This window comes from Molothrus ater, chromosome Z (assembly GCF_012460135.2).
Source record: "Molothrus ater isolate BHLD 08-10-18 breed brown headed cowbird chromosome Z, BPBGC_Mater_1.1, whole genome shotgun sequence".
Lineage (NCBI taxonomy): Eukaryota > Metazoa > Chordata > Aves > Passeriformes > Icteridae > Molothrus > Molothrus ater.
The window spans coordinates 16679412-16947339 of NC_050511.2; the positions used below are offsets into that span (position 1 = coordinate 16679412).

Here is a 267928-nt window from a genome sequence, read left to right on the forward strand (position 1 = left end):
TAATAACGGTAATTGCTTTAATAACATGAAGAAAATGACACCTTTATGGGACCAATAATCAAAGACTGAGACTGTAATACAGCATGACAGGTGTGAAGGCATGCCACCAGCAGTGATTTTCCCATTTCAGTATTTCTTTCGTCACCTTGAAAAGTGCTTGTCTCGGTAAGCCAGGCATGGCTGGTGCCTGGCTGTAAACTCCACACTGCTCCTGACAAGCCAGGCAAGGTCCCCGTGGCAAAGGCACCACTAGCAAGCAGCAGCTCCCCTGGAGCAGTGGCTGCAGGTCATCAGCACCTGGCTCTGGAGGACATGGGTTGGCATTACCTGGTGAGGTAGAGCCGCTACCAAGGCCTCCTCAAACCAGTGCCTCCCGTCAGCTCTGTGGCAAATCCTATGGCTGGCAGGTCACAGGCTCAGGCAGATGGCCATCCCTGAGGAGGCCTCAGTGTCTGAGGCCTCAGTGCCATTCAGAATGGTGGCCCACACCTCACCAGGCTCACTTTCTGCATTCCTATGCTGAACCAGACATTATTTAATTTTAGCAACTTTTTCTGGTTTAATTCTGACATTAGTAAATGAGAATCATCTTTCAGCATAGTTAGCTAGAGCAAGGCACATTTGATCACCATTTTAGTTATAGTCAAAGCCATCTACAACAGTTACATTTACTACAACAGTTACTAAACGTAACTAACAGTTACATTTTCTAGCTATTTGTATTGTAACCTGTAATTTTGATCATAAAAGAGAGTCTCAGAACTATCCTCCTGTAATAGTCCCTGCTTTCATCAAAGGTAAAACCAGCATCAAAGATCAATTATTGCATGAACCAGAATTCCCACCCAAAATAAGCAGATATGGAAACACAAAAGATGATGAGAAAATGAAGTTTCATGCATACTCTGATGAAGAAAGAACAGAATACTGTATCTCATGACAACCATGAATGAACTGGTCCTTGGGTGCCAGGGGAAATCCATATCTGTGTTAACAACCGCTCCAAGGGCACACTTGAGTGACATGGGAGAGAGAAGTGCAAAGAGGTGTGAACATCAAGGGGTTTTAAAATGTTATAGCAGGCAGAAATTAAAAGGATCCAGTCACTAACTGGAAACATTGACTTCTAGTGAACACCTCCTCAGGCCTTAATCAGGCTAGATGCAAAATGGCTCTCACAGACCAAGTGCTTGAGAACATGCTAATCACTGGTATCCACATAGTATAAAGTACCACACTTGAAAGAAAAAACAGTTTCTGTTTAATTTGCTCTGAACCAAAACCTAAAAGCAAAACTGCCTTCTGAATCTCTCATAAGCAGACAGAAAATTTACCATCCCACAGCAGTTTTATGGAAGATTTGTCCTCTTGAGAACCTAGAAAACAAAACATTTCTAATCTACAAACACTGCATACATTTTCTTAAATGTCTATGTCACCAATACATCTACATGTGGAACCACCATATTTGACCTTGATATTAAAATTCTTCAGAGATCAAAAGCAAGTGCTAAAAATAGGCAAGATATTTATATAGCCCATAATAGTAGAATCCTATATTACAAGCACCTCTCAGCAGAGACAGGCCTGAACTGAAATCTCAGGTCTGCACATCATACTAAGAAAAGAAAACAAATAAACAAAGAGCTGATGTTCTGTCTCAGATCTCAGAAGTTTACCAGGAACGTACTCTTTCCTGGTAAGAGGTAAAAGACCTTGGTGCATGGATATTTGATGTTCTTAATGCTCCAGAAATTAAAAAAAGAAAAAAATCAAGAAAAGGAAAAGAAGCTCTCTTTAGACTGAGAGTGAGCCCTGAAGTCAGCATGCCATGTGAATGAAACGAGAGAACCCCAAAGAAAAAAGCTCAGCAACATACCGCTATCTTTGGGTAAACATTTGTTTGCAATATCTTTTAAAAATAATACTGTCAACTTCAGTGATTGACGATTTCGCCCCATTTATCACTGACAACCAGAATTATTTTTTCAGCTGTGGATCATGTTAATTGTGGAAGCTAATAGAAAGGAATGTGAGGTAAATGGTCTCAATACCTTTAGTATATGTGATGACTTTCACAGACTTGCAGTACTGTATTTACTGTAACCAAAAGGTCATGCTCTATATCTTAAAGGCAAAAGTGAACTTTCCTGCATCAATCACACTCCTGCAAACTATGCAAAAAATATTTTACACAAGGCAATTAGCATTTTTAAAAATCAACCTTAGTTTCAAATAATTGAAGGAAATTCAGTTAAATTCTTTCAATTCTGACACACATGTGTAAACCAGAGAGGATTACAACTACTTAGTTGGCAAACAAATTTATTAAAAACGGACTGTTAAATGCTGTTATAACTCATGTTACTGAAAATGAGTGCTAATTTCTTCTCTGCAGCAAGATAAATATTGAGAAAAGGATGATATTGCATTTTTCATTCCACTATTAGGAAAAAAAAAAAGAAAAAAAAGTTTTCCAGATGCTGCAGTTAATCAGTGTTAATTTTAAATGGTGACAATCCCATTCACATCTTGAATCTCCAGGTCCTACAAAAATACCATATGTGGCAATGCTTTAATAAAATAGTTCTGATGTAGTTTTGCAAACAGGTATTTGTTTTCACAAGCAGTAAAATTTGATACTGTCAGAAATGGGGTCTTTGAAAGTCACAATAATACAGCAATTTGGGAATAACTTTCTCTGAGGAAATACTAGGATATGTGCTTTCAAATAAATAAGAAGATGACAAAAGACAGAAAATGCTATTTTAGTGTATGCTAACAGAACACAAAATGGATTAATTTCCATAGATCAGACTTTTAAAGTGCCAAATTTAATGCACAGCAGGAATTATTTCTTTCAAGGGACTATGTCAAAATTAACAAGCCCAAAATGTAATCTACTATAAAATTAGACTCTTTACATTTTTTTCCGGGATGCCTTTGTGATCCTGGAATATCTATCAATCTTTCTAATTCAAGACTGTCGTATTGTGAAAACACCAAATACTTTGCTGTGTGATTGGCCATTAAACTTGTTTTGATTTTCCAATATTCATATGCAAGTCATGATTTCCTCTCTCCTGCTGGCCATCTCTGGGATTATGCATTTGAACAGCACCAGACCTTTTGTTTGGGATTTCCATGATTTAGCATTTCAGCTGGCACTGTTTTAAACAAAGTTACAAAGTTCCCGTCCTTCAATGTTCAATGCTTCCTTAGAAAGATGGCAGCTCTCAATATGTGGAAGTTGCAAAACCACAAAAGGATTTTTTGTCTTTTACTTACTACATACAAATTCTTTCTAGTGCACACTGAAATGCAAGAAATTATAGTTACATTTCATGGTAATAAAATGAACAACAGCATTTCACTTTTGCAAGGTGATAGATGAAAAAGAAGTACTGTGGTGGCTAGTTTTATTTGTTGTCATTTTTTAGGTAAAATTCATGCCTCTTGCAAGAGGGCAGGTTTTCAAATACATCTATATAGTTATATATATAGTTTATTTCATGTGTGAGGATATGTTTCTGTGCTTAGAAATTAATTGCAGCCGTGTTTTATTACAAATAAGGTCTTTACCAAAACCAGCCTGGAGAAGAGGAGATGAGGGGAGATTTCATCACAGTCTACAATGTCCTCATGAGGGGAAGCAGAGGGGCAGGCCCTGATCTCTTCTCTGACCAGTGACCAGTGTCAGGACCTGAGGGAATGGCCTGGAGTTGTGTCAGGGCATGTTTAGGATGGATATCAGGAAAAGGTTCTTCCCCCAGAGGGTGTTTGAGCACTGGAGCAGGCTCCTGGGGGATGTAGTCACAGAAGCAAACGAGACAGAACTCAAGGAGTTTCTGGACAATGCTCTCAGGCACATGGCACCATTCTTGGGGATGGTGCTGTGCAGGACCAGGAGTTGGACTCAATGATTGTTGTGGGTTCCTTCCAACTCAGAATATTATGCAATTCAGGCTATTTTCAGGTGAAGAGTGTCTCTTTTGCTGTAATCATCCCAAACCAGTGCTGGGCCTTTTGCTGATTACTTCAGTTGGATTTTCTGTAAACCTGACAAGATTAGAATACTTCTGTTCTCTTCCAGTTTATTGCTACAGGTAACTGGAGCTCCACAGACTACTGTTAGTACCAATATTGACATTCACATATCTGCCTTTCCTAGAGAGACTTGGTGATTAAAAAATCAAGTTATATTTAAGACATTATAAATGGAAGTGCTGAACATGATATCCCATTAACACCCACCAGAATACCACATATTACATTTTCCTATGAAATTCATATATAATGAACAAGGATTACATACAGCCTATTTTGGTTTCCCTAAACATAGCTGTGATAAAAGCTCAAATACATTATAAACAGCTAGAATTAAGAATAAATGTATCAGAACTATTTAAATTAAAATTCAGTCAAACCCACACAAGGAAATTAGTCAGTTCACTTATGAGGGCAGAGGATTGAAAAGGATAATGATCTTCTTCAGTTTCTTCATCTAACAGAACTCAGTACAGCCTACTTGATTTCAGGTGTCCTTTTCAACTAGAGATGCTGAAAAAGGTTGGTTTTTGTTTTTATATTGGATATGGGACTCCCTCTTATCCTCATGTTAACCTGGGCCCTGGATGACTAACCCTACAGCTGACACAAACAGATGTTTTTATTTGTTTAAACTATTAGGTCAAAGGGCTAATGAGCTAATGAAAAATCTTTTAAGAGCTATCAAATGAGGCATGATTAGCTGGTTTTCAGTTCCTATTTGTATGAAACAAACAATTTAAAAGAATTCTCAGTTTACAAATCTTTCATTTCATTCCTAGGCTTGGTCAAGAGGCAGATTTAAAAAACAGTGACATGAGAAAAGCATACCTCAGTAACTGCACGACCATCTCCAGTCCGATTTAGCAGTGGTGTTCTTCCATCAGCTGTTACAACTTGCATTGTGAGAGCACCTTCTACTCAAACAGTGTTTGACAGGACAACATTGAGCCATTTTGGCAAGCTTCTATTTTTCCCAGAATATATTCCTTTGCTCAGCTTCTGTAACTTGTGTTTTGTATATGTATTTTGCCGTGTCATTTATTGAAAAAGAATTTCTAGTTGCATAAACATGTCCCTCAGTTTAATATTATGGAGCAATTGTGTAGGGATTATTCCAATCCCTGTTTCACCAATAAATCTGCAATATCTTTCAGATATACTTCCAGAGTAAAAACATCTTGCTGTGGAAGAAATCAGCTGATTTTGGAAGTTTCTATTTCATACATATGTATGTGAATTTGCAACTATGTATGATGTACCAGTAATTATACAGTAGTATTTGTTTTCACTTATGAGTAAATAATTTATCTTGAAGAATCCACATCAAGGTAATATGCCATGCTTCCAAACTGGCTACTTACTCAAGAAACAAAATCTTATCAAGTCAGTTCTACACAGTGTTTATTTTATTTTCTTTTTCTTTCTTTTTTTTTTTTTTTTCTGATAGTGGAAATCATGTATAAATCACAAACAGTACAAGTTCCCCATGTCAGCAGTTGACCACTTGATTGGATCAACTTCTGTTGATACTGTATTTTTAGTATAAAGTCAAGATAATATGGCAGTTAACTAATACTTTCGACTACAGTAAAGATACAAACTTTTGTAATATAAATTAATTGCCATTACAAAAAGGCAACTGTATTAAGTAATACGGTACAAAAATCTGCAACTTCTATAAATATAATGAAATGCAAGAAGTTAAATGAAATAATACATCACAGATTTTTGTATAGCGCATTTGAATAGGCAAGCTAAGATACACATGGAGCATTATACAGCAAGAAAGAATATCAAAACCCACTAAGACTTAACTTTTAAGCCGTACAAATGCCAATAGTACAAGTACAGGACACAACATGAAGCAGTTAAAATTACCAGCTCAGAGTGGGCAGACAAAGAAGCCTTACTGATGAGTTGTAAAGCATTAGGCAGCAGACAGAAGGTTGTCAAAACCAGCTGTTGTTGGATACTGATTGATAATGGTTTCATTCTGACGGCTGAGACACCGCAGACAGCCACAGGTCTGAGAAGAAGCCCAGTGTGGGCACACACACACACACACACACACAAAGTAATTTAACAGATGGCTAAAGAACATTAAAGCACAATATCTTTTTTTAAAAAGACAATGTTCACTCCTTAATGAACTTGCATGGAAAGTAGAGCCTAGTGCCCAAGTTTATTCCACCTAAATGACAAACACATGTGGAAAGATTAAAACAAACAAACAAAAAACCAAAGCAGTTAAGATTGGTTATCTGAAAACTGCATGGTGCTTACGTATTCTACCATAGCCAGAGCATTCAACAACACTATAGACAAGGAAGTGTGACATGAGCTGCTATGAACATTGTTATCCCCTCATAAAAAGGTGAAGTTGTTTATAGACATTTAAAAGGTACACATCCATTAAGTCCATCTACAACGCAAAACCACAGAAGTACTACATTCAAAGTAAAGTTAAGTGTTGGTCTTAGCCTTCAGCAGTTATGAGGTATTGTTTCAACCTGTGATGAGGAATGATCACTATATTAGTAAGAAAGAGCATACTCAAAATAATTCTGAAAATTAAAATCATTGCTTCTGTGCAGTTGACATTTGCCTAAAGAAAAAACACTGAAGTATCAAAAGGTTCTAGTCTAAATGGCCACTGGCATTCTCCAAAACCACATTATCAAGGACTTCTTGGGCATTTCCATGTAAGTTATGTAGCACCTTCAAACAGTGCATAGCCGGGAGATCACGATCAAAACTTGGAGCCAGTAAAGTTTTTGGACCAGACAAACTCACTGGTGGTAGAAATAAGTACAGTTTCAAGAATTCAATAGAGTTGGGCTTATTTTCATTTCCTGTACCTTTTGGTCCATAGCTAAACAAAAGCAGGGGAAAATAGTAAAAAAATGTTATTTTACATCTTCTAACTAATGGCCAATGAAAAAGCAGTAAAAGCTTGGAATCCCTCATTTTGCCTTCCCAAACTGCCTGCTTTCTCTGGAAATAATGCTCCTACTTCTCCTCCCTGCTTATTTTTTACTGTGCCTAAATAAAACAGAAATTTAGGGACCTTGTGGAAATCTGGGGACTCTGTAGCCTTTAAGCCCATGTCAGCAATTAGGGAGTTTGGAAATGTAAATTAGATTCAGTTCCCCTTTAAATCCAGGGAAGGGAACCTCCTTAGCCCTCACAAGAGAAACTGATGGGCAGCTGGGTCCTGACTAAAGTGTGCAGAGAGAACTGAATCAAAGCAGGGCTCCTCTGTGCTTTAAAATGAACAATTCCAGTTCTTGGTTGTTTCCAAGATATTAGCAGTGAGACAATTGACCTGACAGGAAAGAGAACACAAAACAAAGCAAGGACATGCCCTTCAGGCTTCCTGCCTATTCCATCTCAAAATTAAACAAGGAGTTTACCAGTTTTCCCAGCTTCTTTTTGATAATAGGAAGCAGTTACAACAGTGGGAGCAATGCAAGAAATTAATGGCAAATGAAAAGTAAACTAAAATACGTATGAGAAACATTTTGTTTAACAAAGAGCAAAATTACAATTAATAGAGAAATGGCTTTTATGAGCCTTCAAAAGCTGATGTTTACTATTTTCTTATCCCCAAATAAACTAGTAAGGAACTACAATAAACTTCAAACAGAAGATAAATGCTCAGAGTGGAAAGAGATGTTGCTTAAAGCCCTGAAAACAAGGCATTGTGTGTTTCAAGACAGAAGCAGAGCTGATGAGGAACTAATGACACCTCATTCGAGTTTGTGTTTGCAGACACTCATGCACAAGGGTAGCTGAATGCACAAGGCACAGCATTCAAGGCATGCACCAGTCCAGTGACTGATCTGCACATACCCTGTTGTCACTGTCAACCAGTGGCCTGGCACATTTCTTCAATGTGACAAAATAAGTTTATGAGTTTTTTAAAAAATCAACAAAAGGTAGCTAAAATACTGCAAATCTACAGTGGGGAAAACAAGGAAAGAGGAAAAGTGGACTGTGTTACGTGACCCAAATCAACTTCTTCTAAATGTATTACAAATGTTGTTTCCAATGACTACTTTTTCGCTTTCTAAGTAACATTTAGCCCAGAGGAAGTTTGAAAGAACAAGATATAATCCCCTTGAAAAGAGAACCTTATAGTACAAACACTGGAAGACCCTTAATTACTGGATAGATGCCTTGGCAATGTTACAATAACAGTAGTAGTCTACGAATGAGTGATAACGGAAGTATTTAAAAATCACTTATACTTTTAACTAGTAATAAAGCCTCCACAGATGAACTAACCGATATTTGCTCCACTTTTCTTACGGAAAACTACTTTCAATGAAAATTATTACTTTATTCAACTTCTGTATATTTGTAAAATCTTTCATATACTTCTAAAAATCTTTTTACTTAGATCACCTGTTTATGTCAGCTGATTTCCCCAAGTACTGTTATCTGTGCACATCTGTTTGTTAATTTTGTTTTTCAGCAAACTTCCAGCAAAATACCATACTGCCTCTGGCAGGGTTTTGCAGTGACTTTAGAAGACAATCAACTACCTTGTGGAGTCCGCTACCTCAACTATGTTTTCACTTAATAAAACCTCAGGAATAACCTTTGCATTAACATGAAACTGCTTGTGTTTTAGGTATCCTATTAACGTTCTCAGTGGCTGTGCTTTTCCATAATGTGAGGTCAACAAACAAGCTAAATTAGACTCATAAATTCTTTAGACATCACTTATTTTTAAAATTCAAGGTAACACGTGGAATTCTTCCTTTATGGACTATGTTATTTTTGTGCATGTAAATTTTTCTACCAAGGATGATCGTGGTGCAAGAAAGCAACATGCAGTGTGCAGAAATAGTGGTAAACAAAGAGGGACTTTCTACTTCAGTAGTGTAGACAACTTTACTGGAAATAGCTGTGTACCTGATTCACAGAACATTTATTTTAACCAAAGGACATTCTGCATTAACTCTGTATGAACAACATATCACAGCTCAGCCTTGATACTACGCTGCAATTAAGCTGTGACAGAGTGAGCAGGTACAGTGATGCGTGGGAACCTCTTCTTTCTCTTGGCTTTCACATTCTTGAAGGTTCGAAGTCACTCTCTTCTAGCAAGTTTATTAGAAGGGAGAAGCTGTCTTTTACTGCCTCCATATCATCCAAGGAGCAGGGTTTAAGAATCCAGCGCTTTCCACGTGCAAGTGGCTCAAGTTCAAAATATTTTTTTATCTATTAAGAAAAAAAGAGAGACCAATGTATTATATTATGACAACTCTCTGTCTCACATCTAAAAAACCAAACCAATAAAAACATGTAAAAAAATCAGGATATTAATTTTTTAGAATCTTACCCAGAGCTGCCCTTATAATACAGGTTATATGACATGACCTGAAAGTGTTTTCTTTAGGGGTGCTTGGAAGCTTGTATGTACCCATACATTTAACAGCATGGGAGGTCTGAGGAAGAATTGTACTGACTTGAGGCAAACAGCAAAGCACATGAAACATGTGCTCAAAAACATATCCAAAACAGTAAAAGTAAATAAGAAACTGTGTTTGTATTTCAATGTTAAAAATGTATGTATCTTATTGGTAACACTTAAGATACATACTACTGTAACTTCACAAATTAAACATAAAAAATTTACAGATCCTAAACATTCCAGTCAAATATGAACTATAGCACAGCATCTGTTTGTGACCAAGAAAATCCTATAAAAATTAAAATTCTTTCAAAATTACCTAGTTTTTTTAAAAAATTAAACATAGAAGACTAACACCCTAATGTTAGTAAGACAGTAGAGTAAGTATTATACATGAAACATGATGCAGTTTCTTAGAAACTCCAATCATTACTGACATTGCAACCACTGTCAAGACACAAATACAGACCCAGAAAGACTGAGAAAGGAAAGATTTTTATTTAGTAGTATATTCCAATCACTTTTCAAAATAGAAAGTACAATATCAAAAAGAAGTTTTTGATGTCTCTTAGAAGAGAACGCAGCCTGCAGGTTATACTGGTCCATAGTTCACTGTTTTCATTAAAATTTTAGTCTTTGAAGGTATGTGACCAACAGTCTGCTCTGCAATTTGACTCGTCCAATAGAATTTTAGTTTTTGCATTCAAAACTACATCCCTCAGTTCCTGCAACTGTCCATATATCAACAGAAATATTTAGTCCTGACTTAGTTTGCCCATTTTTGTTCACTGTAATTATTGCAAAATACTCTTAATTTTAGCAGAGACCGTGCTGTAAATATGCAGCACAATTACAGCAGCAGTTACTCACAACATGGTAGGCAGTAGAGGCCCTAGACAGGCAACTGGAGCCACACTGTGTAAGGCTCCATGTGCAGAAGGAATGAAAAGAGGAAAGAAAAAAAAAAAGGCTTTCAAAGCCCATGCAAACTGCAACATCTCTGTGTAGCTCTTATAGTGTCTACTGATAAACAACAGTTTTGTTTACCTATTAATGAATTCTAACAGAAAAAAACAAGTTGAGTTGTATCAACTCACATAACTCAAAATACAGCCATGATCAGGCAGGTTTTCTTGGTTTTTAGAAAGGAATTTCAACCAGAATGTTAAGTAACAAATATTAGGGGAAAAATGGTGGTTTTGAGATGAGAATTTCTGCTAACCCAGAAACAACAGTGTGAAAAATTTTAAATCTCTTTTCATTGAAGTAGAATTTTATCAATAACATTTGAAAATGAAGTGTGGTACTTGACATTCACTTCCCCTAAAACAAATTTAGAAAACATACAAGTTGAAATAAATGGGGCTCCAACAAACCAGTATTTTAATAGCAACATACCAACTTTTTAGCATTGCTATCTCAGTGCCTCACCAGTATCTGACATGTTAGTACAATTTTATGTCTTTACTACTATCTACAAGGGATGCATTGCAACTTTTTAAGCAGCTTGAATTTACCCCCCATTACTAAACTGAGTTAATGGCACTGATCACAGTACTGGAAAAGCAGGGTAAGGAAGCTCTATTGCCTGTTCCAGCAGCAGCCTCCTTGACTGTCACACGAGGGGAGAAAGTAAAAGCTGCACAGAAGGATAACAAAGCAAGGTGTCAGTGCAGCTAGCGGATAGAGCTGCCCGCTGGTGTTAAGCTGACAAATATGGCTGAGTAATCTAAGATGTTTCAGACCCACAACCCAGAGGATGTCCACCACACCCCCTCTACTGGAAGACTATTGCCATCAGACCCTGGAGCTCACTGAAGTCAGTCTGCAATCTTCCTTACACAGCCTCTTGGACTAGGGCTCTGCCAAATGAAGGGAGGTCATTACATTGTAAGGACAGCGCTTGGGTTTAAAAGTAGAAACATGTGCTCAGGGAAATGATGGCAGTAACTAGCACTGAGTCTTTGTGGGCATATACAACACAAGTTACCAAGGTAGCCTCTAGCCAAGAAAAATACAATGCCTTTAAGCTATATTTCAGTGACTGCAGATGCCAACAGATTTAGTGAAACAAATTTTGCAGATAAATTATTTGGATAACCCAAAGTGGATCAAAATGTATTTTTTTCTGCTTCTATCTGTGTAATCAAAATGTTACTAAATTAGCGATGTGCTGTCTTCATTTTTCCCACTAAGGAACAGTTCAGAGTATCTGCAGTAATAGGTCCTAGATGAATGCTGAAATGAAAGTCTTTGTTAGGCAGTTGTTTTTAAAATGTGAGGGTTTGATACTGGCATGAAAGCACAACTGCTTATATTCACAAGTAAGAGTTATTTCATTCATACCTTCTGCAGAAGAAAAAAAAAAGATCTGCTAAATGACTCATGTCTAATACTAATCTAGAAAAATAACACTAATTGGCTTACAATTAATAACTAACTAAACCAGAAGTAGCACAGAAGTGATTTTTCATAACCCAAGGGACACTTTGTGGTGTGTTACTAAACTTCCTCATTTAAACTTCATACCACAGTGGAGTTTGCTAAACCTCAAAGTTTTGAGAGTGGGCTTTCTGGACTTTGAAACTTCCAGCAAGAAGTTTGCAGACCCAAATATTTTCCAATTTACTGTAACTTTTTCTCCCTTCAACTCAGAAGAAGTCATTCTGTTCTAAAAGCAAGTACTTTTTTTAGACTTGAAAAAGAACCATTTTTTACATGCAACAGATGAAACATGAAAAGATTGACACAATCAGATGCCCAATTCTTTTTATACAGTTGAGTTTTCCACTGGAATGCACTCAGTTCTCCATCCATGCTTGTTTTTGTAGTTCCTTTCTGCCCCACTGATCATCATCCACACTCATTCCCTGCAGATTTCCTAAGAGGATGTACACTGATCACCCAAGTGTCCACAGAAAGCTGAAATTCACAGAATACTCACACACCTAGGTAGTTCTTGCATAATCAGCAGTTACTATTTTACAGCTCCCTTCAATCACACTAGCACAAAGGGGTGAGCTCCAAAGAGAAACTCTTCTGTCTTCCCACAGTGAAAAGCTTTCTGCCTGTTCATGGATGCTGAAGTAAAATATAAAGACTCAAACATGTTTCAGAAGTCTGATGCATCAGATGCACATTTACATACTGGGTTTGCATTTTCAAAACTTTACTTTGAGATTACTAAATTTTTAAAGATATAAATTTAGAAGAAAATACATCCAATTAAATCTAATTTTAAGATTTCTTTACTAATTTTTACAGGATATCACTGTATGTCTTGACTCCACACTCCACATGGCGGCCTTGTTTTATAGAGAACCTGACATTGTATTTATGCCACATTCTGAAGTCAGTAAAATCTAACAATACTTGTTTGCAATTCCCACTCTTCCCACACTCCACCTTCTAAGTCCTATTCTACTGGCACAATACACTAAACATATGGTTATCAAATGTTGCTTAGCCTACGTGCTAGAAAAGTCAAGACACAATAAAAAGGATCAGTGCCCAGAACCTCAGCTGGTGTAAATTATCATAGCAGTGTGGAACTGATGTTACTAAATTGATATACGTAAGCTGAGTAACCAGGCTCTGCTGAAAGCTTTTCTATGTTCTATTAATGAACTTCATCATCTATTCAGTTCACCACCCATGTGAACATAAGATCTATAGGAAAACTTAGATGTTCTAATACATGAGAAGAGTAATCTCTATTATTCAACATGAAAAAAAGCTGATTGAAAGCATTATTTTTCATTCAAATTCAAAATTATACTACCAAATTTCATCAACATAGAAAAGCTTCCAGCCCACTGCGACTAATCTGTTGTAAACAAATACAAAATTCAGATAGTCACTTACATTACCAGGCTGGTAAACAGAGAACTTAATGAATAAAATATTTTTTCATTCATTGCTGTTTTATTGAAAAATTTTACTGGGACAAAAAAATTGTAACAAAACATGTGTATTATATCCAATCAAAGGCTGCCTGGTCTTGTCAACGTCCCCACCAGACAAAATTTTCGAAAGGCTTTCACAGGATTTACCAATTGTTACTGCAAAAGGGTGACTGATGAAGGTATGAATTGAACTAAAATAATCTAATTTGCTGAATCCATGTATTAACCATAAGACATGGTTCATTCGTCCATTCCAAATCTGCATGGAGAAGAAACAAAGTAATAATGGGGAGACCAGAGTAGCCCATATTAACGCTGTGAAAGTTTCACTGAGCTGTGATGCTGATAATATCTTTTCAGACATCATAAAAATCTGCTTTTTGGAACAACCATTTAGAAGATGCAGGAGAGAGAGGGAATTTTGCTTGCTGTCTCAACAAACAACAGACAAGCTGCCTATAACAATTCTTGTGCAAATTCAATATATTTGGAGAAGAGAAAAAGCCAAGAGTACTCTACTTTACATAGCAATAAGTTTTAAAAAGGGAAACTACATAAAATTTGTAACTTAAAGAAAATTAACTATGCAGCTAAAAAAGTAAAATGCTTGCAGGTGGCACAGAAAAAAAATACCATAATTAGAGGCTCAGAGTATATTTATACTGCTTCAGACGACTTTAAAATAAACAAAAAAAGCTTTCACCAATTGCAGTAAGGAAAAGGATGGCATTAGAGGTAAAAGAAGTCATGTCTAAAAAAAGAAAAGAGAAAACAAAAGAAAGGAAATTCTGGCAAATTAAATAGAAACCACAAATGTTGACCTACTAACCATAGAGTAGAACTCATTACTTAAATCACCACTGATGCTAAAAAGTAAATTGAAATCCACTGGAGCTTATGTTGGTGTGCTCTACTACAAACTGAACAGCCTCATGAGCTGCTACATGAACTTTTCTGCTAGTTCTTTTCTGAGTACAGTGATTTATAGGATTGTGTGGAGTGGACTGATAGCCACTTAATCTTAAATCAACTCGTTTAATCTACTGTCATACAGGAGTTTACACGTCCATGCTTTTCCTGAAAAATATGCTAGAAAGCTCCTTATCTGACAGTCCACTTGGCTAAAAAGGACCTCCTGTCTGACCAGAGCAGCTGTAACATGCACAACTCTCAGCCAAAGTTTTGTAATATTTATTCATCCTACAGAGACACTTCACTTCTCCTAAAAAGATACTTCACGTAGGCCTGCTCGTATGCTTCTTCTTAACAGTGATCTCATCCTTGTCTAGAGGGATCCTTGTAATGCACCTATGCATCATAAGCACTCCTCCTAAAGCACCTGTACCACATGTTTATTGATTCCATATGCAATATCTCTTACACAACAGGGAGGGGAATGAAAGTGCCTCAGATGATGAGATGGGATGGTGATGTGCTGTGGTCTGGAGCAACCTATGCACAGGGCTACTCCCAGGAATGCCAGCTGAGGTCCAACAACACTATCAGCAACAGAAATGCTTTTATATTCTAGCTCTCTGAGGATATACATTTCACTGCTCACTGACTTTAATGTGCCAAGGAATCCAAAGTCTGTATGCACAATGTTAAAAATTTGCAATGAGTCCATTAAGTACATATGATAATCAGATTTATGTAATTGAGCTGCCTTTTTTTAACTTTAAACTATAACCTGTTGAAGTAAAATCAAAAGAAAAAATAAGTCTGTCTTCTTCAGCATTTCTGTGTCATAGCAGGGTAAGCAATTTCTCTAGACAAGATTACAAAACCATCAGAGGCTTTTTAGTACATCTCAAAAGTAGTGGTGAATGCTTTACAAATTGGTATTTCTAGTTTGTACAGCTTTCCAATTTTTTTTTTTTTTTTTTTGATTTTGCCTTTTATAAAAGACTACCTGAAACACATCCAACTCAGCTTTGTAAGAGAGCTGGATGATATTTTTGGCTTCTAAGTCTTTACAAAGGGGAATACAGTCACTTAAAGTAATGTACACAGTGCTTTGTGCATGTTTCCATCCTTGTTATCTCCAGTGGCCACAAGTCACAACACTTTTCAGATTACAAGTGATAGTTGAAAGAAATGTATTTTAAAGAAGATAACTAACTATTCAGAATGAAGAAATAGGATGCCTGACAAATCCACAGAGCCACACTATTCCAGAGAGCACAGAGTACTGGCAAATGCAAGCAGGAGACAAGAAAAAGGGGGAGTGAGCTAAAGAGCTGGAAGGTTTTTAAAACAGAGTAGTTGGGGTGTTTTTTTTACAGATAGACAGAGTCATGTTACAATGGGTCTGGAAAAATAAGATGGATGAGAGTGAGGACAGAAAATTGCAGAGGTTGTAGAAGTACCGCTGAGATTTGTATGTGGATGGAAGCAAAGATAGGCTTTGAGAAGCTACTAGGATCCATCAACTCTTTGCACACACTCTTTGTGTTACACAACAGTGCACTACAGCGCATTAGATTTTTTTGGTTAGATTCTATTATTTTGTAAAAAGGAAATAGTAAACCGTGTAGCTGCCAAAAATATAGACCTATACTTTGCCTTCCATGTCTCATTCACCCAGGATATTCCTTTCATATAAGCATGTGCTTTTCTTACAACTGGAAGAAATTGAAATAACATGAGAAGAGCAGCAGCATACCTATACAGGGAAAACCAGACTTCCAGATGAAGATTCATATAACCATATAACCAGAAAAAAAAAAATAAGGGCTCACAATTATCCAACCCTAGAGTGAGTGAAAGAGCATCTCGAGTGATAAGGGAAACAAGAACAGAGAAGAGGATACTGTACAAAAATGCATGCAGCGAAAGCATAGTAAAATATTTTTCTTTAATGCCACTTTAATTCTTTATTTTACTTCAAAGAAATACTCAGAATTGAAAATCAAACATCACTTTAAGTTACTGGTCCTTTTGCTTTCTCTCTTACCACTACATTTTATTATGTACTGTGGGTTGCCACAGATACTGTCTGACAGTTATGTACTTACACATAAAGTGTCAGAATATAAAATCCTAAAGAGTAATGCTGAAAATTAGCCCTGGTTAAAGATAGCTATCTGGAGGACATCTAAAACTCACATATCCTTCTTCCTCCCCATAGAGCACAGACACAAAATTGCCAATTTACTGTATGTAAGGACAATTTTCTATTTTAGTGTATTCTCAGCACATCCTAGTATATTCTTAAGCTGTATTGAAAATGACTGATTGAATATAAGATCAATTTAAACTTAGGATAACTCATTTAAATTACTATTGTTGTTCTAATCTGTTAACAAAAAGTATAGAATGGAACATATCCAAAGATAATTTGACAGGAAATCTACTGAAAGATTTTACTATACCACCAGTCATCTCCTCTCTACGATCTCTGACTCAGGTTTGTTTTTGTTATAACTTCAGTTAAATAGCTTAAGGAATTCAAATAACTAGTAGACACTCAACACTCAAGACCTGTAGGAAACATCTTTCAGAGACTTAGAGTTTTTGTAGCATACTTTTTTCTTAAACAGACTGCAGGTACTCATGGTTTACTTCAGAATATAAAACAACTGACAGAGTATGCTGATTTCAGCAGCAAAATATGCTAGTTTTATCTACAGATTGTGGTTTGAACTAGTAACAACATTGAGACACAAGTACTGAGATTTTTCCCTCCCCGACCCAAAAAAGTTTACCTGTGATGTTGAATATCAAAATAACCTTTAGAGTAATGAGAAGTCCAAAGATCAATCGTTATTATGACATCCTTTCTGCAAATAGCATGTTTTCTGTTCCGATAGCAGATAAGCAGTATTTTCTGGAGAAGTGCACATATAATGATTCATCTGCATTTGCCTGAACATGTACACGAATCTAGCACTTGAATAAAGAACGTCTGTATACTGTGCCCGCGTCTGCAAAGCACCAAAACACTGTATGGACATGTACCCTTGTATCAGCAGCAAAGAGCAGGATTTCTAAGGGCTTTGTGGTTGGCTCCTCAGATTCACACTGCTGACACTGTTCCAAGTTAACAGTCAGATGGAGCACAAAAGAAAAAGTCACTCAGCAGCAGCTGTGGTTCTGTGAGGTGTGTGCTACCACAAGCAGACACAGACAGTAGCTGTGCCTTTTTCGGTTGCTCCTTACCAGTTACAGAGCACAACATATTAGTGTAGGAGGGTTCCAACCTCCCTTCAGGGAGGTTTTTGCCAATGGGAGAACTATTTCTTATACAAAGTCTGCATAGAGGCAATGGAAGCCCTGAACTAACTGCAATTAACCATTTCTTGTTCAAAAGCAAAAACCGTGTAATAAATCCATTTGAAAAAGTTAACCTAAAATACTTGTTAAGTAAAAATTGTTCCCAGAGACCAAGCCACTGCCAGGTTCAGTTCCTGGCTGTCAGAATGTGACAGGCTCTGTGACCCTCCCAGCTGCTCCAGCACCAAGATCTGTGGAACCTCTTTCTGAGGATTTCTTTCTGCCCTGTGGTTAGAGGATGCAATGTACTTTGTGTTTTCTAGATCCATGTCTCTGAGAAGATGAATGCCTCAAAACCCACAGCAAGCCACCACTTAAAACTAGTATTCCAGGCAGCTCCGGACTGATCTATTTCTTGATACTTTTTAACCCTCCACCTAGAATTACAGCAGAACCCCTCCAGGTTTTCTGACCAGGGTTTGCTTGAGTAAGGCCACCTCACTGCTTTCAGATTTCTTCATAACGCACAAGGATACCAAGAGAAAAATTACACAGCTTAATTCAGACACAGTCCTGTACACAGCAGAACATCCATGTGCAAAGCAAATCTGCCACTAACCCTAAAATGATAAGAAATGCATGAGCAATCATAGATATGGAAGAAAAAAGTGAGCACTTTACAGCAAGATAGGATGTTTTAAGTCAAGTAAATGGGAAATAATATTAGCAAACACCTGTGCATAGAGATTTGCAGCAGTGGTGCTGGAAAAGACATGGATGACCAGATGGATTTGTGGAGATGAGTGAATGCAATGAGATGCTGAATAAGATTATTGTTATTTTGACTCTTGAACTTAAAGGTAAAGATTCTCTCTGTTTTTTAAGTGCCAGAGCTATTCCTTCCATTAGCATAGGTTGCAGCAGGGAATTCTACCTTTCTGAAAAGTCTTTTTAGTAAAAATATTCCATGAGAAGGGGTAAGAGAATGAGTGATGAGTGTTTTTCTTTACTGCATCGAGAGATCACTTCCCACATTATATTGATCCAAACTTCAAGGAAAGAGATTAAATGATCAAGAGTTGTGTATACAAGAAAGAAGAGAGAGACATCGATACCTCAGGAAGGATATCAACCTTGACATAAAAAATTCAAAACAGCTCCAAGGTACCATAAAATGGCTTGGGTTGGAAGGAACCTCAAAGATCACCCTATTTCAACCTCACTGCCATAGCTGAGACACCTTCCAATACACCAGGTTGCTCAAAGTCCCATCCCACCCTGAACACTTCTTGGGATGGGGCATCCATGGCTTCTCAGGGCAATCTGTTCAAATGCTTACCTTGCCCACAGTAAAGCATTTCTTCTCCATACCTAATCTAAACCTTCTCTCTTTCACTTGAAAGCCATTCCCTCTTGTCCTATCACCACATGTCCTTATAAAATGTCCCTCTCATCTCTCCAAAGAATGGCCAAACTCTGACTGACAGCATCTGTAAAATTTAAGGTCTTAAAGAATAGCTACTGAAAATAATATTGAAGGAGCATAAAACAGGTTTTGGAATGAAACTGTTGTTATTTTAGGTGAATTAAGGCTTTCTTTTGTATGTGCCAGCTGTGGAAAATCTTTTAAAGTCATTGAGAAGCCAGATTATTTCTGAAGAAAAGCACCTGGAGGCAGGTGCTATGTCCTAGTAACACCCCAAGTATCATGACTGTACCAATGAAAAACAAAACCAGGTGCTTGTCCAGTGATTCTAGCAGAAAGGGAAACCTGGCTTTTGCAAGCCGGCAGCTCCTTTCCTCCACCTTTGGATGTGACTTGCCAATTTACCAACAGGCCCTAGTGTTACACCTGGGGTAAGCACTGCAGTGAAAATGAAATCAAATATATCAAATGTATAGCTGGCACTAAATTTTTATGAGGATGAGAAGATTAATATAATTTGACTAAAATATCTTAATGCAACAGACTTTTCTAAGCATTCTCAACTTACCTTAGAGAGCAACCCATCTATTCAAAATTGAGGTCTAATAGAAGCAAAATCACCTCTTTAAATTCTGAGGTTCTGGCGCTCTACATAAGTCAGAAATCTGCACATTTGCAATTCCTAATTGAGTTTACTTTACATAGGCTAAGTTTGCTGACTACTAGTGACAAAGGAAAAGGTTTTAACCACTAGCTTTTACAGAACATATTCAAAATTGGTACCATTTTACCACTTCTTGATAACGAATTATTACATATGTCTACAGCTAAAAAGACCTTAACTGAATACTCCTAACCAAGCCAGGAAAGGTTCTGTATATTGAAGCTAACAAGTTTAAATTTCAAGCTCACATATGAGAAACAACCAATTATCCTGTCTGAAACACAGGCTTGTAAAACTCTCAGTTACTTGTAAAACGGTCTGCTACACACGAGTAAGATGTTGTTTAAATGAGTTGTTTGACTAGATGCATTCACCATGAAATTGATTCTTTTAAAGCATTATTTTTAAACTTGATACAAGGTAACTGCATAAACTGAAAATGGGAAAAATCTGGCATAATAAAGCATAAGTTGCAGTATGGGTTTAGTATTTTATGAGGTCGAGGGTTATTTGAATGAGAAACCCATCAAAAACAAATAGCCATTTGTGAGGCAGTAATTGAAAGGTTTAATATGATTAAACTATTCTGCTATTTCTATGCCAAGATGTATAGTATATTATCTACTGTTATATCACCACCACCTGTGCAACTCCAAAGTATTACAAAGGCAATAAAACAACAAATAGAACATCTTTCAACCATAAACAACAAAAATAAATCTGAGTTTTGATTTCTCTATAGTCTAAAAATAGCACTATATCATAGCTTTATTCTTGGTACTTTCACTTAGATTTAGTATTACTATCCTGTTATGTCTATTATTCAGTGGGTGGCATAAGGGGATAACTCACAACAGGTTACTGAATATTCCTCAATCTCCAGCTCTGAGACACAGTTTTCAGCTTTACATGGTCCAGATTTCAAAGAAAAGGAAACCATTGCAAGGAGGTAATGAATTTAAGTATATATGTTAAAAAAACACCACTATAAATATGTTCTTCAATAACATTTCAGATCTGAATGTTTAGTATGGTCCTATATAAACAGACAGACAGATCATGCCAGTTTTACTCAAAAGACTAGAAATTGCAAACTCATGTTTTATGTTTGCTTCCATAACTGAAAAATGGTTCAATTGCTTTATAGGGAATCAGTTTACTAATGGTATGCTGCTAATAATTCAGATGCTTTAGTGACTTATAACAAAAAAGGTCTACTTAGTAAAGAGCTAGAATTTGAAATATTAATAATGTAATGTTTCCAACTGTCCTCTCACTAAAGAAATCACCTCCTTACAAGATGAAGCACTAACAACAATTAAAAAAAAAATTAACATTACGAAGTGTTTTATACGTTGCTCCAGAAAAGCAGGGAAAGATGTAATGCTGCCTACTGCAATACTGTTTTGGAGAGGGATCACATTCTTAAGACTTCAAATAAATAAGTAGTTTGCACATTGTTCAGCAATTTACTCAACATGCAGTGAAGAGTGCCACCAGCCACACTGTTTTATAAGACTAGTTGCAGACAGATTAATAGAAAGGACAGTGTCATCATCATGTCAGTCAGACCACAGGCAGTGCAGCAGGAATTGGAGAGGGTAAGTAGAGATCAGCCATATAAAATGGCTTTAGATGATTTACAAGCAATGAAACATCCTGCTTCTAAAGATGTCTAATCCATGATAGCAGAAATTACTTCATATTAAAAAAATTCCAGTCCAGCTGGTAGTGTATCAGCTTGATGTTCACCAGCTAGAAAGCATGAATCTGCAAAATGACTTGACAACATCTGAAGAAGAGTATACTGAAAAGTGGACAATGCTTAGAAAAAAATCAAGATTGAAGAGTGACATCTGACACAGAAAACAAAAAATGTTTCCTTTGTCACTTTCACGAGAGTTTAAATGTTTTAACAGTATTTATCAGTAAAAAGAAGATATAAATTAAATCAGTTGGGTTTAGATTAAAGACAAGCATGGATAAACAAGTACAACTGGATCCTATAAAAAAACCCCACTGTCCAGTGGTCTGATTAGATTTTCAGCTGTTCTTGTTGGAGGGAGGAGAGCAATTCTCCTTGAGAGAGAATTCTCACTGAATTCTCAGTAAGAGAGCTCATTTCATACAAAACACATGCAAGACCATAATGCTTGTAGTAGGATTTGAATACTCCATTTTTAATTAAAAGTTGACACATCTGACTTTTCTGAATTTTACCAGAACTGTTAGACAAAACACAAAGTTCTTTCCCTTTTAGACTTGCCTGTTTTTATGGACACAGTATATGAAGACAAAAAGCCAATGAAACTACATTTGAAGTTATACTGTTCTAGTTACATAGCCCAGACAGTCACAAGGCGCATATATATATATATATATATATATATATATATATATATATATATATATATATATATATATATATATATAAACCAATCCTTATTTCTGTGAACACTCTGTCACTTACTTTGCCCAATGAATTTTCTAATCTAAAGGGCAAACATGAACAGTTCAATTATTTTCTTTTCAGTATCCAGAGTATATGATTGATCAGCTAAGTTGTTTGGTTTGCCTTCTTCACTGGATGACATTTTAAAGTATGTCAGTAACAGACAGATAATCCAATAAACAACACTCATATTTTTGCACAAATACCCTGAATAATGCACAACTTCTCATTCTCTATTTTCTTTTCACTACAAACATTCAGAGATATTAAGTTTATTATGAGTTATACAGTTAATTCATGCTTCATATAGCAGGGTAAGAAAGGTACGGGATTGCACTTCAGATATCAACTACACCTTGTTCTACAAGCAAGAACATCTCAGCTTGTATCACAAAAAAACATGAAGTGACATTATCATTAAAATGGCTGCCCAAAAATGCACAGCTGAAGCAAAAGGAGAAATACAATGTCTTGTTAATGTCTTATCCAATACTGTTATGTCCTGTTATGCTCTTCTAATATCTTGATGGGCTATAAAGAAGTAAAATCACTTGGTAAGAAAATGTTATTAGTAGAGCAGTCCATCTACCTATAACCAGTACCAATATGCAAAACACCCAGCACAACAGAAACATATTTTATGGTCTTACACTTTGATATTAGCACATACTTAGCACTTACACTTTGCAAGACACTGTGACACCACAATGATGTAGACCATGCTCTGTCTAATATAGACAAATCTGGAACATTTTGAACCTAATTTGTGCTTAAAGCTGGTAACATTGAGAAGAAGGAAACAGCAAGGAGAAAAATTAGCAGAGACATCAAAAAGAAAGGCAAAAAAATCCCTTTGCCTACAATTGCTAGCATTGATATATTTTACAGCCATGATCTAGGCCACCTTCCTGCAGAAGGAAGCTAGTGCAAAGAAGTGGGGGTCAAACCTAGAGTGACATGGTTCACTGAATGACCAAACAGAGGTCTACATATTTCCTTTATGGCTGCTGGCACCGGTTTTGGCCTAGAAGCCTCTAATGAACAAAGACAGCTCTGATCCCTTCTGGAGCCATTCATATGTGATTAAGATCCAACAATACAGCACTTTGATCCACTGAGTTACAGAAAGATTGGATGTTTCCTGAAGAAGTCATTTCGGGTGAAAAGGAAAGAGAAGAAAAGAAGAAAATTTTCCTGATCAGGTCAAACTTACTGAGACAGCACTCTTCTCACATTTGACAATCATTGTATTCTCTTGAGATTTTTGAAGCTTTGGAAAGATGACAGATGACTGAGGTACAGAAAAGAGGAGTGAACTGTGGCATCAGTGTCTCAAACTCAAAGAATAAATTTAACTTTTTGAAGATGGAATAAGATTCATTTTCAAGAGACGGAAATTGAGTTAGGTAATGCAAGGCATATTGCAACAAAGGAGGACATACAACCACTACAGCAAACTGGATGGCATCTTTCATAGATATATTTGAAAAGCTTGCAGCACCACAGTCAAAAATACATGCTTCCTTGTAGCTGAAAACAGCAGGAGATATATGGGTAAGTCTATTAAAAAAATCTCAGAGAATGAACACCTGGTTTCTTTAAAGTAATCTTTCTATCTTGACACCAATATACTTCACATAACCCAAGAGAATTAAAGGCCTGTTTGAAGTTAGAAGAGCATGTTCTTGACATACCATTTGGAGGAGTATTTAGTTTTTTTCAACAGACATAAGTATTAAGCACAGGTGATGGATTCAGATCCACAGGAATGAACGGAGGCTGGAATGTCTAGACAACCAGGAAAGCATAACACAGGTGTGACAACTCTGCTTGACTATCACATTCCAACATTTTCAGTATAAACTAAATAACTTCCATCAACTGTTGATATAAAAGCAGAAGAGGAAAAACATATTTGGCTTTGTCTACTACAAATGTCTACTCCTAATAATTTATTTTGGAACCTAACTCTCCTGTTCATATTTGGGTTGGATGCTTCTAAGTCCACCTGGGAATGGCTCAGCTCTCTGGCTATCCAGGACAGCAGTTCTTAGTTCAGAAAACACTTGGAGTTATTTGTCACTGTTATAGTCAGACTGCTCATACGTGAATGCTTTTCATGTGGCTATCCTACTGGACAGCAGGTGATTTTTTGCTCAAAAAGAAAATCTTCATAGTTTAAATTTAAACTCTAACTTCTTGAATCCTTTGCTAATGTATGTGTTCTATGATTCCTCATGTACAAAACAAGCAAAACACACTGTCTTTCCCCAGATGATTTTTAAAAACCAACAATGTACAGCTGCACTGACAGCCAACTACCAAAACCATGGAAGCTGAGGTGAAAGCAAAGGGAATCAACAATGTGGTAATCCTAAAAGTAAAATCTAAAGAAGATTTGCCACCAGTCTTGCACCATGAAAGATAATACCACCCTGTATAAACTATTCCATTTTATAGTGCTATAATGCCAGCTGAATAATAAATAAATCTTGAACTATTATGCCAGTACACATTGAAGGCAATTAAAGGTTAATATGCTCCTCAAAATAGTATGACTAAAAAAACATATGTGAAAAAAGCATTTTCCATCTCTAACAGATTGAGGTACAGTTTACCTATTGGAGTAGAAGCTATGGAAAAGTTTTACTTTTCCTGATGCCTTAGGATTTTAGCTTTTATGTTTTTCATATATTTGTAATCCTGTAATTCTTTAGTGTGTAACTCTAAACTCCATATTCAGTGTTAACTACTGCTTTCCCATTTTGGTCAGACAAAACAATTCCTCTCTAGGCCTGGGAATCAAGGACACCTCACCGTCTCAGGCCCCAAGTAATGTAAACATAAGTAAGCTGTGGGGGGAGCAAACTTGCATTAAATTACTTCATTACCTGAAGCTGTAATTGGAGATTAACCCCCAATATGCAAATGGACCGAACTTACAAAAGTGTGAAAACCTGTGACCCACCATCCATTTTTGGGTGTAGCCCCTGGGTGGGCTCTGTCTGCCCTAAATGCACCTGAAGGCCCTTCAATAAGTATTACTGCTTTTTATGCTCTTAATTTTGTCTTCCCTCTGGTTTTAGGTGAGCCTGAAAAGGCATCATTCTTATCACACACCTGCAGTATAGCATGTTCAGCAGACAGCTGATCAGCAAAATCTTCAGTAATTAATGTTTGATTACTCCTGTCATAATTTCTTCTGCTTCACAGAAGATAGTCTCTAATTAATCATTTAATTTTAATCAACTAATTAAAAATGTATTAGAGGCCATTTGCCTCTAATATCCATGAAAAGGAGACACTTTAACAAATCCATTAGACAATTACAGATACAATTTTTGGAACTATAGAACTGTAGACAAAAAGCCAGTCTCTTTTGAAAAACTGACAGTGGACTGACCTGTGAATTAGCAGAGGGGCAGGAGTCTGGACAACAGCACTCTCCCATGACATTTACAAAGCTGCAGTTCATCAATATCACTGCTAAGAGCAGATCTTATTCTGACAAACCAAAACAACTTATTGACCCTACTTATAATTAACAACAAAGGCATAAATTTTAATGGCAAGTAAGTAGTTAAGCCAGTGGCTAATTACTGCCAACCTGCAACTGGACGCAGCAACACACCTGTGTTTTCATAACTTCCTACAGCCACATACAGCTGAGATGTCTGACAGCCTAAGTGTGACTGTTCTTCTTCACCTTTAGGAGTTTTCCACTTTCCAAAGCTGTCTGTACTGCAAAAGTACCCCACGTATAATTGTGTGACAATTTTCATTATTTTCCATGTATTCTTTGCCTTGGAAAGTCTGTTTTGTTCTTTTCTAGTGACTGAGGAACTGATTTTTTGATATTAGCTTTAAAACAAAGAAAAAAGCACTAAACTAAAGGTTGTTATAACAGATTAAAATTAAATTATAATTAAAAATGGCATACAGAGTACTGCTGTTGTAACCCTTAAAGAAGCTGAGTAATGCCCAACTTCTTGAAGAGCTTTCCCAGAAAGCCCTCTATCTTCCTCCCTCATTTAAGTTCAAAGGAAAAGACATAGCAACCTTTTGACTGAACTTGTCTAAAATACATGTGGCAAAGTATCTCTTTCACTTGGAGAGCTGCCAGCCCACCTTTGGCTCCCAATGACAACCAAATATCCAGCTGCAGCTAGGTTGGAGGATGAGAATTTGGCATATCAACAGCAGTCAAATAAGAAAAATTTTACTCCCAGGCTCCATAGCTGAATGATCACCATTTTGGCTTTGCCTGGCCACCTGGAATAAGGGAGGCAAGTTTTCTCAGCAATCACCAGCTATGAGCAAAGTCTGATTTATTTCCTATTCAGTTTTAACTGTAGCAGTAGAATGGCCCATGTTAGTCAAGGACAAAAGTGAGCGCTGCAGGACTGAAGTTCTATACAAATGATGGAGTCACAAAGGGTGACTAGAGCTCCATTAGTGGGCTTACTTTAAAATCAGGTCAAGTATGCCCAACAGAAAAGAAAGAGAGCTAAGAGGTCTACAGAGTTGTGCAGTTGTGGGACTTTTTTGTTTGTTTGTTTTGTGGTTTTTTTGTTTGTTTGTTTTTGATTTTGTTTTTGTTTGTTTCGTTGGTTGGTTTTTGTTTGTTTGTTTGAAGGTTTTGAAGATTTTTTGTTTGGATTTTTTTTGGGGGGTGTTTCTTTCGGGACTTTTTGTTGGGGATTTTTAAGTGCAGGTGGGTTGTTTATTTGGGGGATTTTTTTCTTTTTATTTGGTTGGGTTTTTGGTTGGTTGGTTGAGGTTTTTTTTCTCATTTTCTTGTTTCCATAATTCAGCTCAAAAGAGAACCCAGGAAGGTAGGAATAGGTAGGAATAGAAGAAGAAATGGTGAACAAGATAGACAGCAAAAGAAAGATATACTTCTTTAGAAACAGAGGAAAAGACACAGAACTCAAATTAGAAAGCCCAGCTCATGATTAGTTTCAGATTAATTTTGTTTACTAGAAATTGCAAGAGGTCAGTATGGGCCATAAAAACTTCATCTTCTTCACAGCTACTCATTTCTCTCCAGCATTTCCCATTCATTTCAGCTAAAGTCCGTAATTTGAGTCATAATCCTGGGTTTAAAAATTTTATTTTTTAAATAGTACTGAGATATTAAAGGAATACCACACTACTCCCTATCTTTCAGACCAACCTGAATCTGGAAAAGCTTCAATGTGAGTGGTGTTTTTATAATTCATGCTTACTCATTAATGCAAGTACCAACTGCAAACCACTTTATCATTCACTCTAGTTCAACAATACCACTGCCAAATTCATATCATCGTCATGATATACTTTGAAAGTATGGCTAATAAAACAATATGGTAATATTTACCATCCTCATACCCTGTTACAATATCTAATATTCAGCTAAAGAACACCTAGATAAATAATTATATATATCATACATAGAGAGAAGGTAAAAAATTTGAACCATGTCTTCAATAAATTAAAATTTAGATCTTGGAATATTTTTTCACATAAACATAACTGTTGAGCACTGTGAGTTAAGCAAATTTGGTTTCTCTACTTCTATATCACTTGGTTTCATTCTAAGGGGGCCCATATCTAAATGACGCCCACTATTTTGGGCATCATTTAAGGAAGCATAAACAAGCTTTAGAATTGACACAAATTACAACAGGGATACCAGCTCTCTTTCTCAAAAATACTATTGAATTCTTGAAGACTTTTGTGCAAGAATAGTATCTCATGCCCAGGATATTAATGAAGGAAATGTCATCTATGCCCATGAGCTAAATAAGTACTGTTTTCCCAGTTTTGCAGATGGAAAGAGGAAAGATTACAATCCTGAAATGGCAAGTTACTTCACCAAGTGTTTGATTACCAGTTTTGAGCAGTCCCACTCAGATGGGTAAATACTTCACTTCTGACTTGCAAGCAATTTTTTCCAATTTTTCCCAGCCACCCCCGTCCCAAGTATGTTGGAATAAGCTCAGCCAGGTAATGGCTAGCCAGAAGAAAAACAACACTTCTTTTTAGGAACTAACACCAGCTCAAACTTGTTCTTTTCTGAGTCTGTGCCTTGGAGAAGCTCAGGAAACTTGTCATTTCTACACAGAAACTGCCTCCTAAAATAGACACACTTACAAACAGGCTCTGTCAGCACCTGGATCTGGCACATCTTATGACCCCAGAAGGGGAATGACACAGGTGAGTTGGTGAGGAGCTACGACATGTTTTTGGGTTTTCCTTAGAACCCCTTGTCTTCTGGGAAAACATGGGGCATTATTAGTGCTTATCACCTAGCTATTGTAAATGCATCCAAATTTGCACTCAATTAGCTAGCCAAAAGTTAGACTGCCAGGGAGGGAACAACAGAAAAAGGTGTAGAGGGTTAGTTTGTTTGGAGGACAAAGGAGGACCTATCTCTATTTAGATAATCTCTTTAGATGCACAGAATGGCCTGGGCTGGAAGGCATCTTAAAGATCATGTACTTACAGCCACCTTGCCATGGAGATGGATGCCATCAACTAGCCCAGGGTGCTCAGAGCCCCATCCAACCTGGCCTTGAACATTTGTGGATCATTCATGACTTGTCTGATCAACCTGTTCCAGTGCTTCACCATCTTCACAGTAAAGATTTTCTTCCTAATACCTATTCTAAACCTACTATTTTCTAAGTTTTAAGTAATTCCCTCTTGTCCTGTCACTATATGACCTTGTAAAAGATCCCTCTCTGTCTTTCCTTAGGCTCCCTTCAGGGACTGAAAGGACACAATTTGATGACTTCAAAGTCTTCTCATTTCCAGACTGAAAAATCCCATTTCTTTTAACTTTCCATGTAATAGACATGTTCCAGCCCTCCAATCACCTTGGTGGCCTCCTCTGTACCTTCTCTAACAAGCTGCTGTCCTTATGTTGAGGATCCCAGAGCCGGATCCATCACTGCAGGTGGGGTCCCAGGAAGGCACAGCAGAGGGGCAGAATCCCCTCCCTGCCCTGCTGCCCACGGGGCTCTGGATGCAGCCCAGGACACGTTTGGCTCTCTGGGCTGTGAGTGCCATGGCTGGGCCATGTGCAGCCTCTCACCCACAGCACCCCCAAGCCCTTCTGGGCAGGGCTGCTCTGGGCTGTTCATGCCCAGCCTGTGCTGATACCTGGGACCATCCCGATCCAGATGCAGCACCAGCACTTGGTCTTGTTAAATCTCATCAGATTCCTATGGGCCAACTTCTTGCTTGTCCAGATCAAATGTTGGGAAGCAGAAAATTACAGTAATTTAGAATTATGAAAAAATCAGGATTTTAAAAAATTATTTCACAGTATTTATTACTTAAATGAATTTTACATTGTAAACACAGTAAGCTTTCTCATCTACATGTCTCAACTTTTTTGAATAATCATGATATGTCCATATTAAGTGTTAATTTTTTTTCCCTTTCAGGTAAGTTTGAATCCACAGATTCAGTGGGTTTAAAATAGAGTAAAACTATGTTTATACAAATCATATTTTGTTAGCAAAACTATCTCTTATTTTTATGGGTAAATTTATGCATAAAGAATTGCAGTACGTTGAACAAATTTTTGCCATTTTCTCACATTAACAGCTTTATTAGGAAATCCAGTGCTACATATATGTCACACGTATAGTTGTTCAAAAGATAGCTGAGACTTCTGCTTGGCATGAAGCCAAGGAGACGAGATTCTAAAGCCCATTAACAGTGCATCATGACTGGGAATTAAAGACTCTTGTGGAACCATAAACTGTCTAGAAAGAAAATGAGAAAAATAATAAAATTTGATCAGAGGGTTTATATATTTTTATTAGTGCCTGGCAGCAGACTAGTAATAGACCATTTAAACGTGTACAGAAGTATAACTATATTGTGTCAGATGCACAGTGCTGAAAAACTCTGCAGACAGTAGAGTATTCATACTCTAGACAGTAGAGTAATAATAATTAAGAAAACCTAATCAACCAACCAACCATCTAAAAAACTACAAAAAAAAACCAAAAAAAAAACCCAAACAAAACCCCAACCCCCCAAAAGTTGATTAGATTTCACACAGCTCTTATCTGTACTTATCAAGGCAATATTCTCTGGAGCATGGAGATTTTCTAAAGGAATCAAAACCAAATGTTTCCAGACTATCAATGTCAATAATTACATAGCAAGCACCACTGGGAAACTAGAATTCCCACATTAAAATCCCAATCTAAAACACTCAAGATACAACTACCCCACCAAACTCTGTTTAAATAAGGTAAAAATAGCTCGATTCACAGCAAAAATAGTTTGATTCACAGCAAATTTGCACAGTCCAGAAGATGAATGCTTCGAGGTAGAACTATCTCTCTGTCAGTGACTGCAAAAAGTCTGAAGTACAGCTGGCCCATTAGTGAAGAATTTCATAGGAAGTCTCAGGAATAAAATACTACTTTCTTCATAACAGAATATAAAATGAATATAGAGTAATATTTAAGTTAGATTTTATGTTTCCTAAAACACTCAAGTCCTGAGAAGGCAGATTTTTTGGTTGCAAAGTCCTGTGTTTAAATACCAAAAGGACTGTATTTAGAAAACCAAGGATGTTTAAGAAGTTCCAGGATCTTTTTTTGGCTTTTCCATTAATGTTTAGTGACACTACAAACCTAATATTAATTCATTTTAGTTACCAACACATTTGAGAAGTTTGTGGATGTAGAGTTAATGAACCCAACTGAAGATTCTCCAAGTAAATACAAACAGAAAGTCAGAACTTCAGCTGATTATGGAAACATTAACGGTAGTTTTTTGTTGTCCTCCTCGCCCACTAAAATGGTCTTACTGTTTACTTGTTAAGATATTTATATATATTTATACAGAATTTAAAGATAGAAAGCAAAAACTTCAAAGAAAAAAAGAGAAAATAAACATGGCTTGTTTATCCCTCTTCATTCTTTCCCCTCTCCCCCCCAGTCAAGTGCCTTTCCTGTGCTTACCTTGTTCTGATCTTTCAAACCCACCCAACTGGACAAGAACCATCTGCTGCAGCACCACAGCCCACAAGGCCAGGAATAGCATGGAGAGCCATAGCATCACTTAGCCCACAGGCTGTTTTCTCACGACTGCTGAAAACATGTCCAACAGCTAGGTCACACTGCCTTCCATCTCCCACAGAACAGATTGCAGTGACTCAGGATCCTTCTGGGTCAGAAGTCCGCTGGGCCAACCTGCTGCTGCCGTACACAGAACTAATTCACCCTCTTACAGCCACTCCACCAAGCCTACTTTCAAATCATTTAAATGTATTCTGGCAGACAGCTATGACAAGTAAATGCCTTTTAGCAGCAGACTGAAATGAAGCTTTAGGACATTCAATGAAAACAGATTTGTAATTCAGTTTAACACTGGACAACTTGTTTTTCTTAACATGCTTTTTTTCTTTATTGATGCTTCACCAAACTACAGCAAGTGTTGTAGTGGTATCACATTTTCTCTGCATTTCTGCAGGACCTCTTAGAACAATACCTGGGGTCCTAATGCCCTGCTGTGCAAAAACAATGTTTATTTCAGTGATTTGATTAACCCATTCTAAGTCAGTAAAGCTTGCACACATTCACGTTAGTTGACTTCACATGTTGACTATAAAAATGATACAGAGAAGGGGAGGGGTTACTGCCAGAGACAAAAGAACTTTAAATAATAAAAATTAATAAACTCCACAGCAGAAGAATTCAGATGGAATTATAATGTATGCTTCTTTTTTGTCTCCTGCTTACTATGTAGTAGAATTTATATTGGCAACTAAATCATAGTAAGATATATGTTTATGTGCTGAGCTTCCCTTACATTCTCCTCATCCTCTCCCTAAACACACAAACCAAGAAGAAATTAACCTAACAGCAAAAAGTCCAAACAACTCCTAAAATAGTCTCAAAACCATTTGCTTGAAAAAGATTCAGGTACCACCTGAAGTCAACAGAGGAACTTTCCTACTGGTACCTTATATGGAAACAACTGAGACATGAAATCTTCATACAGAAAGACAGCTATATTAAGCAAGATAAATAGCATTGTCTTTCCTTGCTGTAATTCTTCATTGCTCACCACAGCCTTATACACTCTGATAATAATCCACTTATAGCAGAATGAAAAATGCATTGAGAGCCTCTGATATAAAGCAACATTGTGACTACCAAATTAGTACCATAAATATTACATATTTTTCCAATTAAAAATATAAACATTAGTTCCATAAAGCTTTTGTATTACATTAAACCAAGTTTGAGATACATGAATTGAAGTACAGGAACAGTGAAATCCCTTTTTTCTCTACTTTGAAAAATATTTTAAAAGTCAATACAAAACTCTGGAACATCACAGCAAGACTGATTTCAATACAGTATAGCAATAATGATAGTATAAGAACCAGTAAAAGGAGGCAAGAAAAAAACCCCCAAGGAAATTATTTCCCCAAGCAATTGTGATGTCTGCCAAAGGACAGAATGAAAGTGATTGGCAGCATCAAGACAAGTAATAAATCTAAACAGTCTGTGAAGGCACCTCCACTGAAAATCGCAAATTACTTTCAGTAGTGCTTTTTTACTCCTGAAAGATATTCATGCAGTTTCAAACACAAAAATACTTTAAAAACCAGTCCCAACTTTGCTGGTTGCTTGTTTGAGCCTTTTGCTGTTGACAGATGTTTCCTTAATAGCTATAGCAAAGATGATTTGTAGGAAAGATGAAGACTTGATGCTTTCCTAGGTGCTCTGTACATAAATTTCAGGAAAGGTGGGAAAAGCTCTTCATCTGGGACAAATCCTCCTTTCTGAGGAGAAAAGCACAGTGGAAGTTGTACCTTCAGACAATGATGCTCTCTTTCCCACCCAGAGATCTGTGGCTCAAACACTACAAGTTACGTGACTCTTTACTGACAGCAGCCTTCTCCTGTCAAAGATAAAAATAATCTGGTGATGATGAAAAAAGCCTAACGTACTTAGAAACCAACTAGATACCACGGGTCACAAAGTAAGAAACTTGTAGGCAATGGGCTGAAAGCCAGAAGGAAGCACTACTAATCTGTTTGCTGCAGCTGGTGCCTCTTTCTGCTTCTCCTACTGGAGAATCAGGATGATACTTTGTCCATGCTGGGACTACTGAGGCATGCAGAAAGGTAAAGCACAACTCAGTCAGAGAGTGAAAACAGACAGCTACTGTGCTACCCAAGCAATTATTTCTGGATACTGGCTTTCTGTATCTCCAGGCAGACATCTCAAGCTCAAAGAAGCTCATTCTCTGTTTTAAAAGCCCTGATACTCCAAAAGAGATATTGTGAAAAAGACTGCTGAGTCTCAGTAACTACCAGCAATGCTGTGATAATGAAGGAAGAACTCTTCATAAACACCGTGTCCTCTCCTGCTCCCTGCGAGGGCAACTTCAAGCTCAACTGCAACCATTTACATGTGAAGCTCTGCCAGGTTATGCTTGCTTACAGACTGCTCAAGCAACAGCCGTATGACTGAGTACAAAATCTCCCAACTGAGAATAAGGAGCTCTTAAGTAAAAAGAGAGAAATGTCAACCTGAAGAGGCTGGGCTTTTTTAGTGGGACTATCCCCATACAAATTCCTCCAAATCTAATATGCAAGACCACACTGTTTTTAACTAAGAGTTTAGAGGCTCATTTAAATTATCTGCACAGAAAAAAAAAAAAAAACCAAACCCAAAACACCCCCCCCAAAAAGAAAAACCAACAAAACACAAATGAACGTATATAGAAAGTTCACTGTAAGAATACCAGCTGTGAATGAACAAACCAACCCTTGCACCAAACTTATCTACAGAAAAAAAACACCAGTGTTTTTATTACTTTTAAGATGTACCCATTCATAGTTTGATTTGTCAAAATTCATAGCATTTTACAGCACTTTCCAGAGTCAAAGTGCATACTAAGTCTTTCATGGTCAATATTTACCACAGAAAAGTTCTCTCAAGCTGGGTATCAAGAGAAGAGAACTGAGAGAAAACACAAAAAGGAACCACTAAAAAACACTAGGTTTCAATGACCTATTTGGCACTAGACAAAAAAAATCTATGATAAAGGCAGTCAGATAGACAAGCCTTCAATTACTTCAACCACGTAGTTCTTTGTGCGTTGCCTTGCACATTCTCCCATTTGGATCCTAGTCTTTTCTTAAAGGATTACCAGCAAATTAAAAAGAACCAGGATTAAATAGAAAGCTAAGTAAAATTTTAAGTGCATGCTGAACTTCAAATATTTAAAATGTAACATTTATACATAAAAAGAATTAAAGACATTAAAGGACCAGAGATAGGACCCTTATCATCTTTAAAAGTAAATCCTTATTTAAGAGCTTTGCAGAATCAAGGCTTAAACACTAATAAATATTCTTAATGGCTGATTGCTAAAAGAACCCTTGCTGAATCTTACTCTTGTGCCTTACCACCAAAGTATCTGCATGTGCTTCAGACTGTCTGACGGCCAAATTTTGGCTCTCCATACTTGGTACTAAGCTCTGTGAAACACATATTTCACAAAGACACTGCAGAAGAATCTGTAGAAGGAAGTTTAACAGCCAACAATGTCAAGAGCACAATATCACATGATTGACATTAACATTTCACCAATACAGAATGCCAAAAATAATCAGGAATTAATTTAGGCTTGATTTGTCAAATGAGATGCTTACAGTTACATTCCTAACCCAGGAATGCTGATTTGAATGCTGACTTTGAATGCTGACTTAGTTTTCAGAGGTGTTGAGAATTTGCAAAGTTCAGGGTTTAGACCTTGAACATCACACCATTTGTTGAAGTACCTAAATATAAATTATGTAACATAACTGGAGGTTAGGCTGAATTGCTTCAAAATTTTGTTGACGAGAAAATTAAAATTAGTCACTACTTTATTCCAATGAAACAACCAACAGAATCACCACTAGTGACTGTGGTTTTATAGCAATTTGCAACCACAGCACTGAAGCTACATGAAACCAAATCACGGTAGCTAGAAAGACACTTTCAAAAGTATTTTCTACAGCTAGTTTTCAACCTGGAAACAGAAAGAAATAGCACTCTGTCAACAGCAAAACACACAAAATGCTCTTTGTTGTACCCAGTTTTGAATCATTTTTTGGGAACATGATTGTAAATCATTTGAGCAGAGAAAACATTTCCATAGATGGCCACAGTTGAAATGCATCCACACAAAAACTAAAAATAAAACAGAATTATGCATCAAACTAACATAAGTGTTATCTATTACAAAGTGCAAAAAGAATGCAGCTCACATGGAACATAAACCATAGCATGCTCAGAAAGAAGACCACACTAACCTACATGCAACCAACTGAAAATGTAAAATCAATTACAATTTAAAAAATTTATTACACAAAAGTCACCTGTGTGCACTGCGTGGCAGGGGTCCACACAGACTTCATTTAATCTGGTCACTGTCCTTCGTTGTTGATGACAAAGATTAGAAGAGAAACAGAAACTTACAGAGGGAAATATGCCTGAGGCATAAGCCCTCTCTCCCACATACCAACAAGATCCTATCTCATGTACTTACTGGAAGCCAAGCACACAGGGCAGAACCTTAGTACAGGTTCCAAAAAAGCAAATTAACTGTTTCTCAAAATAAGTAATTTAAAATAAGAACAACTAGAAGAGAGAGAAATAATTTCTACAAAAGAGAGAAATTCTGTTCAATGTGGCATAACTGGCCACTAAAATCATCCACCAATAATCATCTATGCCTGACAAAGTATGATTCTGTAATCAAATGCAATCACAGCAGGATGGCAGAGGATATAGAGGTGGCAATATTTCCCCCTTAAAAACAACAATAATAATGTAGCTGCAGTAGGCTTGTTCTCTGACATTTTTTCTTTACATTTATTTATGTATTAGAAAGCCCAAACCCTTTTACTTTATTTTAGGAAAAAGAATGTTTTTCTCCTTTATATGCAAATGCTCATCTACATAAAAACAAATTCTCATAGAGCTGAGAGGGAAAATTCTCTCCCTCCTACAATGTCCTTTTTCACCCCCAAATGTCATATTATACATAACAGCAAGTTACACATATGTATAGAGTAATAAATGACTTCATACACTGTTGCATCAGAAGACACATGGAATGTTTGTAGTAGTCCTAATAAAATGCCATTTTTAGGAGAGCCCACATACTTGAGCATTTGCTTCACTTTCATCTGCCAAATATGTAATAGGATGAGTGTTTGGTGCTTAGAACTATTTTTGATTCTTATTGGTATCTGGAATTACAAAACATTTTATTAGGAGAAAATGTACTTCAAAATATAACTTATGGAGAAGCAACTTCAGTGTTTTCACTATATCTGTTTCTTCTTACAAAAGCCATACACAACATGTGACAAATGGATAAAGCTCAATGAAGGAAAATTAGATATCTAAAACCAAATACAACCACATCAGACTGATCTAGGTAAACAAAAATGCATGTTGCAAATTTTGTCTCCCCAGCTAGTATTTTTGGTGTCTAAATTTCCATCAATGCAATGATCTATCTACTCACAAACACGGGTCCTTTAAAAGGATTTCCCACAGACAAAATACAACCAAACTGTGAAACTACCTGCCACAGACTACAATGGATGCCAGAACTGTAAGTGCATTCAACAATTAATTTGAGAAATTCATGGAAGCAACATTCTTTTAGGTGGAAAGGTGCAACACTGCACAATTAGGAAGTACTTAAAGATCACTCAAAACTAGGACAGGATGATGGGTGAAGCATCACTGTGTGCCTACACTGGTATAATGGCACTGCAAGCCAGCCAGGGTCAGAAAGGGGCACTGGGAAAAATGGGAAAAATGATCCTTTGGTGTGACTCAGTGTATTGCAGTTCCACACCAAAGCCTTTATCTGAAACACAATCTACTTCCATTCTGTGTATCATACCTAGATCTTTTATATATAATCTGAAACAAACATCAGAGTGATGAATTGTCTAGTGAAGCCAATGCACAGAGAACTGCATGAACCTGTTATTCATGCAGGCTCTGTATTCATACTTCACTAAGAACAACTCGGTGTGCCTGTCTTTACAGTGTCTTGCCAATCAAAACACCCATATTGAACCTATATAAAGAAAAATGTTATTAATATTTTAAAACAAGAAATTATTTAGAATAATTTAAAAAAATAATTTTGATTATCAGAAGACATCTTTGCCATAATTTAAGTCCAAGATGACACGTTTCTATTAAAAAAAAAAAGAATGTTCCATATTTTCTGAACACACAAAATTATGCTAAAGTATCTAAGACAGTTAAAGAAGTTTTTGGACATGGCAGCACATAAAAACACTCATTCCAGAAGCAAAAGACCCCGGAGTACAGAAAATTTCTCTTACTCAATGGCATCATACATCACTTTCCTTAAGCAAGAAAATACAACAAAATTCCCTAGGTAATATTTGAATGTAAATGAAAAGCTACCCTTATGAAATTAGATTCAAAAACCCAATTATTTTTGAGCAAGAACATTATATTCAGATGGTAGAAGGGGAACACAGTTTTGATTAAAAACAAAATAGAATTCCTTTGAAAGAGAAAAAACTTAGCCAAAGCAATGCCAAAGAAACACCATATAGCAAATGTTCTTGTGGGGCTACACTCCTCTCATGATCCAATGTAAATAAGAAAAAATATCAGTATAAGAAAAGAGCTGGAAATCAGAGTTTGTGACTTTGGTTTTCCAAATTTGATGAGGAGAAATAAAGTAAAATATGAAAGAATGGAATGGTATTAAAGGTCTAGCTTTTTCAAACAAGAGAGCAAACCATCTGAATGTAATGAAATGAAAGTTAAAAAGAGATAGAAAATCATTACTAAGTCTTGGACACCAACTGCAGATTTCTACTAACATAAAATATCCATAAACATTTCAAAAGAAGTGTGAGGCTGAACCATCAAAAGTGTAAAAATCCCTGCACTTCAGGGGAGTGTTGCAAGCTCGAGCAAATAGGGTGCAGCTCAGTACTTTAGCAGAGAAGGAGGGAACATTCCTCAGGTATAAACCACTAGTAATTAGGCTAGTATATGATGCACACAGCAGCTTTTAGGTTTCTATCACATAGCAGTCTAGTTTATATTATTAATATTACTTTAGTAAAAACCAATAGCAATACGTGCTGTAACCTGGTGTTCTGGATAGTTGCCTGTTGGACTTGACTTTCAGAGGCTTTTTGAGTGCAGGATATTTGACATAGTGTGAAAGGCCATAAATAGTTACAACTTCACTCAAAACTACCAAAAGATATCCACAGATGAGCTACAAACTAAAGTGGAGGAACTCATGCAGACAATACAACCTTGGCAGTCAGCAAAGCTTAGACCTCCCAAACTTCCTGGTTGTTTTTCCTCTTGCTTTGGGTATATAAAAAAAGAGGAAAACACAACCTCTTAAAATTTACAGACTGCTATTAGGTTTCTTAGCAGTCAGCCCTAGGTCAGTTATGGGAAGATTCTTTTCACATGATGGATAAAAGAAGTAAACTGAATTTATGAAAAGCATTATGTGAGAATCTAGACTAAATCTTATCTTGTTTTCACCAACAACAAGCTTGGGAATTAAACAGATTATAAATATTAAGTATAAAAAAAAAAGTAAAGCCATGTGATTTTACATAGGATCTCAGTAGGGAGTCAGTGTGGGCCAAGAGGCTCACTTTGCAGGAGGTATCATTGCAAGACCAAAGCACAGGACTGCTCACCACGTTCCTTGACCATGTCCCCTGTCCTAGTTTATTCTAGCTTTGTTTGGTGTATGGGCATAAAATCTTTAGGAGACTGAAAATCTCTGACTGACAGAGATGTCCAGTGGTGTGCGGGCAAGTATTGATGGATTAATGGATCTCTGACATGGGATTTTTTGCACATTAATTTTATGCAGCAATAGAACATAATAAAAAATTCCATTAAAATAAGTGCTGGAGCAAAACTCCTATTATTATACAGTCTTTAAATGATGTTAAGAAGTCATACATTTTCCCTCATATATCTCCATGCCCTCAAAACTGTTCACAGAATTTTCATGTGGATTTTTCAGGACAGCTTCAAATCACAAATTTTGTGATTTACAAGCATTTTTCACTGCAGAAGGACTTTTCCAAATCCCACCGTACAGAGATACCTGCACAAAATAAGATCTCATTATATCAGAATATATACTTCTGAAATAAAAAGTTTAATTACAAACCATTAGAAATCATCACCTGTTTTTCAAGAGCACCTTCAAGGTATGGAATAACTGAGTACTCCGTATTTTAAAGTACTTGCTATTAGTTCTGTAGATCCAACCATTGCTGTATCACTGTCAAATGTATTGAATACGTAAATTTTGTATGGTTATCCTATTTTCAGCAGGGGCAACTAGAAGCTGTATTTCCTTTTCTGTACTACTGTACAGACAAGTCTGTAACACTTTGATGGACCTTTCATAAGGTGAAATTATTTACATTAATTAAATTATTTGAAAACTCGAACTCTTACAAAGAAACTTGCTATTAGAACCTATGAAGAACAGTGGTACGATATAACAAACCCCTAAATGTACAGCCTTCAGCTGACCAGAACAGATTTTCACATACTATAAGCAGATAGTGGCATGTTTCAGCAATTTCCATTCTAAAGGCTTAGTATCACCACAAAGCACATGGCTAAGGATCAACGCAATGAGATCAGACTGTTCACTGGGTTACACAGAGACCTCATTTATCTTTGTTTTTGGAAGGCAGAGTTAGGTAGGCTGTATTTTCACATTAACAACTACAGAGCATTCCAAAGATCCTGGCATGGCAAATGACATGGAAGTTTCAGGTCCTGTGATTTATTCTCCTCCAGCAGACATAAATTAGTGTGTGTAGATGGAATCCTTTCACTTCACATGAAGCAGATAACACAAAATAATTTTTGCTGACAGATTTTTTTTTCACCTGTTTTTTTAAAATTAATTTACATGTCATTATGATTTTGTTCATAGATGTATATCCACAGACATCCTCCATTCATCCATTTGGCAGAAATTAAGACAAGAAACAGCTAAGTAAGTCCTACAGTGAATTTGAGTATTACATCCTTGCATTCAACAGGTAAGCCTACATCTAATAATCTAACTGAATAAGAACAGAAGGAGTGCATGTGTGTAGATGATAAATTTGATCACAAAGCACAAAAGTTTTACTGAAGGTCAAAGTAAGTGCTTTCATTACTCAGTTTCTTTTATACATCATTAGGATCTGACCTTTCCTTCAGCAGTTTTAAGTTTGTCTGGTCAAATAATTTCACTACAGCCTTCATCTGAAGCTACAGAAGAAACTTTCCGTAAGTACACATAACTAGCAATGATTTTTATTCAATTAGATTTTTAATACAATGGGTTTAAAATTCAAATTGGGAAGAATAAAAGTACGAAAAAACCACATTTGTCAAAACAGAAAATCAGCATGGTGTCCCATGCAATACAGGAAACGAGACACAGAATATTACTCCACCATTTTTCCCAGCAGAGTTAAACATCAAAATACCTTCCCTTGCAGTTTATACAAAGGCCAGACACAGAGAAAAATGCACAAAGTATGACATTAGCCAAACTGGAGTTATTAATGGAATAAATGCAGCAGTCAAAGACCCTCTGAAGATAAAAGCATCACTCTCTCCCATCTCTGGAACTCTGCCCAAATCACAGTCATATTTTCATATTTGTCATCCTCTTTTCCCTTGTAATGAAAGAGTTCCTTCATAATAGTAAATAAAAATTAAGTGTTCCTTCTGTACTTCAAAGTAAAATGGCTTCAGTAATGATGCAGACAGTACAGTGTGCATCTTTCTAAGGAAAGATTTACTGCTTCAATTTCAACTTAATTTTGTATTGCTTCAGGGTTAAAAATACTAGGACATGTAATCATGCAGAAATCTATTTCTTACAAGTGAATTGGTTGCTTTTTCTGGTATTCAGCTCTATGTTTGGGAAGGGTCACATTTACTCATTAATACTCTGAGAAAAAGGTTTGATAATCTAAACATATGTGCTGTAAAACTAAGTCTTGCATAGTCAACAGTAAAATAATCTTTAAAATTTCAGTGTAGAATGTTAACTAGACTTGGCCTTAAAATTCTTTCGGCAGGAAAAGTAACTGAGCTAGAAAGAACTGTTATGTCAATCACTGATTTGACAGACTGACAGTTACATCAGTTATGACAATTTCTGGTCTTACAGACAATCCACAGAGTTTCTGTACAAATCACAGCTATTATTGTTTGAACTAGAACCAAACTTTAAAGCAAGATCCCTGGTCTAGTTTTAAAAATTGCAGAAGCTCTGACATAGGAACAAGTCACCGTGGAACAAAGCATTATGTTTCCAGGCACCATGCTGACAGTTTACCTTGGCCCAAGACAAATTCAAGACAGCTTACATCCTCTGAGAACTAACCTCTTTTAGATTATTTCATGCTTGCTGAAGGCTAAGTGGGCATGGACTATAATCATGAATGAGCTGACCTGCAGCAAGTTCATATCCCAGCGCAACTGTCTTTCCTCCCACCCCCACCAAGCACTTCCTGGAGCATGCAAAATTATTTCTGTATTTAACCCCCTCATATTTAAGATACCCTTCTATTCAAAATCCTTCATGTGTTCACTTACAGATGACAGTAATTTCTGGTTTATTTACTTGTTAACATAAGAGACACAGCTTCTTATTTTAATTAATAGTAAGTGATTTTGCTGTATCTGAAATCAGATATTCTAAGCACTTGACTCTGAAAAACAGGCTCCAGACCTGTTGGAAATGGGGGCAAAACCATTAGAAAGTATTTAGACCTATAGAGACAATGCTTTCTTTAGCTGAATGAGGAATGGTAGTTTCAGTCTTTGGTATTAAAAGACAACTTTGCTGTTACTATTGCCCAAGAAAGTTCAGCTGTCTCAAGGCAAAGTTGAAGCATCAAGGAGAACATAGAAATGCCAATGTTGCAAACCACATATCACTTTGTGTAATGTTTCATCTTATCATGTTTCCTCATGAAGTTAAATAATACTCTTAAGTGGTATTGCTCATTTTGTAACTAAACTCTCTGATGAAAAAAAAAAAGAGAGAGAGAAAAAGCTGTGGCTAGCATATAGAAGACCTTTAAATCTCTTTGGGAACCCTTTTCTACATACTGTAACAGTGAGCTATTTTCTGTCCTCCCGCTCTCACCCAGAAGCAATGTCTGCTTGTCACTTAGATAGCTGCTCATGAAAGATATAAGTAGTAACAAGTTGTTGATTTCAATATTTAATTTATTGCCAAGACTAGAAGCAATAAGCAAAAATCTGTTTGACTACAAGCAGTCAGCAAACTAAATACCACCAAAAACAAGCCTGTATCCTTTAAGTGTAACTCAACCACACCTTACAGCTCTTCTCCTTTATGCAGCAAGTCTTTACATAATGAATGTCTAGTGAAGCTGGAGTGTCTCCTGGATATCTAGCCTCTTGACATAATGCAATGGAACTGTTTCTTGCTTGCTTCACCTACAATTCTTTTTATTATTAGCAAGTTTGGTGTCGCCCTGTGACCGAAGCTATGCAAGGCGGCACACATGCACGCTTTTCTCTAGCACATGCTTTTGGGGCCTGCAGTCTGAGTCTCAAATACAAAGGTAAGGAGACCTTCCAGGTCTATAAAGACTTGCAGAACATTACCCAGATGAGTTGTAACAAGACTTGAAGGACACTTATTATGGATTTTGAAGGGACTTACTCACTGTTCTGCATCTCTTTCAGGGTGTGAGGGAAGAGCAGTGTCAACTATCCTCATGAGGATTAACAGTTACAAGTAATTATTGCTTTATATTTTCTTTCAAAGTCATAAGCCAAAGATTACATTTTTAAACTGTTTATTTTCTTAATGTTTTGAAATGGTAATGCACATTATTTTTTGATCTGAACCCAAGTGATATTCATTTGAATGCTCAAACACTTTTTTTAGGTATCTATTTCATACTAGATATTCAATTTGGTAATAAGAATAAATTTCCAGAGCTGAGATTCCATTCAACTACGGTGCATGCTCTACAGATCACAATAACACATTATATAAAAGCTGGGTTTAAACCTTCCTGGACTGAAGACTTTTAATTAAATAAATGGAAAAAAGATGAATATGAGCAAATGTGTTATCAAAAGTTTTCAATCTGTAGAAATTTCCTGCATATCCAGAATGAAGGCAGATTCAGCATTGCTAATGGCATACAAGTCTCAGTGTGGTTGTAGGAAAATAAATCCAAAGTCCACAAAATCTCTACAAGCTCTTCTAATTCCTGCAATAAACTTAGTAAGACAAAAATAAGGGCAATGAGAAAACTGCATTACAATCTTGAGGGAGCATTGCCAGTTGCTGCTCTCATTTAAATGGGGATCTTTTGTTTAAGCTCCCCCATTGCTCACTGCTAGAACAAACTGCCTAGACAAGTTCTAAACCTTCAGGTGTTCCATAGGCCAAAGTCAATATTTTAAATACCACTCCAAGAACACCACCAGCATTATTAACTTACAATTTTATCATGAGTCTAAGGATATTTGTTGATTTTTTTTCTACATCCCAGTTTTCAGAGCCACACAGTGACAAGAAAACCCCACTTGTTGAATTAAATGAAAAGATTTGTTGGAAGTAAATACACTTAAATAAGCAGCCTACCACATTCCCTACCAGCTTTGGGTTAAGAAGGTGGGTTAAAATGCAGTTCAAGAAAATTCATGTTGCAACCATCTAATCACAAGCAGACAGAAGTCTGCACTACAGTGCTCCACGCTCAGTCTTCTATAAAAATACAGATGGAAAAATGTTTTTTTTGGCCATTGGTCTACTTGATCATTGCCAACAGCTAGAAATCTAGCAGGATTTGTAGCTCATGAATACTTCCACCAAATTTTCTGGTAGTTTCCCTTAAACTAGAACCAGTATTTTCTTTCTTTTCTTTTGATTGAGCTTCTGCCAACCAACTTACTTTTGTGCATCAACCAGTCCTCCAAAATACAGTGACAGACTGCTGAGACCATCTTAAAAGAAAAAAAGCTCATGTTGATAGGATTATGACAGCAACAAGCCTGTAGCTCTCTATTCCTGTTGGATTTTGATGCCAGGAGAGTTCCCCTGAGAGAGACTAAGTTCTTCAAACTCCCTGGGGGACCGTTTTGCAGGAAAGGAACACTTGAAATTTGATTTGTCCACTGAATGAACAGCACTAAAAGTCTGTTCAAATGCTAAAACAAACACATGAAGTACAGCACAGCCAAGTAACTTTACTTTATAAATCATATCATTTTCATTTCCTGAATTCATAACCACAGTGATGCAATAATGGAAACTTTTGTATGTTTATAAGTTAGATGACCCACAATCATTCCCTACAGTAAGCACTAGTAATTTCTGACTATTAAAATAATTGTTATATTCTATTGCTATGATTTGCTTAACATTATAAGGTGAGTTTTCTATTTCACAAACCGTATTACATTGGCAACAAGATTTCTGACCTTAGCCAACAGTATTGGATGTGATTAATTTCTAACATTCTTTTTGGAAGTCAAAATAAACATCCACTCAGTTTTCTTTGTTTGCCATCTCAACATCCTAAGCCGGCTGGCCTTCTCACAAATTCATGTTGTCCCTAATTAACTTTTTTTTCCTTTTAAAAATGTTTGAATTACATCCAGATAGATTATTTCCATTTAAACTCCCTTTCATCTAACATTAATCCCCAATTGTTGCGTTTCATTTAAATAACAATCCCACATTTTATTTTAAATTAAACTGTCAATTAAAATAGACTGTTCAGACTTACAACAAAAGTCATTGATGTGGCAAATAATGATGGGAAAATGAAGATACCTTTTACACAAGTCTATATACAAAGTACTGTACTATAGAATGAGATCTTAAAACACCACCACATCTGATCAAGAAAGTTAGTATGTACCATTTTAGAATATGTAGAGGAATTGCTTTAGGATATTATTTTGTAACGCTTCTTTCTCAAATTAGTCTCCATCTCAGTATCTTGTGCTGCTTAGAGGTAGAAATTAATTTGCTCTCTCAGCTTCTGCCATAGATTCATCACCTATGTAATTAACAAAACTGCTGAAAAGATACCTTGCAGATTTTTCCAGAGTTCTTCTGAAGGAGAACAAACCAGTCTTTTTGTAGAATAACACGCAAAGTAGCCATGCAAGGTTGGATTCTACTCTTCACACTTCTAACTAATATTCACGCATTTACTTCACACCTTCAGTGTAGTAGCTGCTTTCCAGACACTTGAGAAGGGCAGCCTGTTATCTTTCAGACAGCAGATCAAACTAGATGTGCCATTTAAGCAAAATAACCAATAGAATAGCTTGCTGAAAGTAACAACCACACTATGAGGCTCAACAGATGAGACGCAATGAAGAAATTCTGTCTATACAATCTGCTTCATCCATTTCTTTTCATAATTGACTTTAATCTTTGCATCCTATGTCTCATTCTTAATTTGTTTAATTGGCTGAAGTCTAGAATGGCCTCCAGCTGTCTAGACCATTGAACTAAGAACACAACCCTGCACTAGCTCAAAGTAGACTGCCTCAAGTTTTGCTCCTGGAAATTTACATGAGCAGTTATTCATACTGCTTTCTAGTTTGTCTTTGCAAGATACTTCCTGTTCTACTTGTTTTAATTGCCTACCTGTCATTCTACCAAAGCATTACCTGACTACCAGTGTATTTACCATACATATACATTTGTTTCGCAAACAATTACAGTTTTTCTTGGTGCGGATCTTCCATCGTTCTGCCCTTTCATTCACTTACAAGGTATATTTAATGTCCTTCCATGATGTTAATTGCATTATTGTGTATATTTGCTTCAGTACAATGAAGTATGTTTCTCTCTCTTTCTCTCCTCCTCTCCCACATCATAATTTTTCTTTATTATGGGTGCATGACCCTGTGGCTTAAGAGTAGAAGTTTTCTGCATATTTAATCTTAACTTTCCCATAAACTAGCTATGCTGGAAATGTTATGTGTTACATTTATTTTTTAGAGTCAGTTCTCTGTAGCACTTCAGTAATTAGTTATTTAAATTTTACATCTAAGAACAAGGTGATTTTAAAATACCCATAGTTATATATTTTGATTTTTTCAACCAAAACACAACTTACTCCTAAAGAGTTTCATTCATTTTTCTACTTTCTGACATAGAAGATACAGTTGGGCTGTGTACCTGTGTCTTGGGATGATACACCAACATTCTCACGGCTTCATTTCACCATTTAAATCAACCAATCGTCCCTTTGAAATGCCAATCCCTGAACACTTTAAAAAGGTTCTTTGATAAGGATCTAAGTCAAATTAGATGTCTCCCTCTCTGTCTTTCCACTAGAAAAGAGACTTGATACACTAAGAGACTTCACTCAACTGACCCTATCCACCCAGTAAGTTGGCAGATGAGGTAGGCCACCAGTCCTTTAAACCTCCAAGTCTCATGAAGATCAACAAGTGCTCAGAGCAGTGTAATCACATTAACTGACCCACTCTCTTAAAGAATGAAACCCAGATACAAACTTCTTCAGAAACTGAAGAAGCCACAGAGAGATGTAATAGCATATGCACTTTAATTACAGAAAAGCCAGAGATAATCCTCAGATCAATTTTAAGACTCAAGTCCATTAGAAGTCTGTACCTTACACTGCTTCCAAGGTTTTCATCATCTTCACATTTTTAATTTAGCATCTGCAGATTGTGCATCTCATTTCTTGTTTCAGACTTTTTTGTCTGCTTATCTAACCTGTTTAATAATTTGAAAGTTTATTTTCTTGGATTTCTATACCCATGAAAAGAGTCACTCCTCTGTATGACTCTCCCTTTATTATTACGCAGTAAAACCTCAATGAAGTTTTCAATAAATTTTCCTTCAGCTTGTTTTTATTCCTTTTGATGATATCTGCCAAATTTCTTTATATTCTCTTTCACCACAATTCCTAGGCTTTCTGTTTTATCCATATTTTAATAATTCTCAATCATTTTTACCAGATTTAAAACCTATCTTTATGTGTCTCAGAAAGTCCATCCTATTTTCTTTCAGATTATTCTTTCTATTTGATCTTTCTTACTCTTCCATTATCTCTGTACATTGTCAACATCTTTTGGACAGCCTGTAAAGGAATCACTCACTTTCATGATATTGTTATTTGTACCTACTTAAAAGTACAAGCTTACCACATATCAGTTGTGCAATCCTCCCTTCCTTCAATTTTATTCACGTCTTTTTTTTTCCTTGGGCCCCTCCATAGAGTTATTTCTTCTTCACAGTTTACATGTTCTCCTGACTAATTTTTTCAGCAACAAAATTAAGACACTTAATAAATAAAACTAACAAGACATATCTCAAGTCTGCTCAGGAAAAAAAGTTCAACCTTAATCCAATATTGTATCTCTGTATAAATTACTGTAGCATGGTGAATGGAGTCTTTAAAAAGAAAGGGACTCCAAATATGGCCCGAATAGTGAAGATAAGGATGCAAATCTAAACACAGTTCTGAACAAGATCAGCTAAACTGCGTAAGAAAACACAAATGATTTATACTTGATCATTAATAACATCTGAGCATCTCTATGAAAATTTCCAGATATTTACCACTTTACTTTTGGTGTGTCATTGTTAAGGTTTAATCAGTTAAAAAAAAGAAGTTGAAAACAGACTGAAAAGCATAAAATACCTCTAGTCAACACAAAGATGGCAGAGGACAAAGTAGCAGCATCCAAAAATATAAGTCTTTACCTTCATATAAAAACACTAGATTTTAGAAAAATGGAAATGTTTTTGAACAGTAAAGAATCCCGTAAGAAATAAAACCAGTAAAAAATTCAAAGTCTAAACATGTTATGGCAAAACAGTCAATAAAATATGGACTATAAAACTCCATGTAAATTTATTTATCTCAGACTATGAATTATCATTTCAATTAAAACGTTATCAGAAAGATATACCACTTTTTCATTAATAAAAATTGCCTGTATTCAACTGTGATTCTATCCACAGTACCAGTGTGCTCATTAAACATAACTCTAACAGCATTATCCTTCCCAAGTATTGTATCTTGCAAAGGAAGGGGCTGAAGTCTTAATTTGAACCTATAATAATGATCCTCATCAACATCTAAACCTTAAGTCATTTAATACATAACAGATTTAAAATTTGTTGCTTGATTCTATGGAATTAAAAATAGTGGTGGAATAGATTTATCTGGAGATTACTTAAGTGGGCAGGAAGTAAGATCAGTAGTCTCCAGACCTCCTGAGGCACTTAAGCAAGAATGGAGAAAGGAGACCTGCATTTAAATAACGCAGCTGGGAATGAGATAGGAACTTCCCAAAGTGTCAAGGGAATCAAGAGAGAACAGAGTGAAAGAAGCTGCAGAAGTTAAAGTTAATATACACGAGAGTATGCACAATCTGAAAGAGCTTGTCTGGCTGTAATATCAAAGCAAAAGCAGTTTCAGGACATAAAACATGGCTGACATGAAAGGACTTATAGCTCTGAATATGACTACCACACTTTGAATTTCCTTCAAATTAGGGGCTGTCTCACAGCAGCTGCTTTATAAGATTCAAAGCTTTATTTAGTTTTGATAATGATAATAAGGCATCCCTCATTCCTGTTGGAAAAATTGCCAAGTTTAGTATTAAGAACATCATGTGGGCTCTCTACCATATGGAAATACAGATCAAATCTAAATAGAGAGCTGACTTCCTTCAGACACTTTTGGAGTCAATCCTGGATGGTAACTAGCTATACTTGATTATGATGCTGAATGGAACAGATAGAATTAAATTAAAAAGAGCTAAAAATTACATCACCAAGTCTAGCACTAATAGAAATCTTAGAATTGTGCATATTCTCAGGAGCTGCAGAGTTCTATTTTTTCTTCTTCTTCTTATTTTTTTTTTTATTTTTACACTTAATGGGTATTTTCCAATTTAAATACCTGGCAATTACTTTAGACCTTTGTAAGCTTTACTTAAGCTGCTACATACTTGGGTCCAACACAGCACCCTTCTCTCTTCCTGCTGAAGTCATTTTCTATTCAAAGCAAAAGTATAAATCAGAAACAAGTTTCAGATTGGAAGAAAAAAATCTGCAGTAATTATTAATAGAACTATTTACTTTAGTGTAGCTCAAAATAATTTACTACTATCAGTTTTGTTATTTTTTTAGGGAAGAGATGGAAGTAGCCAGAAAATCAGTATGATCCATTTATAATGAACAGAAAGAACATAATCATCACCCCTGAATCTTTACAGGGGAATGTTTTGCCAAATCACTTTCTAGGCCTCTAAAATGGACACAAAAATAAAGAATAGACGTTTAGCTACTAATAGGATATCTTGATTGAAAAATACACATGTCACAATAACTCAAGGTAGTGGGTGTAAATTTTTTTTTTACAGACAAATAATGCCTATGGCCAACATGAGAAACTGGCATTTAGATTTAAATCCTAAATTCTATGACATATGTTTTTATTTTGAGTTTTTCCCCCATCCCTGATTCAAAGCACTGGCAAGAGAAATTACATCAACAGATTTTTGGCACAGCCATGACAGATCCTACATTACAATGAAAAAAAATTCCCCAAAAACCGTGTGCGACATTTTCTCTTTGAGACCAATGAAAGTCCAGCACTATCAAAACATGGCATGCCAGACTTTCAATATTACTCAACTGAATACATAAAACTACTAAAATGTTGATGTTCAGAGTAAGAATGCAGTCCATGGATTTAATGTTCAGAGGTACCATCAGATCACTCAATTTTACAATCTGTGTAACACACACATGGCATTTCAGGTGGTATTTCATGTAATCACTACAATGACTTGGATGACTTATAACTCATGGACCCCAGTCCTGACAATTCAAACAATTGGAGATAAAGGCAATTGTGACAGTGTTCACAGGGGTTTTCAGGTGAGGGAAGAGACGAGAATGTTGACTCCATGTTCAGAAGGCTTGAATTATTATTTTATGATACACATTACATTAAAACTATACTAAAAACATAGAAGGAAAAGTTTCACCTCAGAAGGCTAGCTAAGCTAAGAATAGAATGGAATGAAAACAAAGGTCTGTCGCTCGGACAGAGAGAGAGAGCCAGCTCTGCTGTGACTGGTCACTAATTCTAAACATCCACATGAGACCAATCATGGATCCACCTGTTGCATTCCACAGCAGCAGATAACCATTGTTTACATTTTGTTTCTGAGGCCTCTCAGCTTCTCAGAAGGAAAAATCCTAAGAAAGGATTTTTAATCAAAAGATGTCTGCGACAGGCAATGTGCTGCACTCCAGTTTCTCAGAGATACAATGAGATACCATCCAGAAGTGCGAGGCATGGGAATGCTGGAAGATAAACTTTAAAGGAAATGGAATCAAGGTACTTTAGCTAATGTTAGCATCTCAAGACAGCTTATAGTACAACACAGAAAACCATATTTCAGGTTGCCATGGTAACAACAACCAGATTAGAAAATTTTCACCAGATTTACTTTTTTGTTTGAAAGGAGGAGAAAAACCCCTTGACTGTCATGAATCCCCTGTGCTATTCTCTACATAAGTAGAAAGCCAGGTCAGAAAACACATTTAAAGTACATGCTGTGTATATGAATAACCCGTACCTTTATCCCAAAGAACCTAGTACTTATTTTCCCAAAGAAACTGCTATTGTATCACAAGAGCAGGAAAGGGAGAGACGAACATGTGGAGGCCTCTTTCGGCACACACACACGGACTAGAAGAGCTTTGGGCTGCAAAGGAAAGCCGACTAGGATAAAGGCCTATCTGAGAACAGTGTTCTGCATGCAGATGGCTCCTTCCATTGCTGAAATGCAGTCTTGGATCACCAGCAAACTGCTGGCTGTGAGCTCAGCTGATGTCCTCTGCTGAGCACACAATTGCTTCACTGCAGCACATCTCAGGCTTGGTGGAAGTACGTGGCTTTTAATTCATCTGTTCACACAACCACCCCCGGAGCCAAATATGAGGTATGCTTCCAGGCTCCCAACAGTAAAAACCAGAAATATGTGAACAGTGTTTGTCATACCACCACAACATACAGATTTACAACACCAAGAAAAAAACCCCAGCAATCCTGGTTAAGTTTTAGCTTTTTTCAGAGTACCACAATATAAGTTCTTCAGCCTTTCTAACACTCTCCACGCAACTTCGAACACCTTTGTGATCTTATCAGGGGATGTGACATCAGCTAAGTGTATTTGCATTGTGCCAGACAATGTGTCAATGCCCACATACTGTAAGACTTTTCAGAAAAATTTCTTTGTGATAAAATACCCAAACCATTTTTATTCACTTCAAGCAACTCAAAATTCTTGCAACATCCCATTTCCTGATCAGGATTGAAAATAGTGATGTTGATACTCAGGCAGTATTGTACCTTCAAGTTTTAAGCTCTGAGCCTATCAAACTGCTCTAATAACACTTATGTCTGTGTAATAACACTTTTTGTTGTCCAATTTGAAATTCTTCATGTCTGTGTCAGTTCTGGATATGTTTTTATCTTCTTTCATATAGACTGAAAGGAAAGCACTACCATACAAGGGCAGATAAAAGAAATGAAAGTTGCAAAAGAAACTCAGGTTGACTAGAAGACGGGTAATCATATTTACAAATAACACTGACAATCAGATTTTAAGAGTTCTGACTAACACATACTTAGATACCTCTCATTTATTTGCATATTTCAGTGCTACTTTACATCTAGTAAGGGCAAGAAACTTAAGTAAGCACACAGACAAGCAGATACACAAATGAATATCTGCACTTTGTTCAGGGGTTCAAGAAGTACGTGATCAAGCATAATTCTATTTTCAGCATGTCTAATGAAGTGTCTGTCATGATAAAAGGATAGAAAAAAGCCCCTTGCCTTGACAAAATGAATCTTGCAAAACAATAATTAGGAAAAAAAAGATCTTCTAAGCAACTTTACACTTAAGGGAAAAGGATAAGACTAAAAACTGACTTTCAATACTACAAAATTAAACCTTTAAAACAAAAAAAGAACAGCAAGGCTAGAATACAGGCAGTGCTTTTACCAGTTGTACCTGAAAGTATTTTTCTGATATAGAAAGTCATTCCAAAAAGAGTTGAATGCCTCCTTCTTCCTATGCCATTCTCTTCAGAACAGAATGACTCAATTTGCAATCATGAGCCTAAATTTCAAGAATTCATTTTCTATGCTCTTTCATAAAATACTAGCCCATTGAAACTGAAATTTCAATCTGAGCATTTCTATCAAAGGGACTGGGATAATTTAAATTAAAAAACATAAAATGGGATACATGAAGTTTAAGGGACCACTAATTCAAACTCAGCCTGGAATTTGACAACTTAAGTGTGATCTTTTATTGCTGCTCATCCCACAGAGAGCTTGTACTTTGCAGAGTCCTTTGCAAACTATGTCAGGTGACTTACCTTTGGTAGGACAAATGTCAAACTGCAAGCCAGATTTGTACTGATACTAGAGTTAATAAAAAAATAAATTGGAATAAAAATATATATTGTACTATAAGGCAAGAGGATGCAACACTGAGTACATACAAGGAATAGATCTGTTGAGTAAGGTGACATTTTACATAGCCACTTTTCAAAGTAGAACTACATTTTAAGGGCTTTTGCATATGTTTTACCTAGAGACCTCTGTGATGATGTGCCAATATCAACTTCCCTTTCTCTTTAGTTGCCTCTTTTATTTGATTTCTCTCTTCAGATATGTGCCAACCGGTTCAACTTGTTTAACAACATTTTTTTAAAATCAGCTGCCTTGCTGGAATGTTGAACTGATGCATGTGTGGGTGTGCTTATAATGCATGTAAAAATATATTAAAGCAATATAAAGGGTCTGGTTTAAGCCTATAAAAGTAAAAAAAAATTAAGCACAAAGGCCAAATACTGAAGCAGACACCTCTTTATATATCATAATACCTTACAAAAACAACCACCTAACTTGCATAGAAAGTGCTGTGGAAGTGGAAGTGCTATGTTCATTTAATACAGCTGTGGTTTATACGGTTGTATGGAATATGTGATATTCCATTTGGTTTCAAACCTAATGGAATATCACAGGCCACGTTATTATTTAATGGGAGGAGTTAAGATTTGAAAAATGTTTCACTCTCAAATATCATAATATCTAATAAAATTATGCAATGTAATATATTTGATGATTATATATATTGGATTGTGCACTAAAGAGAACTTCTTTCCAGAAAATTATTTTATAAAATGCTGATGACATGAGGGTAATCAAGCAAAACAATTGAACCAGGATGTCAGATGGGGATATACTTTTAATGAAATCAAAGCTGCATCCTGATCTAGAAAAGCATTGAGATTTTCTTATTAAGTCAGCTTGAGGCACAAAAGCTTGCCTGTTTCAGACTCCGATCTCCAAGTCATAAGCAGCAATTAGAAATCCTTTAGGAAATTTCAGTTGCATTGTCTGACCTTTGTGACTGAAAAAAACTATAGGATGAGAATAGACCCATAAACCTAGTCAGAGAGACAAGCTCTCAACAGTCCACACATCCACCTAACTCTGATAAATCACACTAACTATAAGTCTTCATACTTACGATATAAACTATTTTGTACTGTTTTGATAAAACATTAAACAATAAATCACAGAATAGTAGGAAGGCTTGGGTTGGAAGGGACCTTAAAGATAATCTCGCTCCAACCCCCTGCCATAGGCAGGAACATTTTCCACTAGATCAAAAGGTGCTGCTTCTGAAGTCCTTAATACTTAATTAGATTCATTTTTGACAACTGATAAAATGTCAGGTTCTTCTTGTTAATATTGGGAGAGAGAGAGTAGAGTTAACAGGAGGTTTTGGAGAAAACTAGTAAGATTTTACAGCTCTAACAGTCACTTCAAGATACTTGGATGATCAGCATCACTTTGATAAAGAGCAGCTATTTGTGCAAGTCCTGCCTTGTGCTTAGGTATACTTAGGTACTTCTATTCTGCTAGTGAAGAAACAAGTTTGTTTGCTAAAGGAAGCGGAAATAAACCAAGGGTTTTTTTCATCATCATATAAAAAGAACTGTTCAGAAAAAACGTCTCTTCCAGGTCTCTGTCTTGCCATATCTCTGTCATCTGAATATTTTCACTATCTCTGAATCATGGTCATATGCTTTTCATCTTCTCTAATGCCTCTGAATTGTCCATTTTTCTCCGTTTTTCATCTATACCAGCTGCCTCAAAGAATCTTTTTTTTTCCCCCGTTAAGCATACTGCTGTACTTTTCACAAGAAAAGGGAACAAAAAAAGCCACCCACATCACCTGCCTGGTCTTGACTTTTGGATAATCACCACTGACTTCACCTGCTTGAACTGCTTAATGATTTTGTGAAGATAGGAAGAGCAGTAGGGTCCTGCTTTTTTAATCACTGTTAGATTTTTTCCATAATGTGAGGGGAATTAATTTGCTTAAATCAAACCTTCTTGGTAAGTAGAAAGTATCTGGTGTCAAAGACACATTAGGAGTCCTCCCAACTCAGTAATTCTGCTTGCCTCTACCTGCACCACTGCAAGCAAATTTGTGAGGAAAAAATGATGCTTAAGCTTGTCTAAACCTGATTGAAGACACATGGACAAAAAAAAATGGTAGTCAGTGGAATTTTTTTTTTACTTTACTGTTGTTGGCATTGTTTGCCTTTTGCTGTCATTCACCCAACAGTGGATCCAAAAAGTAGTAACTTGAGATTTTACTCATGCACTACTTCAGCAGAAGTTCCTGCCACATGGAGTTCATGGGAAGGTCTCAGGAGTTGTGAACCAACTAGTAGTTGGCCCAGATTGGCCCTTTGTGTTTACATATATTCTTTCTTGTAAAAAATAGAAAGTTCCCTCAAATGGTCCTCAGTGATTGCAGACGCTGACCTAGCAAGTTGGAAAGATAATTTGCTAACAAATGAAGTGTTAGTCATAAAAAGTTGTCTATGCTCATCTGTTAAGAGTTGTAAGGCTCTATGGACTGTTATTTTTAAACACCTGAATACTCAAAAAGTCATAGTATAGCTTAAAAATAAGAGTTATTCCTGCAATATTATATACCTACTCAGATTGCATGAATTTTTGACATTTTGTCTTTATTGATGCAGGGTTGATCTTTTACCAGTTGGTTTATATGCCTTTGGTAAACTTCATCTATATTTGATGACTATGGCTGAACAACTCCCTGCTTTGACATGGCAGATCTTGTAACAACTGGAAGAAGAACCAACTCATCAGGCACCAGCCCACTAGCCCACTCCACTGAGAGCGATTTGCACGTGTCCATTAACCATGGAACAAAAACCAGGCCCACAAGTTCAGCTTTTACTGTGATGGTAGCTAAATCTCACCCTGACTTTTGCTCAATATTCAAAATTTTCATGCCAATTTGACTACTTGAATCTCAATATCTTGAGCAGAATGCTTTCTGTATCATTCCAGAAGGCAAGGGGACATAACCATCTGATGTAAAACCATTCAAACAAAGAACTTTGTCATCACAGTTGTACTTAGATTAAATTTATATTTAAACCACTCTCTTCTAGTAAGTACAGCAGCTTAACACTAAAATGATTTTAGTTGAGCAAGATGTACTGACACGATATTAGAAGATACCACTGTCATTTCACAAAACAATCCTCCTTTATGTGATCTCTTTGCAATTTGATCAAAAATATTTCACCATTCCAATTTAAGACTTATTCCTCTCATAATTATGCTTCTTTGACAAGAACGTAATCGCTCACCTGTGCTAAGAGTAAATGAAGCTATACTCAACCTTCATGCTATTGAAATACAATATCACACGCAGTTTCTAAAGCATTTCTCTCAAAATCTCTATTCATTGTCCAAACCAATGCTTAGACATGCCTATTTTACTAGCATTTCTGTACAGGATAAAGCTATAATGAAAAAAAGTAAAATCCAGATGTTAGAATCAAAAAACACATTTGTTATAATAGGGTGGAAGGTTTAATATATTTTTCACTCTTGTTAATGCCAGAGTTAAATTTATGCCAGAGCTACCAAGCTATCAATATATGAAGATGTCAATCAAAATAAACTTATTTTTTCCTATGGTTTAGTACAATGAACTGGAAAGAATGCAATTACATTGAAATGGTCGGTTTAGGTATTGCAACTACAGATTTCACAAATTTATATATTTTTTCTTTCCAGTAGTGTGAAATACCTGTCAATCTGTGCTTAGCACTATATTACATAAAAATTGACCCTTTTAAATGACAGAATAAAAAAATGAGGGCAATAAAATTCCCAATAAAATTCTCAATGCCATGTACAAGGACTAATTTTTTTAAATTTATGTCTGCCTTCAAAATACATAGCCCATGTTCTAATTTAAATTAGCAAAGCCAGATATATTAAGAACTTACTTTTCCTTTAGTTCTGTCTAACTCAGAAGTTAGTTCAGATATTAGCAACTTTCCTTTTATTAATAAATATACTCTTCTCACTTCCTTCTACAGACATTTTATTTTGATTCTAGAAAAACAAAAATAACTTTCAGTTCCAGGAGAAAATATTAGGCACTCAGAGGGTATTGGTCAGCAATATAATTATTTTTACAAACTCTAATCACTGAATTTCAGGCATTTTTTATCCAAGTGGCAAATACACTGAACAACTGACTGAATTCTTCAGGGTCACACCAAAAAAGAGCTACGTGATGTATTTGCTAAAAAAGGAAATATTTGAGAGAGTTGGGTGGGAAGAACCTACTGAGAAAACAGGAGTCAACAACAGATGGTAGATAAAGGAGGAAATAATCCATAAAACCTATCTGCATAAACAAAACAACACATACTTTTTCCAGCAGAAGCTCATAGCACATTTCTTACTAGACAAAACATTGGTGTTTTAGCTGTGGTGGAAAATTAACAAAACTGAACCAAACAGAACAAGCCTGACATCAAGGTGCTAGGTGCAGCCTGGATTTGGAGTCTGTCCTGAAGCATATATTTAAAAGAAAAAGACTGCTTTATGCTGAACAGTGTCTTGGAAACGCATCCTCAAAGTAAGAGTCAAGCAACAAAATTTTATCAGAAAGCTTTTGCCAACCTCCTTATCATTCATGTCAAGTGGTTACAAATTAAAGGAACAGAAAAAAAGATGGTGTGCCTGGGGACAACAGGACTTGATCAACTCTTTGTTGTACTGCAGATTTGAACAATAAGGAAGAGATTTTCCCTAAAGTCTCATCACAGATACTAATAATAATGACTCTATATTACTTAAATATATAAATAAAAATTAATGACTGAACAAGTATTATTTGGTAATTTTTAGCAAATAGAAGTTTCAGATATTAATGTCAAAAAGTCCTACTCCTATATTTTGCTGACAATTTGGCAAAGCTATATATTTCTGATAAAAGGAATGTACTTTGATTTTCAAAGACAGACAATTTATTTTTGGGAAGGCTAAAAACCTAACTCAGAATGGTCATTCCTTTATGTTTTATGTAGCAGATTACAATAGCATCCACATAACAATATAAGCAGTTCCTTTTTAAGGAAAGTCCCTGCCCTGAGGCAAAGGTGAGTGATAAAATACAGATCAAGAGGAGCACAGGAATGGAAGTGCATTGCAACTGCCTGGCTGCCACTAGAGAGACCCCTGGGAGCTCTGCACTTGCCCCTTGGGAGGGCAGAGGCACATGGGAAATATTACACCTGCCAAGGTGGAAGACCGGGATGTCTGGGATAAAACAAGTCAAAAACTAGCAAGTAACAATTATGTAGGAGCAGAAGAGCTCCCCAGGCTTCTGCAGGACCAGTGCAGGGGATAGACTGAATTGAAAGGAGAAGGTATCCATAGTTCAAATGAGAAAAGCACCTCTCCTCTGTTCAGCTTCTAGTTAAAGCTTGGAGTCAGGTATGGCCTGCTCTGCGCTAAGCTGGTGCAGCCTCACCTCAAGTCCTGTGCACAGTTTGGGCACCACAAAAAAAGACATAAAAAAGACATGAAGCTATAGACAGTGTCAAAAGGAGGGCAACAAAGACGGTGAAGAGCCTTGAGGGGAAGCTGCATGAGAAGTAAATGAGATCACTCGGTCTGTTCAGCCCAGAGAGGAGGAGATAAAGGAGGTGGATAAAGGAGGAAATAGGGGAGGGGAGACTTCATTGCAGTTACAACTTCCTTGGGAGGGGAAAAGGAGGGGCAGGCACGGATCTCTCTGTGACCAGCAATAGGGCTCAAGGGAATGGCCTGGAGTTGTGTCAGGGGAGGTTAAGGCTGGATATTAGGAAAAGATTCTTCACCCAGGGGTTGGTTGGGCACTGGAACAGGCTCCCCAGGGAAGTGGTCACAGCACCAAGCCTGCCAGAGTTCATAAGGCGTTTGGACAATGCTCTCAGGCACATGGCACCATTCTTGGGGATAGTCCTGTGCAGGGCTAGGAGCTGGACTAGATAATCCTGATGGATCCCTTCCAATTCAGCTCATTCTGTAATTCTATGATTCTAGGAATAACTGGACTGTCAAGGATGGAAACATTAATGGTTTGCTAGTCATGCTGGACAGCAGACATTCACGCTCACAATACCATCTAAAACATCCTCAAATAAATTACAGAAAATCTAAAATACCTATTTGAAATAAGAAGACTCAAAGAATAGCTGATATGGTCACTAATATCCGCTTTCAAGCCACATCATACAAAGAAACTGGAAACAGCATCCATACAGTTTATGTCAAACAGGGCCAGATCTCCTGGCTTGCTCACCTGTATGACAACTAAATCTGTAATCTCACAACTCCCCATCAAAACAAACCAGTCTGGACCAAGACGAAGTCATGCAAGCCTGAGTTTAAAAAGAACTTTTCCCGACTTGGAAAAGAAACAAATTAAACCCATATGTTACATATGAATCAAGCATTTCCATAAGCAGCTGAGAGAGTAAAATTTGGTTTTCTGTGTCCTGCACTGATTCTTTGTTATCAAGGTGAACTTGTTTTTCAGAAGACTGCTCTGAGATGTTGAAATTGGACAAGAGTCAAAAGTTATTGCTAGTAGGGCACACAGGCAGGCTCACATGCAGAAAACACCATCACATGAGCTTTGTTTTCTTGGGAAACCAATATTCAAAAACAATTCCTCAAAGGATATTTATTTTAAAGCAAAACCTCACTTGTGACATGACAATAATAAAGAATCACATATTTTTAAAATGAGAGTTCACACCACGTTCCTGGGACAAAAATTTAAAATCCTGTTCCAGGGAATAGAAAATCCAAAGCAAAAAAGCTATCTTGCTGCAATTTTCTAAGGCATTGAAGCATTTCTAAGGCAGAATTAATTTCTAATTCAGAATTAAATACTGGTAATAGAGGGAGCACTGAGATTCATGACTGGTTTGGTACCCCAGAACCCAACTCTCTTAAATTAATTCATCTGAAGCTCATACTCTGCTCCCAGTACTATGTTAAAGAAGATTGTAGAGAAAAAAAAAAAAAAGGTGTTCAAAAAATAAGTGGTTCTTCCAGGACCTCGGCTGTTTAACTGATTGTCATGAGCTCATGTGCAGAACCTGAGAACTTCACTATCATACCTCCTATATTAAATCTTCAGTCACACTTGGGTTGAGAGAAGAAAACAAAATTGTATCTATCACTCTATATATTTTAGGCTATAAAGATCATATCTTATTTAGCATACAAGTGTATGAAAATAAAAAAACTTACAATAGTATTCTCAGAAGCTTTTTGCTTAGTTACAATATTTGGAAATTTTACAGCAATTATTTCAAAAACTGAGATTGTAGGAGTCTTGGCTACAAAAGAAAATCACTCCCTACCAGCTGGAGAAAGTTGCTAGATTTAATTTTTGTTTTGTTTTGAAGTACAACATTTCAACTCTTATTTGAATACCTTTGTTTCGTATTCTGTATTCCTTTACTGCAGAGAACAATCTTTTCAACATAAAGCAAAGTACTGGGCTTTTTTAGAGCTGTGACATTAGACTCATAAGTTCACAAAACATATTTCAGTTTCAACAAAAGATTTCTTCCCACTGTAAACAAGAACTTGTCAACATAATAATTTGGTGGACCTTCTCAAGTTTTTTCAAAGCCACTCAAGTTTTCTGACCACCGTACCTAAATACAGCAGTCAAGCTGGATGAAGAACTAGTATTCAGCAGGTGCAAGGACCCAACCAAAAAGACGTGTGCCACTAGCACATTTACAGTTACTATTAACCCAGAAGCTGCAAACATGCCATTGTACAGCACACACTGGCATGGCTGGAAAAAGTTTTCCAGTTCCCTAATTAATCTATTAAAAAGCCTAATAACAAAATAGTTGACAGTACTGTCTTATAATACTTAAAAAATATGAAGACTGGTAAAATGTAGACTGCTGTTGGTTTTAATATTTAATAATCCAAAATATATTTAATACTGTTTAAGCCCTAATCCATTTCTTTGTAGATCATAGAAACCAAAAGAAGTTTCTGCTACAGACAGAGATTTATATGCCATCCTTAAATCAGTCAGATGCTGTTGTCAAAGATAACAGCCATTAACCAAGAGGACGTGGCTATGTAAACACAGGCAAGCTCAAAATCCTACAGTAAAAATAACAACTCCTCCAAAATACAGAAACAAAGATAAGGAACTATCCAGTAGTTACAATCTGAAGCCCTTCTGGGCGTAGGGGATAACAAGGTCCTGTACTGATCCTTAGACAGCATCATCATTCTTCTAACAGGAGGGGAGGCAATCACTCATTAACAAAAGTAACACTAACAATTTTTACTGATCCTCATGACAAGTGCCACAACTTCTTTAAGAATGTGTTTTGCAGAATTTCTTTAAGAAATTTCCAGCAATTTCTTTAAGAATGTGTTTTGCAGAACAGATCATGGCAAACTGAAAATATAGGAATACAGGTTTCTTTCAAGATGTCATAAGAAACATACCACCTCAAGTGTTCAGTATCTTGCTCACCTAGCATTATTGTTCTTCTGACTGGAAATGAGATCCAATTTTATATTAAGAAAAGCTTATGGGCTGATTTTCTAAAGAAAGCAGCTTGCAACTAGAGACACAGCTCAGAAATGCATACTCAAGACAAAAAGACTTAATAAAGGTCAAAGGTTCAGATAAATTCTGCCTTTTGGCATAAGCATTAGGTGTATTAAAAAGTATTCAAAGGGACTTCAGTCACTTTTATGCTCAAGTAAGATCAATTTATAGTATTAAACACATCTGTTCTGGTATCTTTAGTAACTGTGTTTACATAATAAGCATTCTCTGTCACAGAATATTATAAAACTACTATAACTTATTCAAAGATCTGAATTCCCTAGGAAATTATGTAGGGCCAAACAATATTATACAGTTTTTCATAAGTGTTTATGGCAGAACTTCAACTACTTCCCTGTTAATGAAGTGTCCAGAGCGGTTTTTTTTCCATGTTTATCTTAAAAACATTAATTTTCAGAAATTAGAAACATGTGACAATAATGACTTCTGCCTACTGCCAGAAGCTAAAAGGAGTCCTTATAGTGAAAAGATTAATAATAACTTATGTCCCAGAAAATCAGTTAGATTCACAAAACAATAATGTTTTCACCAGCAGGACTGAAAATGCTGAAGACTCTAGCAAATAGCCTCTCACAGCTCAAAGAGCCAGAGAACACCTATTCTACGAAACAGTCAACACTGTACTTTCTTTGAGTTCAAAGTATTACCAAATAGTAAATGCTCACTTTCTTAAAAGTGGTAAGATGTCCATACTCTGACCTCTTCCTCAGGGATAGCACTAAATAAAATTTTATTAGACATCCTAAATTCACAGAGTAGTCACTAGCATAATTTGGGGGTTAACAAGTAGGTTCAAATTTTCACTGCATGCAAACTCATTCTACATTTCAGTTTAGAAACAGAATATGCATTATATAAGATCTACACATATTTCTATACACATGCAAAGAGTATCATGAGGATATCTGCATGCAACGTTTTTTAGCAGAAGTAGTAATGCTGTGGCCAGGCTTGCTGACCATAGTTATCTCCGGCTCCATAGCAATGCAAAAAAGCTCTGTTCAAAACAGGTTTTCTTTCAAAAAATTACCTTTTTTTTCATGTCTCCAACTCAAACTACACACACACACACACAGAGTTCAATGTACAGCACATTTAAATTATTGTATATAGGGAAGCTCAGAGAACATGGGTACCACAGAGAGTCATCTAGGCAGCTCTTAAACTCACTCCCAGGTTTTGCTGAGTCACCTATAGCGGATGCAAAAGCCAGTGTTTTATGTGTAGATGAGGGAAGCAAGGGAAAGGATTCATTAGTTTGCCAGATCCTTTTCCGCAGAAGTTTGGGGTGTTTGTTTTCTGTAGGTTTGGGTTTTTTGGGAGTTGAGTCCACGGGTGCCAACTCTTTAAACATCTCTAGAAGACAATGGACAAAACCAGAAACTGCTGACCTTCCAAGCATAGCAGACTGTGGTTGAACATAGCAGCACAAAGCTACAGAGCACACTGTGGGGCTGGGGCCTGCAGAAGGCAGCCCAGTGCCATGTGCTGGGCAGTGCCTGTGCTGATGCTGCTGCCTGTGGCTGAGCTCTGTGAGAAGACTGATTCATTAACTTGGCTGTCACTGCCACCTGTCAGCTCCTTCCCTGGCATGTCAGAGTTATTTCCTCCCTACAATATGCTGGCATAACTGCTTGAGCAATTATTTGCTTAAATAGTTGACTTCTAAATCCTTGGACTAGCTTTGACATCAGTAGTATAGTTTTTAAAGTATTTTTTGGCAAATATTTGAGCCTAGAGATGATATGAGAGTAATGAGCAACCACACGGGTTATGTGATGGATGATAACTTACAGCAGGGACAGTGTCAGGGAATCCTGGAGCAGGGAGGCAAACAAGGTGAGCAGAATGAGATGGGGTAACTGGACAAATTCTCTCTGCTCAGCTGTAGAGGAGGATCAACAACCAGAGACAGGGAAGAGGAAGGGGAAGGAGAAGGAAGGCAAAAGCTGAATACCACTGGCATGTACCAGCAACAACCCATCACTGAAAGGACAGCTCAAGGCCTTCAGAGTTGGTCCAGGCATAAAGCTGGAATCCTCAGAAGGGCTGCCAGCAGTGCAGCACCATGTCCTACAACTACAAGCTACTCAGGCTGCTGAACACCAGAGTAGTTTGTGGCTGGTAACATCACAGAGCCTTCTTGTGCTCATGAGAAACCAGCAGCTGATGTCCATCCTGGAGCACAAAAACACACAATTAGTGCCTCCATTGAGAAAGACCTGGGCAACTCAAGTGACAAATGCTTTCCTGCTTGCTGCCTATTGTATTTAACATAGCACTTTACAAGTATGATCTAATATATTGTGAGATTTGGGACATAGTGTTACTATGGTTATAACCTCCTTTGCTTTCTTCCCCTTACAGGGGGAAGGCAACAAATTGCAGGCAACAAATTAAAAGTAGAGCAGGAAATATTATTGTTCACAGATATTAACTGGTACAACTCTGCATTGTCTTAACATAATTCTCTTTTTCCATCATCAATGAAGGTTTATTAAAGGCTAGAAGAAAACAAATGATCACGATTACATAGACTGGGGGATAAGCTTATTTTTCCTAATTGAGATGGAAAACTTCTGAGGCCCAATTCCCACCTTAGGCTGCTTACTATGTAGCTTGCCAATCTTTTAGCACTATTACAGTTAGATTTATACTACCTTGCCAGACAAAATACACAAAGAATTAACTGGAATGATTACAAATGGATACCTTTTTTTTCCTTTTTTGTTTTAAAAAAACCAAGTTAACCCACTGCCAGAATCATATTTAAAATGGAACATCTACCAAGAACTTTATATGGCCCTCATAATTTCTGTTCACCTATCTGAAACCAATCAGAACAAGTAGAAGTCTATCTAGGAATATGGCTGAGATACATTTTAATCCATAAATAATATATGAAACTGCCTAGGGAGGATTTTTAAAAGGAGGTTCATTGACATGGGTAAGAAATTTTGCACTTGTAAATAGAAATAGTTGAAAACAATGCAATTTTCTTTGGATAAAATATCATTCTATTGTCCGGTGCAAATATTTTAAAGAAAACCAAAGAGACTGAAATTATTGGCTCAGTTTAGAAATTATGACATTGAACAAATCAAAGTCAAAAAAATAAAAGCACAAAACAATACTGGGAGATGAGAGGTCTGGTCAGGTTTTAGACTGACTATCCAAACAGCTGGAAAAGATGTAGATTCTCTGAGGGAAATTTGTAATGTATTTGACTCATGTTTTTGTGGAACTGTGGATTATCCTAAGGGGTTTGAAAGAAGGAACACATGCCAAAAAGTTACAAACATTATCTGGAAAATGACAGTATTTTAGTAGTTTTCCAACATAGCCAGCAATAGAAATTAAAGTTTAAAAGTAATGAAAGAAAAAGTAAAACACCAATTGGTGGGGTAGTCGAAATGAGAGATTACCTATTGATGAAGGGGATTCTTCTGCTTTGTTTTCACAAAATAAAATAGGTTCATGTTTCCAAAAGCTAAGCTTTCTTTAAAAAACATGTTCTCAGGATTAAATTTTTAAAAACATTATAAATTCCTTTCTAATTTTTGCAATTTCTTCATCCCTTAAAATGACAGAACAGAAATAAAATTCATCATTAATACAACTCTTACTGGCTTGCTTTTTCAAGACACATATGTACTACACTCTGTAAGTGACAGACTACCCTTAACATGTGTAATACTGTCTCCTCGAGTAAATCTGTTTTATAATGATTATGACTTTACAAACTATTTATTTTTAGAAATTTGCAATATGCTTCCTCTCACCATTTTCAAGTACTTCATAAAACTGGTAATTATGGAGATATTTTGTGTCTTTTCACGATTACATCTTCTCATGTTAGAAGCCAGTTTCATGTAATTAAAGATGGAGCTGGAATGGCTTACAATGTCACTTTTCCAGACAAAGGTTGCTATCTCCCCTGAAATCCATCAAACCCAGATAACTAGGGTGTTTCATCTTACTAATTACTAATAATTTACTAATTACTATATCAGTAATAAAAGTAAATATTCAGAAACTAGTCCAAGTAACTGCTTCTTGTCTCAGTTATAAGGTTTAGGGTTTTTTATTTCTACTTTAGTGACCCACCATTTAACATTTGGGAGGGGTACTAGGTACTTGTGGAAGAATAATGCAGAGTTTGCAAATCTTGCAAAAGAATTCAATTTACAAGGGCCAGTGACAGACAAGTCTCTGTATAAAAGGGTGTGCATAGAGCACCTGATCATTGGCAGGTGTGGAGAGATGTGATGGGCACTCGGAACTTGGCATGGGACACCAGGTCACAGCAGGGTCCCCGAATACAGGGCCCTAGGGGGGTGACACACACCTCCTTGAGTTGCACTGGTATTAAAGCCTTACACATCAAAGGAACTGACAATTAAAATGCACCATTTCCCAAATAACTGTGTCCCAGCTGATGGAAGCTACAGAGAGCAAGTGAGACTGTGACATGGGAATGGAAAGCAGCGCCAAGAATGCATTTGGAGTGATTAATATGCAATTTAATGATTCTCAGCACAAGAAACTTGATTAATCTCAGTATGCCAGAGCAAGATGCAAATTATTTCGGAGTTGATTAAATTACCTATGAAACTGAAGCCAGCTTTGAACACAAGAAATTTTGATCCCCTTCTACTATGGGAGGCCTTCAGCTGCACCTCCTGAGATGGGCTGCTGGGGCTGCTGGAGTCTGTGTTGGTGGTTCTGCACTGGGGGTTCCTGGCACAGGAGGGACTCACATGTGTAGGGGGCTACACCTGCTCCTCATTGGTAGAGTCATACTGGTGGACTAACCAGACAAACAGCCCGAAGACCTAAGCATCACTGCAAATAAATGAGCAATACCTATCCTGAGTAAAATTCAGAAAGTTGAGCACATGGAAGGAGCTTGTAGGAGCCCAATTCTGTTCCCAGAAAAATTCAAAAGTGTTTCATCCAATAATTTTTGTTTGGAAGACACAGCTCTGCAGAAGAATAATCAAGTTCAAATTGTTTGCAAGCTTAACAATTTTAAGGCAGAATGATGAACACATCCAAACCTTCAGGGAAAAATCCTGCTTGCTCTTTTAGTCCAAAAATGACAATTAGATTTTAAGCGGCACAGTTGAGCAGATCCAAACACCAGTTAAAAATTCAATCCAGAATCCAAAACATAGCAGCCAACTGAGAAGCATCAGGGGACATCCTGATCAGACCAAAGAATTTATAACACAAACCCAGTATTTATTTAATAATAATCATAATAAATGTACCAAAACACATTAATATAAAGGCCAAAAAAGTAATTGTGTTTACCCAGATACAAAAAATTCTAACCAAATTCTACTTCAAGCCCATTACATTTGAGAAAGTCTGAAACTGGGTTTTACCTTCACCTTGAAAAATTACCGATCAAACAGCAGAATTTTAATTTTCAGTAGATATCAAGTAAAAAACATGTAATGAGAAGAGTTCTGCTAGAGTGGAAGACCTGTATGTACTTACAAATCACAGTTTGGTGTTTTTTCCCAGCACCCAAATGAAGAAATGCAGATTGACAAATGAAGTTCTTTAAAAAGAAAATGTTTTTCCCGTGTTTTTAATTTAAACTGTATCTCAGTGTTGGATCTGTTACAGAAGCAGATGCAGTCTTTTTAAGATGTGCTTAAACGCTTGTGCACAAATATTTCTCCATTTCAGTAGTCAGACAGGTCTGTTCTAAGACAATAAGACGTGACAGGTAGCACATTTGTGGGAGATCAGTGATTCCCTTGGTTGCTCTGCAAGATGCAGGTCTAAAGGCATAGTGACATCAACCAGCCGAGAAGTGCAGTAATCCCCTGGGACTAGCTGTCATGTCTCATTGTCTTTATGAAAGAAAAATGGTAAACAAGGAAGCCAGTCTGCAATTATGAATTTATGGATGTTTGTTAATGAGTATCTCAGACCTAGTCAGACAGCGTCTTTTGGAGTATTTTTCAAATTTCACAGGCTATTTCAGAATGGTCCTTCAAAACTGATTAAAAATGCCACCATCATTAGATTATGTGACAAAAAAATCCACATTAAAATTTGGATATTGTGATTTAACACAAATACACTTTGAAAGCCTGGGGAAAACAGCCCCCCTCTAAGTTTCAGCCATCAGCTCTTTCCAGTGAACAAATAATCCAGGGATAAAAAAAAGAAGATGGAGAAAGAGAACTTAATTCATAATGATACAAAAAAGAATGACCCTAAGAGGACTTAAAGGGCCAAACTTAATATATTTCTGGTTTAGGACACACAGACAAAAATGAAATATCAGGAATTATATATTATGATTTATGCTAAAGAAATCCTTCAGAAAATTTGTGAGACAATTACACAAAAAGATAATGAGGATAAGATGACACAATTTGAATACAGATCATGCAGACAGACACCCTCTCGGCCATTTAGTAACTCCAGACAGACAGTTTGCAGCAGTTGTCTTATCCTAATCCTAACTATCCTTAAAATCAGGGAAATCACCCAGTTAAAAACAAAAAAAGTCTTCTTAAAAAAAACTTTTTCTTAATATTAAATTAAGTACTATTAAAAATATAGAACATAAATAGAGCAATAAAATATTAAGAGAGAGAAACACTGATGATTTATAATGAGTGCTGGTACCAGACAGGGGAGTAGGGTTGGGATGGCAATGGATAAGCAGTTCATAAAAGTGTCTTGGGCTGCAGGTCATGTACAATCTAACACAATATCTTTTTTATGGGAGAGATTTGCTTGCATGTCTGCTTAATGCTTTGCTGCATGCCTGGGTATACAAATGATCCTTTAGAGAGGTACAGTGCTGTTTCATATAGGGTGTTTAACAATGTCCAGGCACCAGTCTGCAGCTGGAGTTTTATAATTGATCAGAACATATTTTCCCCAAATAAAACTAATTTTTCCACAATTTGTTGAACAACAAAGGCAAACATCCACTGAACTACCTGACAAAGCTTTAAGAACAGTCTGTCCATGGAAAAGAGAAGCAAATAACAGAACAATGCTTACTGCCAACAGCTGAGATCCAACTAAGTTAACAAGTTTTGTCTGAAGTCACGTTTCATTTTACTGCATTGGGGAAACCCATTGCTACTCATCCATTCGACACATTTACCTTCTTGCAGATTAACCCAGGTGCTGCCCATTGCACAGCTCAAACTAATTTCTGAGCAGCATGCCAGTGAGCTCAAAGACATGAAATCATTCTGGTTTAAAGACACAAGAAGCTCAGTTAACTCTTCCATGTTCAGTATACAACTTCAAAACGTGGTAAGAGAGGGAGAGTGTGGCATTGCAGCTGCAATGTATTTCTACTCACCACTGAACCCTCCCTCCCCAAGTGCATCTCTGCAGACTCTCCATCTAACAGACACGTTCACAGTACTCACACCCCCACAGGCTGAGCAGAGCTCAGTTGGAGGGCTGGTGTCCTAGCTCAAGCAATTGAAGTGTGCTTGATAGAGCCACAGAGGCACAAAGTGAAAATGAGAGATCAAGCTTCCTGCCGCAGTCTTGCAAGTCTCTGATGTGCATTATTTCACATGTTCAGGTCACCAAAGTGGCCAGTGCTTCAGCTCAGCATGTCACAAGGTCTTGTCACCAGCTACTCTATGAAGCACTACTGCCCATACAGTCTAAATACACAGGGCACCATGCTGTTCCACTTCTATTTGCATTTAGACATTTTTATGGCAATATAAAAATTATCTGATTCAAATATAAATATTTCTATGCAGCACTAATGTAAGTGACCTGAAGAGGAGACTGATTAATTTTCTAAAATTATCTTAATTATATAATCATGGCAAACCCAAAGAAAAAAGATGCATGTATTTGGAGCATTTCATGTGCAATTACATGGATTATGATTAAAACAAATGAAGGAATTAAAACAGGCTAAAAATACTGATAACATATATTTTTGAATTTAAAAAAGAAAATTATTATGAATGATCCAAAACAGGACCAAGGATCTTACATTTGTGTAAGAGACACTATTTTATCTAGGTCCAAGATATCATAGGAACACTAACAAAGTACTTAAGGATGCTGGATTATAATGCTTGAGCATGACACATCCCAACTCTTGCATAGCGCCTGATTTAGGTACAAAGTGCTTTTCTTTTTCACACCTCAGATATAAATGGAACCAATGAAAATTAGGTACCTTCTTGCTCAACAGTTTTACATGTAGATAGTTACTGTGCTGCAGATGTTTCTACTGTCATTACACACTCTCATTTGAGCAAGATAAAATAGTTAATTACATATGCTTTAGTATATGTTGGCTTAAAGAAAAGGTTAGCTTACACTGTCTTCATCAGTAGATTACACCAGCACATTTTACTTTGCTGCAAAAATAAAGAGAAGCACTTGCAGCGCTGAATATGTCATTGCAGTTCAGGGCCAGTAACGAGTGTTTTGTAGGGTAACTTCTCAAACAGCTTATGGCTTATGGCTTTTGCTCCCCACAAAACCTGGCTTGGCTGCATTTCATTTCGGTTGTTGCAATTATATGTTCAAGTTGAAGACAGTAAGATAGATGGTCTTTTTTTGCCACAACAAATCCACTATCTTCTCTTGGTACCAGGGAACAAACCTATGAAGATATATCTGTTATTGTAAAAAAAAAAAAAAAAAAAAGGATAAATTAGTATCACTCCCAAAAGGAGTTATAATAAGTATCCATACCAGGTGACCTACGAGTCCAGGATTTTAGAAAAATGAAGTTAAGAGTCTGCAGCAGCTAAAGTAAAACATTTTTTTCACAGGGCATCAGTATTTCTCCCTTTTCTCCTATCTCAAATACTGGATTGCATTTTCTTGAATTGTTGATATCTGCTTTATTACCAGCTCCCAGAGATATTGGTCAAGAGTCATCCATAGTCTAAGTGGATTTTTGGAGTGGGAGTGGATGTTTTACTGTGGGGGTTTTTCTGTTTTTTAAAAAATAGTTCACTTATACAGGGATCTACAACAGTAAATGCACAGTGTACGCAACTCAAGTTGTACTGGCTTGAGAAATAATATAGTTAAAGAGTTATCAAGATCCTCACATTTGCATTTTTTCCCCTCAAAACAGGCAAAATTATTGTGAACAGTAGGAGCTGTACAATGTAAAATCTTCCTATTTAAATCGAAACCATTATTCTTAACTTCACAGATGATGAACAACTTCTTGAAGGCATATGGCTACAGACTCGAGACAAACCTTATAGGGAAAACCTGCCTCTACAGTTTTTGATCACTTTGACTTAATCAAGCCACAGAGAATGTTCTTGTCGGTGATCAGCACAGCCTTTGCAGACAGAGTGCATCATAAGAAACAAAAGCAGAGTTACCGAAACTGTCTAGACAGTCAGCAGAAATGTGAGCATTAGCAGGCAGCATCAGCATGTCTCTGAGCTACGAGAAGGGAGGATTTTGCTCTTTCCCTAGAGAGACTTTTCCCTTGAGCACAGTTCCCACCTGTGAACAAAAGGTGTGATCCCTTCATAGGTTTCAAAGTGCTCGGTCAGGTCACTTCTACTGTGTCAGCTCAGGATGCATGAGCAAGAGACCAAATCCTTATTTTGAGGACACAGCTACAGTTTCTAACTACAAACACCATGCAGCTTGGTTCATGCAGCCTGAACGGAGTAAAAGTGAGGGAAGCAAAGGGCTCTCATTTCACATCCCACCTTCACTCTTGTTTGGAAGAAAGGGATGATAGCATAATGATTCCCGAATGTCTTAAAGAAGGAAATGTAACAGTGTCCTAAATTTCCTAATAACTCAAGCATCAGATTACTTCAACTGTAATCACCATTTCTATTTTATAACCAAACCTGTAACTTAATAGCAGTGGAACCACATGGAAAATAAACTGAGAAGAATGTTGATATTTAAAAAACTATAAGCAAATAAGTATAATTTGATTCAGGTTTTATTTTTGTTTCTCTTTTCCTTTGTAATTTTTAAAAAGGCCAGTTTGGTTTCCATGAGTATATTTCTTTTGCAAAAATTGATTCTACAGATGTTTATGAATTTAGAAAAGTAAAGCAAGAGTGTTGCAAATCAGGCTTGGGAAAAATCATCACAGACTGCTTTCATCAACTGCAACACAGAAACACTTTAATACTGACCCTTCACCAACTATAAACTATAGGAAGTATCTAGTGCATTAGCAGTTTCCTGCTGGTACCTAAAGTTTAAACATTTGTGCACAGAATGAGAACTTGACAGTCATCTGACTAAAAAAATTGGTTTAGGGTAGATTGCTTTGGTTGTAGTAAGGCTATTAAAACCTATTAGTTTTTATGAACATTAGCATAATATTTAGTATATTGGAACTACTTTTTTTTTAATTCAAAAAAGTCAGCAGTTTACTGCCACTGTCAGTTAAAATGACGCTAGTCTCAGTGGCAGCATGCCTAACCTCAAAATCACTGAGGTTCATTGCAGCAAGCAAGCCACTAAATCTCTTCAGTGTCCAGTGGGGACAATCAGAATTGTGCTGATTGAGAGGAATCTACAACAAGAATACAAAAGGGTCACCACACCTAAACAAACATTGTGGCTGAAGGCAATTTCAAACTTTATATGTTTTGTAAACTAGAGATACTTTTTTCCCAAGGAAAAGTAAAATGAGATTCAAGTTTTCACATTTATTTTCTCTTAAATCATCTGGTTTACTAGTATTTATTCTTTACACTCTGCCAAGCAATATTATAATTTACAGCAGTTTTTGCTGATAGAAAAAAACCTGGAAGCCCTCTCCAATGCCAAGCGACAGCAGTTTAGAGTGTTTAACTGGTGAGTAATGCACTGATGAAATACCGCAATGCAAAATTTTTTTCAAAATATTTAGGACTTAGAGATTACTTGCGGAAATGGTAATGTTTCCTAACAAATCAAGTGTTTCAAGAACAGACCACCCAAATGTATTATCATAAAAAGAAGTCAGATACTTAATTACATAATAGAATGACACATTTCTACTTTACTTCACTATTTTATATTTTTTAATTCCTTTTTTTAACAAAATGTATCCTCTCTAGAGAGTAAAAGATTTACAACAGGAGGCGGGTTGAATTAATTTGCTAGTAACCAACTTCCTCATGTTCCAATTACTTTGGAAATAGTTTAGCTTGAACCATGATACTGTACATACAGCACAAGGGAATGAAAACACCACCCCTTTTCCGCATCTGAAATGGCTTTCCCTAGACCACCTACACTGACTTAAACCATGCGCACTCCCAAATAAATTTAAAAATCATAGAATCATAGACTTGTTTAGGTTGGAAAAGACCTTTAAGATCATTGAGTCCAACCACTAACCCAGCACTGTCAAGTCCACCACTTATGGACCACTTCTCCAGTGCTTGACAACCACTTAGGTAAAGAAATTTTTCCTAGTATCCAATCTAAATCTCCCCTGGCACAACTTTGAGGGCATTTCCTATCATCCTGTCACTTGTTATCTGGGAGAAGAGGCCAACCCCCACATCACATCAACCTCTTCTCAGGCAGCTGTGGAGAGTGATAAGGTCACTCCTGAGCCTCCTTTTCTCCAGGATAAACACCCCCAGCTCCCTCAGCTGCTCCTCACAGCACTTGTGCCCCAGACCCTGCCCCAGCTCCATTGCCCTTCTCTGCACTCTCTCCAGCCCCTCAGTGCCTTTCCTGCAGTGAGGGCCCAGAGCTGGACCCAGCACTGGAGGTGTGGCCTCAGCAGGGCCCAGCACAGGGGGACAATCCCTGCCCTGGCCCTGCTGGCCACAGCATTGCTGATCCAGGCCAGGATGCCATTGGCCTTCTTGGCCACCTGGGCACAGCCTGGCTCATGTTCAGACACCTCCAGTGTCCTTCCAGACACAATTTCCCAAGATTGTAGTGCTACCTGAGGTGTTGTGACTTGTTGAATCTCTAGCTCACCCATTAGTCCAGCCAGTCAAGATCCTTCTGCAGAGCCTTCCTGCTCTTCACCAGATCAACACTCTCACCCAGCTCAGTGTTTGGTTCAAAGTGACTTAGGATGCACTTCATCTCCTCATCCAGGTCATTGATAAAGAGGTAAACAGGACTGGTCTTGACACTGAGCCCTGGGGAACCCCACTAGTGACCAACTGGATGTAGCTCCATTCATCACCACCCTCTGGGCCTGGCCATCCAGACAGTTTTTCAGCTAGTTGGAGTGCACCAAGCCTTGAGAAGCCAGCTTCTCCGAGACAGTGAAGTGGGAAATGGTGTCAAAGGCTTTACTGAAGCCCAGATAGACAATATTCACAGCCTTTCCCTCATCTACCAGGCAGGCAGTCTGGTAGATGAGGGAAAGGAGATCAGCAAGGATCTCTGGCTAAGCAGAGATCTGCCTTTCTGCCTGGGCCCAATACCTGGCAGACCCTGTACATGCTGTGTGATGGCAGTCAAATGATCTGCTTCGTCACCTTTCCAGCACTGAAATCAGGATGACAGGCCTGTAGTTCCCCAGATCCTCCTTGTACATTGGCATTATACTTCCCAGCCTCTGGGAAGGCTGTTTGGGACCCACCCAGTTTGCCAAAATAGCTTGTAAATAATGCAAAGTGGATTGGTGACCACTTCTGCCAGTTCCTTCAGTATCCTTTGGTGGTTCCCATCTGGCCTCATAGTCTTGAGTGAACAACTGACCTTACTATTAAAGATTATTACTATTAAAGAGGAAGAACAGGCCTTAAATACCACAGCCTCTTCCTCATCTTTTGTTACTATATTTCCCCCTACAGTCAATAAAGAATGGAGATTCTCTTTAGTCCTACTTTTGTTGCTATCAATAAAGAATGGAGATTCTCTTTAGTCCTACTTTTGTTGCTATCAATAAAGAATGGAGATTCTCTTTAGTCCTACTTTTGTTGCTAACATATTTATACAAATATTCTAAGTGTCTTTTATGTCAGTAGCCAGATTAAGTTCTAATTGGGTTTTGGGCCTTCTAATTTTCTCCCTGCATAACCTCACAACATCCTTGTAGGCCCCCTCAGTTGCCTGCCCCTTCTTCCAAAGGTCATAAACTCTGTTTTCCATGAGTTCCAGCCAAAGCCCTCTGTTCAGTTAGTTTTGTCTCCTCCACCTCTGGCTCATGTTTCAGCACATTGGAGGGCCTGCTCCTGCACCTCCAGCATTTCCTCCTTGAAAAGTCATCCTGGACTCCTTTGCCCTCTGCAAGTCCAGGATGGCAGCTCTGCTGAACCCCCTCCTCACATGTTACAGAACTGAAAACTCTAATTTTTATGATAGCTGTGCCTAAGACAGCCTCTGACCACCACTCCTTCTCTACTCACAAACAGCAGGTCCATCTCCCCTCACTGGTCCACACACCAGCTGTGTGAGGAAATTGTCTTCCACACACTCCAGAAATTTACTTGGCTGTTTCCTCTCCCCTGTATTGAATTTCCAGCAGACATGTGCTAAGTTGAAGCCCCCCACAAGAACAAGAGCCAATGATCATGAGACTTCTTCAAGCTGTTTATAGAATATTTCATATGCTGCCCCATCGTGGTTGGGTAGTCTCTAACAGATTCCCAGCAGGATATCTGCTTGTCATCCTTCTCTTGATCCTTATCCATAAACAGCCAATCCTTTTGTAACTATTATTAAGATCTAGACAATCAAAACATACCCTGTAAGTAGAGGGCTACTTCACTGCCTCTCTCTCCTTGCCAATCTGTTCCGAAGAATTTCTAGCCCTCTACTACAGCACTCTAGTTGTGCAAGTCTTCCTACCATGTTTCCATGATGGCAGCTATGACATGATTTTTGTGCTGTGCAAAGGCTTCCAGCTCCTCCTGTTTGTTGCCCACGCTGTGGTCACTGGTGTACATGTATTTAGACTATTGATCCCACTACCTTTTGAGGGAAAGAAGCCCTAAGTCCTCTGTGACCATACCTAAGGTACTTCCATGGTTTCTAAAACATCAATAACTCTTGTGCCTTTGCTGCCACAAAGATCTCCATCCTCTACCTCCACTGAGACAGGAGACCAAAGGACCTTGCTAGCACACTTGAATTCATTCAACATATTTTATATCACTTCAACTTTTGGTCAAGAACTACTGTATTTCTGCTGTCTGTGCAAAAGTGAGATATTTCTTGAGCTACTTCACAGATTTTACAACCAACCACCTAAAAATCATGTTTCTCAGATTCTTAACTAGTCTTCTTTGACAAGACATACAACTAAAGATTGCTTAAGCAATAAAATGTGAACTAGAAAAAATTTATGTAAAAATTAATCTGCATGATAATGTGCCATGCTTTATTTATGCCAGTCTGCTACTTCCAGCAGTCAGCAATTCAGACCAGGTATTCTACTTTTTAACACAAATAAACACACAGTTCATATTAAGACTTCGTAAGGCCTTCTCAAATACTGCCTTAATGCGTACATAAATTACTAAACCTCTCCTTCATATCTTAATTTTCCTCAAAATGAGGAAAAATATGTTTGTAAAATGTATGCAGAAATGATATGTCTGAACGCTCATAGTTACCTACCAGAAACATGCCTTAAACACTGGATAGGTTAAACAATAGTGAATATTAAGCAGACACAAACTGTATTTTTCTATTTGAGAGCAAAGTGCTGAAACAACTACTTTGTACTTCACTACCTATAAGCCATATTGTGTGTTCATCACCATTTTACAGAATAGTAAAGTCTACTAAAGGGACTATCAGTATCTGATGAGAAAGCAATATGTATTGGCAATCCATTAGAAAAGGGTAACAAAAGGACAAAGTATTTAAATAATTGAATTTCACAGCAGATAACTTTAGTGGGTGCCATAAAACGTGCTATATCTGTAAAAACATGAACATACTGAAGGGGAAGATGGAATAAAACTGGATCAGAGGTGCTCTGGCAAAGAAAGCAGGGAAAGAATAGGGATTTTGTAAAAGAATTCAGCACTGGTCCTTCTCCTTTTCTGGGCAATTACCCTACATTTCCTTCTGGGACTGTGACAAGACATTTATTTTTTTCTTTTTTATTTTATTGCTCTGCAGGCCGACCATTTATTTTAACATATTCAATGGGTAACTTTGTGCTTTCCTTGGGTGGCTGTCCCATTGGTGTACTTCTTCTGTGAACCTGAATTTCAGAGGATCCTATACCTCATCTGAAACTAATCTACTGTGTAAAGAAACTTCTACTTATCTCCTCACTGCACTAAAACTGTTTAAACCAGATGTGTCAAAGTTATTCTGCAAGAAGGGGCTGAATTCCACATTTAATTATGCCCCATGGAGCAGGTCATAAACCTCATGCTATCACTGACAAACTGTTTTTGATCCCTCTTGAAGAGAAGCTGCTTTGGCCCAATGACTAAACACAAAAAACAGACCTATACAGAAAATAAAAAAAATGTTTCAGACTTGCTTTGTAAACACAAGGAAAATAATTGGAGAAGAAAATGGTATTAGATGTTAATGTAGCATTGACTGACAAACAGTATAATGGGACAGAAAACCGTGTGGAAGCAGAACTAGTGCAAGTTTTCACTTCTCGGGAAGTATCCCATTTGTCTCATTCTGCAACAGAATGGCTGGAAGAAGTTTACAGCCTTCCCATGTAACAGTGTGGCTGCACTGTAAAATGGACCATGGAGACATCCTAGAACAAACATCTCTCTGAAAAGAAAGGCAAATATATTGAGAGATGCAGAATTTCACTGATTCTGTTTACAGCAAAGACATGTCTATCCTCCAGCTCCAACAGCAGTGTTAGTACCACCACTGGGAACAAAAACTTGCAGCTTGGAAATGAGAGGAAACTGAACAAGGACATAGCTGGCAGAAAAAAATAAGAAAAAAAAATCAAGACGGCTTGTAAATACAGTATCTAACTTAGACTTTCTCCATTTTTTCAACCCATACATTACTGGATCTGTTTGAAAATTTTTCATTCTTCTCTACAGTACATACCTCCCAGCTGATCATCACTTCTTCAAATCTTATTTGTTGTTGACAGACTCCCCTAAAATCTGTTTCTTCTTAAATTATTGGCTGGTTCAAGTTAAAAAAAAGGTCACCATTTTTGCTAATGCTGGTGGACTGCATGATTTGGACTGCTGCTTTTTGAACACTTTCTACAACAAATCATGTGACTTGGACTGGCAAAATTTAAATCGTCCTATGTTTTGAAAACTTACCATAGATCTTTCAGAAGCAACACTAGCTCACTCTTTATTTACATAAATAAAAGACCTTTACTTTTCATGGATGGGGCCAGTCATGCCATCCAGTTTTCTCTCTAGTTTCAGTGTTTTATCCACAAGCTATCACCTGTGACATTCTGCCAACAGCAAAAATATGTACATTACAAGAATGAGAGGGAAAAGACTATGTTAAAATTATCTTAGAAACAGCAGAAAGAACAGAGAAATGCACAATATTGTCAAGAGTTACTTTAGGTCTTCATGCAAGCATTGCTGACTAGTATATATGTGTGTACAGAACATTTCACTCAAGTGCAGGAAAGTCTTCAGCCTCAACTCAACTTAATAGCTTCAGCTAGGCTTCCTTCAAGCAGCACGCCCATTAGCCTGCAATCAATCAGAACTAAACTGTACTGCTCAGGTACTTGCTACAAACTACAGCCAGAAATGAAAAATTCCCAGTTTAAGTGACATGTGGGTTGAAAACCTTGAGGAAGTTTCAGGTACATAATAGCTGCTTACCAAGGCTGAAACCTGTGGCCTGGCAGAGCACTTGCCTTGAGCAGAAAGTTGTGTCGACAATTCACTGGTAGGACTCAAGATCTCACTCCACTCTGTTCATGAGCATCAGGGAACCCCAGGAAAGGGTAATGGGACCTCTGTATCTCTGTGTGACTTCAGGCACAAGCCTGGAATAACACCATCAGGTGTGGGCAGGTTAGTTGTGGCTTTATCTCTGTCAGTCTTGAAAATCCCTGAAGGGAGACTCCATAACTCCTCTGAGTGCAACCATGCTCTCCTGGGGAAGATCCTCTCCCAATGCCCAGATTGAGCCACCCAACACACAGCTTCTGGCTATTATCCCCTATGTCACCTTGCTTTACCAAGAAGAGTTTGATTTCATTATCTTTCTAACTGCTTCTCAAGTATTCTTACTGAATTTCAGCCTTCTCCTTGCCTGACAAGAGAAACACAGCTTCCTTGCAGTCTCTCTTGGTTAGAAGATGGGTCCTGGTTACCTTGGCAATTTGTCACCGGACCATCCTCACTTTCTTCACATCACTGCTGACTTGAGGACTCCCTGACTGAAACACAGTATCCACAGAGGAAGAGAAAGGGCACCATGACTTGTGTGCAGCTCTGCAGAGCTGCTGCTAACACCCAGAACAAAATTTGGACAACTCATTCATGGTACTAATCACTCATGTGCAATCTGTGCAATGAAAATGTAACCAGAAAGAGAGAGATCCAGATGGTAGTGGCTAGATCTGAAATGTAATTAGTTCAGTCAATACAGTAGTGTATTTTTAGATCTTCCACTAGTCAAAACAAGAGATGTTGCTCAAGAAAATTTAACATTGCTTAAAAAAATTTAAAAAAAAGATTGCAAAAACTGTTTGCATGTCAATTCTATAGAGACTTTTCTGACAACTTAGGCAAGGGCTGGAAAGCACATTTTAATTCATACAATGGCTAAAGGTAGGAGCACTGCCAGAAAATATGATTTGGAACAATTCTTGGAATACAGAGGTTCATCTGTTTTGCAAAAGAAAGAATCAGAAGCACATAAGTATAAGCAGTTATTTTAAACTTGCCAATTAAGCAAGGACACCAATAGCTAACAGATGCAGTTATTTGCAAATGGTTTCAGCAAAACATACATACTACACATGACAAATCCTGATTGAAACCTGTGTCCCGGTAGAGACGCAACTATAATACAGACCTGTCTATTAAACTCAGCATTTGTCTGAGGGCTATTACACTAGCTATTTAATTTGTATTTCAGTAACGGTATCTTTCAGATGCAAAGTTGGAATGTAGAAAAATTATTCTAGATTGTCATTTCCCAGAACTATTTAAACCACTCAACAGAAAACTTGCCTTTGGAATTTTTCAGCATAGACTATGAAAAACCGTTCCTACTCTGAAGGATCTCTTTCCAAAAAACAGACCTAATTGTTTCCAAACACACCTCAGAACACTGAGGAAACCCAAACCTTCACAAAGCAGTTTAAACACTGTGGCTTTGATTATCATTGACACATACATCCATTACATTGTTTAGGACTGTTTTGATAAGTGCTACACAAACATACCAAGAGTGAAAACACAAGAGGAACACATATCATCTGGGAGAAAAGAGAAGAAGGAGACACTAGCTAAGTAACAAATGGCTACTTCATGTCTTGAGCTGTGTAATTGGCAAATTTCAAGTAGAAGGAGCCTGGGAGAGCAGGGTATGAACTACCAGAAGGGCAGCTAAATGGAACATCCCCATGAGCAGGAAAAGGTACTGTAAGGAGAGTCAAAAAGGGTCATACTGGAGAGCAAGAAAACCGGTGAAAAGCTAAATGAGTGCATTCTACTTATTAAAACAATACTGTAAAGTTTAAAATAATTTTTTTTCTAATTAAGAAATATGAGTCCCAGGGCTTTTATGGAGGAAGACCAACACCAAGAGGAAAAAAAACCAAAAAAACTACACAAAGTCACCCCATCTCCCTCAAGAAATGAGGCAAGGCAATAAGGAACTGGGTTATCTATTTCAAGAAGTGCACAAGGTAAGCTGTGGTCGTTTATGTTATGTTGCATTTCAGTGGTTAGAAAACTTCATTGGAGTGGTGAAGAGTCCCATTGGCTGAATGCAGAATAGTGGTGGTAGCCAAGATAACAGTGATAAACCACTTTAAAATGTCTGGTGCACCACAAGAGAGCTGTGTTTCAAGGACATCAAAAATACATGGCAAACCAACCATTAAAACCATTCATTCAAAACACAGTTTGACAGTTTTCATGGGGCCAGTTTAAGATTATGGATATTTATTTATATAAGCATTTTTGTGAAGTGACAAGCCCTTTTGTACATAGATTGAGCTATGATCACTTTCTAAATTACTGCAAACCCAGTTCAACTTTTGTTTTGTTCATCTTTTGCTTTCACTTTTTGCCTAAACAATTTTATGAAATATTCTTAGTTCCTGCCACCTTCTACCCATATTGAGCAACCTAGGACTGTAAACGAGGGCAGAGTTTTCAGGCTGAATGCAGCGTATTCTCCACTCCCCTAATTGTGCAGAACCTCCTCCGCCTCACATCTGCAGGGCTGGAGCATTGCCAGTGGCAGGTCTGTTCTTCACGGCATCATTCTTTCAATGCCGCTGGGGATTTTCTGCAGAAGATAATTTTGACCATATCTTACTAAAAGTTGATGCCCTTTGATGGTATCAACTTGATAGTTTGATAGCCTGTGCAATTCAGTCAACTGTCTTGCTTAACTTCTAGAAGTGCTGGCATTCTCAGTAATAAACAAACCCCTTGATTCACACTAACATGATGACTAGCAATTTTGGCAGCTCTGCAGTTCAGACCCAAGGCTGAAATGCCACAGGAGAAAAAACACTGTTTCCTGTTCCTGTGAACTGACTTTTGAAGACATGGCTGTAACACACTGGGCAGGCAGCTTCTGGGCATAAACACAGGACAGTTTTTAGGACTAACCACCATGCTCTCTCCACAGAGCCTAAACCAAGATTAAAATAATATTTGCATAAAGAGAAACTATAGCTGTAAAGAGAGCTAATTTTGTGCTTGTATGGTTGGAATATTATACCTGAACTTGCTCAGAAAGTATGTACTTTCCTCTAACACAAAATTAGCTTTGGGTGTAACTATTATTTGTGTTTTAGCAGAACCTACAAACTACTTCTGTTTGCTTGCACCTAAATGTAACAAAAAGATGTCCTCCACACCCATGAAGTATAATTTTAGGAGCCAGAGGCTTCTGAAAGACCCAGGTGAGCTAAGAGCTGGCTCTCATCTTCCTCTAACCACAAATGGAAAGGTGGAAAGTCCTAAAGAAGGAACAACTCTAATCCTATTACTCTTTTGCTGCTTCCACGCCATGCCAGCCAAGCACCTCAACAGCAGTCACATTCACTGTCTCCCTCTTGCGGGATTAATGGCCCTTTCCTTGCTGCTGTCAGAAGGTAGTACACCCATCAGGAAATTTCCTTTGCTCTAGCTAGTGTCAGATCTATCTGAGGCGACTGATTTTTTCGTCTTTGTTTTTGCTTTCTGGCAGGACTTTACAAGAGTGGTTACATTTTAAAACCTAAAATTCACTTGCTAAATACTGTTCACGATTACTCATTCATTCTGCAAGATTATCATATTTCAAGCACTGCTCCAATTCTACCAGATACTGAAAATCACTAGGGAATGTCTGAATTAATATTTTCCATCATATGAATAAGAGAAACAAATAATTGTAAAAAAAATTGTTTCTATACTTATCTTTACTTTTCATTTTTTGTAAATTAGATTTGGAATATTTTTTTATAAATTTTAACATTCCTATATTTCAAATGAGAAACTAATGGTTTTATAGGTATTAAACCAAAAATTTTGGCTGAACTGCTAATAACTGAATAGCTGAGTTTGTGTGTGTGTGCATATAAATATATATATACATGTGCATGCACAAAAAGGCAACACCCTGAGGTTAAATTATCTTTACAAGAAGATTCTCCTTTATTATTTTTTATCATGGTAGAATCTACAAACCCCACTAGAAACTGGGGCCCCACTGCATGATTTGCTGTACAGACATCTATTAGAACTCAGTTACAGCCCAAGAGAGTTTACAAATGTGTATTTCTCCTATGATGCACATAAATACAGTGTGGCTGTTCAGTTCTTCAAAACTAGCCTGAATAATACCCTCGAGACCACAGACTATCAAGAAAGTACTATGATTTGAGTTTGACTATTCATAGTTTTTTTAAAAGACTAAATAGCTCTTCAGCTTAAAAACATTGTGAGAAGCAGTATATTAAAAGACAAACATGAAATGGACTTATACCACTTTTATAAAAGCAAGCCCAACTAAAAATTAATCAAGTTTTTAACTGCTGAAGCAGTCAAAAAAGGAGTGCTTTTGCAATGGCAAACTTATTTTTTGTATGGGAAAAAGTGGGGTAAATGTTTCAGTTTAGTCTTAAGCCAAGGAAATTAAATCAGCCTCTCACACTATCAAGAATAAAAAATAACTTGGTGGGCCGTCTCTCTTTCACCCATCTCACACTGTTTTTTAGTGTTGCACATTGACAATGACAAAAGCTCGTCTCGCACACACACACACACACACTTGTTAATTACTCAGTTTTACTGCAATGCGTGATGCACAGCTGTTGACTTGCACCCATTGCAATAGATACTGCACATACAGAACAGAGGCTCAGCCTCAGTGCTTAGAATGCATGTGTAACAACAAAAAGAGCAGATGGATGCAGACAAATTCCAAAAACAAGATAAAGCTGGTCAGGATATTCTCAGCACCATGGCAGATAACTGGATCTTATATATCTCTCTATATAAAATATATACAACAAACTTTTTTTGAGGCATACAGAGGATGAAGATGCTTGTTTAAGTGTTAGGTGAGCAATTGAATTTATCATCATAAACAGAGTTAGAACACTTCACACAGGCCTGCAAACACTCCTTAAATTTAAACATTTATTTTCATGAGAACTGAAGTAATGAATAAAGAGCTCTCTCTCTCTTAATATGCAATTGGATTCCATGAAGAAACCCCAATGAATCAGTCCTCTTTTTTTTCCCAACCTCTAAAACAAAACCCAACAAAAACCCCCTGCAACCAAACTAACCAAATGCCCCCCTTCCCCACGCCCCTGCAAAAACCAACAAAACCCAAAACCAGCCACCCACTGAACAAAACCCCACAGTGCATCAACAGCATTTATCAGTCAAATGAGTACCATGTATGAGTCCTATGTATTTCTAAATACATAGAAATACAGTGGCAGTGACAGGAATATAAAAACATAATTATAAGAGCATATGAATAAAAAGATTCACCAGAGTCTTATACTGGTGATTGTTTACTATGATGTTACTGACAGATTCTCTCTGATCTGACACCAGGTTTGTATGAGTAAGCTACTGAGTTGGTAACTCTTTAAGTACAAATCTTTAGGGTAAACTGGGAGCAGTAGTTAATGTAAATACAACACAACTGTTCTCAAAACTATCAGTTGAAAATTATTCACATTTTTGCCATTTCTTGATCAAAAGCAGCACCTCCTGTTAATTTACTAAGTGCTACACTCCAAAATTAAGTTCATGGCATCAAGGATACTAAAACATAAAATGTTTACCATCAAAGAATGTAAATATTAAAATGATTAAATAAATTAGAAGATTAAGGTCCCTAGGATCAGAGAGGAAACATCCTTAACTTTGCTTTTTCATCTGTATATTTCTCCCTCCCTTCTCTTTTTCACTTATCTTGCTCCTTTTCCACCATCTCTCCAGAACTCAACAGGAGATCAAAGGATGTTCCACCCATAGTAAATCAAGCTAGAGGCTGCCAGTCTGGAGAACACAGCCAAGCCACAACTGCAGGGGAAATGAGCACAACTGCACTCACATTAGCAACAGAGGTTAATAATTTTTAAAGGATAGAAGTCCCATATTCACTGGTTCCACAATTACAAAAATGGTGTCTATGCTTTAGACATCCCATAACAAGGTTAAAACATATTATTCCCTTTTAAAAAATAACCCAGAGGCTGTTTTCATCGTTCTAGGAAAATACTATTTTTTGAAACCTGTTCTTTTTAAATGTTTAAGTTAATATTCAGCATGATTCAGCCTAATTTCTATTAAAATGTCTGCAAGTGTAACAATATCCGAATCCTTTTCAAGCTGTTTGAATGTGGGATTTTTCCAGCGTTTTCTTTAAAAGTTTAGCTGGCTGTTTTATAATTTGTCACCTTTTGTCTTCTTTCAGCAGTATGTCATTAAGTCTTTAATTTGGCGTTTCCTGTTGTCTGCAGAGGGATATATGCTGTTTTAAATCCAAAGGACTGCAGACATAGATGGTGGGTAAAATCTGTGAACCATAAGTAAATTCTTATAAGGAACATACAAAAAAGATTGTTCTTCAGTCAGACTTAAGCCATTACTTTCTTCAAAAGAAGAAAAGACGCAAGTTAAGAAAAAGGCACCGCCAAAGACCTTCTGCCCAAATGTGCATCTCCATGAAGTTTCCTGCTGAGTGCATATGAATGCACAGCGATCTGGGAAAAGGATCCAAATAGGATTTCAAACATCCAAAAATTTTAACTCAAACATTTAGGTATTTCACCATGCTGCTATTCATTCATTCACTGATTTTTTTTGTCTTAGTTTAAAGAGATGCTAAACAAAAGGAGAAGAGCTCTACATGTATTTACATTCCAAAACTAAGCTCCCCTTACCACCCCCCTAGTCTGTCATCCCTTCATAGCTAAACAAACCGTAAAGTCTAGCCCTATGTCCTTGAAGCAAAGTCACAAACACAGTAACAGAAAAGTTTGGTCTTTCAAGAAAAAAAAAAGACAAAAAGCGGTTTTAATCTATTATAGCTGCCCATGCTGTTTTGACACCACATTCAGATAATATGTGCACATTGAACTGGTGGAGGAGTCGGATCAATTTCTTTATTATTTTGGCTCTTACTAAGCTTTGTTCTTTGACAATTTCCCAGTCATGAATAGCTATTCCTGTCCTACTGCTAAGACTTGCTCTTAGATACAAGTGATACATTTACCAAAACAATTTCACAAACAAAACCAGAGGATAAATATTTTACCATGTAAAAGGCAGGCAAGACCAATGGTTGGCTCTCTGCAGCTGAGGGGTTTCCACGTAGATGAAGCCTGACAGACCCAGCCGCCTGTGCCACAAACAGCTGCAGGGCCCTCTTAGGAGCCACTGTGTGCTTCAGCCAGGGCAGGTCACACACTGCAAACACCAAAACCTGCCAAGTTTTCCCCATTTCTGACACAACAATACTTTAAACACAGTACACACATACAGGCAAGGGGCTGTATCTTTTCCAAGGAGGTGAGAACCTAAACAACATTAGAAAGGCACATCATTCCATTGAGAAACTCCACAGTACTCTGTGCTGAACTCCTACAGCACATGTGCTGTCTCTGGTGGAAGAGATTGATTCCCATTTGAAGCAGAGCAAAGCATGAGAACAGAGTGTGAATGACTAAGTGGATTGCAAAGAAAGTTCCTTCATACAGAGAATGCATTTAACCCACCTTCTCTAAAAGTATTCATAACAAATTATAATGTCTTCTGTTACTGAATCATATTTTAAACTTCAGTATAGTATGTACAGCTGGAAGATTTAAGCATGGGAATTTTACTATAAAGTTATTTATTCTTATTGTTAAAATGTAAAATTATATATTAGAATAATATATCTTCATAACAAGGCCTCTGATGAGAGTGACAAACATTACTTTGGAAGCACTTATAAAATTACATCTTTTAATATTAGAAGAATCTGTTGAGATCATTGTGACAAAGATGATAACTTGAATTGCATTCTGTTCTGTTTCAGTTCTGGTGAAACATTGCTAAGCACCAACTTTTTGAGCATTAAACATGCAACAAAATTTTTTTCCTAGGCTGCTGCTAAAATATATTAGACTTTCTGACCACATCCATGATATGTGTTTTGCTTTGTTATACACATCCAGCCTTAAAAGCTGAAGGATTCCAGAACCTGACTTTCCATCTGGCTTGTTTGGAAAAGTTCTGGCCTTTTCAGTGCCAAAACTATGGGAGTTTTATGATCTTGAAAGTTGTACAGGTTGAATTGATTTCTGCTATCAAGTATGAGGCAGAAATTTATAATCAATGTTAATATAGCATATTTAACTGCTCATGACCAACATTGTAATACTCATATGAGTTTTTAAGAGCCTTCATTTTTATGCTTATTATTTCATAAATATACTTTAAAGGTTTTCTGAGCCTATATGCTGTCATGAACCCAAAAGGAAAATTCTCCTAGAAATGGTCAAAACTGCTGCAAAGACAAATCTGTGTGGGGAGGGTATTCTGAAAACATAGAAGTACTACACTTATTCTGTTCAACTCCCCCACAGATTACTAAAAGTTTTCCTGTGGTTTAGCTAAATCCACTTTCAAAGTGGAATAAAAAAGAGAGCTACTGCAGAAGACCTATTCCTTGACAGATATTTTGGGCTAGTTCTTCATGTAGACAAGCCTTATGTGATACCTTTCTTGGCACAGTTCCCAATGTTACATCATCCACCACAATGCTTCAGCCTTTTGTAAACAATTTTGTGTGTAAACACAGGTATTCTTTATCCCAAGTCCTCTAAACTCCAATATACTTCTCATCCATAGAAGGCTTTGTGTATATAAACAGTTTTTCATCAAGCATTTGTATAGAAAATGTGAATTCTGAACATTCCTTTATCATACTCTGAAAGTTGTCACTAATATTTTTCCATTGTACAAGGAAATTTTCCATCCAAATTGAAAAGAAAGCTCCCTATTTGTGCTCTTTTTAAACAAACTTTGAAACTTGTTATTTCAATCTAGGAAATTATGCATTTATAATTTCAGAAGTACATAATCTTCAGGACTCAACTTGAAATTGTTCTTTTTCCTCACCTTTATAACAGAAAAGTACCTATTCTGATATAGTAGTTGCACTGCTAATCCAAAACATAACATGGTGCATTAAACCTGTTCTGTGATGACAGAAAACATGTGCAACTGTGCAGATACATCCATCAAGAGAAAGGCTTCCAGTAACTTTAAGACAGAAAACAGCAAACTCTAAGACCCCAAAGGGAAAACAAAGAAATAAAATGTAATTTCACACTTTGTCAAATGAGAAACTACAAAATAGGTAAGTAAGATGTCTCTCTCTTTTCAAAAGCAGCCAACTTTGCCAGCCAGTCCACTCCAGCCAAAGTAATAGAACATATTATTAGGTAGCCTTTATTTCCCATGTAATAACCATGTCCTATCCTTATCTTCCAGCATTATCAACATTGCATTAAAAATTATTTTATTTCACTTGAAAGTTTGAAACATTTAATATAAAATTGCAATAATTAATTGTGTTTCACATATATCATCAAATATATTGCAACATACATTAAAGATGCAACACATTCATTGTTTTCCTATCTCCATAAACAATTTCAAGAGACATTGGCAAATCCCTGTTGTTTTGGGATATGTTAAACTAAGTTTGAGCACACAAAAAGCAGGTCTGCTGGAAATCAATTACTCAGTCTCAGAGGATGGTAAGGCCAAAAAATGTAAAACCATTTATTACAAAAATGTTCCCAACACGACAACAAATGGGGCACTGCAGAAAACAAAACTCTTCTGGACATCATCAAAAAGCTGCTCATGACCTGGTTAGAGAAGATGCTCAAAGGCATGACGTGGGAAGCCTTGAAAAAAGATACATGCAGTCATACACCATGACAAAGTGATTATTTTTTTGGACTCTACAGTCTGCATGATTTCCATCTGCTGTTTATTCGTTCTCTTCACCCTCATCCACTCATTTACATTATGTTAGAAATAGACACATTTTATGTCTAGCTGTTCTACAGTCCAGCTTTGTTCTCTTGCTTCCCTCTTTCCCACCCAAACCCTTAAAGGCTTCTAGATTTTTCTAACAGCTTTTTCTCTACACTATCAACCTGGTTGCTAAAGTGCAGAAGACTACCACAGCAGTTCTAACTCTCAAACCTAATCATTGAAGCTTTCTCTTCTTGCACCCAGCCCTCCAGACACTAAAGCTTTTCATCTGGCCTATAGGATTTTAATGTATTTGTAGGTGAGAGAAACATACACAAGTGCAAGAATGGAAACCCAAACTAGGCAACTAGCATGTCCCCTGTTAAAGAACACACTCATATTAGTCAGCAGTGACACTGCCTGGCTTATTCTTCCTCGAATCCAAAAGAAATTTCTACAAGAGTCCGTTGCTATTTCTGGGTCCAAGCTGGCTTGAACATTACTCCTTTGCAGCCCATATCTACAGATTGTGCATCAAACAAGTTGCCAGAATACTGTCTCTGTCTCACTATTTAAAAAAAGATTAGAGCTCTTCCTCTAAAAGCCAAGTCTTAGAAGTGAAGTCCCTTCACATATTAACAAGGCAACTCCACACCAATTACCATCCTCTGCTCCTGAAATTTCAATGTTATAAAAGCAAGTACTCAGAAGCAAGTAAAAAGTGAGGGGGGGTGGGGGGGGGGGATTGTAGACCTGCTTATGAAGACTGAGTTTTGTCCTCTCAACTGCCATTAAAATACAAAAATAGTTACATTCATCAGTAGACCCCTATTTTCTGTAAAGACATTTCCTTGACTCCAGGCAGACTCTGGAGAATGAGTTCTACATCTCTATGTGCAGGTTAGACCTAATGAAGAAAGTATAACCCATGCAATTTGCATGACACTCTGTGACAAAAGCAGAGATCTGCTTTTTTATCTTCCAATTAGAAAGAAAGAAGTTCTCAGTTTAGTTTAATTTTTTTCACTGGAATTCACCATTACCATAAGGCAGTTAATTACAGTGGGAACAATGCATGGAGCAAAACAGAATGAGAACCCCCTGTTTTGGGGTTTTATTCCTGTTTTAAGGGCCAGTGTGTTTAGGCACCTTCAGAAGAAGGATGCTGTTGAGGATTCACAGCAAGTAGCCCTGGGTAGGTCAGAATTCTTTCCTCGGTAAAGAGTGATTAGGAAAACACAGATTATTAACATCAGTCAGCAGACATGACACCTGATCTCATGCTTTTTTGATTACCTGCCCCAGGACACCTTTGTCTGGGCCAAAGGGTATTTAGAGGGAGGAAAGCAGCTGCAGCCGTAGCCACCACTATTTTATCTGCGTCCTGTCTGGAGTTTAAATTGTGTGTGTCATACTGACGCAAGACACTAAGATGGTTTCAAGTGTTGTGCTAATAATGCTTAGTGATTTTGGCAGGAATCCAGGAACACCCTGTACAAAGGAAAAGCTAGACGGATTATGACAATTTTCAATGTTTTATAACTAGCTCAACTCTCCAAAACTTTTCAAGGAGCTAGCAAAAGACTCCCCTGACTTTCTACCTTTCTTTTTCAGGAAAGGAAGTAGCTGCAAGAAAAAAAAAACAACAAATCTTTCAAACCAGGAAGCATAAATATTGGAAGGAGTACCAATAGCAAAACAAATTTGCACTTCCCCTGAAAAATTCAAACACTGTCTGCATGATAAAACAGGAGCAAAACTCCCTTATAATAGTCAGTTATCAGCCTGTAAAACCCTTATAAGCCCTCATCTTGTAAAATCCCAGTTCTACAGCTCTGATAAGACATTTTAAAAAATGCCAGAAGTTGTTTTAAATGTGAGGACCTCCTAACATGAACTTGTTCTACTGGTAATAAATCTATCTATCAAGATTACTACTTAGAATAACTAATTGTATAGAGATCCTCATAACTCCGAAACTCATGTGCAGTACTAGACATAAACAGGGTTCACCTGAATCTTCAGGCGACTATCACTATCTCACTTTATATACAGAGCCCTTAATCACAAACTTTCACCACATGTCATACTTTTGCAAGGCATTTTAATTCAGAGGGAGAAAAGAAACCCATTTAGTTACAGAAGCAATCAGTTTAATGATAGGAAATACATTACTGCATGAGAGTCTGGAACAGTTAGCCAAGCCATCAGAAAGCTGTGAGTTTTAAGAAATGTTTTCTCTATATAAGCCTTGAACTGACCTAGTCAGAACCTTAAACAGAACTGGAATTATTCTGTAAACTTTTAAAGGTCTTGCCTGCAGGAATACATTTGCACAACTATCATCCTGGAGTTGTGTCTAGTCCAAACTTTAACAAATTGACAAACACCATAAGTGTTCCTAGAAAAGAAATTTGTTTAGAAGTTTCAAATCCAGCTACTTTAATGCCTGGTGAGTGAGCTTGAGCAGTTTCATTACTCAGTTTTCAGGAGGAAACTGACAAAGACAAAAGTTGTTCTTTACTGTGCAGAAATGGATTGTGAGAAAGGAAACATTAAGATAACTCAAGCATTGGACTGATTGCCAACAGACTAATCTATTGGACTTTGACAATTCTCTAAATTCAAAACATAAAATGCCAGGACAGCCATTGTATATTGAACAAAGCAAAAATGGAAGACCTAATATTGATAACAAATACCTCAAAATCTCTGTCAAGCCATTTGTTTCAGATAAGAAAAAAATTTCCTCTTAATGTTCCCAGTTTGCCAGTACATTGTGCAGTACATTTGCACAGTACAAGCACAGGTAACACTCTTACCACCTGTCACACATAACTCAGTTCTTCAAGTGGGCTCTGTTATGCACAGCAGTAGGTTTAGAAGGAAAAGAAAAAACTAAGATGACCATGACTGTCTGCCCCTAAATAAAAAGAAAACAAAAACCAAAACTAGTATGGAATAGAAGACTTGGGCACTTTCAAATCTTTACCCTATTCATTAACAAATAATATGTGTGGATTAATCTACGGTATCAAAGTTCTTCTCCAGGAAAAAAAATGGACTCAGTATGAATAGTGAATAATGTCTATGAATTTTCAGTCACCTAGGCAGACTAGGCTTTAAGTGGTGTTCTTATAATTAATTTCCCAACATCTTGTATTGTACATCAACTCTTTATATTTAGTTAAAATCTGACAATTTTATTTTAAAAAAATGCTTATGAAACATATCGTGCCTTGAAAATGAAACTCCAGCACAATAGATCTGTCTTCACTCTCTGAATTATTCACAGACAATATCCTGTTCATCTCAATACAATTTTATTCTTACAAAAAGCAAACAATACAACTGGTTTCGGGGCTGGGGGGAGAGCTTCATCCCATCTTGTCCTAACCAGTCCAGAGCAATTCTACATGGGGAGATTCCTCTGGATATTATTTAGACTTCCTTAATGAAATTCAGGTGTAATCCCTAAGGCTCTATAGCAAAGAGTATCTTTAACTCAACTACAGAAAACAGTATTTGCCAAAAGGAGATTAATTATGTTTAGATGTGTCTACTATGAATGCCAACAAGTCTAGAGTCTCTTTAAAATACATTTCAAAATTCAATGAACTTAAAATTCAGTAGTGAACAAAATATAAGCAGTTGATAAAATACACTGGGAAATCCAGTCTATAAAGACTTTGTTTTCATTTGTTTTAACTCTAATAAAGTCAGTCATAATATGAACTCCCTCTCTAGTCCATAGAAAATACTTATGGGAAGCAAAATGTTCAATTCTACTCCCAGATTGCCACATTACAGTCTCTGGTGTAATCCACAGAGGTTTTCCACCAGCACACTGTGGGGGCCAAAAAATACGTGCCTTTTAAATTGTTTCCTCAGATGCTTTTCCTAAAGAGAAAGCTTTAACCACCAATACTATTTTGGTAAAGTTTTATGCTTCTTCAATAGTTTTCATGCAGTCTAGATTGGAAGTATAGTAAGAGTCAAGCCCTGCATCCCTTCTGAGCAAACATCTTTTCCAGAAGCTTCAGCTCCAGATTTTTTTTAAAATCATTATTCTATTAATACTTTCAGCTGTCAATCCACCCTCTCTCAACATGGGACCATAATGTACTCAGAGCACTCCAGTAGTCTGCAGAGTGTGAGACTGCTTTTTGTTGCCAGACAGAGCTCATGAATAAGAAAAGTAAAAATATAAACAGATGAATATTTCTAAAGGTAAAACTGTGAATGGACATCATACTAAACCACAGACCTTCCCTTCTTTTGAATCAGGGAGATAAGGGAGATGATGTTTAGCTTGTGCTGTACATTTCAGGCAAATATCCTCAAAACCAGTCAATAGTTCAACTTCAGATTTACAAAATACTGAAAATAGGCAGATACTGAACAAAACAGTAATTCTGCAGAAAGACAGCTATCAACCCACTGATCAAAAGGGCAAATGAGGCATTTACAGAGTCAGTTAATACACATGCTTTTGCATGAAAACTTAGTGCCAAGAAAAAAAAAAGAAAAAAAAAAAAAAAAAGAAATCCAGAAATACCAGGCATTTTGGAGGTTTTCTTTGGTCACTAAATGAACTTTCTGTTTTACTTACACAGGCACGACACAAGCTAATGCAAGTGTCTAAATGCAATAAGCAGTGATACACTAACTGTAGTCCCATGCTGTATCCCTGTGTCCAGATTTTAAACAATTAAAATTATAGGGGAAGAAAAAACCACAGAAGAACCAATGCTGACAGTCCTTGATTATCTTAACATAAACTATTAATTATTAAACCCTTTATTTACTGACAAAATGAAACAATATCTTCACTTCTTTCATCATTGTAGTGTATTTATTTTTCTTCTCTAAACACTTCAGACTCAATCCTCTTACCTGATTGTATTGATGCACACTCATGAATGGTAGTTGTGGAGAGGGCTCTCTTAAATTAATAGAGCAGAAAAATCCTCAGAGGAATAGTGCAGTACAAATACTTGTCTAGACATATGAAAGTTAATTTAACATTGAAATGTAATTTAAACAAGCTTTGGACACAAATCCTTCAAAAAGATAAGCTGCAAGTTTTATGTTGCATCTACATTTATAATTGTATTACAAGTCCACATTTAAACATTTTCTATTACACAGGCTACCAAGGCAGGTAAATCTGACTGAAGAGGTAATTGATGTACTTTAAAATTTTCAGTATTGTTAACCTTGAGAAAAGCCTCTATATTCCTGGCCTGCCTGGTTTTTCAGTTTTAATAGCTGATCTCTCACCATAACACTTTCCTTCCTATAGACCTTTGTGAAAACTCACAGTGATCTGTGCTAATAATGACTTTTGTGTATAATGGAACAGCAGATCATTGAGAATTGAATCTGATTTTTAAAACAAGAATAATAAAGCAATTCAGGTTCTTTCATAGCAGGATAATGTATTCCCACACCTTGTAGTACAAAACCACAGAAAACTAAATAGATAAGAAGTAAGCAGGAAAACAAGAAAAAAGCAGTAATAGCTAATACCTACAGAGTTCTCTTGCCTCTCATTTATGACCAGGCAAACTGTGCTCTCTTAAGAGAAGTATTTTTCCTAGTTCATGTTTTAATGTTATAGCATTATATGTTATAATGTTATAATGTATATATAATGTTATAGTTATGTTTTAATGTTATAGCATTGTTTTAATTTTATAGGAGAAGCTTAAAACAGATCAAAAAGAAAGACCCTGTTCACTAAAAAAGGAGCCATTCCAAACTGGAAAGCAAAATGCAAAGGTGACTAGAAGAGGCAGACTGCTCTGCTTAAGGACAATAACTACAGAGAGATGTACTCCTGATAACCAAGGAAACGACCAGGTGAAGAAAAAGTCCCCATCTCTGTTCTTCTCAAACTTAAGGTCCAGGAATAGCTAACCTAATTTATGTACATGTCTGAATGTCAAATTCTTCAGGCTGACACAACATTCACACATTATTCTAATTGACAAACCCTTTTAGAACTCATAAACCGGTAATTAATCAAATTGTCAAAAGAATATTAGAACATGCCATTTTTGATTTTTATCTACACACAGAGGAAGGTTCTGTCACCCAATTATTTTATCAAATACCCTTTAATTTTGTATTTATTCTTTCTCTGATGGCTACAGTATGTCCCAGTTTGTTGTAAAAAAACCTAAAAAACATCTTGGCAAAAAGAAATGGAAGCAACAGACACCATCTAACTAACCCAGTTCAAGAGCACAGCCAGTAAAAGTTATTACACAATAATGTGTAATTACTAAATCCAAAACCAGCTAGTTTTCACGGGATGGTCTTCAAACTTCTAAAAGTAACATGCAAAAGAAGAAAGATTGTACACACAGTCTTATAAAAAGACTAAAAGAGTAACAATAGTATTCCCTTATTATTACCTCTTATTTATTTAAAAGAATAATGTATTTTATTACTCTTTATACTGAAAGACTAGGAGATTTTTATAGACTGCATCCCTTAACTAGTTAACTTTAACTAAAGTTTTTAGGTTTTCATTTCTTTGGGGTGTTTTGCTGAAGAAATCTACCCACATTTGCCACGAGTAAGCTTGGATTTTCATAAGATGTTTGTGATGCACTCTTTCACAGCAGTAACAAAGAGTATTCAAGATTAATTCCTGAAACATGCCATAGTTTATAAAAACTGTGAAGAAATAAACAAGCAGACTTTTTAAAAATGCAGGCAAGCCCAAAAATGAGAACTAGAAATGAACTATCCTCCCCTTGCCCAAATGGGGCATCTAGGGAATGTGACATCCTCCTCCTGTTAGGGAGATTGTCACCTTGTCTTCTTTCCTACCTCCCTGGGAATTTTCTTCTGGGCAGCTCACATGTAGTGAGCAATAAAAGGCTGATGAAAAACTCATCCTCTTACTGAGTTTCAAAGCAACTTCTTTTTGCCAAGGTCAATAAGAGCAACACTCAAGGTTTTAAAAGAGACTACCCTGGTTTTTATATTTTTAACCAAAAGCCCAGCATGTTTGATATGAAAATAAAGGCAGGAAAACAAACTGGAGCAAGCTACTTTTAAAGGAAAGACTAGGGAGAAAAGAAGTGTTTCTTCCTTGAACAAACATGTTAATAGGATATCTCTGTTAAGTTAATAAAAAAACCAAACAAACAACAGCCAGCCAACCAACCAACCAACCAACCAACCCAATCCAAGCTCCTTTTGTTACATGTGAATTTCCCATATTCACATATCAAGGCTTTAAATACAGCTCTGGCCATCAGCATCTGATGCTGCAGCACACTCACTGTCAAGGACACCAGTGGGACTGGCTCTTATTCACCCAGTTGCCTGCCTCTACATGTGCAGGCCTTAGTTTTCTCTGAGATACTGACATAAGGATCTTTAGTATAAACCAGCCAAATAATTTTAGAAGTCCAGTTTCTAACCACAGGTGAAAGAGATCCACATAAATAAGTGGTCATGCTCCATGCAACAGTAGTCTGGGCACAGACTGCCCAAACATATTGTTCATTCATTTGTTTTACCTGGATAACTACACCGTTGTACTGCCTTTATCTGTATCCTGACTCTACATAGTCTTCTCACACAAACATCCTGCAGACAAAATCCTACTCTCACACCAAAGAAAGGCCAAAAAATCTAAGATCTGGTATCTCTGGTTTTCTACAATTTTTCTCCTTCTTGTCACTTTGACATTATCTTATGAAATACACAACTCTTGGCCATTTAGATGCTAGCTGTCATCTAGTGTACCTTTCACAAAAGAAAATGAAAAAAGGGGTGGCAGGGGGGCTGCATGTTCTTCTAGTACTCTTTTCTGTAAGAATAACTGAAAATTATGGAGAACAGTGGTAGTTCCTTCTAGAAACTGCAGACATGATCCTAGAATACTGCTGCTGGGAATTTCTATGGAAGACTTGAAAACCTAAATGTCATCACATCTATACTTCTTTGAAATTTACTGTTTATCTGCAGGTTCAGAAAGGCCTTTCTCCCAATGTACACATGTGGGGCAGGGCAGAGCTGTAAGTTGTGGTGCTCCAGCCAGACCATCACACATTTGGTTCTGCAATATATAAACCTCACACCACTCCAGTACACAACAGGAAAGATTTGAAATGCTCTAAACTAGTAATGAAAAATAGTGAAATAACAACTGTGATCCTTGAGTACTATTCAGGAACTTGTATTTTAATAACACCTAGAATTCTACCTAAGTGTGACCACTGTAGCACACATATTCTGGATTAAATATATTACCTATCCTAGGACCTTGAAGTCTATGAACTGCAGCATTCTACATAAGAGCTCTCTGGGAGAATACCTGTATGGATTTTTAAACTGTATTGCTCTATTCTCAGAAGGACTGAGTCCTAAACATGAACTATTCTAGTTCAACTTCTAGCTCAACTAGTCCTGGAATTCATTTAAATCAACTTTCTTATGAAAAGAACTTTTGGGGTATTTTTTTCTACAATTTTTCTAAAGCATGTAGAACTTTTCATTTTACATTTAACATTTTTGAATGCACTTCTCAATTTTTGTAATGTATACAAATACATATTAATAATTGAAATTGAGAACTGTGACATTACAGCAATGCCACAGAAGAAATAATTTCAGTCACTATAAAGATGGTTCTGTTTCTGGATGCTAAGGACTGATCAAATTCCCAGATTCCCAGAACAACTGCTGAATGTATTTCATCATTATTTTAAAAGGACACCACTCTCTTAAATAAGCCAAGTGAAAAACACTTTCAAGTTGCCTTCAAAATGAGAAAGGGGGAAGGTGTGAGATTTTTGTAATGGGTTCTGTATAAAGAATTTCCAAAATGTTATTGCATACTATTATATAGCATGAATTAGTATGAAAAGCAGTAGCACTGGAACTGCTTTTACTACTTATATGACAGCCTAAAACACTAGACACATTGGAAGGTCAATAACTAAGACTTTATCTTAGGAACTCTGTTTCTAAGAAGACACCTACTAGAACAAACTTAGGTGCATTTAGAAGAGGGTATCATCATTTGTGAGCACATTAAGGGTATTGAAACAAGTATCCCATAAAATTTTAGATGCATTTTTCTTGTTTTGGAAAGACACTAGACTACCCAATCTACTTCATAGAGCTTGACATAACTTAAATATACTTAATATAAATGATGTGCCTATTTATTTTCCCATTACAAAACCTGTCTGCCATGTTCTCTTTGCTTTTCTTTTTTTAAGCAGAATTGAATGCAGTTTTATGACACTTCTATAATATTTAGTAAGAAACACATAATTTGATACTGAAGTATTTAATTAGTCTTTGCTTCAAGATAAAGCTTGAAGTCTGAATTTCTTAGCACTTAGTTAAATATTGGATAATTATCTCATTTAAATGATGAAGTAATTATGGAAAATATGTAAAAGGAATTAGCTTGGACACATCACCAGCATCTTGAAAATGTGCTAAGTGATTATGACGGACACTGCTTGACAGGGATAATAAGGCAGATGGTCAGAAGTTATTTCATTACATACTAATGCTGATGGCCTTAAAACTATAATTTTAAAAAGTATAAATAATATACATTTTATTTATGTATATATAATATATGCACAAACAGTTTTTCCAGCTGAGTCATGAATATTTAAAACTTAATTTTCTACAACAGAAATCTACAACCTCTTTAGAAAATTGAGCTAAATAGAATGAGTAACTACACAGAAAATAGTAATTTCTAAGTGTATACAAGCAAACTAGTATTCTCAGACACTGGAAAACAAACTGTTATCCAGTGAAGTGTTTACTTCTTTACTAAATTGTGGTCAATCTGTAGATGAAAGCATTTTCACAGTTCATCAGACAGCATGAGATGCAAAAGTGAGGAAAAAAAAGGACAGTCCAAATCTGATAGGGTAAGAAAGTTCTCTTCTTTCCTTCTTCCAGAGACCTGAGGTGTCAAAGAAAACACTAACATGATTGGAAGACAGAACTCTTTTTTTTTATGGCTTAAAAACAATAGTCAGCTAATAGCAGACAGGAGCCATGTGAGTTTGCTGCAAAACATATTCTTATCTGAAGTGAAAGATCTTAACACTTGTAAAGCTATCAGAATTGCAGCATGTATCTGCCATTAACAAAATGGAGAATGGCAGGCAGTGAAATCTTTACTACATGTCAAATTACTATGAGATTTAAAGTAAAAATATGGAACTCTTACGTGGATAAACTGAAGAAGTACAACATCGCGGGTGGGAGGGGGGAGGAGGGCGGGAACAATTTTGGTTTATATGTGTTACCTGGATATTGTACTTAAGAAAGAATTGTGACAAAAAGGTGATGACCAAGTTATATTATAGGAAACTGGGTTTTTGATGCGGTTTATTTTGTTTGGTTGGTTTGGGGTTTGTTTGTTTATTTGTTTGTTTAAAAAGTAATTACTGGCAACAACTGATGAGAGAGAATTGGAGGACAGGGATATCTCTTAATGTTTCCTGCAACTAATTGTTCCCAGCAACAGAGGAAATAATTTAAGCCTCCACACAAAAGATAGCTAAATGCCTTTCTTCCTTGAATATTTTCACTGATGGAAACTTGAGTATACACTAAGACTACCAGCAAATACATTCCAAAACTAAAGTACAGGGAATAAGTACAGGGATTTGTTAATTCACATTAAAAAAAAAAAAAAAATTAGTTGATATTTTATGTACTCAGCACATCCCTTGTGATTAAGTTTTGCTCCCTCTCATAATTTTCAAAGACTTCAAAATGAATACCCTATGATTTCCCTGATTAGAAAATACGTCATTTTATATGATATTACAATTACAACTAAAAAGTGCTTGGCAGAGATATTGGTAGGTTATTTATCTATTTAGCTGTCTTTGTCCAAGGAAGGAATATTTTCTGCAGATTTTCCTTTTGCTCTCGTTCTAGCATCAGTTCCCTAAACAGAATGAATTTGGTCAGTTCCCTTGAATTCAAAAAAACATTGTTTGTTTTTTAAAAAAAAATCTATCTGCCTGAGGAATTCAGAGCCCAAAATCTACTTCTTAAGAAAATATTATTATTGTTGTAAGGTTTTCTGGTAACATAAAAAATAAGGACTTCAGGCTGATGGAATAAACTGGTAATTTAAGTATTTACTTCCCTATATTGCTCTTAATGAAAGCAGCAGAGGTGTTGCTGGTGTGATTATACCCTTGTAATTACAAGGGAACAGGGAGCTTCAGCCAGTGTGGCACTTCAGCCAGCACTTAACAGAGATCCAAAACAACATTTCTTTAGGCAAGTCCACAAGTTTGTCATTACACCTCTTCTCTCCCTTACCCTAGCCTACTACTTGGCTCCTCACTCCAGTTTGAAAGGAAGAATGTTCAGTTCCCTTGCAGAACTACTGGGAGTAATTTTTCATGTATTTTGGAAAATGCAATAAAAGTGTGTCAAAATAGCTAGAGCAAAGTATCTTTAAGGACATGTATTTTGCTTAACATTCACAATACAAGATAACTTCTTACAATAAAATTATTGAATTTGTTCTGCTCTGGTTTTAAAGACTTTAATTCTTGTGCTTTATACCATTTCTCCTCCAAATCCTTCAGTATCATATGAGAAAAGAATCCCACACAATGGGACATCTTTTAATGTCATCAATACTAATTTCAATTACTACACAAATCAGAACAAACCCTCCCTTCCTTATTAGTCTTCAATAACTCATAAACAGTTGTTCCAGTTAACTCAAAAGCAGTAGTTTTCATAGCCTACATGTACCTCACTAGGCTGTACATACTGAGCCTGTTACTAATCCCTCACAAACCAGTCCCAGCACCCTCTTTAACGCAGGGTCAATTTGTATGCAAGAATGCAGGCAGTTATTGCCCTGCTACTGAGATGTTTGAAAGCCTCAAACTGTTGATGTTTGTTTTGATCTGTTAAAGAGATGCAAGGTGATTTTGAATACTGTCACATACTTCAATCTTGGGTAGGTCAGATATGTTTCACTTCCCGAGTGAGATTTATTGGCAGCTGCTACCAGGATTTCTTAATATTTGCTGATGCCTTCAATTACATATGCCTCATGTTTATTCCTACAATTTTTTTAGAAGTTGTTATGGATACATTTCCCTAAGTTCATTAGCCATTTGCTCATTCATTAACAGTAGCATATATATTTAAAGGAACCTGTTAATAAATTGTCTATTTCCAGCTTATAAACTTGGATCTAAAATACCTCGAGTCTTTTGAAGAAACACACAATGCAGGCATGATGACTACATATTTTCACAAGCTGTTACAGACAAGCCTTTTTCCAGCACTGGATACTTCCAGGAATTTTCTTCAAAACTCGACAGCCACTGTTGTGTATTAAAAGCCATGCCTGTTATTAAAATACATCTTTGTATTATGGCAAAGTGCACTACCATCAGTCAGATGATAACCAAGTTCATTAATTATTACTAAAGTATTTAATCAGCATTTAACCCTTTTAAGTCTTCGCTACTTGGCAATTTTTGAAGCATTTTATCCTTGGGAGCCAGTACTTTCTCTGAGAATGAACAGATACATAGAAGAAAAGCTGCAAGTAGTACAAACGACTCTTACATATATACACTACTCCTCACTCCTATATCCTCCATAAGCTGGTCATTTTCTTTCCCTGTCAGCTTACACTTCTTCATCTCCTGGACAGCTTTCAACTATGTGACAATGAAGAAATCAAATACCAAAATAGCAACAGCTACATATCCTCTGTATGACAGTGTAATTTCTTCTGCCTTAAGGCAGTGTCTAGCATTGAAATCAAAGGCTGTTTACTTCTAACTGATGTATATTACACCAAAGACTTAACTCTTGCTTACATAAAACTTCCAGAAAGATCAACTTACTCACAATAGTTCTATTTAGCTTTTAGAGTGCGGCCATAGATTTCATAGCCAAGGCAGTGAGAGTAGTTGGACAGAACCTTGGTAGTCAGGCAAAAGAACAGAAGATCTCAAGCCCTACTGCTACTTGTATTCCCAAACATAAGAAACAACAAAGCAATGTCTACACACATTTACTCTTTTAGGTTTTGAAGCTGTTTAGAATGGTGACAAGTTCAATATTTTAAAATAAATTATCTTCAAGAGTTTTAAAAAGTTTTTATACTTAAAGTCCAATGTATTTGAAACAGATAATTCAGAGTTTAATTAAAATCTAATACTTGTATGACAGGATCTTGGAAATAGGTATGCTCTTCTGAACTGGGATGCATGATTCTGATAATCGCATGAGAATCAAAGGGAGAAAACTTCAACTAAAATGAGCAAATGAAAATGCACCAATAAAAACTGTGACCTCCTAAAGAGGAAAAAATAAAATCATTAACTTCACATATTTTACACACATCTGCAAGATATTAGCAGAGAGTTGAGAGGGCAACAGCATTCACGCAAAAGTCGTGCAGGTTAGAAGCACAGCACTCTCTATGTGCTGCTGGCTACATAATTCAGCACACGTGAGCAGTTCCCCCTGTTGCCCATTGGTGAAGGTGTTTGTTGCATAACCAAATGAAGTCACTACTGACTACCTGTTCAGTGTCACCCAGCATGGAATGGTGCCACACAGTATATATTTAGTCAAAATAGTTCATACACAACAAACCTTTCAGAAACATCTGTAACTGTAAATTAAACACATCCATGAGTAACTTCCAGGGAACTGAGGCCAACTGGTACAAAATGACATGCATCTAGGGTGGTATACTCCCTTAGTCTGCAAAACAGAGTGGCCTCACAGAAATGGTCTTTAGGGAATGAGCCTTGGAACACCGACTACCAAACAGTGTCCAGAAATTAGCTCAGTGGTTTTGGCTTTAAGTTAATCAGGACATTTTTCTGTAAAACTTTTACTATGGACGTAGCCAAAGAAATTCAAAATGTCCCTGGTCCAGTCTGCAGCTACAGAGAAAAACTGCGACCCATCTTCAGCCGGTAAAGGGGAAAAAGTTCAACATAGTTTTAATTAAAAACAGGTAAAATTGGAGCCCAAAGCAGAGGAAACAGATACTACTTTCTTACTGCAGTGAAAAGGAAGCTGTTTTTATCTCTGAAGATGGCATCTGGTTAAAAAGTTCCATAGACACCCTAGACCTGTGTTCATAAACTACACAGCTACCTGACTTACCAGGGTTAGTTTACACTTCCACATCAGATAACATGGTTATGCTACTTTGAGGGACTTTTCCTATCCCACCTTGTTTCCTTAGTCTGGCAATCAGGTCTTAGGAACAAGATGGAGACCAATGATAACTGAATCACCACCCAGGAAGTATTAGGAAATAATCATGACCTTCACCTGCAAGTTCTAAAGATCTGATGAAGCTACAGGCTCAGTGAAGAATGCATCTCACATCATGGTACAAAAGGAAACCCTCCGAGCTGTGGCTGAGTCACATAAAGAATGCATTTCACAAAACTGCATTTTTGTTGGGTATGTTTCTCTGTCCTTCTATAAACAGTTCAGGTATGCAACTTGGGCCATATTCTATGAAATTCCTTAAGGCTATGATATTTATATTAAAACACTTTTTATGACACAGCAGATTAAAGCAGGAATTTCCACGTATCTGCACTGTACAACATTCTCCACTATATTAGGAAACTCCACCACTGTCCCTTGGCAGATCTCTCTTTTGTCATTGGTTATATTCTATTTTACACAAAGTAGCTTAATTAACTTTTTCAGTTTTCTCTAGCAAATTTTGCAGACTTGGAAGATAAAAATCTCTGGCTTTTTTTAACAACTAAAATTCTTTATCTGTAATAACTGACAGAAATTATACATGTAAAAAATTCATTTTAATCAACAACACTTAGCTACAATTATTCCACACAAGTGTGTTTCTAGCTAGCCACCTTAATGAGCGCTGCCTCCTAGTACTAATCAAAATTAAAATATATATACTTTAGCTATTGCTATAAAGACTAATTTTATATTGTTGTGTTGAAAATAAACCCCTCATCTTCTGTGTAAGACAGACAAAACAAGGTCTGTATATACAAGTGTCCTTGAAAAAAGCACTGATTTTATGGCACAATTCCAATGCCCAAACAAACAAGTTGTGCAAACATCTTTTATTATACGTGGAAATTAAGATAATTTCCACAGCTAGCAATTGGTCCTTTAAGCCAGTACCAATACATTGGAAACTTAGGCTGAAAGATATTTTTTATACTCTAAAGCAACTTCATAAATTATATTGTGGAAATTCTCTAAACAGTTTTAAATATAAATGCTGTCTAAAATCAGTCTACTAAAATTGCTCTTAATTCTCTAACTCTTCTGAAATAACTTTTTTATTTCACATCTGCGGAGAACATAAAATCCTGGAAAAAGAATCCTGAAACTACAGGAGTATCTTACATGGCCATCTCTAATTTAACGAAGTCAGCCTATCTGAGGGAAAGAACGTAACAAGCTTGATCAGACAGATGCTATCAAAAACTGTTTAACTCAGAGCTACATGCCTAATCTTTTGCTGTCTAGCATGCACTAGTTAAGTCCGAGTAAAGAAGGCACAACTAGATTCATAACAAATTTCGATTTCAACTTACTAGGTCTCAGAGACCAAACACTATCATCAGGAATTTCCAGAAAGGATGACCTATAATCTTCTGTTCATATAACACTCAGTCTTTATTAGGTTGTACTCTGGGAAATACTTAAATCTTTTAAATATATCAAAGTCTATAAATATCTCTCATCAAAACATCTATTTGAGATTGAGAGTTTCCATTCTCACAGAATGGGTCAGGTTGGACCCACAGTGATCTGGTCCCATCTCCCTGAACCAGCAGGGCCATCCTGGAGCACACAGCACAGGATTGCAACCAGTTGCAACCATTCCCAGAATATCTCCAGGGAGGGAGACTCCACACAACCTCCCTGGAAAATCTGTTCCAGTGCCTGGTCACCCACAAAGTAAAGCATTTCTTCCTCACGTTCAGGTGGAATTTCCCATGCATCAGTTTCTGCCCGTTGTCTCTTGTCCTGTTGCTCAGCACCGAGCAGAGCCCAGTCCTGCTCTGACCCCTGCCTGCAGGCACTGACAGACACTGATGAGGTGCCCTCTCAGTCATCTCCTCTCAAGGCTGAAGAGGCCCAGCTCCAGCCTTTCCCCACAACAGAAACATTCCAGTGCCTTAATTGTCCTGAGCTGGACCCACTCCAGGACCTCTGTGTCTCTCACATCCTGAGGAGTCCAGAACTGGCCACAGCACTCCAGCTGAGGCCCCACCAGGGCTGATCTGGGGTTTGGTTTAGTTTTTTTCTCATTTCAGTCTTTCTAATTATTGAAATCTGACACTTGAACTAGCAATTTTTAAACATTATTTAGCTCATTTATAAAACTAGGTAAGTGCATTTTTTTAGAATGAACAAATCATACAGCATCAAAAATAACAACTATATGACACTGTAGCTTATGAAGTATTACTCCCTACACTGAGAAGGTTAGGTTGATTAAACAGAAATATAAACAGTCTAGTGTGTGACATTTATAGAGATTAATCTCCAATTTCAGGAAGGAAAAAAGAAAGTGAAGGTCTTTTTCAATCACAGAAGATACATTTCTCTGTTCCAAAACTGCTATTTTATTATAAGTACATTATTCTAAGTTTTCATTTTTTCTTTATATTAGAATAGCTAATTTCATAATTTAAACAATGTCTTGAGCATAATACATGTTTTTGGGTGCCATCAGGTCTTGATTTAATTATTTTACATCATGTGCTGAAGTATGGCTATAGTGAAACAGAGGTAGTGACACAATCACACAATTTTTAAAATACTACAACAGAAATTCCTGTATTAAGACCACATTATCAGTAAGTCTTCCTTTTGCTGGGTCACAGGACTCAACAATTAACATCAAGGCTCTGACACTGAGTAAAGCCTCAGCTTTCATCTAATTCAGATGACCTCTTCAAAGCTTCATTATAAGATTTAATTGCACTAATTAACAGAGATCAGAGTCAATTAGCTATTTGCAGTCTGCACATCACATCACAAGGCACCTATGTTTGCAGTGATGCTGCATGACAGAAAACTAGATCAATTAATGTAACACAACACTTGTTTTCTTCCTTAAATGTGCATCTCCAGATTTTGGATGCCTCTGTGCAAATGTTGTCAAGGCTGCTAAACCCAGAAAAAGCTAAGTAACATTAAAGCTCTTTACAAATAGGAATTACTGGGGGTTTTAGCCATGACAATAACTTCCAAAAAAGCACCATGAAAAACAGTGATAAAAAACCCCAACCTATCAGTGTCCTTTTAACATTCCAATATGAAGGATCAAGCTTCCTGTACAGCTGCATTTTTAACTTCAGAAGACTTTTGGAGAAATAAATAATAAAATAATAAATTTTTCACACTGCAGGCACTCTGCAGTCTCTCTGTAAAATGCACCTTTGCCCTGCAGCATGGTGATAGCATGCACAGCACCAAGTCCTGCATTCAGACCATGGAAGTTTCCCCTCACAAGTGACTGCAGTGCTGAGGCAGCACACACACTCTTCTGCCAGTCCTGAGCTTTGCAAGACATTTCTTTGAATGCAGTGTAACCTTCTGTTCCCTATTAATTACAGGCTCAGAGACTAGTAGTAGAAAAGTCTCTTCACAGTATGTATCAAGTAATAACATCAATTAAAACAGTGGCTCCAACTTTCAGCTGAGGCAAGTCTTGCCTAAATAACTCTGATTTTCATTTCACTTCATTAGAATATACACAGAAATATAATCCTAAATTGTTATACATATTTTGTACTGGTACATTGTAATGATCATTATTTAGGTATCCAAAGTGTATCTTGAAGGCTGGCCTGAGCTTCCTTTGTTTGAGCTTTAACCATAGCCAAATCATTATGTGAGACCAAGAAAGGAGTGCTTACAGTGGTGTGCTATGTGCCAGGGCATCCTGAGCCCAGTGCCACAACAACGTGGCTGCATGACACCAGGTCTGCTCATAGTCCTCCTGCAGCTGGAAAACACTGCATAGACATGCTCTTCATCTTTAGATGACTTTACACAGTATTTCTTATTTGATCGTAAAGATTGTAAAATACCTTAATTTTTCTGGTGGAACACTGAAAGCTGGTTGTTGCAGGAAACTTCTGAGCACTTTTTATTTTTTTAGTTTTACATCATTGGCTCATATTCTGCATAACAAATGCCATATCAAGTTCTCTTGTAAGTGGGGCCCAGTGAAATTCTCATACATCAGTAAACCACTGAGACACCACAAAGCCACTGCTTTAAGCAATGAGGCTGAGTTTACCAACTATTATGCAATGTGACATGGGTGCAAAAATCACTTGTGTAAGTTTTTAATGAATAGATAACAATAAACTCAAGAATATTTTTCTGTTGATATTAATGTACATGCCTATTTCAATAACAATGATAAATATTAATATGCTTTTTATATTCTTATATAGCTATGAAATAAAAAATAAACAATATTGATCATGCTTCAGATTGAGAAAAGGATCAAAGAGATCTCAGCAAATGAAGGGCTACATAAGGTGAGATGCCTCCAGTTACAACAAATGCACATCAATGGCTTCTGAAAGGAGTAAGATGAAATACCCATATATTTCACTGAGCTCTAAACTTCCCACCAGCTTCTCAACTAGGTCAGGAATTGAAAACTGTGTGGAGCCAGCCAGGACAAACAAGTGCATTCCTTCTCTCCTGCAGGAAATCACAATCCCTCTTCCCACTTGGAAAACTGAAGAAACTACATCTTTAAAAGTAGTTTGATATGTTGACCTGAGATTATGATTGACCTTGATTATAATTGTAGGTTTATTACTTCAAAACCCTTGGGAAACATTTATATGCAAACATTTCCATATTTGCTTTGCTAACCAAGTCTTGATACACCGCATCTGCACAAAATCCACCAAAGCACTGTAGCAGGTTCTAAAAAAAAGGAGACAACCAGAAAAAAAGAGACTAGAACCTAAGTGGAACTTTTCCTTGGGGAAGTAGTACTACTTTGGTGTTCATATTGACTGCAAAATACTCTTTATGCAAATAAAGAAAATACAGTAAAAATCAATGAGATTAGAGTATGCTAGGAAGGCTTAGGAAGTAAAGAATGGATATAGGAACCCTGGGAAAGAACAACCATGTCAGAAACACTACCATAAATCCTGTGTCCTGTCTATTTACCATCATACATATAAAACCAAATGAAAGCCAGAATCACAGAATCAATTAGGCTGGAAAAGCCCTCTGAGATCATTGAGTCCAACCTAAGAGCAAACACTACCATGTCAACTAGGCCGCAGCATTAAGTGCCATGTCCATTCTTCCCTTAAACACTTCCAGGAACAGTGACTCCACCACCCCCCTAGGCAGCCCATTCCAGCATCTAATCACCCTTTATGTGAATTCTTCCTAGAGCAGAGCCAAGAGCCAAACTATTTTAAAAACATAAAGCTTGCCAGAGTTCAAGTGTTTAGACAATGCTCTCAGGCACATGGAGTGCTTCTTGGGGCTGTCCTGTGCAGGGCCAGGAACTGGACTTCAATGACTATGGTGGGGGTCTTTCCACTCAGGACATTCTGCAATTATATAATGAACAAAAGTTGGGGTTTGGTGATTGTATATTTCTCCAATACCTCCTCTCCCACTCCCCCCACCCCCCTCCTCGTTCAGGTAGCACAGCAATTAAATGAACTATTGTTCCAGTTCCTTGGAGCATTTACTCTGGGCTTTGATCACCGGACCCAAAAATCTCAGTCCATTTCTGTATCCCATCCTTATGGAATGGAAAGGAACCTAAAGGAACCAAAGCAGAGATGCTTTCTCACACCCAGTGAGATGCTGCTTCTCTTCTCTATGTCAGAACTGGGCAGAGACGGGAAGAGCAGCCAAGCAGCTGCACAACTGCAATAAACGCAATTGACTGATCCCTTCAGAAAACTTTTTCCCCTATTATGTTCTAAAACCCGAGCCAAAGTCTTGTGTGTTTTGCTTCATTTTCAGAATACTTAAGTATGCTCATGAAAAACTTTCTTAGAAGAGCAACTTTCCATTACAAGTGATTTTAAGAGAAGCTAATACTATTAAAATTCAAGCAAAATTTATACTAAAAGATATATTTAACTTAATTCTAAAAACTTCTTGAATGAATCAGATTACATTCACAAGTCAAGCTCATAGTTCAACTTCCACTGTTCATGCCTGCCATTTCTGCCTGAGTGCAAAATCTTGCTCAATTTGCCCGAAGTTTACAGTAGTCTACATTCTACTGAGAGAAGGAAGATTCAGGGGGTTTGGGGGATAAAGAGATGGAAGATTAGAGGCCTGTTAACCAGTCTTTATTTTCCTAACTATTTTGGTATTTTTTATATTCCTGAATATTTTTCTAGGTGATCAAAGGAAAATGGGTAATGGAAATTTTTTTTTCCTGTATTAAAAAAAATAATTACTATAGTTCACAAAATCATTAGAAATCTCTGAGAGGAGACACATGAATAGTTTTGCCCTTAATTGCAATCACTATAGATTAGTCTTCCTGCTGGGAGTACTCCGGTTTTTCCTTTCATATTATCTGGGTGGAGCAGATTAGGTGATCAGTTCTCAAGTTTTCTCTTAATCCTCTAAAATCTCCTGTGCTTCTCAAGTTCCTCTCTCCTTTCCTCACTGTCTTGTCCCTCGTTTATAGTAAGCTGGAACATAGCTTTCTTCAGGATGCTATAATGTAAAACATTATATTGTGATTTATTTATATATCACTGATAATGTGATTTTTCCTGTCACTAGTGGAGCTTTGGTGTCTTAAAAGAATTGAAAACAACAATCAACCCAACAATTAACCTCCCAACACCTAAATGCCCCCACAATGCACCAACTTTTTTGGCGCTCTTGAGGAGATACTGCTATGTTGAAAGCAATAGGATTTGAAAATATTGGGAAAATTAAGGATGTTAAATCTACTGTACACAATACATAAATAATTTGCAAATAAAAAAATTAAAATATAATACAATTTTAAAAAGACTGATTCTGAGAGACAAATAAGGTCTGGGATTTCCCTGATTTCTTCTAAGCTATCCCCTCTTTAGGGACCTCTCCATCACAAAGAGAGGAAAGAAGACTAAAACCAAGATGAATGACACAGCTAGATTGAAGTGATTGTGCCTGAAGTTTTTTGCTCAATTACACATTCCTGCACCAAGAATTCAACAACCAGTTAAATGCTTGATCTGTATGAGAAAAGAAGCATGACCATAGGATTTCTTCTCAGAGATAATTTTCATCCAACCACTTAAAGCATCTATGTGTGGCATTCACTTCTTGTTTCATCTTGAATAAGATGAAGATGCTCTCAGAAAAGATTAACCTTTCCCGAGTAGCAGTAGAGGATGTCGAAGAGATTAAGGTTTCCACATACTAAACCACAGATTTTCTTGTGTAAAGTGCAAGTTCTGTAAAACTAGCAAAAAAACCAGAAATGAAGACCAGCACAGACTTGTACATCACAGTAAGACAACTCAGTCTTCATAAAAGCACACATCTTTTCAGCAAAGGAAAATTCATGCTGGATGTTACAGTCTTAGGCCTCTATTATGATCTCAATCTCCTTTACTTCTAGGAAAAAGGGTCAAATTTTTTTGTTAAATTATTCATACATATTTTAGTTCTCCTGCCATTTTCCTACTTCTTTAGAAGAATGTTGTTATCCAAACATCTGGTGTTTTCTCTGTAATATAATGAACAATATTTTATGGTCTGTATATTCCTCTAGAAATATTGTATATGTCTGCAGTTACATATACTTTATTGAAAGCAAGAATGAAAAGTATACTACTTATTTTCCTTACACCTGACTGTGTCTTATATTTCTCATGATGAAGAACAGGACCAGCAAAGTCTACACACACTGTAAACGCCTGTTGAAAAACTACTCACTTCATGATCTAAACTGCTTGCAAGAACAGATTATCTGATTAAAGCACCTCTAACACAAGTAGATAAATTTATCTTGCCTACAGGCGTAAATGAGACTGCATCTGCAAACTTACAATAATGTTTATCTATTGGTCTATTTCACAGCTCAATAACACACTCTAAAGAAGCATTTTAACAAATTCATCTGCCTTTTGTAGTTTGGGGGAAGGGGGGAAAGAAGGAGAAAATGCAGACATCTCTAGTTTTCGTGTAAGCCAACAATTTAAAACGGGTCTATTACAGTACACTTGGCTCCTGACAAACTACTCAAGAACCTGTCATATGGCATGCCAAGTTCTTTTAAACCTCTGAACAGGTTTATTATTACTGCTCTACAAAGTCTGCAACAAGTCTTGGCAGACCTACCACTCAGCAAGAAGAACACTAGACCAGATGTGTTTAGAATTCAAAAGTGCAAAGTTGCCATTTTCCATTTACAAGTCACCTTTAATCTTTTCAACTAACCTTTCCAACTATAGTCAATCCAGAGTCTTGCCTACTTTAGCAAGACAGATAGGTGGAAATGTAATGAGAGAGTTCAGTTGTCAGGCTAGCTCTTCATGGGCCAAAACCACTTTTCTAGAACTTTTAATTAGTCTTTGGGTAAATGAAACTGAAGACAAACTAAACTGACTAAATGCTGCTGGGCAGCAGAACTACAGTCCACAGATATACACTATTTCAGAAAATATTCACTGCTGCACTGTCTGGAAGATGTATGTAAACACACACACACACACATACACACAGATTAATTTTGAATTATCTTTCCTCTCCTCCATATTCCTCCTTTCCACCCTGGACTCCCCCAAAACATCACAACTGACAAAACCATCACATTAAAAGTGGCCAGGATGTCACCAATACTGACCAAATGACCAGTGATAAGCATTTCAAAATGCTGCAAACTATTAATTTTCAGGTGGTCATGTAAAGTAATACTGTAGTAACATTTATTTAATTGCTTTTTTTCAAAAGAGGTTTTGGCTCAGAATTAAGACAGAACAAGCTTAAGAAAGAAAATTAACAATTAAGATACCAGACCATAATTCTTTGGATAACAATGACAGCTCTATCATATTCAGGACATAACTAATCAAAACAGAATAGATTTTTTCATATAAGACATATGTCTGTGGCTTGTGGAGGCTAAAGGGTTCTCAGAGGTTTAGAAAACTAGCTAAGATACAAACAATGAAAAACATCACAGTATTTCATTAAGTGCAAGTATCAATACATATCTGAGAATTCACAATAGCATTTTCTGAATAAAGCCCAAGAATTCTCTCACCTGGAACTCTTTATAAAGAAGAGTTCTCTTCAGTCTGCAGTGATCAAATAACAAAGAGTATATTTTAGAAAATAATTATAAAACTGAGGTAAAGTACTACACTGAATGCGCATTAATAAAGGAGTGAATTAATCCCTGATATATGTTACCTGAAGGAATATCAAAAATTGCAAATTTTTGGTAATGTATGAGGTTTTGGGTATTGTTTTTTGGTTTTTTTTGGTTTTTTTTCAATGGCTGTGTGAACGCATGCATGAATTTCACAGCATTTTGCTAAATATTATAACAAAGGACAAAACACCAAGAATAAATGAGAGAATAAAGCATCAATAGTTTCTCAATCCCAAAGTATATAAAATTAAAAACACATCATTTACATTTTTGAAGAATGCTCACATTGCAAGGAATCACTGTTGAAATAAGTTAGATTTCCTTTCAGGTGCAAACTGCTGGCTTGCTACAGATGATCCATAGATTCCACAGTATTTCTCAAGTGCAAGAAGATGTGCCTTCATAAGAAACAATGATAATATCTTCAGAATATGTGCTTCCCCATATTTTGCAGGCTACTAGTCTTTCATAAGACATTATATTAACTCAAAAAACATTACATAACTTAAAAAATTGGTGACAAATTGCATTCTCTAGAAAACAGCTCAATAGGATGATCAATTCTCAGAAGCACCTAAGAACACCCCATGCAGCTTTGATTTCAGAGTTTGACTTGTTTTTTCTGAAAGGACGATTTCTAACAGAGTAGCTCAAGCACAGGCTTTCAAGCAGCAATGGATTAAGGTTAATCTATGACCAACTTTTGTAAGGCCCTAGCAACTTCAAATTATTTCGAAATATTAAACAACACCCAAACTTGGCTGAAGAAGCTTCCCAACCTTCCTGCTTACTGCTGGCATTTGCACAGCTGTACTCTTCCACAACATATCCACACAGCCTGTATCTTTGAGATGTTCAGCAGTGTAACAGCTCAGAGCAATGAATCAATATTTCAATTTAGACCAAGTGAATTGGTCAGAGTTAAGCTGAAATCTTAAACACCAAAGTTTACAAACAAGAAGCATGCTTCTACAAACTAGGGAGTGTCTTTCAGAGCATTTCAGCAAAGATGCCTTCTAAAAGGATGGTCTTATATAACTGCATTACTAGCTGCCTAGCGTGACAGCCCAATTTCAGGACATTATGTAGGCATTCTGCTTCTTCCTAGTACAAACCAAGATGAGCTGCTCAAATGTGGATGACCTTATGGAAATAAGAATCACACAGTCGGTCCTCTCAACAGCTTATGTACACCTATTCTCATCTTAATGACAGAGATCAGCAGTTGGAAAGGTCATGACTGAGACCTCCCAGGATGATGAAGAGGAGCAGCTAATCATGCCACAAGTTATGCAACTGCTGGGGGGGAGTTCAAAAAACCAAAGCAGATAGCTACAAAGACAGGCCTATGTACAACAGATAGATATCTATATAACTCTAGGGATAAATACTTACCTGTATGCACAGGAACATCAGACAGCGCCAGACACCCTTCTCCTCAGGGAAAACTCAGAACCATGAGACATTGTGAATTTTGCTCTACATGACCACCATATACCTTCCTATATACCTCTGAGGTGAGCACTGGGATCTGACTCAGAGATTGATGAATGTGAGATTATCCATGTCAATATTCTGATAACATTATGTCAATGAGGTGAAAGGACAAGCTTATAGAAAACAAAGGGGGATTATTTCTATGGATCAAACAGAATTCTGTTGGCAAACAGAATTTTGGCGTAGGAAACTCATTGGACAGAAACTCTTTTTACAGATATCTTTCCACTTGGGTCATGCGCCTCTACTAATCAATAAGTAACTTTCTGAAGACAGATGAAGAACAAACACACATTGCAAAACATGCCATAAAATGGGAGCTGCTTCTTCCGACAATATGATGAAATACTCCAAATGACACAAATGTCCTCCTTCAAATCTTTCTGAACTTAATGCCAGGACATGCTTCGTTACTGTTTGTCAAGTTCATTTTCTCCTTTCAACAAGCACCTCATACAAAAAAAATCCTTATTAATTAATGTTGTTATTCCATAGCAACTTCCTTTACACAGTCACAACAAAGATCTGTCCCATCATAATGAGATTACATAAAATATGCATCCACCTTAGTTGTATAACACCACCTAAGATGGGCTTTAAATATGCTTCTTTTACCAACAGTTTTTTCCTTCAACTGCATGCTTTTTTGGACAATCAAAAAACCAAAGTTGCCTTCTTCAGTTTAAAAAAGCTGGTTTTATGGTCTTGCTGCTTCTTATCTCCTTAAAGGAGTTATTAGCATTATTCAAAAAGATAGTTGATAAAGAACATTTAACTGTTTAACAATACTCAACAGACAGTTGATTATAGAAAGACATGTCAGTGCACATATGGCAGGCGGATAAATTATGCACATCTGGATTACTTTTGGCAAGAAACACAACTAAGTGTCTAACGCCAAGTTTAGCAATCTGTCACTATCAATATGTGCATTTATTTAAAGACGTCAAGGATTCAAAGTCATATTTTCTATTTCTTCATAAAAGTTCCAGCTCTTCACGAGACAGCAAAACAGGTGACAAAACACATTGCATAAATTGCCAAAGGCTGTATAAACAGGGGAAATTTTTAACTTACCATGCTTACAGGAGTAGCCAAATTTTCAAATCAACTCTACCCTTCACCAGTTTATATTAGTATTTAATATCTAAAGTGGATATTTAATCAAGTTATGAATATCCAGCCTCAAAACTAGATAAAATTTTGCTAAGTTCAAAGAAAATGAAATAATATGAAGCTATCTGAAAATTTTCAATTATGACCTTGTTTGTACAGTAACTGATTATTTTTGGTGATAGTGTAATGAGAAAATTTACTCATATCTGACTATATTGCCCAAAACAAAGTAACAGATTTAGGAGTAGGGAGAACTTACACCATACTGAAAGGCGAGCATAAAACCAAAGGTTAAGAAGTCATGCTTGCTCTTAATTCAAATCTAAGATAAGTAACCAAAAAAGGAAAGTACAATTGATATGGATTAACATTTGTCACAGAAAGCAATGGTTGCATACAAAAAAATTATCAAAAAGACAGAGCAAGTTTTCCTCAAAAGAACAGAGAGATTGATCAAAAAGGCCTTTTATAAATCCATAAATATCTTAAAAATATGAAAATCAAAATCAAATTTTGTGGCAAAAGCCTAGTTCCTTTCTTATACATTAAAATCATTCAACTCATACTAAACAAAGGGAGAAGGGAAAGAAGTATTACCACTGTCTATCAGTTTTAATGTAAAAAGCTACAAAAACAAGTTGTAAGAATTTCAAGACTACTCATTGCTTCTTTGCTATCAGAAATTCCACTCCGGTTTAGCTCAATGATCATAAAGTGGTCATGATCCATGGTCCTCTTATCATTTTCATCGCTGAAGGGATCAAAACCTCATTCTGTCTCGCTTCCACTGTCTAGATGCATGGAGAGACAAAATTAAACCTGCCTAAATAAATTTAACTTTTATATTCATATTAATATATGAATACATGAAAAATATAAAGGTTTTAATTTACAGTTGTAATACAGCCTTAATTACATTCACAAGAAATTCAAATATCTTGAGATAGGTCATAACATTTATTCCAAATAGCTACTCAAATTGTATTAATATTTGTTATACCAAAAATTTCATTATATATTTCAAAACCTGAAACCTTAGCATATTTTCTGCAGAAGTAGTAACCATTTGCATTTTCTTTCACATAAATACAGAGGTAAACAAGTAGCTACGACATTTTAAATTTTAAAGAATTAACTGATTCTCCGCCTTACTGAACACCATATCTGCAGCTTTGAGTGAGTTTTCACCTAGCCCAATATAAGAAAGAGAAGCTGGAAAAAAACAGTGAAAGACAGTAGAATTATCTGCCTTCCTGATAAGCAACCATGCCTGTGGTAGAGGAAAAGATACTGCGCTGTTCAGGTTACTGAGACAACAGTTTTCATACCAGCCTCGGGACAAACACACTAGGCAGCAAGAATTCACCCAGGTCTTAGAGAGTTTAAATTAGATGGATTTTTGTTTGTCTTTTCACTTGTACTTTGCTGCTAATTCACGTTCTAGTGGACAACAGTACCTGCTTCTCACCATGCATAATCTATTTCTCTTGTCTCCAGTACCTCTAAAATTTTCACTCTTCTTCACAAGTGCTCAAAGAAAATATGCAAAATTTGGCACAGGCACTTCCCACCACAGAAGGAGTTGAGAAATTCTCCTGACAAGTATGCATAGGGTAATATTTTAAGCAGATGATTAATTAAATCAAATTGAAAATCTCTTAAAAAGGATAAGTGAAAAGGGTTTGTTTACTAGGACAAAAATCTTGAACAGCACTGGAATGGGTAAATACCAAGCTGAACAGTCACTGGTTAGGTACTGACAACACAATAGTTTACACTCCCTATTGGGCACTTGACATTAATTACTCACAGGCCAGCTAAAATAAATAGACATGGAACTTGATAACTTTAGTTGTACTGTAGTACTGTATCTCACTTTAAAATTCTTTTAGCAAATTAGCAATAGTTTATATTGTGTAACAGCAGTTCTTTCTTTGCATATATATGTTCACAAACTCAAACTAATTTACCTGTGTCTAGACACACTGCAATGTCTTGAATATTGAACTCTCTACCAGCAGAGGGGGAACCTCTATTGTAATTTCTTTCTTTCAACACAATCTTAAAGGCAGACTTCTAAATCCGCTTTTTAGCTTCTAGTGCGTTCTTTTTACAAACCTCACTTGCAGGACTAAGTTAACATTCCTACTTCCTATGGGCATTCAAGACAGAAGACTCAAATTAGCTGACTGTGCTTGTTGCTTTGATCACATCATGAGACAGCATTTCTAAAGCTACTTCATAATTTTAGCCTATACCAGCGTGACTGTATGTAAAGGGAAATGTATACATTCAGATCTTTCTTGATCCCTGTCCTAAATTACCTCTTATCAATAAGAATAAATCATTTCATTGTCATAATCTTTTAGAGCTTGCTTTTTTTTTTTTTTTTTTTGTGGAGAAGAAACTTCATCTTTCACAGAAATCAATGTTCCTTCTCCTTGTACTTGAATTTCCAAGATATTCAAAACTTTGAATCTTCATTACCATTTAGAGCAGTTACAAGACTCTCCTATATGGACATAAGCAGGAGAACAGAAATAACCTATTCCAACAAAGTCTTACGCAGCAGGTCAACAGTAAATACAAAGAAATGAAGCTATATTTCATACATCTTAGAGATTGAAATGACTTCTACTATGATTAATTCTCACCTTAATTTCCTTCATTCAAAAGACTCTCTCAGATTAAAGCAAACTTTATAAGTTATCCAACAAAACAATGGATCACTAGCTCTTATGCTCAGAAAGCATTATATTATGGTATTCTGTTAAAAATAAAACCTCTTTCTGCCAATAACAACTGAAGAATTGGACAGTGGGCATTTGCTGGAGAATCCTCAAGGTGGAAGCTTTATATAGAGAAGCAACGTAAGAATAAAAATATTTTAAGTATACACAGGTTTTATTTCATTTATGTATTTCCATTTACATCACCCACAAAAGATGCTCTAGATTGGAGTTATCATGTAGTAGGAAATATAAAACAAGAAACAGTAGTAGGAGATATAAAACAAGAAACACAGATCTAATGTAATTCAAGAAAATATTGTAAACAGATACTCTTTCTTTTAAGGGCAAAACATTTTAAGTGCAAAACATTTTTCTCACTAGAAGACAAGTGCCAAAAAAAGGAAAAAAATTAAAATAAAATATCTAAATCCCTGTCTAACTTTGCCAAAATCTAATCTGAGTGCTTACATTGTGCTCAAACAAAACTTTGATCATAAATTTCTTTTCAGAGACCAAAATGAATGACAATAGGAAAGCAGGTTTCTATGGCAGGGCAGCTCTGTTAAAGCTTTCAATAACCATGTCAGCTCCCAGGGGCTTTAATTTGCTTCTGTGGTGGCCTTTGTTTCTATCTTTAAAGAATTCAGAAACTACATGACATACATGTACTTAATTTTTTTTTCAGTATTCTTTGGTAAAATTCTAATTGCTTTCAGACATACATTTCTGAGGGATGATGGTCACCAGAGCCGATTTGCAGAGCACCAGACAGGTGAGGATCTCAGCCTCTGACAAGGAGTCCCAAACGCTGGCAATTTCAATTCTTTTGGGGAGGTAACAGGCAAGCACAGCTCTAATTTTCTGCTTTTTAGTATTCTTCTTTCCACTCAATGCTTGGTGACATTAGCTGGCACACCCTGTCTGTCAATATTTTTTTTTTCTGCAGAAGTAGTTTCATGGGGGAAAAAAAGAAAGAAAAGGAATTTTATAGGCCTATAGTTTGCTTTTCTCCTCTTCATCTCTTCTCCCCTGTTATTTGCCTCTTAAACTTAAGATGAAAACCTCGGGTCTGCAAAGACAAGCAGGAGATTACTACTGCATGACAAAAAAAAACCTCTCTTGTATTTTCTAACAATAGCCTGACAGCCTCAGAAACAGACTACAAGAGACATGTAGATAGGCTCTTCTAAAGCAAAACTTCGGATACTATGTGTAAATAATATTCTCTAGTGTTATGAAATACAAAAAAGCTGATATGGCCCTTAAATATAGTACCATAGTACAGGAAAACCTTGCAAGATGTAGTACCAAGCACACAATTTAAAGAAGTAAAATTGAGTGATTAGAAGGGTTGTATTGATACATGCTTGCCATAGAAAACTGTGATTATAAAGTTTAATTTTGGAAGTTTTCCTCAGTGCCTGAAAGCTCATGAACAGAAAGCTTATGGTAGTAATAGCCATAATCCTTCCTTTGCAGGAACAGCAGTATTCCACTAAATGGGTAGATAAGGCCAGGCTGGATGGTGCCCTGAGCAACCTGGGCTAGTGGCTGGCACTCCTGTCCACATCAGAGGGGTCAGAACCAGGTGATCTTTATGGTCCCTCCAAGCCAGACCATTCTGTGATATCTAGAAACTGAAAGTAAAATCAGAGAGGTTTTAAATAGCAAGGTGACAGAACTAAACTCTTTTTGAAAGTCTTTCAAGAGCCAATAAGTAAACATTTGCTTAACAAGAACAGACTTCAATTTTCCACTTATAAGCAGAAATTTAGATTTTCAGAGTGGTTTTGAGTAAGACAGTTATAAACATCCTGTGAATAATCACATCTGTCCCAGCAAAAGAAGCTGCAGATAAAAAACCATTTCACTATTTCTGAACACTGCACAAAGCATCCATCTAATGAAGTCTGGAGATGCAAGAGAGACAACAGTGATAGATGTTGTTAGACTGATGGTCCTGATCAGTCCTATCACTGTTGTGGAGGGACGGTAGTTGTCCAGAGTGCAGTCAGCTGAAAAATGCTATATTTGTGGAATCCTGTGGTGTTATGCGGGATTTCTGACACATCTTTCCCGTATTTCAATAGAACTTCATCAGTTTCTTGGTGAGTCTTTTGTGGAGCTCAAATAGCAAATTCCTTTAATAGGTACATGGTTGTCACAAATTTCAAGTAGTAATACTTTATAGCAGTCTTTAACAAAACTTGCACTGCCTTCTGAAATGCGTCATTGGTCTAAATTAAGAACTAAGTAACTGATAAAGGAACATTTAAGTTCCATAGAAGAGACCTGGGATTCAGATTTACAGCTTTCTTTTCATGGCTAGAAAAATTCAGAATTTTATCAAAGCTTGCAAACAAATTCACTGAACAAGCTACCTGACACTATTTTTTGCATATTAATCAAAATTAAAGAGTTGTTATCCATTAGCAATTGCATTCTCCATATTCATGCTGATAGTCTGAATAATTGCCCCAAGAGGGGAATTCTGAAATACTACCAAAGAGAAATCATTTCTTTTAGCACACAAGATGAATTAATACTCTATTAAGAACATAAAGTCAAGCAAAATAAATGGAAACAAATTAAATAATCTAAATGGTAACAGGAAATTTTAAATCTCTAAGGTAAGGAGAATTACAACCTTTGACTTATACGTTAGCAAAATGTCCATGGATTATTTCTGCATTCTCTAATACCATAGCTGAATTGACAAGGAGGAGAATGATCACACAAATAGAGAATATTAAATCAATGTAGTTCTCAAAAAGCATTAAACTTAGAGGATGACTCAACTGTTTCTAGGACAGACATCCTTCATAGGAAAATACTAATACTAATACATACTGAAATTAATCAAACATGCAGAGTAATTTCTTTACAACAGATAAACTACTTAGAAGATGCTCTATATTTTCTATGTCTCAGGAAACTCAAGAATGCCATGTCAGAACTTGAAACTTACTGCAATAAAGGAGAATACAAACTGATATCAAAGAAATCAAAATCTTCTCCAAAGTGTCAAGAAAGGTTTTGAATGACAATGTTGAAATGTCAGAGAACATCACTGCCTCTTTCAATTAATTTGCAGCTCTTGCTCTCCAGCAGGTTGTAAAGCAACATATAGCTATATAAGTACACTAAAATTTGTATTTTGAATATAAATTTAAAATTTAAACCCAATTTTAATTCAAAAAAGAAAATCAATTTTCAGATGCAAAAAACAACCTAAGAAAGTTATTAGGTTATTTATTCGGCAGATTTTTCCAACATTTGATATATTTTAGTCAACTAAGTCAGTATTTTAGTCAACACAGTGAGTGTCTGATAGATAATCCTGAACAGGGCAAGTCAACTCTTCTTTCATTGCTTGATCACAATACCCTGGCAATATACACCGTATTCTCAAGCACTCCCAGTTAGCCATTGTAGGTTCTCAGAATACTTGAAATTGTGCTTTTCAGAAAACATAAACTGAAATAATTGCAAAGCCAGGACAAGAAGACCATCATACTGATTTATGGTTTAAATTATTTGCATTACTCCTACAGTGAAAGACAACAATACTGTGACCACAACAGCAACGTATGTGTGGTGTGGGGCTCTCTGTGACCACAGTTCTTATGACTGAGACCACATTTCTTCAATTTGTGTACATGAGGTTCCATGCATATAAAAGCACTGTGAAGCAGCCTGAATAACAGCCATGTCAGAAATGGAGAAAATTAGAAGTATTCAATTATTAGAATGATAGCATCAGTTAGTGCTAGTAGTCTTGTTTTCCTTTGTTTGTCCAAACTTTTGCATTAAGCTCTTAATTCCTGCTTAACATACAAATTCTCATTGGAATCACTAATAATTAAAAGGCCATTAGCTTTGTGGTTGTACCTGATAAGTCTACCAGTGCTTAAATTACTGTAAAATAATGGCAGACTGCTTCAGTACCTCAGAGATGACAAGCAATTACATTTAAAGACTGACATGCTCCAATACTACACTTCTACTTCAGTCAAACATGTAAGTGCAGGGAGCAAGATGCATGAAAAAGACCCAGACATCCTCCCATCTAAAAACCCTGAAGGAAGGTGCAATATAGTGATAGATGTAACTCCAGTCACCTCTGGTATAATGACTTACAACTGAGGCATCTCTTTAACTCAGATTTTGCAACTATAAGAAGAAAATTAAGTAGAAGGAACGGAACCATATTTATGAATCTGACCCCTTCTGAGAAGGACAGTTTTGCAAAATATTTCATATCCAATAAGCTAGATTTCTAGTCTCCCCTCTGGCATGCTTCTACCTAGGACAATAGCCAAGTTTCTCCTCTTTCATTGTATCTGATTCCTCCCTCCAACCCCTCTCTCTCTGAACAGTCTCTTTTTAGGGCTCAGATACAAATGCTACTTGTTTTGTCCCCAGATGCCTTAGGGAGATTCAAACCCATACACATCCTGATCAATATTATACAGAAGCGGATCCAAACACTAGACCACAACTGAACCAAACTAACACAAAGAGGCCCTATATGCCCCACTGCCAGACACAGGAGATTTTTTAATTCTCACTCAGCTACGTTCTACAAAAAGTGGAGAAAGTGCTTTGCCATTGTTTAAATGCAATCCACTTCTACAGCATCCATCCCTCTGCACAGGGGTCAGGGATTGATGATCTGATGCCTTTTACATGCAGAAAAAACATCAGCCAAACCCTGAGCTTACTACCCACAAGAGCAGACCCTCTGAGCTTTGACCCAGTTGGGTTACTAACAGCCTGTAAGTATATTCCTAACTAAACCCTGCTGTCAAGTAAATATCAACAAACCAACATGTAACAAAACAAAAAGCTCAATTCAATGTTCCTGATTTCAAAACAGGCAGTTCTTCAGTCAATAAACATTTCTTCTAATGCTACAAGTAAGTGAAAGGTGACTAACAGGCAAAAGACTTTTTAAATGTCTGGCAAGTTTGGAGAGCATTTGGAAGGAATAAGCTTGCCAGAAACTGCTGGCAAGCACACTCCCTACAACAGCCAGCAATGGATATCCAAGCATGCATTTTTGCTTCCTTTCCCAGACATAGTATTACCACCCCCACCTTCTTATTTATGCAGGGAAAGGGTGGCATTATTGAATTTGTTTTCTTAGTTAAGCAATTTTTTTTCCTATTGCACAGAAGGAATGATTTCCAAAAGGAGAGGTAGCCAAATACATCTGGGGAACATTTTAAACCCATTTTACAGGTACTAAAAACTGAATTGTCAGAGTCCATTGGCAGAACATAACACTTCACCTTTAAACAACATATTAGCCACTGCATTCCCAGTTTAGAACAGTTTGAGAGTTATACTTCACAAATATAGCTCTGAGATGCAAATAATGGCCTCAGAAAAATGTAAGAAGTCACACCTGTTTTCTTTAGAAAAAGAGCACCTGCAACTACTTTTATATTTTGCTTCTTTTGTTTCAATAACTTTGTGTTTGCACCCTATCCATGATATGGATTAAATAATAACTACTTCACACTATTAAGAATTATAGAGTGGATAGACCATGGGAACTGAACCCACAGGAAGGTTTTGCTAGAGGTTTTATATCATGACATCCAGATAAAAAAGAAAAACTTTGCATGTTGCATTCTAATGCCTATAGCAAAAGTTAAAATCTCTGTCTTAAAAGAAATGCTTTCTAAAAATGTAACTATGAACTGGGAAAAAAAAAATTCCAGAAGCCTGCATTTGGCTGTATCCCATCTTCTTTTGTCGGCTGTCTTCCTGAATCAAGCAACAATATTACCATCAAAAAAGAACTTAATCATTTCATATAATACCTGGCAAATTTATATGAAAATAGTTTATGTTGCAGTAGACTTTTTGTGGTTTTTAAAGCACCAACCAGCAAAAGCTATTCACATCTTAAGGAAAGATAATAAGAACATAGGAAAATTTCCCTTTTCTTCACATGAGTAAGTAATATTTACTCTCCCAGAGCCTGTGACTGGCAGTATCTATAATACACTCTTGAAGTGACTATTTTTTATAAATCAATTTTGAAATACTGCTCCAGTGTCTTGATTCCTAAACACAGACCCACAAAAATTAGTCTAGCAAGATGACATTAGTCTCTTCTCACTGACCAAATGCTTTGTAATAAGCAGATTGGCGGAGATGACTTAATTCAGACACACTGAGTAACTGAATAATTAAATCAAATAGAAGAGCTAATAAAGAGTGCATAGAGACTGCACAGACAACATTATTTAGGGAATGGAGAAAGTAAATGGAAAGAGAATACTAGTAAGGCTTAAATGTACCTTGATTCAGTATTCTGATTTGTTAAACATTTCCCCATCATTTTATGCCCTAATAAGTTTCCATTGACTAACATGACCTAAAGCTACAGAGAAAGCTAGCTCAATGCAGAGTTTCCTAGAACGTATGTCCACCAAGCTGCTGCAACTAAATATCAGTTAAAATAATTGAGAAAATGGAAACATACATATCATAGCACATTTTTTTTGAGACTAGTGTTTGGGTATAGTAACAACCAAGCTACTTTGAACACCATGCTGTTTCAAAATACACTAATCCTATTTCAAATTCTAATAAAAAGTGAATTTTACAATGTGTTAAAAACAGGAATGACATACTGTGAAATTAGTTGATAAATGCAGCACTGAATATAAAAAAGTACTTTGTTACCCACATTCAACTGTTAAACCTCAGGTTATCAGGAGGTAAAACTATACCTTATATCTACTGTAAACAAAACATGACCAAGATAAACCAAAAATAATCTGGCACCACATACGAATACATAATCCAATACAAGTTAAAACCAAAAGTTAATGTTCAATGTGAACACTGAAGCCTGACATCCTGTTGTCTTCTCTTCCCTTCAACCAAGAAGAGATACTCCCTTAAATGTCAGTGAAATTATTTGAATGATCAGTGGGAGCACAGCCCCCTGAAGTCAGGTAAGAAATAGAGTCTTAGTTATGGGTCAGCTCTTCTCAGCTGTTTAATTTCATGTATTTCTAATTGCAAAAAGACACAAGGATCAAGACAATCACATCTGTCTACGCAGTACAATCTAAAACTTAACACAGTTGTATGGCAATAGTGAAAACCTGACTTTTGACAGCCAACAGAAGTAAGAATCAATTAGTGAAACTTCTGGTAGCAGACAGAAAAAAAGCACCTTACCCCTAAGACCACCCATTTGTTTTATTACCTACTGCTACAATGCACAATGATAATATAGCTAAAAGGCTGCACTTCGATTTTCACTAAAGCCAGCCAGATCAGAAATAGCAATGACAAGAGTTTGCTATGAGTTAAAGGCTATCAATGCAACTGCTTGTACTCTTCAATTCATGGAGATTCAGGCCACTGCCAAGTAAGTGAATAAAACAGAAAAGTAAATGTAGTTTCAGGAATAGGTAGCTTCAAATTTTCATTTTTGCAATTTCAAAGCAGCAGGCTGTCAAGTCAAATTCAAGTGCTCAGAAGCAAGATTTACTATTAGAAAAATAACTTTTTAGTACATAAAGACAATTTTTGTGTGTGTCTGCATTTGTAAATGTAAATTTAAGATAAATCTATGCCTATTTCAAGATCAAAGGCATGAAGATTAATGTTAGCTCCAAGAGAAACAATCAAGGATATGAGGGCAAAAAAGTATCATAACATGATGCAGAAGATTCAAAATCTACATTCCTGGGCAAGTTGAGCTAAAATCTTATTTTTACATACATATTCATGTGTATATACATATGTGTATAGATTTAATACATACAAATAAAAATTATATATTATACAAACACGTGTACACATACATTCTACAGATCTCAAAATAAGCAGCACGGGCACATAATTAAGGGGTCCCCAGGGCTCATAAAGAAAGTGCAACGACCTTGTTAGTGTTTGGCCTTTCTTTCGCACCCAGTCTCATTGTAAAACAGTCAACCATGAAAGTACTTTAAAAAGCTGGTTTTCTTTTTATTTACAGCATGATTTTATAATGTACCATTCATGTTTTATAGAAGCTGGTACTTCTGTATATCTTTCTGCCAAATTCAACATGAACCACAAACTTTCTAATTTACAACTTTCAGAAATTTGAATGCTTTTGAATACCAGGATTTTCAACTTTGCAATTTAATGACAACCCTGCCTTTGGCCTTTCCTGACCTGTTGTGAAGTAAATCAGGCACACTAATGTGGGCTAACAAGTCTTTTTCACACTGTTCGATCACCCTGCATCTTTTTTCTCAGCAGACACCGCCTCTCTCCCACTCTCTGTCTAGCCATCCTCCCTCAAAGCAAACAAAATGGTCACTGTAACCCTGCATTACTGCTCATTAGATCACAGGTTAGTCAAGTGGAACTGCCCGAGGTTCCCAAAGGAGAGCTATACTTCAAAAATCTGTCCATGTCAAATGAAGAAAAAACCCCTGAGCGTGGGGTCACCCAGATCAATGATCAAAAGAGACTGAGAATAGTGGAGGGAAAAAAAGAAAAAAAAAAAAGAAGAAGAAGAAAAAAACCCCTTTTTTGTAAAAAAACAGCCTTCTGTATAATAAATCAGAATAGAAAAATACTAAGCTTTTTTCCCCCATTTTAACAACAGTCCATTTTGGCTTTAAAATATTTTTTCTTGTTTTTCTGAAGATTTTACAAGAGTAAGAGTATTTTTAAAGTTTTAAGATTGAGGTTTCAATAAAACTCAAACTCACTTTAAGAAAATTAGCAAGATAAATAATAATGAAAGATAATGGAGATTTTCTCTCTATCACATAAATACTTAGCTATTCCAAAATGAGTCAACATCAATTTTCATTCAATTATGACTTTAATTTAAACAGATCATACGTTCTGAACTTCATGAGAAATGACACGAGTAGCATGTCCACAAAAAAATGTAGTCAAGCAAAAACTACATAGTCTAAACTCTTCTGCTACATGACAGATGTGCAGGCACGTGCAATACTTCAAGAATGTACAGTACCATGTCTGTGGCCTCTGTTTGTCCTTTACATACATAGGGCAATTTTTTAGTAAAAACCACAAAAACAATAAAGCCCAAACCAAATTTAAAAAATTTAAAATACTGTAATAATTTTAAGTAATAAATTTTGAATCACAGAACAGATCAAATTACTCAATGAAGAGCACTGACTTGTTTAATAAGGGTCTGTGAAAACACAGGTTACAGATATCACATGCATTAATACTGCTTATTCAAAATGAGTTATGTATTTCTAAAACAACAAATATACACTGTGCCACTAGATGCTGTTGCAGCTAAAGGGATCTGATTGTTTCCTGGAACGTTGGTTGCAGAGCATCTTTTTGTTTACAGCTCTGAAAAGATTTCTTCGCCTGCCCTAGAGAGTGACTCAAATTTCACTCTCTTACTCCCTTTATCCTCAGCCATGAGTAAAGGCATAATTAGCAACAAGGAACAAAGGTAAACAAATTGGAACAGAATATCTGTAATAGATTTGTAGTTAATGTATGGTCTGTTGTAGCAGAATTACTATAACAGAACAAACCTATAGGAAAGCAAAGAAATCCTTAAAGTACTTAAATGTTTCACAAAATGTGGTAAACTATTTCCTAGTATTTATTACCAGAGTAACACAAAAACCAAAATGAGACTATAAATGCTGTAATAATACATTATGAAAAAATATTTTTAAAAAATTTACAGAATAAGCTTGTATTAACAGAGAGACAGATGAAACAACTTATTTTTAAATAAATAATGCAATTGTAACAAATATATAACAGTATATGCAGTAATCCAAATTATCTACCTCTGGAGATATATGTGGATGAAATGAAAAGTCTTTTAAGCAAAGCTCATTCACTAAAGCAGGTTGGGCTTTTTGTTGGTTTTCTTTTTTTTTAATCAGTTTGCTAGATGCCTTACACATCTATTAATAGGAAATAGATGCCTATTAATACTTGAAATGCAACTCCAGCATGCATTAACTTTAAAGATGCCCACACATTAATACTGTCTTTACTTTTAAGACAGTATTAATACAGCACAGGCTTTCTGACCCTTGCAACTTCACATCTAATCAGAATCTGAACAACTAAATATAACAGAAAAGATCAGAAAAAGCAAAGATATTGAGAAATATGTAGTCACAGGAATGGATTATTCAATATACTGTCAAGACTCTGGTTCTTAAAACAGTAGGAAGAAATATCAGGATGATGTGTGTAAATCTGAATAATAAATGAACACATTTTCAAGTGAAAAATTGTCTAACTTTGCCTTTTTTAAAATATGTTACCTAGTTAATTTGTATGATCCTTCAGAAAGTTCTTTCTAGACTAACTCAAAACTTCAGGCTGTTCAGATTCTAACAGAAGTTACTGTTTCATGTCAGACTGCTGTAATAGATTTTCTAAACATTTAAACTATTTTGAGAAAACATTTATGCTTATAAAGATTCCAGCATGACTAATGATATGCTGCAGTATCAACAAATCATCATTAGAATAATGTAGTTATATTCAAAACCCTGCTTCTAGTCTTATGAAGACAATTGTTCCCAGATGCTAGAGTGGATAATTCATGTTTCTTCAGAAGCATGTCTGCATCTGCTGTTGAATCACTGCAAGTGGATGGGAAAATGGTTTCCTCTTTTTGAACCAAAAGTCATTATGCACTGAACAGAAGTGGTTTCTGAGGAAATAATGGACACTGTTGAGCCTATATTGCTATAGAAGAAGGCCTTCAATGGCTCCAATTTTCTTTAAGTAAAAACTCAGTACTGCATCCTCATAGTCTCTGAACTGTGGGGCCCTTCACTACTTTTGAACTTGCAGAACTCCATGTCATTCTTTGTTTTTGTTTGAACCCCCGAATGCTCTCTACTCATCTCTTCTGCTTTACTGCCAGCAAAGTCTTGGGAAGTAACAGGGAAAGAGGTGCATGAGACTTGTCAGCAGTCCCTTTCCCTTTCTCCTGTTACGCCTTCTCTCTAGTTCATTTGCAAAAACAGCAGTGTCCTGTCCAGCAATCAAGCTCACCACAGTCTTTGATTTTTGTCATCCACCACACCCGGAGAGCATCCAAGATTTTTCCAGGAGCATAATGGCTTGAAAGAATGCCAGGTAAAAAAAATGGGCTCAAAACTGAGAATGGATAGGAAGGAATTTAATCTCACCTTCGAGTAGTATGTGTTTCCTTCCTGGCCTTTGACAATTGTAGCATTGTTTCAGTAACATCCAGACCACTGATGCAAAGATGATCATTTCCCCATCCTGTCACTTGGGAAAACATCATTGTTTCATGAATTCTCACATACATGCCAACATCTCCATCTCCAGAGATTTATGGTTTGTTTTCGCTCATAGGAATTTTACGCTCAAAAATCTAAAGAACCAGCCTCTGATAGGCCTATGACACCTCAATTTTCAGCTTTGTTTTTCCTCATGCTGCAGCTCAGTTTCAAGAGAAATTCTCCTCAAGCATCTTCAGAAATTTTGAGTTTCATAGGGAACAGAGAGCCTCCCATGCTCAGGCTGAGCTCTGAGCACCTTCTATTTGATGCAGGTTTTAAGAAATTCTGCATACACATATTTCCAGCAAGGTCTTCAGGGTGTTGGTTATTACCGACAATAATAACCTATGCTGTGTCACAGTGTAGGTACTATTGATGCAGCTGAAAATTTTCTACTTTTGTGGCACATAATTAAAATTCAACTTGAAATACTTACATAGATATAAAATGGATAGATTTTCTCCTGCTATGGTTATTGTTGAACTTCCCTGACATGACCAATTAAGATGCTCAACATGATTTCCCATGTGTGTGAGTGTGTAATTCCTGCAGAATGGACTGTGGCCAGAAATTAATTTCATACTCTGCATACCTACTCTAATGGAATGAAGATTATGTGATCATAATCAACTTGAAAAACATTTCTTTTAAAATTTACTTTGTTATATTGAGTACCAAATATAAATTATGTAGTTCCACTACAAAAAAATATCTTTTCCTAGCTAAATACAAGGTTCACAGTATATTTAACTTGCCTTTAATCAGCAAACTTATTTTAGCACTAAAAAGAAAAATAGAAGAATAAGTCCTCATCTTTTAAAAAGCAGAAGCTTGTATTATTGAACTCAAGATTTCATTCTAGTACATATACATACATATATCTATGTAAGATGGGTGTTTGAAAGAAAAACACATACTAAATCATTTTTACAATAGAAGAGTTTTCACAAACTTGATCCGATGCATTGCTAAATACTTTTCCATTATTTTTCAACTGATCCTGAGACCATTTTTGCTAAAATGGTAGAGTTATATTTGGAAAGTAGTTATATAGCCACTATTTTGTTCCATTTGTAATAGTTATTAATTCTAAAAGAAATACGACTTCTCTTGTTCATGTAAGATGTCACTAACAGTAATTAAATTTTTGAGCATTCAATAATTACCCAGAACAGCAATATCACAGACCTAGAGGCTCAAAAGAGTCATAATGATTGTGTGCTCAGATTTGTATCCAACAGGCCTCAGGATTTAATTTAATTCTCTACTAAAACACACCAAATTTTTACCAAGCAAAAAAGGTTTCAGAAAGAACTGTAAAAAGCTGCACACTTCTATAACAGTCCTTACTGAATACTATATAAGCATTTGTAAGTATACAAATATTTATGAAAAACATTTACTAAACTATGCATATAGGTTTCTATCTGAAAGCATTTTAGAATTTCTCTCATAAATTTACTTTTTATTTTTAGATACTATGCTCTATCTTTACAGTCATTGTGTTTAGTTCTGCAAGTACAGCCAACTCCTCTTTGAACAACATTTTCTGTCTTCCTTCTTTGCTTGGAAGTCAACAAAGACACTAAATTTTCAAAACATAGTGAAAATATGTTTCTTTCCTATCTCTCTCTCAAGTCCAGTAAAAGCAATTGCACACCTACTCTAGAACATCCATTTTTAAGTAAGAGGGAAAGATTATTTTCCAGTATTTCCTGTATAATCTTCCTTTACTATGGTTCACTGTAGAGGGATAAGCCAAAAAAGCATGAGAAGTAATGTGGTAGGTAGATGGGTTCAACTCTCACTGGATTTTTGATGCCCACACCTCCAACTTTCCACACCAGTTCTAGTTTTACACCTTCCTCCCACCTCTTGCCTGTATGCCAATTATCCAATTTTCTTCTCATCTGAATTTATTTAAAAATAAGACCTTGAGGAAGGATAGTAGTTAACTAATTTTTAGGTCCAAACCAGTTAATCACATGGTCGTACAGATAGACCGTCACACCTGAAAGATGGGGGAGGCAAAGAAGCCAGCAAGCAAACTAATACTGCTGATGAAATAAATACTTAAAGTACACAACATCTATATGCATATAAAACAACCTTTTGGAGACCCAAATACTGCTGCAAAAATCCACGTCTGGTGTTCAAAACTATATACAGCAATATTCTTTAACATCTACTCCAAGATATGCAGCTGCTTTTTTTGCGGATGTGTACCTGGCACCATTCTCTACAAAGGGCCAATCAAGAGATTTATTTCTCTGAATACAGTTTCATGTTGTGAAATGGGTGTATGTGGACAGGACTTCTACTCCTGTGTCTTAGCTACTCCTACTCTTTGTGTTCTTGTACATTGTGTAATATGTGCATTTTTGCAGGTGTGCTTGAGCAATTTTTTTGGTATCTTCAGGAACACCATTCTAAATCAGAGTTTCTAGTGGCAGTTTTTGAACTCATTTCCTTGCAGACTCACACATTTGTCAAGAGCACAACTGGAATTTACTATTCAGAGAGATACTTTTCTTTGTTAAGTTTTTGTTTCTTTGTCCCACATACACTGGGACAGCAATATTAAGCTTTACTAAGTGATATTATTCACCAAAACATTATCAACTATACCAATTCATTTTTTTATCTAATGAATATATTGACAATTTTACCTGTTATGGCTTTGTTTCTTTTAAAACATGATTGAAACACAAACTCAGGCAAGGAAAACATGTGGTTACTGTTTGGATTCAGTCTTGCAACTGCATGAAATTGCTTGCTGTTCAAATTTAGCTAGGATGTGGATCTACTCACATGTATTAAAATTGGTTAGCTTTTTAGATTGCATTTTTTATATATATATATTTTTATCATAGGATCCTTTTATATCTAAACCTTTTTCCTAATAGGTATGATGAAATTTTTAATCAGTATGGAAGTTCATATGAGAAACACAAATAGGAGTTACTTCTTCATTGTTCTAAGCAGGGCAAAACTACTATTGTCTAAACACTAGTTCAATAATATTCTCCTCTCCTGCAAATGTGTTCATAACTGAAGTCTGACAAATAACTCTTCTGTTCCCTCAAAGGCCGCAGTTGTGAAGGAAGCAGCCAATACTCAAAATAGCAGAGTCCAGCTCCAAAACAATCTTCAAATATCAGGGGATACACCTTGGACGAAAAGAAGTATTTGCAGTGAGGGGATTGCAAATATTAAGGTCACTAAGGTCACTATGATCTCAAAAACAGGGTAGGAATCTATATTTTGGCTATTTACTGCAGTAATCTGAAGATAAATCATCTCAGAAACAGTTCCTTGAGGAACCAAAAATCTGTCCCCGATTTAACTTTGCTCTGGATGTCCCTGTCACAAAGCATACAGATTTGCAACAGCTGGTCTTTGAAAACTCAGATTTGAGAGGCTTGACCAGGGTGAGGATGGGACAGACTGCAGAGAAAAGTTTCATTTTCACTCTTGGTTGTAGGCTACGTTTTTGCAGTACCTGCTCCTGGGGAAAACATTTGCTCAAATCTGTGAGCTAAGATACTACATAGTCTCTGAAGCTAAACCTCTTTAATAGTCACTGTTCAATGCAGTTTTTCAGATTGCTAGTAATGACATCTATTACTCATACACTGAAAGGGTTTCCAAAGAGGAACCATTTTCCCCTAACTAGCAGAAACCACAAACAGCATGAATTATGGAAAAACAGTACAAAGACATTGGAATATAAAGAAGTGATTACATCCTGGAATTGAGCCTGTCATACTAAGTAGCCAACTCAGACCATTGGCAGGCCTAGCTAGAAAGCCCAATTTGCAGCATGCCCCAGATCCCCACCACCAGTAAGAGCCTCCACAGATGCTGACAAACTTGAGCATTCTCTTGGTTATTTAGTTTTAAGATATTTAAGGCTTCAAGAAGACACTTTATGTACAAAATTATTTCTAGACATAAACAACAGAGAAGAAACTAGAAGAGAAATAGATAGCAGCCCTCACAGCCTTAAGATGGCTCTTTTCATTAGGAGAGTTACCTTCCACTATTCTGCTAATAGAAAACCTAATTAAACGCTGTCAGTGATTCAAAATCCATATAATCTCAAAAAGATAAATGCGTCACAATCTATGTAAATAAGCAACAAATCTTTCACAGTCAATTTTGAAAATATTGTTTGCACTTAAAAGATTTTTTTAGATCTTCGTATATCAAAGAAAAAAAGGACAATCAAAATGACTCTCCAATGGAGTTTCACATCCCCATCAAGTCAAATTTAAAGTAAGGTCTTGTATGCAAGAAAAAAAACTCAGCACTTGTGATCAGCATAAGCTTTCCACACTATTCTTTTCCCGACAACTATATTTAAAACAATGGTATAATCTTAAAATAGGCTGAGAATAGGTTGATTTACTGTTAACTAGTAAGTCTATATTAAAATGTTCTATTTTTTTTTTTTTTTAAAGGGAATTTAGAACAGATCTGCAGTGATTTCTCCTGTTACTAGTGGTGACCAATTTAAATATATGAAAGAAATTTATTATTTGCCTGAATTTTAGGATAACTGAATACAAACCCACCTACAGGTTATAATGTATGAATGTCTGTTGCAGTGTGTCCCATTTCCTCTCACCTATCCCATCTCCCTTAGGTACGCCAACCTTTCCCCCTCCCCCTTTGCCCTCCTGCCTGGCACCTTCCAGCAAGGTGTTGAGTGATTGGCAGATGCCCCCCCCCAGGCCTGGGCTCATTGGTTTCTCCCAATGCATCCATATCCCCTGACCCTTCCCCTGCTCACACCTGGTTGGCCCTTACCTGTCCCTCCCCTCCCCCTGTCCCCGGGGCTTAAAAAGGACACGAGACCATGCGGTCGGGGTCTCTGCCGTGGTTCTGTCTCTGTCTGTCTGTCTGGAGCTGTCTTGCCGCATTCAGAAATCTACCATGCTACAATAAAACTCTGGATCTAAGCTCCTCGGCAGAATCCGTTTCTTTTCTCTTCACCGTCTGAACCTTTTCCACCAAAGGTAAACTGAGTTTCTATTTTGCCTGGACTTGTCCCAAGTGCCCAGCTGCAGCACCCAGCCGGCCAAAGGCATCTCTGGGGTGAAAAACGCCACAGCTGCAGCCTTTGGTCCAGCAGCGAGGCCAGACGAAGCCAGGCAGGACACACGCCGAAACATTTGGGGCTTAATATTTAATAAATGTCGTCACATATATGGTCTTAGAATTGAATAGTTCAAATGGAGTGGATCTGCACTGATCATCTAATGCACCTAGAATCTTAAAAAGAGACTTAAATATAAAAATAGAAACATCCCAAAGTCAACACACTGCCAAACAAGAAGCTGCTTCACCAGTGAACTGGAAAGACTAGATCAGTTTGGTTCCTCCTTTGGCCAGTCCTACATGGCCTCCAGGAGTCCTAAACTGATCCAGACAAGCATCCAGAATAGCCTGCTCCTAAAATATAGTGGCTACAGACAACTTCCAATACATGCAGCTCCTAAATACTGCTCTGACCTGGGAGAAAAGTGCACACAGGTTCAACTCACAAGAATCCACTGCAACATCCAGCTTTGGGTACTAATACACAAAGTAGCACACATTCCAAAATAAAAATTAACAAGTTGATAATCACAGTAATGCCTGTTCCCATTTAAAGCAATTTGAAGCACTTTTATCACCATTACTCTCCTGCAATATGTTAACACTGTAAGAGAAATCTGACTGATCAAAACCAGTTTCAACAATCAAAAGTACTTTTGTGTGGAAAAGTAAAAGCACATTCTGTCAGAAAGATACTTAAAAAACGTATAATTAGATAAATTGTTTTGGAACTGCAGCCTGTATTTTGGAAACCATTGCCAAACTGATATGCCACCACCTTCCCTCATATGCTGAATAACTAAATTTATTTTTCATTTGTAAAAGTTTTTATTTGCTATTTCGTAAGTTTTCCAAAACTACAGTCAGAACTGACTTATATAGGATTAATTCTTCATTACTGTAATTTCAATGTAAAATAAAGTTATTCTGGAGCAAACCCATTGGAACAAAAACAATTGTATCAGTTTTACAGCCTGGTTAATATATGCCGTCTTTATTTCAGCATGGACTTAGCAGATACTCAAATATGTCTAAATACATGCTATTGTCACAGGAAAAAAAAAAAAAAAACTTACAAATATTTTTGACATGGGAAGATAGAATAACCACCAAAGAAGTCTACATAAGAGAAACACCTTTACTTATAGTTTCTGAAATGAAATGCCATGCCAAAGTTACTTTCTTGAGTTCATTTAAAAATCAAAATATAACTAGAAAACAGATAACCAGCAACAGAACTCAGGGAAAAAAAGGATTACATTTACTGATTAGTATTTCAGCTTGGCTTCTCCTGTAATTTTCCCTGGTTACTACAGTAATATGAAGTATATTCTGCAAAATGAATTAGGTTAAATTGCATTTCATAAATTAAGTAAGTTATTTGGATATTTTTGCAAGTACCTATTATAGCTGTGAATTGAACTATTCATGACATTGCTTATTACTTACAGCACGTAGATTCTACAGTATCATTTCTACCTAAGCAATGTATGGAAAAAAACCACATTAAATAAAGTACAGCATTGTGAAAAACTGAAGCAACTGCACTTCCCAACAAAAAATATAACTAACATCTGTTGCAGAAACTGCTTGGCACTTGCACAGTTTTGTGAAGAATTTTTGTTGTAGATAAATATTTTTCTACATTTCCTATTATGCACCACTCAACTCAGACATTTTCCTTAATTATACTCCAAGGAATCCTTTCATATCCATTAAAGAAAGGCAATTTGTTGCCTAAAAAAATGCATACATATTTTTAAATTTCAACTGTGATTCATCTGTCTTCTAACACATGAAAAATATTAAAAAAATACCTATAATTAATGGACTTCGTTCTGCAAAAATTTCTAATAAAAGTCTCAATGCTCAACATGTTACATTTGTTACATACTTTAATATGTTTGTTTTATATAAGCAATGATCTTGCAATTCATCATTTTACTTCTATTCCACATCTCATTAAGGGGGAAAATAGCACAACAAAGCATTAGGAAAGCAAGAAATTACCATTTCAACACTGGTCAAAATGACCAAAGAAGGCTTCTTCTTTGTATACACAGCAAAAACAGATCATAATTTTTTCAGAGACGATGTAACAACTTTGTGACATTTTCTCTCTCTTTTTTTTTTCCTTTTTTTTTATTTTTCTTTTAATTTCTCTTTCCAGTACTCTTAACTAAAGATCTTCAAAATCACTGAGATCTGGATTCAGTGTGAGTTTTTCCCTGAGAATATGTATGTACTGTGCACATTTAACAAAACTGTTGTATTCTGCACACATTCTGTTGTACTCATACATTAGCAATCAAGACTTGTCTGCCACCATAATAAACTGTAAGATTTTTTTTTAAAGCTTGTAGTAGAAACCCATTTAAATGCTATTGTAAGCATATAGAGATCTATTACCCTACTGAGATCTCAAGCAACCGGTAATGAAGAATGAGGTGAAAATGAGGGTACTGCCAATAAAAGAAAAGAAATGTTAAGTCTATATACACAGAAAATTCAGTTCAGGCCCAAAAGTCTATCCATGTGAGTTCAACTGCAAAATGTGAGAGTTACAAGTATAATTTGCTGTTAAGCAAACCAACTGGCATTGCATTCATTATTAATATGAAATTGGAGAAAGAACATTTCTTAAATTTTATTTGCTAGAAAAAACTTCACTTAATATTGAACCAAATTTGGCCACTTTAAAAGTGAAAAATATAGTAAAATAAGAAATACTTCAATCATATAAGAAACAGCCCTACTGATGATGAAAAATGTGATCTGTATTGCTCTATGAAAAAGTTAAAGCCAAGGCATATAGACTATATTTGGATGATAAAATCCAATCAGTTTTGTCTCAGGATATTTTTGTTTGTTAAGTGGGAGGTTTTTGCTTTTATGCTGTACAATAAGCTAGGCCAAATTTGCTTTTATGCTGTATAATAAACCAGGCCAAATTATTAAACTTACATATCAAAATCCATATTACATTTCCTTTAAGTATTAATTACTTTTTTCTAAGTCTGTTATTTACATGAACAAGACCTAGAACTTATAGTTTCTATCCCTGCAAAATTTTGTTTACTTTTTTATGTAACTTGATATTTTCATTCCAAATTCCATTTTTTTCCTTTCTCCTAAGAATGAATTTTCAGAGAAAAGAACCAACAATTTTTAAAAATATTTTACAGTGTAGTTTACAAACCTGTCACAATCTCTTCTTAAAAACACTGCTATACTCCACTTACATTTATGCCATTTCCTAACATATAATAAGCTTAATTTCTTTTGAATCAGAAAGAAGACATAATTAGGAATAAAGAAAAAAAGGCTGTATGTTCAACTATACTGTACTAAGAGCAGCTATGCTACAGATCAATTTGTTCTGAGCTCGAAGTCTGTAACTTCATATTTCAGAAAAAGAAGAATCTAAGAAAGAATCAGTTTAAATACAAAGCAGCAACACGGTAAGGTGCTGAAACAGTTTTCACTCTGCTGCAATCACAGAACAAACAAATTCCTCATATAATCTTTAAGAGGAGGAGTGTTCTAAATGACATTTATGAACAGAATGACACAACCCGATTTTACTTCTTCCTACAATTTCAGAAGTAATTTTCAGCATTTCCTCAAATGTATCTGACATGATAGGAATGTAGACAAGACAAATTTCTCAGAAACTGAAATGCGAAAGGTACACTGAATAGAACAATTACATAATTTACTGTGTGATAGCTAAAAATTAGACAAAAACATTACTCCTTGGAACAGGAAGATGAGAAACAGTTCAGGACTTCAGAACAGGAATTGCAATTCTGACCTCAAATCAGTATACAGCCGTTCAGAAAAAAGCTTTTACATAAAAAAGACAACCTATGGCTGCAACAAATTGCTTTAAGCAGTGGAAAAGAATGGAGTAATGGAACAGTGCAAAATTAAAACTAATAGCAAATAAAAACCCAAGTTAAACAAAAAAATCACTGTCCCAGCAGCTTTTCACAAGAGTAGTTTTAAAACCATCTTTCTTCCCTTAAGCAAAATATGGTGAAAGCAGAAGATCTGCTTGTATCCAAGTATTACTTGTCTGTTTTCCAGAGCAACTAAGTCTGTATAGAGTGCAGTGGACTAAGTTTTTGGGGACTGGGAGTGTTGCTGGTCTGCATACTTACAGTAAAGAAGAAACTGAGGCCAGTCCTTAACCAGGATGTCAGGGTATAAGTGATAAGGGATCAGTGGTGTGCAGAAAGTAAATACAAACAGGCAAGAAGCTGACACATACCTCTTGTACTGAGCGAGCTGCTGGCTTGTCTTGGTGATTGGCCAGTATTAAAAACGGCAAAGTACATAACTGTGGGTGCTGAAGAGCAGAATGCAGCTCATTCCTAGCAGTTTCTAGATCATCTTCCGAGGAGGCGCTGTCTAGTACAAATATTACCCCTTGGGATCCTTGGTAGTAACGACTCCAGTATTTTCTGATATTGTCAGCTCCTTTCAAGAAAATAATGAGAACTAATTAAAACAAGAATAGTTTAACAAATATAACACTTGGAAGTTAAAATAAACCATCTATTTAGAATTATCAAAATAATTAACTAAATTTTCTCTCTTAACCAACATTAAAAGAATAAAAAGAAAAAAAAGTAGTAAAAAAATCCAACACACACACACACACCAATGTCAAATCAACACTGTTTAAAGAAGGAAGGAAGTTGACTCAATGCAGCTTTCTTCAATTAAAGCTTCTGCTCTGTTAATGAGTACTGGCAGAACTACTATGCTGACAGTACCACAGAGCCTAATCCTTTACCTTCTCACTGGAATATCTTGGCACTAATACCTAAACCTTTACCCATTCTTTTTCACTTTGCCCTGCAGCTCCTTGTCATAAACCTGCAGCTTCTGTCATGGCAGTTGTTCATTTCTGATAAGGTCTTCCAGTTCATCTCTAAACCATCAGGCAACCACCTCATAATTGGGGAAAAAAGGTGTCAGGAAAGCCTATTAAAGTAATTAGATACTTAATGAGGAGAATGATGATACAATAGTGAGTTGAACAGTGAATGAGGAGCTAGGGTGACTACATGCAAAGGCATTCAGTTCAACTACTTTTGCTCTGTCAACCACACTAAGGATTCTGGAAGAGCCCAATAGCAGACACATGAGTGACTGTATAGGCTTATATGCCACAGTAATTTTTAGGACACAGTTCAGCAGCACTCAGCCATCTCAACAGAAGCCAAGCACTAAGGTTATCAACAGAAAGCTTTTGTCTCCCCTGGAGAGCAGCATATGTTGTAGCAATGAGGTAGGGAAAAAAAAATTGTATTTGACAGCTGTCAAACTATCTAAACTATGATTTGGATATGGGCTATTCTTTGTATGTCTGGATCTGGCACTACACTCATGGGGACAAACACTAAACAGTGAACAGCGGCAGCTATAGTCTAGTAGAAAACTTGACATGTCTGCCAGACAGTGACTTGCAGAAATGTGCAGAAGGTACCTTTTATAGACACTTTTCTTATTTTGAGACAGAGAGAAGTGGACTTGCATATATACACAAGAACCGAGAGCTTAAAATAATAAAATTCCACTTTTCAGTGAAACAAAATCACATAAAATTTCTGAGAAACATGATGAGATCTTCATGCAACAAAATGACTGCAAGATTAATACAATACTTAAAATATTAACTTAATTTACACATTGTGCAACAAAAAAGACAGCCATTAAATACAAGTGAAGGAAGAAATAAACATTTGCTCCATGAAATTTAGGTATGCAACTCATGAGTATTCAAATCTCACCTAATAGAGTTACTCTTGTCTTTTTACTAGTCACACTGGAACCCTGAACACTTTGTTTCTGTATCTGCACCCAGCACAAGCTGTCAACACACAAGCACAGACACTTTTTCCTACAGAGAATACTGAAGTCATACCTAATAATTTTTTTTCTGCAAAAGACCTACAGAGCTGACTACTTAAATGTGAACAGTCACAGGACTTAGTCAAGACCTTGCTTAATCTCTCTGTTAATTTAACTAGACTCAAAACAAAAATGACAAACAGGACAGATGTTTTATTTATTTTATCATCAGGATCTGAAGATTAATATTATACATTCAGAAGAGGGACTGCATTGAAAGCTAATTCTATGTTTCTGTAGAACACGAATATCTGTCCACTGTTCTTGCAAAGAATTTTATAGCGTCTGTTAGATGCCCCAGTCCTTCCGAACAGCTGCCTACTTCAGAAGCAACCAGAGCAAGCTGCCAGAGGGACACTATTTACATAGCCACACACAGCAGTGTCACAGGCATCTGAAGTATCACATTACTTTAAAAACTAGTAGAGAATCATTTTCTATGAACTTAAAGACCAAGACCATGATCAGTTCTTTGAACATATTTTTTTTTCCTAGCAATATAACATCTGTCTTATTTGCCCTAAGCATCAGTCAGCTACTTTTCAATCACATGTCACTGCTAGAATCTGAGTCTTACCTTGGTAACCATACTCACTCTAAAAAGAAAAATTGTGGTAAACTGCAGAGCATTTGACCTCTTATATCCAGGCACTTGGAAGAAAGCAGCTCATGGATCCCTACATGGGACACTGAAGCCAGAAAAGGAGTATCTGATTTGTTGACTTTACAGTCCTGTCTTTTTGGTTCAGATTCTTTAGCAGCTAAACTTTGTTCCTCCACATCAGTTGTCCCAAAAGAACCACCACCAAAGTATAGCAATCCTTTCCTCTCCAGCCCTGGTCAGTCACCATGTCATAGTCATAAGAACCAACTTCCCACAAGAACAACATCCCATGAAACTTGGTATTTTCTTTGGGATCTTCCATTACTCTAATGACATGCCCTGAAGTTGCTTACACTTCAGTTCTGAGGAAATCACCTGAGGTTTAAGAATAAAAGTTAATTTACACTAAGCAGACAAGGAAAAAACTGATAAAGCATGTACCTTAGGATGCCATTTTAAACCATTTTTTTGGCAAATGCACTAGAAAAATAATTCTTGGCATCAATAAGCTATCAGCAGCTGGAAGTTACAATTTCTACAAGACAAATAACCTGATATTCTTTTGTCTTAACTCTTCATATCCACATAACAGAATCTGCTCTCAGCTTCTTTCCTCAGAACAGTGGAGTGGAGTGATCCTGGAGTTGTCCTGGGAAGGAAATACTTGCCTATGAAGTATTCAGCCATTCACACCCTGTGGCATGACAAATTCAGCCTTAGAAAGCAAGCAGATGTTTTTAGGTGTAGTTCAGCAAAACTATCTTATTATTAATTTTTTCACCCATTCCAGCAGCTTCAAAGACAGGAAGATTCAAAGTCTAAGGTCTTTGGAAATCCAGAATATAATGTGTATCCATTAAACATCCTTAGGCTCTCAGAAGACTGATGTGATAAAAGCAGGAATTTAACTTAACTAGTACCCAAAACATCCCATCAAACAATAGTAACACATAGAATAAGCACTCAGATTTGTCAGCCTGCTATCATGTGTTTCTCTAACAGCTTTGAACCATATGACTGTTTCTCCAATCAATAAACTGCCTTAACTAAGATTAAAAAAAAAATAAATCTCCAAAACATCAGAAAAACATACTTCACGTTAGACCTAAGGAATGTGCTATGTGACAGGTTCACTAAAATGTGACATTCAGGGTAGCAGCTTCCTCAAACACAAGCAAGAGCCACTACTTATGGCTAAGCATATGATTTGTTTCCCTCAACAATGAAGGAACTTACAGGAGTGGGTTGAGTCCTGTGATGTGACTGAAATATGCAATTTACAAATAAACTAGGGGGGGAAACCCACCAAAATCCAAACTACAACACAACCACACCACCTATTCTAAAAGAAAAACTGCTATTCAATCAAACAGGCTTGAATTACATTATAACAGGAAAAAAACCAAACCTCTCCTTACAGAAAAATGAGAGGATGATGTAATAAAACATCCCATTTAGCATTACTATAGGACAGGTTTACTCAACTAACTGTAATTTTAAGGACCTTCAGTTTAATATTTTTAAATATCAAATATTTTTTTCTTTATCATCAAAGGAACAGTGTGCCCATATTAATACTGTTAATTATTTGTATCAGTGTAACAGTACCCCTTAGGAGCTGGGAGGAAGATTTTGAATTATGTGCAGTTTAACGTGCACCTGAACCAGTACACACAAGTACACACTCCAGTAAAAATTATGCAAAACACAGATCTGCAAATCTACCTTTCAGCTATGAATACTTCTATTTACGTCTTCATTCAGAGTGGTGGTTGGAGGCTACATCCAATTCCCTCCTTTTCAGTTCAATTCCCTCCTTTTTCAGGAGAACAGAACATAGCGTTACAGAAAAAACTTCACTGAAAGAAATTTGCATGTATCAAATTTGTTACTTGTCAGACACAGCAACTCTGCATTGAGAGCACAATGTATGTCACAGAGCCCTTGCTTCAACACAGTCTAGTCTGCAAATTAAAGCTCCTGTTAACCTCAAAATACATCACAGGTCTGGAGAAGTTATAGTCTCAAATAGAGGGAAAAACTTTTTTTTCCCTTCCCATCAAAAACAGTTAGCTTGAGCACATGAAAGAACGCAGGCTGCAAACAGTTTTTCTACCACTTCAAATATATCATCCACTCACCTACATACTCTGAAGGTTTTATAGTTAATTAAAATATTATATAGATCATTCCACTACTGATACTAAACAGAACATTTCTAATAAGCATAAAGGTGACTCTGCCAATGACTCTGTCACAAAATCTTTTTGTGTACATCACTGGCCATGGGTAGGGTAGTGAGAAAGAAGGGAAGGGAAAAATAAATCTCTTATCCATTCTTGCAAAATTTGCAAATATACCCTAGTGTCTCACCCCAAGAAAATCTTTGGAAAATACATGTTTCTAAGTCTATGTAGAGTTTATACTGTCACTTCACATCATATCCCCACAAGTAAAACTGGTGTATTTTCCTGAGTAGCCAAGAACATGCCTGAAACCTTAGAAATCCTAACATCTTCAAGAGATGTGGTTGCCCCTTATCTATCTCGAGCATGTTTCCCAGTAGTCCAGCCTTGAATAAATCCTGTATACAATAGGGGTTTTTTTATTGGTTGCTTGTTGTTTGCTTTTATTTTTAATGTGCTGGCTCCTTTTTATGACACATAAATTTATAAATCCTGTTTAAGATACCTGCTACGAATAATCTGCATGGAATTTGTCCCATCTGGCAGAGACATCCACACAGAGACACAAACTTTTTCACTGGTGTAATGTCAGTCATCATTCTATGGCTACTTTGTATGGCTACTGCAACGATGCAGATGCTAAACCAAAACCTTCTCCCATTTGCAAAAGTCCCAGGACTTCTGATTCCTAGGGTCTGTGGCCAAGTGATCACAGCCTACTTTCTCTAGGCTTTCAGGCAGTGTACTCCTGCAATGCACAAAACATGGCAGCAGGAAATTGGCACTTTTTCCCCAGAAGGAGGAATATTCTGAGTGTGCCAAATCAGCTATATTCACTGCAGCAATTCAAATATGGTATGAAAAAAACAGCATAGAAGGAAAAAAAAAAGACAGAAATAGTTGAGGAAAAAATTATCTGCCTTTGTATTCAAAACATACAAAATCAGAAATGCATATAAGTTTATGGTACCTTATTTTATTTTTCTTATCAAACCAAAGTTTATGGAAACCATCTGTGTCATCTTTTCTCTGCCTTCCAGGCTTTCCCAGTGAGATTAATCTGGAAGTCAAGCCTTCAGTATTTTCCTTATTAGCTAACTTATATGCTGTTTCCAAATTTGAATCTCCACCTTACTCGGATATTTAAATCTGTTGGAATAACATTCGTGTTTCAAGCACTTGGAAGTTTTAAAAACATTATACTTATACCTGCCTGCAGAAAGTCAGTTCAATCTACTTGGTTGTGTATATTTTGTACTACCATGTTATAAAACCTTTGCAATTTGAAATAAATATCTCCTGTTCTAGTCAAGAACATAAAACTCATTATAAAGTTAATTTTAAAAATTACAAATTAATTTTTAAAAATGAGAAGGATATGGGTGCCCTGAAATATGCTTTAACATCTATTTAAGCCCAATATCTAAAGATTTAATAGTTTGCAGCAGGTGGCACAGCCAGCCCTTCTTCACCCCTTCTTCTTCTGTTCTTTTATGAGTTTGGTGTTATTTGTTTTTTTAAATTCACAAACACACAGTATCCTCTCTAGGGCTAGCAAAGACTGGCTGGCATCAAGATAACCTGCATCTGTGTCCTTCTCCAACATCTGCTAGAGAACTCCGAGACAGCCAGGGTCTCAGAAGCAGAGGCACAACTCCACAGTAAGACTGCTGCCAGCACCCACCCAGGTTCAAATGTACCCTCCCCTGAGCTGCAGTCACAACTTTGATAACAGCACAGTTAACCTCAAATAAAGTTCAAAATACAACTATCTCTATGGCACTTCAAACTAATAGTCATACAAAAGAAGTGGCAAGTCTACCACAGCTGCGTATTTCTGTTTAGCCTTTTTGTGAATTGGTCCACAGAAGTTCAAAGCTTTATCTGTCTAGAATCACAGATAAAACTTTGGGGGATGTTCTTAAAATATTTGTATAATTTCTGATGCTTAACTAAGCTGCTATACTCTATCCTTTGATTCTGCCTGAAGAAAATGACCTTGCAAGCCCAACATGAGGCAGAGACTTTTAAGCAAACCAAATGTTCTGCTTTTCTCTCCACAAAATATCTCACTAACAAAAACAACCAGTCCACACCCACAAAAAGCTTAACTAGGAAATTCTGTATTTTGCTTAGCCTATTTACACAGCTTTGATAGGCGTTGCTAGCATGGTTCCTACTTGCAGTGAGACGAACTGCAGGTTGTCCTTTCACACTGTAAAAAAAAAACACCAGATTTTTGCAAAAGTACAGTTGTCCTTTCACACTGTAAAAAAACCCCCACTTTTTGCAAAAGTACAGTATTTCCAAAGAACAGTGGTAAGATCACTATGCTGAATAAGAGCTTCCTCAGACTCCCATTAAAGAGGTCCATAAGCAGGTGTAAATGATCTTTCTTATCTATGAAATGAGGAAACTAAGTGACAGAGCCTGGGTTTAGGCACCATTTGAACAGCAGGCTGAGCATGATTGATAGCAAACAGATCTAACTTTAATGCTTTTGGAAACGGAATGTATCTGTGCAACTTACAGCGTGGACAGCTCAACAGGGTCATCTAAAAATTTCATCTGCTAAGACATTCTGTAAACTGTTTGATGCAGCTATGTCACAGATGGCATTGCATGTACTCCACAACCAGATTTTGTAGTGTCAAGTGCCTTTTAGTCAAGTACAGTATGGAGATTTTATTGCTTTGTGTTAGTTCATCCCTCTGTAGATGACTTAGGCTGGCATTTACTTGTGGGATCAGTTTTCTGATGACTAACTTGATGAAATGTTAGCTGCTCGGTGTTGCTAGAAGGGTGTTCTGTACTCTACTTCCATGGAGCAAAGGGAGAGAAATTTCCCAAAATATTTGAATTTTAAACTCTAATTAATAGAGCAACATTACTTTCTCCCACACCCATAACTTTTTCACCAGGCAGATACTACCTGACAACTGTTGCTGTATTGTCCAGAATTTCATATTTTCAATTCAACTTGGACTGCACAACAGTGTGGCTTCTCCTCCTACTCTCTTTTCTGCTGCTCTTTACTTCCAAATTAAGGCAAAAATACACATGCTTTGTTTAACCAAACCTATTTAAAGCTATTTGTTTTCAAGCTGTCACCTAGACAATTAATTTAGCTGGCCTAAGAATGTGAATTTATGACTTTGGTAATCAAGCTTAAGAAGTAACAGGAGTGGGGAGGAAAGTTCTCATCTCTTTTCCTGGGCATGCTCAACCAACTGGAGACAAGAGCATTCCTGATATTAACCATTCCACTCTTGCTAAGCACTTAACAGATTTTTGTCATAAATGAATTTTCCAATATGACTACACAACATGTACTCTCTACTTTTGAGAAAATGGCCTTAGGGTGTATCACAAAACCTAACACATACATAAGACAATATATTTAAATAAATAAAAGAGGGAACATTACTAAATCCTATAGCATGTTGTTAGCATTTTTAAACTTTGTAAGAAGAAGACCTGCTCACAACCAGAATCATTCTTTTAAATTTGACGTGGCTCATTATTTGGCATCTCACTTGCAGTTTCTAAGCCTCTATTTACAAGATACAAACTAAATTATTAAACAACTTATTCTAAAAAGACAACTAAAAATTCTTAGTTGACTACCAGCATGGACCTTAAATCTTAATACAGACCTGAAGAAATATCTAAACCGGAACTTTATATTCAGTTTTGAAAGCATTACAAGTGCAAATGGCTTAAAAAAACAGGGAATAAATGGTGCTTTCAGCCACTGTGTCTTCAGGTTGGAATTTGTTAGAACCAAAGAAAAAGCTTCCTATTGCCTTTACACCTCCATTAATCTATCTTGAGAACCAACCTCAGCATTCAGCATCCCAAACTCTTTTCAGCAAAACACTGTTAGAATCTTCTGAACAACAAACACTATCATCTGCCTTATTTTTAGAGTCTTCTCCCACTCCTCTCTATGTTCATCACACACAGTGTCAGCCATAGTTCCCACAACAAATTACTGCACTGTAAGAGGAAATCATCACAAGCGTAGTTTCTTTCCATATCATTACTCAGCTGAGTCACATAATAAAGACAGACATTTCCAATTGTTCTGGTAAGAGTACATTCTGAAAGAATGTGGACTAGGGCATGGCACATCTCCACAATAATTTAAATTATACTTATTATCTTTTAGACCAAATTTTTTTGGGGAAAAAATGACATTATTTTTTAGCTTCTTGGGGACAAGGAAGGGATTATTGGTACAGCAAAATAGCAACTTAGAGAACAGGCAGTTCAACTCGGTCAGCAAATAAAACAAGACTTTCTTTTCAAGTAATTCAAGAAAGCCTAATGTTAGAATTGAAAGCTCTCTATATATTCTTACTTTTTCAGGATCAAATTCTAGGTTTTAACAAAACATTTACCATTTATCAAATTGGATAAACCCTTTATTTTCTGTTAGGACTGCAAGTTCCTGTCTTAGGAAAAAAAAACAATAAAAAACCAGAAATTGTGTTGAATTTTTAATATTCTATAATCGTGTGCTTCAAAGAAAAACTTCTGCAAAGAGAGCACAACAAAATTTTGTTCCCTGTCCCTAAATCTTAAAGGAGGATGAAGAGATAATCAGTCCTTGAATAGATTAGAGAAGGGAGACTATATTCTCTATATTTTGCCTGAAAATTTACAATCCCTGTAGAAACGAAGAAATAAAACCTGGCTTCATTATCAGCTTTGGAGACAATCAGCACAGTAAAAACTAGCACCATCTTTAACCTCAAGGAAGAATACTGCTTCAATGAAACAGAAAGGATACTACACAGCATCTGTTTCATATAAATGCTTGGGTGATGAAAAGAACCTTAAGCAGTATAACTTCTGCTGTGTTTTAAATATGTTAATATGTTCCTGTATGAAGACATATGAAGATTCCTGTTACCTAAACCTAAAAAGGTTAATATGTTCCTGTATGAAGACATATGAAGATTCCTGTTACCTAAACCTAAAAAGACAAAGCAACAGAACATTAAAACTATATAGAATGTCATGCTGTGAATAACATGTAACAACAGGCAGTGGTCGTTAAAGTAAGATGCCTTCCTTCAAGTTTCCAAGATCAAATGTCTGGACAAGACCTCCACACTACAGTAAAGAGAAATTATATAACAATAGCATCACAACTGAAGGCAAAACAACAGGAATAAGACAAAAAATCCCCAGCAATCAGGCAAAACATAGTTTCTCTTCAACATCAGAAGGAGAAATTCCAGAACAAAATTTAACAGTGATGTCCTAGGGTGACAAATGAAATATGTTTTGGTTTATTTTCATATAGGAGCAAGAGAGAAACCATGCCTACTCCAGAAAGCTCAGGTTTTACCCTCATCAAACAGGAACACATTTCTCAGCTAAAAGGTTAAATGCTGACTAGAGAATCACAGAATGATTTAAGCTGGAAAAGACCTCTAAGATCTTCGAGTACAACCTTTGACCTATCACCACCTTGTAAACTAGATCACGGCACTAAGAGCCACGTCCAGTTGTTTCTTGAACACCTCCCGGGATGGTGATTCCCTCAGCGGTCATTCCAATGTTTAACAACTGTTTTCATTAAGAAATTCTTCCTGATGTCCAGTCTGCACCTCTGCTGGTGCAGCTCGAGGCCATGTCCTCTCATCCTGTCTCTGGTTGACAGGAAGAAGAGAGCGACCCCTACCTGGCCACAATCTCCTTTCAGGCAGTTGGAGAGAGTGACAAAGTCACCTCTGACCTTCCTTTTCTCCAGCCTAAATAATCCCTCAGCTGAGGAGTTTCCTCAGTCACTCCTTACAGGACTTGTGCCCCAGACCCTTCTCTTGCCCCTTCTCTGCACTCTCTCCAGCCCCTCAGTGCCTTTCCTGCAGTGAGGGCCCAGAGCTGGACCCAGCACTGGAGGTGTGGCCTCAGCAGGGCCCAGCACAGGGGGACAATCCCTGCCCTGGCCCTGCTGGCCACAGCATTGCTGATCCAGGCCAGGATGCCATTGGCCTTCTTGGCCACCTGGGCACAGCCTGGCTCATGTTCAGCTGCTGTCACCAGCACCCCCAGGTCCTTTCCAGCCACTCTGGCCCAGCCTGTGGCACTGCCTGGGGCTGTTGTGACCCAAGGGCAGGACCTGGCACTTGGCCTTGTTGAACCTCACACCACTGCCCTCAGCCCATGATCCAGCCTGTCCAGATCCCTCTGCAGAGACTTCCTGCCCTCCAGCAGATCAACACTCCCACCCAACTGGGTGTCATCTGCAAACCAAGAATGCACTTGATCCCCTTTTCCAGACCATCAATAAACAAAACTGGGACCCATAATGAGTCCTGGGGAACGCTACTAGTGACCACCGACTTTTGGAACACAACTTTTGGAAGCTTGCTTTTGCTCTCTTACCAGACAATGAAAAAGTAAGGGAACTAGCATTTTTCTACAATATTTCATATAAGAAATCAAATTAGATAAGTTTTACATACAGACATGCAAACACCTATAGGTCAAAGGAGAAAGGAAGTAAAAAGTGCAGTAAAAAATTCTGAAAATCCCTCTGTCTTTGAGAAGAGATAAATTGATGAAAACGACAAATCAAGTATTCTGGATTACTCTTCATCATGAGCCAAAACTCTCCACTAAGATAAGATTTCTCAAAACACACATACCCATATGATCAGAAAATATTAAGAGACATTAACAAGGATCTGCTATCTGCTATTGAATCACAGATTCAGTTCTTGATTAAAAAATTGTATTTATCTACATGAATTAAATATTTCATATAGGTTAGGTAGCAGAACATATAAACTAGACTGCAAATGATTCATCCTATTTTTTTTAAAAATCCAAGAAGTGACATTATAACTAAGTGCACATAATGCACATAATACACTCAAGCAGTATCTACACTATCCCTGAGTGGTCCCTTTATGAAAGAAAACTTACTGTTTTGGTTTTTTTTTTTTGCAGAATGCATGCTCAAACAGGAACATGTATGTTTAAATCCATGGACTAGTGGCAGTAAAGAGGAAATGCTATGCCTTTCACATGTGCTTATCACAAAGCTTTCTTGGAACAAGTTCAGGTAAGACAACTACTATGCAACTAGATCTCCTGAAACTTTCCTCAAGAACCAAGTCAAGTTCTACCCCAGATAATTTAGGAGAGGTTACAAACTCACTGAAAAATCTAATAAATATACTCAATATTAAGTCTACAATGTTTACATAAATAATAAATAAGATATACAGAAATCTAGAATATGAAGAAGATCTAAGTGGGTTTCAAATTAGAAGAATATTAGACTCCATGAGAACTCTCCACAGGAGACTGTTTTCTTGCTTCTAACAAACAACCTCACTTGAGACTCAGAGTGAGAATTGGGAGCCAAATAGGTTGCCTGTATATAGAAAAGTTAAAAAAAATCCTACAACCATAAAACAACCATTGCTCCAGAATCCAATAAACCCAACAAGAGAACAGCTCTCAAAGAATATAACTCATTATAAGTTGGCTGCCTTTGCAACACTTTCAGTGGTGCAGTAAATATATTGGTTTTGACAAATGTTCACATAGTTACCTGAGCCAGTTCTCATAAGTGAAAGTTTATACATACAATAAACACAAGGAATATACACTTCCTTGAGCTGCCATGTGAGCCATACTAAAATTACAGTCCAGTTTGTATTTCTGTGTAACTCAAACACTGCAATCCAAGAAATTACATTAAGGAGATACACCACACGCCTTCCACTCCTCCTGCTTTTTACCCTTTGTTCTTTGAGGTCAGGATTTGTACAGCTATTCTCTGCTTTATCTGCTTTAAAAATCTGCTGAGATTTTTAACTACAGCTGTACTGATCTATCATTTTAAAATTTAAAATAACTAACAATTTAAAACAACTGATAGTTATGATGAGATTTAGACATGCATGTTTTATAAACAAAGGAATAAATGCCATACCTCCAAGTTCTTTTACGTTCAAAATTGCATTCTGGAATGGCACTGCTTTTATACTAAAACCTAAGGAGAGAAATACAGAACATTAGTAAGCTATTTGTTAAAGGGACCATTTGGAATCAATTGCACATATTCAGAAAAAAACACTTTTTCCATCAAGAACCAGGATTTTGCCTTAGAAATTCCGTTTCAATAGGTTTAAAAAGTAAGTTAAAAGGCAGTGGGAAGGGGGTAAGAGGTGGAGGAGTGCCATAGAGTGGAACAAGAATAAATCAGTATAAGCAATGTAATTTTCAATTACAAGTACCTGGCACACAAAATTTAGCACAAAACTTCCATCCAGACCTTCTACCAGAATATACTTCTATAAAATCATCTTTTACTGCATCTACAGCTAAAGTGGACAATCCAGACTACCACTAATACGAGGTGATCATTCTCGAAATTTTAGGAGACCTTGAAAACAATGTGCAATTCAAATCATTGTATTCTTCCATTTAAACTCCATAGGTTTTGGTTGCAACAGGATTATTAATTCTTTCTATGAATGTTATTAAATGAAAGATCCTTCTACAGACCTTAGTTGGATGTATTACAATGGTCATAAGCATACTGGAAATATCTAAGAGTCCTCTATTAGCCTGATTTTTGCTTAAGACTGAAATAAAAATAAAAAAATCCAACCAAACAAAAAAAAAAAAAAAACATTACCAAAATGTGACCTTTACCCTTAATTGAAAATTCAGACAGACAAAAGAAAGGGAATGTGAAAGGCTCCCAGCCATACCAATGTATTAAAGACTAAATTTTGCATGTTCAGTGCATACATATATATAAGCATACATAATACTTTATAAAGGAAAAATTATGTGTGCTCTTTCAGCAAAAAATATCCAGACAGACATTAAATTTATTTCCATCTAGCACAAGTAGTTTCGACATGATTACATACCTGTGAACTGAGTAAAGAGGTTTTGAGAAAATGTGCTTCACTTCACGTTTATTAGTTATTATTTAAGAGAAACAAGATGTTTTTCCTCCCTGGTAGATGTTACAGTACTCCTACTATGATCAGTGCTAGATACAATAGAGGAAAGTACAAGAAAATCTGAAGGGAATAACTATGAAATATTTTGGGGATTGTTATCTTTAGAGAAATCCTAAATTCGTTCTAAAAAAAGGGAAAAAATGGAATGGACCTGAGTGGCATTGATGAAAAACCAAAAATATACATTATAGCTTGAAACCTGAGTGGAGAAGTGGTCACATTGTATTCTTGGATTCTCCACAATATTGTCTGATATGCCACATTTAAGATTTATTATAAGCTGAGTACCCTAGATGTGCATCACTTTGGTTTGCCTGCCTAGTATTCTCCCGAGCTGGTTTTCATTCCTCAAGTTACCTAATCATATAATGGTATTTTATTGCATCTGTCTAAAAAAACAAAATCAATTTAATTTTTAATTAGCGGTATTTTCATTACTTTCTCTGATTGTTCTATACTTCTATTTGTATTGCTGCTACTATTTATTTCAGTGTCTAAAATATTTAAGTATAATCTGTTTTAATCCCAGAGATAAAGCTCAAGAGAGGGATAAAAAAAAAAAAATTAAAAGGTTCATTACTCTACAGTTTCTTTCTAACCTTTTTGAGTTAGTCACCCTCTCACAGCTAACTGTCAGATCTCTCTAACTATTACAGAGGCCACAGGTTAACTATTCACAGGTTAATAAAAACACGATTTTCTTGTACCTGTTTTACATTTTAATTACATTTCTATAAAATAATCTTATGTTCTTGTAAATTAAGAAAACATACACTGAAAAGCAGTTAGGGTTGCTAAGGCACAATCATGAAATTCAAGCCCATGAACCACAGTTACAGCACAAAGCCATGTTACTGTAAACACAAGGTACTTGCACAACACTTAGTATCAGTTCCATCAGCAAACCAACCTTAATAATTGCTGCAGCCACTGAACCTGATTTCTTCAACCTCCATGACCTAATCTGCCCTCTTTCTGAACTTTCCAGCCAGGTATTCCCTCTTCTTAATTTACGTGTCTTTTTCTGGTTTTTCTGGTGCTGTTTTGTTCTTTGTTTGCTTTTTGTTTGTTGTTTTGGGGTTTTTTCAATCAAAACATATTTTTCAGTATTAGGCATTCTGGTTCACCATTATCAAGATGCCTATTCAAATTTTTTGGACTTCAGATACGTCTTATCTGTGGTTGTACTGTCTGTTTTTATGTATCTCCTCAGTACCACTGAAACTTTCTGTAAATTAATTCTTTGATCACAATCTGCCCTTACTACATAAACAAGCCTGTTGCTCATCTAAAAAGCTGGGATTATCACCAAAAATTCATATTTCCTTTTTTTTTTTTTCGGCTGCTAGCATATACCACAAGGCAGCATGGACCAAGTACGTACAGAAACAAATCCCAATTAAAGTCTCACAGCATCACTGTCCTATTCTATTTTACAGCATATTCTCTTCCTTTTTCTCCAACACATAGTGAGACTTTAAAAATCAAAAGTAAAATGAGAAGAAACAAACATTTTAATGTGTGTCTACAGCTCAGTATAACTGTATGTTACAGTTTTGCCTCATTAGACCACACAGTTTTGACGTTTAACATATTCCAAATTGTATGTACTCATGGATATTCCCCAATATATGAACAAATACTGAAAGAAAGTAGTGGTAGCTGCAAAGTGATCCGTTAGGTACTTTTAACAGCAAGATAAGTAGGCTGAAGGTCTCTACAGCCTTTGCTATGTGTTTCAGCAGTCATCTTTGGGCAATATTCCAGCACACCATGGAACAAAGGGAGCATCCTACCTGTGGTAGACACGATATTCTCTGTGCTTTCACTGCAGAGCTGAGATAGAAGACTTGTCTTGCCAGAACCAGAGAGGCCTATGCAAACCAAGTCATACTCAGGTCGTGGTGGTGGCGGTCCCTTGCAGCAAAGTGCTCTAAAACACTGCCAGGATAGGGCAAAACAAAAACAAAAGGAAGAGGTTAGTTTTCTTTTATGGCAAATTTTTCTTTCTTTAACCTTCTAAGAAGGAAGTTTATAAACTTGAAGGCATTGGAGAGAAGCAAGTATTATTCCAACTTCTTATTTTGACTAAGTCAACAATTAATAGACAAAGATCACCTCAACTAAAATCTAGAAAAACTTTATAACAAAACAAGTATACATGTTAACTTTTCACCTAAACATCAAAAAGCTGTGTGTCCATTCCCCAAGTAGCACAAACTGCTCACACCACGAGACAGGCCCATGCCCTATACAGCTCTGCAGTGATTATGCATGAGTTTCCTTCCTGTGCTAATTTCATGCAATACCTGGTGTGAATATCAGAGCCAGTCCTGAGCAGCTACTGACCAGGCTCTACCTGTTGTCACAGAAAAGAATCAGAGACCTTTGCTCCACTAATATCCTTTCTAAGCTTGCTTTGTCACGCATTTCAGCTCAGAACAACAGCTTGTAAATAAATAAATAAATAAACAAATAAATCTTTCAGACATAGATCTAGTAAAAACCAGACAGATATCTCACTTTCCCTGGAGAAGTACAAATTAATCACAATGTAAACAAACAAAATCTTTCTACACAAAGCCTACTTCAGATTTCTGCTCACTTCTCTTAACTTGGCCAAAGTAGTATAATCAGTTCTTTGATTATATGCAATTTAGAAACTTTTAATGTAAAAATCTAAAAGCATACAATTCCAGGAAAGATAGGAAATTTATATTTTATGTATGGAGCATAATTACCCACTGATTTCCAAGGTAGACTTCCGCCTCTCCAATATACACAGACATAAATAACTTTTTCCCCAGTATCTGCCACCTTTATATCAAAGGAAGACATCTGCTCTAATAGGGAAGGGAAAACACATCTGTGCAATCAGCCCTTTCTCACACATTCTGTTTTTACATAGCCCCAGCTCTTTATTTCTATATTAACCAAAAGTCTGCACTGCACCGATTGCGGGAAAAGAAATCCAGTCTTTACAACCTTAACCTAGTTTGTCTTGACAACTGCCCAGGTTTTCTCACTGAGGGCTACTGGAGGAGCAGAGAAACTGAACTGATGTCAGTAAGGCTCTAATGCAAACAGTGGGGTCTGACCCTGTGAGCAAGTCGTCCAGTGAGAATGTGATTATAAAAGGACGGCTCACTCAACACAGAACTTTAATTGGATTCTTTCAGTATAGATGGTAAGCTATTACACATGCTGCCAAAACAGCTTACATTGCTTTGAAGAAGCAAAAGATAAATTCAGTGAAAGCTACAAAACTACTTCAGCATCTTTTAAAAGAGTGAAAAGCAACACTTTAGAAGAAGTAAGAATATGTACAATAATATTTAAGCTGAATAAAAGCAGCAGATTTTAAAAATAATAGCTTTGCCTCTATGATGATTTGATTCAAAAATTATTTTCTTTAAGGTTTGCCCTTGTATATGTCCATACCTCAAAGGAATAAACTTGTCTACTAGCTTTATTTACTGCTGTTCTATTAATTTACTAGTTTATACTCATCTCATCGGTTCTACAAAGCCACAGCAAACATTCTACAGTGGTACTTAAGTGAGAAAGGCCAACTGAGTTCATTGAAAAAGATAAACTCCTTTAAACAGAGCTTCCACTTAATGGATATCAAGCTGAAGGGCCGCATGAAATCCTTCAGAGCTTGCCAGAGCTCCTGAGGCTGTGTGTCAGACCCTCTATAGCCGGTCTTTAAAAGGATTCCATTTGTCCCTGTCATCATGGCATCTTTGCAACAACCTCTTGATGTGACATTGAAAAACATAAAGGAATAGACGAGCTCATGGAATTCTGTGCTTCTCTGTCCAGCCACTGTGCTGGTTCTTATGCAACCAAATGTGACACTCGAGCCCTGACAGCAACTAATAACACATAGTTCCGTGAAAGATAATTTCTGCTCTTTGTAAAACATATACAGAGGCTCTGTGGTGACAAGCAGGTTTGTGAAATTCAGGATCTCTCTACTGCAAACTCCCTAAGTCCAACTTAGACTGGAGAATCTTTATATGCTGTGGATGAAACACATGATCAAAAATCTCCAAAGTAGCATACATAGACTCATCACCCCTCACTTATCCTTCACTATTAAGCACAGTTAGGCATGAAAATTTCAGACAGACCCCTAGAAGACAGGAACATGGCTTCCCCCAGACCACTCTTGTATTTTATTTGGCATGATTCCCTTATCTTTGCTATGTTCATGACTTTGTCTTTCTGCTAGGGTAATTTCCTTCAGTAAGTTGGTTTAGTTGTAATGAAAACATTTTTTTAAATATTCTAGCTTCAAAAAGCTGCTGAAACTTAAGCTATTGTGTATAGCACTTAGCAAAAGCTGAGATGAGAAATTCTAGAGTACATTGTAGAGGATGCTTGTAAAAACAGATTTAGACTTTATAAAGTTGTTTTGCAACTCTCCTTACTCAGGCACAATGAACATCTTTCCCATTGGAAATATCACTATACAAACAGTCTGATCACTCTCTTCCTGTTCTCTAGCAGCCTCAAGTTACCTGCTCCCTAACAAAGTTAGGGCCATTTAAGCATCCATTAAATAGAGACTAAACCTTTATTGTCACAACTGTGGCAGCTGCATCTAGTAGCTACACAGTATCTGTGGAGAGCAGAAAATTCAGAAGTCACAGACCATGCAAATAAAATTGCATCTTATATTCAGTATTTCATTATAGACAGCAAATGCATCCTGAAACATTTTATAACCATGGACTAGAGCTACATATTATTTAAGATGTCATCACATATTACAATGCACTCTGAAAACCACAAAACTGCAAGAAAAGTATACCAGTAACTAAAGAAGTAATTCCAGAATTCCAAAACACAAATACATCAAAAACATTAAGAGAGTTGCTTAACTCACAACTAGTGGTCAGTTCTTTCCCAAACCAGCATACTTTCCACTCCATTTAGCCAACCCAAAAGGCATAAAAGAAGCTCAAATTAACTTGCCAGATATAGACCTGGAAGTCTCCTCCATTGATTCCCAAACTTGATTTGCTCAATGGGCAATAAAATCATGCCTTTTAGGTATTGCAAAACAAACTCTAAACCCAAACAGTGCCTCTTAGAGAAAGTGTTGGAGCAGACAGAAAAGAAAACATTGGACTACTGCAAATACAGGGTCAAGCAGAGCTAGTCGGCACAGTCACTGAAAGGTTGTTTAGAATATGGTCATGTACTCAGACCCCACTGCTAGCAACAAAAGCTGAACATTTTTCTGAGCCTTCTCATCTTATCAGGGTAAGACTTTACTTAGTATAAAGGAAATGACATGTCAAATTGTCAGCTTTCATAATTTTTGAGAATATCACACTTAAAGCTGTAGCCATTGGATGAGGGAAATAGGCATGAAAAGAGAGGCAGGCAGGGAGAGTCAGGAATTCATTTTTTAATGAAAAAACAGATTTTTAAGTACAGAAAATAAAACAGTAAGGTACCTTTAAAAATGTACGCATTTAATCAGTTTTTGAAAAAAAAGGATGCATTAATCCAGAAAACTGGGAGTAATAGGTGCTGCAGTCTGTAGAAATCTTTGCAATATTCAGCAACACTGTTACTTTTATTTTACTAGTCAGTGTACAGGAATGCTGAATGCGCATGTATCACAATTTTTTAAGAGTTAAGGGAAGAAGCTAGCCAGTTCTACTCCTCCTCACAGATTCCCAACCCAACAGGATGATTCTGGGTTTTAGGCACATCAGTATTTATGCTGACAATCCTAGACAGTGTCCCTTTAAAGCCCTATGGAGATTTCTTCTGGGAAAAGCATATTGTGTTTATAGCAGGGATGGCCAAACACTTCTGATATATGTGCCACTCAGAGATCACAGATTGAAGATCTGGGCAACAAATGTCCCTGAATTAGTACTCTCTACACATTAAACTGCCTCCAGCTGTTGAGTCTGTCTTTGCCTACTCATTGTACTTCTCGTTTCACTCTCCTTTTTGGGGTGAAATACTCCATTATTTCTGCTTTGTTCTGGACCCATCTCCTGTCTGTTTCTTTTGTTGCCACTATTTAATAGGGACAAACAGAAGCAAGGGATTTCATGCTTAGTTGGTTAAACACACACACACTCATGGAAAAATACTTTAAGTTAGTGCAGCACTAATGCTAACAAACCAAGCATTCAGAGCTCTTGAAATACAGAATTAAGGTTGAAAGCTCAACGCTTACTCTGCTCCCTTCCCCCTCTCTTGGTTTTACTTATGGATATGGTCTCCTTTTACAATTTATTTTTCATTTAAGGTATCTTTGAACAAACAGACTTCTAGTACTTGCACACACATCTAGAGGACTAGTTAATCATCTGAAGCTGTTGATAAAACTCAAGGAGTTTATTAAAAAAGTAAAATTTGCACACAGTAGGTTTCATAGCTCTGATGTTGTCTGAGATCAAGCAAGCACAAGAAACCTCAAACCTTGAAGAGGTAATGTGAAGGGGGGGCACAATGACACAAGACAGACAGTCATAATGTTAACGATAGGAAACAACTGGGAACAACAGTGGCATAATTGAATGCAAGTAATAAAACACAAAAGGCACTAGAATGAAATTGTACATTGTGCAGGGCTTCGGGGGGGGGGGGGGAGGGGGGGTGATGGATATATAAATAAACTAAATTTTAACTGTATGAATACCTTAACTTTAAATTAGTACAATTCCATGCATTTCACAGTGTAAGCTAAATATGCAGGCTCCTTAGTTTCCATACTGCTGTACAAGTAGTTATACCTCTAAAAAAAAACCAAAAACAAACAGGATCCATCTTCATCTACATGACTTCAGTAATAAGGACAAAACCTAGGATTGCTGTTCATTTTGTGGCTACTGAAAGAGATTAATGTAGATGCATGTAGCCACTGCCAGCCTGAGTGATGTCCGGCACAGGTAAAAATCCCAACATCATGACTAGACACCTTCTCTGACTGCCCATAACCTCATTAAGCAGTGACCACTATTCTCAAGATCCTCCACCCCTATAACAATCTGAACCCCAATGGAAGGCTCAAGGTCTCCTAACCTGCTACATCACTCCTCACACAGGATAAAGCAATCCTCTAGTTTAACCTAAGGAGTGAGTGGCCAGCCCACAGACTGAACCAAAAGCACTCCTTCTCCACGTGCACCTACTCCTTTTCAACTTTATATCAGCCTATGCTGCAGAAAAACCAACAAGTATAGGCATTAAAGACAGGATAATATAAAAAAGGACAGAAGAAAACAATTTCTCAAGGAAGTGAGGCAGTTTTAAAGAGCTAACAGTCCTGGTGATATCCCACCTCACAGAAATCACAGAATCAGAGAATTGATTGGGATGGAAGGGACCATAAAGATCATCTAGGTCCTGCTGCCCTGCCAGGGGCCAAGACACCTTTCACCAGACAAGTTTGCTCAAAGCCACACCCAACACTTCCTAGGAAGAATCACCGCAACACTCTGGACAATCTGCTTCGGGGTCTCACTAACCTCACAGTAAAGAATTTCTTCCTAACACCTTATATAAATCTACCCTCTTTTAGTTTAAAACCATTCCCCCTTGTCCTATCACTACATGCGCTTGAGTGAGCCCAGCTCTCTCAGCCTGTCTTCATAGAAGAGGATGCTCAGGCCTCCTCTGGACCAACTCCAAAAGCTCAATTGCCTTCCTATGCTGGGGACCCCAGGGCTGCATGCAGCAAGTGGGGTCTCACCAGAGCAGAGGAGAAGGGCACAATCCCCTTCCCCTCCCCTGCTGGCCACATCCCTTTGGATGCAGCCCAGGACACATTTGGCTCTCTGGGCCGTGATTGCACATGACCAGGTCATGTCCAGCCTCCCATGCACCAGCACTTCCAAGTTCTTCTCAGCAGAGCTGCTCACAACCTATTCTCTGCTCACAACCTATTCTCTACCCAGCCTGAGGTGCTTGGGATTGTATTGCCTCAGGTGCAGAGCCTTCCACTTGACCTTGTTGAATTTCAAGTGGTTCACCTATTACAGGGATGAAGCAACAACATATGGTCCAGAGCAGGAATCTCAAATTCTGCCTTCTGACCATGAAGAAATACATTTGGATTCATTGGTTGTAATTGTTTACCATCCCCTATCAAAAGCCTCTTGGTATTTCAGCGTAGCCAGATTCTGGAACCTCAAAAGAAGCAATACCCTTAAAAAACTTTCAACATCCTTTGTAGTTCCAGATGAACAAGACACATGACACAGGCTCAAGCACTAAAACCAGAAAAATGACAGAGACATATTCATGTTTTAACATATTTGATAACTCTGCTATCAACAGAGAAGGCTTAGAGGAAATACAGTTAAAAAGAAAGAACTGGATGACTTCTGACAGGCCAAATATGACACTGCCATTCAGAGCTATAATTTCAAAGGACTTCATGGTCATGATAATACAACTACAGTGGGTCAAATTGCAGGAGATAATTTGTTTTATCTGATATCAGATGAACTGCTCTTAGATGAAGGCTTGACCCAAAGTTCAGGAATCATAAAAATTCAATAAATGCAGCCAAAGACATAACTTCCTTGGAAGAAGCTGTAAGGCAACAAGAGTCCTTTCCCTACCATCAGCCAAAATAAACCACAAACCTCACATCCAAAATGGAAAATGAGCCTCTCTGACCTTAATCTCTTGCCCACTCCCTATAAAATCAAAACCAAATTATGATTCTCCCTTACATTCACACTAGAAGAAAGAATGAAGTACTAAATATCAAGTTCTAGATGTACTCAGATATTCAGTGAAGTAGTATGATTTAAAAGCCTACATAAAATTAAATGGCAGACAGCTATGATAAACCAAAGCTGAGTCAGCAAATGGTTATAAACATATGTACAGGTGGTACTCTGAACAGAAGATAATCATTGCTTCACTGCAGTGTCAAGTCAAGCTGCAAGGGGGCTTTTGGACACTTCTAAGTTCCATCAAGTGTAGAATTATTGCTCAAGTTGTTTCCTCTCTGACAGTTTGCTTTCCACTTGTTTAATTGCACAAGAATAACTCATTCAATCCACCCGTCCATTCACATTTAACAGCAAGAGACAAAGACAACAAAAAAGATGAATGAAAGAAAGCCTTTGCAAACAGTTTGTTTCACAACTTAAGGACACACAACCACACTAAAAAAAGTCTGAAGAATCATTGAAAACACCAGCAAAAAGGCAGTAGCAGCACCACCCAAATGTGCAAAAGTTAAGGATGTGACACTTCTTGTCACTTCTAACTTCTGGTAAGGATAAAATATGTATACATTTTTTTCTTAGTACACCCCCTCAAAAAAAACACACAAATAACAACAACTAAAACAAAATCACACCTTTGAGCTTTCAGGCTTGCTAAAAGCCATCCCTGTAGAGTTTCTGAGACAAAACACAAAAAGCTTTTCCATTATTTATGTGTGCTACAAGGTGGGTTACCAAACAATTTTTTTTTTCAGCACTGAATGAATAATTCTGTTCTGTTCACATGGGATCACAAAAGCAGAAAGAAGCATATAGACCACTTGGTGTTCTTTGATTTTTTTCTGAGCTGCCTACTCAACTGCATGCCACCTACATGCAACAGCATGCTTTGTTTCTTTTTTCTCCTCAAAAACTATTCACAAGTACACAAGACCTTGGACATTAGTATTCGACATACATGGCACACATAGGATGACTCTGGTAACAATATCAAAAAGAGGATTTATTGAAACAGTAGAGTGACATCTTTAAGCCCCATGCCAGAATGGGTCAAAGGAAAAAATTAGAGAAATATATCTGGTGCAAAGAGGAATCTGGCTGTACACTAGACAGAGGTAAATGAAGACTTGTATTGTATTCCATGCATTAAAAACTAAAGAACAAGAAAAGTTACTGCTGCTGTCCTACTCTTGAAATTTGCAGGCAAATTCAAAGTACTTTAAGAGAATAAGACCCATCATGCCCTGTGAAGTGAAGCTTCTGCATTTTGCAAAAGGATCTATATAACAAAATGGTCTCAAAAAAACCCAGTTAAGTTAAAATAAACACAAATTAATTTGAAAGATAGTTGAAAAAAGCATGGGAACAGCCAAGCACAAACAAGAGAAGTCTGTCCTCATGCACTAACAGCCAGAAGATCTCAAGGGGGATTCAGGTGATACCAGTGAATAAGCCCCTGAAAAAAGTAACAAGATCTGAATTCTTCCATCCATTGGATCAGTAACATTACAGAAACAGGCAAACTCCAGTGTATTTTTCCCAACCAGTTTCATCCAAAGCTTTCAGAGTTGCTTGGCGTCATAATAATAAATAAAAGAAAATAATTCCTGGGCTGTGTGTTTCTCCTGAGTATCAAAAAGCAAAGTAACCTAGAGAAACTCTAAGTGTTTTGAGGGAAGAAGAAGAAGGAATAACTAATGTTTACTTGAGGCAAAGTTTCCTCTGAGATTAAGCCCCAAGACACGTCTTGATCCTTCTTATGAAAGATTTCAAAACTAACACTTGACATCAAATCTGAGAGAAAAGAGGAAATCTCTGAGGACAGAGGTCCAGACTGTTTTTTATAAAGTCTGGTCTTACTGAACAAGTTCATAGCTGAGATAGAATAGTAAGTACAAGACTGTAAGTATCAGTCAAAGTAAAAAAAACTGTGCAAAAAAACCCCAAACTAAACCAACAAACCAACCAACTAACCAACCAAAACCATCACCCAACAACAAACCAAACACACACAAACAAACAAGAAAAGAAAAAACAAACAAATAAAAAACCAAAAAAACCAACGAAACAAACAAAAAAATAAACAGGGAGAGGGAGAAGAAAAGGACCCATTGACATCTGTGGGGCAGGGGGAAGCCACAAACATGAGAGCTTTAGAATCAATTTACAAAATATCATAAAGCAAAACTAAACTCAATCATGACAGTGTGACAACACATTAAGAGGCAAAGTACAATTTCAACTGTGACTTTAAAACCTGCTCAGGAATCCCTGCTGCTCTCTGCTCATACATACCAAACCAAGAACTGAACAAACCAACAAATGCTTGATTACCCTAATGCTTGATACCCTTATCAGGGGATAAGGAAAGAAGACATGAGTAGAAACTGATGGAACAGAAGTTACTAAAATAGAAACAGTGTATGGACTTAAGATCTAAATAGCTTTACCAGTATACACAATCCAACAAGAAGTAATCGGAGGATTTAGATAATAGAAGGAGGTGGACAGAACAAGGATAGCCTGATTTTGCAGACTGTGCAAGTCTTCTGGCCAAAGAATTCTTCTGCTTGGAACACTAAAGACAATACTGCTTTTCAACACCAGAAAATGGAGCAAGAATTATCCTAGTATTAGTGCAGTCACAAATGGGAGATCCAATAAACCATTACCAGTTCATGGCATTACCAGTCTCCAGTGTTGAATTTGAAACACTAGGTAATTGCAGGCTAAAATATCTCTTATGCATTAGGTTCCCTATGAATTATTTCAATCTTATGTGGCCTTTTCCTCCTACTTTCGCAGTACACTATATTTACAAAAAATGAGAAACTTCAAGAGAATACCTGTTTTGACCAAAAGACCCTAGGGAATATACACAGAAACCTCTCTTCCCACCCCCTTATGCAGCATAACAGCTTTACTTGGCTAGCACAGCACATTACTACCATGGGAGGAAACAGACCAACCCACACAAAAACATTAATCCAAAATATACAATTAGAGGAAGGCATATGAATCTCAAGTACCATTAAAAATTCTTCAAATTTTAATCAATGAGAGCCTCTTGGAATGCAGAACACGTTTAGCCTCAATCAAACTCTTAATGAGCTAGGTTTGAGAAACTTCAGCCATTGAAAACATCTCATGCTCCAACACAGGCATTTCACATTTCTCCCGTCTCCAGTTGCAAGTTTGGATATTTTTTCTGCCTACATATGGCATGTCTGCCCATGTGGAGCTTCTCAGCTGCCACCCTGCTGATGAAGACTCCTTTGGCTATTTTGTTCACTTAGAACAGCAAAATCAGAACTGAAATTTATTATTCCTGAGCATGCATAAATCAAGGACAACATAGCCTTTAAACCATTTTAAAGAGAATGCCAAGAGATGCCCTACTTCTAGTGCCTGAAAGTTTGGGAAACACAACTCAGTTAGAGATGGTGATTTTCAGCTGATAGGGAAGGGAATAGGTCCTACAGAGAAATGTGCCAACTACAGATAATAGTTGTTTGCATGAGTTTGCACTATTAAAAAAATAAACAAAACCAAATAAAAAAAAAAAGAAAAAAAAAGAAACACAAAAACTCCCACAACAACCACACAAAGGGGATATTTTTTTCTTTTTTACTATGCATTGACCAATGCCTATTCATCTTTTTGAGTTAGGTGGGAAAAAAATCCCAAATAAATGGTAAAAAATATTCTGTAGACAAATTCCAAACGCACAGATTATGTTACCTTTGAAAAGCCATGGCTGAATTTTAACTTTTTTTTAGGTGAAAATGGAAGTTGGCAAGAACCAGCTTTATTTTTTTGTAAAAACACCCATTATTGTGGTTTGCTCACAAAACAGCCTGCCATACAGCTATGCAGACTCACGGGTAAGTCAGTGTGCCTGCTGTGTGGTGCTGACAGCCCAAGCCAAGAAATTTCTCCTGGTGAAACAACCACCAGTTTTTATCAATTAAGAGGCATGAAACACTTCAATCCACAGGAGCGTATTGCTATGCCAGATTTTTTTTTTTTTTATGTCTCAGAACTGCTGAAAGCCTTTTAAGGGAAATTAAATTTTTCTCCTTTGAGTAGGTGCAGCCTCCAATCAGCTCAAGGAAACTAACACTTTTAAAAGACACCCTCTACCTGAGCCCTTCCTGTGCAATCTCTTTCCCAATGACACTGCTTTCATGAAAAGTGTGATGAGTTTCTTGGTTTTTTTCAGATAATCATTATTCAACAGTTCCATAAAATTTTCTGTCTTTTAAAAAACAACAGATTGTTACTTAAGAATACACCTGATGTTGATGAATACAATCACAAATCCAAGCAGAAATACACTTAACATGTTGCTCAGATAACTGAGCACAGCTCTGGGATGCTTGGTACCTCTGTTGATTTAATGTTTAGCTGTGGGAGATTTAATACACGTTCTAAGGAGGCTGCAGAGACTTCAATAAGAACTGACTCACTACTTCTTACAGGAACTAAAATTTTATCTTTTATTCTAGATCAGCATAAAAGCATAAATCTTGCCAAGCTGGGAAACTCCTTTTTGCTGGCTAGAGAGAAAAAATCACCGAATACCAGCGAGAATTGCCATAATGATGATAGTCTATCAGAGAAATATAAGCAATCTGTAGCTGGTAGTATAATTCTGAGTGAGACAATGAATAAAAACAGGCTTAAGAAATGGAAGACAGTTGTCTTTTAGAGACTAAGACATAGGATTAGTTGTAAAAGCAGTACACTGGCTTTAACTCAACTTTTTGTTTTAAGTATCTTAAATTTTTACATTCACTTTCCTAAAGATTACTAGAGCAGATTACTAAAGAATTGCATTAAAGAACTGTAAGCTGTGATTTTGTAATATAAAGGCATAATAAACTTAAACAGTGACGCTTCAGCAACTGCCAATTACCTACATATCATTAAATCAGTATTTTTGAAACACAGAGAACACACAGAACATGAGAAAAGATGCACACAGTTCTATTCATGCCACTGAGATTTTTCACTGAAAAGGATGCTTTCACAGCCCACAAGTAATTCTTCAAAGCAATTTATTACAATGAAAAGATACAACAAGGCATGGAATATATCATGCCATTTTATACAAGGACTAAGGAGTGCAGTTTGATTACATTACTGGGGAACAGAGTTACGAAGCCTAGGATGTCAGAGGAAAATAACTGCTCTAAAACATCACTGTAACTGAAAAAGCATTGGAAGAATTTTACTTTCTTAAGTAATAATAATATAAGCCTCTTTGTTTGAAGGAACATATAATTGATCAGGTTTCCTCATCCTCACAAGAAATTCTTAAGATTATGCCGTCAAGATTATTGCCAGAAAAGCATAAAATCACAAATTATGTCTTAAAGAGATCAATGCTTAATCAGTAAGAAATGACAATCTATAAAAGCAGAGAAAGAGACATTACACCTTGGTTTCCTAGTGCACTGCATACAATCCTTACTGATACCTGGAGGTAGAATCATCATGCACATAGATGAACTTTTACGTGAGAGGCTTGCAGAACAGAGAGAAGAACAGGATGTTGATGTACTTCAGTATTAAAACACTACCTCTGTAGACTAGTAGGAAGCAAAACCTCTGCCCCACATCCCACAGCCCAACAGAGTAAGAGCTGGTAGTGTGGCATCAGCTTTACAAACAACCTTAGACAACCTAGCTTGGACTTGTACAGTTGAGCAGGAAGTAGCAGGGACCTTCTGGATAGATATTGAACCAAAGGAATTAAAAGAAGAGATCCTCCAAGACTGCAGTCACTTCCAGTTCTGCAGGTCAAGAGCAGAAAGATCACATTTTTAAGTACTTACTGCAAAAAAAGGTCTTCTACTCATTCGTATACAACCATTTTATAAAACCTATATAAATCAGAAAAAAATGCTGTTTGCATTCTCTGACAAGTTGAAATTTCTGGTGCCCAAAGGATAGCACAAGCCCCTAGATCTCCTGCAACAGAGTAGAGGCAAATTGTGTTCAGGTCACTATCCTCAACTGATGTGTACCAAGAAAACCAAATTAAACAATATGGAGCAACATATAAAAAAAGCATAAGACTGACCATTCATCAAGACTCACCAGTTAGGCAGAACAAGGAAGCAGAAGTTCTTCTGCTACTATTAATCACACTGATCAAATCTGAACATTTGCTAACAGCTACTGGTTTTCCTATTGAATTTTCCAAGTTCCTTACCACAGGAAACCAAACTATTTCAGACCTTTTTTAAAGCATTAAGTGTTCTTTCTTCAAAGTCAGAAATAATTTGATAGAGAAGAACAAAATATCTAGGCCTAGGGTTCAAAATCAAGTAAATAATGATAAATTCTAGAGAACATATGCTGTCTTGAGTAATTTTCCTAAAAAAAACCTCTCAAAGTTCTTTGATATTAGGAGGTCAACTGTGATTTCCAAAACTTATGTACCTTTAGCTAAATCTTCAAACTGACACTAGCTGTAAATTAGGTTATTTTTAAATTCATTCTTAGAAACAAATTTTATTAAATCTATTTTTAAATGTGCCTAACTTCACTAAATTGAGGCTAATGTAAAATTTAGAAAAAGAGCAGGGAAAATACCCTAGGAAAATTAGCAGGAAGGGGGAAGAACATGTTGCTATTAATGTATTACTTCTAGTGAAATACCACTGAAGTTCAACATAATCCAAGCCATAGTGCAATGTGTGTAAAGCAGCCAAGGTTCTAAGTTCCATATCCTAGAAGAAAAGCAATAATTACTTTTTTTTTTTTTAAATCTTGTTCAGATTTGGAATTTAGTTGTGGCACTGATTCAACCTATATGTACTTCAAAAGAAAACCATTCTACATGGAAACATAGTCTAAAGCAAACAACAAAATGCAAACTTCAGTGCTAGTTTTGCTTTTAAAGACATCAAAAAATATGAGAACATGATTGTTATGTCCATCAAGCACAAGGGAACTAGAGCAATTTAAAGTAGTTTATTGTAAGAGGACACAACTGAGCTGAGAAGTCTCATATTTGACTTGTGTCCAGAAACAGAAATCAAAACGAACTATTAAGCTGTAGTCTAAATGTTTGAAGATTTTTTCAGCTGGGGACATTGTACAGCCCTAAATGGTAAAAACAGTTAAGTCCTATCCCAATAAAAATCCTTGGAAAAATAATCTTTTACAAATAAGATGAAGTTCCAACAGACCATAAATTGATTTGGAAATGTTCACATTAGAAAAATCACATTGATAGCAATTAAAACACCATTCAACAATATGAAACCAGGTAAATATTTTTGCACTAAGCATACATATGAACTCCATTGTAAAAACATTCAAACCTACTTGGCCTTCCAGGCACACTGAAGTATTTTAATGACAAATGTATCATGATTCTTCTTCCTGCTGTCTCTTGCTTTTCTCTTCTGTTAAACCTTACATTCCAGCCTAATAGCAATCTATTTTCTCCTTCAATCAACCATACTATTCAGTGGCATTTCCTAGAAAAATTTTTCTTGTGTGTCAGATAAACACAGAAGAAAATCCTTCAGGGACAGCTTGATATACCACAGATGCCAGTTGAAATAATACTGAACCAAGAAATTAAGAATTTCCTTAGTGAACCTACCAGCACAGAAAATGTGGTAGAAGTACATATTTTAGCAAAATTTAACTATATCAAGCATGTGAGTTGGACTTCATTCCATAATTTTAAAGCTATGTGGGTTCAGAAGTATCAGAAAAGTCATGCAGTGGGAAAGACCAACCACGAAAAAAACAAAAGTGAAAAACCCTCATGCAAGAAGCAGCATGATGGTATTGCATTATTGTGCTACCATGGATCTTTTAACTAGGAAACAAAAGCATCTTATATGTGGCATTTTAGGATAGCAAAGAACTCTTCATAATTTTCTGGTTAAAAATAATTTGATGCTGCCTGGCTAGACAAAAACACTGACAAAAAAAAAGGTTATCTTGCAGGTGTCACACAGGATCTCATTGAGGGTAAACAAAAACATATTTCCTGGACAAACTGCTGAACTTATGTCAACAATTAAACACCCCATTAAATTAAACTATATATAACAAAGAATTGTGTGAATTGGCAGTGCAACTCATCATTAGTGTTCTCATACAATTCTGTGCTTCCCACATTTTCAGGAATTAGACTGCAAGTTTCCCCATTTTTACATATATTCAAAGAATTTAACATTATTAGACTGTCATAGATGACTTATGATTTTTGGCAGGCCATCTGCTTTAATAGCTTTGAATTTCCCTTAAGTGCATATTGTGGATGACTTATTTTAGCAAGAATTAACACTACCTTGAGACTCAAACAAAATCTAAACTCTTAACTCCTTTGCATCACTAACATGCCAAGTGAAGGTCAGTGTTATATATGTGTTATGCACTTAGGGTAGATTAAGCTGCATGACATGCTACATATATTGGACATTGTTTTGATCTTGATTTGAAACTATTAATCCTTCTAAAGCAGAATAAGACCATCACTTGGACTACGTACTTTGTATCTCTGGTCAGCAGAGTCAGAACTCAAGGAAAATTTCAAAGAAACACTTTTCCAGTTACATGAGGGTTAAAAATTAAGCAAGATTTCTCATGCTTGCCATTCCACAAATTCCAAATATATTTGAAAAGTCATACTAGTCCTATTCTGCATTCCAAATTCCTGCAATATTCATTAGTCTCAGTGTAAGAACCACCATGAGTGGAAGAGCAATTTGCTCATAACATTTCCTGTGTTGGTTGCACACTAGATCTACTTTTTTACTGTAGCATATTGGAGAATTTAATCAATCTTCCCAGAAAGAATGTCAGCAACAAGAGCTATTTCAGTGGCTCATTAGCTAGTTATTAGAAACAGACTTCATCACTGATATCCTAGGACAGTGAAAACAAAAACCAGATTGTATGGATTTGGTTTTAAAGAATTTGATGTGATCATTTTTGCCACTATAAATTGATACTGAAAACAAATATTGGCAAAGAAAGCAAACATCCTATACTTTCTGGATTTCTCCATTGACCACACATAGGGAAAAATACTTCTCCAACACTACAACACTCCTCTTCCAATACAGACATGAGATAACATTATTTTAAAAATGAACAAACAAAACCTTTGATTTTCTATTCTGTCAAAGGGAGAAATGTCAGTTACATTTTCCCCTCAAAAAAAGTACTGACATAATGATCCTGCAGTTTTCAACCACTTTACACTGCAGATCATGTGGCAGAACTGTCAACTATACCCTTCAGCATTTTCTGCTCATTAGCTTGGGTGTTCTCCACATTGTAAATGAACAGGCACATAAATTTGTTCATCCCCAACACTTGCAACACTTGAAAGTTTCATTCAGAAACCTAAGGATCTAAAAGTTCTAGAGGTATTCAACATCATGAAGGTGAAGATTCCTGAATTATTTCACTGGATTTTTATACCCCACCTAGTAAATACAGTTTTCCCTTTACCAGCTGAGCCAGTATTCAAATAATTTCTTTTAAATATCATTTATATTCATGACTCTATAGGGAGAGACTTTGGAATATGGCATCAAGTTCCAATCAGTTTTTTTCTGTAGTTTTTTTATAGCCTGATAATAACAGTGCTTAACTCACTTTGGTCAATGCTTCCATCCAAACAACCAAAGGAAAACGTTTCAATACTGAAGAGATGCTATTTCCCAGTTGTGCTTATTCTACAGTCACATCCTCCCAGGTTAAGAGGTACTGCATGGTAAAGGTCAAGTTTTTATTTTCAATATCAACATATACTATGCATATGTAGGGCCCACCAAAATGAACACACGAAGAAAAAGAGAATCATCCAGATGGCATAGCCTCATTCCTTCAGGGGGATTTGCTCATTTGTTGGGGGGAATGCTTTTTGTTTTTGCAATTGCCAATTTTAAACCCTAGGAGGCTAGGGCTTCAAAACCCGACTACTGAAAGGACTGACATATCCCAAAGAATGTAGGAGGAATTTGATTAGGCTTTTTTATTGGGAACTATTTGTAGTACTCCTAGATGCTTACATAGTAACAGTAGCTAAAAACTCTTACCATCTTTGGCTGTCCAGGAGACTGCACCCCTTCTCTAGGAATGTGGATTCAAGCATAGCTATCCATGTATTCATCACCCCTAGGCTGAGTATCACTGAGCACTACACCCCAGGGATGAGGCGTTCCAAGTGAATCAACAGGCACCCTGCCCCGGGAAGCGGCACGTGGGGATTGCTCACCCGCGCCAGGCGGCCCGCTGGTCTGCGTGCAGATTCTTTCCAAGATCGGGTGCTTGATTTCACGCTAACGCGTGGGAGGGGATCCGTTTCTCCATTAATTTCTGTGATGATGGCAGTTGAGAGATCATTGCTATGGGCCAAATCAGGGGAGGGAGGCTCATTTCCACCACAGCTGACTTCAGCAGTAAAATACTTGTGGTGGTGTCTCAACCGCAAGGCAATTATTAGTTCAGCAAAATTTCCTCTGCGATAGCATTGTCATTATAGGAATGGGTTCAGTGCCCACAAAGAGAAAAAGTAAAGCACCATCTCAGAGTACGATATTGAATTTCCCTCGGCGCTCATATCACATTACCATGCATTTCGAGCAGAACATTTGAGCAACATTTTTGTCTTAACAAAAAGTACGATTTAAGAAGTTGCATGAAAAGCTTTTAAAAAATGAAAAAAATGCTGTTTTATATAGAAGTACGGATAGGGCAGGAGCAAAAAAAATTACAACAGATTTCTTTTATCCAATTCTGTTGGTTTTCGGCTGGAACAGAGGTAACATAAAAGTAGATCAATCAAGGCAGAGACCATTCTGTAGTTCCGATTTCCCATGTCTTCCCAGTTCCAGCAACTCCTAGTTTTCTGCTCTAATAAACAAGCTACTCACTTCAGCAAACAGTACTTTTTGTTAGTCAAGCCTTGTATTACAAAATCGTTTCTGGCCTTGATGCTAGATTTTTAATACTGGCTATTCACATGCAGCTCTGCACATCAAAAATGCTATTGTACTGCTGCAGAAAATTAACTACCTAAGGCACAGGCTTTAGAAAGCAATCATTGTAGATACTGTTCAAGACAGCAAAAGCTCCAGTGCATCCGGATCAGGCAGAGGAAGAGAACATGACACAGTCCCTTTTTAAAAGCAGGGGTTCACTGATTTAAAAATAAAACAAGTAATGTGCTTTACACAGGCCCTAGACAGCTCGAATGACTGTGTGGAGCTACACACAAACAAGTGAAACTTAAGCCTTTTCAGGTAACACACAAAAAGAAAGCAAATGTTAATTAAGAAGTGGATTCTTAGTACTTTCATACATTACATAAATACATCATGCAAGTTAGCCTAACTCAGTGAGCTCTCACACATAGATTAGTGTTTACATACCTGAGGTGTTTTCAAATTAATTTTGATTACACAGCAAATTGTGCACAGACTAGACTGCAGCTCAGCATGTATTGATGCAGCATGTAGCTCAACTCATATTTCCTTATGACTATCAAAAAGTCATAAGGAAACAAAAGAGAAATACATTAAGCACTTACCTACTTGATAGCCATTAAAGAAAAATCTATCTGTGGAGCAGAGAGAATAAAGACATCTGTTTTCATAGAGCTTGATATTTTAACAACAATTTTAGGCTGTCCTGCTATGTAAAAACAGTAGCATATTAACATGTTGCTGTCTTTTGGTTCTGTTGACTCTTTAGTGTCTTCGTGGATGCCCTAGGTTTCCTATATGAAATTAAAATGGGTCTCTCATCTCTAAGCCTTAAATGTAGCAGCATATATAAAATAAATAAACCCATTTCCCTTTGTTACTTGCCGAGACACTAATTTCCCTCTTTCAGAACAGGCATTTGTTAATGCAAATGCATCAAGGCATCACATTTTTTCCTTATGTTTCAGATGACAATATTGCCAAAAGTAAAAATTTCTATTTGTTCAAATTTATTTTGTACTTATACTACATGTGACATACTGAATGTGCCAGCTCTCAGAAATCACAGTGCAGTCTTGAGCTGCACCCTCTGCTAAAAGAAATCTCACTTACAAAATCTAAGAAAGCCACAGCAGTATAAACACATAATAATCTTCGAGACAATCTAAAGCAATTGAGATATCCAGATAAATGTCCTGGGAACTTTCTGAAGGGATGCATGCAGCTGTAAATGGACTGAGGACAAGAAACAATGGACAAATTGAAGCCCAAGAGGTTCAGACGGGATTGAAGAAAATGCTTTTTGCCCACGGGAACAGTCCAGTACTGCCCAGACAGGCTCCACAGTCCTTATCTTTGATGGTTTCTTCCACTTGGTTTCAAGACCAGAACTAAGCTGAACAAAGCCTTGAGCAACCTAGTCAGACCTTAAGCTGACCCTCCTTTGACCACAAGGTTAGACTACAGACCTTCCAAGATCCCTTCCCACCTCAATTGTCCTGTGAAAACAACACAAATCCTACAGAGCCCTTCTGTGATATTTCATCTATACAAGTTTAAAGTGACAACATTTTCCAAGAAAAACAGTGTGTAAGTCAATAGTGTTCTTAAAAATCTACCATCACTGGGGAGGACCCTTAAAAAAACCTGAACAGTTTATTAATTTGAACAGACTTCCACAGACTGCTTGATCCAATGCAGGCATGTTGATTCACTACCACTTTTGCCCAGGTGCTCAGACCAAAGCACGCACACCAGCTTAGTCACAGGGTGAGTAATCAGTACCCAATTTATTCTTTCTTTACCAGTGAAAACATCTCTAGAGGTGTATCACAATGACCAGGGTGTTTTCTTCTTTGTTTTTATAGTCAGGAGAAAAGAAAACCCTCTCACACATTAACTGGAAAGGAATCATAAAGCATCTGCCTGTGCTTCTGGGACAGCTCTGAAGGACTGCCAGATCTACTTACTCAGTATCCTCATTTGCACGGCAGGCAGGTTGCCAGACTCAGTTAAACAATACCTGAGGTCTAGTTTATATTCCCACCTAGGCCAGATAGCTGGGATTTAAAACACTTGCAAGTTTGGGTGTGAGGGCGGTGTGCGTTGACAAGGGAATTAGGCCATGGCTCTACAGGATTTCTCTTCTGATGCAAGATTAGCTCAAGCAGTTCTGCTCTCCCCCTCACCCAATTTTTGTAAACATCTGCACAGATGGAGAAGTGAGGGGCAGAACTGGAGACCACACTACCAGGGTACTGAGGGTGCAGGTAATGGACCTGGGATTCAGAGTGGTCGCCCAGGCAGAGTCCAGCAGCAGAGTGCCCTGGTTCTGCTGTTCAGGCAGGCAAGCTGCAGAAAGCTTCTGCCTTTGGGCTGGCAGGGACAGGCTGGCCCCAATTTATTTTAAAAAATCAGGCCCCTCTCAGCTGCTCACTTGCTTTTCAGCACTTACTCCACTCCTCTGCCCCCGTGTCTCGCACACCAGTTGCCATAGTTTGTTTCCTCCCCACTCCCACTTCTCTCTTCACATTGTCAGAAGAGAGGGGAGATGGAAGCTCCTTCTTTCCCAGTTCATCACCTGTCAAAAAAATCTCTTAAAAAAACAAAAACAAAAACAAAACAAAAACAGTGACTCACCCAAGCACAAAGCCAACAAAAAGTTCTAAATCCTGCTGCCTGCACATCTCTTGAGTTAGGCACCATGGGTGGCCCACCTCTTTCTAGAACATATTGCAAGGGCAATATTGTGATGGCAATACCCAGCACCATCACCCAGCAGCTCTTAAGTTTTCCTTCTCCACTCCAGCCACATGCTCACAGAGCAAACCATCCTTCACTGTGGTATCAGGGGTCTTTGCCTCTCAGAACTGACAACAGTTTGTAACACGCTGACCTCAGTCAGCACAACACACCATCCTGCCAGGAACCTGGCCAGACCCACTCTTTTATCAGTCCCTCTATTACTTTTTGTAAGTTTAGACTGACCCGAAAGTGAGACTCAGGGGGTTGAGGGAAACCAAAACACAAGCACACAAAAAAATGTGAACCTTTTAGCCCACCTCTGACAAATTCATTTGCAATGAACACCAAAGTTATGTTAAACCACAATAATTAAGGTGAGAAATGCTTATATAAATACTCTTATTATCTTGTGCATAAGTAAGTAAAAGTAGCTGTAGAAGTAACAATTCTTGAAAATTTAAACTAAGTAAAATTTTTAAGCTGATTGATACAAGTTAAGGCAGCATGGAGTAATATTTCATTCCAAGTTTTCCATATATCAAAACAAAACCAGATGTATGCTGAAAGAAAAATCTCAATTCTTCAACTTCTAAGAAAAATTTTACATCTAGAGTCTCCCAGGCTGTGTATAGTTTTCCAGTGCACCATAAGCAAGGAGTAAAAAAAGGTAATCAAGTATAATTTACTGGTCTTGAAAATAATAAAAAAAAAAAAAAAATCTACATTTGTTGTTTTTAGAGACATGTTTCAAAACATCCAGTTAAAATCAGAATAAAACTATAGTCAAGTTACAATGCTTACTCAATTATCTAAATGCTGTATTAATACTAGTTAATTTTAAGTTGATATGGAAAATTAGCAGGTTAATTAAAATATCTGAATGCAACATATGCTTATTTTTATAAAATTGGAGCACAGGAAGGAAATCAGAAACAAGAATTTTTCTCTTACTCTGCTTAAAAAGCAGAATGAAAAATATCCTGCCACTGAGACAGGAGAAGGTAAAAGAGAGAGACGAAGTTTGACAAACTATTAGACCCAACAGCCATAGATAATATCCCTAAGAAATATTAAAAAAAGAGAAAAAAATAAAAGAAAGACCAGCCCTATTTCTTCCCTGCATAAAAAGAATTCCTATTCTCCTGCTAGATTTGTTTCTTTGATATTTAATATTCTTTTCACGAAAGAACTTTAAGAGAAAAGCTATGTAACAGTCAAACATGCTCAGAACACATAAATCACAGAAATCTACCAAAAAACACAAACAAGTATTATACCATCAAAGTCTCTGATCACAGATTTGCAAAGTATAAGGTATCTGCTTTTTCCAAGATTCAGCAATACACTGCTGCTGTGTAGCAGAGAGGTTATGAGCCCCCAAAACAGTGCACAGGGAACATTGTTTCCCTAGAGCTGATTCTTGTCAATTAGTATTTACATATTTAATTTTATTTGCAAATTTACCAGATATATTTACTTTTTTCCAATGTTACAACTCTCCTTAAAGCAAGAAAAATAGCAATAGGAGAGGATAAAACTATCTGTAAAATGGCTTTATATTTAATTGAATTCTTGTTCTGATTCATGATCAGTAATAATTACTCCGAGCAAAGAGGGGATAGACTTTCCAAAGCACATACCACAGAGAGACTTGCAAATTAATCCAAGTATTGTGTAAAATTGTTTCTTCATTAAGAGGTAGCGCTCCTCAAATATATAGTTTATTATAACACCTGGATCCATCATCCCATTACTCCCTTTGCTATTCTTGAAATATCCTTATAACAGGAAAACACTTTCAAAACATGCTCTGGCATGTTAAAGCCCAGAGCTTTCCACTGCAATTCAGATATTTTAAATTTACACCACCTCTTGTTTCTACCATCAAATGTACCAGCATGTCTAAGCATAATTTAAAAGTTCCCCAATGCTCCTGCTTAGCATTCCCACTGCAACACAAATTACTGATGCCCCCCCTCCCCCCCCCAAAAAAAAAGAAACAAAAAGATACTTCAAAACATTTGGCTTATTTTAAACATGCTCTCCTCAAAATCATCTCTCCCCTGGTCAACCATCAGTGGTTCTTACATTGCATAGTAGCTATGACCTCTACGTTTGAGGTGGCATGATCAAAGGAGTGCTGGCCAGACTTGGAAAAACATTTCCACTGAGAATGGACATACTGCCTGTCAAAAGGTTATTCCCACTGCGTACAGGGAGCAGCTCATATTACTGCAGTGTAACATGAAAGTGCAAAATCTAGCCGTAGTAATCCACATACATGTTTTTCTTTCTAAAAAGGGCATATGGGAGACACTGGCTAGAACAGAACATCCGTATTATCATTTGAAGGGAGGGGATGGACTGGCGAGGGAAAGCTTCCCTAATCAATACAGCTGCAGGAATCAGCCTCTTAAAAAAATACACTAAAAATTCTGCCTCTCACCATAGCAATTACCTCTCTTCAGTTGCTTTCCTTCCCTTTAGTTAAAAATTTATATATGCAAATATACATCTACATATAGATAATCACACACATACATATGATCAGACTTTACACGCTGCGGAAGACAAAATAACTTTGGAGGCGTAAATCTTAATGTCAATGACAGGAAGGCTTTGGTGAACCATTACCATAAATCTGACAAACGCTAATTTGATGGGTGGCTGTATCTGTCTGCTGCAAGACCAGTCTAGACAGTCTATTGAGAAATCCTAAAACACAACTGTTTGTTCCCTGTAACACCATCTGGATATGGCAATAAGAGCCGACCCAGTGCCATTCACACATGGATCAAAGCACATGCTAATGCCATCATGAAGTCATACACATAAAAAATTCAATCTGAGAACTCTATGCAATTTTCCTAAGTCCTCAGTGAAGAAACCTCAGACTTAGCACAACTCAAGCTAAGTGCATGAAGAGGGGGAGAGGGTGGAAAAAAAGAAGAGAATATTTAATGAGCTTGGCCTTCCCGAGGAATGTTAGGCCACCCATTGTATTGGAAAAGGCTCATGTCACACTTCAGTCATGGCACCCATCAGGGTGCCCCTTTACAAAAATTGATCCGGAGGTTTTTGTAATTACCTGTTTCAAACAGAAAGAGTGCCCAGAAAAAGGAGAAGGTTTCTGAGGTGTAAATCTTGCATTTTCTTATTTAAGACAGAGCTGGCAGAATTTGCAATATCGCAGACAATATTGAAAACCCCTCTCTCATTAAACTGCAGCATGGCACTAGATCAAAGCACCAAGGGCCCCCTATTGAACTTCTCTAAATATTACAAACCTAGGAGCAAGTCTGGCTATGCAAAAACTAAAAGTAAAGCCAAATTTTTCCTGCTTCCAGAAAAACAAATCATGGCTTTCCATGACACAGTTTAAATAGGTAAACATACTACACAGCATACCACAAACTTTAAATTGTCAAAGCTTCATCTACTTCAAAAAGAAAACAAAAGCAAAAATACAAGGATTACTGGGGGCTTTTTTCCTGCAAAGCTCACATCTGATAGTTTCTAGGGTGCTTTTCTAATACTGCCCTTCAAAAGATTCTTGTAATTTTTTAAAATATAATGCATTATGTAACCAAATCAATAATCTGCACAAAACATTTGGCTTTGTCATCAAATGCACCATTTCTTTCTGTTAAGTATCCACTAATACTAGGCTTCCAGCAATTATATTGTTCCCAGCTTTTTGACCACTGAAACTAAATTTCTTAGCTAACTCTGTTTTGTTTTTATGATGTATAAGTTTACAACAAACAGTCCTCAGTCTTTCTGGAAAAACTATCTATAAAGCTGGTTTGCTGATCCTGAAGATGTATCAAGTCAGGAAGCAAAGGCAGGTTTTAACAACCATTTTGATACAAGTCCCATCTTTAAAAGCTGACATCCTATCATTTAAGTCTTTTTCTCTAATCTTTTGAAAGCAATCTGAATACTGTTGGACTTCAATGATTCTTGTGAGTTCCTTTCAACTCAGGACATTCTGTGACGCTATACTGTTATGGTGGTGTTTCATACTGAAAACATTGTAAGATTACAATCCTAGGTCCTAAAATACTTTTCTTTGTAAATTAAAAAAAAAGACAAGTAGCAAAATTTAGTTCTGCCACTATGAGCAGCTCAATGGAAGTTAAATAACTATTAAAACTGCATTTTAAACATTTATAAGCTGATGTTAGTAATCTCCTTATTGCCAAAAACAGAACTAGTATGTTAACATGAATGACCTGTCATAAAATAGTGCATCCCTAAAAGCTTCATAAAATTATTGCAGAAAAATTAATTCCATACTTACTTTAAAGAACCTGCAAAAATCATGTATATCTGCACACAAACACACAAAAATCACTCAAACTAAACTTCTAAACACAATTTAACTCTCTGTTTAACATGAAAAAATATATATTTTTAAGAGTAGGTATGAAGTCACAACAGCTATATTGTGGTTCATCACTGAAATAAAATTGTAAAAAAAAAGCACACTACAGTCATCAAGATGTTTTAAATCAGTACTACGGTGAATATTACATCTTAACATTTAAATATCTGACTTCTATGTATAAAGTTTCAATAACAATTTAGAAGAGAAACAAGTTCAGACTGTTACCTAGATAAAATAGTCTGAGGAACTTTCTGCTACCATGCCATGAAAGAATCAATAATAACAACCTTTTTTTGTGACTTAGATTAAAAAATTAGCATTTCAATAAAACAAACAAGCAAAAAATTCTGTAAAAAATAAAATTTAAAAAAAAAAGGATGGGGGACTAAAAACTGTATTGTTGCAATCAGATTACTTTAAAACAAGGAGGAAAAAAAAGTGATCAAGTAGTCTTTCCGTTCAAAGTGTGTTCATGGATAAACAGAAAAAAATCTCCACTAAGATTTCCGGTACTAGAAAAGCCAAGAGATTGGTCCTGACTTATGACTCAAAAGACTGATACACTATGAGTCATCAAGTTTTCAGACTGTAGAGATATTTCAATATGGGGAAGTGGGAGATTTACAGGAATGAACTGTGCATCACAAACCGGCACTTGTTTCTGCAGAAATCAAGCATTTCCCCTTGGGGAAGGAGAGTGAAAATGTGTACATATCACAGCAATTCTTCATTATCTTTGCAATGGGATTAAATGGCATCATACTAGCATTAGGCTCTTTAATGTCTGAATCATGTAAATCATGTACAAAACAGATAACTGCAGAATACACATGCACTTAGTATTTGTTTAGAAATACACAGAATCTCCTGTCTCCTCCAAATTTCTGCATGGACGGTTGTCTTAAGAGAACTAACCTAAGTTTAGGCAGAACAATATATGCCCCGGCTGTCAATGTCTCAGCAGCAGACACATAGTGAAGGGCATGTTTCGCAGGACTTAAAACTTCCAGTGACTCCTCTTCATGCTGTGCAACAGGACAGCACTGCCATCTACTGCTCACTGCCGCAGCACAACCCGTCCACACACCTCCAAAAAGTCTCCACCAGATTAGAAACAACACCTCTCACAAGCAGAATCAGAGACAGAACCTTGAGAAGCCAGTCCCAGGTAAGACACCTGCACCAGTAACTCCTTCAACAATTCTATAATTACACATAATATGAAACAAAAGGCTGTGTTTCTTTACTTAAATGTCTTGCAGACCACAGAATTAACTGGAGCACACAGGGAAGGGAGCTGCAGCTGCTCCCCAGAGGGAGTCATCAGGTAGCTGTGCAGTGCCCTCTTCTGCTTTCCCACCAACGCAGCTGCACCCTTCCTGAGTCCTTTTTCCATTTTCCAGTCCTTTTCAGAGTACAGACAATAATCTGTTTGTATCCTGAGAAGCTATCCATTTTCACACATGCACAAACATTAAAAGGCTACACAAATCACATACCCAGTGTTGAAGCACAACAATAATTAATTTTTCCAATCTTAAGCTCAACAAATTTATTTCTACCAAATGCTATAGACTCAAATCTTTTTAAAGTAAAGCTTGTGGATAATCCATGGACTAACTAATAAAAAGGTATTGCATTCAGCTGCTTAAAAGAGTTGCTAGGAAATCACTGACATGTTCAAACCATTTCAATCACAATCTTAATATGACTAGGAATTCAGCAGAATATAGGCACAAGGACATATTTGTGCCACTGCCTTTCTAACTGAAAGGAATTAAGTGCAACCGGTAAGCTTGACAGGTTTTGAAGAATACATCCTCAAAAGCACTACTCCCACTAACAAAAAATGTTGATCCACTAGAAACTGATGCACAAAATTTGAAGAAAGGAGATTATGGATTTTGTTAATGAAGCACATCTCACATGGTAATGATGATGATGAAACTACTGCAAGTAGCACATTTGTATCTTACATCTCTAAGTACACTGAAGACAAATTGAACCACCTCATTATGAAAACAAAAAATTATTACTGTTTTGCAGAATACAAAATAGCAACATAGCCATGTAATCACTTCAATCACAAGGCAAGTGTCATACAATTACACTACATAGTTACTAAAGTCTCCCAGATTCCAGAACAATAAAAGGTTACCCTTTTATGTATGTGGCAATTTGAAACTTGATGGTGACAAGTGGTAGAGGTGGAAAACAACTAAGGTGGGAATAAAATACTGAGAACAATTGTGAAATCTGTAATTAGAATATTGTGAAGTTACACAGACAGCTTTTGTTTGCTGTTGTTTTGTGGTGTTTGGGGATTTTATTTCTGTATGGCAGAGTCTATCAAAATGTGAATAACCTTTCAGAAACTTCAAGAATCTTCAAGATCTTAAAACACTCTCCCAAAAATCTCTGCAAACACTCTACTCCTCTTTCTTCTTAAAACAGTTTTTCAGAGAATGTGCAAATACACTTGCCCTGCAGAACCCACAAAAGCAAGTCACAGCATTTTTGTTGCAGTAGACAAAAAGAAATACAGACTAGTTTCTTCACAGGTGACATTATACTGTGGATTTGCTACAGGCCACTCAAACAGGAAGACAAAGCTGATGAGGTTGACTAGAGACAGACAGGAGCAGCCTCACATTCACTTGTCCTGGTCCTCATGGGGAACTTCAGCCTCCTGAATTTCTATTGGAGGAACAGCACAGCAGAGCATATGCAATCTAGGAGGTTCTTGGAATATGCTGGTGGTAACTTCCTTCTCCAAGTGATAGGTAGCCTGGGAGGAATACCAAGCAACCAAGAATCAGGTTAGGAAAGCTAAAAACCTCATATAACTAAATCTGGTCAGGGACATCAAGGGCATACTTGTGTGACTGATAAAAGGAAGATTAGGGAAAATATAGTACCTGTTCAGAAAGAAATGGACAAGAACAAGGAGAAGGCTGAATTACTCAATGATTTTGTTGCTTTCAGTCTTCACCAAAAAATGTTCCAGCCATACTGCCCAAGTAGCAGAAGGAAAAGGCAGGGACTGGGAGAATGTAGAATTACTCACCCACCATAGAAGAAGATCAGGTTCAATATCTGAGGAACCTGAAAGTACATAAGCCCGTGGAACCAGGTATTGTACATCCACACGTCCTGAGAGAGCTGGCCAAGGAAGTGGCTAACCTGCTGTGAATCATATTTGAGAGGTCATGGCAGCTCAGTAAAGTTCCCACTAACTAGAAAAGGGGAAATACAGTCCCATTTTTAAAAGAGAAATAAGGAAGACATGGGAAACTACAAGGCTGAGAGTGCCATCTTAGGTCTCAGCAAGTTCATGGAGCAGATTCTCCTAAAAACTATGCTAATGCACAAAGGAAATAAGGAGGTGGATGATAATATCCAGCACAGTTTCCTAAAGTGTAAATCATGCCTGACAAACCTGGTGGCCTTCTCTGACAGGATTAGGGATGGATGATGGATGAGGGAACAGCAACTTACAACATCCACGTGAACTCGTGCAAAGCATCTGACACTGTCCTACATGACAACATTGTCCCTAAACTGGGGACAATGGATTTGATAGTGGTGGAACATCCAGTGAGTAAGGAATTGGCTGGATGGTCACAGGCAAAGCAACGCAGTCAATGACTCAGTGTCCATGGGGAGTGAATCAAAAGCCATTCCTCACAGGCGATATTGGGACCAGCTTGGTCAAAAGTCTTTATTGGCAACATGGATGGTGGGATCAAGTGTACCTTCAGCAAGTTTGTCAACAACACCAAACAGTGTGGTGCAGGTGACACACGGGAGGGAAGGGATGCCTTCCAGAAGGGTCTTGACAGGCTCGAGAAAAGGACCTGTGCAAACCACATGAAGCTCAACAAAGCCAAGCACTAAGTGCTGCACCTGGGCTGGGGCAGTCCATGCACAAATACAAGCTCAGCACAGAACATTCAGAGCAGCTTGGGACATGTGATAGCCAAAAAGCTCAATATGACCCAGCAATGTACACTCACAGTACAAAAAGCCAATAATGCCCTGGACTGCGTACAGTGAAGTGACCAGCAGGGCAAGGGAGAGGATCCTGCTCCTCTGCTGTGCCCTCATGAGATCCCACCTGGAGCACTGCATGCTGCTCTGGGGCATCCAGCATAAGAAGGGCACAGACCTCCTAGAGCAGACCCAGGAAGGGTCACAAAAATGCTCAGAGGGCTCAAGTACCTGTCCTATAAGTAGGTTGAGAGAGCTGGGCTTGTTCAGTCCAGAGGAAAGAAGGCTCCGGGGAGGCCTTACAGCACCTTCCAGTACCTGAAGGGGCCTACAGGAAAGCTGGAGAGGGACTTTTGACAAGGGCTTGTAGTGATAGGGCAAGGGAGAATGGCTTCACACTGAAAGAGGATAGATTCATGCTACATATTAGTAGGAAACTCTTCTGTGAGGCTGGTGAGGCACTGGAACAGGTTGCCCAGAGAACCTGGGATGACCCATCCTTAGAAATGTTCTAAAGAAGGCTAGGTGAGGCTTTGAACAGCCTCTTTAATAGAAGGTGTACAGGCCCATGACAAGGGGATTGAAGTAAATGATCTTATTAATCCCATCCAACCCAAACCACCCTATGGTTATATAAACTGGAAAGCTAAAGAGACTCAATTTTCATACTCAAGTTCCCATCAGGAAGTGCTGACCACATTAATCATTCTATCTCTCCAACAGATCTGCAAAGAGATTTTAAGATAAAAGCTGGTAGACTGTAAAATTCAACCTGAAGAATTTATTTGGAACACATAGAAATTAACTTCTAGATTTTATGTATGCAAATTATTACCTTTTTCTTACAAGTTACTTTTTTACTTGAAGTCAGTCATGAACAAGGGTATGCTGGTTTTTGCTGGGGTAGAGTTAACTTTCTTGACAGTGTCTGGCATGGGGCTGTGCTTTGGATTTGTGCTGAACAAAGGGCTGACAATACAGAGATGTTTTTGTTATTCCTGAGCAGAGCTCACACAGAGCCAAGGCCTTTTCTGCTTCTCCTGCTGCCATGGGGGTCTGGGAGAGGACTGGGGGTGCCTGGGAGGTTGGGAGGAGACACAGCCAGGACAGGTGACCCCAGCTGAGAAAAGGGATGTTCCAGACCATGGTTGGGGTTAATACCTTCATACCTCGGCAACAGAAAAGATGTCATGCTCATATATAAAGAGGGGGAAGAAGAAGGAATGGGGGAACATTTGGAACAATGGTGCTTTGTCTTCCCAAGACACTCTTGCATGATGGGGTACTGTTCTCCCAGAGATGGATGAAAACTCGCATTCCCATGGGAAGCAGTGAATTAATTCCTTGTTTGCTCTGCCAGGGTGTGCATCTTTTGCTTTCCCTATTAAACTGTCTTTACCTCAATGCCCAAGTTCTCCAGCTTTTATCCTTCTGATCCTCTTCCAGATCCTGCTGGTGGAGCAGTGAGCAAGCACCTGCCTGGGCTTGGCTGCTGGCTGGGGTTAAACCATGACAAAGGGATTAAAGGTAAACCCTACCTGTAGAGACACTTAAAGTCTTGATAATAGAAAAGGAAAGAATTCTAACTGAAATCTAAATGCTTCTTCTGGTAGTTCCCCCTTTTTATATCTGAAAAAAGATGATCAGCTTTACATCTACCATAAGTCATGTACGAATCTGAAGTCTTATAATTACTTAAATTCTTTACTGTTCTTTATACCCAGTAAAAGGAAATAGGTTCCTCCACAAGGAAAGCTCTTCTCTTTCTATAGTGAACATCTAAGGTCACGGGTATATTCCTATGTTTAGATTTAGAAGTAAAACCAGCCTATAGTAAAGAAATAGTTACCAACACAATGCTCATACTGGAAATTACTTCAGTTATTTTATTTTTCTTACACAAAAGATACTAATTCATCTTTGGCAGCCTGATTAAAATCATCTCACTTCATTAACACGGTATCAGCTGTTCTCACATCACAATATGATTTCTGGGAACTAATACTAAAAGAAAATTATGTAAGTTGAAAAAGAACAGAAAGAGAAGATAATAGCTGGAATTGCTAGACAAACAGTCTTTAAGGTGTCCTCTTCTTCTGGGGAAAAAAAAAAAGCATTATTCGATAAAAATTGTAGCATTCCTGAAAATAACAAAGAAAAGCGTAAGTTCAGTACACGCAACTGTCTGAGAAAAGGCAAACAACATTCTTATGATGATGATTCAGTAGTTTCCATTCCAACAGCAAGTCAGGATGATGTTAAACAGTGGCTATTAACTGGACACTTTTACATCAGCAAAGCTGGACAGCTTGGATTCAAGAATGCTGAGAGGTGGCATAGGTACCGGCTAGACTGGTAGGGCTTACTGCCATTAAGGTTTGAAAAACTAGAATTGGAAAAGTTCACAAGAACAGCAAGAACAGAACTGCTATGTCAATATTTACAAAAGACAAATTGGATGCACTAAATAGTTATGCCTGTCAGCCTAAAGCAGATTTTGTAAAGAAAAATAATTTTTATGTAGTGAAATAGCTGATGAAAGATTTGATTATGAACAATTAACATAAATAAAAAAAGGAATGCCAATCAACAGGTATACAGACAATAGACTTACTGTTCTTAAACTGGGTGTATTAAAGTAAGTCTTTATGTAATATTCTTAGTCTTCTGTAATATCCTACAGTGCCAAACTGAGTGTATTTTCCTTAACCCACTAGAAAAATACAATACCAACAAAACACTTTTAAAACTAAGTAAATTTATTTGATTTATGGGCTCCTGGCTATACCTTTAAACAAGGCACTGTGATGGAGTGATGCATTTCTACTGTGATCACACAGGCCCTAGCCCATACTGTCTGATATTTAAGAGCACGCATCCCAATGAAGCACAAGATCATCAGAAACAGTGAAAGAACATTGAAAAAAAAAATGAAAAACACAGTTTTTCAATATATTACTAGATACCTGGGAACACAGCAAAACTCAAAAGACACACTGCTTGAAGGAATCTGTGGAAGGTAATTCTTTTTGAAGTGACTGAATGTGCAGTGGGTTTCTTAGAGAAAAGACTGTAGAAAGAAAATGGCAGGCCACACCAACTGTTCTGAGCACAGGCAATAAATGGCAGGCCTAAAAAGAAACAAAGTTGTGCACATTTCTATCTAGACATTAAAAAGGCGATAGTACTTTCTGCCCTGGGAAATAAAGTCTCCGAAAATGTTTTTGGGCATGGTAACTGAATTTGCACAGGGCATCAATAAGGATCAGTCATAGCCTCAAAGGACCAATGTCTGCTTTGGAGATTAGGGAATTACTAAATTGGGAAAGTAAGAAACTATGATGTCTGCAGTTGACACAAGAACAATCCCATGGCATTGCTGTTGTTTGTCCAGATGTCTGCAAAGCAGAGTGTTCAATCTGGAGAAAAACAGAATCAAATAGGTCAGGAAAGACTCAAGAAAATAGAATGGTGAAAGAATAGAAAAAAATCTCAGATAATTCAGGGACTGAGAAACTCATAAACTCACCTTAAAAGATAAAGAGTAAGAGCAATCTTCCTCAAAACATACAGAAGAGGTTTAAAAATGCCACAGGCATTCATGAAAGGAGAGGGAATTAAACACTAGAACTTCTTGCTCAGAGTATAGTGAGTTTTATACGACTGAAAATACTCAAATCAGAATTAGATTGTTTGACCTTCACCCCAAAATAGTGTTGTAGTTTAGAGGGCATCCAAAGATTTATTATAATCTTTTTAATCTGATAATAAACATGATCAGACCAAACCCTTCTGGGTTCACATCTATTGATTTGGATATCCAACATATATTGCCTGGACAACCAGCAACCACGGCTTTACTGAAAGAGAGAGAAGACAGTGCACATTCTTGAGATGAGTAGCTCTATGCCTGGTTCCACCAGTGTCACTGTGGGCTGTTCAACATTTCACAGAGCTGGCAGAAGCCCACATTATGCTGAAGCACCTCATACATAGAGATAGTTCACATTCAGAGAAGTAGCTGATACAGACAACACAGAGCTCACTAAGTTACAGGTGCTATAGGCTGATTTCAGCTTATTAATCTTAAGGCTCAAGAGAGAACAAACAGCATAAAGTACAAAACCAGCATAACTCCCCATTTAAAACAAAATTGCCCAATATTTCCAATATTTCCAGTATTTCCAATTCCGAGAAAAATACCTCTTTCAGGAGGACTCTGGTGCATGTCAGACCCAAGAAGAAAAGCAAACTTTTCCATAGGTTGTCCTGTGGGACAGAGCAGCAGAAAAGGTTTCCTGCTTATCTAACCTGTCACAGGGACTTCAAAATATGCGGAAGCAGAAATCACTTCTGCAAGACAAAAAATGAAAGGAGGCAGGGAGGCAACAACACCACCCTTTTGAAAATTTTCACTTTCTCTCCCTGCTATAGGTACAAAACCAGCCACAGGCACTGGCTTAGGAAAGGAAGGAGACTTGCAGATCTTGAAAGTGAGATGGTAACTAGTCCTGCTACAACTGAGAGGACACAGCATGATCCTTTGCAGCTGGACACAAATGAGGAAGAATGTTGCTCATCGACTCCTACGTGTCAAATGGAGTAATTCTAGAGGACAGAGCCAAAAGATGTCACATATTGACTTCAGTGTATTTCATCTGGCTGTCTGCTTCAGAAAGCTTTTTGTAAACTTTTAATTCTTGTACCATGTTTGGTGCATTTCACTAAATTCTATAGAAAATGCATCCAAATCTCAATGGAAGAAATTATGTTTTGCTTGCAAGCATCACGTTAGAGAACTTCAGGTGCAAAAGTTGAGATATGCTGTTCACCTCTCACATCTAGTAAAAGGTTCTCCAAGCTAACTATGCTGCTGGTCACATGTATGCAATCCCTATGAATTTAATAGATGTGCCCAACTCTATCTAACTAGAGGTCAGTTAGTTAGAACTGAACACCAGCAGCAATTTAATCAGTGAAGCAAGCAACACCAGCTCATAACACAGAGAGCAGTTTGACTTAAACAGCTTTTATTTACTCCATTTTGAGAAGTAGCAAACTATCCTTTTTTCTACTTAGATCCAAAAATAATCTATGTGTCCACAAAAACAGATTTGTAAAGTCTGCACTGACTCAAGAACTGAAATGGTTCCTTCTGGATGACCATGTTTTACTTTAGACAGCTTTTATTCAAACCAATGCAGTAGAGGAAATTCATCCTAAGTGCGGTGAGCTTGAAAGACACCAAAATTGTCATTCAGAAAAAGATCAGTTTCTGCTGAAACTACACTTCCTTTTCCCATATGGGAACTTACTATAGGGAACCTAACGACTGAGAAAACATTTCAGAGAAGAGTGTGCATACACACCCACACTGGAACAGATTACCAATTGTTAGGCTAGTGAAGGCAAGCATATTTCTCTAAAGCAATCCCTTCTCCTCTCAGGAGATAAATCTTAGGCAAACAATACTTGCTAGCAATGAAAACATAAGATGTCAACAGCTTTGTAGTTTGTTATGTTATTTAATATCAAGTTTGTGCAAAGCACATTGTGGGAATTTAAAAAAAAAAGAGAGAGACTGAAAAAAACCGCAGAAAGTAATTTCTAATGTTTTCAGGTCAAATTCAAAACATATTAGTTAGAAAAGTCTGGAATGAATCTGAACTACATAAGGCCTGTAGGAGTCTTGGAGATGTTCTCATGAGCCAAACAGGCATAAAGAAAGACATCCTTAAACAGGAGATAAATCTGAATTTAAATTGAGCCAACATGGATAAAAAGAAAATAAAACAAACAAATTCTACCTGACCTAAAACTCTCAGTAAGCCACAACACAAATGTCAGCCCTCTCCAAAGAACTGCAAAATGAAACAGATGTGGCTAAATAGACAATACAGTATTCTAAGAAAGCTCCCTCTGGAAATTCAGTTTACATTTAATATCTTGCATTTAAAAATCATGTAAGGCACACTTTTTCCACAGCAAACCTTAAATATGATAAATTTCTTCCATTAATGATAAATTCTTTCTGCTTCAGGTAACACTTTGCAGATAGAAGACGTATGCTCCTACCTTGCACAGTTCTATATTACTATTTAAGGATTATTTAGCACACAAATAGTGCCACAGAATGTCCTTCAGCTCCCACATGTAGCAAAATCTAGAGTACGGCATTTGTCTAAGATGAAAAGATTGAGACTAATTAATGACCTAGAAAACCACAAATAGTAATGCCCAGAAGTATGATAGAGGACATCTGTGAACAAAATTAGGCACAAATTTCTTACAATATTTGTGTCTTGATGACTGATGATACAGGTCTCTTAGACATAACAACAGAGTTCAAGCCAACACTCCTCCTTTAAGCAAGAAGCCAAATGAACAGCTTACGAGAATTTCTCAGCAGCTTATATTGAACCAGGTGATGCAAAGTTGGCACTGGAATGCTGTCTTGGTGAACACCCTAATTTGGACCAGACACTCCTAAGACTAATATGAATAGAGCAACAACTTCACATGAACAAGGAAAATGTTTTTAACATGCAGGCAAGACTTACCTGGTAAATGCCAGAAGTGCAAGAGCATTCATGGAAGCCTCATGAAGAGCAATCCACTCTCATTCAAGACTAAGGACATATTTTCAAGAGTACTTTCTGAATGTTTAATATAATCTGATGAGATAAGGCTTTTATTCGGAGTTAGAGCAGTTAAATAAAGGTTATCAGAAAAGCACAGGGCAAAGATGGATTCAGAAGAGATTACTGAGTCATCCAACAAGGTATGAAAGAACTGCAAGGCCTGAAACATCACAAACCTGTAAGAGCAGAAAAACTAACACTTTCCGCTTGCTAACACTACAGCTTACATAATTAATACATAAGCAGAAAAAATAACTCCATTTTAAAAAGTGATCAGTTTTCTGGGCTTAAATTTCTAGAACAGTTTAACTCTAGCATTAAAATTTCTCTGAGTTACAGTATTACATCTTCAGCATTGTACTTTTCCTCTATTTCTCCAACAAGCAATTTAAAGGAGCTCAGAAAAACAGATGATAAAGCAACAGGTGGGGAAAACCCAGAAGGCCTAGAAAGTACAAAGGGAAGAAGGCTTGTGGAAACTTGATGTTGGCAAATTAACTTTCCACTCAGCAGCTGAATAAATTCTCTAAGGTCTCCACTGTAGATAATGTTATAATCTCTCAAAATAAGTTCCAAGACTTCACTATTCTCTTTCAAAGAAACTGAAGGATTTGAATTAAGAATCATCTTTTTCAAGAAATTGTTCATTAGCAACAGGATAATATGAACAGAATACCCTTGATCACTTTCCTCTGTATTAGCTGTCCTTTCACTGTTTTCTACAAAACTTTTAAAACTAACCTTTTCATGCAAACTTTCTTGAAATCTTGAGACCAACACCAATACAAACTTCATTACCCTGCTGCAAATAAGATGCTTACAATGCTGCTACAAACAAGTAGACAGTATTGGTTTGTGAAATGATCTAAGAGGTGCTTAGAGCACAGAGCATTTGCAGTCAACATAAAGACGGATGATCTTTTCCTCCACAGTATGAAACAAGAGCACACATGGAGTGGACACTTTTTAGTCTCTATTAACTCAAAGAGATGCAGCAAAAGATATCATGAGACATCCAGCACTCAGTGATGTCAAAAGGGTATGCTCACCCCTTTCTGTGTCGGTTCTGCACTGCACATTCCTGCCTCTCATATGCCATCAGCCTCTGGTGCTAATCTGGTCCTCATAGAGACCACTCATGTACTGTGAACTGCCAGATATCCCCACTATGGGTGAAAAACACAAATCAACTTGTAAACCTGGCAAAAAAAGTAAACAGGATAATACAAGCACTATACGCACGTGCTTGATCTCCAATGTCAAACCAAGCAGAAAGCTGGGGGGGGGCAGGGGCGGATCATAAATCTCAGAGCAAAATTCCTTTTCAGCAGCATAGCTGTCCTGGCAGCTGAGCTATCCCCCAAAGTCTCATTTTAACCATTCCCTCAGTTTACAAGTTTGAACATTTTCCTAGAAAAGAATTTCAAAAATATCACAACAACAGTCCATAACATTATGAACAAGGTAGGTGTTTCAATGAAACAAGATCTCTAGCTCACAACTACCTAGGCACTTGTGATAATTCTCACTCCCTTGAGTCTGAAAACTTATTCCTGGCTGAACAATGAAATCTTAATAAAGAATTAAGAACTCTTGATCTTCATTTGCCTTCCCCCCTCCACCCCCTTCCCTCAGATTAACACCATGATCTTTCACATTTGAGCCACTGCTGAATTTCAGTGCTGGCTTGTTTGTTTGCATCCTGAGGTTTTCTTCTAGGCTTTGTTTGCTTTCAAATATATCCGGAATCTCTCTCCTCTGTACTTCTTGGCACTCTTCAGCTTTCTTCATGAGCTTTGCAACACAAGACCTAAGGTGAGACAATTCAGAACCTGCCTCCGCCAACAACACAACTGTCTAACCAGAAGGGGTTTACACTGGTTCTCCGTGCAAACCAGACAAATCTATCTTCCTGGAATGTCTTTTTTTCAGAGTGCCTAATAGTCAAGTGCCCAACTTAGTCAAGATAATGGGAATGCCAGAATGGCAAACAGAGGAGTAAAGGTGTCACAGGAAACTGCTGCTTGTCTCAAGAATCTTGCACCTATTTCAAATAATTAGCTATGTAAAAATAACCCTGCCTTGAAAAGTCACAGTGGCAGTTTTGTTCTTTCTCTTCTGCAAATACTCCATAACTGGAAAAAGAAGATGGATAAAGTTCCTTCTCTGGAAAAAACTGCACAATGATCTGGAGATTATGCACTTGTAAAAACAGTAACTAGGCTAAATAAGTGGCTACTTCCAGGGAAACAAACAAACAAAGAGACAAACAAGATTCCCCGCCTTGAAATCTACAATACAGAAAAACTCTACAGTAACAAGATACTACAGAATACTATAATCGACAAAAACCAAATAGATTCTACCCATTCACCCACCAGCAAACACATTTAGAGAGCTGCAATGCTAGGAAAAAGACAGATAGATAGTAAGGAAAACAAAGTCTTTAAAACTCAAATTTAACCATTAGGCACTGTGAAAAATCCTCATAAAATTCAACAAGTTCACATGGGGAATTTTTTATGTTTTTACTGAATTCTGGAGACCCCAAACGATTGCAGATACAAAGTAGGGCAGTTTTTATGTTCTTATCTCCCACACAAATGCTACAGGGAGTAACCACTCTACTATGCATTACTCACATGCCCACAAGTGCTTTGTTTCTATAAAAAAATAAAATTTAAAAGACTCAAACACAAGAAACCTAAGACAAATCACACAGAGCCTAACAGACGTACAGATTTGCAGGACAACTGCAAACAAAACAGACCACTATGGATCCTCCCTACTATCCTCCTTCGTCCCTTTTCTCCCCTGTTTAGCTAAGAAGGAACATTCCTGTGGATTATCACTGTTCCTGCAGAGCAGCAGCATTGCAGAAGGTGGTTGTCTCTTGGCTTCCCACAGGACAAAACCCTAGAAATGTTGGGGACTGAAGATAGGACTGTTGCCTTTCTGTTCCTACATTTCACATCCTTCTGCCCTGACACCAGTACATCGCTTATTTTCCTGTCTCTCAGGTGTCAGGCTCAGGCACCCACTCACCCAAAACTACCACTGTGCAGGAAGTGTCTGTTTTCCATGAGGTGCTACACTGCACCATTTCACACACCCCAAGGGAACTACTCCTATTTAGCTCTCATACCCTCCCTTTCTGCAGTCTTGACTGCTATTGCCAGCCTTGTAGTCTCTCTGTAGTCTTGGTCTCACAGGGTCATGCCATCCTTGTTCTCCTGAACAAATAGATACGCTTACTCCAAGCTTTATTCATCACCCCACCCAGTGTCCTGTGCCTCAGACCACAAAGTTTCCCAGTAACTGCTTTGGATACTTGCAAGTCCAAGGATTTTACTGTATTGTACTGAAAGCATGGTAATAGTAGGGGAAACAGTGGAGACAGAACCCAAACTAAATCAGCTCTCTCACCTCACCTCACACCACACACAAACACTCACTCACTTTCCCCCATCTGCTTGACTTCAGGAAAATTCCTGCACTACTCTCAGTCTCTTCTCAGCCTTCTCCTCACAACAGAACCCTAGATTACACCCTTCTTCTTGGCAGGGATCTAAAATTTATTCAACCCTAGTAGGAATGAGGGCTCCATGTCTTAAACTACAGTTTAAAATTAAGACTGCAAGCAGTGTTTTCACAACAACGTGGCAGGCCAGCTCTTCGCTGGAACACGAATCTTGCTCCTAACTGCAGCTCGGAACGTTTTCCAGCAGCACTGGGCTGCACTCACCCAGCCCCACGCCCGACGGGCGCGAAAGGCGGGCGGGGCGCGGCTGCGGGCGCTCGGCGACAGCGGGGGCTCCGTGTCACCGCGCCGCCCGCCAGGGGGCGCTGCCCGCCGCTCGCCGCCGCTCAGGGCGCCCCCCCGTGGTGACCGGGGGAACCGCGCCTCGCCAGCCCCGCGCCACCCGAGAGGAGGGCACGGCCGGACACGGACACGGACACGGGCACGGACACGGACACGGCCACGGCCACGGCCACGGCCACGGCCACGGCCACGGCCACGGCCACGGGCAGCGCCGGACACGGGCACGGGCAGCGCCGGACACGGACATGGCCGGACACAGGCACGGCCGGACACGGACACGGGCACGGCCAACGCCGGACACGGGCACGGCCAGCGCCGGACACGGGCACGGCCAGCGCCGGACACGGGCACGGCCGTGGCGCAGGCAGCCGGCGGCGCGCACGGTGCTCCTGTCCTGCTGCTGCGGCGGCTTTCACAGCCCTGCTTTTACCACGCAGGCTGCCGGACCGGGCCAAGCTTCCAAAAGAACGCAGCAGTCTGGATATTCATAAGGAAAACGATGGATCCCGTAGAGATCGGAGGGAACCGGGTGCGCGTGTTGGAGGCAACACACGCCACAGGAATTAAGGTTTAAAAGAAAAATACTTTGTTTTCCTCGTTTGGTTTTTGTGGGTTTGGTTGGTTTGGGTTTTTTTTGGCGGGGGAGGTGGGTGTGTTGGTGTATAAGAGACTTTAAACAAACCTCCATAAAAATACATTTAATTGATAACACTTGTGAACTGCAATTTCAGTGGCCTGTTGCCAGACTGCAGTCGACTTTACTGAGACAGAGCTGGTACTGAGACAAAGGCTGTTTAGGAGCCACACCTTCTGAATTCCCTCTATACCTTTGCTGGAGCGCATTTGACAGGGTACAGCTTTTTAATCTGAAAGAATGTTTGCTAAACAAGTTTTAAGTAATTTTCTGATGCTATTGTCTCCTAGCTCTTCCTAACAAGACAGATCTGCAACTCAAAGCCATATCCGTTAAACAGGGAATTCTGAAACCAACTACAGAAATTCAGTTCAACCAAGTTGAGAAAATTCAAGGCAATCACACAAACTTTTATACTGTATATACTAGAGGAAACACTTTTCATTCAATTATCTCAGAAAGAAAGTGGGCAAGTTTTATTAACATCTCCTAAAAATATAACCTGGTCTCTTGGGTTTTACCTGTCAGTATCAGAAAACCATAGAAGTAAAGATACAAAGATTTCTTCACACAGTAAGTCTGAAAAGTCCAATAACCACCCTGACTTTCACTTATAACCAGGAACAAGGTATTGTGTGTATCAGAACCAGCTACACATCTAAGTTGTGTTCAAGGTACATTTTTAAACATTATAACAATACTGAGGGAATATAAGAAGTGGTTAGAAAATAGACCAGAAATCAATGTTTTAGAAGCCCTTACTTGAAGCTTGCCTCTTTGCTGTGCTTCAGCATATTCTGCTACTCTACTGGTCTCAGACACATTTGCCAAAAAGATCACCCACAGACTATTCACAAGAATTTCCAGCAGTGTGAGAGGACTGTAATGGGGCTGTGTGAGAGACTGCAGACCAAAAAAGGCTCCACTCAAGGATGATCTCAGTGGTCGTTGAGATGGGGGCAGGGGGGTAGGTCCCAAGCAATGCCAATGGCACACCTTCTTCAGAAGGCCCCAGAAGAACTGGCCAGGGACCTACAGGGTTATCAGTCTAGATTTGGTCCCTGGGAAAGTCACAGAGCAAGACCTCTACAAGAGGAAAAGGATTACAATCTTAAGCAGACAATTTAGGATGGATAGAAACTGATTGGATGATTAGCTTAGAGGCAGAAGGTAATATCTTGTACTCTACCAGGACTGCAGTAACCAAGTGGAGAACTACTGAAGCAAAAGCAGTGACTGATCCTTTATCACTCACATGGCAGAAGTCACACTTTCCAAGTCTGCAGATGACATCAAACTGGGGGAAAAAGCACTGGAGAGCAGAACTGCCATCCAGAGGGACCTGGGTAGGGTAGGGTGCAGGAAGGTGGGGAGAGCCTCGTGCAGTTCAGCATGGAGAAAAGCCCTGCCCAAGGAATTCAGAGCCTCAGGCAGCAGTGAAGGCTAGACATGGCATGCCTGGGCAGCAGCTCTGCAGAAAAGGCCTCAGGGCTGGCAGCAACCAAGGGCAGCAGTATACATCACTACAGTAGTACAGGCACAAGCAGGAGATGGAGGAAAGTGATGGTTCCCCCATGATTCAGTACTTTTTAGACAACACCAAGACAAGATACTGAGTCCTCGGTTTGGGCTCTCCACTGCAGGACTCCCACTTGCCAAACTGGTGTGAGCCCAACGTAGGCCCACCTGGATGCTCAGGGACTGGAGCACCAGCACAGTGAGGTGACCCTGAGGGCAGCCTGGTGAAGGGAAGCTCCAAGAGCATCTCAGAGCAGCCCTCTTCTGCCTTCAAACAGGTTACTGACAATAAAGAGTCAGGCTGTGTCATGGTGGCTGAATGACACATCAGGCACAAGCTGAAAGACAGCAAGTTCAAACTGGAGATAAAGGGAAGCCTTTCTCCTACAGGAACAGTGCAGCAGTGGTGCAGGTTGCACAGAAGTGCTGTGTGGTCCCTGCTCTTGGAAGTTATTTAAAGACAGACTGCAAAAAGCTCTGAGCCATGTGGTCTGGCATCTTTGCTGACCCTGCTTGAGCACAAAGTCATACTAGAGACACCCAAGACTTTTCTGTCCTTAGCTGTAGTGTCCTCTTCAGTGCTGGCCAGCTGCAATGCAAAACTGAACATCTGGTGAGACCCTTAACTTTTCATTTACTTTAATCTTGTTAATTTAGTGTGTGGCCAGATTCCTACAAATTTAATCTATAAACTGACAGCATGTTTTCAAACCTACTTTCATGGAAGAAAGACACAGAAAAGTGAAAATCATACTAATTTGAATCCCCAAGCCTGCATGGTATCATCTTCCATGCTTTTGGAGATCAGGGAGGATGGGCTTTCATAAGAAACATCACACTGCCCATTACATATCGTCATCAGAAGTATGAAAAGAACTGCATGACTCTTCAAGCAGGTAATACAGTAACAAAACAAAGTCGTGAGAAAAAGCTCAGTGCTGCTCTCTACCTGCAGCCAGTGTAAAAAACGCATTCAAGGAAATCAGTACTGGACACAAAACATACAGGTGTTTTGGAACCAAAACTAAATTCCTTCTTTAAAATGGGGAGGAAAAAAAAATCAGTTCCAGAACTTTTCACAGGTAGAGTAGAAACAAAAAGACCTGCATTCACCTGTACCAGAGAAAACAGGAAGCAGATGTGCTGCTGGCATGCAGAGTGATGACAGAGTCCCTGTGATAGCAAACAGAATTCCCAGTGCTGAAGCAAGAGTTACATCATAATTCTTTAAAAAACAACCCAGAACATGTGAGTTTCCCCAAACCCACCAATCATTAGCAAAACCCTGATGTCTGCTTTTAAAAAGGTCTGCTGTGTATAGTCGTCATGACAGAGACTTCTCAATGGAGGAGTTGATTCTTGTATAAGTAAACAGATTAAAACTTTGTACATGCTACTAAGTTCTTCACATGAGAAGTGGTGTATGAAATAGGTGTTACTACTCCAGTCTCCACAGGAAGGTGGGAAGGCTTTGAGAGGCAACAGTGTTTAGCTAACAAGCATGCTGTAGAGCAGTCAGACAAAGGGTTGTGCAAAACAGTCAAAAGTTTCCAAGATGGCTGTAAATTATAGGAATCTCCTGTTTTGAAAAACAAGTGGAAGAGACTGTGCAAATACCAACCATTATTAAGAATAGCTTTGAAAATGCCAACCTATCATTTCCATAACAGACAAACTTCCTCAACAGTTCGAGGAAGGTTCACAAAGAGGAATGGCTACCACATAACCATTTGAGTTACTGACAGATAACTCAGGTTTACCAACTATTGGGCATTATATTATCAACCTACACTAGATATGGTTACACAGATTGCCAAAGCTTGGAACAATCACCATCTCATCTGGTTGTTAACCTCAAGACTCTGCAGGTCCAGCATCCAGAAGCAGAGCTATAGTAACTGATCAGCCCCACTTGTGCATCATCATCTTGAGCTCCATCCACACTAGGTACAATACACTACATCCATCATGCTCTGGGCTAAAAAAGGCATCATTGGAAAATCAGATTTACTAGGGAAGGCAATGAGAAATAAAATTTAGCATTTGACCTTCCTGTTCTTCACTTAAGACTCTATCGACACATGAAATTACTATTTCAATTACAATTAGTAGTTACATACACAATATTGCAAGAAGTCAACACAACTTAAGACCCAGCAGAAAGGCCGTCTTCTTCCATAGTTGCACAAAGTCTAGGCAATTACCTGGTTTTCCTGCTGTAGCCATGTGGCCTACGCTAAAAGATCCTGAAAGCCAGAATGTTCTGTTTTGCCAATGGAAAAAATGTTTGAGATATGCAAACAACTGCAGGGGAAAAAAAAAAGAAGTGTATAAATACATACATCACTCCTACTAATCAGTCTACCAGATATACTCTCTATAGCTACTGATCTACTTTTCCCCTCTCCCACTGTTTTCTTTCCTTTCCTGTTTTCTTGCTAGCTTCACTAAGTATTTCAGGTACTCTAAATACACCAGTGAAGAAACTCCCTGTCTGTGTGGGAAAACAGCTTTACAGATGGCAATACTGGAACAGTAGAAATCTTAAAACTCTACAGTGCTAATGAAAATCCTAAAAACACTTTGAGATTTCACCTGGAGAAATGCAGAATCATGAGGGGATGGCAACTGATTGAAGGAAATCCCCATTTTCCTACCTCCTTTCTCCTACTTGTTCCCTTACCCTCTGCCTCCTACCTCCTGCATGACAACAGCAGTAGATCAGACAAGTATCTATTGACAAATTTTATTATCTACTGACAAATATATACTCTCACATTCACACTTAATTTATCATTCCCCTGCAGCTGCAAGATTGCAGCAGAGAGAAACCTTTTGGCTGGCTGGGGTCCCATGTACCTCTAGGGCACACCCCAGCATGTGTTGACTACCAAAAAATGTTGGGGAACTGAAGACTTCCTTTCACAATGTCAGGACACAGTGATCAAATCCAATTCTGTGCCAGATAGGAATAAAAATCTATGTGCATAAACCACCTCTTTCCAAGCCCAACCTTTCCAATACAGTAAAACAGTGGGATAATGGGAATTTTCCATGTTGTTTCCTGTTATGCATCTATTTTCTGTTCCACAGAAACCTGTTAGGTTTTTCAGGTTTTTTTAATTCTCTCAGAAAATGGAGATCTGCCATTCAAAATGCAAGAAAACAAATAATTTGCATTTGCAGACAAATCCTGGGAAAAGTCTATGAGTACAGTGAATAAAATTGAAAAGCAATTTGCTATTACATTGCTACCACATATCATTATGTGGATCAATGGTTATGTGGTGCATTGCTGGCCTTTGCTGTACTCTCTGTATACCATACAATGCTGAATGGTGCCACAGGACCAGCTGGTGTCATGAACACCAATCTCAGATTTGAAGTGACAAAGAAATATCTCTGGTAATGATGTTTATCTGTCCTTTTTAAGTCTTTTGACAGTGAAGACAAAGGCACTGCAACAATCCTGGACCTATACAAGACAAATTACAGCAAATTTAGTCTGTTTTACAAATCTATAGATTATGCAACATTGTTTGTTGTAGAAATTTGAACAAGGCAAGAGATTTTCTCCGTACAAACAGAAGATGCCAGCTTGGTAAATGTAATTCCTTCATTTCTGCCACGGAGAGGCTCTGTTAGAACACTTACACATTTCAAAGATACATACTATTTTAGATACCCAACATGGAGTATGACTTAGCTGGAGCGTGACTTAGAGAAGAACTAGTCATTGCTACAGCCAGCATTATGGATATGTAACAGAAATGATGGCATGTTCCAGGAGGATGAGAATTCTGGGGGAAAAACTGAGAGAAAAAAAATGAGTGAGTCTGAAACTGGGAAGTAAGTTATTACACAGTTTAGACTTCAGCTACTTTATGCTCTGTTCTATAATTGAAGATGTTTTACAACATGAATAAATAAAATTCAGCATTTGTGAGGTACCCTGACAGTAGCCATGACTGCCACAGAAAGATCCACAAAAGCATAGTCAAGGTGTATTTTCAGTAAGCTTTCTACAAAATTCTTCAAAAGCTGAAGAAACCCAAGTCATCGTGACAGAAAAAGAAAAGCCTTGTATGGACAAGTAATTGGTGAAGTGTCAGGAAACAGAGGGTCAATTCTGCTGTGCAGGGAGGCCACTTGCAAAATTTCTCAAGGAACTGTGATGGATCTGCTGTGGCAAAGGTTAAGCAGCAAGAAACATCCAGTTACTCAAAACAGTGAAGGGTAAAACTTCATGGAGGGACAATGTGAAACTGAATAGACATCAGAATGGAAGGTGACATTCAGCAAATAATAATCTACATGTAGGGCAAAAAAACCAGCAGTCCTAATAAGTTGATATGGTCTATTGCTCAGAAAAAAGATCTGGGGTTATGACAATCCCTTTAAAACAGGAGTTTAGTCCCTGATAAAAAAAAACAAAACATAGAATTAGGATAGGAACATCATCAAGCCATTGTGTAAATCTGTGTTTCAATATAACCATATTTATACCTAAGACTATACCCAAGATTTTTTACATCCTTTATATCAAAAATGTTAACAGATGTAGAAAAAGGACAAAAAAAGGATGATCAAAATATGGGATAACATTTCCTTCAAGCAATCTTAAACCTAAGCAATCTTAGTTTCTTTATTCAGGAAAAGAGAATTTTAGAGATGTCTGACACACATATCAAAGTTTAGGTAGGTTCTAGAGGGTGATGGTAGAGGTAACGGCAAACATCTTTTCCCATACAAGGTTTAAGAGCCATTGAGTCCAGCTCATCAGACACAACTTCAGAAGGACATGAGTGGTTCCTTGTGGAACTGATAGTTTACCTGAAGAACCACCAGCTTAATAGGTGGTGTATTATAGGCCATGTATTCTTCCTGACTTCTTGAAGAAGCTGGACATAGTTAGAGACACAAATCTACTGATGGTAAAAGAACATAAGCCACACCAAACTCCAAAATCTCTTGTGCTTAAAAGAGTTACAAACTTGTCATTTATCAGGTAACATTAGTGCATACACATTTCCTCTTCTTATAATTTCATAGGAATTTGTTTATGGCTCTTGTAAAACATGTTGCTGGTCAAGCAATGTATTTGGGCTGATGTAATATGGCCATCTTTGTGTTCTAATTCTGCTTCAGAACAAACAGCAAAAAAGAATTTGAAGCAATAACATCTAACTCAGTTTTTCTCCACAATTGTTAGCAGCAGCTAATTAAATTACCACCACCCATCCTGTGCAATGAATGACTCATGGGTTCAATGGGGAAAGGAAGAAGGAAAACAAAGCAATGTTAGGTAATTAAAGGCTATACCAAAACACACATGAAACACAGAAGTCAAATTAGTCAGGATTATCTAGCTTGTATATTTCCCAATCTGTGATAGCCCAGCTTTGCAATCAGACAATTCTAATGTCTCCTAAATTTTGAATGGTCTGGAAGAGTTTGATGTATGGGTCTTCTGAGGGAGAATGTCACTCATATGTCAGATTTAAAGGAATACTTGCAGAATCTCCACTTGCTTTCCTGGAAAGAGACAATGCATAAATTAACAAAGACAGTGTTTCAAACTAAACTGGGTGATTTGGACTTGAGCAGATATGGGAGCACTCTAACTATGTTCTAGCAGCTAAGACAGGTAACCACACTTCTCTCCATCCATTCCATGCAGATCAAAGGTGCATTTGACCATTGCTTTAGATGTTAATGAAGAAGAAGAAATCAGATGCCAGCACACTGACAGGGAAGTGGTTTTTGTCATCAGTACCAGAACACTCCACACACTTCTGCCAGTTCCAAAGTTACTGCTGTAAAAGTCCTTCTGTATCTTCAGCATTGGATCATAGCCAGAAGGTTATAGCTGATTATGTGTTAAAATTGGGCTGAGTTTACTATTAGGTACATTGGTCAAAGGGGAGGCAAGATTTTTTTTTTTTTTTTTTTAATCCTAGGACAGAACCTTCAGCAGTAAGTAGAAAATGCTAGCAGGTCTAGGTATAAAAAGACTGCAACTTCACAAAAGCTGATTGATTTTAGGAACAGACATTTACAGATTGTGTTTTAGTAAGAAGAGTAAAACATAGATTTCCATACAAATTTTCAGGAAGAGAGGACATAGTCTCAAGCTGCACCAGGGAAAGTTCAGGTTGGACATCAGGAGGGATTATTTCACAAAAGGGTTGTCAAACATTGAAATAGCCTACCCAAAGACGTGGCAGAGTCACCATCCCTGGAAGTGTTTAGGACTGGATTGTGGCACTTAGTGCCATGGCCCAGTTGACAAGGTGCTCTCTATGACCTCACAGGTCTTTTCCAGCCTAATTGATTCTGTGATTCTATGTCTGCCAGTGGCTGCTAAGACAATATATACGACAGAGCATTGAAGTATGCATGTGTAAGGCTCTGAAATATTGTTTGTAGACTACCTCATGAAAATCTGAGGTTTCCTACCTCTGTTTGCTGTTCAAGGCAAATATAATGAAATACCCATATAAACATTTAGCCCTTCAAATGCTGCTAAACTTCAACATGAGCTTACAGCATCAAGCTCCTCTACATACTAAAAAAAATGTACAACCCTCTACAAAAATTAATTTTCCTCTTTAATGTAATTATTCTAAGAAAAGAGCCCCAAATGCTGTAGTGGCCTCTGAAATCAGAATGGGAAGGATTTTAAAACTGTCACGTTTTTTGTTTATAAACAGAGTTGGAGGTATTTTATTTCCATACATTTTTAGTAGAGAGATGGGAAAATACCTCTGTCATGCTTTAGGGAAAGGAAAAACAGTTATTTATCAAACTGTATCACTATCCTGTTTCTAGCATCCACATTTGCTTCTTTCCCAAAGAAAAGAAAGGATCAGTAAGTTTTATCCAGTCATAGCAGTCCACTTCACTAATTGCCATAGCTTTGTCACTTCTCAGTTTGCATGTCAAGGTAACACACACAAACTATTTTGCTGAGTTACATACTATCCCTCTGTTCTAGTCTTCATATGTAGGTATTTCGTTCAACATGCATTCATGCTGCACTGGTCATTTATTTCAAATTCACTAAAATATGAAGCACTCAATTGTTAAGTGGGCACAGACCTCCCCTTTGCAACCCAGCTAATCTGTTCTCTTTTAATTGCACTATACACAGTATCTGGGTTTCATTATCTTCCTCCTTTTAACTGGTATCTAGGAAATCTCTTCATGTGCAGTTTAGACAACCACATTGATTTACAATTAAATTGGTTTACACACCAAGGTTGTGTCAGACTATACTTCCATAACATTCAATTCAATGTCATTTCCCATGAGTCCACTTGCCATCAGAATTAGTTTTCAAATTATGTATTAGTATCACAAACTTATGATACAGTCTGTTCCACTTCTGTGCACCAACTCATTTGACATCTGACAAAAGACAAAACAGTACTTTAATACTAATTTTTATGCCCAGAGTCTGCCAGTCAACAGATTCAATAATACCAATTAAGATTTGAACCACACAATTCACAGTAGCTACTGATGCACTTATATTATCCAGGGAACAATCATCTACCTTCAGCTGGCCACAGCTCAGCCACTTCAGGGCAAGGTGTGAACCTTGACACCTACATCCAGGAGCTGCAGCTGTTTCTCATTCTCCTGACCTGGAAGAAACAAGTTACTCATAGCAGCTGAAGTTAAGATGAGTAACCACTGGTAATGTAGACTCTTGCTAGACAGGGCTGGGGAATGGAGAAGACTAGTCAGCAAGATTTTTTTGAGAAACACCAGTAAAATTTAAGGAGAATTGGTAATATTTGCTTCTTTTAAATTCTCCATTATTTTCTGCAAAAAATTGAGAATTAGGAACACTAAACTAACATTATGCTTAATAGCTGAATGTCCACTTGAAAATAAGGGCAGAGAAGGACCACACAGTCTCACAGTATCTAAACCCACAGTACTGGAAGAGAGGAGGGAAATCACTAGGATTTTTTCAGATAGGAATTGCACAGTTTATAACCACTGTCTACAGCATAGCAGGATTTTTCTCAGTATTTTTACAGGAAACCATACACACTGTGAGTGATAAACTTTTCTGAGTTTTAATCAGCAAACATTGCTTTGCAATCACAGCGTGTTAAGCCCTCAGGCAATACCCACATGGTATAGGAGCACACAGCCTCTACGAAATAGCTCTGTAGGACATGTTTCTTATGACCAGTCATGCAGCAAGACAACTGAAGCAGACAGAAATTTTACAGAATGTGGTATGAGACAGTCAAATTAGCAATGTACAGGCATAAGCCAAAATAATGACTGGGACTCAGGAAGAAGAACAGACCATGTCTACATGAGTAATTTGCTTACAGCAAGTATTGTCACTGCTTCTGGTACTAATTTTCAAAAAAAGTGCAATTAGTTTAAAGATGGAAATGAACACCAGAGTTTTCAAATCATTAACATGTATGCATTGATTTTATTCAAATGTTACTATAAAACAGACCCAGAGATGCTTCAGTTATGCTAAATTACTTTAGCCACCAGGTGCCTCAATCAAATGCCCTAAGGAATTGACAGTAGGAGGCTATTATCAACACCTGATCCCCACATTTAGGGTGCAGAGCAGGTAAAATTATCAGCTCATAGGCAAACCACCTCCTACCATAGTGGAAATGAAGGAAGCAACACAGGCCAGGGTCTGATTTCAGAAAAAAACCATATTCTTAATTTCAGATCCAACAATCAAATTTAATTCAGTCATGTGAACCAGAGAAGAGGCAACTAAGAACCCTGATAACCACTGTCCTCCATTCTCCACATTCCTTTCAATGCCTTAGAAAAGGCTTTCATCAAACTAACAAACTGGTCGGCACAAGAATATGCATCTTCCCCAAACCCCACAGATGACCAGATAAAAGGCTGAAACAAAAATTTTCTTCCTCCCTGCCTCTCATCTTTCTCTTATTTTTTTATTTGGGAAAGGTAGGTGGGGTGGTTTTTGTTTTGAGTTTGAATCACTGTCAGATTTCATTAAAAAATTCTCTGAGAATACATATTACCAGATTCTGAGAACTACAGTATGGATGTTTTTACTGTAGGCTGAAGAAAACCAATCAGCAGTGTGTATTCAAAAAGCTGGGAGTAAGAACTCACAGCAGCTTCAGAGAGGCATGAGAGGTACAAACTAGATAGAAAGTAAAACCCACTTTTGGTAAACTCAAGATTCAGCATTGTGCTGACTCTTCCTACTTTCAGTGGGAACACAGGACTAGATAGGATCATTGTTGAGTCACTAATTTCCATCTTCCACAAGCGCAGGTATCTAAACAAAGATTTATTCATATAAAGATTTACCCATATAAGGAGATGGACAATCTCAATCTTGAAGATTCACTTTGTTCTGTTCTCCTAACAGAGCAAAGTGAATCTTCAAGACTGAGATTGTCTGGACATATTTTGAGCTTCAAGTCATCTCTCAGTTCCTCATAGCATATTAAAGATTACCAAAAAGGAATTCCAAAGTCAGAAAACTAGCACTTCCCCAGAAAATAAAAAAATTGCCAATGTTTTGAGTTTGTGAACACCAAAAAAGTCTTTGAGAAATAATTTTTTAGTGAGAAAATGTTTTAGGAAAAAAATCAAGTAACAGATAATAACTAAAGAGTCACAGAGAACTTTTAGCAGTCAGTAGCTCACAGAAGACACAGCCTTACAAGTCAGGGCTTAGACAAGGAATTGGCTTAAAAGGAGGACCATTAAAAAAAAAAGAAGAGAATTTGAAAAAAAAAGAAGGAAGGTAAGAACAGAAAGAAAACAAAAAGAAACTTTATAGACATTCCTACTAACACCTTGCAGACCAAGCACTTGAGGCAGTAAGCATTAAATTTGTAACAATTAGAAGAAACCACCATGGAAAAGGCAAAGAAAGGATGAGTGCACATTGCATGCATACACACCTCTTGGGTCTCAGAATCCTCCCCAAAATCTTCTGTCTCTACAAAACAGAGGGGCAGTAATACAGAATGATTTTTACCCACAGACAAAACAGGTTAGCTTGAGTGTCACAAGTGACCTTCCATTCAGACACAGTTTGCTAAGTAGAAGGCTAACATATTATTTAATCAAAGCAGATGACTGAGTGAAGCAGAAGTTGAGCCACAGAAATGCAAAAATAAGCACATAAATCCCTAACACTAGGCAAGGCAAATGTAGAAGGCAAAGCACAAAGCCCCTTACCAGCACTGACAGACAGAGAAGGTGATCCTGGTTCCCCTCAACAATTTAGATACTCATGAGAAAGAATTAGGCATTATAAATTAGTCATGACTAGAAGGAGAAAACACTTCTGCTGAGACAAGATGATCCACCTTGGAAGGAATTATACAAGAAATTAGCAAACCTATAAGGTTAGCCAGGAGTAGTATTGCTATGAGAATTATCTCAAATTTAACTACCAAAGACAAATGGGAGGAAAAAGAAACATTTTAGCTAGTTAACCTTACAAAATAAGATAATATAGGAGAATACAAAGGAATAAAAATATACAAAGCCTGTTGTATGGCAACACCACTCAAAGCAAGAAATAACTTAATACAAACTATGCTGCCAAAAAAACCAACCAACCAACCCCATCTGTACCTAAATTCACTCCCACTGTGTTTTAAATCTGAAGACACCCCAGTGATTCAAAACTAGCCTGTCTGAACAAGATGTTATAAAATGTCAACAAGATTGACAAGCATTTCTTTCCTGCTTTCATACAAAAGTATTTCCCAACTCTCCTATCATAGCCAATCAGAGGTTTTCCTATTTTCTTCAGGTTACATCAACCATGATATCTGCCCTCAAGGTAGGACAGTATTTCCAACATGAAGATTAAACAGTCAAGCATACTGCCAGAATTAGAAGTGGTTTCACATTCTGCAAGTCCCTCTCTGTTAAATCTCTGTCTGTGGTAACTTCACAAAGGATTTCCCTGTTGCTATGTAGAAAGTGCATGTCAGCAACAGTGATTTGTCTGTATGGAATAAACCACAAACAAGCTACTGAGCAGGCACATTTAAACTAAAACAAAAATAAGGGGGCTTAAAGTGACAGAGTGATTATTGTTACAACAAATCAGCATGCAATTTTTGAGGAAAGTGTCATTAAGCTAGTATTCACCTTGTAGTCAAGAATAGGAGTGCTCTAAAAAGAGAGAATCCAAACATTTGTTTTATTAACAGGGTATGTATGAGAAGGCTCAACTCCAGTACCTGACCACTTTCTTGCTCAACCATTAATATTTTGCAGAGAGTTGAGAAAAGTCAGAATGATTTTTGATTAAGGAAAAAAATTACTGTTAGCAGAAAGGAATTACAACACCTTGGAAAAAGAGGTTTCAAATAGTTTTTAAATGGTATGCTTTCTTCTTAAGCACTGTCCGGAAACTAGTGAAAAAACTGTTTCTGAAAGGAAACTGCATTTCTCAATATACGAGAAGCTGTGTGTGAGAAAGCTCCACCAAAATAAGTTTGTATTGAATTATTATTTATATCTACATCCTGTTTAGCCATTTAGAAAAAAAGTTTAGTTCATGTTCCATAGACCCCTTTGTGTAAAGCTTTAAAAGGGCTTCTGCTAAAATAGGGAGGGCCCCTGTATTTATATCCTCCAATTCACACTCTGTAGCAACTCATAACTTTCAACCTGGATTTCCCCAACAAAAATAAAGTCATCCTTATCGTTTCCTCATGAAGCAGTTGGTTTTCAGCTTTAAACAAAAAAATATAAAGGGATATTAACTATAGAAAAAAATACTCATGTTATTGTTTATAGGTCTATGTAGCTTGATCAAAATACTTGACTGAGACAAACCCAAGTTTTGCCAGAGAAGGCTATTGTTTGCCAAGCTACAGGTTTTTTTCTACACCTTTCTGCACGTTCCCAAGACTCATAACCCTTGAGAAAGGCAGAATTGGGCCCTGCCAGAGGACCCTTTCCTGGCTTAATTATAGCAGCACTGCACTGAAATGTAATTGAGGCTTGCTTGCACTTTGGGCACTTGCCTACTTAAAGTGATAGGTTACCCAAAAAAGTCACAGCTTTCATTCAGGCACTTCTCATCTTCAGATTTTTTCTACAGGACAAAAGGTACTCCAAATACATACACTCATCTGATACAAGCTAGCACAGGGCACCTCTGGACCCATACATAACTGCTTTTGCTTTCTCTTATTACTATTGTTGGCATCAAGTAGAATGTCATATACTAGAATAATCCTCTATTTCAGCACAAAAATACAATCTGAACTTCAAGTTATATACTGTGTTTCTGTAAAAGAAGACCAAGAAAGGCCTTATCTGCTGGGACATGGGGGAGGAGAAAAACTCAACAAGTTCCAAAAAAACACAGCAAGCCAAATCAACTCTCCAAAATACTGAATTGCAGGTCAAGTCCTCAACATACAGAGATTGTTTCTTTAAATTATCTTAATCTCACAATCACTGTAAAATATATTTCATAATATTAACTGCCATTATGAAAGCATTCTGCTTTCACACTTTTTGAAAAAAAAACACATTTGATGCTGAGTTCTACAAATATAATGTTTTCTTTCACAATTGCAAAGGTACTTTTAAGACAGAAATTGTATATAGCCTTCTGCTCAAATTATTAGATAATTGTCTAAAGTCACTTCATTGAAAATAGGCTGACTTGTATATTTGGGCTTTATTTTAAATCAATATGCCATTCAAAATTCAGTATTTTAATAATATTTAACAAAACAATCTACTTCTGTTTTAATTTTACAGAATAGGAACTAGCCCAAAACCAAATTGTTTACAAATGTTGCTCAAAAATATGCCAACAGAAATGTATTGTTTGAAAATTAGTTTTCATTCCTGTGGTTTTCATTTTTCTGAGTTTGGTTTTACTCCATTTGAAGACTTATTCCACACATCCACCATGTAATTAAAAAAATAAATTATTACTTCTCCCTAAACAGCAGCTTCTCCTTGCTCTTGAACTTCATTCCACTTCAGTTTTAATCAGGGGAATTCACATTAGGTTTCCTACAAAACGGAGAAGTTTAACATTAATTTCACCTCATAAGACAGTTAGGACCTGCTGATCAGAAACTGTATAAGGGCATTTCAAAGATATAAGAGTCTAAAACCAGCTGCACGTATCTCGTCTTGTAAATATACTGAACCAGCTCAAGCTGACATAGCTCAACTTTGCCATTTTGATAGTGACAGCATTGAAAAAAAAAAACTATCACATTACTTGGTAAGGACTGCAATTTGCCCCTTCAGCTCACAGGAACGATCTGAAACTGGTGGGGGAAATTAAGAAACTCTCCTCCATAAAAAATTACTACCCTTCTAACAGATTTTTAAACTTCTAATTCAGGTAAGTAGGACCATATAATTAAAGTACAAATTAAGAGAAAACCTAGAAAACTGATAATTTTGTAATTTAATGTTTTGTTACCAAAACATTAAGTTACAAAAAATAGCAAAAACTGTCTGAAGGTAAAGTTGAAGAGAGTCCTGGTATGACAGCCAATAGTTGGCTTTTGGTGACGTGCAACCAGAATGTGAAGCAAACTTACAATTTGTTCAAATATTTAGCAGTAAAAAAAGAAAGAAAAAAAAAGAAAGAACACTACATTTCATAAAAATCACATATATTGGCTTAACCCTTTAGACATATTTCCAACTTTTAGCAACTTTCTGAGTGTTAAATCACAAATAGAATGAGTTCTCTCTGTAAAAGATCATAGTAAACACCTTCACTGGAGTTATTTGGTCTGTAATAATAAAACAATAATAAAACTGAATACTAAACCAAAAATAACTAAATGAATAAAATTAAATGAATAAAATAAATAAATAAGAGGGAGAGTGATGAGGGGCAATGGCTTCAAACTAAAAGAGTAGAAGCTTAGTTAGATGTTAGGAAGAAATTCTTCACTGTGGGGGTGGTGAGGCACCAATGCAGGTTCCCCAGAGCAGCCGTGGATGCCCCATCCCTGGCAGTGTTCAAGGCCAGGTTGAAAGGCACCCTCAGCAACCTGGGATAGTGGAAGGTGTCTCTGCCCATCGAAGGATGGTTGGAACTGGATGATCTTTAAGGTTCCTGCCATGTCCTGTTGGAAATTATACAAGTTTAAATTTTTTATATAACTTTAGTCAGGGGTTTTGTTCACCTTTGCCCAGAGTAAACGACTTAAGGTTTCCTTTTAAAGGACTTAACATCTGAGCAGATTGGGAGTAACAGAGAAGATACACAAAAGATAAGGACCATTAATGACCATCAGCTCCCAAATCACCCCGGCATGGCTGGAGACTCCTGGTTTGGGAAAACATAGGTAAGAAAACAAAGAATGAGAACCATCAAAGGTGAAGAGATCAATAACCAACTGGAAACCAAATACAAAGAACTGCATAACTTGGGACCAATGAATATTGAACCAATTAATTTCTTTGGGTTTTGACTGTATTGATATGTGAAAAATCTAGTGAAAATTATGTGTGATTGAATGATTTTCTCTGCAGAACCCAGGCAATGAGGGGATGAAATTGTTTCTGTTGCACATCCTGGCCAGAACAATATCCTGGCCAGAATAAAGTAATGCTTTAATTCTCTAACGCTAAAAATTGAGAGTTTTTGGAGAGTTTTTGTTTTTCCTGCAGTTTCAGTGAGAAACACAAGTTTTTTTTACAGTTCTATGAAACGCAAGTAATTAAGGACTGAAATCTAATTACATAGCAAGTCATACTACTCCCTGTAAACCAAATACCATCCAATGCTGGATGCATTTTGAAATGGGTTTTTTAGTTCAAAGTTTACTATTATACATAGGAAAGAATCTTAGAACCATTTACGTTAGAGAATGTTTTTATGATCTTTAAGTCCAAGCATTAACCCAGCATGGCCAGGTCCACCACTAAAACAGATGCCTTAGTGCCACATCCACACATCTTTTAAATACCGCAACGGTTGGTGAATGAGCCACTTGCCTGGGAAGCCTGTTCCAAAGCTTCACCACACTTCCCATGGTGGAATATTGATGGTGGATTTTAAGTTCAAATAGTAGATTAGGAACACATTTTCCTAATATCCACTCTGAACTTTGCCTGGCACATCTTGAGGTCACTTCTTCTTACCACATTGCTTGCTGGCAGAGAAGAAGCTGACCCCCACCTGGCCACAGCCTCCTTTCAGGCAGTGGTGGAGAGTGATAAGGTCACCCCTGAGCCTCCTTTTCTCCAGGATAAACACCCCCAGCTCCCTCAGCTGCTCCTCACAGCACTTGTGCCCCAGACCCTGCCCCAGCTCCATTGCCCTTCTCTGCACTCTCTCCAGCCCCTCAGTGCCTTTCCTGCAGTGAGGGCCCAGAGCTGGACCCAGCACTGGAGGTGTGGCCTCAGCAGTGCCCAGCACAGGGGGACAATCCCTGCCCTGGCCCTGCTGGCCACAGCATTGCTGATCCAGGCCAGGATGCCATTGGCCTTCTTGGCCACCTGGGCACAGCCTGGCTCATGTTCAGCTGCTCTCACCAGCACCCCCAGGTCCTTTCCAGCCACTCTGCCCCAGCCTGTGGCACTGCCTGGGGCTGTTGTGACCCAAGGGCAGGACCTGGCACTGGGTCTTGTTGAACCTCACATCACTGGCCTCAGCCCATGATCCAGCCTGTCCAGATCCCCCTGCAGAGCCTTCCTGCCCTCCAGCAGACAGAAATGCCCCCAGTGCTGAGCCCTGGGGAACTCCACTGATGAGCGGCCACCAGCTGGATGTAACTCCACTCACCACCACTCTCTGGGCCAGCCATCCAGGCAGTTTTTAATCCAGCAGAATGCACCTTTTTGCTATCTGTAAGACAAAGAATGATAGAATGGTTTGGAAGGGACTATTAAGATCATCTAATTCCAATCTCCCCACCAAGGACAGGGACAGCTTCCACTCGACCAGGTTGCTCAAAGCCCCATGTAACCTTGAGCTAAAAAGTTTAAACTGAAGCAAGAAATATTAACAAGAAATTTAGGCTAGATCTTAGAAAAACAGTGTGTAGAAAGTAGGGCTAGTTTTGCTCAGGAAGAGTTTGTAGAAGAGATTATGGAACCTGATTTGCTTTTTTTCAGAAAAGCAGTCTGGTCAGAACTGGTTTGGTCATAGTTCATCCTGCTTCTGAGCCAGGAATTAATTAGATGGCTCTTGCTCCTTTCAGCTGTATTTGTTATGATGTTATCATGTGAACATGAAAAACAGAAACATTTGTGTATTAAGGGAGACTCCCTATTTCTGAAGCTTCTTATACTTCACAACCTGTGCCATGAACTTTTGCATCAGCAACACATAAATCCTTCGAGTTATCTGTCTATCAAACACTTTTCTCTACTAAGCCTTTCTTCCAAAAAGTATTTCAACCTTGTCCAACCCAAAACAGCTATTAAAAAAGACCTTTACAGGAAGACTTTTTTTGATATCCCAAAATAATCTTGGAAAAGCCCACCAAGACTCAAAGCCTATTCTTCAAATAAGGAGTCTGCGTTCAGTACAAAACACAGACAAAGCCAACAGAAAGTTACTTATGTCAGTTTAAGAGCTAAGGAATACAGCAGTGTCCAGTGCCTAAACAGCAACACAGAGACCTGCAATAGTTCAACATACTGAGCATATAACAGTAAAAATGTATATACCACTTTGATAATTTCTTTTCAGTCCCCCACTTTTCCTTAAGAAAAGAAGTCATTCCCTGTGGCAGTTGCTACAGTAAGCAGGCAATACACATGCTGAAATATAACACAAGCAGCTTTTTTTAACAAAAATATTCCAGCAATGAGGGGAACAGGGAATCAAAACCAGAAAATCTTGAACCATGGTCACACACAATATCACAGTTAACATATATGGGGAAAAAATGGTTACTTCATTGGAATCAGATGCTAGGAGAAAAAAATGATGCCAGCTTACCTGGTGCACGTATCTCACATAAAGCAGCCGTGTAAAGAAAGCTTGAAAGAAGTCAGAGGTGAACAGAGAAGTGACAACATGAAATTAAGTGGCATTCTTTGCAATATTATTCAAGAACTTGAGCAGACTACTAACATCTTCCTTCCTCAGGAAAGAGCTTCCCACACTAAAGAATTTTCAAAGAGAAAATCTTAACTCCCACAAAAGAAGCCACAAAACCCCTCTTTCTGAATCCCATGCTAGAATTTGCAAACAAATTTGGAACCACAACATTTTCGTTCTTATTATATTCTAATTTCAATGATAAAAAGAGCAGAAGGCTTATCTAAGTATTCAAATGTCCAGACACCAATCAGCCAAGGCATGCGTTGTGAGTCAGAACCACAAGATCTTGCATACAACTTGCTGTGGAATATCAGTAAATTCTTTTCATTTTACACTTCAGTTTAGCCTGCTGAAAAACAAAATAGTTTGTGTCTCATTGGGAAAGTTGAGCCACTATCTGTGAGATCTGGGAATACAAGCATATGGAATAATAAAACCATAATGAGGAAGAGTTCCACGGGCATTTCGAATACATTCAGATTTTGTATTTACTAAGAGTTTTATTCATATTCTCCATCCAGAGCTGATTTGTCAACCTCTAAATTATTATTGGAGAGTGATAGCTTATAAAAGATTAATTAATTACAGGCTCAGCACAAAACACACCTAAAAGAAAAGTTTCTTTTATTGTGGTTTTCTTGCTCATTATCCAATAGTTCCAGAGCCTCAGTTCAACTTAGTTTACTCCACAGTAGTTGTTTTTTGGGTTTTCTAGCTGCTTGGAGTTGGGTTTTTGGTTGGTTTTCTTCTTCTTTCTTTTTCTTTTTAAATATATGTTTTGACCTTCTTATTTATGGATTATTTGGATTTAAAATTCTCTTTTATGATCCCTATATTATTCTTTCCTGCAAGGTTGAGGTCCAGTATTTGGGGTTCTCACCTACTGTGGCCATTGCTTTTTAATCTGACATGACAAAGTGTGTATTTCCAGACTTGATCCCTTTCAGAATCATGTTCTGGTCAAAGTCAAGCAAGATGGCATGGCAAAAAGCATTTTAGGATCACTGAAATCAAGAGTTACTTCTTTCTAACATCCCACTATATGAGCCAATCTGCTCATAAGCCTCTCTCTTAGCAGACTCATTCTCTTCCATGGCCAATAAATTCAAGCAGAGAAGAAAAACAACACACAACTCTTATGAAGAGCAAGGCAAAGGCATCTGAAACACAAATCTTGATGTAAAAAACCAGAAGTGTTTGTCAAGTCTTAATCAAGACATTTGTTTTACTTTCCCCCCATTGTTCCAGATCTTTTGCCTGTAAAGATTCAACTTCACAACAAATCCCACCTCTATTTCCATACACAGACAAGAAGTGCACGTGGCAAGATCTTGCATGGTTTCCCAATACACTGATGTGTTTGAGGTAATCCCTGTCTGCCTGTAGCTTGCTTGTCACAGCAGAGACTCGAGTCAGTATGGAACAGAGTATCACCCTCTGCCGGGCCTCTAGGTATGACTGTGTACAGAAGGGTTATTACTTACACGTATGTATTCCAGAGAATTGCACTGGAATGTCTTCTGCTAAATCCAAGATGACAACTTAATGAAGTAAGCAGATCTCCAAGACAGTACTAACACAACACGGGCCTGGTTAAGAAACAAAATCTCACATGTTTTGGAAGTATGTGCACTTTTAGAACTGGGGTACAAATAATTATCTTCCATTAAGGTAAAGTGTACATTGTCTGACTACATTACAGTGTAAAGAGTTGTTAAAAAAATCCATGATTAATAAAATTTGTGGCAAAGATAAGCAAAAAAAGATGGGTCGTGGTTTTTGCCTGAGATACAACATTTATTAATGTTGAGGACATGTTTCACTAAACCAGGTTGCTCAAAGCCCCATCCAATCTATCCTTGAATACTTCCAGGGATGGGGCATCCACAGTTTCTCACAGCAATCTATAATAGCAAATAATTTCTCCCTAACATCTAACCTAAATCTTTCAGTTCAAAGCCATTCCCCATTGTCCTATATCACTACGTGTCCTTGTAAAAGTCCCAGCTACGGCATGGAAACATGCTGCCTTGTTTTAAAAAAGAAACTACTGGAAGATTATGGATCTGTTCAACATGATGCCAGCATGTGCCCATGGCTAAAATGAAGTTTTGAAAATGCAACTGAGCAGCTACTCTAAGTTCTGTCATCAGCATCAAGCTGGAAGCCCAGGAAACATACAGCAGACTTGTGTGTCCCTCTCTTAAATTACACTTTGATTTGGAGAAGAGGAGGAGAAAGTGGGACATTTCATTCCTTTGGCTGTTGCTGTTTCCTTACTCTAATTTTAAAAAAACCCTCTTTCAGATGAGAAGCTCTGCAGGGTTGTATCTGAAGATCCACCAATGTTATTCTTCTGTAATGTGTAAAGGTCCCAGTATATAAATCAAGGATTTTGAAAATGCACATGCTGAAATTTTTTGGGTTGTCCTGTGCAGCACCAGAAGTTTGACTCAATGATCCTTGCGGGTCCCTTCCAACACAAGACAGTCCATGATAAAATAATTGCATGACAAATAATTTGTGTCAGTGATGTCTTGAAGACACCAGAAGGATTGAGTGAAACAAGGCAGGTCTAGAAAATTCACTGTGGTAGTTGAGCTTCATTACATAAAGCTAAAAAAATCAAGTTGTAAGTTTGGGAAGCCCCGAGACAAACACTGCTGCAAATAGAGGTACTAGATTTTTGCCTGCATGGACACAGGCAATTGTGACAATACCAAAAAGAGAATTTTAAAATCTTGGTTACAGCACACCATGTCATAGCTGTATGTAGCTTTGCTTTCCCTGACAAAAGACAATTCTTATACCACCTCTCACATTTTTACCATTTCCTAAAGGTCTATTGCCCAAAATGGCATCTGAGATCCTAGTAACACTTACTTAAAAGCTTCCTTTTGAAATTTAGGTATATATAGTCATAAGAGTGGAACCATAGTATGAATTTATGACATCTATTAAACACTGTTGTTTTCTACTCTTAAACAACATAATACCCAGCAACATAAACACAGTAAAAATTCAATATGGCTTTGTAGCATATAAATCTTTGCTATAAAAATGAAATGGCACTCAAAAGTTTTCATATGACAAAATATAACTAGGTTTATGATTTGTATGCAATACAATCAAACTGATCAAAATACAAACACTGTAATAGAAGGCAGATCTAAAAGCACTATTTACTTTAAAAGGCTCTAAAGGATGCTGTAGAACAGCCTTTCTAAAAGCATTTATGGTTTTAATTACACATACAATCTCAAACTACTTTGAAGACAGCAGACTAGAATTATAAAGAAGCTGTAGCAACAGATATTCAGCAAATCACTTTGAAAACTAACTTCAACACCTAGGCAAACATTTTCAATTTTAGGGGGAGAAGAAAAACTAAAACACCATGGATATACATATAGTGATGGTAAGAATTAGAAGTGTCTTTCCATCAAAAAAAAAGCTAACTCACGAACAGATTAAATTTTGTGGCATTTGATGCACTTCCTTTTTTTTTTTTTCATCTACTATCCACTTGTATGACTTCTTCCCTTAACAGATACCTGTTCTTGCACAAACACAGGATGTCTTCAGAAAACAGAGTTGAACTATTTACAGTAGCAATCATAATAGTAACTTATCATTGATGGCCTCAGGATACAGTGCATGCATGTTCACAGGAAAAAGCAATCTTCTCTCACTCTAAGACTAACAGACAATTTTTGAGCTCACAGAACAAAAGTTCAGGAGCTGCAGAACAAACTTTTCCCACTTCTACTGAAACATGTAGTCTTCTAAAAGATGCAATTATTCTGCAAGCATAATTTCTAGTGCTCTGTGGTTGTCCAATTGCTGCTAAAGGCAAATACAGACTAGCAACAAATACTTTACAAATCGTATGCAAAAGCAACACAGTTTTTGGCAAGATTATGACTAAAAAAAAAAACAGCAATAAAAAAACCCTGCAGCTACATGCAAAATATTATGAATTATACATATTACTGTAGCTCCCTATTTCCGCTTGCAGATCACCTATTAGATTCTTATTTATCCAACTGCACAAGGTAGAGGATTTGATTGCATGTGCACAAACAGCAGGGAGTGCAACTTTGACCATAATCACAGGGAGCTTGCTTTTCATCTCAACTTAGAATTGCCCAGTCAGGGATCCTTGCAAATCAATTTGCTCTTCTGCACATCTCATTGCTATGCATGGTCCCAGCCACAGGATTATAGAACACGAAAGAAAAAACTCACTTCCCCTGAAGAGCCACTTCTAGTTCACCCGCTCAATAATTCAAATGATACAGTGAAGTAATATATTTGCAATTTGCCACTAATTCAACATTAGTTGAATCCCCTGCTATCTTTCAAAGTCTACAATCTGAGGGCGCCTCTGATTTCAAACAGATCATTTTTTCATAGGAGACTGTCTAAAGTTTGACTATTTTTACTTTGTAATTTACTTACAAATCACCTTTTAACCTACTATATTAATTTTTTTTTTCATTTTGTGATTAAAGAGGCTACTTTGCAAACTACACCAAAAACGGATGCTTTTGGTGTAGAGGCAACCAGAAAAATCCCATGCTCATACCATCACTCCCTGCATCACTTGAGCCTAACAAGAGTAGTTTATTTTCCATGTGGAGCACCATGAAGGCAAAATACAACATTTGACAACACATTACACAACTGTTTTCTGGACAGGCAGTAAGAATGAAGATTAGGAATCCTGACTTCCAAAGAGAAAAAGCAAAACAGCACTTACGTACAGGATAACTAACCCCACAGCTTTGATAAATGCAAATTGAACAGCATCTTGTCTGAACAGAAAAGATTAGAGACTTTTGTAATGATGATCTGGGTTTTCCTGTTGTCCTCCCTAAAGCTAATGGCCTGTGGAACAACAGGCCATTGCTGTTCTCTAGAGCAGGAAGGAGCCATGGACAGCAGTGACAAATCAGATGGAACAAAACCTGTATTCAAGTCCCTAGCCCAGGACAAAGCTCTATTCCAACTTGCAAATTTGTCCAATAGAGATTCTGACAAAAATCAACAGGCTGATTTAGCAAACCATACCTTTCCAGTGAAAGCAATAACTAATTGTCAGAGGTTCTCAAAGAGTGGGAAACCTAGTGTATGTCACTGAGCAGCCCAGGAAAGCAATGCTGTCGCAGCAGCATTGGCTGCACCAAGCTGCTGAGCTCTTTGAGCAGGTAACATGAGCTCTGGCCACAAGGAGAGACTCTCAGCAATGTCAGCTCAGTTCACTTCAACCAAGGAACTCTGGGGAAAGACAGGGAAGAGAACTGTACTCTGATGCACTCTCCTGGCCCAGTCTTGACGCTCTCCCCCTTCACTTGTTTTTGCTTTCCTCATTTGAAAAAATGCTATAACTGTTCCTTTATTTCAGGAAAAGTAGAAAAGAAAGTCTCAACTTATAATACAAAACCCACAATGTATCTAACATTCACATGCACAGAGTGACACATGCATCAGGACACTCTGCCCCTCTTTCGCCTGTTTAGGTTGGTAGCAACACAAATCACAACTAGCATGGTTCAAGCAGCTTGACTACTGGTTTGCAGCAATACAGCAGGCACAGTCCCACCCAATGCAAGTCACTGCCAAAACTCGGCTGATAGCAAGAACCTTTCATTTAAGGCTGGAAGTTAAAAACATTTAGACCTTTCCAACAGGCTATCCACAGAATATCAGCAGTGACTGTGAATGGAATTACCCACATTTCCCCAAGGGTAACACATAAAAGGACTTTTTCCTGTTGCACTTTTGTGCTTTTGTTATGCTGCTAATGTCAAGGACATGACATGGGAAAGGGAGGAGTAGGCAGGATATGCTATATGAACACTGTTATTACTTTAACTTAGTGTTTTCCAATGGGAAACCATGTTAGGGAGGGGAAGAATCTCATAGGAAGCTTTCCACACTCTTAAGTCACAGGCTGGCTCCAGGAATCTCCCAGGCATATTCCCATGATTGCCTCCTATTTCATGGCTGCCTTTAGTTGCTGGCTTAGTTGATTTCTCTTCTTTAAAGAGCTTCCTCTCCACCACTTCATGAGCAAATGTTATTTCTGTTTTTTCTAACATCAGACGAATTCCTTAGCACAACATCTGATTCCAGCCAAACCATTTCAAGACATGAATTTATCACTATAAACAAAGACAAATGTAAGTAAGTCCAAAGTAAACCAGAAAACTAAAAGCACATTTGCATTGTTTACTGTACCGACCATATACAAACTATAGCAAGCAAAGCTGTAAAAACGCACAATTTATTTCCACTTCTTATTGCATTAAAATTCAAGCTAAGAGGTTACTAAAACTAAAATATCAGTTACTCATGATTTTCATGAAGAAGATGCCAGCATTGATGCAATGTTGCCACAGTGCATTGCTTTTGCCATATCCAGCATTTGAAAGCAGAAAGAGCTACAGGAAACTTTTTGTTATCCTTGTGCTGCATTGAAACAAAATTATTTATCTACTGATGCCATATTTTGAAATCAAGAAAAACTTACTTTTGAATTTCCTGAAACAGGAAAATGCATTTTTCAGTATTTTACCTTCTAATATACACCAGTAAAAGACCATGCTTCCACTTGGCCTCCTCAGGTATTTTTGCATGGTTCTGACCCCTGTAGAGGGTTTTGTCCTTGTTTTTCTATCTAAAACAACAAGTTACGTGAAAATTACATTTTGCATGTTCCTGCAGTCACATTTCAAGATTAGGGACAGAAAGAATGCCTTATTACCCCTGTTGAAAAAAGCTTAAAATTATATAGAAATGCATGAAAAGAAAAAAGTCGCAAGGGCTAGGACAGAGCATCAGAGAACCTTCCAGAGTATATGTGCACAATTACACACACTGTTTCCATGATGGAGTATAAAGTGTTTCATCATAAAAACTGTTTTACAAGACAAAAAAAGTGGACTATTTTCCCTCTGAGGTTCACATAGGTAGAATTCTCTATCATTATTTTAATAGGATCTTTACCTGATTAAGAAAATTAAATCAGAAAGAAAATAAATTATAGCCTTTGTTGCAAGCTGTCATATGCTTACAGTCTTCACAGTCACGCAGATTCACAAATTTATCTGCCTGCTCCCACACATCCAATTGACACATCTGCTGCAGATGCTGGTGTGGTGGAAGAGGCAGAAACCTGCACCTGAAAAACTTCTGAGAGAAGATATGTGAAACAAGTTGAGTTTTATTTTCATTGGCTGGTTGATTTCTTAATCACAAAAGTTTTCATTTGAGTTTATGATAATGTTTTCCTTTTAGAAAGAAACATCTATCAGTTTCAAACCCCTTCAAAAATCTATATAGTTTTCATATTAACCACCTCTGTTTTGCTCTTCCTCCCTTCAAGGGTATACACTTCATCTAGTTAATTCACCTGAAATAGGCATTACATCTCCTCCTATATCCTTGCAAAGATGTAGGTTTTCTCCTCACGGCAGGCAGCACAGGCTGTTTTGCCATAGATCACCACATAAACTCTCCCCCCATCTCATAACCTGTACATTCCAGAAAAACAGGAAGCTACTTTAATGGTGTAGTACAGTTGATGTAATGGGTGCTTTAGAGTGTTACTGATAAGCAGCTTGATAACAGGCTAACAGTTGAGATGTCTGTAGTCCAAAGGACTAAGAGCCTTACTTGCAGCACTGTACCATGAGGACATGCAGAACAGGAAGTGTCCTAGTACCTCAGTACAAGCTGAACACATGGTGCTGCTAAGGACTGGTATCTGAGAGACTGCTTAGATTTTGGATAAAAATCAATTAGCTAGCAAATGGAAAATCAACTGAATCTGCAAAATAGCACGCAGCAGAAAGCACAACACCCAGGGAATTAATTAGAAGGGAAACATGAACTGGAGTTTTGTGGAAGTTTGCTTCTTGACATCAGTATGGAGCACTCAGTACCTAACAGCTGCCAGACTGCTGACCCACCTGAGTAACAAATCTGGTGACAGTTACAAGCACAAGCAGGGTATGGTGCAGAGGCAGAAACTATCACACTGTCCTTCTGCACAGCTCTCACTTCAGCAGGCCTCTCTGTTTACTATGACACCAAAACTGTACAAGCCTGCCCTCCAGTCAGATCACTTGAAACTCACCTTTCCAATGAGAGGCATTTCATGTAAGCAAGTACTCTCTGCAGCTAGCATTTTCCTAAAGGAACCACTTTAGCCTTCAAATGCACTTTACATGGCATGCCCTGCCTGGTACACTGTGGCCATAACACTGCTCCAGATGCTCTGAAGCCTAGTCATCATCTCCTCACTATCCCCCCTTAAGTACCAGCAGTCAATGAAATCAATTTCTTTCAGCATTTTAATAAATTCAGCAAGCTGGTTTTATTTTTCAATTTAAAACATTTGATAAAATTAAGTATTTTGCTGCCCAAAAATTCAGAGTGAGATACCACTTATTAAACTATCACTATAACTGCAACCACTACAACTTAGCAGAGGACAGAGTATAGACAACACTTGACCTATTTTAAACTAAAACAGAACTGATTACTATCAGAGGACGTACTACATTTTACCTTCTCATACCCAGGTCCATAATACACACATTCTCTCAAATTAATTTGAGCAGCTTAATCTAGCCTTCTAAAGAACTAGCAGACTATTTGAGTACCTTGTAGCCATTGAAACCTCAGACTGTAACCTTCTCTGATCCTTAAGATAGTATACTCTTATCACACAGTAATTTTTAGACTTAGAAAGTCTTCTTAAGAAATTTAAATACCATAAGGAAATATGCCTTTGACTCATCTTTTCCACCATTTAAAAGGCTTTTAGATGTTGAAAACAGAAAGCAGGCAAATGTTATGGGAAAAAAGCCTCAAGCAGATATTTAACACTACCTGGAACCAAATTCTGTGAACAGAAGCAAATGTAAAGCTTTGAGATTCTGTCCTCAAGTAAGATTTACTAATGGCACATAGCCCTCCTCACTATTAGTCAAAACTCACCCATACTTTTGACTGTATGAAGTGGTATGTTCCAGGCTTCCTCCTGAAAAGTGCTAACAGAAGGAGCAGCATTCCCACTCCAAAAGCTCCAGGATATGAAGCATGATTTGAGAAATCGAGTCATATTCATTGTGTAAGCTCTGTATATACTACATTATTGTAATGTATTAAAGTTAGTTTCTACAAAACCCCATTCAACTAAGTGTTCTCAACATTAATTACAAGAACCAGGAGCAGAAAAAAAATACTAGCATATTTGGGACACATAATTGAAGTAAACTTCTTATTTCTTTTATATAAGTTTTGCTAAGTTTAACTTAAAAGCATTTCCAAAATGTTAAGGCTCTCCAGAAAAAACTTGAAATATGTGCATTTAGCTAACATGTTTTAATATGTGACATTACAAAAACATCACAGACATTTAATGGCAAATGGACATAAACCCTCCAGCAATTACATTACGCAAGAATTTTCAGCAACTGATGCCCATGAATTCTAAATTTTCTTACACCTCGAGAGGCTGGCTGAATCTTTCTTTATCACTTTTTAACTAAAATGGAGGGTACTTTTTCTCTTCTAGTATTAGTTAATCTTTGAAAGGACAAAAATTTACTGTAGTCTGTTTATGCAAACTAGCATGACAGATCCCTTTTGCTATCTGCATTACTTAAATCCAATCCTAAAAAACTTAAGTAACTTCTTTTCACTCAAATGGCATTAACACTAACAAAAATACTTAGTTAGAACATTGCCTTACCGTATAAATGCCAATTCTACAAACAGCAAATGAGAGCTGGATACATTCAGACATAGTCTAAAGGAATTAAAATAAAAACATTATCAAGAATGCTGTTTATTAAGAACTACTTTTCTTCCCATCTCTCCCCTCTCCCCTGAAAGAAACACCTTTTTCAAAGCTGTATTAAAACCTTAGAAAAGTGTCATATAAATTCAGGTTATACAGATACATGCTACCTTTCATACAGAAGCAGCTAAGTGTAGAGGTGTCAACACCTTCACACTCACTAGTTCAGTATTTCATTATAGGTCTCAATTTATCTAATGATCCCAAAAATGCCTGTACACAACATTAATAATTTGCATGTAAGCTTTCAGTCTCATTTATTTTTATCTACTCTGATTTAAAAACAATCTGCAAGAATCATTTTAATGGAGTTCTTTTTGGCCTCTTAGTGGACTGTAAAGAGCTTCTGCGTTTATATTTTTCTCTCCTTTTACCATCACTGAAACTGTCTTCCTCTATATAGCAGAATACTGCATATAATTTAATGTTTGCACATTTCTGGAGCCTTATTGTTTTAGCTTTGTAAAGTAGAACACAAAAATAGAACATTTTCTTTAATCTGTTCTTAAGCTGAGAATAATCATATTAAAAGTTTTTACCCTCAACTTGCTCAACTTCCAATCTGCTGTGATGCCACAATTCTATGTCTTCTGCAGTCACCCAGAGAGGCTGAGGATGGACTACGAATTTCTGATGAAACAGATGAAAAACACCTTCTTTAATTAGCACAACAAAGCCAGGAAATAAATGCAGCTCTCCAACACCAAAATAAAAACTACTGTAGGTTTGCTATATTTCCTATACAACTAGGTAAAATAGACTAAGCTTACAATTATTTGTTCAGAAGAGTAATTGAGGAATTACTTTATATAAGGTATTTGAAAGACAAAACTTAAAACCCTCAAGCAGAACATTTTCATTACATGTTTCAAAAGTCCACACATTATCTAAGAAAAAGTGTTGGATGATACAGACTTCAAACATACCAATCAAAACATCTTTTCAGCATCTGCTTTCTAATTTCTCCCTCCCTCCAAGAAAAAAAAAAACCAATATGGAATTGAAATACCCATTTAAATAGAATTGGGATTAAAAAAAAAAAAACAAAACAACAGATCTTATTAATTACAAGTAATAAAAAAATGTTTAGCAACATTTTTCTTTTGCTGTTAACTGCTACATCTAAATTTTAAACAAACAGTATTTCACTGAACTGTCTGAAAGTCAAAAAGCACAGCAAAAAAACCTGAAAACAAACTTCAACAGCACAGCTGATTTTCATTTCTTACCGGAAGTAATCTAGCATGCTATTAATGACAAGGAGATGCTGACTTGAAACACCATTTCAGTTTAAGCAGATTTTTTTTTTCAGCTTTAAGACCAAACATCAAAGTCTATCTCTTGTGCTCTGAGCATCTCCCAGAAAGAAAAAATTGACAGAGAAACAGGAACTGACTTCAAGAAATCCTAGTTACACAAAGTGGTGGGGTGGGGTCATAAACCATACCCCTCCTAACAGTATTTGCAGACCTTGTTCCAAAGGTTCCAGGGATGGATGATTTCCCCAAGCAATTTAGTCCAGTGCTTCATTACCCTCTCTACTAGAAAGTTTCCTAATGTTTAACCTTGGTCTGTGGCAATTTAAGCCCATACTTAAACACCGGGTGATACATTGAATGATTTGCATTTTCAGTATCCTGGCAGAATCTATGTTGCTGGCAGACAACTTTATATATAAAGTAAATTATTATTTCAGCTTGCAAGAGAAGTAAACATGCAGCAGCAGCAAACCATTATAGCTTCTCCATGTATACGGTTTGCTTTTATTCTAGACAAGCACAGCATTATAAATTGTTTTCTTTGTTTTAATTTTTGTTCACTACTTCCAGGCTATGCATTAGTGGGAGAACTAAGCTGCAGTTCAAATTCTCCAGCAAGCCCCTGTAGATCCTTGCTTCAGCAAAATAAAATAACCTACATCCCATGTTACCTTACTTATCCATTGTTGGGTTTGCAATTGTTAACATTCTAAAACCACAGGCTATTTTAATTATTATCAGGGATTAATTCTGTCACATAAAGTACTGATTAATGTTTCCCTTATGCATTTCCCAGTGAAATATTAAGATAATCCCTTCTTCAAGCCTCCAAGAAAATGCTTATAAACTACATTCTATTGTGGTAAAAAGGGTCATTAAATCCAACACTACTATTAATATTTATTATATTCACCTATCCTTTCTTCTGAAAATTTACATTCCCTCCCCAGAAGTATTTCAGTTTAATCCTTGAAAAAGTGACAGGAATTGATTTAAATAATTAAAAGTTTAGTGATACTATCCTTCAGACTATCAGTCTGACCACTGAATTAAGACAGTTGATTATCTGTTGCTGCAATGGGGAGTTTATTCTTCACACTTGTAATCTTTCATTACTGCGGTTGCAGCAACTCACTTGGGACCATACAATTGGGCAACATAACAATTGTTGGAAAATTTACACGTAATTTACTTACAGTTTATTGTTGCTTTCTGAAAGGATTTTACACGGTAGGCATGAAAATAAAAGAAAAAAAATGTAAAAATATACCTACAAATACTATGAAAGAAAGATACCTTGTTTGACACAATTCTACAAAGACTAATTCTTCACAGATGTGATTTCACATGTCTAAAGCGAAAAATGGAGTCATCAGATCAAATATGTCAAATATTATATTCATGTGTCTTGGTCAAAAAGCACCCTTCTGCCTTGGAAAAGGGTCATCTCACAAACATTAAATAATTTCTCCCACTGGAAAGCAAATTCATAGCTAACTTTCCTATTCACCCAAGACTTTGTTATTTTAATCATACCTTGTAAAAATGTGGCTGTTTATAATGACTTAGAAAGATGTCTGCCCTGCAGCTGTGCAGCATTCAATTCACAACAAGCATCTGTTCTGTCCATTTTTTCAAGTATTCTGCTATCAGTACAAAGCAATTTCAGTATTTGGTGTTTAAAAAAATCTCATTCAGCTCTGCAACACAGTCTGCAACTCACAAAGCCATTGTTTGAAATATCTATTTTGTCAGCAAATACAAGATTAAATCCCTACTCATAATATTTACAAAAGACCAGATTTTGAAAAGATTAATTAGAGCATGTTCTGCAACTGATGACTTCAAGCACCGAGTTGAAAGCATTAGCACTGAGTTGAAAGCATTAGCCTCAAGAACCTTGGTGGGCAAAAGGGGAGGGTGATCCTAACCAAGTTCTCAGGAAAGAACCAAAAGACCCAACACCTGACAGAACTGCAGGAGCAGTCAATTCTGCCACCCAGCAGAAATACTCACCTCGACCTCAACTCACTGTGGCATAGTCCTAAATAAATTACAGCACTGAATACAGCTCCAAGACCACAAAAAACAGAAAGCAAAACAAGAAAAGGAAGATGTTAGAGGTTTTTTTTCTGGTGATATGTTTCTTTAATACATTTAAGATCAAGGTACACCTCTGCTCATTTATAATGAAGTGATACAACCCAGTAATCGCTTGGAATTGCTGTATCTTCCAGGCAAAAGTTTTTCCACCTCTATTCTTATCTGCATCTTTTTCAGTGTATAAAATTGCAAAAATTAGCAATACCAATGTATAAAATATGCAGGTTTTAAGGTACCTTTAAGTATGGAGCCTGAAACAAATTCTCAGTGTTTATGTGTTGTAAGGAAGATGTGGGTACCCAAAAGCACACACAACACTACTAGTAAAGGTAGCAGGAACTTTGACCAGAACTGCTGTTTGCTAACCTTGCCTACTGAACTCCAACTAGTAATTCCAAGGTTCCCCTTTCTGCACAAGATGTCACAGCCCTCTAGCACATCCCATTAATAACATTTATAATTTAAACTCCCTGAATTCTTTTTAATACTGTTCTCAGGGAAAAAAGGCACAGAAAATATTTTCATATTCTCCTTTAATACTGAATAATCTTCTTATACATAATCATTAGAAAAATAAATCTCAGTTTAGAGACTAGAAGAAACCTGATGTTGATGGAAAAGCAATGATATGTGAACAGAAAATAGGCCTAAATCCAAGAAATCTCTTGTCATCATAAAAAGTAATCAAATGGATGCACCAGAGAACAGTGCTCTCCTCTCTTTTAGGCAATATTCTCAGTAGAACAGTTTTCCATTACTGTTTCCAGGACTGAAGTGGCTGAGGCAGTGTTAGATACAGATTAGCCAGCAGAAAATTAATAGCTGCAAGTGCAGCATAGACGTTTCTCAAGAATTCTGGACCTTTTCTCCAGTCTTGGTGAAACCAGAAATTATGCAAGTTTCTAGGCAAGAGGAAAGCACTGAGAAAAGAGAGCACTTATTGTAGAGTGCATCATCCCTCTACACAGGTTGTCTATACAGTTTCAGGTTCACTCAGTGTTGTGGGCCTTACATAAAAAGTTATAAATTTGTTAAAACACAGATGTCAGAAAGCCAATAGCCTTTCCTCATACATACTTCTAAGAAGAAGGAATCTGTCAGCTATGTGCCCCTGGAGCAGATTAAGTATCTTCATGAATACCTCTGAATTGAAAAGTCCCACCTCCTGTGCAGTCAATGAAATTTTGATTACACCAAACAGCACTCCTGGACACCACTCAGAATATCTCAATTTCCTAACTGCAATTTCCTGTTCAAGAACTGATTCTAGATTCCTCCTCAATGAGGAGGAATAACGAGGAGGATATCTTTAGTCCACAGCAAAGCATCAGGATATCCAGGGAATCATACCTCATGGACCTATCCTTATGTTCCAGTAATCACAACTTCAGGATTTCCTACCATCACATCTGAACATCATGTTTAATACCGACCCACAGTGGACCTGTCTTTGAAGACACTGTACAAATTCCTGGTCTACTCATTTTCACCTCCCTAACATTACTGCACAAGTGAGAATTCAACTACACTCACATGAAAATACAGTTCCTGGATTATAACTGTGACTTCTTCTGTATAGAAAAAAATTGCTTATTGCCTAATCTCTTTCTGATTCAAAAGACATCTAGACTATTACCTCCTCATACCAGTCAGCTGTCTTTCCTTCAGACTGAAGAGCTGTAACTACTTATCTCTGCTTGTATGGAAGAAATTGCTTTTCTTCAATTACCACATCATCCTTCTCTGTATTTTCTTTGGGTATTTACTTTGCAGCAAGTAAGACAAGAGCAAAACTTATATTTAAGCAATGTAAAAATGAGATCTTCCCCTCTTTTTCCTTCTTAATACTCAAAATTTGTTGACAGATGTCTGGGTTGAGATGACATTTTAAAGAAGGATCCTCATTCCCTTTCCTGAGTACTGATGATATTTTAGGGCCTATCCATGCATCTGTACTTCCATGTGACTTCTTCTAAAAATATATGCAACTTTGCATGCATCAACACTGAATTTCATCTGCCATTTTATTACAAATATCAAAAGAGGTGCTAGATTTTCTTCCTGGGTTCAATATGCATTCTTAATATTTGTCTCTGCACCAGCCCACACAAAGCATAGGCAGTTTATACAACTAAACACAAACATGAAACTCCCTTGTAATCTCTGCATTCGCTTCTCCCTCTTATTCACTGCCAGAGCTGTGCTCTCAATGCTCATTTGTATTTCTCAGGAAATTTGTATTACAGATTACAAAACTATTACTTCATTTTTAATTGGTTTAAGCTTTTCACCTCTATTAGAGTCAAAATCATATAAAGGAAGACTAGGCAACAGTTGTTATAAAAGCTAATAAAATGTGGAAAACAGATGTTTCTTCTGTATAAAAGCTCCAAGTCATAATAAAAAAAGGCAATCTGAAAACTTACTTCCCCCATATCAACAGCTCCTAGTGGATCTTGGATGCCATCTTGCTTACCCAGATTCTCCAATGCCAGAAGCTAATGTGGGTCCTGTGAACAAATATTTCTTCTGTTCCTCCACCAAAACATACAGAGCATCAAAGATTCATGCTCTTCCTACAGTTTGTTCTTACAAGCAACAAAGTTCTGAGGCAGGACTGCATCTAGCATAAGAGGACTTGTCAGCTACATTTCCTGCTTTGTGTCTCTTCCTCAGATAGAGGGAACTTACTTACACACTCATTGACAATTAATTTAGTCACCTTACCAGGTTGTCAGAGAGAAAGAATAAATTTTGTATGCTGAAGAGCTCTGGCATGGGCCATCTTTTGTTAGATTGCAAATACCCTACTTATGTCCACAAGGACTTTTATATAGTCACAGTCAGACAGTTTGCACTTCAGAAAGTTATCCTGCACACACAGTGAAAAAACAGCAGAACCAACATAATGCAGAGCAGCACGAGCCAAAACACAAAGAAGAAAAAGATTTTAAATACTGTTGTGGTTTTTTTCATAGGGCTTTATAGCTCTTTGGGCCACATCTGTGGTTTTAAACTAAACTAAAAATGCTTTTTTTATTAATGGAGAGCTAATATCCTCATACAATCACAAAACTTCAGAACTCCGTTTAAAAGAATAAACATCACAAGCTGGCAGTATTAAAAAACATGAGCTGATGATACTGACAACAAGCCAAAAACGTTAATCAGCATGTGGTATTAGAAGGAATATTTTGTCCTTACTAAATGCAGATATTCTCACTTACTAAAAGCTTGCATTGCTAACCTTTTGTGAAATTCATCACCATGTTGCCTTGAAGCTTGGAGGTCTGACTAAAGAATTCAGGAGCAGCACACTGCAGAGCAACACGGTCTGGTAGTACATAGCAAGAGCTGGAATTGAAGACCAAGTATTCTTACTACATACTTCAGACACTAATTCTGATCTAGGCCTGTGGTGGAAAAGCCCATTAGTGAAGTAAATGCTTCCATCTGGTTTCATGTGAAAAATATTAAATTCACGTCATCTGTGATCACTCTGCAATGCAAAGCTAGGTAAACATTGCCTTCTCCAATTAAAAGATTCACATCTGATCCAAACACTAATACAGTTGCATGCGCTTTACAGCTGTTGTTTTCTTTCCTGCATTCAGCTATATATTTATTTTGAAACAACTGTCAGACGCCCCATCCTTGTGTCTAATCAACCTCCCAAACTACCCGGCTACCCCCGGGACGATAATAAAATAGAAGCCCTTGTGCTCTACAGAAGGTGTAAGTTTTCAAGGCTGTTATAGCTGATAGATCAGTCAACATAGAACCCAAACGTTCCTTATTGTTACATTACAAAAGACAGAATTCCTATGAGAGGGGTGCTCAGCAAACAGTAAGAGGACGTGGCCCTGCCTATAGACCGTGGCTGCTCATGTTGCAGGCAATGTATCCACATCACACATGTGCCTCAGAAGAAAAATACAGAGTTGCTAGTATGGACCTCAACCCATTTTTCCTTATTCAAAGGACAGGATCTCCTGGTTTACAAAGTTTCAGTGAAGTAAAACTCTTACCTTCAAACAGTGTGAGAAAAAAATGTTTTCTGTGACCTGCAGATACCAAACAATGGAACTGGCAACAGCAATGGAAAGACTGGATCTGAAGTATACCAGAATCACTAAGTGGTCTTGATCTATCCCACATGCCACTTTCTGAATCTAACCTGTCCAATTAAATTAAAGAGTCTAACTATTTAAAAGAAAGGTGTTAAAAGTAAGCAGCCCAAAAAAGAAAAGCTGCTCAAAAACATTTAATTTTTTTTTTTTTAATATCACCTAACACTTTAAGAACACCAGTTTGGATTATGCAGCTTTCCCCAACCAAGACTCTGTCTGAATACTAACTATTTAGATTGTGAGGTCAAGACTGTTCAGAAACAAAGCAGACACTCTTAAGTCAGTTCAAGGCCTATTCACTAAATTTGAAAATTTAGTTGAATTCACTCAAAAATTTTACAAAATTTTAGATTTCATGTGCATGCATACTGGAGCAAAATAGTTTGTATCTGCTAACAAGTGTACAAAGAACAACAAGAGCCCAAACTTGTTATAGTTAAAAGAAACCAATCCCCAACAAAGCAACAAGGATTCTAGCACACTAGGAGTGTGCACTCTCTTGACATTGCAGAACCCATGTTCCTGTTAAACTCCTCAGAAAAAGGACCCAAAAAGATGAAAAAGAAAAAAAATTACTGAAGCTGAAGCAGTTCATCATCCAAGAAGAGTTATCTTCCATTTCAGGTCAGAATTTGCTCTTCAATACCTCCCCAAGAAACACTTTTTATCTACAACTAAGACAGTATATAGTATCTTGGGATATAATTTATGGATAAGTTATCATAATGAAAATGCTAAAAATACAAAATTAAACAGGTTATCAATTTTTTATTATAAACCTCTTAGGCAAATATAACACCTTCCTTTTGTGAAGAGACAGATTCAAATTTCTACACCACTCTTTCAAGCAGTTTTTAAAAGTTCTACACAGATCAGGCTGATACATAGAACAGAAGCATGTAAGAACTTTACCCAGTTCAGAGGATGCCACTGAAGAATTGTATTGTGAAAGTCTACTCAGGAGCTTAAAATCTGCATTGCAATTGCAGCACATAAGAAAAACCAAAGCATTTTTTATTGTTTCCCCACAAGTTCTCCAAGGAAGAACTGTAAGTAAGACTGGTCACATGCCATGCTTTTCACAAGATGCATCATGGCATAACTCCTTAAATTAAGCATAGTCTACTGAAGAGAGGCCAACCAACACAAGTCTCTGAATACACTAAAATCCTTCCAGACACAATGTAGCAAGAATGAAGCTGAAGAAGGTTGCAGAACAGTACCCTAGATTACGTAGTCACAAAAACCTGCAAATCTATATTGATGCAGCTGTGTTGACATAGCATGTTCTAAAAGAGTTAACTAAATGCAAGCAGAACAACACATGTAAGTAAAAGGTGCCTCTGAGTGAAGATGCATTCTTTTTACAAGTTGGATTTGGTTTAATCATGTTGATTAAAAAAAAAAAAAACACACCACTCCTAACATCATAATTATAGCAACACAAAAATAAGAGGCACCAGGCTGAAGAGCCTCCTCTAGTTATCAAAGATACAGAGGCCAGTGATACTTTTTTTGTTACAATGTAAAACTGCAAAAATAGACCAGAGCATCACTGGAGATACTCTTTTAGTACCAATTTATTATCAAATGGCATTAGCCATAAATTGAGGATCACACTTTAAGTAGGGAAGGCATCTACTTAGGTTTTGGGTATCTGCCCATAAAAGTTTTAGGCCATAGTCCAAGCTGGCTCCAACTGAATCTACTCTGAGAAGGTTTTGAGCGCTTTCAATAACCTGATGATATTGGAAGGTGCTTCAGATGTTCATTACTTCTAGGGATCTGATTCTTAATGGAAAAAAGACTTCTCCATCAATGTAGGTCCTATACAGCTAAAATCAGGAAAAGAACCTTCCTATGCCAGTCTGGGAAGAGATGGCTGAGGGTAGACTCCTTGTGGAGATGCACTGACCCCTGAGTTCATGCAGCAACAAACCTGACCTCATCTGTCCTCACCTCCTTCCACTACACTCCCTCACTCAGCCCCACTGATAAGCAAAACTCATCAAATACTCTGTCTCAGCACTACTGCAAGAGGAAACAACTCATCCTTTGCTCTCTGCCTCACACTGCAAGCACGGGAGAAAACCTCACTGCCGGCAGGCTACAACACAGGTGCCCCACATGAGGAACCAGAAACCTTCTGTTTGTGTTTTCATGCCCATGTACGTGCAAGAACCCAACATAAATGCACAAAACACAAAATTCCTTAACATGTACAGCTCTTTTTGCTGTGGAAATAATGAGACAATTGTTCTACAGCCATAGCTTAACATTCACACTTAACTTCAAGTCTTGCATAGATAACGAGTAGGCCCATCTTTGCACCAGGGCAGACTGTGACAACAAGCCAAAAACAGATTTACACAACTAGTTGTCTAAGTCACCATCATAATTTTTGTTGTTGTTGTTAGAGCAAACTTTCTGAGGTGCCTGAACCTCATAAGCAACGACAGTTTTTAGAACTGACACTAAAGAAGGCCACGTGACAAAAAAAGAGGAAAAGGATCAGCTGGAGAATAAGAGTCAGGGGAAGAAAAAAAAAACAGCGCTATTTAATCCCCTCCCCCCTTTAGTTAATACAAAAACATGCTCTTAGTTTGCAAGGCTTATTAAATTTATTGTTCTCAGAGTGGTTGGCCTTCCACACAACAGCCTGTAGCAGTCACAAAGGTTAATGCAAGCATTTGAAAAAGTACAGAATGGCCAGTTTCATCTGGCCATAAGTTTATAAAGGAAAAAAAATATCTCAGAAACAGCTCCAGGCTCTCAAGGAGCTATGAGGCTGCACTTGATACCCAGCAAGTTTATTATCAGTATTTCATTAACTAGGCTGTTAAAGAGAAGTCTGCCTACCATTTCTGCCACACAGGACTCATTTTCTAGTGTCTCTCTGTAGTATTCAAATTCAGAAAGGCAAGCCTAAAACATTTTGGGGGTTGCAAGGCTCAATAAACCAAAACAAATCTTAGCTCCATAGTCACAAGAATAGTGAAGTATTAATTTAATGTATTTCTGGTTTATTTAGTTGCCAGAAAAGGAAAAGCCAGACACTGCATGCAGCTCTCATCTCAGCATGGCAAATACTCTGTTCATTAAAAAGAGCATCTCCAGAGATTCTGTTGCACTTGATGAACCTCTCTTGAAAGTGTACACCCGTGAGCATCCCGTGTGAAAAAGTATGAATGACAGAGTCAAGATTCTGACTCAAAATACTTCCTGGTCCCACTTGACACCAACAACGAACAGGGATGGCCAGAAGATGCCTGCTCTTCACTGCCCCAGCTGACGCTTCGCAGCATTTCACGGTGAAGGAGCGGGCACCAGTTCACAGCACAGAGCTCGAAGCTACAAGACTGGAGCAATGGGATGCCAACAGGACTGGAGCGATGGGGTGTGCTCGTTGCACCCCCCCACTGCTAGGCTGAAAAGACCAGGTAAGCAGGTACCATGCTAAAACAAAGCCACCTGCTCTTGAGCCAGCCGTGCCAAAGGGCTTTCGCCCGCCGAGGGTGCGCGGGTGAGTGCAAACACCAGCCACGATCCCAGCTGAGGTGCACGCCCGCGATACGATCTTTCACAGACGAATGGAGCCAATATTCATTAAAGAGCCATAAACGCTACCCCCGAATACCAGCTGCCCGGGCGCTCGGCTGATCCCGTCCGCGGTAGCAATTTAGTTCACTGGAGCATGCCCTAAGCTCCAGCGTTTAGGAAAAAAACAGCGACCCGGGTCACGGCTTTAGCAACCTAATAGCGGCCAAATGAGCGGGGCCCGGCCGCTTTATCGCCCGTTAACAGCCCGCCGGCCCGGGCGCGGCAGCACGGCCGGACCCGGCTACCCCCGGCCCCGGGCTGCCCCCCGCACCCCGTCGCGCCGCGGACGCCGCCCCAGCCGCTCAGTTAAAATGTCCGACGGTCGGCTGCCGCCGGGAACCTACCAGGTAATCCATGTACCGGGGTGGCGCCGGGCGCCGTGCTGCCGAGCTCTCCGGAGGGGCCGCGGGCGCCCGCCCGGCTGACAGCGGCGCTGGGCCGGCGGGGGCAGCGGCGGCGCGGGGCAGCGGCGGGGCCGGGGCGCGGGGCGGGAGGCGCGGCGGGGCCGGGCGGGCGCGCCGGGGGCGGGCGGGGGGCGCGGGCGCTGCCCCGGCGGCGCTGTCAGAGCCGCGCTGCCGCCCGCACCTCGCGGCGGAGGGAGCGGGGCAGGGGCGGGCGGGGGCGGGACGCGCCGTCAGCTGATCGCACACGTGGGGGCGCGGCCGGGCCGCCCTTAAAGGCGTAGGAACGCTGCAGCCGCGCCGCTGCGGCTGGCGGGGCTCGCTCGTCCCGCAGCCTAACAGGGCCCAGAGAAGGGCAGCACACTGGAGCACAAGTGCTGTGAGGAGCAGCTGAGGGAGCTGGGGTGTTTATCCTGGAGAAAAGGAGGCTCAGGGGTGACCTTATCACTCTCTACAGCTGCCTGAAAGGAGGCTGTGGTCAGGTGGAGGTCAGCCTCTTCTCCCAGGCAACCAGTGACAGGACAAGTGGGCATGGTCCTAAGCAAAGCCGGGGGAGGGGGGTTCGGTTGGACACCAGGAAGCATTTCTTCATAGAAGGGATGATTACACACTAGAACGAGCCGTCCAGGGAGGCTGGGGAGTCACCACCGCTGGAGGTGTTTAAGGAAAGACTGGACATGGCACTTAGTGTTCGTGGTCTAGTTAAGTTGTAGTGTTTGGTCACAGGTTGGACTTGATCCAACCATAGGTTTCCTTCCCAATCTGATTGATTCTGTGATGGTTCCCCTAAGCACCCGTGAAAGAAACGTCCGTGTCTCCTACTGCAACCTGATATCCTAACCTGGAGGCTTTTTCACAAACTTGAGGTGTTAGTAGGGATGCCTGATTCCTGGAGAAATGGAAGGAAACTTCTCCCTGTGTGTGACAGTGGGATACGAAATCTAAAAATGAGGCATCGAGTGAAAGAATAAGGGAAAAAAACAGAGTTAAAAAGAAGTAGGAGAGTAGGTAGAAGAAAACAGGTGTCAGTGAGGAGCCAGGAGCAACAGGGAATCAATATTTTTAAGGATATTGGTGAGCCGTTCACCTACATCTAGTAAACTGGGGTGGGGAAACATAAATTACAATTACTGCTCTGAATTGTGTAACTAATTGAGGCCTGTTGTGGACAGTCTCAGTTCTATATCCAGAGAGTGTTAGTAAAACATTCCCCTTATGCCTGCCCAAAACACATCTTGCCAATGGATAATTCATTTTCCGCATACATCTAGTCTAGAAATAAAAATTATTTCTTTGGTAGTCCTTTCTTTACTTTGGGATTCAATATCAAATACATCTGCATAGCAACTTAAGTTTAATTTAGATGAGTACCAATGATTTTTTTTTATTATTTTTAATCATTTAGAAGTTCACTAATTTTAGTACTTTAATAGGTAATGGGTGGAAGGAGGGATATAGGTTTGGCCCTTCCTGCTATTCACTTTTTGACTGTTTTTCATGTAGTCACAGCAATTGCTAGCAACTGTCTCTTGATCCTGAAATGTCCTTTTGACAGGGGGAACTACAGTGTAAAGACTACTTTAGCCAATACAGGGGTCAGTAAAGCAGGCCTCTCAATAATGTAACAGAGGAGCTGCAAGAAACTGATTTCATCACACTTCTGTCATCACATGTGATTTTTAATGTTTTGTAGTGCTTTCCCCTTAACAATTAAAACCCTTTATTTCTTTTTTTTTAGCAGTAATACATCATTCCTGAGACTTGCTGCCTTTTGATGCATCTCTAAATGAAGGGTGACTGAAATGAGAACATCAAGAACAAGCAGATATTTCAGAACTGTTTCCTGTGAGACAAATAGGAAAGGACTGGGAATTATTTCTTCTATAGCTGATTGAAAGAAAATAGAATTATGAATCTAGAGAGTTGCTGCAGAGATGCTGCTGTGATAGGAAAAGAAGTAATTGGCTTTTATTGTAAGGAAGATTCAGTTCAGCTACTGGAAAATAATGGGAAGGATATTTCAACATGGACAGACATCACAATAAAGCTAGTAGAATTTCTGAAAGTAGACATGAGTTATAATAACATTTCTCAGATGTAGTTTAGTTTAGTTACTTAGCACTGATGTACATCTGGAGAAAAAGAACTAGAAGACCCCTCTGTTTGATATGAAGTTGATAGATCTTATTATGAAGATGCAGTGTGTTTATATTTCCAAAGAAAAATGTTTATTCTATTTTATAAATGTGATTTTCTTTCTAGTTTATAAACAAAACCTCACGATCTGAACACAAAATCAGTTTAAAAAAATCAAGAAATTTCTCATGTATACACTGAAAATCCCACAAACTTGATCAAATGAGAAGCCAAGCTTAAATGCATGTATTAATCCTTCTGTTGACTGTAAACACATTATTCCTTTGGCCATTGCATAGCCTTATGGCACATTAATTTTACTACATAAAGTGGAGATTAACATTGAACAATAGCGGAATGTAAGCAGAATACAAGTCCTACAGCACATACCTTCCAGCCTATGTAGTAGTCATGATGTTGCAGAGATTTTTCTAGCAAGTCCTATAAGATTTCTTTCATCTAAGTTCAGTATCATATTGGAATACATATACCTAACGCATGTAAGTTATTTTCATAAAGAAGCTTGTCAGCAGGAACTCATATGTCAAGATAGGAAGGAAGAGATCAAAGTATTTAAATGGAGCAAACGTCATGTGTTGGCTGTGAGGTAGTCAGTCTGGTTCCAAAAATGGAAGTGAGCTTATGCACAGAAGCACAAGTTTATCTTCAGTCAAATCCTGTCACAAAAATAATTTTCTGTAAACTTGTATGAAAAATAATCAATCTGAGACTCAGACTTTGACCCTGAGAAGTGCTAAGTACAACATTCTATCATCCATTGCTTCTGTCACTGCAATTTAATGATTTTGAACATTTTAACCTAAGAGTAACATCTGACAAATTCAAGTATTTGTAGTACTAGCAGTTAGCAAACTTGGGTGGTGGATTTGACATAAAGGTGTTACTTAATAGATACCATATTTGTTATTTAATAGATATCAGCAAAATGGGAACTTAAAATGTAAATACTTATGAATATGCCTATTTCCAAACATATTTGAATGGAATTAGTATATTTTTTGGAATTGCATAGTCAGCTGTATATATGACAAATTGTCCAGTGAGCATTATCTTGGAAAACAACTTGAATGACAGGCATACTGTAGTCATATTGCTTTAATTTCCAGTCTCATTAGTTAAATAAATTCTGTCATAATAATGCTTGTGTAGAAGTCCTGCAGAAAGCAGTGCTGCTATTCATCCAGTAAATGTACATAGGTATAGTGTTGGCACATCATGGTTTGAATGACCTGAAAACTGGGTATCTTACAAAAGGTTTCCTAAAATAAAGAGACCTAGTAGTCATCAGTGACTGAGACAATCTAAACCACTTTGCCACATGAGGATAATTTCATTATTTAAGACAACAAAGTACATGGTATGTTTTTTCTCCCCTTGCTCTCTGCATCCCACCCAATTTTTAATATGGGAAAGGCAAGTGATTTTTATTTTATTATTAGCAAAAAGGTGGTTGTTTTAATCACCAGGTTTTACTGATATAAGGAGCCCTGACAGCTCTGTTTGAGAACATTAATTACTGGAGGGGCATGATATTTTGCCCTTCTAATTCAAGTTGAGAAGGAAAGCATTTATTATCTTTGAAAGTACTGGAAGAGGCTGCCTTACTTATCAATATTAGTTTTCCATGGTACAAGGTTGTTACACCAGCAGTTGTCCCATCTTGGCTACTCATAGGATAGTTAGCAGGAAAACAAAACATAATTTTTACCTTCAGGTTAATACCATATACTTACTCTGGAAAAATAAAATCTGTAGAAAAAAACCTCACATAAAAATGTGGACTTCTTTGATTCAGGATGCTGATACAGTAATATAAAGGCTCCCAAATGCTACAAAACCCCTTTATTTGTTATGGCTAGAAATTTAGTATTGGATGCCTTAGAAGGTACAAACTGTGCTTAGTTCAAGAATACAAATGATGTGATAAAACAGTCTCTGACTTCACTGGCAGAATAGAAAAGAAGTTGGACCAAATAGGAAGTTAAGATTAGTTAGAAGAGTTCTGTTGTTCAGCAGCTGGAAAACGGATAGGAAAAAATATTTGAATGGTCTAATGGTAGTAGATTCCTAAGTATACATTTTCACCATAAATGCATGTGGCCAATTGTGACCAAAAGTATTTCCTAGAAATATCCAGAAGGGCATAAAAACGTAAAAAATGCTGGACAGAAAAATGAAAGAATGAGGTTTTCATTAGGAGAATTTAAATATTAAATAGATGCCAAGAGCAGTCAGCAGTTTTATTTGCAGCTCAAATTTCAGTAAGTGACTTGGAGTCTGCTGTTAATCAAACTCATGTAACTTACTGGGAAAAGGAGAAGGTGCTTTGAGTAAATAATGTTTGCAGCAATTTGCAGCTCTTTATCTGATATATTGACAAATGTCAACATGCAGAGATACTACAGCCAAAGGTGAGTGAACCCTATGAGAGAAGCAGAACCGCTCAGTCAAAAATCTCTTTTTCTTTGCTCTAATATTTTGCTACCTTTTGGCATTTTGGTCATCAAGTGTACTATAGTTATATATATTTTTTCTTCTTTGTAAAAGAACACATGGATAGGAAAACAAGCAAACAGATTTCAAAAAGGATTTTTCACCTGTTCTCTCTCTTGTTTCCTGAAATATTTGGCTGACCTTCAGGTAACCTCACTGGCAAAATAACAACAGGCAGTCTAAAAGCAAAGGTTAATGATGGAACAAGGTCAAAAGTAGAAACCAGTTTCCCACTGCAGTTACATTGATATAAATTTAGTATAATTGTAATTAATAATTAATTTAAACCTATGGGTTATGAATAAAGTGATTATAATATTACAGTTGATTTTATGTAGGATATTTACTCCTTCCTGTGCACCAAAAAAATGTTACTGTTGATAAAATGATGCAAAAAAATTTGCATGAGGAAATTTGAATAGATTATATTGCCAAGTAGGCTGGAATTTACATATGATATTTTTTCATTTCTATGTCATCCCAGCTCAAGTTGGTAGTTCTGTAGACTCATTTTTAATTTCATGGCTGTTTTATGTTAGGTTTTTAAACAGTCCCACAGCAATAAAATATGTAATTAACAATCCTACTCCTAAACTGGTAACCTTGTTTGAATTATTAGCAGAATTTGAAGATTAAATGGCCACAGATATTTGCCTTGGTAGCAGGGCTTCTGTGTTTAAGAGACTGAGGAATTTGGAAGCCTTAGAGTTAGGGCTTTAGGGTTTCTTCTCATATACACTCAAGAAAGCATTTTTTTGCTTGATTTCTTTTTTGTGAAATGTAGAAAATAGTGGTCTCGTGAAGATTGAAAAAAAATAAATTCACAGTTCTGATCAGGTTTAATTCTCTATTGCTTGTGGCACTGTGGTAAACATCAAGAAATGGATTAAAAGTTGTACCTTACCTTCATGTCCCTGCTAACAAGGAAAGTAAACCCCAAGAAATCAAGTAATGTTTTTCATAATGTCTGGTTTTCTGGGATTAACTGCAACTTTCAATTTTTGTGACTTAACTTTGTGACTTATTTTATGAGGACTACAATTTTGCTCAAAGTTTGTAGTAATATTGTTTACAAAGTATTCAAATATTTATCTCTCATGTTCAGATTGCTTTGCCTTTTTACTGAATGAATATGTAAATAGAAGCAGTACAGTTAGACTCTGTGGTCTTTGCTGTAGTGTTAACATGCAAGTACATGTGTCCCTTTGTAGCTTTTTCTTTTGTTTCCATGATGAGAGTTCTGTTAGGCTAGAATTGTACTTTTGCTCCAAGTTTATCCCTAAAAAAATGAGAGACACAATACTCAGTCTCTTTCAAATTATAAATGGGCTGGGTTCTGATCCAGTACTTACAGACTTTCACCTTCTTATTAGGGCTCAGAAAATACTTCTTAAGCTCATAAGTTTTCAAATCATACTCTTACTAAGGTGTGAAAAAATGCCATTGCTTTACTAGAAGAAAATGTATCTTATGACCTACATAATGCATCTGTTGTGTTTGAAGATTTACAGTGCCCATCCCACAGGTCTGCCTGTCCAAAGGAGAGGAAGGTCATTACAGAGATAAAGCTCTGCAGGAACCTTGAACATGGGTGACTATTGTCTGCATCAGTCTTTCTCTTCTCTCCAAAGGAGGAAGATTCAATAATGGCACATTAGGAATTGGTGAGAGGAATTATAAAGTCTCAATGCAAATGAAGGTACAGATAATTCTGAAACAAAAGAAATTGCAATTTCCATATGACCTTGTGTTTCATATTTATACTGAATGTGTTGTCCCATCTTATATACTTGCACTGTGTTTTCCTTAATAGTCATGTTTCCGAAGAAGTCAGTGTGACTACAGACTCATAAAACTAAACTTTGCTTGTAGTGTAAACATAGCATATATTAGGAATATGCTTGGCAAAGCATTGTAGCAATATGTGTAGAAGACCGTTTCATCTCTTCTGGATATAATGAAATCAGATACAAAGTCTCTCTAGGGTTCAAGATTTTCTACACTTTAACTTACTTTGTTTCTGAGTACTAAATGAAAAGAAAAATGCTTTCCAGCAAAAATAATAAAATAAACACTAAAAATTAATAAAAAATAATGTCTTGGTATGGACATACCTTTGTTTCAGATTTTAGTCTCATCTAAGTAGTACATTAAGAAGAGAAAGGACAAAATAGTAACACATGCCTTAGAGTCTGAATGCCAGTTACCAGTTCACACAAATGTAATTCTTTTATTCATATTAGGCAATTTAAACTATGTAGGCATGTGAACACAAGTTATAATTAAACTTGCATTTTGCTATGCAACATGTCCTTAGAAGCTCTTTTTTTCTTTAAAGCACATCCTAAAGGCCTACTGACAATGTTTATAGAAGCAGATATTAAATAGGTCCTTCCTAATTTTTTTCTTATCTCAGCTTTACCTTAGAAATTCACAGGTCAAGTTTTCACTATTTGTTTTGAATCACAGATTTTTAAGAAACTGTTCTATTAGTGAGTGGAAATAAGAAAGGAATCCTCTGCAAAATGGATGATCTTCATAATGAGAATGCCCATTCTGAAGTCACATGCAGAAATCTACTTTTAAAAACATAAATAATATTTGCATCTTCAGCATAACCTTTATGATTATAGCAATACTGAGAACATAATCTCTCTGAAAGGTGGAAACCTTTGTCTCAGAAAAAGTAGAAAAGCCTATACTCATCTTTACGAAGATGCTATACTTGATTTAAGGACCTAATTCATGTTTCTATTAAAATCACTCTTTTCAATAGAAGCAAGACACCGGCTACCTGACTTTCATGTAATGGCTACTTTGTTCAGAAGTTTTCTTGGTATTTGAACTGGATTTTCATAGGTCTTATGCACTTACTTCTATAGCTAGGCAGACTTGAAAGGAAAATACAGCTCTTGAGTTCTGGCTACGCAGCATGCTTCATCCAAGAGGGAAAAGTAAAGCAAACAAGTGAAGTAGCTTAGATGTGTTTATCCAATCAAAACTAAACTCCAAAAGGAAATTTGGTGATATAATTACTTGTCTCATAACTAGCACATTGATCAAAAGATGTATTTTGTACTTTGACCATGTAGCCTGTGTGGTTTTGGAGTACATTTTTATCTTTGAACTTTGGCTAAATTAGCATGACAAGATCTGACACTGTTACTTTCTCATGGAAGATTTTTTAATTAGAGAAAACAAGGTGCCATCTGTTTGGGCATGGGCAGCTGACCCTGAAATGCCATTGCTCTGACAGCTCTCTCCACTGTATCTTGTTCCCAGCCCAGAAGATACTTCCAGTAATACTGTTCCCTAATGACTGGAAGCTACCATCCAAGATTATAACAGCACACTGTGTGGCTTCTGAATCCTTAAAGCACAGGGAAGTGGCAACAAGAGCTGGGATAAAGTGAGATATAACAGTGGGATTCTGCTTGTTTAAATCCTTTGTCTTACAGAATTCCATAGGAGGAATAGAAATAAAATTTGGCCCCATAGAATCAGAATAGAGACCTGGAAGGAGTGAAAGAATTTTATGAAGTCTCAGAAGGTGAAGATTGATTTGCAATAAATGGAAAAAAATCAGTATTGAGTTCTGCTGTGGTGGAGAAGTGGTAAAGCTCAATATGTGTATTTGAGAGTTTAATTTCTTGGAACTGATTGAAAGCAGGGAAAGAAGAACTGGAACTGGCTTTAGGACATTTCAGTGGGAAGGATGACTGGAAAAAGTCAGATTTGCGGAAAGGGGTGTGATTATAGAAAAATGAACCCCCAGCAGATCTTGCAAAACAGGTCCCAAACACACTATTGTTCACTTTGGTGGTACCTGAAAGTAAAAGTTGCCCATTGCCATTTGTATTGATGAGAAAAGCCTCCACAGATTTCAGCTAATTTCCATGGAAAAAAAATTGAATGGTTTGTTAGCAAGCCCTATTTTCCCTTGGGTATCTGGAAGAAGGACAAGGAAGTCTCTAATACCCATCACTACCTTATATAGTGCTTTTTGGATGCTTTTTGGTGGTAGTTGTACAGTTGTACCTTTAAGATTACTCAGTTGCTAGAACTTATAACAATACATAAATTATGTTCTTCTTTATTCCTCCTTGTAGAAAAAAGCTTCTAATAAATGTTTCTTTCCCTCCCAAACAAACATATGAAAAATAATAAAGTAAAATAAATAGAATCCTTTCGAGAAAAATACAGGAATAAAAAACATTATCTACTGAACTAGCTCGACAGAAATAAGCTATTTAAACAATTTAATTCTCCTCATTGGGCTGTGTAAGATCAGGTGAAGAAAACAGCTAAAGGCAAAGTCTGTTGTAACTCCCTATTATATTACAAAATTTAATCTTATTAAGGTTGTGAAAGCTATCTAACCATTTGCCCGTAAAAAGCATGGAGTAAGGGTTATTGCCATTTAACAAAGGACCAAGTGCTTCTGTGACCTGGAGAACAGAAGATGGTCACTGACAGGGAAGAATTCAGTCCAGAAAGAGATTCTGTGCTCAGCTGTCTTGCTCGTTTTTCCCTAGGAAGAGGTACCAAATGAATAGAAATGTTAATGACAATTACAGTAAATGTGAACTTGCTCTCCCTACAGGCAAAATTAGGTCTGCATTAACTGCTTTTTTCTGAGATAACCACAGTTACTTACTGTATTTAAAACCACAGAATTAGTGCATTATAAAACTCACTTAGTATTTTCCAAATAAAGGAACTAAAAGGAGGTGCCAAATATTTCATTTTAAATATCAGTAAGGAACCTTGAAAGAGCTATCGTGTTCACAGGCAGAAGCAAGTTGCTGTGAATCAGGGTATCTCTCAGCATTCCTCATCACTGCCACTCACCTTTCAGGCTCTACTAACCTGCTTTGGGATTCAGGATAGGGAAATGTGTGACTAGATTTCTGTCAGGATAAGGCTCCCTGCTGACAGACTTTGTGCAAAGGTCTGTATCATTAAATATGCATTAAGTTTTGAAGAGACTCAGGAATGAAACTAATTCCATATACCCTTATAGTAAAATGTAACTGCAGACTAAAAATAGGCAGAATGCTCATTTTATAGGCTCCTTATTTTATACAAACTCTAAGATACTGACTAAAATTCCATGTTATTATTTACAGGAAACTGCAAGTATATAGGTAAGAGAGATAATCCAGGACTATAGCAAACTATTGCTATAATGGCAATGCTGGGTGAATCACTATTCTTTGTAGTGCATTTTTCACATATGCAGTTTTACACATTAGCATATAGTCACTTGTCTCTCTTACCTTCACTGCAACATTTTTTCCTAATAATGTCCAGCTAGTAGCTGAGGCTTATTTTTTTTAACTCATTCTACAGTATAGGCATTATAAAAATAAATATTTAATCCTTTTGTCCCTTTGCTCTTTCAGTCCAATGGAATGAGAAATTCAATTTCAATATGAACTTTGCCCAAGAGAGGGCTGAAAGTTGAGTGTACAGTTGTTAATTTTAAATTGAATTGAAGCAATTTCATCCTGAAAGAGCTTTTTTGCATCTATTAATAGTACTATAGTATGATAAGTCTATGAATATGCACTTTTTGTATTTTCCTTGCAACCTAATATTCTATGGGTGATTTAAACAAAAACAATAGCCTTGCAGAGGATAATACAATTATATTTACTTTACCAACAGCAACAAATTGTAAGTAAGTCTGCTGAAAACATCTTAATTTCTATTCAAATGCAATCCTTTGACAAACTTTAATTACTATGTGGTTTTTTATTTTCTGAATACCCACTCTCCACTTGCTGTATCCCTGTAATATCAGATGCACTATAATGATGCCCAAGCAGCCACCCAATAGCAAGCTACATACCTGGTGCCATAGTAGGGCAGCTTGGGAAGGCTTACCCCTTCTGCTGTTTGCCTCTGATACCTGAGTCAGCAAGCTGTTCTTTGATTTCATCAGGAATGTTAAAGATATGTTCACATTAAACTCAATTTCTTCTTTGTCACTAGTGGTACACCTTCATACTTACAATTTTTGTGATCCTCCTTGTTTGCTCCTTTTCCTCTGAAAGCTTCATATGATATTTTGTGTAAGTTTTTGCATACGTGTATTAGAAGGTACTGTTTCTCCTAAAAATAATAATAATCTAAACAGGGCTATGACACTGATACTTCTTCCTGCACTCTTTGAAAGTGGAATAAAGAGCCTGTGATTTTCCAGAAGCCAAAGAGAAAAACCTACCCTAGAGAAAAGAACCAAATTGGATTTCTTATTCCCAAGGCAGTGCCCCTAACCAAAGTCCAGCCATCCTTTCTTGCTAATGTCTCAGCAGGTGGATTATAAACCTCTCTTGTCAGTAACAAAACCAGTTAGTGATAATGATCTGAGCAGCACAAACAATGCTGCAGACACACTAAGGAACAGTCCTGTGTATCCAAGAAGCTTAGATGCATTAGAGACAAGAGCAGGGGAATAAATACAATGGAGAGCGTGTATTCTTGGAAATGCATTTCCACTCAGGCATTTTACTGTGTGAGTGGGAATTTTACAATAACACTGCCCCTTTTTCTCACTGTTTTTATGTGTTTCCAGAATGAGGGTCTAAATATTGCATGTGAATTCAGCCACTTCACTGTAATTCTTTCATCTATTCTTCTTGCAATTACAACTCCAAAGGAGAGGAAAATAAGAAGAGGGTGTGGATACTCTGAGTCCATCTTGAAGAATTCTTGCTTTGCTTGTCTTTTGAACATCCTCCACATAGTCTTGAGGATGGAATAAAACAAGCAAGAAGGTGTGCCATGTAGAAGTGTAAGTAATGACCCTGAGATTGGGTTAGCTGCCTAGAGCATGGTGCTATTTCCACCAGGGCTGTAGGTTCAATCCCTGTTATAGACTACTTAATTAAGAGTTGGACTTGATGATTCTTATGGATCATTTCCTACACAGAAAAATTCTGTGAATCACAGTGTCAAAGATGCTGATGATGCTCTCAGCCAGACTATAACTCAAATCAGGAATACAGACTGAAATATGGTAAGGTTTTGTAAAAGCTCTTGAAGGGCTAAATATTTTATGTGGTAACTATGGATTTCAGCTCTTGAAACAAGTCCAAAACATGCTTTACAGGGCTGTTTTACTCTCATTAACCTGTTTCAGATTTTTCCATTGAGGGAGAGGCCAGCAGCCAAAGTATAGGTTCCTTGCCTCTAACACATCTGAAGAATATGTGAGAAGGAATACCTGTTGTATTTTATTTCTAGTTTACTTCAGCATGAAGGATATGGGTAGATCTGGATCATATATGATTTTTACAGTCCTGGCAAAACAACAAACTGCTTTTCTGTATAACTAATGTGAAATTTGATCTCTTGCTTCTATGTGGAGGCTTTAAGAATAAAATGGAAGTGAATTTATTAATTCATTAACATGTAATTCTGTTAATACTTATTCAGAGAATTAAAGCTAAATATTGTTGTTATTCTGAACACATAAAAACCCATAAGTAATGGTACTAAATTATCCAGATACTGGAACATTCTTTCAACTAAAGCTGTTTATATTGTGGGGAAAAAGCACTGTCCATTTATGCTTAGAGCAAATGATTCTTATTAGTGTTGATCACTAATTCTTCATTTTCACCCTGCTCAGCAGTTCAGTATGCATATTAATGCATTGTCTTTGAACTGAGCCATAGGCAAAAGTAATGTTTTTCACACACTCACTGTTTTAATGGCTAGCTTTCAAAAGACTAAGACACATTACTGCATGCAAACAGGTATTGATAAAAGTCCCAACAAATTCTGTGGTATATAAATAGACTTCCAGTCTAAACATTTTAACCTGGGTCCTACCAAATCCTGCCTATATTTCCTAATATCATTCAGCTGCACGAGGGGAAATACTGGTGTATCCCTGCTGGAACAGTGGGCAGAAAACACCCAATAGATTCAGTCTCTAGACAGAGTAGTGCCAAGAGGTTTCATTTTACCACATCAGCTGACTCGTCATTCTCATGGGAGAGGAGCAGACAGAAGTCATGGTGTACTCACATATAACTTCACTTTAGAAAACTGTATATTACTATCTGAATTAATTCCCAAATGTGATTCTACCTTTCTGCCTATCTCACATCCTTATAGCAAATTGTGTCTTGTGAAAAACAAAGAAGAGGAACAGAAACCTAACGATTGTGGCTGTAATGCAGTAAATTTTAAAAACACTTAGTAAGAAAATGCTAAATTTCAGATTTCCTATGCACATTTATTTCAGCCTGCACGTGCCTGTATATTATAATGTGCTGTCCAATTATGGAACTCTACTGTATATTTTCCACTTGACTACTATATCAGTCAGAATTAAATTTTCCTTCTTCTTTACTTTTTAGTCAAGAATTATTGATGCATGTGGCCTCATGTTTTTCTTATGTTTTTTACTCACCACTTGACAAATTCTGTCTGAGGACAGAAATCTCTTTTTTGGTCACATAATCTGACACTAACTTCTTCACAGATACTATGTTTCTAAGATTCTATGATTCTATGATATTAGTCAGTTCATTTTCATAACAATCCACTAAGATGAGAGATTATTATTGCCTTTCTTTCAGAAGCAGGAATGAGGCACAGAAAATTAAAAGTCCAAGTATTTATTGATTTTGGGCACCTAATATAAACCAGAAAGGATTCTGTAATATTTAATATCAAGTAGCTACTGGCCAGACCACTTTTAATATTTCCTGGAAGTACAGTTCTCAGTGCCTAGTACTGCTGTAGGTCTTGACATTCCAGCTCAGATCTGCTGTAGTGGAACAAACCATGGGCTAATGGCTTTTTCTGTTAGCCTTTCTCCCCACATCTGGAGGTAATAACTGCAGGGGTTTGTATCAAGTAACAGAAAACATCAGTCCAACTGTTTTAAACATGAAGGCAATCAACTCCATATTAGCTGGTACAAAAGGCAGAGCTGACATGTGGCAGCCTTGTATGCCAGCCAGCTTGGAGTTGAAAAGACAGCTCCTAATGAACTCACCCACACAGGAGATGGGAACATAAAGGTTAACAAGAGGCAAGTGCAGCAACTACATTTTGGAAGGCCCTAATGGCTTTTTGCCTTTTCAAATGGGACTGAATTTTTCAAGTAGTCATGCACTTGACACGTAATTGGTATGTAGCAAGCATATCTTGTAACCACATTACCTAGCTGTCTAAATGCTTGCTTCACACTTGGATATGGAAAAAAAATACATACATGAAATCAATGTGTGACATTTGAAACCAGGAAGTTAAAATTATTATCAGAGTATGTAAAGTGGCTTTAAAGACTAAAGAAATTGAACTACTGAGAAAAAATATTAACATCATGATTCTACATAATCAGAGTGTAGAACTGCAACAGTAAGATAACTAAAACACACTTTTCCAGATTGCAGAATAGTTTGGTGTGTTTTTATGGTATCAACAGGATGCATTTTTTACTCTGGAAACAATAGCAACAGGAAACTGTATTTGATTTCTCAAAATAGCAGAGGCCTCTTGCACTATTTAAGTACCTAAACTTAGGATGCTGGTTTCCTATGGTTCTAGACTAGACCTTAGATTAAAGAATTACCAGTTGTTTGTATATTGGTCCCAAATCCCTATTGCGCTGTAGTCTGTGAATGTCAGCTATCCCACAATTATTGTTCATAGAAGAACTCATTACTATTGTTTGCACACTGGTGGCTAACTGCTCTCTATGGCTCGCTATACAAAGGAAGAATGAAGCATGATTTGGCATCTGATTTGGCCCTGACTCTTGTTCCTGAGCAGAAAAGGGGCCTGTCTCCAAACTACACAGATTGAGGTTGGAGAACTAAATGAAAAAAACCATAAAAGTATATCAAAGTAGGGAGGAACTAGAAAGCATCCCTTCTTCCTTAAGGTCATGTTCTTAACTCTAAAATGTTGTACATTATAAAAAAAAAAAAGAAAAGCCATTGCCAAAAAAAATCTAACATTGACCCAGTGGAAAAAAAAATGCCATAGGCTGTGAACCACTGGTATGTGATTTAATAGTCTGTCATTGTTCTTAATCCTGTTATTGTTTTCTTTGCTATTTGTTTCCACAGCAAAATTCCAGCAGTGGTAGAAAATGAATAGTGGTGAGACAGTTTGGAGTCTATATGAAACTGTCTGGTGGTTCTTTCTGTCCTGGATTTCTGCTAGAATAAAATGTAATCCTGTAGCCTTTACTTTGCTGATATCCTCAGTGAATGCTTTGGGAATAGCAATGAGAGTAGGGAGTTGACAAATGGGACAGATAACCACGATTTATTCAACATCCAGCTGCCTTTAGCTACTATCACTCAGTACAGTTTGCAGAAGGACAGCTTGCTTGTACGCTAATAACCAAATTTCCTTGTGTTCAGAACATTTTGTCTTTCATTCTACTTCAATCTTCTTTATCCATCCATCAGTCATTCTCTTTGTAAAACTGAGTATGTTTTGAATTGATAACAAAATGCCAACAATGCGAAGTCCTTTGACTGCATGTCAAAGCCCCCTCTGTGGTTTTGCTTATGATTAACTCTTCCGAATTATTTTCCTGTGGCTTTGTTCATCCCCGCACAAAGAAGCCCCTCACAACAAAGGCTTTATCAACAATGAAGAACACAGTCTGCTATCTATAAGTAGCTTTAACTGGCCCCAAAGAAAGCTAAAACCTATATGGAATAGCTAAGTAAACAGTTATGCCCAGTAAATACACAAATTATTTTTTAAAACTTCTCTCTAAGAGTACGCAATCACATTCAAGCTCGGTTGTACTAATTACTAATCTTTGACTACAGAACTACCCCATTAGCCTGCACAGACTTAATTTGCCTCCTTGGTACAGCAAAGATTAATATGGAAGAAAGAGATTCTACTGTGAAAATAAAATTGTTTCTATAACATGTGAGTTAAATCTGCCTTTATAAATATTATTTTTCTCTCATGACATCACTACAAACACTTTATTGCTTGCAGAGCATGCTATGTAAACATAAACCTTAGCAAAATAAAGTTTCGTTAAGGATCTTCTGACCTTCAGTAGAACAACATAATAGCAACAGATTTTCACAGCAGTTATGATCTGTGTTATAAAAATAGCTGTATTGACAAATACATGTTGGGAGGAAAGTACTGTAGTAATGAAAAGAAAGGGCTACCTTACCTACTAATCAGGTTTCTAGTCATGTTAAATAAATGTGGACATGTACAGAGATCGTTCTTTAAAGGGTATGACAAAGACTGAGTTAGATTCTTCCAGTATTTTATATGATACAATGGCTTTTTTATGAAGAAAAACAAATTTCCATTTTTTCCAACATATGTGGCATGAGGTCTTTGCAAATAGGCAAGTATACAAAGCAGGCCAGAAAACATTTTTAGATTTTTCAAATTCTAACATGCTTGAACAGAAGGTTGAATAAGAAAGAGGAGAAAAAGAGTTCTAAATTTCAGACCTAACATTTTTAAAGCATTCATGACTCACGTATATGGAATAACCTACTTATCCACCTCCCATAAATTAAGGTTCAGAGTAAATTAATTGGTAATCTTAAAAAAAGAATCTGGTCAAGTTCTGTTTTCTGAGATGAACACACACTAGGAAAGAAAATATAATTTCAGAAGTAGTATAGATGATAGTGTTAATATTAAGGATGTAAATTCTGCACTGATACATAATTAAGGGCAAGTCCAGTAAAGATAAAGGATTATGTAGTTTATAGATCAGAATTTGTTCCTCATACTTAACTGAAAACTATCAATAGAAAAGGATTTCTAGCAGCAGATTTTACCACCTCTGCAGCCTTTCTGGCATTGCCAAAGTCAGGAAATTAGGACAATATGAGACTATTGTTTTAATTCCAACACTAAGGGAAATAACAGTTCTGACATAGAAGCCAGATTTTGATTGGCTTTCACCATGTGGAGGGGAAAGGTGAGACAGTATTTTAGCCAATGAATTATTCGCTTTCCTTCTAAGAATTTCATATTATCCACTAAGTTACCATATGAAAACAATAGCATTGAGACACCATCAATATCCTATCAGTTACTCTAAATTTGAGATTTTGGAGTAGGCCTTCCAATCTAACTACTTACCCAGTCAGTCTCCAGCTGCTCCTTGTCAGCTAAAGATGCTTGACACAGTAGTTAATTCCCAGGGTATATCGAAATCAAACAGCATATTTATGTCATTCCAGAGAGGAATTGTTCACTAACCACAGCAAACTCTTCCTGTAAATCCTTCTCAAATCCCCGCAGTTTCTTTTTAAAGACTTTCTGGATGAAGTACTTCTACCCCAGGATCAGCAGCTGGTCACCAACCAACCAGACCAACACGTTGACACTCAGCCCCAACGAGTTCTTGGCTAAGTTTTCAGGGATTCTTTGAACACAGAACTTCTTAAATCTCAAAATTCATTTAGTGAGTTCAATTATTTTCTAGTAAGGACTTACTTTGACAAATATATCCAGAGGATCAGTACACCACTTATCTTCACTTTCTTCTTAGGAAAAAGAAAGAAACAAACATCAAAAACCAAAAGGAGATACTCAGTGTTTTGTGCTAATTACATACTAGCATATTTATGTGTAATATAGGACCTACACAGTACATAATTTTAAAAAGCATAAATTTTGCTACTTCCAGAACTTCATAGGTGAGATTTTCAGTACTTGTATTATTTTTACTAAAGTGGTCCACATGAAAACATGCACAGCTGAAGATGTCCCCATGGATAGGGGTTTCACATTTTAAATGTACATGCTAGCACTAGCTATGAAATTTTAACAGGTCCAAAATACATGAGTCTTATTGTACTTCATTGCCTTGAGATATTCCTACCAAGTCTCAAGAGAAACTTTCAGTGAGGCAGAGGAGTAGGAAACCTGACAATTGGCATTCTTCTTGGAACACTAGTTGATTCTTCACTGGTGAAAAGTAAGACTGTTTCTACAGCAAGAGTGCTTTGGATCCTGACTTTCAATAGCAAAACAGAGCTTTTGACTCCCTAAGGCACATTATTCTCTTTTAATTGTTCATTTCCTCTCCACTGTTTTGTCTGAAAAAGTTGAACAGATTATTATCACTGTAAAGAGTTTGCATTCTATAGGAATTCCTCAAGAATTTGTGAGGCACAGATGCATTTGCCTCTAGCATACATGCAAATATTGAAAAACAAGCCATGTGAAAAACAAAGCAGATATGTGTAAAGAGTTGCATGACCTCACTGTAACTTTTACAGTAATGTGAAATTTAAAAATAATTGTTCTACATGTTGTATTTCATACCTTCACTGTTCTGTAAAGCTATTGTTCCAACAGCAGCTGCTGTGGTCCTGTCAACCTTCAACTGCTTCAGCTTCATCCTTCATCTGCTCTTCTATCATCTCAACATGTCAAGAAAAAAGTCTTGTAACAGTGTTTGCAATGTGTCAAAATGATAATTCATTCCATGATTACTTATATTTCTTACCATACTTCCTAACAAATGAGCAAACACTTGATTCTTAGTGCAAAAGCTGGGATTCGTTTTCCACTTCTTAAGAGGCCCATAAGTTACAAGAGAGCATCAGTGCCCTGGAGAGATTTTCCAAGAGGTTGATCAGATCCAGCCTTTTCCAGGTTTTGAAGGACATGACCCACAAACAGAAGTATCCCTTCAGTAAAGCTGGCTACATAACAACAACAGTCTTTACTACTTGCAAGAATTTTTATAACACAGCGTGAAGTCTTGCTGCAGAAAGAGTTATGTTGTGATTCACTGACCAATATAAACACCACGTGATTGGAATGAGATGTTACTTAAAAAAAAAAATCCCTCAATATTTATTGAAAACAGAACACTTAGTATTTGCTGATTAGGCACTTGCAGGACTCATGGTTACATTGCTTATTTCTTCAGCGCTTACACAGATCCAGATCTAACAATCCAGCTAAAAAGAAAGCTCATAGCTTTAAGGAGCAATGGATTCAAAGTGATGGAAGTGAGATGGTAATTTTCTCACTATAAACAAATATATTAAATGTCATGTTGAAAATAACTCTTTACCATGGAGTTTTCATATGTATCACCCCATTTACATTGTCACATATACCTTATTTTACTATCTAGCTTTTTGGTACCAACCACAAAGCCTGTATTTCCCGATTGGGCATAACAGAACATTACTAAAATGAAAGGAAATACTTCTTCTTTCATTTAATATGTACTGCAAAATCTTAAGTGACAATATCTCTTTTGAATGACATGTGAAGTAGATAATGAGTGGCATCCCTGTGTGCTTTCGTAAAAGTAACTTCAGTGCTTCATCTAGATTCATTTGGATAATTACATGGCCCTGATGTGAATTTAGCCTGTTAGCTTCTCCTATAAGAGTTCTTGTTCAATTCAGCCTGCCAGCCTTTTCACATTTTTCCCCTTTCAACAGTTACTGAATTTCAACAGTAGTTGAAATACAAATTTATCTTTGGGGAATCAAGCACACAGAGGATTGTGACAGGGTAAGCTACTACTTCGAAGTTGTGTCAAGCAAGATGGACCTGTATTTATTTAAGAAATGCATCAGAAATGTGTTACTCTCATGATTTTTTGCACCTTAGATTTTTGCAGTTTAAAATACAGCTTTACCAGGATGCCTATTTCATATATTTAATAGCATCACACAATCATAGAAAGGTTTGGGTTGAAAGAAACATTAAAAATCATTGAGTTCTAAGCTTCCTGCCATGGGCAGGGATGCCATCCACTAGACCAGATGGCTCAAAGCCCCACTCAATCTGCCTTGAACACTTCCAGGGATGAGGCATCCACAACTTCTGCAGACAACCTGTTCCAGTGTTTCACAACCTACACAGTAATGAATTCCTTTTGAATATCTAATCTAAACTACTCTCAGTTTAAAGCCATCCCCTCTTGTCCTACCACGACATGTCCTTGTCAAAAATCCCTCACAAGTTCTCTTGTAAGCCCTCTTTACATACTGGAAGGCCACAATAAGGTGTCCCTGGAGGCTTCTCTTCTCCGGGATGAAAAACCCCAACTCCCCACCCTGTCTCTGCAGGAGAGGTTCTCCAGCGCTGTGATCATCCTGCTGATGCTCGTCTGGACCCACTCCATCAGCTCTATGCCGTGCTCACGCTGAGGACCTCAGAGATGGATGCAGCACTGCAGGCAGAGGGGCAGAATCCCCTCCCTCGACCTGCAGGCCACGCTGCTTTGGATGCAGACCAGGACGTGAATGAAATATTTTTTTCCGCCACCCCCTTCCAAAATACTGAGAAAGTAGCTTATATCGGTGTGAAGGAGAGTAGAGCTCTTATCCGGCGTTCCCTGACGCAGAGTGCGCGGCCTGCCGGGAGCAGTTCCCGGCCTCGCCAGGAGATGTCGCTGTGCCCCGCGGAGCCGGCACCGCGCGCTCCCGGCCGGCCGTGCCCGCGCATCCCGGCGCCGGGCTGGAAAACCGGCGGCGGAGGCGGACACCAGGGACACCGGCGTGGGAGGCCGAGCTGCCCGGCTGCTGCTTCTGAAGAGCACTTCTGCAGTGCTCCCCCTCGGCAGCCTCCCCGCTGGGCAGCACCGAGAGAGGCCTTCGAGGCACGGTAAAATCGGGAAACAAAACCTGAGGCACCGAGCTGGTGATTTAGGACATTAATCCTGCTCCTGTCGGATCTGCTCTGAAGGCTTAAAAAGACCCTGGTAATCAACTGTTATTAAAACGTATTGCTGGACCGAATCCTGCTCTAGGTATTTGAAGAACACAGCACCATGAGCATCAGAAGTGCCTCAGTGTTGTAGCACTGCGCCCATGTTTAGATTTGAAAGCCAAAAATCAAGGGTGTTTGTGTGTTCCACTTGGCATATTCCCCCCGTTAGTAACAAAGAGATAAGAAGCATTGTGCTAATTCATGAGACCACAGATGACAAACTGAGAGAAGGGACTGAACAGAGGAGAGGGCAGGATTGGAAAGCAGAAATAGGCTCTACAGCTTCATTATCAAAATCTTTCTGATTTCTTGTCCTACAGAGTAGAAAGGGATCCCATAACCTTCTGCAGCATTTTGCATGCAACATGAATTTAAAGGGTATTCAAAGAATCTTTCGTGCTAATTAGACCAGACAGCTTCAAGTATGCTTAGCACAGACATTTGAAAGACTAACACAGCTGTTTCTGGGAATAGATACAGATGTCCCACAGTGACTTGCAGTGAGATGGTGACTTCGGTTTCCATTTGAAGTGTAACTATGGGCAAGTGTATCCTTTTCCAGAGATAATGAGAATAAATAAAACAAAATTTAAAAGTGATATTCCTGTACAGTACATTTATTAATGAAGTGCAAAACTGAAGTAAAATAAGTCAGGCTACCATCACAGAATTAATCAGGGACAGCAACAGCTTTCAGGAATCTGTATAAGCATAATATCACAACCAGTCAGGCATACTGCTTTGCTTCAGGGTTAAAGTTTCTTCATCAAGTGAATAATTTGCTAGCAGAAGAGAAAACACCTGAACAGATAACAAGCAATGCTCCAGGTTGGTTTTATCACTATTTTAGTCAATCATACATACAGAATTGCATTTTTAAATTATTTCTGGAGGACACTTTAACAGAAGAAGAGCCAATAGTTAAATAAAGTAGCTTAACTCTCCTTACAGTACTTCTTTCTCACAGTACTCAATTAAACAGTTGGCCTTTAATTTAAGTTATCTTGAACTTTTGAAAATTTCCTTACATTCCAATGCAGCCTTTATCATTTTAAAATAAAATGGCAGCCTTAAAGCTTTAATTACACATACATCTGGTAATTCTGCCCTGCTATTAATGCAATAAAGAAGTCAATATCTGATAAATATTGAAGTTTAGTTGCCTCTTTCTTTATTTCTCCATTAGCAACCAAAGATCCCATAATAACTACAGTAATGGAACATGTAAGGACAAGGGAGAGAGAGATCTCTGAACAACAATAGCCAAACAAGAAGAAATAAAAGTGTCTTATTTGATTATTTCTAGCTCTAGGGCAACTTTTACTGCACTAACAAATCAAACAAAAAAAATCTTCCCCAACAATTACCATAACACATTCTGCTTCACATTACAAAGCTCAGCTAGAGTGATATTCTAGCAAACATGCTAAAATTTAGAAATTATCTTCCTTCTTTATTGCACTTTTCTCTTAGCTCTTGTTAAACAAACTATTGACCTTTGTAGGCATTATCTGCCCTGCAATCATAGAACGGCAAGAAGATTACAAGGCAGAGGTTGTAGAACCTCCTTCTCTGGAGGCATTTCAATCCCACCGGGATGTGATCCTGTGCAACCTGTTCTAGGTGAACCTAATTTAGCAGGGGGGGTTGGTGTAGATGATCTCCAGAGGTCACTTCCATTCCCAAACATTTTGTGCTTCCATAATTACACCTCAGAGAGCCTTGGAAGTCATCAGTCCTGCTTTGCAGTCACATACAGTAGATGAGATCACAGGTTCAAGCTGTTAAGCAGCAGAAGATGGGAGTTACTGGGACAATGTTGTAGCATTAAGGATTTAGAATTGTCTTTACTATGCCCCTGGGGGAAAATAAGGCTCTTCTGGAAGCTCTGAAACATGAGCTTTCATTGTAGTTCTGTCTGCACTCTTGTGGCTGACTCCCTGACATGTTGGAGATGTCTCTGCTGTGTTTGTAGGTCACTAAGATTGCAGATTCAGCCCTTCAGGCTCCCCCTTTTTGGGCAGAGATAGTTCCCTCCTCCCATCAAAAACATGGTGTCCTGGGGTGACCATGCCCAAATTTCACCTATGCACAGCTTCTGCAAAAATGTCCAATGCACTTGCTAACTTCACAGTTTAGCTAACCTGAAATCTGCTCCATTCCTGCTGCCAAGGTAATTAAACCTCTTCCCTCACTAGCTACACATTTCAATTAGAACATACAATTCAATTAGAAATACAGATTTTGTACTTATTACCACATATCCCTTGGAAAAACCAAAGTATTGAACTTCCATTTAAATTTAAAAAAAAATCACATTATTTGTGTAATCATTATTCATAATTATACACAGCACAATATTGCAATAAGACATGCATTAAAATGTTTCTTTTACTATTCCTGCATGAAAGCCATGCATGTGTTGGAGCCACTCAATACAGCAGTGCTATAAATAGTGCTCTATTGTTAGTGGATAAAAGACGAAACAAGTCTCACAGCACTGCAGCACAAGACACTGTATTAAATGTTAAGCTCTGCCTGTTCTAAAAGTGAAAGGCGACATCAACTGATAGACTGGTCTGTGGGTAAGACACACGGCTGAGAAAAGCTCAGTGTGACTCTGCAGTTTCCCAACACAGCAAGAGCAGCAGCTGATCCTTCTGCCTCAGCAATGGCAGAAGCTGTCATAAGACATTGGGTGGAAACTCCTGTACGCTACCAGGAGCAGTTTGTTGGCCAGGAGCTGGAAGCACACAAACTGAACCACCTTTTATATGCTTTGCCGGGCCCTGCCACCACTGCACTGAGCGACCGAAGGTGCGCCCCAGAAAGCACGGCTGGGGCCGGGAAGAGCGGCCAGGAGGAGGAAAACACACAATTCCGGGTCTTGCTGGATGTTGTGCAGTTCCGCCCCGAAGATATCATTATCCAGACTTTCGAAGGCTGGCTCCTGATTAAAGCTCAGCACGGACCCAGGATGGATGAGCATGGTTTCATATCCAGAAGCTTCACCAGACAATACAAATTACCTGACGGAGTGGAGAACAAAGACTTGTCTGCACTTTTCTGCCATGATGGCATTTTGGTTGTTGAAATGAAGAACTCAGTGGAAAAGAATTAGAACCATGTCTATAGTTATCGGTGAGATAAAATCATTCTTAATGTAACAAAATTATATCAGTCATGCAATGCTGTAGGGTGTAGTAAGCAAGTAGCTGTATTTATTAAAGGAAATTATTTGTATATGTTTTTTGTATGCTGAGTTTACTGTTTGATGTAAACTGTTATACTGCTTGCCTCCAGCTACACATAGGTTGAAAACACAGGCTGTTCAAACAGTAGCAAACTCAGGCTAGTCTCAGCAGAAGAAAAAAATCTATTTGATAACATATTGAAAATGGAGCATAGTTTTGAGTTAAGTAGAGGGAATTGTATTTCTAAGCAGTAAGCATTTGTTATACATAGTCATAAACGTTAAAGAAGGAATGGACAAGTTGTGAATCTTATAGAAATTTTAAAAATCTGTTTTCTAATTTTTGAAGTTAAATTCTTCTCTCTGGAAAAGCACACGAACTGAAAGATACCATCAAGAAAAAATCCCTATTTCCACAGTTCAAGCTTCTGTACCAAAAAACTCTCAAGAGATTACTTTTTAGAAGTGTGTTGCATGTTTCAAACTACAAGAAAAAAAAATTATTTACTTGACTTTATTTGCTTGAAAACACAATAAATAGAAATTATGCTTTCTGTCAAATTACTTTGAAAGAAAACTTTAAAAGACATTTCAGAAAATTGGTTTTGTTTAACATAACAACTGAAGAAAAGATTTTTGTTTACAAAAGTACCAAGTTCTTCTTTGTGAAACCTCAGTAATAAAAAGACATTGCTCTTGCACAAATGCCTTTTTATTTGCACATTTTAGGTAATCTTGTAATTTAATCTGATGAGTATTTAATTGTCCATGTTGCTTGACAATTTAGGCAATCCCACAACTCTGTCTTCAAGAGCAATTTTTCTGCCAATGATAATCCCCCTCTCTCCATAGGAACACAGGCCCTAATGAATCTAATTTTAAATACAGGGGTTCCTTGCTGCAGACTCAGCTTTAGTTTCTGTTCCAGTGTCTCACATTTCATGAGAGCAGCGGAGATGAAAAAATATCCACCTTCTATATCTATGTGGTCTTCTCAATATTAAAAAGAAATAATGCTATGGGTTTGTAAATACTCACATATTTGAGGGTAACTGCATCTGCAAGTCAAACTGCCTCCTTTTATGTGTACTGGAGACTACTATGACTGGTGTGCTATGAATAGTAAAGGAATGTGGAATGGAAAGTGCCAAGTTAAAAACAGATGCTTTATCACAGCCATCTGCTGTTTGGACAAATCAAAACCATATTCAAATGAAACTGAATACAAATACAATTTTAGGAATACAAGAAAACTATGATGAACAAAACCTGGGCTCTCATTGGCTGAAGCTAGAGAGTTCCTTTAGTTTCAAATTAAAATCCTAAACTTGTATGTCGGCACATGTCCATTTATGAGAAAGATTTACATTTTTGTTTTTTAGACTTAAAGATATTTGAAGCAATTGGTTTTAGAAAAGTGGGTGGTAGAATTCTTGTATTTTACCCATTAATTGTGCTAAAAGTCAGAAAAAATTTGTACAAGAAAGGCAAAATAATTGAATTGTAATCTGAATTGTAAATTTCCATGAAATGCAATTATATTTTTAATACACCAGAAGTCAAAAGTGTAATGTTTTCTAACAAACTAAACCAAATATAAAACATATGTCCCTGCATTGCTATTCAACCCCACGCTTTTCCCTCATATTGCCTGTGTTCAATTTGCATGTTGGTTTAAGATCAAATAGCAAATCAGATCTAGATTTCTACATCTAGGAACTTCATCAGACAGCAATCTGGTAGAAGATGTAACATGGACTTAAGAAACTGAATTCTAGATACAAGTCAAGTGTAGAATTTAAACTTTACAGGCCAGTTATATAAAAACTGTACAAGCTTAAATCCATGGTTTCTACACCACCTTATGGCACAACTATTGGGATAGTGTTCAGGATCACAAGTTAGCAATCTGTTTTGGTGATTTTTGTTTTGTAAATTTTGTAAAAACAGAGAGTTTTGTAAATTTTATCACTTAAACTTACAAGTAATTAAAAAAACTATTCTAGCTATGATTGCAGTGATGATATTCATAGCCCTACAGATGAGAAAGATGATCTAAAAAAAACATAACTGATTTAATTATTTCAAATTAGATCATGGTTGAGCTACTGGAAACTTGGCAAGGAATTAGACCATACAGCCAAAATCATATCATCTGTTCTATATATGTTAATACCATGGTTACACACAGGCCTGCTTATTTACACAGGCCTGCCTCACAAAACTGGGTGGAGAATGTGAAGTCTGATTGTTCTGTATTGCAAGTCTCTCTGCATCACTCTGTGCCCAAGTCTGTACTTGCTCACAATGTCATTCAGTCAGAAATCACTGGAACACCTTGACCCAGACATAGCACAGATTTATCCAGCCAAACTTTACCTTCTCTTGTAGACAGATCTTTACAAAAGCCTATATCCATGCTCCTTGGTAAATGGGAACTTCCCCTGACCTGGTACCCGAGTCTTCATGTAACAGGGACCACACTGGAGTATGGACCTGCCACTGAATTCCTGCATTTTAGCACCAAGAAGAGCATAGGAAAATATTTCCCTCCTTTTTTTGAGTGGTGATTTATCAAAAGGTCTTGGATGCCTGATTTTATGTGTTTACCAGAACAACCTCAAAGTACTTGGCAGACAGTTTCTGAATAATCTGGAAAGATCTGTTCTCACACATTTTATATGATATTTTACTTTTATAATCTGATTAGAACTGAATGTGAATGTCACATAGAAAGTTGCTAATATTGCTCATGGGCAGCAGACTGAGATATTAATCAACAGCAAAGGATTTCAGAACAGCTACAGCTTAAGACAGGTTTAAGACATGCTGATGTGGTTAAATTAGGAACTGTGAAATTGGCTGTCTATAAAATTCTGGGCCAGAATAAGTGATAAGCCTGTGCAAGCCCTGCACACCAAGTGTTACTGAGCCTTCTCAGTTCCCAACAGTGAGGGATTACCTTTGTAATTGATCAAACTGCTCCTCCAAATGGCTAAAGATGATTTAATGCATGAATATAAGCACTGTGAAAAATGCCTTCATACAGAAGAAAATGTATCAATATGGCACTTGTCTCCAAAAAGAAAGTTAAAAAAAAAATTCCATAAAATTCTTGTGGGCAGAAAGCCCAAAAATGCCTTTCGTTGCCTTGCTGCCTTTTTATGGTTTCTGCTGCACCCAGGGCATTTGAGATCTCTCTATAGGGTCCAATATTGGTAATACAGTGAGCCAAGGCTGACATGATACCCACCAGTCACTCAATAACAACTTAGCTGCAGCACTGGAAAAGAGAAAAGGAAATCTCTGGTGTATCATGGTGGCAACACTCCTGCTCAGAGAGAAAGGTCTCACATTCCTTACTTACTTCATATCGAGGAATCAAAATGTTCCTTTTTAATCTGAGTAACCATACAAGACTGGTTTTTAAAGTGAGTAGAAATATTTCTGAAAATATTAGGTACACCTTCTGTTTGAAAGAGATGCAGACCTCTGTCTTTGCCAACTACCAGAGACAGTGGCTGTCCCCTCTCACCCAGAGGACAGCAACTCAATAGCCCCACACTGTGAACACAGAAGTTAAGTCTAAAGAGTTACACCTGTACTGTACATTGGGTACTGAGGTGGCCCCACTTGTGCTAACTCTGGAGCCAAAAGTACTGTCCCTGTGTGCTCAGGTCCAGAAAACTCAGACCCTCTACTTCTGTGCTCAGGCTGAAAAGTCATCCCTTATTAAAAAAAAACACTTGAGAAATATGGCACTCCAGCTCAGGACTCCCCATTCAGGTTAAAGCTAGAGTGGAGATTTCTGCTGTCTGTGCCATGGTGGGCTGCATTTTCACCACAAATCCCATCAATCTACTTTAAAAGTAACCCTCTTTAGCCACATGGTAATACTGCTGATGCCAGCCCTTTCAAGGGGAAGTATGTCTAGCAGCAGCTTGCACAAATGGAACTGGTGCAAACAGAGAATAATTACAGTTCCTCTCATGCTCCTTGGTGTGTTTACTGTGCTTTGGGTTGCCCCTGACCCCAGTGAGCACTGGCAATGAAGCATGCGACTGCTGAGCTCTGCTACATGGCACAGAAGCTGCAGCAGGCAGGTCTGTGCATGAAGAGGAGACAGAAAACTGTAGAACTGTAGAACCAGGGCAGGTAGGCCTTGGCACACAGCTCTCTCAGGGAGAGCTAAAACATCCTTGTTACCAACACTGTTTCCAGCAAATCCACACCACAGCAGCTACTGTCAAGAAAATACACTCAATCCCAAGTCAAAACCAGTGGATATTTAAAAAATACTTGAAGACATAATACTTAAATCTTCTGCAAGAAATATTTGACTTTTTTGTAGAATAAGCATTTTTAGGGGCTGAGAAATATATTTTAAAATTACTTCAAAAATTTTTGATTGTTAACAGAAAAGGAACATGTACATGGACTGAACCCTTGGTATCCTAGGCTGAAAGAGATGAAGCTAGTTTAGCTACTATTTTCAACTACCTTTCTTTCCAATTGCATATCTCTTCAATTATCTTATCTATTAATTGTATATTTCATCATGTAAGCAGATATATTCATGTCAGAATCTCTAAAAGTTTCATTTGTTCTTAGCAGAGTTGGATGACATGGGGATAAAAGTGGAAGTGCCCTACCTGAACTAGCCACCCCAAAATTCCTAGTCAAGTCTTCATCAGCTCAAACTGGTTTACTGAATCAGTATAAAATAGCTAATCTGTGCAGTTATCTCTCTCACTGGCTCTGCATGGAGTTGGTTTGATCCAGCAAGACTTCCTCACTCAGGTGCTAATGTGCAGCCTCCAGGGCTGGCTGGAACATTCCTCTTTACCACCACAGTACCAGGAGTAGAAGCTGGCTGCTCCTGCAGATGATTCAGATGCCCAGAGGGACGACATGAGTAGTTCTCTGTATGTGTCTGATTTCCCACAAGAGGCAAGATGGGATCTGAGAATGTTTTGGGTTCCAGTGGCACTAACTCCTTTATTTTTAGTTCCACTCCTCACTTTCCAGGATATACTATTCCCTTCTCAGCCTGGGCATGGAAGTTATCTGTTCCACAGACATCACAGCAGCAACCTGGAGTAAGCACAAAGAGCAGGCATGGCTTCTATCTGTGAATAAGCTAATTTGGAATTTGGATGTTGGGTTTAAATAAGTCCAGCTCTTAACTAACAATGATCCATTGATATAGCTATCATGAAAAATTAATGAAGGGGAATGATTTTCAGAGCAGAGTGTGACTAATAAAAATATAATTCTTGTATTTTGTCTTACAAGGCAGACAGAAGCTCATAAGCTACCTGCTCTGGTGACAGCTGTATGCATTTTAATAGCAGTTCAATTATATTTTGCAACTTGACCACAATTACCCAAGCACTGGTGGCATGATTAGTATGTACCGTACAAGACACTCCATAAATACTGCCTCTGCCTTAATGTATATATGGAGCCTCAGGACTTGATCCCAGAATGAAACTGAGAGACTCAATACAGATTAGGAGACTATGAGACAACTAAGTGAAGAAATATGTACTCTAGACCCTATCATAATAACCATAGCAATATTTAACTTAAACCTGCTAGAAACCTCAGTCTGAAATGACTACAGTGTCGAGACAGATAAGGTTTCCAGATTTATTTTATTCCAGATTTAAAGGGCAGAAGGATCAGTGATGATCTCTAGTGTGACACCCTAAACAGAATGCGCATTATCTCATTTGATAACTTCCTCACAAAGCCAGCCCATAATATGTTTGAAAAAGAACACATATTTAAGTAAGAGATCAAATCTTTATGTCAAGACTTCAGCTGATGGAAAACTCATCACACCTCTCCATCAGTTATTCAAGTGTTAATAATCATCATGGTCTACAAAGAGCAGGTTTGCCCTTGTCCCCTGAGATTTGTTCAGTGGTAATTTTATCTTAAAACTAAAAGTAATACTCTGGACAGCTTTTCAGACAGTCTTTCTATTACCCTGTTTTTATGAGTTACAAAGATAAAAAGGCATAGCGCTTTCTACTAAACAGTCTTATTAGCTACTAATAGAACACAATTTATCAACATGAAAAACTGTAAGCATAATCTTTCCACACAGAGCAGAAATACATAGTGAATAACTTTGCATACATTTAATACCTTTGTACCTTATGGATACCTGTATCATCATTGGTAATTTTGCCATCTTCATGTCCTGCTCTTTAAACTATTGCTAGGATTCTATTGCTAATTGAATATGTCCTGACCTCCCACTGACCATATAATTTTTAATATATTTTGAGCCTTCTCTTGTATCAATTGATATTCCTACCAACTCCTTATTTTTTCCATTTCTACTTTCACTTGTCCTTTTATAAAAATGTATTTTAGATTTGGATAATTCTGCTTACATGAGCACAGTTTGTATTTATGGGTAGCAATAAACACTCTAAATGCATACAGAACAACCAGAGACAGGTTCTGATACTGTTTCTCTTAGGAAATTATAATCTCTTAGGATTTTATTAATGGTATGGGATCCCCTCTACATCTCTGCATTGAACTCCATCCTAAAACGAATGTTCAAAACAAGGAAGCACCAGACTACATCACCTGTGATAGGGAATTAATGTCATTCACTTTCTCACAAATACATGGCCCTAAGCAAGCACAGCAAGAACCTTCTTCACCACTTCAATATTTGCAGGCCTCTATGTTCTCCAAAAGACCAGCAAAGCACGGAAGCTAAAACTATATGTAGTGTCATTTTGAGTCACTCAGCTTCTCAGAACTCTCCATGTCTTGAGCTGACACAGACAAATGAGTAACTCCTTGGCCATCCTTCAAGTAGTCCATGTCCTCAAGCAACAACATGAACAAAATTTTTCTTCTTGAAGAGAAAAAATATCCCATAAATACCCAAATATTAATTAGCCTTAACGGAAATGCCACTGTCTCCTGATACAGAATGCACTGTATCAGCTTAAACACAAGCTCTGAGAAAATAAAAGATACTTTGATGGTCAAAATGCCACCAAAACTGGTTTGTTGCCTAAGTTAGTGAGCACTTGTCCTGGTTTCCAGGCTGAGACTGAGAAGTCACTCATAAAATTCGATGACAGACAGTAAAAATTCATAAAGTAGTGTCAAGCCTCATCCATCCTGACCCATTGACATATATAACTGAGGAGCTGCCAGTGACTAGTCCCTCACTGGGCCACCAGCCTCTGCCAGGCACCTTTCTGCACTGACCAGAGCAACTTCAGCTTAAGTCCTGTGGATTTTTAGAGCCCATCAGTATTTATTTTCCCATATTTTCCCAGCGTTAACATAACCACAGACCCTGCTAAGGAGGTCTTCTCTGCAATTTCTGTGTCCTGGGTGAATACCAGGAAATATGCATGCAGGAAATTAATGAATGCTCAATTCTTTATTCTTACTATGCCATGACTTATTTATCCTATACAATGGGTTTATTGCTGGCATAACTTTATTTTCATGCCACATTTATATGGTACATGGATATAATGCTGGTCTCAACATCAGCTACCCACTTAGCTCTCAGTTTTGCTTTTTATCAAGTATTTGTTATTACTAAAGGTATTAGATTGATAAACGTAAGATTGAGAGAATCCTTCAAGGACTTAGGTAGCTCAGGAGAAACTACAGCAGGCTCATTCATCCTCTTTTGCTGTCTCAGTCTTTACTCAGCAGGTAAATTCTGCCTGTGTGCAGGCCCAGGGACTGGCAGTTGGCATGGACCCATTTGTCCATAACCATGAGAGACTCAGCACCCTCAGAATGTCAGCCTAGCACATATCACCCTGCCACAGCATGGAAGAACTGCATACATAAAGGATTTATCCTGACAGCATCCTTAGATGGTTTGAAGCATTATCCCTTCAGACAGGAAATGGAGACAGACACGCATTCCAAGGAATATTAAATGGAGAGTGGAGAATAAGTAGCAGCTACCTATTACACAGACGGGGGCTGGGATAGCTGATACATATCGCAAAGGCCAAGCAAAATCCTCAGTGTTTCTGATCAATTATCTCGAACTTTACACAACCTAGTTTGAAAAAAAGCAATGCAACTTTTGTTTAATTCATGCTTGTGATTGAAAAATATTTTGTTTCCTTCTATATCTCACTGCATCTTCTCCTAAATTTCAGTTTATAGAACACTATAAAGTGTTTTCATTTCTCTCAGTTTTATGTTCTCAAGTAAGATTTTTTAAAACAATTAAAATAAAATCATATTCCATCTTTCAGAAACTGAAAAAAATACCACTAGAATAACATCTTTGTCAAATTTATAGCACTTTCTTTACTGATTTGATAGTTCAAAGTCTTTAGTCAAAGTCTTTGCCTTTAGCTTTTTACGTTTAGCAAGTGAAATGCTTAAACAATTTTGTGTTTAAAATCATTTTGTGCCCTCTAGTGGCAGCCCAGCCAGTCACCCGAACTGTGACATCCCTATCAGAGATTACATAAAAATGGAAGCAAAACAGTTTATTCCCCTATTAAGTGAAATTTATTATCAATCTGTATGGTTTCCAAAAATTACACTCGGCTCTAGTTATGATGAGGTAGTAACACCAGCTACAGATTTACCACAAATAGCAAAATCCCCAAAAAAATCACATATACTGTGTAAGCATTTAATCAAACTTGCTCTTAGAAATATATTGATGAAAACCAACCTATTTGTAGCCATTTCCTTGCACGAAGCACTATTCAGTGTATTTCCTATTATAGCATTGCTCAATGTCCACACAAACATTTTTTCCAGGGTCCACAGAGGAGTACCATCATAAAGAAAAGGCTTAGTGCCACCAAAGTTTCATCTTCTCTCATGAAAATTCATTTTGCTTTTCGTACTAAAACAGCAAAGTAATAGCATAAAGGAATAGTAACAAAATAAAGATGGAAATATTTGACACCTTCAATGAGAAGTTACACAGGGCACTATAAACTTCCATTACATTTGAGTTCAGAGCCTCTCTTCATTCACTTTTTCTTAATTCAAGATAGATTAAAACCATACATTTTTTTCAAAAATGTTTAAATGTTTCCAAATTTTTTACTCTAATTTTCTGCACTTGATCAGCAAAAAAATCATGCTGATTTCAAACATCTCTTTTAGCACATATTAATGGTGTCTTGAGACAACTAACTCACATACAATGAGATATCCCATATACAGTCTTTGCTAGCCATTTGGTTTTAGTCTGGCTTTCAGCTTTACTCTCTCAAATAACAGGTCCCTTGGAACACAAACACCTGTAAATAATACACATTTTCACTGAATTACAGGTTATTAGTCTTTATAATAACATTTACTTTGCCTCTGAAAATTCAATTCCCAATGAAGATGGTAGAAATTCCTGACCAAGCAAAGCACTGAGATACTTGCTTTGTGCAGCTAAAATGCTCTAAGTCACTATGTACCATTCTTACTTTGAAACTGTTGTCTCTCCTAGCTCAAATAGCAAGAAAAAAGGTCAGTAAATCCAGCTCTTCTGCTTGGCACTGCAGATGGTTTTTGAGAACTTTGAAAGCTGGTTGGTTTTTTTTCAAACATTTTTAAAATGTTTGTTAGAATGGCTTCTAATTTTGCAGGTCAGTTTTCTTGAAAATAATAATTGATGGTTTTAAGATGTTATTTATAATATGAACAACAGAGTGCCTCAGCACTGTGGTAATCAGAATTGGCTCACAGGTGGAAAATTATGGAAAATGTCATTTGCAACCTTTTTATTGTTCCAAATTCTTTTTGCAGTTTTGATCACTAGGAAAATAACATAGCACACATTTTCCTTTCATATTTTTGCCTTATTGAAAACATTAGTGCTGGAAAAAACATGACTCAATGTCACATAACTTAATTTTTTATTAAAGTCTTCAGATAAAACTGAAAGATCCTAGAGAATAACTACTTTAAAAATTTCACCTGAGTAATTAAGAAATACTACTTTCATTAGCTTTATAGATCTTACACCTTCAAATTCTCCTCGTAGCAGTTTTTGTCCCTGTTGGACTTGACACCTTTGCTTCTGTTCCTTTGAGATGCAAACATCAAGCCAATACTTACTAGAGATAAATCAGGCCAAAAGCACTGAGGGGAGCAGGAGGAAGTAGGACAGCTGCCACCTCCACCAGACCCAAGGAAGTAAGAGAGAAGCCCAGCTCAAAGTTGTCCCTTTGTCCTGCCCTGGCTGTGACAGCCACAGCCTGACAGGCACTGTCAGCATGACCACTTGGAGCCAGAAAATCCCATTCCTGAACCAGCTTTGCACTTGTGCAAGGCATCTGTTTGTCACTCCACATTGTCCAATGAGAGTAAATCTTAAATATCTGCCTAAAACAAATCAAGCTGGTCAGCATCATGTCTAGTACTGTTCATTTCATGTGACAAAAAATGATTTTTTATCTATTCAGAGAAAACAACATTAATCATTAAGAACATTGAAATTTAGATGAATAGGAATGAAAAGTTTTGGAAAGGAGTTGGATCAGGTGCAGTTAAATATATATAATGCAATAAGTAATATAGAGAAGGCAGATCAAGGACTATTCTTCTGTAGTTTAACTTGTGAGGATTCACATGAATGCATAAGATTTCCCAGATCAATATTAGCAGTAACTTTGGAAGTAATACATAATCCCAATCACTTACCTTGATCTGCAGCAGTCAGAATGTGGGATGAAATCTAAAACCAAGGTCAAACTGATCCACATGTATCTCCTGTTGGGGTTTTAGTCTTTGCTGTAAGTTGGCCAGCAGGTGGAAAGCAGCATGGTGGCTGTGGGCCAGCTGCCATGGCTATCTCTGTGTTTAGCAGAAGAGAACCAGACCTGTGTGAAAGGCAGACACTGACGGTGCATCAGCTGCAAGGGCAGATACTGACCAATGGAAAGAGAGCTGAGGTGGTTCTAAGAGCACTAACAGGTCCTCATGCAGGGTTTGAGGATCCCCTCAGGGCCTGCTGGTCAGTGGTGAGTGATGATGACCGGGCCAGGTCAGGGTGTTTCTACCAGCTGCCAGCTCTCTCTCAGGAGACAGCTGATGCTTCTCACCTTAGCACTGCTGTAGATACTCAGAATTGCTCTCTGTAAACTTGCTTCAACACAAATGTGTTCCACAGGGCTGGCTACTGAGGAGCTGGTTGTGTGGTGAATTACATGTTTCTTTGGTCATTGTACTCAGTAATTAAAACAGACTTCCAGATTTAAGCATTAAAGGAGTTTGGGGCTAACATGCTAGACTGGGGTGAGCTGACATATTAAAAAAAAAAAAATGAGTAGACAATCTGAGCAACAGTAACAGGAAAGTACTGTGATGATATGTGAACTAATTCTGGAGAAAAAAAAGTGTAAAAAGTAAACCCCAGGTACCAAACACTAAAACAAGCAGTGAAAGGAAACCGTGGGTCTTGTAGCATTCCAGTGAATTCCTCTCAGGTGAAGACAAATTATTTGACACAAATTTATGAAGTTACATACTCTCTAAACTATAGCAGAGAAATAAGCAAGATACCTGGATGCTAATGGGGAAACATGAAGAACTGGGGACCAGAAACTTGTCACATCTCCTCTGAAACACTTCCTTCTAATTGTTTGTGAACAGGTAGAAATTTTGAGAGAAACTTCTACGTAGGGATTCAAATAGAGGTAAAAGGTGATTAACGG

At 37.4% G+C, this 267928-nt stretch overlaps 2 protein-coding genes across 3 annotated transcripts; one reads left to right on the forward strand and one right to left on the reverse strand.

Moving 5' to 3' along the window:
* Nucleotides 1–4076: 4076 nt before the first annotated feature.
* ARL15 (ADP ribosylation factor like GTPase 15) lies at nt 4077–232710 on the reverse strand. 2 transcript variants are annotated; one of them, XM_036403058.2, is made up of 6 exons: nt 221719–221809; nt 221072–221128; nt 152615–152759; nt 149774–149833; nt 137375–137583; nt 4077–9279 (listed from the first exon to the last, which is right to left on the reverse strand). In XM_036403058.2, the coding sequence occupies exons 2-6, from the start codon at nt 221123–221125 to the stop codon at nt 9127–9129; spliced, it is 621 nt and encodes a 206-aa protein (XP_036258951.1). In that variant the 5' UTR covers nt 221126–221128; nt 221719–221809; the 3' UTR covers nt 4077–9126. The 2 variants fall into 2 exon arrangements, with proteins under 2 accessions (XP_036258951.1, XP_036258953.1); XM_036403060.1 differs by lacking the exons at nt 221072–221128; nt 221719–221809 and adding an exon at nt 232616–232710.
* Nucleotides 232711–255566: 22856 nt separating this feature from the next.
* Nucleotides 255567–256342, forward strand: HSPB3 (heat shock protein family B (small) member 3). Its single transcript, XM_036403061.2, has one exon. It carries the CDS (start codon nt 255717–255719, stop codon nt 256164–256166), a length of 450 nt encoding a protein of 149 aa, XP_036258954.1. The 5' UTR covers nt 255567–255716; the 3' UTR covers nt 256167–256342.
* Nucleotides 256343–267928: the final 11586 nt, after the last annotated feature.

Bases quoted from the DNA above. Each gene is read 5' to 3' on its own strand.
- HSPB3 (XM_036403061.2), top strand. From the start codon at position 255,717: ATGGCAGAAGCTGTCATAAGACATTGGGTGGAAACTCCTGTACGCTAC.
- ARL15 (XM_036403058.2), bottom strand. From the start codon at position 221,125: ATGTCTGAATGTATCCAGCTCTCATTTGCTGTTTGTAGAATTGGCATT. The intron at 149,834-152,614 runs GTAGGATGCTCC...TTCTCTCCTTAG, and splicing joins GAATATCGTGTCTACCACAG to GTTTTAGTATAAAAGCAGTG. The intron at 137,584-149,773 runs GTATGGCATTTA...TTTTCTTGAAAG, and splicing joins GAACGTAAAAGAACTTGGAG to GAGCTGACAATATCAGAAAA.